Source organism: Thunnus albacares, chromosome 7 (assembly GCF_914725855.1).
Source record: "Thunnus albacares chromosome 7, fThuAlb1.1, whole genome shotgun sequence".
Taxonomy (NCBI): domain Eukaryota; kingdom Metazoa; phylum Chordata; class Actinopteri; order Scombriformes; family Scombridae; genus Thunnus; species Thunnus albacares.
In genome coordinates, this window is record NC_058112.1 from 6,168,574 (window position 1) to 6,443,731 (window position 275,158).

At 39.4% G+C, this 275,158-nt stretch overlaps 6 protein-coding genes and 1 long non-coding RNA gene across 17 annotated transcripts; 3 read left to right on the forward strand and 4 right to left on the reverse strand.

The window, feature by feature from the left end:
• Window positions 1-26,698: 26,698 nt before the first annotated feature.
• olfml1 (olfactomedin-like 1) lies at window positions 26,699-32,878 on the forward strand. The gene is made up of 8 exons (XM_044356745.1): window positions 26,699-27,218; window positions 29,171-29,274; window positions 29,420-29,610; window positions 29,863-29,966; window positions 30,928-31,119; window positions 31,813-31,993; window positions 32,084-32,243; window positions 32,453-32,878. Exons 1-8 carry the CDS (start codon window positions 27,090-27,092, stop codon window positions 32,607-32,609), a joined length of 1,218 nt encoding a protein of 405 aa, XP_044212680.1. The 5' UTR covers window positions 26,699-27,089; the 3' UTR covers window positions 32,610-32,878.
• A 521-nt stretch (window positions 32,879-33,399) lies between these two features.
• Window positions 33,400-94,738, forward strand: si:ch211-266k8.4 (rab GTPase-activating protein 1). Its single transcript, XM_044356743.1, has 15 exons — window positions 33,400-33,667; window positions 34,349-34,436; window positions 34,558-34,665; window positions 35,112-35,304; window positions 35,594-35,719; window positions 37,122-37,245; window positions 38,253-38,322; window positions 39,805-39,919; window positions 40,239-40,356; window positions 48,080-48,192; window positions 69,451-69,558; window positions 71,394-71,587; window positions 73,868-73,989; window positions 79,989-80,282; window positions 94,320-94,738. Exons 1-15 carry the CDS (start codon window positions 33,513-33,515, stop codon window positions 94,384-94,386), a joined length of 1,995 nt encoding a protein of 664 aa, XP_044212678.1. The 5' UTR covers window positions 33,400-33,512; the 3' UTR covers window positions 94,387-94,738.
• Window positions 94,739-118,577: 23,839 nt separating this feature from the next.
• Window positions 118,578-123,711, reverse strand: rassf10a (Ras association domain family member 10a). The gene has a single exon (XM_044357548.1). It carries the CDS (start codon window positions 122,872-122,874, stop codon window positions 121,429-121,431), a length of 1,446 nt encoding a protein of 481 aa, XP_044213483.1. The 5' UTR covers window positions 122,875-123,711; the 3' UTR covers window positions 118,578-121,428.
• A 2,812-nt stretch (window positions 123,712-126,523) lies between these two features.
• Window positions 126,524-172,385, reverse strand: tead1a (TEA domain family member 1a). The gene is made up of 12 exons (XM_044357066.1): window positions 172,144-172,385; window positions 155,775-156,253; window positions 148,336-148,400; window positions 146,273-146,335; window positions 142,500-142,631; window positions 142,210-142,259; window positions 140,888-140,949; window positions 138,725-138,852; window positions 136,843-137,016; window positions 133,200-133,340; window positions 132,111-132,263; window positions 126,524-131,880 (listed from the first exon to the last, which is right to left on the reverse strand). Exons 2-12 carry the CDS (start codon window positions 155,977-155,979, stop codon window positions 131,767-131,769), a joined length of 1,287 nt encoding a protein of 428 aa, XP_044213001.1. The 5' UTR covers window positions 155,980-156,253; window positions 172,144-172,385; the 3' UTR covers window positions 126,524-131,766.
• LOC122986015 lies at window positions 171,460-176,268 on the forward strand. The gene is made up of 3 exons (XR_006404222.1): window positions 171,460-171,469; window positions 175,023-175,027; window positions 176,143-176,268. It is a non-coding gene; the product is annotated as an uncharacterized LOC122986015 (long non-coding RNA).
• Window positions 176,269-184,102: 7,834 nt separating this feature from the next.
• On the reverse strand, window positions 184,103-203,369 carry parvaa (parvin, alpha a). The gene is made up of 13 exons (XM_044357022.1): window positions 203,025-203,369; window positions 198,188-198,277; window positions 197,776-197,846; window positions 197,038-197,140; window positions 196,470-196,610; window positions 193,641-193,756; window positions 193,432-193,490; window positions 191,119-191,138; window positions 190,965-191,026; window positions 189,575-189,643; window positions 189,159-189,260; window positions 186,846-186,918; window positions 184,103-185,135 (listed from the first exon to the last, which is right to left on the reverse strand). Exons 1-13 carry the CDS (start codon window positions 203,158-203,160, stop codon window positions 185,059-185,061), a joined length of 1,119 nt encoding a protein of 372 aa, XP_044212957.1. The 5' UTR covers window positions 203,161-203,369; the 3' UTR covers window positions 184,103-185,058.
• Window positions 203,370-203,782: 413 nt separating this feature from the next.
• Window positions 203,783-271,440, reverse strand: mical2b (microtubule associated monooxygenase, calponin and LIM domain containing 2b). 11 transcript variants are annotated; one of them, XM_044356089.1, is made up of 39 exons: window positions 271,232-271,440; window positions 252,316-252,715; window positions 248,944-249,151; window positions 246,579-246,695; window positions 245,759-245,860; window positions 244,941-245,096; window positions 244,649-244,749; window positions 241,810-242,067; window positions 241,578-241,693; window positions 239,943-240,069; window positions 239,558-239,648; window positions 236,882-237,029; window positions 234,437-234,636; window positions 230,356-230,441; window positions 229,837-229,905; window positions 229,454-229,582; window positions 228,266-228,451; window positions 227,730-227,984; window positions 227,447-227,581; window positions 225,298-225,795; window positions 224,203-224,304; window positions 223,958-224,050; window positions 223,456-223,497; window positions 221,275-221,461; window positions 220,915-220,988; window positions 220,026-220,107; window positions 215,225-215,272; window positions 214,609-214,770; window positions 213,634-213,684; window positions 212,335-212,456; window positions 211,962-212,168; window positions 211,573-211,748; window positions 211,009-211,391; window positions 210,264-210,337; window positions 210,065-210,154; window positions 208,233-208,326; window positions 207,331-207,439; window positions 207,134-207,207; window positions 203,783-205,516 (listed from the first exon to the last, which is right to left on the reverse strand). In XM_044356089.1, the coding sequence occupies exons 2-39, from the start codon at window positions 252,577-252,579 to the stop codon at window positions 205,251-205,253; spliced, it is 5,682 nt and encodes a 1,893-aa protein (XP_044212024.1). In that variant the 5' UTR covers window positions 252,580-252,715; window positions 271,232-271,440; the 3' UTR covers window positions 203,783-205,250. The 11 variants fall into 11 exon arrangements, with proteins under 11 accessions (XP_044212024.1, XP_044212021.1, XP_044212023.1 ...); XM_044356086.1 differs by having other exon boundaries at window positions 271,206-271,440; XM_044356088.1 differs by lacking the exon at window positions 271,232-271,440 and adding an exon at window positions 254,672-254,743.
• Window positions 271,441-275,158: the final 3,718 nt, after the last annotated feature.

Consider the following 275,158-nt stretch of genomic DNA (forward strand, 5'->3'; position numbering starts at 1 on the left):
TGTAAGGATATAGTGGAGTAATGGCAACCTGAGCAGTGAATGAAGTCACACTCCTGTGTGTGTCATTATCCAAGCTTCTTTGCTCTTTGTTTTTGTAGCTGCACCGGCCGCACGAGTATGTTAGTGCATGTCAGTCCCTCCATATCCTCCACATTCATTTCCAAGATGGTAGCTGCATCACAAACTTTCTCAAATCACAGCTAAACAGCACACCAAAATATGTTTCTGAAAGCATTTGAGGTGAGAAATAGGTAATGCAGTAACAGAATTGTGACCCATATTTGATCAGCACTGCCTAGTTTGACGGTTTCATCTGAGTTTTGTAAGTTGTTTGCTTTCTTTTTTTTTCCAACTTTATTGAGTTAACGACACACATTTGTTTTGGTCTGAGATGTTGGTGCTGTAGTGCGACATCTAGTGGCTGAATGTTACATATTGCAACTTTAACCATTCCACTTTCTACATGGCTTTCTTGCAGATCAGATTTTATTTGACCTCTAGTATATTTCTAAGCAAAAGTTATGCTTCAATATTGTCACGTTCTCCTCGGGTGAAAACAGTGTTAAAACATTGTGAAAGTAAACTTATTTTCTATTATCTTGTTGAGTTACATATTGTAGTTTTTTTTTTACAACTGCCTGCAAGCATCTCTCTACGCTTACTTCACTTTTTCAACACCATCAATGCAGCTCTCAACCGTGACACGCTGCCTGAACAAAAACAGTGATTTTACACGGTGAAAATGCAGCCTAATAATAAAGGCTATGAGTAAGCTAGATGCTGTCATGCATTGAGTGGAGTGTTTAGTCAACTACTGACCCAGAAAACATTAAGACAGCTATCAGTACTACTCTTTGTAGAGTATAGAATGCAGGGAGGAAACACAAGTGCAGGGTGAAAATGTCATAGAGAAGGCTCACAAGCTACTGTATACTGTATATCTTTTTTCAAATGATTTCAAATACTAACAACAAATTAGTAGCAAAAACAAAATTTACAAAACAGTGACACTGAAAAAGTAAGGTCACATGTTGCACATGACATAAGATTTTTTTTTCCACTGTGATGGAAACCAACAGTTTGATGTGTTTTCTGGAACACATACCATTGATGCTGCTTCACTAACCTGGCAACTCCTCCAGAATGATGAATCGATCTTATGTGTTAAATTGCCTTATTATTGAAAGGCATAATGATCAGCCTACTTGATCATTAGTTATGTATTTATTTCTTATATCTCCTCATCAAAGCTTTAAAAATACCTTATTATAAAACAATATTGGTGGCAGAGTGGAACAGTAGTAAGGTGGGAAGCATTGTTGCCTCACAGAGAAGAGGTTGTGGGTTCATTGACTTTTCCATCATCGGTGTGGGTTTCCTCTCAGTGCTGCAGTTACTTTTCACAGTCCGGGAACATGCAGGTTAGGTGACCGAATGTCACCTGAGATAACTCTTTTCCCTAAATGTATTTTCTTGGAAACGTAATGGCTGCCACATGGACATGGTGGGGAGGAAGACTGAGAGGATGGTGAGCATACAATGGGTAAGATGGTGACACCAGACATTGCTGTTCTTCTCCAGAGTACAGCATGTGTTAAGATTTAGGCAACAAAACACTTTGGTTCAAATCATTGTTGAATTTTTCAATATATATTTTTAAAATTAATTTGGGGGAATATTATACCTTTTTATGAGACAGTGAAGTACAGAGATGACAGTAAAAGAGATGAGAGAGAGATGGGGGAAAAACAGCAACAAAGGTCTGCTGCCAGAATCGAACTACAGAAGCTGCAGTTTTAAATATTTAACCAGGACCATGATCTTTCCATAATGTTCTGTTTCATAGTGTTCTGTGGGCCTAAACATGAGTATTAAAAAGTTTAAGAGTGTCTTAGCTGCTACAAACAGATATTGTATTTCAAGAGCAGATATTGCTTGAGAACAAATGAAACAGCTTTAATGTTTTGCAGATGCTCTCTGTAACATTTGGCAGATTTGTACCTTCAAAACAGTTCTTCATTATGTTGACAAAAAACATCATTTAGGTGGCATTACATTTCTAGCTAAATGTATGTACTGTTGCAAATTAGTAGTGCTGTGTTAGTTGTGTTAGCTGATGTGAGCTGGAATATGCTTTAGTATATAATGGATGTATAAAATTATATATCATGCAACAATTGGATCTACACCCCCACTCTGCAGGACTGACGCACTAGTGAAGAATCCTCACCACCTGAGCCACTATTAAACCAGGATTATTCCAGTTTCTGCACTCAGGCAGACAGCTGTAGTCCAACACGGAGAGACTATGAATCCTTTCACTGCCCTGCACTTTAGCACATGAGCAAGTACAAAATTGTATTGTTTAGTTTACCTTACAACTGTGAAATATGTACTTTTTTTATACAGAAAGATTTCACAGCCCAAATAAAACAGCACATATGTTTATAATTTATTTTATGTTTTTTGTACATCTTGTGCATATTGTATTAGCATGTGACTTATAAAAGTTTTGAATCTTGAATAGCCCTTAAAAACCTTTCATTTTTCTTACTTCTTTAAGAAAAATATGCCTTGACTTAAAGTGACCTTTATTCCAAGTACATATTGAATATAAACAAGTATGCAATGGAAAGAAAACCTCAGAATCATCCAGTCAAAACCCCTCAGGGTCTTTATTGGAACATCTCTAAGATTCTCTGTGTAGACAGCTATGGTTTGATTCAAATAAGTGATGTGATTTATTATACATGACTTACCTCATCGGAGAGTTCAGAGCATTTTCTAGCTCACGCTGCTGATATAATAGCGAGAGTATGGAGGTCAAACACTGCTGTACACAGAGTGCTTCTTCATGATATAGCCGACACTGCCGGCTAAATTCACTGATGTAATTCTCATCTCAGGCTCATGCAGGTCAGACCAGGGTCAGAGGTGAGCTCTGTTTCACTCCAAGTGACCATGACAACCAAACAGAGTAAATGGATTTTTTTTACAGGGGAAAAAATCTCATAATGTTTCAAATAGTTGAGGTGTCAAGTGGAAACCAACAATCCCCACACCAATGTGTCAGCAGCACCGCACATCAAGTCTGACCTGCCCTTGATCCAGATGTCTGGTAATAATAGCATCAATGAAATATGACTTCAGCATTTACTGCCTCTCTTTACCAGATGCTCAAAGGATTCATCAGGAGGAGATGTGATTCATCTGCTGTTCTGAATGAGGCTAACCAACTGAGGGGACTGTGCTGTATAATGAAACTGAATTAACTCATCAATTTGCCACCTGAAAGAAAACAAAGGTCAATTGGCAGATGATATACTATTATCCAGTGTACAAATAATATTGATGTTGACATGTCATCACAAAGAGGAGACGAGAGTGCAGCCGCAACTCAAACTGCTCCCATGTGACACCACTCAACCTTTGTTTTTTCTTTTTTTTCAAGCAAACAAGGGTCATGTGGAGCTTTTTCAATACTGAATACGTCAGCATGAACACATATTACTCTACTGCCAGCACACTCACACGCTGACCCCCTACTAGTGTGATATGACCAGGCATAATGTACAATAAAGCAGCTCCTCCACTGAAGCAATCACTCAAGATCTTATCTGCTTATGAGCCAAATGATGTAATCCTGTCGGCTTTAGTGGTCAGCAGTTCCAAAATATCAATACATCATCAAAAAGAAAGTGCTGTGCATGATAATGCGGAGCTACTGGTTCTGTTCAGCAGTTTGATTTGTAACAGTGTGTGTGGGAGTGTGTGTAGGTGCCTCTGCCCTTGTGCTCGTTTGCATCTTTACATGTGTGTGTTTACCTTTTCATTTCCAACTGATTGACAGTCTCTGCGTTCGAGTGTGCATGTGGACACATCGGCGCACCTGTGTGTCACCCTGAGGTGCGTCTGTGTGTCTTTCTGATGTGGGTGTGTTTGATTTATCGTTATTTTGGTGGATTCGGCCAGGCTCCGAGCCAGCCCAGCTGCCTCGGAGGAACAGAGGGCATCTGTTCAGCCTCCACACCGGTCGCTCTATGCCTAAACACTTCTGAGAGAGCAGCATCCACATATGACCTCCTAACTGAGGTTAAAGGGATAATCGCTATATATAGGGAGGATCAATTTTCACTATCCTGTGGCTCTAACTGGCAATTGCAATATATCTGCTGGGGTTTGGTAGGATTTTTCATTTATTACAGCACCACTGACTGTCATAATTACTTTATGTATGCTTGAGGTATCTGACCTTCAGAGCTTAAACACCAGGCTGTGCTTTCAAGAAAGTCACCAATCACTTGAATTTTAGCAGTTACTCAAGTTGTGGTGATCAGTAACTGAAGCCAGTGGAATTAATGGATTATATAACGTCTCTTTAATATAGACTATAAACATAAACATAAAGGTACATTGTCCACCTTGTTCCAATACCGACCCTTGTGGTATTTTCAAGTATGTAGCTGTGGTGCCTATTTGTGTGACGTATTGCCAAACATTGTTAACAGAGCCTTAGTGCCCATTAAGACTGCAGGTGTGGGGAGAATTTTTAGAGCACACCTGGTTAATGAAGTATCCCATTGCTCATCTAAATGGATGGTATAAACAATGGAACTTAGTTTGATTTGCTAATAGTATTAAGACATCTGCTGCCAAGACATTTACCTTCTTAATGGGGATGGATAGAATTTCATTATGTGTGCTCAAAGCATAAAAAAATGACATTTGACCAACTCAAACCTTCCACAGTTTGCCCCAGTTCCTCAGGATAGTCCACAGACCTAACTGTGGAAAGGGTTAAGTATTATAAATTTCAGTAAAAAGCAAGGTTTCAGCAAGGTTTATGGATTTTTATGGTGTTCAAAATGCTGAAAACTACTTTGATTTTTTTCTTTTACCCCATTGTGATGGCAGAAAATGTTGCAGTTTTGTTGTTGTTGTTGTTGTTTTTTACTTTTTGGGGGGATTAGGGTAAACCTACCCTTTCAAATATTTTTAATGCAGAAATTCTTTCAAATTGTCCACAGCACACACATTGAAAGAAGTCAAATTAGTATTTGAGACCATAATGTCTGGGAAAAAAATTGAGTTTGTAGTTTCGCCTGAAATTGTATTCTGACAGAAAAGAAGAAAAAAACCCTTCTTGAATACAATTTTTATTAGGATCATAGGATTTCTTTGGCACTAGCATCTAGTGACCATCAGTATTACTGAACCTTGAGGCATATCCACACTGGCTTTTGTATTTGACATTTAGTAGCACCATGGAGCAACATTTTTATGAATGTGTCGCTGTTTTGAAACATCAGGAAATGCAGTGATGTTCCACCAAAGACGGGGAAGAAGAAGACTGCTGGCTAGTAAACATGGATATGAACAATGCTGGTTTCAATATGTTAAGTATGTTTAAAAAAAAACATTTCTGGCCACCTGATGAATTTAAGTCCCATATTCACTCTTCATTTAGTTCAGTTTATGTTTCCATCAACTCCTGATGGAAATATCTGGCACTTAAGCTGTTAAATGCTTGCATCCAAATTAGGCGGGGAACTGCAGTCAGGTGATAATTGGGTTCATCACAACGAACGACCCCAGCACACAGATTAATACTACTATTAATATTAAAATTAATAAGTCTGAAGCGTATTACTAGATGATCTGAAACTGACTAGATAAAGGACACTCAAACACACTCAACCTATGGCACTTGACTGAAGAACATGGACAGTCATCAGTGACCACTTAACGACATGTAAAGATCACTGGTCATGGAAATGTTACCATTGTGTAAACTAAACTGGTCCCAGAGCAGCAGTTCATCACCCAGATACTTAATGAACTCACAAAACCTCAACACAGACAAAGAAGATAAACCGTGTCAGCTATCCTCCAGCTCTTTATGTGTGTGTGTGTGTGTGTGTTTGCTTCATATCACCTCCCATAAAGAAAATCAATGAAAGACATCTTGGGGCACAACATTCCATCCAATCTGCATACTAATTGAATTGAGCAGCACAGCTCTGTCGTCTCAAACACCCTGTAGTCAGATCCTTTATGTAAAACCTCCCGGATCAATTTAATGACAAGGATGTTTTGAAAAAGTGCTGGTGCTACCTCAGCTCACTGCGGTTGGAAGACTGAAAAAACAAACAAACATAAAAATATAGATCTTTCTGTGTTTTCTTGTGATTTTTTCAGCATTTGATTATATATTTGCTGATTTGGTTTTTTTCTTGATTTTATTTTTTCTCATTTTCTTGAGCAAGGAAAATCATGACCACAGGTAAAAAAGAGAGAGAAGAAAACAGGAAGAGAAGAGAGGAGAAAGGAATGAAGAGGAGAACAGTGAAGTAGTATTTAGAGGAGGGCAGCAGCCCAGGCGCTCAGTGAACAAACAAGTGAGTCTTTGAAGGCCTTGGCTTTGACAGCAGGATGTGAGATGGGAGAGAGAATGATGTGAGGCAAAATTCAGAGTTAATTTGGTTTTTAGTAAAATAGAGATAGAGTAGTCTGAGAGGACCCTTGGACCTTTTCTAACCATCCATCAGTCTGGAGCTTTTATCAGAGTCAGACCAAGCATCAACAAACTCCTCTTTAGAATCACTCATGCTTCCAGGCATCTAAAATAAAAAAAGGTTTAAACAGACATCCAAAATAAAAAAGTATAGTTCTGTCCGAGGGCCACGGTCATGTAAACACATTAGTTCTATCAATACAGCATGAGCAGAGCTCTTGTGGGAGGGGTGCGAGGCCCTGTCATGTTGTATAAATAAATGAAATGGACTCACAATAGACTAAATGGAATGAATTATGTGACTTCACTTTTCTGTGTAATTCATCTTGGATACAACATCCATTTCAATGGATAGAATGGCAAGCCCACACAGTCACTGATTTATGCAAATAATTCTCGATTTGTTTAAACTTTGCAAAGCTGCTCTTACTCCTCTGATGCCGCAATCAGAAGAATTCTTGGCGCTATCTCACAGTTGGGAAATGTTTGCTCAATGCTGCATTGTGAGACCTTCGAGAGGTGCGAGGCTCTGTGCAGCCGCACCACTCGCACAACCCTTGTGACGGCTATTAATATGGGGGATTTTCATACTTGTTTTCATACTTGATAAACAAAACAAAAATTAATATAACTGAACTTCATCACTTTTCTATGGGGTGGTACAGGTGCTGGAGAGTAGGAATGTTTTTGTAGCGTAAACAAAGTAGTGCAGAAGTGAGAATTAATGTTTATAATAATAATAATAATCATTAACAAGCCCATAAATGGTAACATATATGCTACTGCTATTAATGTATGTATGCGAGACTCACAAGAGACATATTAAAAAACAAAATGGTCAGAATTGATGATGTGTATGGGTCCACTTCCAAAATCACTGGATCCTACAGTTCCCATGATACAACCCAATATCATATTTTCTCCAATAAACCCTCCAATTTGGGTAAATATTCATGTCTTTCAAACTTAACAAAGAGACAATAAATTAAACAATTAAATATGTAGTTTGACCATGTGCACTCCAGAAGTACACATAGGAGCGTTTTTTAATCTGGAGCTCCTATCGGCAGTAATCAACAGGACAACATCATTTCTCTGTGCTTTCCAAATCATCACACATCATTTAAAAAATAATGATGTTTTATGATGTGACAACGCTGTGGCTAAGGTCTGGTTAGGTTAAGGCACAAAAAACACTTGGTTTGATTTAGGGAATGATCACAATTTGGGTTCAAATGATGACTTTGTTAAGGTTAGAGGAACATGTTGTGTGGGTTAAAGTTACTACTTCCTTAAAATTAGGCCACCTTCATCGTCATGGCTACAATAACTGTGGGGTTAAGGTTAAGGGATGATCGTAATTAGTTCTTTAAAAAAAACTCTCCTGACCCATGGTTGGAAATATAACATTCGCGGTTGGAAATGAACCGCAGTCTCCTGTGTCAAAGTCTACTGTTGGGTTAAATACCTCCACCTAACCCATCACTTCTGAATGAGGACATTTGGCAACTTTTAAATACATCATCTGAACTGCTCTGGGTCATAATTACTACAGCTGCTGCATGGCATGTGTCTCTGAAACATGATTATATGTCGTTTTTGGGTGACTGACATTACGACCTATTGTGTTTTTCTTGGGGGGCACTCTGACATGGACATGCAGCCAAAATAAAAACAAATGAAAAACAGATGTTTCAGGTTTGAAAAAACAGTAGTCTACATACATTTTATTCTCATGTTGCTTTAAATATTTCAGGATGGAGGAATAAAAGCCTCCGCGTAAGCTACAGCAGTCTGTTGGGGAGGTATTAATACTGTAAGTCTGATGTGAAACAAGAGACTTCAGAATATTTTACAATACCTCACAATCGCATCTGTGTTACTAAAAGTTTGAAACGTTTCATCAGAGTGACAGGGGTGAGCTTGTGTCCAACAGGCAGGTTGTGTTTTTGTCTATTAAACATAACCTGACAGGGCAGCTACTCACAATGAAGTGTGGAGACACAGAACTGCTTGTTGGTTTCTCATCATCTCTACGTGGGAGTGCCTGCTCATCCACTGTAACAACTTAAGGGCCTAAATAAGTTCCAGCATCAGCTGTGTTGCTGTGCACCTTGACATAAGCATAGAAACAGGCATACAAAAATAGAGCAGAATAAAGCTTTTAATGATCTTCTCACTACTCTTTCTTTCTGGTCCTCTTTTTCTAACAGAAACAAAAATGCCTTCAACTGTTTAAAAATGTAGTTTGATCTATACAGCTTTGGAACTGTGGTAATTTTAGAACAAAGCACTGTAAAACTGTAAGAGCCAATATGTAGGATTTAAAAAGAAACAATTGGCCTTTAAGTAAGTGGATTGTATGTGTTTGTAGTGTCGTTCACAGAAGAGACAAAAATTGCAATAATTACTGCATCTTATCAAAGTAGTTTTAGTCGCCCAACTTTAAAAGAAGTACTGCTGGTGTGTCTTTGTCTAACTGATGGGGAAGCCAAATTACAAAATGCTCATATATGTTGCTTTGGAAAGCACTGACATATGACTTATTTTGTAATTTAGATATGAGGACTCTTGATGTAGGTATTCATCCTCCAGCAGATAAAAGATGCATTATTTGTGCACAGCCAACTGTCAAGTGGAAGGAAATGTTGGTACTGTTGATGGGAGACTTGTGATGCAGCTGCACAGGTTGATTACACATAAACAATCTGTAGTGTGGCTCCGTCTATTTCTTGAAATGTCCACTTCAGCTATAGAGTCCAGGCATATAGTTGATTGATTGACTGTAAAAAAGAAAACTGGTCCATAGCACTACTAGAGGTCAGAAACTCCATAGAGTACCTTTAATGTAGGGATGCACAATAATATCAACACGTCATCGATCGGTATTGGCGGATAAAGGCTTTAAAATGAAATATCGGCATTGGCCCGAAATGAATATTTTTGCTGATATGACAGACCAATTTATCGCCTTCTCCTTGTGCTGCTTGGCTGTGTTCAGCTTCACAGATAGGAAACACCTCAGCTGACAGAATGTACCCAACTGTTTGAAAAAAATTCTTGCCTTAGGTTTATAACGATGGTTGGCAACCAGCGTATTAGGTACATTACCAGCATCCTCTGCTTTGGAGTGTGGACCAGAGATGAAATCTGAGCCATTAATCCTGTCTGTCTCAAACTCAAAGAAAACTCTACTACTTCACCCACTTGGCAGGTTCATTAAAGTTTCAATGCTGAGCTCCTGAACTCCAGTCTTCCTAAGTTCTTCCTTCATATATTGTCTTTCTTGATCATACTTATTACAATCTATGGTTGCATGTGTAATAATTTCCTCAACCAAGTGGAAAAAAATGCGCATATATCGGTATCAATATCAGCAATATTGTGCATCCCTACTTTAATGCAGCTTTGAATACTTGCAAAATCTCATTTGAGCTTAAAGTTGAAGAACTAATCAACGAATAGTGAGAATCTTGCTATAACTACAATATAGCTAACCAGATTACAACTCTATTATAATTGTAATCCGGTTGGAGGGCCTTAGTGTCAGAGCTGGTTTTCCTCCCAGTGATTTGGGTGTGGCCAGAAGTACAACATGCATGAAAGTTTTTAACCACAGAACAGTACAGCAGTAGTTTTCTCTCCAGTGTTAATCCGTCTTTCTATATGTAAGGAGGAAATATATTGCAGACAGAAAGTATAGAGGTCTCGTTGTACTCTACTGAAATGAAATGGTTCTGGATAGATGTATTAATGTCACTTTGGGTCTTTGCTGGAGTCCGGAAAGATAAGCTTATGATCAAAATGTCTTTTCTGACTTCATCTGACCTCTATAAGTGACTTAGTTGTAAGACAAAGAACTTCAAAGACAAAGAACAGACATCTCCATATCCCTCAAGATGATTGTTGCTCATCTGGGACCATATTAGTTTGGCCCTTCCTTCCTCAGAAGTTGAACAAATTGAAGGACCATACGAGTGCCTTTGCATGCTCCATAACTACTTTCATGAATGATTAACCATTGACCTTTTTAAATGCATGCTATAGACATTTAGATTGTTTAATTTTTTTTTTATTCATTTATTAATTTTTTGCTTTTTTTGTTTTTTTCAGCCATTGTTTACATTTAAGTCTGTATTCTATGAAATAATAAGTTAGCAAACTCTTACGATGGTCACAGTGAACATCACGGTGAACATCACATCTGCATCAAGTTTTGTCAGTTTTACATTACATGTATTTGATATCAAGACCTAATTAATAAAAAAATAGTTCTGATGTTCATGGTAATAGATTACACAACTCAGTCAAATTTCATGAGTCTCCAAAATGATTTTCATATTATATGGAATACAAATAATATAGAAATATATTCAAATAACACAGCAGCATTTTTGCTAAATGGTTAGCTGTTGGCTACTTTGAAGCAGTATCATTTTGTTTTCTTCTTTTTTGCCACTTGAAAGCTAAAAAAAGCTTTAAACACAACATTGACATTTAATCACCTTATGAAGTTGATGTGGTGACATGCTAGTTTCTGGTGACCCGTCCAATGTGGGTCATAAATCCCACCACCCTATTCTCCCCTCCAACTCCTGCTGGACAGGTGCTGGACAGCTGGCATAAAATGGGCTTTTAGAGCTTTATATCTGAATACAACTGCTTGCTGCAACACAAAATGAGGTTGATGAAAGCACTGAGAAAGAACCAAAACAGTAAAGTTGCAGGCCCGAAAACCAAAACAAAGAGCTGAAAGATGCTAAAACTCTTTATAAAGCTGAGGAGGTCTGCAGAGTTGGGTGATAATTCTCTGTCGGTTTTTCATTAAGCACTACCCCCTTCAACCCTTTCACTTTACAATCATTCAAGCCATACAAAAATATGTGCAGCTTTAAATATTAGCTAATTTAAAATGTAACGTTTATGTGAGTTGTAGTGAATTGGCTAAATCAAACATGATGTAAAAACCTTGGATAATTGTTACAGAAAGAGATTTCTTATTTACTTTTTTACTACTAAAAATCTCCAAATAAAGTCATTCTTGTGTTGTAGCTGTTGGGTTCTTATGCTGGCAAGCACTGGACTTGTGGCTTCAGAGCCTAGAGGAAAACATTCTTTTGTTGCGAATACAGTTTAGTCAGTTACCTTTTATGGTGATCTTTCAGACTTATCCTCCAAAAGGCAGATAGCAATCCTGTCCATTTGAGATGACCTTCAGTCTGATCAAAAGCCACCAATGCCCCATTTTATCCCCACAGCCCCTGGTCTATTTGGACAATAGCCACAGCATATCCATTCAATAGCTATTGAACCATCGCCTTGCCTCTACCTTGTGTGTGTTTGTGCGTGTGTGAAAAAAAAGTCCACTTGTCACTCTCAGAAACATTTTTACCAATCTTTATACTCTTGTGTAATCATTTCACTTTTCAATCACTTAAAACTGAATCCAATAACACAATATTACATGGTACACTCATGAGAAAAAGCTGGTACACTTTTTACACTTTTAGCATTTCTGGGAAAAGCTTCAGCTCATCCGGACATTATCTCGACAGTCTGACACACCCCACGAATTGAAAGGTTCTTTTTTATGGCCTGTAGTGAATTTATAATGTAATCTTGGGAGAATTTGAATTAGATTTTCCTATTAGCCATTCTCTGACTGAACCAAGACATCTGCTTTGAGTCTCTCCTAATACAATAGAATTATCTCTGAGTATCTTCAGTTGATGTCTTCCTGTCCTATCTTTCTCTCAAGCACTGTTCTCTTTTGTGATCTTCCACTCTTCTCTTCCTCCTCCTGCATGTATTTCTCATCATATCTTACTTACTGTACTCAACGTGATATGTATGTGATTAGTGGATGCTAATGAGAATAATATTTACAGGAGCAAATTTTATGAACATAAGGAAACAGCTTGTTTCCTCTTCCTCTTAACATGTATATTTAATTGTTAAGTTATGGCTTCAGTATACTTCCTGCCACTAATGATATTCCTCTCATGTAAAAACTGTGAGACTGCAAGTAAAGGGCTTTTAACTCATTTAAATGTTTAAACATCCTACAGAGTGCACATGTACACAAGAGTTTTAGGGCCTTTTTTTTTTTTTTTTTACAACACGTACACATTCAGTAGGATAGACTTTCTTCTGTTATCTGAAAAGCACTTTCTGAATTCAAAATGAATAGTCAGTGAAGTTAATTATTCAGTAGCATGTTGGATGCCTTGCTCATGAGCACTTTGAACCAGTCACTTCCCTGACTTTACTGCTTCCCCATCCCTTTATTCTGCAAAAATTATTCATAATATAAATAAATAGAATATATTGACAATGAGAACCATGATCAAGACACCATCAGTGGAGGAAGAAGTACTCAGATTTTTACTTAAGTAAAAGTATCAAGACCACTATGTAAAAATACTTAATTACAAGTAAACAAGTCCTGCATTTAAAATTCTACTTAACTAAAAGTATAGAAGAATTACCAGCTAAATGTAATTAAAATACTAAAGTAAAAGTATTTGTTTTGCAGAAACTTGATCTGTGACTGATAAATTAAAAGATAAATCTGAGGGGTTGTGAGATGATGGATTGGGTTGGAAAGAAAAAAAACAGTTCTGCTACATACATTTTTGATTCATTTTTCAGAACTTTTCTTTAAATTTGCTTTTTGTGAAATATTGGACAGTTTTACCTCTTTGGGCCTCAAACAGTTATTCATTTGAAACTATCTGAGGGAAATTCTGACTTATCTTTAACAAAGCAGTGTAATTTATTAACTCATCATGGTGTTTTATGTAAAATCGTCATCTGAAAAGTATCTAGTAACTAAAGCTGTAAAATAAATGTAGTGGAGTAGAAAGTATAATATTTCCCTCTGAAATGTAGAGGAGTAGAAGTACCAAGTAGCATAAGATGAAAATAATCAAGTAAAGTACAAGTACCTTAAAACTGTACTTAAGCACTGTACTTGAGTAATTGTACTTAGTTACTTTCCACCACTGTACATCATTAGTTGTCTCCATTTAAAGACACACAGAATGGCTCATTACCATATGAAATAAATTTACTTCTTTACAGTAATCCTGTTTACACGCTTTTTGACTATCCACGCAGAGTTGAGGGAAACATTGCTTTCTGTATGTAAGGATTTCACTTGGCAGCTGTGTATGTCTGTTTTGCAAAACCTTTAGTGCTTCCCAACATGTGAAGTGTGAGTTGGAGGAGTGAGGTGTGTATTTATGCAAATAAAATCAGATGATTCCATTACGCTTCTGCTATCTGCAGAGCATTGCATTAACATAACCAAGAATATTATGGTCTTTATTGTACATGGTTTCTGCATTATGCGCATTAGCAGCAAACGTGGCCTCACAGACAGGCACAGACTTGTATATGATGTTTTTTAAATTAGGAATATTCTGATCAACCATATATTCATTTCCTGTTGAACTCAATCATACATATGAGACTGAAGGTGATATTTAATACATCTTTGACATGTCAATGCCTTTTTCCTGTGTGCATTCAAAATGCAAAGCTAATTTTCACCCCACTTTATTTGTGCTAATTATGGAGTGTTTTTGCAGTGTGTGGCACAGAAGTTATCTGTACAATTGCTAACAACATGCACCGTTTGGAGGTTGCCCTTGTTTTGCGTGTGCCGCCCTTGGACTGATTTAAAAAAGGTACCAGTTTCTATATTTGACTCGGCCCTCTCCTTTTTCTTCTTATCTCGATACATTTATGGAGTCATATAAAGGACTACTAATGGCTGTCTTTTCATGTCTGTTTACATCTTTCCATAAACTTTGTATGCAATTGCTCCACATCTGTCCTTCATCACGTGCTTCGCTATCCTTTACCATCTAGCATTTATGAACAAACTATGTTCTGCAGTGAAGGAAACTGTCACACAAGTGCAAATGTATGGCTACTGTATGTGTTTAATTGGTCTTAAATGACAATGAAGTTCTGCGGCATGGAGGGATTAGCTATACCAGGTGCTAGCTACACAGATAATACTTGTCAGTAGGGTAAATATATTGTTGGTTTTGGCTTTGTTTGAAATGTGTTAATAGTAATAAAAAGAAAGAACAACCTCATCCTTAACAACACCAAATGAACCTATTCGTATTTTATGAGGCAGAGAGAGTTTATGCTTGTCAGAACAGCGACAACTGGTGTATGGAACTGAAAACAATATCCATCCACAATGACTGTAGTTGAGTTGAAATTTTGGCCTATGTTTTGAAAAAAAATGGCAGATAAGTCCTTCTCCTGTGTTGTCACGTCCTGACATGGTGTTGAACACAGAGCTCGACTTGTGTCATATGAAAGCTTCTTTAGCATCACTGCTAACAAAGTTAGTTCTCTGTTTGCAGCACTATGGACAATGCACTTCCAGTTGCCATGCAACTGTTAGCCAACCCTAACCCCCAAGTAAAAATCTTGCAAACAAATTGTAAGGAGAGAAAGAGAGAGAGAGATGACATCGAACAATGTTCTCTGGTCAGATTTTACTTGAAATATTTCCATATTTTAGTATGTCAATGTTGAGCTTATACTTTAAATTCATGTGTTATTCTGATTAATGCTGCTTTAAGTAAAATAATGATCAGTTTCAGGGCACATGGGTGCAGACCTGCACAGTAAGCTGAACATCACACACCTTTGACAAATTTCTTGTAAACTTGTAATGGCAAACATGTTAGCAAACAGTTTCCTACTTAAATATCCAGCAGACACTGAGAAACAGTAGTATTCTTTTGGAGTCATATGTAAGTCATGTAAGTCAAATATTCACTCTCATTCCAGCTCTGCTTTGGTCTCCACCAACTCCTGAGGGAAATATTTTACTCTTTAGCTGCTATGATGTTCACTAGCTAGTTGATAACTTTGTCTGCTGTTTGGTGATGGGTGGGTAGATAAGGGTGAATTGAAAGGAATGTTGAGAGTTGATTAGAATACATGGGGAAATAAATAGGCCACTCAGCTTTTCCATTTGAGAGCAGATTAGAGAATAAATGGCAGCTCACCCATTAAGGAGTGACGCTGAGGAAATCTTATGGTTCCTAATGTTCCAGTGAATGTTCCTACAAGAAGCTGTTGTCACTTTTTTTGTGTACATTCTTTTTACAGGCTGTGTGCCAACACATAATAATCCATTCTTGTGTTTTACCAATTAGCTTCAGACAAGCTTTCCTGAAACAACACAACACATTTTGAAATATTTTGTTGTTTTTTGATTCAGTTCTGAAAGATAAAAGAACATCTGTTACAAGATATTCTCCCACTAAAACTCTCAACAGGGATCAATTGGTACACCTGGATGCACAGCACACTTCAGTGATCTGCAGTCCCTTCTGATTGAGTGTTTGTTTGTCCTTGAATGAATAAGAGCATTTGCTCATTAGCAGGGTGTGGTTTCCTGCATATGCACTGCCTACATATCCACAGTGGAAATGAGCTCCTAACAGTAGCACTTTACTGGGAGTGCTGTGATGGACAAGATAGCCAGTGCTCATGAAGCTGCAATATGCATTCAAGAAATCAGTGTACGGGTATGGCTCTGTTTGCTTCCATGTTGCTATTTATACAGTGGCCAGCTAATTAAGCTAACAGTCAGCAGGGAGCCTAGCTGTATAATTTCTCTGCACCAAAAGGGACTGCAACTCGTATCTTTGTAAAATTGTTGTATAAGTCGATTATTTGCTCTTAAATATAATTTACAAGCCCTCAAATCAAGTGCAATAAATTACAAGGGCAGGTTCACTGTATGTAGTGCATGACTGCTAAATAACATAATGCAATTATGAATACATACATAATTGCATTATCTTGTAAAATCATAGTCCTTAAAGTGCACTTTATGTATACTTAGACATTCTTGCCCCGACACTTGAACTGATATACATACTATACCATAAGCCCTCTGTGTCGGTGTCTCACAAAGCTTCAAGAATAATTCTGATTTATGACAAGTTGGGCATTCTTTTATGATAACTCATCAGAGTGACACAGTGATGCTGCTACAAAAAGTCAGATGCTGCAACAACCAAAAAGTCAGACTGATGACCAAAGCAGTTGTAAACCAGCTAGCACTTTTGCCAGTTTATCAAACTCACTGTATTTGCAGGCAAAACCAACAGTGAGCACAAAATCCATTGAACAGGATAATCAACTTCATCTTTACCAGTTTTATGAACCGAGTATGTTGACACATTCAAGGAATTTTACCCAGGTTTTCTATAGCTCTCAATACTTAAATACTTAAATATTGAGAAATTTCTACACATGTTAAACAAGCAAACTTAAACTTACAGCTATTACAGACAAGAGCTGGAACACAAACAGTCTATACTGTACTGTATACAGGTTGATATATATGATAAATGGAATCCACAAAATATTAGAAACACCTGTCAGAAAAAGGGTTAGGGTTAGAGTTAGCTGATCCTTGTTTGGACATTACATAACTGATTTACTCCTTCATGAGGGTTATAGCATGTTTAAAGGAACTATTCTTATGTTCTGTAGTTTAAGCGTACAGTGTTCCATGGCGTCCTTACCATCCTGTGTTGGGTCTTTTGTTATGACTATGCAGATGTTCCAACACAGGTACTGGGAGGTTTTCACAACCTACACACTGCTGTTAAGTATGGCAGGGAGTTCTGAATGTCTTTAGCTCCAGGTAATTGTGACTGCACCAGAGGACCCAGGTGTTCAACCAGCTGTATGTGTTATCAACTATGGAAGGGGAAGTCAAAGTTTATAATTAAAATTAAATTAAAATAAGACCCTAGTTGTAATAAATTGGAATTATCCTTTAAACAATGTACTGCTTTGCATTGTCAGGAGGCATTATCCACAGATATTTCAGGCTTGCAGAACATAATCAGCGTAATGAACTTAAGTCGGTGTTCTGTAAGGTGAGAAGAAAAAGCTTTCTGTTCCCAATTAGATGTCAAAGCCTGGAAGCAACCTTTATTTCTCTGCAAAAGGTGTTTTGTCTCTCACAATGTGTTTTGCAGCTTTCTGAAGTGCTAAAAAGGTCAGCCAATAAAGCTCCCAAATGTGTGTTGCTGTCCATGCCCATGGCTGCCTTTGTGTGTGTGTGTGTGTGGTAAAGTGTGTTGTGATGTGACCTTACCAGTACATTCCTTCACCTGTACACTTATACACCTCGCTCTTGTCTCTATAGCAACTAATGTCCTTCATCACTGCACGGACAGTGGAATTCTTTGTTCTTCAAAGCCCTCAGAACACACGTACTACTCATCATACAAAACTTACAATCTAGTCCCCTAAGAGCCCTGCAATCATTTACCAGTTACTCTGTGTTCCAACATTTATTTTTCTTTTGTTTGTCAACTGATTGAAAAACGATTTGTTCAAAAAAGCAGTATTTCTAAGCTTCCACTTGGTGATCAGAGATCACTTCCTCCAGCACTACTTGTTCTCAGCACACAGCAATGTGCTGAAGGTTTCTAATATTAATAGCTGTATGACATAATCCTGTTCACTCCTAATGCATGTCTGATGTTTCCCGTGCTTTTAGAGCCTGATCTCTGTAGAGCTCACAACTGGAGGTGTTGCTTCAAACCATCTCACATTTGGGGAAATGGAGGGCGCACATGGAGGAGACAAGGGAGGGGGAAACATCGCTTAGAAACGGATACAGTAAAAAGAAAACAGCACGATGGGAATTCCCTGTTTCCAAAAATAATTAAATGCATACACTGTGTGCACTTTTTAAAGTACAGCTCTCCATGTACACAGCCCACTTGCCCCTCTAGACAGCTAAAACGTTAAAAGCAGAGTGTCAAGAAGTTCACTCATGGTGCGAAACAATAGAATAGACATGGCATATGATTTAAGCAGCACCAAAAATGTTGTGACCATTTGTGACAGATACACTAGCGCTGGTGTCCCACAACTTTGAGGTTTTAGCACTTACATGTCAAGAGTTTACAATAATGGTGCTGTAAACAGGGCAAATCTAACCAGTGGCAGTCAAGGGGGAAAATGTCCGCTTGATAAGGGAATCGGCAAGGTTCACATGAGGTGGGCTACACACACTGTATGCAAATAACAGGTCAGTACAATAGTGGTGTGATTAATGACTTTCGAATGTTCGCTATAGGTCATTTCTTTCAGCACCACAGACAGCTCTGAAGGCAGGAAGTCCCAGAGCTGTAAACTAGGTGTTTCTTTTCCCTGAATTCAGCCTTGCAGGCAGACAAACACTTCTTCCGGTGCAAGCATTCATAAAACCCAAAACATGAACTACGTCACATGTGCCAAAACATCTTTTTGTATAAGTAATGTATATTAAAGTAAGGTGACTTATGATTAAAAATCTTTTGGTCTGTTTCATTATTGTGTCTGTCCTTTTTTCTGGCATAATAGATGATTGCATGGAAATGTTCAGCTACAATGATGAATGATCCCATTGGTGACTTCTCAAATAAGGTTCATGCCTTCTCCCTCCCCTGCCTGGAATAAGCAACTGTATTTCCTGTCTGAGAAAGTCCTTGTTTATTTCTTATTCAGTTGTTATGCCTTGGACATTAATTATCCTAAAGAAGCTTAATCATATTAGTCCTTTTATCATGTGGAACCATAGTGCTTGAAGGTAATAGTGTATCTCGTACTGTAGAAATGCATGTTTTTTCTTTATAGCTACATTAATTGTATTTACTTTTTTTGGCGAATTGGGGGCAGCGCAACAAAGTAAAAACATTATGTTGACATGTTACTTTCTAACAAAGGTAGAGGTAGTTGAACATGTTGCCTAAGCATCAAACATTTAGCAGACACACAGGAACATTAGCATTCATTTGGAGGTGTGTTTCTGTCCATCTGACAAATTTAAGTCTAATATTCAACTCCTTTTAGCTCTGTTTTGGTTTCAACCAACTCTTATTGGAAATATCTGACTCTTTATTTCTGTCTGACTGTGGGCTGGGTTTATTAGAGATTTTTCTCTGCTGCTGCTGTACATGAGGCAGGGAGTGAACCAAAACAGTGAAGCTGTAGGCTGTAAAACCAAAACAATGAGCTGAAAGATGCTACAATGTTCTTTAGAGCATTTTAGCGTCTATGAGCTCATTGTTTTGGTTGGGGAACTGCAGAGTTTGGTGTTACTCGCACATTACACTCAGTCATTTGATGCATTGTTGATATAAAAATATTGATTTGTGCAGCTTTAAATACTAAAAGTGATCATTTGAACCCCTTGTTTGAAAAATATTCAGTTTTGATTGTACAATTGTAGCTTTCATTCACATTCCTAACTGTATAATACAGTCTCTCCACTGAGAGTCTGTCAGACAGAAGCAGTCCGAGTGAAACCTTACACAAGTGGGGAAAAAAACAAATAAAAAACAGTAATTTTCCAGAAGATTCAGTGGAAAATGATTTTCCCATTTGCACACAGCAAATATAAATAAAACAGGATGTGAGGGACAACAAGATTTCACAGGTTGGAGACACATCTGTGTTAATCTTTAAAAAAAAAAAAAGAGTATACAGGAACAAGAGAGAAAGAATAGGTTATATATCTTGCATATCTTAAACCTAATGTTGACTGGATATTCTTGCATGCAAGTGTTTAGAAATGTTCTCTCTTTGAAGGATTAACCTAGTTGTGATCTTCTTATGTTTGTTCTAATTTTGTCTTCACAAGGTTTCACATTTTCATGTATATGTATGCAAAACATAGCTCCTGACTAACAAATGCAAATGTAGATGAGAGTAATTTGCTTTGAAATATAAGGAACGGAAAGGCTGAGGTTCCTGACAATGGAAATGCCTCAGTGAAGTAACAATAAATTGTGCTTGAATAAAAGCTAATTAATTTCTATACCTGGGGTTGACTTGGCATTCACCTTGGCCTCCTGCACCAGGGAGCATCCTAGTAATGAAAATTTTAAAGAGTCGGACTGCGGGAAGTCAGGCGACCCACAGAGAGATAAAGAGAGCAAGAGAGGGAGGGAACCGAGAAGGAAGGTCAGAGAGCGATTGTGAAACCATGTTAGACACATGGGGAACTATGACAGCAGATATTGCACATGTAGCTTTATGTAATGGGAAAGATGAAGTGACGTATAAAGCTTTAGATGAGGAGACATGAGTAGGGAGATAATGAAGGAGAAGGAGAAAAGGTCTGCCTTGTTCTGGTTTCTCCTTTTCATTGTCTCTCTTTTCACCTGTCTATCCACCCTTGATATGGAAATGTCATCTCTACATGTCTTCCCTCCATTCTCTCCTGCCTTACCTATCTCTCTTTTTATGCATCTATCTACATCACTGTCTAATGTCTACTTGATACTGTCAGGCCTTACTAGAGCTGAATACAAATACCAGCTGTCAGTTTGACGGCCTAGCTCTATGAGCGTTAATTCAGTTAGATTAATGTGCTGTATTGGCATCATAAAATCTGATCTGGATTGTTAAAAACTGACAGCAACATCACAAGCATTCTACAAACCAGAGTTGGTAGAAATCCACAGCAAGATTGTCTGTTCACTCAATATGGATGAATAATAATAACTAACAAATATAACAGTATAATTGTTACAGCCCTCTCTCTATCTCTATTTCTCCTATTTACTTCTCTCTAGTTCTCTCCAGTTGTCTGCAGGGGTTAAAGTGGGATTTGGCAGGTGGAAGATCCGGTGTAGCGCTGAGCGGTAAAAATTACCCACCTCAAAATATCTCCCAAATTGATTTGTATTCTGAGCTCTAGTGGACTTGTTTTCTTTGTTGACAGGTTATGTGATCAGCTGACCTTCTTTTAAGCACCCATTTCTTGACATATTTTCTGGATCCCACTGGTTCAAAGGAGGCCCAACCCCCAACCAAGAAATGAACATCAGTGCTGAGACCTTACTGATTTGTAGTTGTGTCCGTAGTGGCGTTATTATATTGTTCATTTCAGAGAATCCTCTTTCACAGTCAGCACTGCTAACAAACGAGACAAAAAACAGACAATTAAAATAAACATTACTTAACTAAAAACAACTTACAAGTGCATATTTACTTGACAAGCAGCATCAAGCCCATTGATCCAGATCCCCTGATGATGTCACAGAGTCATAGACATATCCATTCGCTGTAAACACAGAGAACCTTTTAATTCAGAAAGGTTCTCCTATGCACAGCACAGTAAGATTACTGGCACTCATCAGTACAGATCAGCTGTGGCAAAAGCATGATGCTGAACTGAAACTATGTACTGACCCTGTGTGCTATCTTCATCCTGGAGCCATCAGACCTGGAAGATTAGAGGCCTGAGTGAAGGCCACTGCTGACGGTTAGAAGTGATGATGAGAAGGCTGTGCAGGTATCTGCTGTTTCTGTAGCTCCAGCTGCTGCTACTTCATCCTGCTGTCTGTGACTCTGCTTTTATCAAGCAAAAATATAAGCACAGATGTAAAATACATCAATTCATTCACAAACATCAATCAGTCCTGCTGCTCCACATGCTGCATCATAGTTCTTCAGCGCTGATTTCAGGCAGAGAGAGGCAGAACTAAAGAAATCTGATTTATTGAACCTGCAGCCTGTTATCAGAATACAGGAGACAGAAGATGAGGGGCAGGGTGTAAGCATGAGAGAAATAAAATGTCAAATAACGCTTTTCTGTGGAAAAGGTCAATAACTTAGTGAAATCTCAGTGTGCACGTGTATTCCAAAAAAGGAAAAACAAACTAACTCTTCTGTCTTGTGTCAGTATCAGTCTGGAAAGATTCCAGGTCAGTTTCTGACAGCTCAGACAACAAGGTCTAGAGTTCCAACACAGGTCATTTATATAACTCACACTTCAAATATTACTGAGTTACATTATCATTTATTTACTGAGTTACATCATGCACAGCCGTGTCTACTGTTCATCAGACAAAGCCTGGCGTGGCTTGTTTATCTGATGTCTGACTACAGCAGAGACAATAACGCTACAGTGGTTTACTGTCAGTTACAGAGACAGGAGACAAAGCAGTACGGTCATCTGTTGTTGTTCATTGTTTTTATTACCAATTAATATTACCAATGTTATCGTGTGGAGAGATTATCAATAACATTACATTGTAGGGATGTCACGATTCTGATTCTAAATTGAAAATTAATTTAAAAGAGTGTTCGATTTTGACCTTCAAAATCAAAAGCAGGATCTGTGATTCTCCCTGTATTTTTTTTCTTTCCCTACTTGCTCATGTCCGGCGCTGCGCATGACGCCTCTTTCCTACATTAGTAAGGTAGACAACGGGCTATAATTTTCACCTAAACAAGCCGTCCTCTGAGCTGGACCAATAACGTTGGTCTCTATGTACAGCCGGCTGTGAGACGAGTGCGCAGGGACCGTCTAAAAAGTGCAACACTTACACTTAGTTTCCTCACCTGCAAAGAGCCACCAGGATTAATCCTGGTGGCCACAGGTGAGGAAACTCAAGCTGTTGTTGTAAACTAACCTTCCGCTGTCTAGTGGCTCTTCTTTTTGTTTTTGTGTTTAACATTTTGTTCCCAATTGATTGGTGAAATAAGTTATTGTTATTACATTTTAAATAAATTCTTTAAATTTGACCATATGGACTTAGTGTGATACATTTCCTAAAAATATGACACTTATATCACACTTGATACCATGTAGCCTATTTTTTTTAAAAGAATATGAACATGTAAATGACAATAGTCAGGGCATAAAATCAATATTCTCTTGATCTTTACAAATCAAAAATCAATAGTCCAACGATGGCATAGTCGTCAGTGTTGGAAAAAAAAGTTTAAATCAAATCAAAGTCTGACCTTAAAATCGAAAGTCGAATCAATAAAATAACATTTAGCTCAGGCACCACAGTCTATGGGAGACCAGGGCATTTTTAACTGAGCTAAACCTGTTTTCATTCCCATATATAAACTTTCTTGGTTTCCTGACAGTCCCCATTCAGATTTTGATCACTCAGGGCTGCTGCAGTCTGATGTAATTGGCTCCGCACAGTAACTCTCAAACTGGCCATTGCAGCCAGTAGAACATGTCAGGTGTATTAACAACTATGTCTTATAAAAAAACATTTATGTTTAAGAGCTATATCCGGCACCCTACAGGAAATAATTCAGTGCATATGTTGCCATCTATGTGTATGATGATGGACAGATTTTTTCACTTTCTGTCCTCCACATGTAAAGCCTCTACAGAGTCAGCTGTCTCCAGGCGGAACCTGTCTGCACTGGTTGGCATTAAAACCTCATCATCTGCCAAACACAAAGACTGGCAGGAAAGGTCAAGAGACAGAGGGTGGTGGGAAGCTGGCATCACTCACTCAATCACTCAACACACACACACACATGCATACACACACATCCGTGTATATTAACTGTTATGCACTTACACTCACACAGAGACAGTTACATGCATACACGCACACAGAGACAAACATCTTTTTAGTTTTATTTAATGTAAACACACTGACTCAAACAAATGTGCAAACATAGTCATAAATACAGAATCATGGACACACACAAAGCTCTTGGGATTACTGCTGTCATTCCTGAATGTGAACCCAGTGAGATGTCTCACTGAGACTCTATGGATATTTTATAGGTCTCCTCCACAAATTGTAATGAATCTTTCATGAGGTTACATCTCATTGTGTGTGTGTGTGTGTGTGTGTGTGTGCGTGTGTGTGTCTGTGTGTGGTTGGAGCATGTGTGCACACAAGTGTGTGTAGTACGCAGCTAGAACATTGAAGGTGGTGGTTATCTGATAACCTGAAACAAGTTAAAATCCTTATCTTACCTTACCTCAGGTACATTCCTCATGGAAAACAAATGCTTACCGTATTATTGTTCAGTACTCAGTTGAACAGGTATTTAGATTGCAGAAGATGCTTTACAGTAAATAGCAACGTAACGCACAATTTTATATTTTATGCTGGGTATAGACTACCACAGGTAAGATTAATTAGGTATAGATCTCTTGACCTGATGGTCAAATAGTTACAGCTTCACTGAAATGAAATGCAATGTAGCTCCTCTTTTGTATTTCCATGATTAGCCGTCAAACTAGGCAGGAGAAGGCAACACTGAATAAAGACCTTCAGTCTTTTAATCTACATAGAGCATCAGTTTACTCAAGTACTGTGCTTCTGCACAATATTATTATTCCATTTTATGTTATGTTACAATTCTACTAAATATTGTACTTTTTGCTACATTTATTTGATAGCTACAGTATTTACAGATTAAAATTTTACATAAGAAATGTAAATCAGTTTATGTTTTATGGTGCATTGTTACCAAGTAGTATCTGAAGCAATTAAAATAAGCTCCACCACAACCAACTACAACATTAAAGCGCCACTTAATACACTTAATGCATTTAATGCACCATGATAATGCTCAGATATCAATGATCCAATAAAGTAATAATATAACACTGACAGCTGCCATGCTGCATAATTGGTACTTTAAGTACATTCTGCTGCAAGACCAGGCTTTTAGACTGCTGATTTTTTATTTTAATTTAATTTTTTAAGCAAAGTCTACCAGTTGGGACCTAACAAAAGACACTCCAAAATAAAATACTTAACAGGATGAGTGACAATCATAAACATATTTCCTCTACATAAAATGATGTTTATTTTTTTCTGACTTTTCTAATCATTCCTTTTCTTCAGCCAGATAGTGGATAGTTTTACTTTTTCAGGCTGCGAGATATTGTTCAAATAAAACCATTTGAGAAGAGAAAATCACTTTGGTTGAACTGCACAGGACTCAAACAGATTGGTTTGGAGTCACACATAAACAATGTTTTGTTGTAAGTGGATGCAAGCCAAAAAGGTTAGGAGCCCCAGCAGAGAGTACATTTCTGATCATGAACTTGGTTTCTCAAAGTTCCTTCTTGTTTTCCTCCTGCATTACTACCACTGCACCCCAAAGTGGATTTAGCAGTAGGCTATAATTACAGACCACATTTAAAGTGGTGGGGGCAGTGGTTGGCTGTGGGGGGTGACATAGTAAAGCCTGATAATATAAGATTGTATTATGTTGTAGTGTGTAGTAGTGCTCCTGTTATGATGTGGCGCCATCTTCTGACAGAAACCTGCTATAACTGCAGAGGCCTAAAGAAAGATAAAATACTGCAGATCTCAACAGAGGACGTTAAGAAGATGGGATATACAGTATGTTGTTTTGTTAGCATGTTTTTGTCTTATCCTCTATTGTCCTTGTCTTGTTCACATTTGGTTGCCACTCTGCAGCTCTGTGTTTAATATGCACTACCACAGTGCTTAAAGCTGACAGCCAGATGTTGTCTGTCATAACAAAAAAAGCCCAGGAAACAGGCCCAGGCGGCTCTAAAAAGCACCAGATGGAGATAAAATGGCAGGACTGAGAGCTATCCATAATGGCAGTGACAACCTTTGGACCTAAATCAGTCAGAATATGATTTGGATCACCAAGAACGATCATAAGGCCAGGAAACCACACTGCCAAAAAATGTTCAAACTTGGATTTACTGAGTCAGAGATCTGTTTATACTTTTTATTAAACTATTTCTAACTGTCAGTATTCATCCTTCAATCAGTTTCAGAATAGCCATTACTTTGGGAGGTTATAATGATAATGACATTAGATAATAACATGTCTTTAACATCCTAGTCTAGAATTAGGAGCAAAGAAATTACAAGGCAACTATATAATATTTGTTTTGTGGGTTTATTATGTAATATCAAAATTAAACCTGTAGTCCTGCTGGTGGAAACACCCTTTCTGTCTTTCAAGATAACAACATACTTGTGTAGACTGTGTGAGTGTGCTTTTGTAGGTCAATTAAACAGTTTTCCTGGTTTTAATATCATCAACTGTGTAGCTTTGACATAGTAACTGATCCTGATCCTGTTACTGTACGCAACCTAGTTAACAACTTTTATTGAACAGCTTCTGCTCTGCCTGAGAACTGAGGACGTGTCAGTGAACCATCTGGGGAGTATTACAATAACACAACGCAGGACTGACCAATAGGCTATGGACTTGTCTTGGTTGTGTGTAACTCTTTCTGTCTTTAATCCCCCTCACTCTTGGTTTCTCTCTCATACCTTAAATGCACAAACTCCAAAATCCAGAGAGGGGAAGGGTGGGAGGGAAGGAGGTAGAGAGACAGACTAGGAGAAAGGGGGGCTGGGAGAGAGTGTGGGTGAAGTTCATTTGGATCCAAAACCCACTGGAGCAACAACTGATTAGAGAAACAAGGCAGAACGTTCTGGAGTTACAACTCTGAACAGGACTGAAACACTTTCTAAACGCAGTAGGAGGAAGTAGCATGTTCAGCTTTTAATGGACCATCAAGGACTCCTTTCAACACAGCAAGACTGTTGTAAACTGTGACTGAAGCCACATGAATTGATCTTTTTTTTTTTTTTCTTTTGGCTTATTTTCAGAGTGGAAGGCTGTCTTAGTGGGTTGCACACTGCAGGACTGTTTCAGAAATACAGGAAAAGGTCTCATCATCACTGAAAGAGAAGTCGTCGCTGCAGAAGTTTTCAGTGCTGAGTTACTGAAAGAAGTGCTAGTCATGTCAGGCAGAGTGGTTCCTGCCTTTCTCTTAACTTTGTGTCTGACTGTGACTTCAGTCCAGAGCCAGGGTTCCCCACAGGATGCCTTTATAATTCAGTACATGGAGAGGAGACTATCTCAGATGGAGGTAAGTGGCCGCTGCACTTGCAGGATGGAAAGGACATGACCGCGTCATTCCAGTCTCAAAGGAAATATTATGTTAGTACTATGACCTCTAACACTCCTAACCACTCTAACAGCTCTTACTGTTGCTTTTCATGTTAGTTACTGATGCATGAACCTTTATATTCTGTTTTTCCACAACTACACTGCTCTGTAATACTGTCAACTTTTCTTGCTTTGATGTTAGAAACAGCAGCACCAAAAGAGTCATGACTCAGAAAATGAAGTTTACACCATGTTAGATCATCTGGCTGCAACATTGCTGGCATCCACTGCTTTTACAATGTCCTCTTGTTTCACCAAAACTAGGTTGAATCTGTAGAAAATAGCTGTGAATATGTACTGTATGTCTGAACTGTAGAGTTACAAAGTATGTATGTCTCAGTGTAGTACTATAATGCACTTAATTTTAGAGAGCTTTTAGGTACTAGCCTGATCATTAACCTCAGCAGTGGTTCATGTTTTAGAGTGAGATTGCTGAACAATGACAATTAACCGATGATACTAAATGTTAAAACGTAGTTTAATTGTAGCACAAGAGGAGAGGTGTCATGAAGTCAGTGAACTGACACAGTAATGTTAGTTACATTATTATTTAGCTAGAGTTTGCTAACATTAGCTACCATTAGCTACCATAAACTACAGGCCATATGAAACTAATTAAGGCTGTGACAGCAAAATCACTGGGTGTATTGAATTAAGCAATGATGTGTCTCATTTCCTCAGAGTTCCAAGGCTTTTCACTTTTCAGAGGAAAATGGTATAATTTTATCATTCAAAAGTTAAGAGTCAAATTGTGCCAGAGAATTCCATGTTTCTACTTGAAGGATAAGTACACAATTTTTAAAGTCTGTCTTAAAACAACAGTCAGGTGTTCATATGAACAGTGAAAGAGGTTTGGCTCGCTGTAATCATTCCTCCTGTTCATTCTGGTTATTACTGATGCACAGGTTGGCACCTTGCATGGCAGCCCCTGCCATCAGTGTATGAATGTGTGTGTGTGAATGGGTGAATGAGGCTTGTAGTGAAAAAGCGCTTTGAGTGGTTGGAAGACTAGAAAGGCGCTATATAAGTGCAGTCCATTTACCATTTTGCCATTTACTATTTAAAAGATCCCCTTCAAGTGCTTTCAATGTAAGTGATGGAGGCCACAGTGTGTACATACAGTCATTTAGTGCAAAAATGCATTTAAAAGTGTATCTGAAGCTTCAGCAGTCTGAGTTAGTCATATCAAGTGGGTATCTGCCACATTTACAGTCTTTTTAGCATCAAATTATTATGTCTAGGATATCTATATGATTTGACTCATTCGGACGGTTGAAGCTTCATATTAGCCTCAGATAACCTTATAAATATATTTTTGCACAGAAGGAGGACTGTGTCCACTTTTGTCCCCCATCATTTACAATGTAAGTGCATTATGAAGGGATCTTCTAATGGTCAGTATGAACAGGAGGAATGATTACAGCAAAAAAAAAAAAAAAAAAACATTTCAATGTCATTTGGGCCCCTGACTGTTGTTTTAAATATTGTGAACCTGTCCTTTAAGCAAGTCCACTTGACTTTTGGAGCTGCCATTCACAATAATGCTAACACATAGTTTAACAGTAGCACAAGAAGAGAGGAAAACAAATTTAAGTCAGTGAATTGACTCATTATATCTGTTATACTGTAATATTTAACTAAAGTTGGCTAACATTAGCCAACAATAGCTAAGATAAGCTACAGTAGTGGTCATACCACAGACCAAGGAAGGCTGTAGCAGCAAAGCCCTTGTGTAAGGAAATGAACAAGTGTGTGTTTTATTGTTTATGAATTTGTCTTCACATTTGTAAAAGACAGAACGTCTTTCAAAAGTAATTTTTTTTCACTTTCATTCTGTATTCATAAAACTTTTCTCTGTTTCAATGACATCAGGAGCGTCTGAACCAATGTGAGCAAAACACAATGAGCTTCACCCAGAAGACCTATGACCTCTCCTCTGAAATGAGGGGTTATCTGTCCACTATCAGTGTCCTGAGGTAGGCCTGTCTGAAGTCTACCTTTGACCAGTTGTCCCAAATACTCAACAATAGCAAGAATGAATGAATGAACCAGTATGTGACTGAATAAAGAAACAATACTTAAAGATATGGTACATGAAATGAGAAGTGTTTTATTCCATAGATCGGAGGTGAAGAACCAGATGGACAGTGTGTCTGTGCGTGTAGAACGGGTGGAGAGGGAGTTGGAGTATCTAGAAAACAAGATCCCCACCCAGTCTGACATCGAGATGGAAGAGGCACTGCTTGAACAACAGATAAAGGCTGCGGAACTAGACCAGCTAAAGAAGAAAGCCAAGATCAAAATGGAGAATGGTAGGAAATATGCCTGCACAGTGTACAGTGTGAGTGTATGTGGGCAGCACTGATAATGGTTGCAGCGTTATCTGTCTGGTGGTCAAGGCTTTGGCAGAAGAGGAGGAGAAAAGTAAAAGAATATATATTAAAAGTGCAGAGACAAAAAATGAAAGCCAGATAAACAGAAAAGGAGACAAAAAATGCATTAACATTGTACAACAGTTGAATAAAAACCTATTCATTCATACTCTTCTCCTCAAACACCTCCAGACTGCAGCACAGCTCTGAGTCAAATCAAGTCTCTCAAGATTGTGAAGAGGGCAGGAGACACCTATGGTTCCTGGTTCAAGGACCCCTCTGGAGGATCAGCTAAGGTCTGCTTCTTTTTTTTTAGACTACATAATTACAATAATAGTGGACTGTTTGCAATAGAGAGACAGCTGTTTTCCTTTCTGAGCAGCCGGTGCTTATTTTAGTCTTAGCATGGGGTTGCTGAGGGAGGATCACTAAACATTCACAAAATTAATAGTATTTCATGAGGCTAATTCATCCAAGATCAGCACATCCATTCTTTATTTGTAAAGATGCACTGATCAATATTTTTATAATACAATGTGACATTGGGTAATGTGAGTTAGTTTAGTAGATAAAGAGCCAGATCCTTCAGGAATTCTGGAGACCAAAACAGAACTAAAAGGAGAGTGAATATTGGGCTTACATTTGTTAGGTAGACAGAAATGCAACTCCAAATGAACAGCAACAGTTTGGTAACATGTTTGTCATATCAACTTCATACAATGATAATGTGCTAATGTTATGTTTACAGCTTGTTCTGCTGCCCTTAAGAGGCAGAAAAATCAATACTGCCAGCTATGTTGGGATATCAATGATTGGCAGCAGTGTGCTTTTGCCATGTTCAATGTATCATTTTACTGAAACAGATGCAAAACCACCCAGAAAACTCAAGTTAAAAATCATACATTTTTAGGCCCATTTTCACAGATTAGAGAGGTATTTTTCCTGTTCCTGTTCCTGTGGATATCTCTAAAATCATACAAAACTTTGATGGTTGAATTGTAAGAAGATTTGATGGTTGTTTTTACTATTTAAAAAAGCAAGGGTTAAATGTCAGATTTTTGTGTAAATTACTCAGAATCAAAGAACAAGAAAGAAGAAAGAAAGAAATCTAATATAAAAGCAGCAGATATGATAATTGCATAAACACCACAGATTAACAATATCATTACATAAAAACCAAGAATGGAATGTAAAAATTGAGTTCCACAATATAATTTTCACTCACTTCTCAGCTTGTCAAACTTTTAAATCTTTCAGGTCTACCTGCTCAGTGGAATTCGTAACAACACTCTCCTGGAGTACGTTTCTCTGCGAAGCTTCTCAGAGAGGACCACCACACCACCAGCTAAGGTGGTGCAGCTACCTTTCCCCTGGCAGGGGACAGGTCACGTGGTCTACAAAGGATTCCTCTTCTACCACAAGGCAGATACACCCAACCAGATACTTAAGGTGTGTGACTGAAGTAAAATAATGAAAGGCTAATACTGTATATGTGTGTTTCCCATTAAGGCTTTTCTGTGTTGACTTGCACTGTGTTTGTAAGGTGTAAAAGGGGGCTGTATGGATAGCACATAGTTTATTCAGTGGTCATGCTGAAAGTTCACATTGCTTGGCAACAGTCACTGAGTTACGTTACTGACCACTGATTGCATTTCTGAGATTTGGCACTCTGACTTCATAACAGTGACTTGCAGTGCAGCTTTTGGCTAGAAGCTGATCCTTTCAAAGGAGCTTAGTCAATAGGGAGTTGATTTCTGTCCTATTTCCTTTGCTTTGCTGTTTTAGCTGACGTCAACGAGTTAACAATGCCAAAAGACACAATTGTGTTCCAGTAAACTGACCTGTCTTTCCTCGATATATACTTTGAGTATTTTGGAGCAGATATTATTGCTAAAATAACATAGGTTAAAATAACATATGCTATTGACAATACACCCATATCCACATAGCCTAAACATAGTATTATATTGTATTTTTATCAGGATTATTTTTTTCCTAGTCTGGTTGCTATATATAGATGATTATTCACACATTTCCTATGCCTAGAAGACATATAACACAACTGAACAAAGAAATCAAAACAATAATGATGAGCATTTCTGAATTTCTCTATTTTTTTTTTTTTGTTTCAATCTAATAAAGGTAGACCTGTTGAATGGGTCAGTGGTGGACAGCACACTTATCCCAGGAGCAGGTCGTATCCCAGTCTACAGCCTGAACCCCAACACCTACCTGGACCTGGCTGTGGATGAACTTGGCCTCTGGGTCATTCATGCTGACCCTGAATACGGAGGCAACCTGGTCATTGCCAAAATGGATAAAGGTAGAGAGCATTATCCCCACATACACGTGCACAAACATAACCTAGCCTCATAAATAATTACCATACAGTATTTATTTGTCTCTATCACAGGAACCTTGGCTGTAGAGTATACCTGGGATACGCAGTGTAAAAGCCGAGATGCTGAAGGAGCTTTCCTAATATGTGGGACCCTCTATGTGGTCTACAACACACGTTACGGAGGACGCTCCACCATACAGTGTCTCTATGACATCCATGACACCATCCACAGGTTGGATTATACACTGACACACAAGATAGCCTACAGACACAGACACACACACACACGTGCACTCTTAGGATTAACCTGCTGGTAAACAAGATTTTAAATTATGATTTTAGTGCTGAACAGACACTTCCTGCAGATTCACAAATACACTTTGCAACCACATGATCCCTTTCCCAACAATTGTTCTCTTTTGTTGTGCTATCCATCTACAGTGATGAGAGTCCTGTGCTGTTCTTCCCAAAGCGCTACACAAGCCACAGCAGCATCTACTACCACCCCCGAGACAAACAGCTGTATGCCTGGGACGATGGCTACCAGACAATATACAAAGTGGAGACAAGCAAGAACAACAAAGTTACTGCTGAATGATGATGATATCTAAAGAGTTTTTTAAAACATGTGCTATCACTTCAAAAATAATCCCATATTATGCAATAGTTACACATAGTTTGTAAAAGCATACATTTAGTGAAGTTACGGTTGAGTATCTTATACTGCACTGTCATTCATGGTTCTTTGCTAGCGCTGCCTTTATCGCATTATCACTATAGACATAAAGATCATATCAAACCAACTTGACTTATGTAGGTCTTGTATATATATGTTGTATCACCACAATAAAGAGCATTAAAGTGTCATTTTAATTGTCATGAAATTGCCCACAACTGATTTTTGATATTTGAAACAGGCTAGATGATCCAAATTTAATTGATTTTTTTCTGAAAAGCTGGCAGATAAAATACTTGTAACATAGTCCTGTGACAGCCCATGCTCTTTTTGCTTACTAAAACACTTCCTGGATAACTTACACAAGTCGAGCAGCACCTTAAATCACGCATTTATTCAAAATCATGCATGTTAGACATGTTTCATATATGGACACCTTTTCTGCAAATTAAACTCAGTTTCCCATAGTTCCATTTGAGTTCAGCCTAACATTATAATCTTTATGAAGTAATTTCAGTGTGTCCCTTTTACTATTTATCAATGTATGTCACCTAATATTCTTGCTCCTTAAAGAGTAAACATTAGAGCTATGTTGTGACTGATATCACTAGCTGGTGTGATAATCTCCTTCGATGCTATTGGCTGACATGTTTTCCTGTCACCACTCTTTGTTTAACCGTGACTCATCCCGCCCGTTTTCAATTGGTGGTGACGTCAGAAAGAGGCGGGCCTAGAGTGACCGTTGAGTTTGACAGCAGCAGCTAACCGGCTGGGTTGACTGCTGTGATTTTTTGAAACGGACTAAACAGTGTTCAAACAAAGTGTATGTTCATAACTATGAGGGGGAGAAACAATAGCAACGCCAGCAGAAGAAGCTCAACAATTAGAAGACGCAGTGAAAACTTGCGTTTTGATGAATTCGGCTTTGCTCTTACTAAAAGAAAGGACCAAAAACTTCATCACCGATGTCACGATTACAGGTGCGGGACAGGGCAACGTTACTGTGGCTCCTGACAACATACTTTAGCTTAGTTAGTTAGCTTAGCTGTTGTCTTATTGTCTGTCCATTTAAAGGACTTGAGTACAGTTGAACAAACTAACGCTTCAATTCACGTTTTAGTCGGGTAATATTACACTGATAACACTGTTGTTTCATTCTATAACTTTGGTTGTTAATTAATGAGGTTAACAGATACAGAATACGCCTGTTAGAAAGTGGGAAACTTTAACTTGGTAAGTTGGACGCTAACTTTTAAGTTAAGCTGTAACCCAACTTGAGAGCTGAACATTTTTTTCAGACTTTTCTTGTTAAATTAGAGCTCAAAGCAACACAAATGAATTGTATGTGGATAAGTAACGTTAGCTTTTGCATGTCTAACTTTAGGTTTTATGTAACGTTACTGTCACCTGAAGCTGTTGGGCAAAGTCCCCCCCAAACCACTGGAATGATTTCCATGGTAGTAAAAAATATATACATGGATGCTTGATAGTATTGACTGACATCACTTGCATAAATATATCAACTCAGACTCACTGTGGTTATTGAGGATCATCCCTCTTCGTATCACGAGTTGTTTTTACAGAAAATGCAAGTTAAATCGGCCAGATTCCTATAAGTGATGAATCAGTCCAGGCTCACCATGATGTGTTGTCTCTGTCAGCTACCCCCAGCTGAGCTCAGTCAGAGTGAAAGAGTTGTGTGAGCTACTCAGCTACTGGAATGGATCCAGCTTTATCTGCAAGAGCCAGGTGAGACTTGTGTTAACTACAACAAAAAAGGTGATGTTAACGGGTTATGCTAATGTGTTTTTTTATGCAGTAATTGAGACATAATCAGCTTGTTTTATTCAAACTTTTGTCACGTTTTCAGATTGAGCGGTTTATCAGGATGGGTGTTCCTCCGAGCCTGCGAGGTAGAGTGTGGAAGTGTCTTCTCACCATTGACAGCCTGAGAGAAACCAGTGACTTCAACTACCAGGTAAAATACATTAAGAAGTGTCAAAACTAAATATTTTTAAACTGTATGACCAGATGTTTTAGTATTTCTTTATTTTACTTTTGTTATGATTTTACTTCAGATTTTACTGAGGCAGTGATTTTCAGAATTAAATGAATGCATTCACAGTGCTTAAATGCAGAGCTGTAGAATGTATTTAAAAGTGGTCAATTTTGATAATTTAGGCCTTCCTTATTTAACAAAATATTGTATTCTGTCACTGATTTATCATCTGTTTGGGATTTTTTATCCATCCTTTCCCCCACCACTACCCACAACCATGTTTTTATAGTAATTTAACTAATCCAGGGTGGGTAATCCAACATGTTTATGAGTGACAATCCCTCTTTATTATTTATTCATAGTAGAAGTGTGTAAAAGTATTTATTGATTTCCAACAAGGGAATTTGTTGTGCTCTCTCCAACAGAAGTGCTTGTCAGAGGTGCGGGGACCTCTGGTGGACTTGGGTGTCAGTGAGTACGGCATCCTGTCGGCAATCGCCACACTGAGCGAGACTCAGAACGATCTGGGTTTGAACCATCAGCAGCCCTCCAGCTGCCCCAAACCCCGCTACTCTGTAGACGACATCACACTCTTTCGACAGATCGCCCTCGACCTGCGTGAGTTCAAACAGGCCTAGTGTGTCATGTTGAATTACTTTTTAAAAGTGAGGCTATTTTGGCTACTTGTCAGGACTGAATTTCAAATGGACTCTGCTCAAAATGTTGTAAACATGGTTAAATGTTGACTTTTAGGATTACACATATTACATTCTTGAAGTGCATAATGTCTAAGATTAAGGTTGAAGTAACGTAATGAACACAATGGAGGTTTAGACGTTGATACAACAGGTACATGCTAACTTTAGTTAGAAAAAATAGAAAGTACCTCATATGTCCTGTCCTATAGAGCGTTCCTTCCCTACCCACCGGTCTCTGATGGGAGAGAGCCCAGAAGCCATTGAGGGTCAAGCTAATCTCTTCAGGGTCCTCATTGCCTACGCCAAATACAACCCGCAGGTTGGATACAGCCAAGGTAATTTACTGAACCGTTGTACTGTTTTATTGGTTTTAACAAAATTCTGCCTTAAACATTATCCAATCACTACTTCTTTACATGGAGTCAGACAACCAAAAACATGCAAAGTACATCATGGACAGACTTCTGACAGGGAAGAAAAGACAAATGTGTGATGCACATTAAGCAAACATGTCAGTCAAATCCAGAAAAATGAAGAAGCTGATGTTGACAGTATAGCAGCAGAGCTTTGTGTCATTTGTGTTTAAAAACTCCCTCAAATTTAACCTGCAGTTTTCATTTGCACAACGAAAACTAACGAGAAGCATGTGTGAAAGGAAACGTGCAGTTCATGTTTTTGATCATGTTGATCATGTTATGTCATTGTACATCTCTTCTTTTGGTACTAGTTTCTGCAGAACTGTTACTGGTTGATGAAAATGCAGTCAATTTTAGCGTCAGGGGGCTTCATGACAGATAGAGTTTGGGACCCACTTAGTTCTGTGCTGCAGATAACTGCACTACATAATATGACCACTTGATGGAAGCAGGGGACCACAGATATAATAAGTTACTTCTTCATGCAGAAAGCTCTGCTCTGTGCACAGTTAATGAAATATATTTGTTGTTACATTATTAATTACAAGTTTTCATTTACAACTTGTGAGCCCTATGTATTTTAATATATATTTTAATGTTTTGTCATCTAGGAAATCTGATATTTGCCATTTATTATTATTCAGTTTTTTGTAGGAACCCTGGATAATCAGCAGCTTTTATATCCCATTCTGTCTCTTAAATATTAGGTTAAGATCAGACATATTCTGAGAATACAGAAAATGTATGAAAATCATCTTAAACCTGATGAACCCTAAATAAGTTTGATACTTGGCAATGCTTTCCAAAGGATTGCAAACATTTGTATTTTGCATTTTTTACATTACTTTGTTTCTGGAAAAAAGTGTTGTTAATTTTTGCATCATGGCAGAACCAGTAGGTGTTAAAATCCAGTCAAATAAAACTTTTGTCTTTTATCAAATTCATGCTTTACAGTTTTCAACGATATCTCCCTGCATTACAGTATGTCTTGTCCTGTATGTTGTTCCCAGAGGAAATTTCTCAAATTAAGGAAGTAAGATACCCTCATGCTATTTCTTTTGGCTTTTAACAGTAGTACTGATGATGAGGTACAGTATGCATGGTTAGCTATACAAAGCATATTGAGGTTACACTCTGACATCCTGCTCAGCGGTGTACCCTGCTGCTCCTTCTATTCAGCTATTTTCATAGTGTTGTATGAGTCTCAGTCTTAGGGTGTTTGTCTTAGATATTTTTGATGTTGTGTATCAAACACCATCACCTCATTCTGTTCTGTGTTTCCTTTAAAAAGAACGTGTGTGTGCATTTGTGTGTCTCACAGGGATGTCCTACATAGCTGCGGTGCTGCTGATGCAGTTGGGAGAGGAGGAGGCGTTTTGGGCTCTGACGGCTTTGTTGGATAAACCCAAATATCTGGCCGAACTGTTTGAGCTCACCCTCACCAAGTAAGAATTCACCTCATGTATCAAACAAAGAAAAACATGTAACAACTATAAACTGATTGTACAGTAGTTTTAAGAAATTCTACAAATTACTGGATATCGTGTACAACAAATGACAACATTCAGTGATATGTGCAAAATTAAGGAAAATCAAGGAAGTTTTGTTTTTTTGTGGTACAATTTATCATAAAATCATTATCAAATCTGATCACTGTACAAAAACAGGACAGATGCAGAGAAATCAGCTGCTTTTCTTGAATTGTGCAGTGCAACAATAGATTACTTTTAGTCATGAGACAGAAAGAGGATGTTGGAAAGGGCAAAGGCAACTGAAAAATCACTGCAGAAGTATTTATCCTAATTAGGGCTGCAGCTAACGATTATTTTCATTATGGAACAATCTACTGACTATTTTCTCCATCAATCGTTTGGTCTACAGAATGTTAACAAATAGCAAAAAAACACCCATCAGAAATTCCCAGAGCCCCTGATGACATCTTAACATATCTCGTTAAGTCCAACCAGCTGTTTAAAACTGGAAGATATCCAGTTTACTATCATAGAAACATAAGAAAACCATAAAATACTCACTTTTGAAAATCTGGAACCAGTGAATTTTTGCCATTTTTACTTTGAAAATTATCGAAATGATGAATCCATTATCAAAATAGTTTCAGATTGATTTTCTGTCAATCAATAGATAGTTGTTTAGTCCACTGTTTCAGCTCTAATCCTAATTAGTCAAGAATAACAGAATTACAACATGTAGCTGCGTAGCTTTTGCATCATAAGTGTGTGTTTCATCAGAAAGGTCTTAAATTTAATCCCTTGTAGTAATACAGATGGTTTTCATTGTCATATGACCATGGTTTATATTCCTGTTTATAATTCCACAAAAACTAACTTTCTTCAACTGCATCTGTCCCTGAAACAAATAAAAACATTATTTCTGGTGTTTTTATGAACTGGTGCACTAAACCAAACATTTCTGTTTTTTCTTGTCCGTTCAGGATCCAGCATCAGGTGAAGGTATTTGACCAGTTCCTGAAACACAGGAAGCCAAAGCTCTATCGGCACTTGGTGAGTACTTTGAGTGCCTGATGATGCTCTTTAATTCTCGGCAATAAGACACACAAAGAAACAGGAATCAATTTATACACGGTACTGATCATAAGTGGGAAACTGAAAACCATGAAGAAAGTTGTGTGCTTCAGTTTGTACTGGAATTACTAGCATTGCCTCAGAGGGGAAAATGCTCCTGAAAACTACAATGACAAGAAAGGTCTTGAAAATGTGTGCGTGTATTTGTGTTTGAGGCCAGATATGGCCAAGTGATGAGTACTTCATCTGAGAGCGAGAGGCCACTGTAGTGTATCCATCATCGTCTGGGCCTCTTCTGTCATTCACTCTGTGAGGCTCTAGGCTTGTCATGGTGGGCAGTATTACTGCTTTCACAGGGGGGCACAAACCTACAGCTGTGTCATTTTCTCCCTCCGTCTCTACTGTTATTTTAAGTATTTTCTGAAAACTCAAGTGCATTTAATGAGCCTCACCTCAGACATGCAACACCACAGCTGCAAACAAGGAGGGAAATGTAAAGGTGTCTCATGAAACGGGACATCTCATTAAAGGAGTCGCTTCAACTGAATATTCTGGCCCCGAGAAATCCAACTGTGCCAGTGCTTTGTCCTCAGTGTTAAGCTAGCTTCTCTGTTTAGGAAAGATATCTACTATATCTAAGCAATCTACTACATTTGATGAGGGTCAAAGCACCACTGAGTACAGCCTCACAGAGCAGCTTAGCATGGCTGCGAACTCTTCGTCTTGTTTAAGTCTAATTTTCAAAATTATGATTTTGAAAACGGTGAACCTGAGCATTTGTCGCAGTTGTCGCAATGTTGCAGTTGCACTTTTGTTCCCCTTTGTTCAAAATCTTCAGTCTAAGTGTGCATGTACACGTTAATTAATGCAATGCTTCCATTTGTGCTGCTCAAGTGTCTTTGAAGGGCTTGTTATACTTCACATTGACTCAGCAGGTCTCGAAGGAAAGCTGCCCTTTTGGAGGCACACACACACGCGCACACACACACACACACACACACACACACACACACACACACACACACACACACACACCTATTAGAGATCGGAGTTCAGCATTTCCTTTGTAACAGAGCTGTTCAGCAGAGTTAAGGCAAGCGAGCTGTAAAAAAACATTTTTGTACTTGTGCTGTACCCACCAGACCTGAACAAACAGAGGCTGAGTGCATCGTGGGTGCCAGGCTTAAACATGAGGGACCCATGATATCTTAATCTTATTTTTGCAAGACATACGTCCACTCTTACAAGCTGTCAACATTATACACCAGGATTAGTAGAAATATTACTAACACATTGTTCATCAGATCCTGGGAAGCTGATGGTTGATTATTAGTATGTATCAGCAGCAGCCGAGCATGAAGCCCTGTCACATCTCTGAGGGAACCCGTTGAGAAACCCATTCAACTACATTGTTGGGTTTTGTCAAGTCAACCCTCTTTGTATCTTCAACCCCCCCTGCAGGAGTCAGTGGGAGTATTATCAGTCCATTTTGTGATGCCATGGTTTCTCACTCTCTTCACTTCCCTGCCCTGCTGGGACTCTGTCCTGGCTGTTTGGGATCTCATCATACTACACGGTATGTACACACACACAAACACGCATACATGATGCTACACACTGACACCAAACTTGAAACATGTGTCACATTACTATTGTATTCACTCAGTGGGAGAGGGCGATGTGTTTTATAGCTTTAATAAATTATTTTTAGTGTCTTAGATGGTGGTTATATTTTCTCTGTGTTTTTATTCATATGGACATTAGTTTAACAATCAGGGCCCAGTGTAATAGTCTGATACATGACAGAGGTAGTTTCATGTCTCTCGTCTCCTTCTATGTATGTAATAAAGCATTGATGTTACATGTATCATAGATATGTTCATGTCTTTCCTCAGGCCTGTCATCTGTGTTCCGTACTGCTCTGACTATCATTGAGCTTCTGGAGCCTCGACTGATGGACCTGAATGACGAGGGAGCAGTGTTACCCCTGCTGCTGCGAGTACCTGTTGACGTGTAAGTAAAATAAGGTTGCACATGGGACAGCATTATTAATCTATATTGACTGGTGTGTATGTGTGCACAGAAGTACAGATAGATACAGATACAGATCCTGTCCTGTAACAGTCATTTTACTGGTTTCCAGCAAGTTATTTCTAAATACTGAAAACGTCCATACATAAGCTTCAGGACACTGTGGCAATGTTTTCTCTGCCCCAGTGCTGCACTCATCCTTGACAGTTTGTAAAGGAAAACTTGTCTATAAACTTTATGATTTCCGTCCTGGCATGTTTATGTAACTGTCAATAATCCTCATTTTGTTTAACTCAAAATAAGCTTAGATATGCTGTCTGAGACAGGCATCCATGAATATTGTGCCAGACCACCCGCATGAATGTATTGAAAGCATTCGGTCCTACTGAAGAATGTGCAGCGCTGTTCTCAGAGCTTGAGAGCTCACTTTTTAGACTTGGCCCTCAATAAAAACCCCAGGCAGCTCATGAATATCAATCAGCTCATCAGGACTGGACATGTTTTGACACCAAGCATTCCAAGAAAAGTAAAGTGTCATTGTTTTGTGTGGTTGTTTTTGTACATGTTTGGATTAAACATCCTTTATGCTAAATTAGTTTCTTCAATGGCAGCCCATGCTGCTTTCAGCCGGACCCCTCTGTCTGTCTCTCACCATGTTGAATATAAACGTCACACGCTGGCGGACATGTTTTGTTGACATGGCGCTGTTGTTATGGCAACTCAGCGGGGTCACTGGGTTTGTGTATACAGCCAGTGTGTGTGACGGACTGGTGTGCGCTGATTATTAAAATCTAGTTTATCATATTTGTTTTAATAGATTAGCTCCCTTCAACTACTTACATTTCACACTCCTGTGCTTCTCATCGTAGAAAAGGTCCCACTGTTTGGACTCGAGTTTGTTTACCTTGGACAGAGATCTGTGCAGTAGACTCTGGATAAATGGAGGCCACACAGCCAAGTAGTTTCCATAAACGTAGTTGTGTCTCAGGCAGTGATAAAGCACTTTATCATGAGGTGTGCTAGGTACGTGGCAAATGACTTGTTGATTATGAAGGACAAATCTTTAGGATTATTGTTGGCAATAGCTAAACAACTGTTTAACTGACCATTTGATTTCTTTGCAACATGTTATAACTGTCTTTAAATATAACTCAACAGCACAAACGTGTTATCACAGTAAGTCCTGTTTTCTGTGCTAGAAGAAAAGAAAAAGCACATTTTGGCCCATGTGTGAACCTCAGATACTGTTTGTATATGCATGCATCAAGGGCAGCGCTGACAGTCCCATTTTGTTCTAGCTCTGGTGTTCATTGGGCAGCCTGCCATCATGTCACATTGAGAAGTCCTTGTTGCCTGCTTGGCATCATTATGAAAGCCTGGTCAGAAGTCAACACTAAGTGGTCCGACTGTCTCCCAGGGCAGGATCCTCTTACACTGGGAAGATACTGTTGAAGAAAGAGGGACGGGAGCGAGTGGGGTACAAGAGAGAAAGAAAGATGAATAGGGGGGTTAGAGAGAGAGAGAGAAGCGCCTGGAGAGACGGTACACTAAGTGAGGAAGGGGGGTTGAAAGAGAGCAAGAAGAGATCTTCAGCCTCTCTTCATTCTCTTTAAGGTTCCCTGCTCTTTTTCTCTGTGTGAATGGTATAAAATGGAGTTGTCATGCACCCATATAGGCCATTCTGATTAATGATTGGTTGAGAAGGCTCATCCATCTCATGTGACTGTCTGTCTACACTGGGCTGTCAATCAGCTGTCACCTCAGTCATAGGTTGTAACAATAACTCCCAAAACAGCCTACGTCACCAGTCAAAGAGCTACACGCTCTTTCTCTCTGTCTATCTGTTGTTCTGATGTTTGGCTGCTGTCTCTTTCACCTGCTGCTCATCGAAACTTTTGGTTTCTGTACAGCTGAACAGATTTTCAGCATCTTCTTATGACTACTTCTCATCCACCTGTCTCCTTCTCCTTCTTTTATTTAGTATTAATACCCCCACTGTCTCCCACAAGCTGTTTTTAGTGATGCTAGCACTGTGTCCAGATTTAAAGATTTCAGCAACTTTAGAGATGGATTGCCATGAAACTGAGACATTCATGTTCCCCTCAGGATGAATTGTAATAACTGTGGTAATCCCCTGACTTTCCATCTAGCACCATCATTACAGATGTGCTCATAAGTTTACATACCCTGGTAGAATTTATGAAATATTGTCCATTTTTTTGAAAATATGACTGAAAACTTTTGTTTTATTTAGGGACAGTGGTCAGGTGAAGCCATTTATTTTCACATAATTGTGTTTGCCCTTTTTAGATCATAATGATAACTGAAATCACCTAAATGGCCCTGATCAAAAGTTTACATAGCCTTGAATGTTTGACTTGGTAATATACACACAAGTTGACATACACAGGTTTAAATGGCTATGAAGGGTTAGTTTCTACACCTGTGACTTGTTAGATTGTAATTAATGTCTGTGTATAAATAGTCAATGAGTTTCTTAGCTTTTAAAAGACCCTGCACATTTCATCCAGCACAACTGTTAATCCAGTACTTTGGTTTATGACCAAATAACTGCAAAACTAATTGCGATCTCATCAGCTTCAGCTAATTAACAAATATTAGCATTTTAACATGTTAAAGATCCTCTCCAGACATGTTTTGCCAGTTATATAAAGATTCTTAGGTTTGTCTTTTCCACACAAAAAAGAATCACCTGATTAAAGTGACATATACTTCTTCTCAATTATAAATCCAGAATCTGTGAATATAGAAATATTTTTCATTTCAAAAGTTTAACTGCTGAATGCAAGATGTCTCCTGCTAGTTGCTGGTGATGTCTTAAATTCAGATTTAAGGTAAGCACAGAGAAACCTTCCACTTGATAACAGCCTTCTAGTGTAAAGCTCTGCACATACATCATATCTGGCTGCCTCCTACTTCTCTTGTCTCTCATTTCATCTCTGCCCCAAACCTCTTTGTGCACCCCTGAAGCCTAGTTTAATTTAACATTAGCTGCTAAATTATCATCCTCCCTTTTTCTACCCATAAACTCCCTTTATTTTATATCAGAAACGCAAGGAAAGAAGCAAAGTATTAATCTCTTAAAATAAAACAAATCCTCTGCACTAGCTGTTACTGAATGACAACAGTTTTTGCCACCAGTTGCTGTTTGTGCTGCAATTTAGCTTGAACACAATATTTGTGTTGTTTTTGTCATCGAATGCGGTGCATTTGATTTGTTTTGGCGGCTCATCCATTATCTAAGCAAGTCCCTAAAATAAAACCTACCCTCCCAACCTCCGCTACCCCTCTGACTCATTTACCTCTTTCTTTCAGTGCCTACTTTTCATTGTCTCTCATTCAGTGTCTGTATCTCCTGTGCCCAGTCCCGTCTCTCTCTCTGTCTCCTGCTCTTTACCCCCTCCTACTCACTTCCCACACACATATATATTCCTTAATGCCCTCCACCAGTCCTATCTCTGCCTGTCTCTCTCTTTTGTTTACCCGCTCCTTCGCAATAGTCAATTCCCATAAACCTCCCTGGGCTGTCCCTCCTCCCCTGTGTTCTCATTTTCTTATCTGTGCCCCCCACCCCCCCCCCTCCCCCCTCCTCTATGCCTCCTTTCATTCATTCATTTATCCTCATTGACATATTGACACCCTCGTTCAGCCACAGGGGTTGACACATCATTTGTTTACTTCACACTGACAAGACTAGCTTCTATGAAGTCTCTGCTTCGTTTTTTCCTTCTCTTTCAACCATTTTAAATTTCCCAAATGCATTCAGACTGAGGATCTCTCAGCGGGTTGCTTGAGTTGATCATCCATTTGACATGATATGCATTTTAGAATTTTTTTTTTTTTTTTTTTTTTTAACTTCCCATTCAGCTGTCTGAAATACAAGTCCATGTCTTTATTCACCGAGCCTTCCCCTGTGCAACTTGATACAGACAATTGGTTTGGGATAGTCAGAGTGGGTGCCTTATCTGTTTTAACATCTTGTTATGTAAACCTATATCTAAGCTGTACAAAGCACATATTAAAGCTTTGACAGATCAAGTCTAGAGATTTGCGGTGTGTTTTCCTGAGAAACACTTATGTGCATGACATATCACCTCATATCTTTCTGTACCCTCAGAGTTTTGAGGAGAAGGCTGGATATAGAACTGTTGAGATTCATGTTTGAAATCATTATTATGGTAAAAAAACATGGAAAACACTGTTAAAATAGTGAAGATACTCATACATATGAGTCTCATATTTGAACTCCACAGTCAACATCCATAGACCACTAACTGTGCGGTACCTTGTATCATGTGCTATTGTTGATGATGATGGCCTTTCCATTTAAGATATTTGGTTGGTTTCCCACCAGTATGACAACTATCCCCATTTATATCAACAATAGCAGGTTTGTTTTGCCACTAGGTGGTGACAAGTGTGCTGTCATGTAAAAAAGTGACATCAAGGATCACCCAAATGGGAGTAAATCAGAAAACAGGGAGGCTTTTTATTAAAGTAAAAATATACTTATAAAACAGTAGAAAGGAGAATTAAAGTCCAGAATAAAGCCAGCATTGCTGCACTCTATCCCCTTATTGTTTCTATTTGTGCTGCATTGCATCTCACTTATCACCCAATTAGATCAGCCTACAAAACTGTGATAGGACTCAGGAGGACTTACGAGTGAATCTATCTTCCTCCAAGTCTCCTATTAGGGAGCTACATGTGTCTTTCAGTGTGACCAACTACAACAACTTGTACGAAGAGGAGATTCAGGGCTTGAGGGCTCACATAAAGGGCGGGTGTATTTGCTGTCAGACTAGATCATTCAGATTAACGCTCTTTCAACAAATTGCTAACTTGAGTTGATCAAGCTAATGTGAGCTATATGCAGTATATAAGTAACATATTGATGTTTTTATCTTGCATCTACAAATTTAGGGCGTTTTCAAACCTGTGCTGTTTAGTCTGGTTGAATTGGACTTTACAGTACAGCAATCATACTCGGGTGTGGACCAAAACAACTGTACTGAGAGACCCTTTGAGGATGTGGTCTCAGTCCAGTCCCAAACAAACACTGGAGTGGTTCATTTACAGTAGGAACGTGATACGACCTTGATCTGTAAGCTAAACTTCTCCCATAGGCTGGTGTGCTTTACATACTGGAATGCGGATGAGCGAAATCATCAGTTGCTAGCTGGAGAGTGAATAGAGGTCTGACCAGGAGAAGCGCCATAAATATATACTTGGCATCATCTGACTACATGGTATGTCACAGCTCTTGGCTTGATTGAGCAAGACGCAGAGAGTCCCAAACTGATGCTTCACGGTTTATTTCTCATTACCAATCATCATCTCATGCACCGTGAAGACTATGGAAAATATACAAAATACAAAAATTAAAATATTTGTCTACAGTCATTTATCAATAATATAGCACACAGGATGATAAATTGAATTAAACAACTATTAAAAGTAGTCACTAAATTAGGACTGACAGTAGCTTATCTTACTAATACTACTGTCTAATGAACACTTACACTGAGTGTAAACACTATTCAAACTAAATTCAAACCCTCATACAAAGCTGACTAAACTGCATTTAAATTTAATTCATACCACAAGCAGTGAATAAACAGACAAATCCTTAACATTATAGTACATAAAAACATTCCCCCATTCAATCAAACTCCAATTAACTTTTCCCTCAAATAAACAAACACATTTAAATTCACACAAAGAACGAAACCAATGGCGCTCTGATAATAATCTAATAAGACGACGCTGCATGCTAATAATGTAAACAAACGAAACAAAGAAACGTTTCAAACAGTTTGAATGAATAACTCAAACCCGCAGTACCTGCACTGAAGGTAATTGAGACTACTTCACATACCTCATTCCACTCACCAAGGGTGTTAACCAAGATTTCAGATAGTTTTCTCTCGTCTCGACCCTGGATACATCCCCTTGTCATCCCTGGATAGCATTAGCATCGCTCCAACTCTTCATGCATGTTTCTCTGCTGAGCACGCCAAGCTAATGACCGCTACACAGCAGGTGACTAGATCTAATATACACGGACTCACCTAGTCAACTTAGCATGGACAGTTAACCAACTCAGCAAGGGGATTGTCTGCCACCTTGAGGGAAATGCAGGTAACTACACAGAGATGAGATGTCCAATTCAAAACATAAAACTATCAAATAACAACTACAAATAAGGAATATATAAACAACAAATGTAAATCAACTAGAAATAGGGGGCATCTTCAGACTTATACCGTTATGAATTAGCGGTCAGTTACATGGAATATATCTACCCAATATGTACACATGTACAGTAGATATATATGGACTAGCGTAACAGAGTACGTTGCATATTCTTGGCAGATTGGACCTTCTTCAGGAACTTCTTCCTGTGTTTATGTTCTTGCTCTTACCCCAGACACATTTGACCAATGAGCAGAGAGACCATTCTCACATGGCTCGTAGTGACACATTTTGATTTGCTTGGATTTTTCTCTGTGTGAAAAGAAACTGAACCAAGAGGAAAATGCACCAAGTTTTACACTCATTCAGATCAGAGCAAGTGAACTCTAGGTTTGAAAACACCCTTAAAGAGGTGGAACCCTTTAATCACCCATTACGTTTCATATCCAGATTGAAAATGTATGTGCTGTAAATACAGTATTGTGCAAAAAATGAAAGAGAAGCAAAATGATGTCTAGAGTTGTCCAACTGTTGCCTTGCCACGACTAACCAATGGTTTACAGTGCACATCACCATCTGTGAAATGCATGCTGGGATCTTGCCTGAACCCATTACCCAAAATTGTACACATCATTCATCTTCCCTCATGATCGCTCTATTTTCATTCTCACACAAGCACTCATTCTATTGCCGACTGCAGCCATTTATCATTATGTACTGGGTCGGATAGCTCAACCATGAGATCTGTCCCAATCACATATCACTCTTATCTCAGCCTCTCTCACTCTCTCTAAGCCTCTCACGCTCTCTCTCTCTCTCTCTCTCTCTCTCTCTCTCTCTCTCTCTCTCTCTCTCTCTCTCTCTCTCTCTCGTGTCTATCTGCTCCACTCCCCAGTCAGTTCGTCTGATCCTCCATCATTGTCAGTATACAGTAAATGAAAAGTTTAACATCTTGTGAAATACACTTAATGGTTTTCTGTGTTAAAGAGGCCATATTATACCCCTTTTCCACAAGTTAACACAGTTCCCTGGGGTTTTAATAACTGCCCTGTTCAGAACGACTAGTTTGAGTCTAAATAAACTTAGATATTTCTGTGATTTAATTGTAATAAATGGATCAAAAGGATGCCAATATAACTACATCATCAAGAACCAGCAGCAGCAATGCAGAACTCTTCAGCTGTGCTCCACGGCTGGCTCTGTCCTGCAGATCTCACCCGGGCTCAGCAGCTGTCTGTCGGCAAGCAGTGGCTCTGTCCCCCGATCCAGCCCCACGATACAGGCAATTTTTTTTTCCCTTAGCTTAGCTGAGCTTATCCTAGCTTCGCCCCATGTGATGTAAGAAGGGGCATCAAATATATATATACGTACAAGCAGTGAAAAAGTGAGTTTTTCCTAATATGACCCCTTTTAAGTGTGCCCTTCTTTAATTACATCACCTGTTCTCTTACCCTCTCCCTCCGTCTCCCCATCTGACTCCCATCCACAGGGCCCAGTATACTGTGTTGGTGCCTGCCCTGTGGAACACTGAGGTCCAAGACTGGGAGCTTAAATGTATGAACAGTCTGGTGCTTGACGAGACCCACCATGGACCCAAAGCAGGTAAACAATGCACGCACACACACACAAAGAAGTTGAAGCTAATAATGCAGAGGGACACTGGGGACCACTCACCACACAGCCGCTCTGGTAGCTCATTCAAGACTACAACACTTAACCTGCAGTGGCACTCAAGTCTATCCTGTTACACACGCACACACATGCTTTTGTTCTCTGGTCTTAATGTATGTGTATGGCAGTTGGACCTTGGGGAGGACATCTCCAGATTGTACCTGAGAATACTTTTACGAAAGGAGGAAACAGTTGAACTCCTTCCCTTATTTTGTCCTGCTAACAACTCACTAGAAGTTAAACTGTTACAGGTCTTTTATTCTTTACTTTGAATCTTTCCATGTAAGCTTTTCATTTTAAGCTTAGTTTTTTGTCTTTAACAAAATAAGAGAGAGAGAAAACTTGAGCTTGTCAGTTGAAATTAAAGCCAACATTTCACTGTACACTGCAGAAGAAGAAGAAGTGGGACATCTCACTACCTAAACTTAGTACTACATGTTGAGTTTAACAATAGATGGGCCTTAAAGAATCTGCCTTTGCTCGGCATGAGGCGTCTATTGACAGTGTCCAAAAGACTGATGACAAAGTTCATGTAACAGGCTGCGTATGTGTGTGTGTGTGCATGTGTGCCTACTATAACTCAACAGATCAAAGGATCTTTTGAAGGTTGTTCAGGTATCAGCTCGACGAGATCTGTAAACCCCTCACCACACCAGAGTCTCATCTTCACAAAAGACAGACAGATTGGAATGTGGTCCCGATGCGTATGTACGCGTGTGTGTGTTCATGGCTGCGCATACGCTTGTGTCTGTGCACGCATCCTGACAGACTCCGGCTATGAGGATGAGTCACAGGTCGGTGGCTGCAGGGCTATGTTTGTCAATGCGGCTGGGAAGGCGGAGGGAAGAGGGGCTAGAGAAAAAAAAAGACTGTGTGTGTGTGATAGAATGAGTTTTGTAAGTGAGGGAGTATTTGCAAAAAGGGAAGAAGAATCTGAGAGAGCATGAGAGGTTTCCTTTCAGGGCAATTGGAAGCCACAAAAGCAGGTTTTACAGTAGGGATAATCCATCACGCTATTTATGTGTGTGTGTGTGTGTGTGTGCCCACCTGTGTTTCTGTGTGTGAGTCAGGATGAGTCATCCTTATTTGCTGGCCTGTCAGCCTGTCTAGCCCTCAAGGCAGCAGGTAGAAACGAGCTGATTAATTTGCTGCCGCTTCGACACATTCAACATTCCTGTTTCTCTCACACACGTTCACTCACTCTCTCAGTCAGTTGGTTGCAATCTGCAACCTCACCACTGGATACCACTAAATCTTACACACTGGTCCCCTAAACTAACTCTTTCACTGGTCCTTTAAATGTGCAGCAGGTGTGAGTGATAGCAAGGATATTTTGGGTGAAATTCAAAAATGATCATATTCCAATTATGAATAAATATCCAACAGATCCAGGTATTTCATTACACTGAAACATAAATACTTCAGATATACAGTATATCATCCTGCTCATTGAGTTTCAACAAACCGAAAATGTCCAGTGTCACTTTCACATATAAAAGAGACATGAAGAAAGCAGATCCAGTGATTTCAACACACGCAGTCATTCAGAAAGAGTAAAGCTTATCTGATCCCTGATCAGTTTTGACTATTGAATGATCTGTGTGGGTAAGGGAGCGACACGAGGGAGGACAGACGTCTCACTCAGCTGCTCTGTGTTGCGACTCTGCTGCTGCTGTGGACACTCATGGTGCAGACCCTTTCAGTTTATAATTGTAGAGTCCTTCGTCCCACTGAGAGTTTCTATTTTTAAAAAGCTAAATGACAGCGGAGTGGTGGGCAAGTAATGTAATCGGTGTGTGCCCGAACACCCGAATGATATTGTTGTTGAGTGTTTCAGCTGTGACAGTAGGGTCTCTGGGGCCTGTCCAACTGCATGCTGACTCAGCGTTAAAGGACAAAGTTGAAGTGACTTCAGGTTATGCTGAGTCAGGCTGAGAAGCAGTGAGAACAGGTAGTTATGTCCCGTCCTTCTCCAGGCTACTTTCCTATTGCATTCCTCTCCCTCTCTCTCCTCTCTGCACATTTCCATACCTTTCACTTCCATCTGTCTCCTTTTCTCCTTTCCCCCACTACTTAATACCTTCATTTCCCCTCCCCAACCTTCCCCACAACTACATTATTCTCCTTTTTATTCAGCTCTCTTTTGCCTCCTCTCCTCTCCTCCTCCCCTCCCCTCCCCATTCCCCTCTCCTCTCCCCTCCCCTTCCTTTCCCTCCCCTTCCCTCCCCTTCCCTCCCCACTCCTCTCTCCTCTCCTCTTCTCTCCCCTCTCCTCTCCTCTCCTCTCCTCTCCTCTCCTCTCCTCTCCTCTCCTCTCCTCTCCTCTCCTCTCCTCTCCTCTCCTCGCTGTTCTTTCCATTCTCTCTCCTGCCCCCTTTTGCATCTCTTTTTCTGTGACTTTTCTGGTATATTAGCAGATGCAAGAGTCCTGTTCTCCTCAGCAGGCTCCCATGATACCTTCACTGTTTTCTTCCTGTCCGCCTGCTGCTCAAGCCCTAGTGCAGTGACTCAGCATTCATTTTTTTGCAATGCCCCTAAACAACCTCCTGCAGTCAGTGCTGCTTGCATACTTAGATACACTTTTAATATTATGATGTATAATGTAGATTATATCATGTGTGCTTTTTATGACAGTCAAGGGGAAAAAAAGAAAATTTTAAGTCAGTCAAATCCAGTAAAAAAATTTTTAGCAGAAATAGTTTTTAGTTTATTGCTTGTCATATTGTGTAGGTGTGTGTCCTTACTCATCCAATCTGTGAACTCTGTGCTCATCTCTGTCTCTGTATTTTATCCCCTTGTTCATCCCATTTTCGACTTCAATGTCCATCTGTTATTTGGCTCCAACAGACTCACTGCAGTAGGTTACGTAGATTTGTGTGTGTGTGAAGGGGGGGGGGGGGTGGTCAGGACTGCATCAGAATCTGTTCAATACTTTGTGAAAGGACCTGGAGTGACCACACACACAAACAAACAGATTACAAGAGAGGCGATGAAGGGTGTTTGAAGGGCCAGAATGTGGAGTTTATGACCTTCAGTAACACATTGTTAAGACAAGATGTTGGCACCCTAAGGGTCGGTCCTAGGGGTCACGAACACACACAAACACACAGGTCACAGGTGAATGAGACAAAAACACAGTACCCAAAATAAGAGGCTCCTTTAAGTTCAGCTTAGATTATACAGCTTTTGGTTTTTGCCAGGCTTGTCAGAGATTCCTTAGAGCCTCTTAATAGATTTCCTCAACATCAAAGTAAAGTGTATTTTGAAAGACAGAACACAGTGGACAGTGAAGTTAATGGCTTTCACATGAAATTCTATGCAGGCAGAATCTTCACACTGTAGAGATGTTTAGACCTAACAATAGCTATGAGCTTTACAATGGTGCTCTGTTATTCTGAGATGTGATTCTAATATTAGATTCATTTAATAGTTTAGCCAACCTTGAATTGTTGCTGTAAATCTGAAGTATTAATCAGACAGTAGGTGCATTTCATTCCACCTGTTTTTATGTTCATTTTAAAACAAATTCAAAAAACTGAATGGAAACACCAGAACATCCAAAAAAGTCAAAATATCATATTCAGGTTATTATGCTTGACTGAGATGGAAAAGTTGGGGTATTGATTAAAAGAAACAGACTTGGTGAATAAATGATGACGTACATGAAGCATAAGACTTAAATTTCACTCAAGCTTCCACTGAAAGATGAAAACATCAGATGTGTGTGGAGCAATTAGGAGACTGTAAATTGTTCCTCAAATTACTGCTGTACATGAAACAAACAGAAATACCAGACTTCTATCACATTTTCCACATTTTTCCATAATTTGAGGTTTGACTGGAGCTCCTTTCATTATGTCATGTCATTGCACTGTCTTCTTCTGCAGTGGTTCATCTTGGTTAGCCCAATTCCCAATATTGACCTAACAGTAGTGGATGGAAATGAATGAGCATTTTCTTTTGCCAATTTTCTTTCAAACATGTTGTTCATGTCATGTAAGATGGGCCTATGTTTGAGTAACACCTTGTTTTTTTAATAAAAGTGTTTGTAGCCACAGACTTTGCAATGGTGAAATATTTTTGTGATTACAAAATAAAAGTTACCAATGGTAGTACTTTTTTTTTTTTTGGTATTCCATGACAGAAATGGAGGTTAGAGGTGGTAAATAAATATCTGGGTCATTTTTATTATGGTCTTGTGGTCTGAGGCCAGTGTTGGGGCTGGATTGCATCTATTAGTCCCACAAGAATGTCACCTTTCTAACCTGGATAAGGCTTCTTAGCCGTGGGCACTTAGCCTACCTATGACCCCGTAGTTGGGCCTGCTTTCGAGTAAGCTTTGCTCTTTGTAAGGGTTTGTTGTAATCCGCCCTCCCTCTCCATCCTCATTTGTTTCTGCTGCTTGAAGTGGAATGCCACCTGCTTGATCAGCCCTAGGCTAACCCACTCCCCTCATTAGACACCTCTCTTGTGAGCAGGACCTTTACCATCTAATTTGGCCATATACTTAAGCACAAGGAGGCCTTTAAACAGATTCCATCTTTATCACATTTACAGGTCTCTATCTCACTCTGTATAAGCTGGAATGATGTGGTCAGGCAGCCAGCAGAAAGAGAGGGTCAGGGTGCTTGTTTGTGTAGGTCTATGACGGTAAATACGCTTTTTCACTGACCTCTGTCTTTAGCTCTTATGGGACTGAGAGGTCATATTGCTTGTTTGTGCACTATCCACCAACAATGACCTAGATAGATCTTTTGTTCAACTCCAAGTTGACTAGCAGCTTGCAGGAAGTGGGCCAATGTCCTGGAGGCTTGTCTGCCTGCTCATGTTGACTGAGTAGTAGTAATAGTTGACATTAGTTGTGTCTCCAACTGACCTTTTCAATCAAATATTTCTAATGTTGTAAAATGTGAGGCAAAGTAATTGTGTTTTTATGAGCTTTTTACCTGTCAGTTATTCAATAAATTGAATTTATTGCCTAATATCTTTTCAGGCCTTACTCATAAAACTTTTGTAACATGATGGTTGGCTTTATGTTGCCATTATAATAGCGTTACTGTGTAGATTACGAGTTGTCAGGAACAGGTGAATTTCTTCAGTAAAAAAGAACAATGATTTGCATATCCTCACGTCCCCTCATTAAATTAGAACAACGCAGCTGGTTAGGGATTCTGTGCTTGTTTGCACATGGTCCTTAATTGGATAAAATTATGAGAAGAATTAATTATTCGTGATTTGTGTATGAATGTGTTAGATGATAGGATTAGAAGCCGCAGGTAGGAGAGGAGATTAGAGGGTAAGAAGAAGAGAAAAACTGAAATGAAATGAAAGGAAAGCAGTGTTGTCTCAGATCCTGCTGAGCCCCTGAACACTTCCTCCAGGGTTGGACCCTGAAGGTTTTCCTGCCCGCTCGCTTGCCGGTGAGTGTGTGTGTATGTTCACACATTCCAGCTCTTGCCTTGTAAGTTTTCCAGCACTACCCTCTCTTCCTCTTGCCCTATTCTGCTGTTACACCCCGTGAAGCCCCTGTGGCTATCCTGGAGTGTGTGCATGTGGCTATATAATAGTAGTAAAAGGAGAAATCGTGTGTGTGTGTGTGTGAGAGTGTGTGTGAGTGTGTGAGCTGTAGAGAGAGCCAAACATACGTTGTTTTGTATTTGTGCATGTGAATAAAGCAGCTTTGTTTGTATTATGTGTGCGTTGTGAACTAGAACTCAGCTCTCAAGCAGGGGAGGTGCGATCTCAATAATTAACAGATTTTCTTAATTATGTTTACTTCCATTAAAATCTGGGGCATAATTTGTTAAAGAGGTTATGATGATTTGCATACCCTTAAATTTGGGTCGTCCTTTACTTGCCAAATGATACAAGAAGCGTTTTCTTTCCTGCACTTTTAACTAGATTACAGAAGAAATAAAAAGGCAAGCATGGATATGAAAGAGGATAGTTATTTGACTTATTATTATTCCTCTAATATTTAAAAAAAGAAGAAAGTGAGGAGTAGATAGGCACAATGCTTGAGGATACTTGTATTGCCTTTATTTAAAGTCAAAGAAATTAATTGAGGGCTGGCCCTCATTTACAATGACAAAGTATATTTTAAAATGACTTAAAAAATAGAAAAGAAAAGATAAAAGAAAACAATGAATTAAAACAAATATAAGCACAGTTAATAAAAGATACAAATGCAAAAACAGATCAATTAAAACAAGTATATAAGTACAGATAATAAAAGATGCAAGATATAAAAACAAATCATTTAAAAACCGGTAGTAACAGAAGTTGAGTGGTATGTGATCATAGATTAGATTAGATTATTAGATTTTACCACTTTCCCTAATTTTGCAGGGTTTGAATAAGAGCTATAGCCCAAGTTTATATAATAATCAGATTTAGCCTTTCTCACAAGGGATGTGCATTTATTTCTAATCATCTAAATGAGACCCAATGGGATGCCTCTGTGCTGCGTCTAGCCAGGGACCCAGCTTTGTTTCTTGCCATGAATAATACATGCAATAAGACAATGATTTCCTTCCTAATTCCTAAATGGAAAACACCACTTGCAATGCACTTTTGTCACTCCTGTTAAGTTAAATCAGTTAGAGTAGATCTTAAAGCGTTATTAGGCAGATTAGGCCAGATTATGGTAGGTAGGTAGAAGCAACAGTCAACCAATCAGCGGTAAAATGTCCCAGAACTATCATTTCCAAGGTGGTATACTGAGAGATTTACTCTGCCAGATAATCAATAGACCTAGCATAAGCTGAAGGAGGTCTTTAAATCCCAGTTACAACAATGGAATTATTAGACCCACTATTTATCTTTAGGGCAATGTATTTAAACATTTGAGAACAGTAATAGCATGTAGAATAGAAGCAGAAAAAGAAGATTTGACACAGGCGGCCACCATGCCACCCCTTCCAACTGTGTCTATTTTAAAAAGATTATAATCATCTAAGGCTACCTCAGAATCACTAATGCTATTTTTAAACCATGTTTCTGAAAGAGCCAGAATATCTGGATCTACTTGAGATTAATAATTTCAAGTGATCAGGTTTCTGATGCTGGAGTAGACTTCTGATATTCCAATGAATCAGTCCTAAGCCTTTTCTGGTCTTAAACTTATACGGAGTAGACTCGGTTAGGCATGTCTGAGAAGAAGCAGAATTACAGGGAATAACAACAGAAGTGGAGCTCACAGAGGCAGCAGGCACAGGTTCAAGTATATAAGGTAATAGGAGACAAGACAACAATTTGATAGACTGTTTTCAGATGTTGTCAAGCCAGTGATGCTGTATTTGGATCAATGCCATCCTTTTTGTTCATGTCCTTCCTGGGATAGAACGACTCAAAATTGCTTATGAATCCATATCCAGTGGCAATACAGAAGTTCTGTAATCAGTAATGCAGGCTAAAGAGGCGACTAAAGTGTTTCAAACCCTTTCCTAAGGATAGGATGGGGCCAGATAGAGTACAGTTTTTCCCAAGGGTCTCTATAGTTGTTGTCAGAGACTCAAAGTCAGACTTAATTTTGATCAATTGCCTAGACATTACATCATTAGCTCCAACATGCGCAATTACAGTGTGGACAGAGGGGTAAAGATCAAGGATAGCAGGAACTTGTTCAATGATTATCACATCACATCAGATACTTTAAATCCAGAGAAACAGTAGGTGATGCCACAAGGAATTTTAACAAACTTGATGACAGAATCACTGATCACAAGAATCTCAGGTTGACCATTAAGCCTCTAAACCACCCATCATAGATGGTGAGCCTGCTGGGATGATTTACAAGAACTGTCACTGCATCAGCAGTGGTAGCACCCTCACCGCCTACAGGAGTGGGTAATAGGGCTGATGTAGGCCGAAAGGACAGAGGCGCAGGAGAGCGCTGCTGAGGTGTTGTGCAGGGCTTAGGGGCAGAGTGATCTACCGGTAGACGCTAGGTCTTAGGCAGAGGGTTAGAGCGAGAGCTTGTCTCGTTGGATGAAGGAGTGGAGATAGAACGTCTCCTTGTTGATGATGTGAATAGGTCACTTGCGCTACTAGCTGCAAGCGGAGGAAATGAGCTATCTGCAAGCTCAGCCAAAGGAGGGAAATAGTCTCTCAGGGGGAGTTCATTCTCAGGGTCAAAAAGGGGATAGAGAGCCTTCTTTCCCTTTACCACTGAAGACCAGGTTGTAAGGCTGCGAAAAGATCCAGGACCATCATCCGGTCTCACTAGTTCTTCAGTTGAGTCCGTTTGGATGTCAGCTTATTTGAAGCACAGCTGAGCCTGACATTGCAGGAATTCATCAATCAAAGTTTCTATTGATTGCAACTCAACACTTTTGATATGGATGAGCTCAGTGGCCAACACCATTATGCTGACCGTCGTGTTTGTCTTCGGTGTTGCATAAACAAGAACTTGTGGGCTGGCCGTGATGCTGCTGCTGGGCCACAGGCTGGCTTACGACACAGGCCCAAAGACTGTGCCTGCTGTGACGGATCAGCCTCTGGAAAGCATGTTAAGAAGCCGTGGTGTCCTCCTGGTTGGTGCTGACAGACAGCTGAAATTCTCCCACGCTGCTCACAGGTTTCACAGTTTAATTTGGGCAGGCAACGCTCAGCAGCCAGCCTCCCACAGTCAGGAGGTATCCTCGTCTCCCAGACAGCCGGACCCAGTAATCAAAACCGGCAAGAATACTGAATAAAACAGTCTTACATTAAAAACCGGGGTTTCTGTGTGACTAAAATCCTTTATCCAGTTAAAAGATACAGTTAAAAATGACTTAAATTTAAAGAGTGTGTTATAGAAATGTGGCTAAAAAGTCAATTTCTGACAGAGCTTCTGGTGGGTACACACAGATGCCAACGTTTAGTTCGACATTTAAAGTGAAATAAAATTGAAAGCATGAGAGGGAAAGGAAGGAAGACTAGTCAGAGCGTGATGATGATTATTATTATTGACCTATAGAAACTCAGTTTAGATCATACTCCATTCTACTGTATCTTCTACGAGCTCTGGTAGGCAAAAGCACGCACTCAGGCTGCTGTAAATGCAAACATTTATCTCCAGAATCACACATGCATCACCGACAGAGAAATTGGAGGGCTGGTCTGACAGGTGTTCACAAAGGCATTTCATTCAGCTGTGTTTAGCCATCACCATAAAATGACACAATAAAATATTAAACTTGTGGAGTTTAAATTAGAGGCCCCAGACTCTGTTTAGATTGCTCATCATTCTAGTTTTGGCAGCTGTAATTACAGCTTTGAAAGTAGAGATCTGGCTATTTTGGGTCTTTCCACTCTCAATCTCTCCTCTCTCCTCTCCAACCCTCTATTCATCCCTTCTCCCCCCTCCCCTTGTCGTTTTTTTTCAACACTCCACTACTTATTCTCCCACTCTTGCTGTCTTAAGGGTATTACCACTACAAATACACCAACATACACCCTGTCCTGTCCTATGTCGTGTGTTACTTATTGCTCGGTGCCGTACCCAAGCCTCTGGAGTCCTTGTTGGACCTTTGCACTCTGGGAATGAACTTTGACCTTGCAGCAGGCCTTAAGGCGCATTAAGAGGCAGGCCGTGAATGACAGGGTGTGGTAGGGGTCAAAACTCACAGGTCACTGGAGATCAGCGGCAAACAGGCCCACTCCCTGCCATTATGCCCTTCTCCTCTGTGTCATCTCTCTTTCTTTCACATCCCTCTTTTCATCTCCATCCTATTTCTCCTTGACTCTCCTCTATTGCACCAGGCAGCTCTTTTCACCTGCTACCCCTTTGTCTCGGTGATGTGTTTTTTTGTTTTCTTTGCTTGCATTTCACTCACCTCACTTTTTATGCCTGTATGTAAAAATGCACCAAAGTTTAAATTCCCAAGATTTCAGTGCTAGTTGATTTGGCAGCAGTGTTATTTAATACTACAGCTCCTTGAGCAATTGGTGTATCATCTTTAGCCAAAGCCAAAGAGACTCTCGTTGGTAATTAATTGGCCTCTTTCCATCATGCCATGAGCAACTACAATCTGATTTCATGCTGCACACAGCGGTAGTTTTCTACACGACAGCAGGGAACAGTTATCTTGCTGAGGAGTTGATGGTGTGTAGCCTGTCACCTGCAGCTCTTCATCTACATCTCACTCTGGCTGCCGCTTCGCATTTAATTATTTCCTGCAATGTTTAAAACTGGTCCGCCGTCAAAGATAAAAATTACCATTTTGCGAACACATTTTCAAATATCGTGGTCAACGCTGACCTCTGTGACAAATACATTGTGTTTTCTTTGACTGCTTCACAATAAAAGCCACCACATGTATGGCCAGTTGAACATTTTTAAAGTGTAGTGGCCGTATGTTGAGTTTGCTTTATCAGTAACTTAATACAGCTCTGATGCAGCTGTAGGAGAGTGAACAGTAAACTGGGAGGCTGTTCACCAAGATAAAATAACAAACTGTAATGCTGTAGTTCTTATTCAGTGCAGGAATTGCAGACACCGCCACTACCAATGGAAACTACTATTGTAATGACAGAATGTAAACACGTTGAATGGCTATGAAAAAATGCAGACTATAGTTAACATCAAAAACATCAAAAGGTAATCGTTTACATTTCTTGAAAATTTGAACTGATAGATGTGCAGCAAACATGAATAAATGTAGTATTGTGATTAACAGATGTCTGATGAATCTGCTTCCAGTTTCTTTCCACCTTTGTTCTAAAATTAATTTTCACTCACAATAACTTTTTTCTCCATATTTTATTTACACCATACATTTAAGCATTTAAGTGTGCTCATGGTCAAACAGTTGAAGAGGCCAGTTATGATCTGTTGCTTTCCTAATATATGCCCTTTGTCTGCCTGTTCTCCCTCTCCCCCTTCCTCATCTATAGCCGTGCCTCCGTCTTTTCTTTGTTGTTATTTTTTTTCCTTCTCCCTTCGTCTTCCCACACTCCCTCCCTGTTCCTTCTATTCTCCTACCCATGCTCTGTCGTGGCCTCCACACTCTTTAAGCCATTGATTTACCAACACACTGAAGGGACTTTTCTCTTCATTTTGCTTTGTGCATGTCAGTGACTGAATCTGTGCATGTGCAGTCCTTGTGTTTTTCACTGGTTGTCATCATCAGACACATATTGACTGTTGTGTGTATTCCCAAATAACAATTAATACCACAAATCCTCAGGGTGCTTTTCCTATCTATCAGTTTCATACACACATTCAAACAGGAAAACACACAAAACCAAACAGAAGGGATAATTGCGCCACTGTCTGCTATCTGATTAATGAGGACATACCCTCTGTGAGATGAAGTATTGATCCCTTTGGGTACTAAAGTATTATAAGTGCGTATTATATGTGCGTGGGCTTTTGACCATAATTCTGTGTATGTGTATTTGTTCTGAAGGACTGCCTGAGGACATGGCTACTGTATATTTAAGAGGTTTAAACATGATAGTTTTGAATCCTTTACTATAATAATGAGTGATGATTGACTGCGTTTGTGGTCTAAATGTTTGTGAGGCTGGATTAGGTATTGTAAACACCTGTTGGATTCAAGTGATTTAGGGATAAACTTGACTGGAACTGAACAGGTTGAGGCCATGCTTGGACTTAATGGGCCTCATGCAAGAAGATTTTCGGATTCTTATCCTAAATCTCTTACTTTTTTCTGTGAGGTTTGCTCTTACAAGTATTCCCCAAACTCTCTTAACTGCACAAAATTGTCATAAATCAAACAGATGAAACAAATGTTAATAAATGGCCTAAAATGCCATATAAAGCGATCTGTTCTGCTCCATTTGTTTAATTCAAAAAATGTTACCAAAGAGCAAAAAGAAGCACTCCACAGAGCTTCAAGTCCTGCTTTCAGAAATCAGCAGACAGAAAAATAATATATTCAGTTGTTCCAGTAGTTGTATTAGAGGACCTGGAAAAAAAATTAGAAAATATTAATATAGTTGCCAACAATATGAATGGTTGGACAAGTTGGATGACAAAAAAGTCTTGGTAAAGCAAAATGTTCCATGACGATGGGAGGTGGTCAAGGTGACACTAATGGACAAAATAATATTCTACATTCACTTTACATTGTCAGGTGTTATAAAAATGTTTCCCTGTACAGTGAACTTTATATAGACAGCAGCTATCAAAGTGATGGAAGTTGCCATGCCAAAATATACATATAAAATTATATTGATAATAAATTGGCAAAGCATCATGATGATGATATGGTGATCAGTAGGGATGCACGATATTATCGGTACGTCATCGGTATCGGCCGATAAAAGCTCTAAAATGAAATATTGAACCCTTTCTGCCAATTATGAGAGGCCGATTTGTTGCCTTCTCCTCCACCGCCTGACTGCGCTTCCCTCCTCAGACTTTTTCACCCAGACAGTCCCGGTTAAAGTGGAAAGAAGCAGTGTGTCTGACGGGCAGTTGAGTGAAGTGGAGCCTGCGGTGGAAGCACCGGGACCGTCAGGGTGAAACTGCTACGTTTTGCTGCACAGATAGGAAACACCTCGGCTGACAGGATGTACCATTCTGTCAAAAAAAAAATCTTTATTTTGATTTATAACAACAGTTGACAACCAGCGTATTAGGTGCATTACCGCCACCTTCTCCTCCGGAGTGTGGACCAGAGATTAAATCCTACACATTAATCCTGTCTGTCTAATAAACTCAAAGAAAACTCTACTGCTCCACCCACTCGGCTGGTTCATTAAAGTTTTAACGCTGAGCTCCTGAACTCAAGTCCTCCTTCAAGTTCTTCCTTCATATATTTTCTTTCTTGATCATACTTCAGTGTTTCCCCTATAACAGTACCCCTGAAAAACACACCTAAGTTGCAGCTACTCCAAGTCAGAAACACAGCTGAAATACACTTTGGTTCATCGGGCATATTAGTTGCTTGCTTTGACATAACCCCTGAAGTTAGAAAGTAGAGCATGGATTAAATTAGGAGTGGTATTTTCCCAGTGGTAACGTTATGAGTCTTATAAGTTACTATGGCAAACTTACACAATTGGAATTGGAAGTATGGCAGGGTGGCGCTATTCCTGCTCGTGCTAATCATGCTCGACTCAGTCCGCATAGCCTTGAAACCCTGCCCAGCACTGCTGCACAGAGTGCTGTTTGCTTGTTTATTCAAACTTTATTAATACAGAACGTATTGTATCGTGTGTCCAAATTGCACCAAATTCGACACTGCATGTCCTTGGGTCCCCAGCAATACAGCCACCAAGTGTGAAGTAGATCAGTTGAATGGTTTTCAATACATGTGGAGGACATACACACATACAGAGAAACAAACAGAGAGTCCATGCTTTATAGTTAGATGTATGAACTATTGTTCCCTATGAAGTAAAAGTCCGAACCTCAGTTGCCAGATAAACATAGAAAGTTGTTCTTTTTCATAGTAAGTTGTTTTGTTTTTTTTCCCTCACTCGGATCAAATGCTACATGCTGGTTCATTCACCATTGTAATGCCCCATATTTAACCTTTGTGAGTTTGGAGGAATCGGGGCGGCTTCTGAGGGCTTTGAACTATAAACATCTTTGATGTTAGCGATGAGCTAGAATGATAAAATAACTACATGTCGACACCTCCAGCCTACATCTGTTAGTACCTGGAAAATCCTTGTTAAGCCCAGCTGAAGAAACAATATGGAATTGTATTAGTTGCCTGCTGATTTCATACATAGAACAATTAGAAGTTAAGAAAAAATTTTAAAAAGAGGAATAAATCAACTAAAGCATGGAATAATGTAGCACATAATGCAGAGTAGTCCCATTAGTATTTGCACTGTGATGTGTTTTTATTGTTTTGGCTCTACTGCAAACTGGATTTTACATAAAACAGTGACTATGAGGTTTAAGAACTGACTGATCTCCAAGAGAGAGATCTCCAAGTCCAATAAATCTATTTATAAAAAAGAGGTAGAGTGACATTCATTGATCTTTTGTCTATATCACTTTTAGTTGACATTTATACAGAATTACTGATTTATAATACAAAGTTTGTAATACACTGCTGTTTTGGTGTGCACATATTTGTGCTTCCATTACAGTGAGAGTGCCTGTGTGCTAAAGTGTGTTGTTTAACGTTATTATCTAGCTGAGGGCAGTCCCGCTAATCTTTGTTTTCCTTTTGTCGAGTTATCGGCTTATCTCTAACTACACCAGACATCTGGGTATTATTGCACCATTTTTCTCTTTTCCTCTTTTCTCACTTACCTTTTTTTTCCCCCTGTCCCTCTAACCTCTTACTCTCTCATCTTCTACTTCTCGGTCTTTCATATAATTCTTTATTTTTTCCTTTGTCTCCCCTTTGCTCTTTATCTTTCTGCATACTGTTCCAGTAGTAAAAGGTTAAGCTTTCCTTTGTGTTGAGTGACCAAACAGTGTGCAGAGGAAGGATATGTGAGGACTGGATGTTCATCAGAGTCATGTCCAGTAGGTTAAAATAACAAATAACTTGACTAGTTCTCAATATTGTCCATTGTTGTGAGATATGGACCTGCCAAGACCAGAGATTTATGGCCTTTAGTTTGATAGCTGTAAACTGACGCACTTGGCTGATAATCCTTCAGCACCATGCAAAACGCAGCCCACGCATTTGTCTGGGACAGTTGAGTGCTGACGCACAGGCAAAAAAACTAGTGGGATGCGCAGCAAAAAAGCTGAAACTGGCTCAGCCTTTCCCACAACACAATGTGATGTTTGGTTGTTGTGATGTTATTCATCAAAATACGTGTAAGCACACACTGAATTGAATTGAATCAGTTTTATTATCATTGTTCAAGACAGCGAAATTACAGTACAGCTCCCGACACATAGCATTGACAAAAAGTAAGCGCTGATAAAAACAAACGATCATAGTGGTTAAAAAAAACAACAATAATAATTAAAAAACAGCATTGCACAGTACAATAGATTACTCTGTAACATGAACAAAAGTATCTCTTCTGTTTACATGATAAATGGTTGGTTGATTGATGGCTGTAAAGCAACATTAAAATGACTTATAACTTTCCAGAACAGTGAAATCCTGTCTCTTTGTGGTAAACTGCTGTGCTGTGTTTGGGCGTCTGATAAGCCTGTTACTGTACCTTCTGGATTGTATAACAGCGTTTCACCAGTACCTGAAACAACACATCCCCACCAACAAAGCCCCTTCTAGATTCTTAGCACAGTGCTGTTTTCACTTTGAACAACCAGTTGGACCTTTGTTTTCACTCAGGTTGTAACAGAATCTCCCGATAGTGCTGCACATTACCATGCAGGTCTTTCCATCGACTGTTGTTAACATTTTTGTTGCCTCCAAATATTGTTTTGTGGTGTTTGAAGACAGAAAAAAGGAGGAAAGAAACTCTCTCTATCTCACTTTTCATACAAGAAGTTGAAAACAAGACAAGATGATTTGTTTACAGTATTCATTTAAGGTGACTGTTATTCACCGTTTACCTGGAAATCTGAAAGAAAACTATTACAAAACAAGTCTAAGAGTCTACAGCCATGCTCACAGCGTGCTCACAGTGACAATGTAATATTTACCTGGTTCAACATCTTAGTTAAGCCTGTTATTATGCTAACATTTGCTAATTAGCACTGAACATTAAGTATAGATGTGGCTGATGGGAATATTATTAGTTTTGAAGGTATTAGTAGTCATAAATCACATTATTGGGCAAATTGAAACGTTGACCTGATGATGCACTAGATGAAAAGACAAGGGATCATGAAACTCATTAGTTTGTCCTACAGGTACCTTAAAGTGCAACTGAAACCACATAATGTCAACATGTTTTCATAGTGTACTGCTAATAGTTTGTAATTATTAAAAGGAAAGAAATGGTCTACGGGGAAATATCAGAAATGGTCCTTTTCATCTCAGGTGGATGGAGATGCGTGTCAGTGTGTGATTGACAGCAGGCTGAGCTCTGGTGATAAGAGCCATTGCATGCTGCTTGTTCTGTAAACTCTAGGTTCAAATTTAAACATTTCACTCTACAACTTAGCCGACTGTGTGCAGCTCCTTGTTAATGATTGGCTTGTTTGGTTGTTAATAAGATAGATAATTTATTAAGACTCGAAGAATAAAAACAAAAGTAGAAAACAGCACATGCTGTACAGTGGTGGCATACAGTCACTATAAAAGTTTTAACTAAGAACTATCACATTCTGCATTTCCTGCTTTCTTCTTCTACAGCAGCCTTCCTGTGTGCTTGCTGTGGTTTAGTAGACCACAGCCTACACAAGTATGTACACATTAATGATGTATTCACATTACAGTGGAAAAACAATGGACTTTAAATATCTGTATTCTAATTTCAAGGTAATCCATCCAATAGTTGTCAAGATATTTCACTTAGAACCACAAAGGCCAACCTCATGGTGGTTCCACAGGAAAAATCAGGGAAAGAAAGTCAATAGTAATAATTCAACCTCTGGGTACAATGAATGTTGGTACGAAATTTCATGGCAATCAATGTAATAGCCCTGAGTCCTGTACGATTTGAATCAAGTTGAATTGTGAGCTGACTCTCATTCACTCAAACTAGCATAATTGGTTCCTCATTTTGCCCGGCAGAGGTGTCCTCTGTGTTTGAGATTGCAAGATCAGGGAAGATTTCTCATAAGATGCTGATTGGTCCAAACCACTGGAGGTTCGGACACAAGTGCATAACTAGAAGCCTGACAAGTTGGATTTGCTTGTGATCTTGTGATGTTGTGATCTCTCGTGAATCCAGCTGCCTTGCAAGGTAATGTTACCTTAGCTGAGCACGATGAACCCTTCTCATCGGAAAATGCTTAATAGAGACATCAGTCCAAACTGTGGTTTGCCCTCAGGTCATTTTGTGATGCTAGGTTTTCCTGTCTTGAGAGCTGCTGGCTAACATGTTTCTCCTTGTGTCTTACATTCATTTCAGATTACATTTTGAATTTTGGAAAAGTAGGAGTCAGTTTATCTCCATCTCTTTTTTCTCCTTCTGTATTCCTCCCTTCAAGATATTTTCTGTGTCCATTAGTGTTTCCGTGTACTTTATTCCCCCCTCCGTCAATGATCAGCACTTCAAAGCTGCCATTGAGCAGTGTCAGTGAGCTCCCAGGCGAAAGGATCTGCTGAGCCCAGCCTTATATTAGAGCTTATTCAATCCCAGCTACAGGTGTGCTGCCCCGCCAACTCCCAGAGGACGGCAGACGCTTCAAATCACAAAAACCCAACCTTCAAAAGGCTGCGTGTCATCAGCATTAATTCCTGGACACTGAGGAATCAGCAGAGTTCTCTGTCATCTGAAACTGACTTTGAGAGAGAGAGAGAGAGAGACAGAAAGGGAGAGAGTGGGCAGTAAAACACACTGTCATTCATACCTTCTCATTATATCCCTGAGTCATAGAGAACCCCGGAGCTGAGCTCACTGACACTGACATTCTCATCTGTTTACGTATGTTAGTTGTGATTTTGACCCTATGATTTACTTTAAATGCTTTAAGGTACCACATCATGGTATTTGTGTTATCTCATTTTTTCATTATATTGTGTGTTTTTTGTGTATATACATGGGTATGTATGCTGGTATCTACAATTGCAGCTTAGAGTGTCTGACACAAACTCGACCCTGACCCTCTCTACAATTAGCTAAACTGTACTGTGTGTGGTATGTGCATGTACTGTATGAGCACATGTTAGACCATGTGACCTGCATGCAGTAATGTAAAGTATCATAATGTAAAATTTAATGTAATGATGCTCCATGATCGCTTATCCATTAGTCTCTTGTAAATCTGAATGCACCTTGAAGGTAAACTTGTCAGAGATTTAGAGGAAAATGATCTTCCTGCATCAATACGTCATCACCTGACTCTGCAGCTTGGCTCGGCTCTAAAGAGCTTTATAGTGAGTTTTAGCTCATTGTTTAGCTGTCCAACTGCAACTTTACTGTTTTAGTTCACTCTCACCTTTCTCACAGGGTTGTTTTCAGGCGCAGCAGGCAGCTGTTTAAACTACCTGCTCTGCACCGAACAGCAAACAATTAGCGAGTAGCTGGTGAACATAGTTGAGTATTCAGCGTGATAGAATAACCTTTACTATAACAAGCTATTGTTTGTTTAGAAACGTGAGTTGAAAGGTAGAAAGGCCAGACCGGTTGTGTTACAATGGCAGCAATTAAGGCTGAACAGGATCCAAGATAAATTCATTTGGAGTAATTCCTTTGATCCTGAGCCTATTTCTGTTGAATTATAATGAATTTTAACAACTTGTTTTGTTAAAGCTATATTAGACTTTTCAAAGTAAAGAACACGACTTTGCCATGTTATTTAAAAACAATTTTTGGGTCATCACTATCTGCAATGCAGATGGAAATATGGCACTTGAATCTCTGAATGTGGGTCCAAATCCACAGGCTCCAGGGTGTACCAGTCTCCTGCTTAATGAGTTCTGGGATAGGCTTAAAGCCCCCTGTGACCCTGCAAAGGGATACAAAATTCATAGATGGATAGAATATTTATAGATTTAACAAAAAATTGCCAAGTTTTATCTGATACTGGACTTGTTTGGTGTGCTGTGCAGTGTTTCCCAGAGAACATGTAGACTATGTGAGAATGAGACGTCTGTGTGGCAGCTCCAGGAGGGGAAGTTGAACCTCCACAGGGCTGCATTCCACCAATAAATCACACGCTCACACAGTCATTCGGACCTTCTCATTATAACCCTGAGTCATACAGAAACCGTGCAGGTGAGCTCACCAGTGTTAATGCATCTGTAGTGTGTATGTGTGTGTCCATCAGTTGAACTACAGAGTACTGAAAGTAATATTATATGATAATCATATAGCCTTTTTATTCAGTCATTCAGGATAGGAGCAGGGTTGCTCAAAGAGGCTTGAACATGGACATGTGCAGAGTCAACATATGTCAGACATACAATACTTGACTAATTTCCTGACCTAATTTAATTTTTAAGAGTGGATGAGCTAATGCCATATGTTCTCATCTAGTTTGTCCTTGGGTGGCTAACAGGAGACATGCTACGACACGTCAGTGTTTTGAAGTTGGCATTTGGCTGTGGAAGGTAACCTCTCCTTAACAAATGTCTGACAGTGATTGAGATAGATCCGAGGGAGAGAAGGAAGGAGAGAGAGACATGAGGCAGAGGGACAGAGCCATGGGCTATAAGAGGTGGGGAGGGTGTGTGTGGGAAATGGAGTTGTTTTAACATCAAAGATAACTCTGCTCAGGACCTCGCATTAGGCCGGGAGACACTCCACTTAATCATTGGCTCTTCCTGTCTGGCAGAAGCCTTATCCTTTTAAACTTGTGTTAAAACACTGATAAACACTGTTACAAATTAGAAGTCAACATCACCTCTACCCTCCCACATGACACAAACACACACTAACTTCTATCTCAGCCTTACTTTGGCCAAGTGAAAGGATGAATGATAATTACTAACACTGAACTAAAACGAATCATTTATTTTTTAAAAAGCTCTGACTTGATCTGACTTGACAAACACAGATAGCAAAGGCTTAATAGTTTTACTGGCTCAAGACATTACTTTCTGACTTACAATAACCTTTGTATGTGTAAACGTATATGTACTAAATGTAGAGGTTTTACACATCGTTCAAAGATAAAAAATTAGAATCAATCACAGCTCAGCCCTGCCAGCACCATTAATGTCTTTAATTATCTCACTAATTAGCTAATTAGCCGGACCCAGTAACCTCCTGGAGGTTTGTCATCATCATGAGGTTGCCAGGCAACCTGCCAAGACCCCAGAAAGTCAGTGTGCCCAGCCATGAAATAGTCTGGCACCGAACCCCTCTGTGAAACTATAGTGTGTCGTTTACACTCGGGGCTGTACTAATAAACAAACAAGATATAACGTGTTAATTAGTGAGCTTTAGACATGCTGGTAAGCAGATTTTGATAGTTTTCAACCGTTACAGGCTAGCTGTTTCCCCTGGTTTGTGTCTTTGTGTTAAGCTAAGCTAACTAGCTGCTGGTGGTAGCTTTATATTTACCATATGGACATGAGAGTGGCATAAGTCTCTTTTCATCTAACTTTCAGCAAGAAAGTGAATAAGATTCCCAAAATGCCAAACTTCCATTAAGTAAGCCAAAGAGATGTTTAGAGACCAAGGTGGCCCCTTCTGCACACAGTTACAAAGTGTTTTGATCAACTGATCAAAGCTAAAGGGTTTTGAAAAGACCTTTTAACTTGTTTCTTGCAATAATGTTGAAAGTACAGTACCAGTCAAAAGTTCTGACACACCTTCCTATTCCCTTGAATGAGAAAGTATGTCCAAACTTTTGTCTGGTACTGTATATTTTTCTACATTCTGTATGTATAAACCTGTATCACTGTCTATGTTACTGCAGTCACTGGCACCTTGTCAGTGGTAACATGTACTGTATGTTTGACATACCTATCTGCACATATGTTTGTTTAAAAATGTACCTGTGCTACTGTTTGCATGATTGGAGATAAAGAAACTAAGTCTTCAGTTCTTTGTAGCTTCAGTTCTTTGTAGCTGTGGAATTTTTGACCTCTAGTAATAGTTTTTTAAATAGTGGTTCCCTGTTTTTTTGTTTGTTTGTTTTGTTTTGTTTTTTGCAGATGTACATGTTGGCACGATACACAGTACTGCCAATGGTCTCTAATTATTTCACGGATCAACAGGTAGCGGTAACGTGCCAAGATACACAGCAATGTGCCAGCAAAGGCTATGTAGAAGAAGATGGCTGGCTTGTAAACAAGGATGTAAACAATGCAGGTTTCAAAATGTTCAAAAAATCTGCTTTGCAAAGTTTTATGAGGGAGGAAATTTATTCAACATGTTTGTTAGACCTCAAGAATAGACACAGTATATTTTGGTGACTAACACTGAACAGAAACATAACTTTAGTTTGCTCACATGAAAATCAACAGGGTGCCCTCAAGAGAATTGCTGAACAAATTATTCTGTTCACGTGTTAACTTAGCTAGCACAGGTATGAAGTCACCAAGCTACTTCTTGGTAGATGTGGTGGGCTGTGGATGTACAGTGTACCTGTCTGCAGCTGTCATTAAAACTGAGTCGCACAGACACAAAAGAACACAAACAGATCCCAGCTCTAATTGAGATGTTGGTCCTACGCACCCAATAGTGTAAACCACAGTACTGTGTGTTAAATCAGGGTGTTCTCTTTCAGAACAGTGTGAAAAGCAGACAGTCGGAGTGCCCAGCCAAGTCAGCCAAGAAAGGAAGGAAAAAGACAATGTATCAGCACCATCAGAAGGAGAAAAGACAACTGAGAAAGGTGAGTGTCTGTTGTGTGCCTGTATGTGTGTGTATACAATTTCAACATCTATCTTTTTACTCTATGCAACAGGTCCAGACAATTCACATCTATATATCTTAGCCTGACTGGTGAATAGTCCCAACTAGTACAAGAAGAAAGACGCCAGTGGCACTAAATCACTATCAATTCAGCAGGTTCAACAGAGGTGAGAGTCCTAGGCAAAGGTTAACATTAATAAAAGCTGAACTCTCTTACAAGAACAGGCCTGCCTAATAATGCCATTAAATCGCAATTCTGTTACAAGAACAATCCTTGCTAACATTTTAACTGAGCTGCTTGTCATCCGATAATTTAAAGACTTAAGACCTTGAAAAATACATTTATCAGAGGCAAGTGCAGCCCCATTATACAACAAGTGCCATTACAGTCAATCAGCCCTCACTTAACATACTGTATACTTTGTGCAAAGGTGCCTTAAGTCAAAGAATTTTTTGTCAGACCACAACTATTGCTCTCTTGCCAAATAAAGCTGACTCTGTTGCGTTGAGAAATTGATTCCAGTAGCACTGTTTCCAATCAGAACATTCTTAAACCATGTAAGTCAGTTAAGTGAAAATCCCTCTTTGATCCGTTGTAATTTTGTACATGTTTTTTCAGGCTGTGTTCTAAAAGGGAAGATTTCTAAACTCACAGCTCTCTTCTGTTACCTGCAGTGTCATTAGCAAACTAAGTTCCATGCACTGACAGTTTTTGAAACACAGCACACACAAGGCATAATTATTCCAAAGAACTGGTTGTAAACACTACCTTATCTTGTCCTGTTGGGAAATATGGGTCTGGGATTACATTCAGGTAAAAACAAAAACAAACAAATGAATCAAAAAAGTATTTTAAAAAAAAGCCAAATACTACTGTGTAATGTAGGGCAACTAACGATTACTTTCATCATCGACCAACTTTACAATTACTTTGTAATTATTTCTTTTATATTTGATCTATAAAACCTCAGAGGTGGCAAAAAAATGTGCATCACAATTTCCTAGAGCCCAATGTGATGTCTTCTCTGTCTGACCACCAGTCCAAACCCCCAAAATATACAATTTACTATAATGGAAGACAAGGAAAAGCAGCAAATTATCACATTTGGGAACCTGGAACCACCAAATTTGGTACTTTTCCGATTAATTCAGGAATTCTTGCTCTTCTAGTATAATGTAATATAATAAAGTTACTCTTATGACTCTTTCATATGCAAATCAGCTTTTTTCTTTTCAGTACACAACGCATCATAAACAACAAACTGTGTGAATCTCTCCTTGTGTTATTAAACATAAGATACAGCTTCACTATCTGTGTCTGTGTAGTATGCATGCATGTGCTTGCACACAAACATGGACAGTACTCTGTATAAGTGGGTCTTTGTGTTCACAGCTTGCCTAAGCAGGCAGATTCTGCCCCCTGAGTAAATATGGTGAGCCACTGATAACATTCATTTGTGTGAGGACACATTCGCACACCAAAACACACATACATGCACAAAGGCAATCCAGTAGGGGTATGCCTGTAAAGGAATGATAACTTATTTTGTTACTCCAATATGCACCACATACAGTATCATCTCAGGGTTGTTCCCAGGATTTGTAATGGAGTGGTGCTCAGGTTCTGCATGTCTGCAGAATGGGAGCATGATTAGAACAAGGTGGAGTATTTGCATTTTCAGACCACCTTCAATGACGTTTTCTACATTATAGGGCCTTGAAACACAAAAAGAAAACCATGAATGATTTCCAGTTGAGAATTATCACAGAATTAAATCTAAGGAGGATTTATTTATTATATTGTTCTTTCAACAGACTTACCAGTCACCGGGGCTAAAAGTGTACTGACACGGGTGTTGCATCTGGCCCAGCGGTACCTTTTGGACCCAATGGGTCGACAGAGGGTTGAAGTGAGGAGTTCACAAACACAAGCAAGGCCCAGACAGCGTAGTCCTGCACCTGGACGAGTTTTCAGGAGTCGGACGTCAGCTTCACTACCACAAGTTCAGGTAAAGCTTGATTTGGTAGTACAGTGACTAACAATAGTAACTATGACTAAGCAATAGTAACTATTGCTTGTGCTGTCTAACTAAGGAATGGAACACACTAAGTACCAGTGCAATGCTTTAGTCAGTACCTGAAGTCAAAAAGGATATAGACTTGTTTTTAATTTTTGGACCTACAGAATGAAATCATGGCAGTCCATTTGACAGGAAGTATTTAGCATATATATTGCTCTTCAATAGACATTTGCTTAATCTCTGCTCTTATTGATTTTCCTTACTCCCTTCAGGCAAACTTTGTTCCTCTATCACTATCCAACCTGGCTGGCAGAAGAGGCATTTCAGTTTCAGTTTTTGAAAATGCATTTTCAATTAGGATATGATGCCGTGCAGAAAAAATATGACTGTAATATCGTTGAGCTGATGCAATTTTATAAATAACTTAAACATCCAGACTATATTATCCTTCGTTTTGGAGGTGCTGGACTGGTCTCTTCTCTCCAGTCTCATTTGTCATTGGCACAGCTGTTTGGTTACTGGCTGAGAGGATAATGATTAGTCATCACATCCTCTTAATAAAATTTCACCCAACCTAGCACTTATGCACATAGCACCACTGTCCATATAAGAACAAAAATAGCAGGTACGCTTTGAAACTCTTCTCAGCGCTGGTTGTTGTGATTGTGCTGTTGAAACTAAGCTCTTAATGTTAACTCGTAGCTAAACAATGACAGTGTATATATAATGCAGTTACAGGTGGGTGTTCCCACAGTCTCTGTGTGCTGCGGTTTTTCACCTCAACAACAATTCTCAGGAACATTCATCCCTATTGCCTGCCATTTGGAGACTGTCTCAAATGTTCTTGTCTAAACAGTATTGGGCATTCTTTAACATTCAACAGATCAGGATCCACAGAGAGCCAGCATTCTGAAAGCCTCTAACAAAGAACCGAGTGTCTGACGAGCCGAGTCTCAACAACTCCATTTAGATACCAAATCCTTCTGCTCAAACCAGACTGGGCAGCAAGGCTCAGTAAGTTGGCATCTGATGTAAAACACTTTTGAGACAACAGGGCTTATCTCTGTCCTTACTGTGTCGAGTTTTCATAATATTTTGGAAGAAGATTTTCCTGAATATTGAAGTGCTGTGTGTTGTGAAAGCCTGCAGGATAGCAGAGGGCTGGCTTTAACAGAGGGAAGGCCTTCGTAGTTTTAATATCATAGCCTATCATTGGGAATCACCTGCCTGGAGCGAAAAAGATAGAAAAAATGAAAAAAATTGATTTACTTAGCTAATTCTGTTGGACCACTCTCAGGGGAGTTGATAAGTATTCTCTCACTCTGTCACTCAGGATTCCTGTAAGTTCAGGAAATATAGCTTCGGTTTTTTTGCAGTTTAGAAATACAGCAGACTATATTTATATATTTGGAAACCATCAAAATATTGATAGAAGATAATAGAAATAGTATCTGTCTCATATGTTGGTTCCTGTGATCACCTTGGCAATGTTGCTCTTTACAAAGGTCTCTCCTGTGTCCCAGAATACTTCTCTTTATGTCGTAGAGAAAATAGTTCCCCCCACCTTTTCTTGGGGTAATAATACATATTGTAGCATTTTGTCTAAATGATTACAGTGTTTGACAGCCCTCGAGGTTTGGTTTGGGAAAAGATGGTCCACATTTTAGTCCAAATATTTCCTGCTCTCTTGTCCTCATCGTCTTTGTCACACTGCTTTAACTCATTCCTCCATCCGTCATCCTATTCAGATTTGTCTCTTAATTATCTTGAACAAAAAGCCATAACTCTCTTCCTCTTTAGCTTCCTAATTTTTGTTGCGACATGTCTGAATATTTGTTTTTTTAAACTTTATTTTCTTCTATATCATATGTTAAAACCAGATAGATTTTTCTGAAACACCTTTTAGAGGCCAGGACTGGAATGTCCACATATAATATAAAATAGATATGTCCTTTGTAAGGAACGTAAGTGGGATTGGAAGAAAACCTCTTAACGTGTAGCCAGGGCCACAACCTTCCACGCATGCATGCATGCACACACACACACACACACACACACACACACACACACACACACACACACACACACACTGGGCCAGTCCAACAGCTGATTAAAACATGACGGGGATGGGGAATGTGGCTCAGTAGCCAAGACGAGACACACCGCTTCACTATGATGGAGCAGCCAATCATCTGGTTTATGGTCAGACAGGTGTCTATTTTCACTCTTATTCAATTTCCTTCACTTCCTCCGTGTCTCCTCTTTTAGATCAGATCCAGGAGGCGCAGCCAGCAGAGAGGCGGAGCACACCAGCCGGTAGTACAGGGGAGCGGTGGTGATGTCACCATGGATCCCGCCACTGTGACATCTGGTTGTTCCAAAAGTGACAGGTGAGGATAAAGTTTAAAAATCACCTCACAAACAAACCATGACATGCCTGCACTCATGCACGTCAGCCCTTTTCCCGAAGTGTTTGTTTTTGACATTTGACTGTGTGTTAGCACACTGCCTGCACACACATGTCCTCTGTATGTTCGTGCGGAGGGTGAAAGAAATAACATGAACAACTTTACGATATATGTTGGAAACTGCATATAGTGATCACAGTTACAGTGATCAATCGCTTATATGGATCAAAAAGTTTGGGGGAAAAAAAGTAGTGAAGTAGTCTACTTACAGTGTTCATTTTGGGTCTTTTCAAACATAACATATGGAAAAAAAATTAAAACTATGGTTAAAAAAAAAAAAAAAATTCTTTTACTTCCATGATACAAGTATGATCTGTTCTTAGCAGCTGCGGCACCATTATTGCCTTGCAGTAACCCGTCTGCTTCCAGCTGGTTACCTGAGGCTGGTGCTGCACATTGAAATCATGACAGGAAAAAGAAAGTCATTTTCTCTCAATGAAAATCATACTCTCCTCGAACTGCCAAAAACGAGCAAACGAGATGCAGCAGTGAAACAACAAGCGTAGGAAACAGCTGTCCGTTTCATTACTTTATCGTTTCATTACTTTATAATCACGTATTTAATATCTAAATGTCAATTAGATGGTAATCTGCATGAAAAAAAAATTCAGTTATAATAATCATCTGCTTATAGTGATCAATTTGACCCGGACAAACGTGATCACTATAAGCAGTTTCAACTTATTGCAAACAAATACAGAAGCCCTAACAGCTTTATGGTAACATCTTACATATCTCAGTATACATTCTTTTTCACCACATTTGATACTTCCTTTCTTTCTATAACATCGCCCAAATTTCTCAGCCACTTGTTTCATCATCACCTTTTCCTTTGTGCTTGCTCAAGTGAAACACGCTAAACCGTTTGATGGGATCTTTGATCCCCACAATCAGTTAATCCCTTAATATTTCCCCTGCAGCGATAGTCTTTGGGTTTATCCTTTGTGTGTGCGTGATTCAATAACAAATTGGAAAGTGAGACGATCATTTTGTCATGAAGGGTTTTTGTCAATCAGCAGGATACTGATCATCCGTCTCTGTGTCAGAGTGAGGCATATTTATAGCTAGATACATGATATACATAAAACAACACTTGTCCAACATTTGTCCAAAAGTTCCTGTATGTGCTTGTTTATTTTCAGGTAAGTGTGTATAGCAGCATTAGAAGAGATAAGCTGTTTCACTGTTGCCCTCTGCCTCACATACTGTTTGTCCACCCTGTTGTTCACTCGCATTTACAAGCAAGTAGTTACAAACTGCATGAGCTGTGTTTTGCATCTGTTGCAGAGCTCTTTTACCAATTGAAAGTTCTGCTTTGCCAAAATGTCCTCAGGTATTGTTTCTGTGTAATAAAACCAGCTGGTTTTCCAGCAGCACTTAGAATTTCACAATAGTCTTCTAATCCTCTCATCATAATGTTGTTTTTTCCTCTGACAGGCACACTGCTCATAACAAAAGGCTGTCACCGTCCTGTTAGTGGTTTGTGTGTGTGCGCTTTCCTCCATGTGTATGCGCGCATGTTTCAAACATACTTGTCATTCCTCACAGCTTTAATCTTCATGTCAAGTGGTTTAGGTTATTTTAACCAGTACTGTGGGTCACCAAAGGTCATCAGGGGTCACCAAAAGGATTATTGTAATTGGGTGGCAAATTACTGGTAAAGGACAGAAGTGGACAATGCTTTCTGTCAGGTGCTGAAAACACACGTCGTCCTAAGAAGAGTAAAGCCAAACAAGAGCAGCATCAAGATGAGCAGAGTGAGAGTCAATCACCATACAGAGGGAGACAGAGCAAGGTTAACTTGATTGATCCTCAGTATATATACATTACATACATTTTGAATGATATAGCTTTATGCTTACTTCAGTCTTAGTTATAGGTGATTTCAGGTCAGCAGGTCAGTGCAGTGAACTTGAAGCTGTTTCACACCATCACAATGTGAAATTGATCTTTTCCTGAAACAAAGACAGTGAGGAAGAATCCCTGCAGATCACTTTCACTGCAGGATATAGCATCAATTAAGCCTGATTCAGATTTTTTTGCACTAGTATTCAATGCTGTTGTGCGATTATGGAAAATGTCAAGTCATTTTTTACATGATGTTGTTTTTTAAGGTTTTTCTATAGTCCTGTCCTTATTGTGAACAGGGTTACAGTCACTGAGGTGATGAGCACTACTGTACACTTTTCTACTCAAGGCAAACAAACAGGCACAGTGAGGATTAGTGTTTGTTTCACATAGAGTATGATATATTCCAACATACAGCAGCTAACAGCAGGTATAGAGTGTAGTTCCCATGGTTGTACAAGTCATTTGGCATTTGGCTTTACTCATCTTGGGAATATCCTGTCTGGGCATTTAAAGATTTAAACCTTAGTCTTGTCTCACATTACTAATTTACACATAGCTTTTCTGGTGGACAGACAGGATTATGCTGACCTAGAAGGTAGAACTCATATTCATTTAAGTCAACTAAATAAGACTTAAATAAATAATTTAAATATTTTTGTCATTGTCATATCAATTGTGGCTATTAAGTGCTAAGTACTTGCTTTTCATATCATTGCACTGCCTAGCATTTATAATTTGGAGCAGGACTTGAGAGCTAACATGGCTACCTCTGCAGACATCAAAGAGAAAAATCATCTGCTGCGGAGTCAGATCATATCAGACTTGACTAAGTGGGTCCTACTTTAGAGAGGTCAAAGTTCATGAGTTGGTGGCCTTACTTAGCCTTAAGGGTCACACTACTTGAATACCACGGTTACTTGACATTATACCATGACCATGCGACATCTCTCTGGCTGTACAGTATTGTCTAAGCACCCTGACTATCTCCATTTTTTCATCTCTGAGGAATTCTGTCAGAATTACTGTCAGACATGTTGAATTTGTTAAGAAACCGGTAGACAAAACAAGGAGCAAGCTAGCGGAGGGGAGCATTCAGTCAATAGTAGGAATGTCCCACGTTCTTTTGTTGCATTTGTCTCTTTCAGAATTCCCCGAGCTTGCCTACCTGCCTGAGCAGGTTTTTATTCACTGTACACACTTGAGTTGATACTCAAGTCAGAACCCAAATCTGTTGTGACTTTATGGCATGCCTTTGTCCCAGCATCAGCATCATTTCAGCATGAAGAACTACATTCTCTTTCATGTTTTAGAACCAGATATTAGGTTACAAACTCAGCCATTATATTACACTGTACCTGTATATTACATTACTTACATGTTCGTCATGTGATGCTTCCACTCCTAACCTTTGAGTCCCCTTTTCCCACCTTTCCATACATCTCTTGACCCCAGTCCCACAACCCTGACCCCAGGCCAGCTGTCCTTTACTGCATATAAAGTGTAGTAACATAGCCTTCTGCAGTACGTAGCCATTTGAAATTGCATTGACATAAAAATAGATTTACACACAAGAAAAGTGTACATTTGCATCAAAATTTACTTGTATGCTTTTGCATTTACCAAATAGCCTTCTAGCTTTCACAGAGTTTTCCTGCTGTGTTTTACAGGGCAGACCCCACTTCATCGGAAATAAAAGAACGGCTCTGCCAACATCAGAAGAAATTATTGCATTTTCATGAAAGATAATATTAGGCTTATGAAACTTCAGATAAATTGAGCAGTGGCACTACAGTGTATCACACAGCAACAGCCACATATTTAACGGGTGAGGCGGCAGCTGTCATCTAGTAACTACATCGATAACAAGAGGAGATGCATCAGAATGTGTCTGATTCAACTCAACATCACAAGTTCACTTCAAAATAATAAATCAGAGCAGCAAGTAACGATTTCAGGGGGAAAAAAAGACAGAAAATGTACAAGTTGGAAAAAGCAGAGAGATAAACAACCTAATCAGTCACACTCATGTGCTGACGTGAGGGCAGAACTCACCACTGCAGGTCAGACACCAGGCGGAAGTTAATGTCCTGGGGCAAACCTTATGTCAGTATTTTCTTACTATCTCTTGTTGGACATTTTCATTGAAATCCTAAATGATTCCTCTTTGTTGTTGAATATGTAAAAAGCTTCTTAGCCTGCTTGCCAGATTTTTAATTTTTGGGAGTTTACAGTAGTTTGAACTTTTGTTACATTTTGTAACGCACAGGCAAATGTTTTGTGACTTAACTGAATCTGAAGTATTGTAGTTTAGCATAGTAGGTATTTTTAATTCAGACTTGTCATGAATAGTGTGTGTGTATACAGTATACAGGCGGGTGACAAATTAAAAGAAAAACCAACATAAAGTGTCTTAGTAAGGTGTTTGGCCACCATGTGCTGCTAGAACAGCTTCGATGCACCTTGGCATTGATTCTACAGTCTCTGAACTTTTCCGGAGGGATGAACACCATTCTTCCAAAAGATATTCACTTATTTGGTGTTTTGATGATGGTGGTGGAGAGCGCTGTCTAACACGTCAGTCCAAAATCTGCCATAGATGTAGAGTTGAGTTGAGATCTGGTGACTGTGAAGGTCATAACATATGATTCACATCATTTTCATGCTCAAACCATTCAGTGACCCCTCACGCTTTGTGAATTGGGGCATTGTCATCCTGGAAGAGACTACTCCCATCAGGATAGAAATGTTCCATCATTGGATGAATGTATTGAATTGCAGTGACCCTTCCCTTGGAAACAACAGATCTGAATGCACCGGACCACTGAACACTCTGGCCGGTGAGTGACATGGTGGGTGACGTACTTAGTACTCGGTTTTTGCTAAACAGTACACTAAAGTATGTTTCTGAAAACCTTTTGAGGCGAGAAATAGGCGATGCAGTAAAGAATCTTGATTCATATTTGATCAGCACTGCCTAGTTTGACAGTTTGATCTGAGTTTCATGAGCCGACCATGTTGCGCTGGACGGACCTCATTTGCATTAAATTGAGTTGTGATTATGCAAATTCAGATGCGGCAGTTGGTCCGTCAACTGATAATCTGAAATCAGTAATGTTTCAATTGGTTCTCCACAGGCCACCTTCTCTCATGGACATAACAGGATTAAAGAAGTGCACAAACCAGTATAGATGATGCTCAGCTAAGTAAGACAGTTGGCCAGCGGTTTCAGAGAAACTTTTAGCTGGTGTTTACAGATTTAATGGACTGTTAAAGTGGATGAAGGGTTGATATACTATATCTTCAGAGCCTCTGAGTGAGTGTGTCTTAATGGGGAGAATTAACTATAACCTGCTCTGTTAGGGCAAGAATGACCACAACAGCCTTATTGTTTTACACAATGTTGTCAAAATTAACAATTCCAAGCAACTTGCTGTGCTGTATCCATCATGCACCACGCGGCCGGATCTCCTGTTCTCCATAGAAAATGAATGGGATGCTTCGACTTGACATCTGTCAACGGATTCGGAGTGTCTGCACCATTAGGGGACAAGTGGACCCAAACCATGCCAGCAAAATGCCCCCCACAGCATAACAGAGCCACCAGATCCCCTCACTGTAGGGGCCAAGCATTCATACCTGCACCGGTTTTTCCTTTCATTCGTCACCTGTCTGTATGTTCTGTCATTTACAATTAACAGTATATATCTGGAAGTCTGTAAACTTGACAGGGGTACAACCTTGTTCATGCAATACAGTACATTGCATCTTCATATAGTGCAAAATACATGCAATGTCATTGATTGTTCTTCATTTGCTGCTTCACAATTTGCTATTCTATCTTAATTGCTGAAATATGTACATATATGAATATATTTATAATTAATTTATTAATATATTGTTGGGGTAGTCACAAAACCCTTTACACTGTAATGTATCGATTGATAATATGAATATGTAAGTTGATTTATTGCTGTGTTCAAACTTTTGTTAATTGCTAATTTAAGGAATTACTTTATAACCATTTGGAAAGTCATTTGGACCTTCTATAACTTTGTGTTTTTTGTTTCCAGATCAGAACAAACCTTCAAGAGGGCAGGCACAGGACCTGTTGGGAAGGTGGCCAGTCGTCGTAGCAACCACAGCCTCATCCCACCTATCAGAGTCAAGTCCCTCCGCCTTCTACGAAACTGCAAGAAACCGCTGAACCAGACGCCCCCTCCCTCCTCTATCCTCCCCTCATCCCTCCGTTCTTCCACCCTTCCTCCATCCTCCTCCATCCCATCCTCCAGTCTTCCAACATCCAGTGCTCCTCAAGGCGGGGAGCAACACACGCAGCAAGACACGGCCAGGACCGCTCTCATCATGTAAGAACCACAAATTAACTTCATCCAACACTGTCAAATAGTTACACTTACAGCATTTTAACAGGGAGTGATATCACATGCAGCCACTCTATCGCAGACAGGCATTCATCAAACCTGTGACCTGTACCCATCCCACCTCATGACCTTGCTCATATCTCACTGATACTGGAGGAACACCTGCTGATTTTTTCCCTCTGTAAATTGATATCACAGTTTTGCAAGAAAAGGAGGGTTCTCGGAAGTGGTGGCAGCAGTGGGTGTTCAATACTGCACTGACACAGCCCAGGGGCATAAAATTAACAAATTAATTCAAACACTAATTTGATATTTTCATTTAAATCTCCACCCGCTGGCATTGAATTAATTCATCCTACATTATATTTTCAAACACATTAGGTGATTTTTGACTCGATACATCACTGAACCTGAAATAATTGTGCTGCATCCTAATGTGTACACTTAATGTTCTGATCGAGTGAAGACTGCAGAGTTATTAAAAACTTAAAATGTTGTATGCAACAGTATTAATCAATCAAAACCATCAGGGACTCTTATGCATTCAGTATAAAAGCACGTCAAACAGATGTATGTCAGCCCATATCTAAGTGACTGTAATTTGACCCCATCTGTGTTTGCTTTTACCTTTACACTGTCTGATGGCTTAACCTAACTGTGTTATTGTCATCTTGATGAATGGAGGGATTTGAGTTGAACAATCTCAACAATGAAAGTTGACTTGGGGAAGGAAGTTTATGATTGCTAGGAGAAAACATTCTTTAAATAGCTTATTTATTCTGGCAGTGCAGAAAAACAAGTTAAACCGAATCACATTTCCATCTGTTTTTCAATTTATAAAATCTATTGTCATTTCTAAAAGAGAGGTGTTTTATAGTTTGACAACTTCAACTAAAATCTACATTGCCACAGCAGGTACTGCAGTGAGTTGAAAGAAACCTTACTGCTATTTAGCGAGATCAAACATGCCTCATAAGCTCTTTTATTGAGAGATGACGGATGTAGAAGAAAGCTGTGGTCAAGCTCAAAGAACATGGTAAACAAAGTAAACCACATCACATAGCATAGCAGGTTTCCGTACTGTCAAACGAGCAATTTGTGAGTGAGTGAATCTGGTTTGAGGCTCTAGTTGTAGGAAACGTGCTTATTTTACCAACAGTAACAGCCCACATCAAATATCTTCCCACTGATCAATCCAAGAGCTGCAGGAACTTTTTCCTTTTTCTGCTTTTATGAAACAATGAAGCACCAAGTAAGTTGATTAGGACCTGTGTGTCAAAGGAATAAGGATATATTAGGATGTACTAGCGTGTAACGGCCAATTCACATAGAAGGCATTTTTAGAAGCATTTTTGACGTCCATCATTCAGTGTCTCACAGAACCGACATACACTTCCATTTTATTAAATGTATCAATGTGTCATCATAGGCTTTGGTCTTCGTTCGCGACTCGGTCCAGTCCAGCTCTGTCTTTTCCCAGTAATGTTTCAGTTGGTTCTCCACAGGCCACCTTCTCTCACGGACATAACAGGATTAAAGAAGTGCACAAACCAGTATAGATGATGCTCAGCTAAGTAAGACAGTTGGCCAGCGGTTTCAGAGAGACTTTTAGCTGGTGTTTACAGATTTAATGGACTGTTAAAGTGGATGAAGGGTTGATATACTATATTTTCAGAGCTTCTGAGTGAGTGTGTCTTAATGGGGAGAATTAACTATAACCTGCTCTGTTAGGGCAAGAATGACCACAACAGCCTTATTGTTTTACACAATGTTGTCAAAATTAACAATTCCAAGCAAATTGTAATTAAAATTAAAATTTTAAATAACAATGCTTTCTAAGAGTTTTGGCAGTGCAACATGGCGGGCTCCTTAGAAGAAGACTGCTCCCTATGTAGATATAAACAATTCTTATTTTCAAGTCATTATACACTAATTAAAACATACTTATGAATATTATATTCTATTTCTGCCAAGTCCGTTCCACTAGATGTCTCTAAATCTTACACACTGGTCCTTTTAAAAGCATTACATTTGATTTCAAAATGTAAACATGTAATGTAATGTAAACACCAGTGGGAATGGATCACACTGATGTGTTTATGGTCTTTCTAATGGTTTTATGAGATGAGTTTGTGTGAGTGACTGAAAGACAGAAAGAGATAACCCATCCTGCTGTTTTTTCCATCGCATTTCACAGCAGGGCAGGGTGGAGACACGCCAGCCCTGAAATAGACCTGTAGTTTCCTGTTTAGTAGGTTACACACCTTCAGTACAACATGTTCCTCCCAAGAATCTCATGGGAGTGAGGTACATCTCCACTATTGTATAGAACTGCTTTGTGTCCTGCATGCATGTGTATATGTATACGTCACTGTTGCTTATAGGGGATAATTTATATTAATTAGTAGTTTGTGACTGAATAAGTGGTTTGCAGTTGTTCATTGTGTGTGTGTGTGGGAAACAAGGAAATACAACTGACATGCACAGGAAGATGAGCTAAGCTGTCCCATCTTCACTACCTCACTGTATCTGTCTGCCGGAGGCCCCGGCACACCCAGCCTAAAATTACTTTTCCACTTTCTGTTCCTTCATGCAGAAGGTCAGATCAGGGGACTGATTTTTTTTTTTTTTTTTTTTTTCCAAATTCATTCAAAGCGCAGAGAGCAAAAGAAGAGGTGATAGAGAGAGATATTGGAAAATAATGGAAGTATTTTTGCCACAGATCCAGTTTTGTATTTGCAACTGTCAAGGACAGTTCCTCATTTTTAAAGGAAAACAAAAAGAGCACGCAGATTCAAGATAGATGCTATTAATCTTTTCAACCATTCTATTTTGATTACACAACACTGTAGATGTGAATGCCAAAGTAAATATTTTAATGAGCCTTTATTTATATATAAATATTTTCTGAGCCTTTACAAAATATTATAGGTGTTATATTTGTGGGAATTTTGTCTTTCTGTCAGTCCTCTATCTCTGCCATAGACAGAGAGAGGTGCATGTTGACTGCTTAGCAGGCAGGAAAACATGTTTTCCAGGTGAGAATCACCGTGCTAATTGTGACTGACAAGCTGCCAAGTAACTAGCTCAACCAGTATTCTGCTAGACATCATCTATATAAAGACACACACACTCTTGAACACACATTTTCATTTTCATTATATAAAAAATATCCTATAAATGCATGCAGCGGTCCATGCTGCATATATTCTATGTTGCATTTTTGCATTGCAAGTATTTGTACTTGAACTTCTTTTCTTGTGCGGACACTGACATACAGAAACACAAACACACACCATCTCTCTGTGCCATACGTCTATTCACAAAAAACGTGAGTGTAAGGTTCCTTAATTAAATCTAACCATGACCTGAGTCACTGACTTCAGAGTATGTCAAAGGATTTCTTTTCAATCTCTTTTGTGTGCCATGACGGTAAGACAGCTTTATTCATTTATTTAATAGCTTCTAACTGAGATTTCTGCTTTTGGAAATGCTGGCTCAAAATCCAGACTTTGTTATTGTTTTGGTACAAACCTTGTGTGTGTGTGTGTGTGTGTGTAAGACAAGCTCCATTACAGTGTTGTTCTGCAGGCTTGGAGAACAAAATACAAGAAGTTTGTCCAGTGTGTTACCATTTGGGATGTGTGTGTGAGAGGGAGGGAGAAATAGACGAAAAAGGGATTCAAGTCTGTGCATACTGTATGAGCCTGTGCGTGTGTGTGTGCGTGCGTGTGTGTGTGTGCGTGTCGGCTGAAGCTTGTCATCTGATCCGCTGGTGTTGTTGGCTGTATGTTCAGCAGTGTGGGAGCCACTCTCCTGTCCTGTACTCACCTCTAATCTCCTGTCCCCGGGGAAGTGTGTGTGTGTACATATGTGTGCACATCCATCATATGATATGATATGTTATAATGTGTTTTTGTAACCTGGTCATTGATGTGTGTGTTGATGTGCCTTTCAGTTGTGCATGCTTCATGTGATGGAACACTGTGCAAAATAATCATAGGCATGTCAATATGCATAGAAATTTGGAAAGCAATCAGGCAAACAGAAGCACACGCATTGATGTACTAGATACACACACACTCACCTTACCTCAGCCATTGTTGTGGGAATTGTTCAAATGCAGGTGTAGTGGTGTTATGTAACAGGGTAGTGAGGATACAGGACGGATGAGTGATCAAACACACACACACACACACACACACACGCACAGTTGATCCCATTTAAAGAAACAAAGGGACAGTGGATGCTTTACTGCAGTGTTTGGTACCTTGACCAGCCAAGTGACGCCTTCATTCTCCTGACTACCACAAACAAATCAGTCAGTGAGATACATTGGCTGCCATCACTGTGTTAATGTAGTTGAACATTAAAGTAATAAAAACAATAATCATCAGTATTTTGTCTTGCAATTACCTTTAATCTATGTCCATTTCTCACTGCATATGAGTGATGAAAACAGTATGTCTCACATATGCGATACAAACAATGATAGATGGAGAAAAAAAACACTTAATTTTGTAATATCCAATATATTCCCTAAACTTCAAAGCTTTGAAAATAACTCACTTTATATCTAAAATGAACTGTGTCCCAGTGCACATATTACTATGAAGAGTTACAAAGTTTCCTTTAAAGTTTACACAAAAGTCACAGAAAGCCAAATTACCCAACAGTCAAGTGCACAGTAACAGAGCAGCTGCCAGACTAGACAAACTCATCCACTTCTGCCACTAAACTCCAGTTTGAGCTTTCTGTCTGTGTTCTCTCAGAATTCGAAATCAATTTTATTTGAACAGATGTTAATGATATTTGGTGTTTGTCTATAATGCTGCAAAAATAACGTAGAACAATTTCTCATTTCTCACCACATCAGGCTGTTTTGTTTGTTTTTTTTTTTAAAGAAAATCTAACGACTAAAATTCATGTTTCCAAGGTTTACATTTCACCTTTTTAGGGTTTGATTGAAGTGCATCAAAATTCTAGACTTTAAATTTAAAAGAATGTTGAGAGAAGATTAGGTTTGTAAGACTTTGTAGCCTGTTGGAGATTTGTATCATGTTTTTTTCTGTGGACATTGACACAGTAGAATCTGAGATTAGATTTAAGATTATATTAGATTAGAGCTGACTGATGAAGGCCTTTTGGATATACTCATCAGATGATGTGGGATGTTGATGTGCTCTGAGTGGAAAGGTTGACTTTGTCCACAGAGAATAACTACTGCTTTAACTTTTTAATTAACTACTTTTTCTTTATTGGCCGTAGTATGTGTTTGTGTTTTCAGGAAGAGAATGTGTACTTCTTTCTATTTCAATAGCAATTTAATTATATTCATGTACTGTGATTATTTGTACATCCTGTTCTTCAATACCTGTTACATAATATGACGGTTGCAACTGCTCTACCTTCTCAAAAAAAAGTCTGGTCTGAACTTGCTTGTTGTCTCTGTGACAATAAACCAGTAAGCACTAATTATGTCATGCTCAGCTGTTGTGAAATGTGACTGGTTTCATTTATAACAGCCTATATCATCACTGACCTGTTTTTCCATTTTCTTTTTCTTTTTTTTACACTTTTTCAGTGTTCATTTAAAAATCTTTCCAGACTTCTCATTTGGCATTGAGGTTTAGTATTACAAGATCATTTATGAGTTATCCAGCAATCCTTCCACCTGTTTTTGTTTGCATTTTCAAATTGCACATAAAAAACTTGTGGAACTGCAGAAAACTGGAAAGAGTTTTTTATGCTTGGCTGAGGTGGAACAGTTTGTAGACTGATAAAAGCAAACGCCGGATGTACGTGTACGCAGCGGAAGGCATCTCTTGTTATTTTCAGTAACATGGCGGGCAAGGGTCATCAGCGGAGTCTTGTGATTGGTTAGCTCGCTACATGTGAAAACATCTTTCATCAGACAGACCTAACTCTTTACGTGCTTGTCCCTGCAGTGTTACTGCTTTCATTCACAACACAGCTGTACCAGCATTTTCCCTGAAATGTTACAAGGTCTTGAGGTGGGAAATTGGCGGTACAGATTTCCCTGAATATTGATCCCTGCTCCCATTCCCAGTGAAAAACTACTGTAGATCTGGATGTGTGTGGCCGCCACTTGGTGTTTAACACTGTTCCCTTGACACACTACACCACTCTTATCTTAATCATTCATGACATCACTCCAGATTTCCCAGCGATGCCCGGCTGTTGTTTGGTGTGTGTGTGTGTGTTTAAGCCGACGGGCACTGCAGCAGGATTTACCCATGTGAATGATAACATTCTTCAGGTCACACGTGAGTGAAAAAAAACAAGGTTCACACCGATATCCCACATGGTCGTGTTTTTTTGATTGTTTGAGTCAGCCTCAAGCCTCACAGAAACACACACTTTACTTTGAAGGAAGTGTCCGCCCTAAGCTTTAAAAGTTTGAAAGAGCGGAGGTGAGTTAATAGTTTAAACCCTGGCTGAACTTAATTTCCCCTTTGATTTCCACGTACACATCAGCTACTGTTTGAAGTCTAAATATCATGAAATTTCTGTTTCCAGTGTTTCATTTTATGTTTTGATTTATCTGTCCAAAACCTAGGTAACCTCTTTATACTGTAGCTCTACAAATAAGTCATCATTACTGTATATAGTCATTATATGCCCTATTGCAATGTTGTAAGCCCTTTATTACAGTTTAAACCTGAGAATCTCTACTTTAATTTAAGTCTGACCACTTTGGGTAAACCTTTATCATGCTTATCACATAATTGTAGTAAAACCTTTACATGTAGAAACACAGTTTCATGGGTTAAGTTTTACATTGAGAGGGGTCAGCCTCAAGGCAGAGGTACAGCAAAAGTGACTGGCAGCTCTGGCCAACGCCTTGCTGTTTATCTAGGAGGGAGAACAAAAGCTAACAGGTATAAATGTAAAAGTGAATGGACCATGAATGGACCACACCTTGATGTTTTTCTAAGAGCTGAATGGAAAGGCCTCCCTCCCCATGCCTGCAGTGAAGGGAAGTGATAAATAGAGTAGATTGAAAATAAATTATGCTGTGAGGGTACACTCATTGTTTTTCGTGCAGTGTAACAAAGGGAACTGTCATTCCTCATAGAAAAATAGAAGAGGTATAGGTGTTGGGATTTCAGCAAGAAACATGTCTTAAGTTGTTGCTTATCTACAATCTTAATGAAAGGTTGTTTGATTTGACTGCTAGTCATTGCAGTGAATGGAAAAGGTCAAAGTTAATGACTGTCAGAGAAAAGGCCTGCAAGGGTAAAAATATAAAAGTGAGCAAAGCGAGGATAAAAGGACAATGCAGGTTCTAAGTCCTCTGATGCACAAGGAATGGGGATGTTTTGTGCATAGAGATTAATTCTTGACCTTGGGAACAGGTACAGTATCTGTAATGACGATATTTAAAAAAGGTTCACTTACAGACTTGCTCAGGTGTCATTACACAACCTACAGTAGGTGCGAAACTTCCATTTGTTAAAGATGGTCAGGGATATGGTCCAATGCTCTGCAAAAAGCTACTAAGTGAATCTTGAGTTTAGACTATTTTTAGCCAGACTAGCAGTGTGGCTCAGGGGATGGAAATGTTAGTCCGTTGGTTGGTCCACCACTTTGGTGTAGACTGAAGTATCTCAACGATTGGATGGATTGCCATGAAATTCTGTACAATCATGGTCCCCAGAGATTGAATCTCAGTGACTTTGGTGATCCCCTTACCTTTCCTCTAGTGCCACCACAAAGTCAAACTTTTCCTTTATCTTGTGTTAGCTGTACTTCATGTTTAGTGCTAATTAGCAAATGTCACTATGAGCATGTTGGCATGGTGACAATAGCATTTATCTCAAAGCACCGATGTGCCTCACAGAGCTGCTAGCATTGCTGTAGACATGTAGTCTCGTTTCTGAAATGATGTTTTGTGTTTGTGGCAGTACTAACATCAAGGTTGGTTGGATGGAATAGAATAAGACAAAAGAGCAGCAGCTGCGGACTCAAAACATTATCACTTAAAAATCCACTGAATAGATATGAGATTTGTATGTGACAAGGACAAATTTAACAATACAAGAATTCCCCTCAGACTGCTAGAGCTCATGCAGGAGAGGAAGTGGGAAAAGACTATTTCTGGTGGCTCTGAGTGTTGCAGCAGTGGGAATTGCAAAAGTAAACTTTCTAGTGATGTCTGTATCTTACTGCCAATATTGTCAGTAAGGTTCCCTCTATAGGCCAGGAAATAAAAGTGAAATAAAACTACCATCATAGATACATCTTGTCAAGGGAACAGCGGAAGCAGTTACAGATACACAATCACTGTTGGTCTACCCTGTTCTACATTTCACTTGCTGTAAATGGACTGTCATGTCAGAGGTCTTTAGTAACTTGCCAGTACTTCCTATAACCCGTATGTTAGATTCTATCTGGTATCTCCTGTGTCTTACTGTGAACACCTGCTGAGGACAGGATGAGGGACAGGGGCTGTAAAAGTTGGTGGTGAATGACTGAGTCTTTTGTCTCGAGTTGTGAAAGGCAGAGCTCGTCACTGAGTTGTCAAATGAACATATCCAGGTTAAATAAGATGACCACAAGGCAGGTAGGAAGAATTTGACAAAACATCAAAAACACACATCCTCAGTGAGTTCTCTTTATTTATTGTACCATCAAAGAAGAGTTAGATATACTGTATGTTAACCTCCCCCGTACAGCTCTCCCTCTCTTCCCCAACCCAATAGTTTACCTTTCCAGCCCCCCCACCCCCACCCCCCACAGAGGATGTTTTGAGTTCAGCCCTCACCTTGATTTGTTTTCTCTTCAGTCATTTGTTGTGACACTTGTCTGACAGCAGTAGAGGTAAAGTTAGCTTCTAATTTCATCTTCAGAATTGATGTAGTCATCTGCGTATAGAGTGTTACATGATCTAAAAAATAAGATCTCTGAAAGATGATTTCATAGGTAAAAAACATTCTTATGTTTTGTGCTTTTGAATTCAAGCATCTAGATAATATTGCTAACCAGAGTCTTTAGACCATACATACACTAGACCTCTAGGGGAAAAAAATGTCTTGACTCCTATAAATCACCTATAAATCAATAAGTTGTTCTGATTAGTCGATTAATCAAATAGCTGACTGACAGAAAATTAACACTTTTGATAATTTATTCATCGCTCAAGCCATTTATTAAGCAAAAAATGTCCAATGTATGGTTCCAGTCATGACAAATGTGAGGCGTCAGTCCATCTTTGGTCTAGACTGAAATATCTAAATACTTTATGGATTGGCTCCAAATTTTATACAAACATTCATGATTCCCTGTGGACAAACTCTAATAACTTTGGTGATCCTCTTGCACCGCCATGAGTTTGACATTTGTTGTGTTGGGTTAACCATTGAAAACCTTTGGATTGATTGTGATGACGTTTAATACAGACATCCATGTTCTCCTCAGGATCAATTGTAATAACTTTGATGATCCTTTACCTTTTTATCTAGCATCAAAAAAAAACTAATTTGTCTAAAACTTTGGTTTATGACCAAATACCTGCAAAACATTCACATCAGCCTCAACTGTACTTGGTGTTCAGTGCTAATCAGCAAACGTTAGTATGCCAACACACTTAACTTCAATAGTGAACAGGGTAAAACATTATTATTACACTATGTAAGCATGCCAACTTTAGTATCACTGTGCCAAAGTGCAGCCTCACAGAGCTCTTAGCATAACTGTAGACTTCAGACTGAACAATTAATCAATTAATCAAATTAAAAGGTCAGCTCATTAATCAATGATGAAAATAATGGTTAGTTGCAGCCCTACCAGTGTGGCCTGGCCAGGCTTACAGTGGATAGTGCCATACTGCAGCTACACATTGATCCTCTGAGGTGTCAGGTTTCACTGATGCATCTCTGTGCTAAGAAGTAAGTTAAAGCAGAAAGAGCTGAGCAACTCAGCCCAGTTGGTGTGACTTGCTGAGTCACTGCAAAGGAAATGGTTTTACTGGTGCAGCACATCATGGCTGCCTGTGTGTCTCTCCAGTTTCCTTCTTCTCCTTACAGTGTAATTGAATTTGAATAATGAATGATGTGTGTCTGCTGGAGCAGAGAGGTAATAATCACTTTGTCCAAGCTTGTTTGTGTATGTGTGTAAGTTCTGCCTACACCCATTTATGTGTGTATACATATACTGTGCAAATATACATGTATTTGTATATAATGTACATGCTAAACATCATTTTTGTTGTTTTTACTTTTATATTTTTACTGTGTGTGTGTGCACACTCTCACACAGTCTCTAAGAAACTGAAGCAACCTGAGCTCAGTTCACCTGACTGATGTTACCTGGCCAAAACTTCCCCATTACTGTACCAGACACACAATAGACTTTAGTGTGCATGTGTGTGACAAAACTGTGTTCACCTGACTATGCCACTCAGCCACCTTTAGTTTAAATTGTTCCTACCCCACTGTAGTGTGGTCCCAACTTGACACCCAGTCTAAATGTTTTAACAGTTCCATTGTGGCTCCTTATGAATGGAAACTATACTAACTGCAATTGTGTATGACAGGGTAGTAAACTCTAATGATCTCTACATCAGTGACAAATTTGGGGCTTGTTGGGGTCGTACAACAAGTCTGTCAGGCCTCAACATGTCAAAAGAGCTCATTGTGTTCATTTTGCTTCCAGAGCTGAAATAGACATGAATGATATCGTCTTTGGTGTGTTTTTCCCCCCAAAGGTCTGAAGTTTGGGGATGTTTTTGACAGATGCATAGCAGATAAGAACTGTGGCTCTGACCTCAGTAGGCCTGAAGTCGAACCGTATCTTTGGTTCATGTTCGTTATCAAGCTCTGTCACAGCCAAAAAACTAATCTGTGGACGATATCTTCAAGCTATAATTAGTATGAATGCTGTCCTGTAAACAAGAGGATCAGACTTCCACAAGAGTTCTTCTTGTTAACTGTTCCATGCTGTATTTGCAGACATGCAGTTGAAATAAAGCAGCGCAACAACTTCCGCTGAAGCTGAACTGTTATGTTCATTTACCTTTAGTGTATAATGGATGGGGGAATAGACAACAAAGGAAGTGCGTATAATTTGAATAAAGCCATAAGTTGCTAATTTCTCTTTCACAAGCTAAGCTAAGGAGAACCATCTCTAGCTTCATTCTATTCCCTGACACCTCTCGTCCCAAAAAAAACAATCCTGTTTGACAAAAAATGTAAAATGAAAACTTTTTCTAAAACAATCCCTGCAAGCGCTTCTCTTCTTTAACCCATGTTCAGCTGAGTGAATTGAACCACTACATACAACACCATCAGATTACAACCAGTATTGTTTTTCAGTTAAGTGCCCTTTTCATGTATTTGTAGGGGGTAACGTGAGTGTGACAGCAGGAATGAAAGGACTGAATAGAGATAGATGGTAGATGGTTGTGGGGAGGGAGGGATGTTGCTTTTACACATGTAGGTTTCCACTGGAGGAAACTGTTCCTGCATCATGCACCAGTATGTGCGCACATGTTCACAGGTCATTACCCATGCAGGTCCAGATCCAGTGATTGTGCACGAATACTTCTATGTGGTGGTGACAAAGGTGTCTTTTATTTGCTCTTGTTTAGTAGCGTTTGTGTGTGGGTGGCAGGGGGTGTATTATTCTCCAACTGCTTGTTTTTTGTTGGAGCCATATGCTGACATTTTTTGTGTTGTTCTGCTCCCTTGGAGGTTACCCATAATGTTCATTGCCCCGTAGCTTTCTCATGGACTTTGGTTTGGGATAAATGTGATTATTGGAGTTCATTTAAAGGCTCTGGACTGAAAAGCGTGAGGCCCACCTCACTGGCTTCTCCATGGGCTTGTGCTGCTTAGTGGCACACAGCATACATTGGCCATATGCTTGTATAGTGTGGGGCCGGTGTCAAGGAGCACCATTACCATAGTGTCAATTCTTCCATTGAATTACCTCTATAGACGTATTTTGTAGAAAGGCCAGACTGAGGGCTGGCTGCTGTGAATGGCTGTTTACCATCAGGTTGGGTCTGTCTCCAGCCACATGCAGCTAAAGCCACCGTAGCTAACCTGCTCAGGGTAATCTCTGCTCACAAACAGACAGACTGACTCAATCAAACACACTCAGGAAGAACCATACCCCCATAGACACACTCCTATCTCTCTTTCAGGCACATGTGCTCCCTCGCATCACATTATAGTCTAAGTCAGACATTTTAATCCAAAGAACAGAGGTGGTGTTTATGTCATGTGGAGTAAAGGCAGTGCCGGGCTATAAGTGGTTGACAGAGCAGAGTAAAACAGTTCTGACAGTAAAGATGGAGTCATACATGTGTGATGTTATGGAGAGTTTTTGCTCCATGGTGACAGGACTCCCTTGGTCATAATCAGGGATCTGTGAGCACACACACCCACACACTTGTTTAATGAATTTTTAGATAAAAATCTGGCATTTGTCCCACATCAGCCAAAGAAGGAATTGTGGCTGTTGTCTGCCTAAGAGGCATCAGAGTGTTTTTTATGTGAAAAATTTCAAATTCTAGACAGAAACAAGGAGGGAAGAACAGGAGGTTTCATTCGTTTTGACCCAGTATGAATCCACATTGCAGTTTTCCTACATATAGAATTGGTTGGATAGCTTTAGGGTGTGTTCACAAATGTTTGTGGTTTACTGGGACAGGAGATCGTTTTTACTACGTCGGTTGGTTTTGACAGATTAGCAAAATGTCATTTGAGCTCGTGAGAATGTGAATCTTTGGCAAGTTTCGGAGGAAGTGTGGTGTGGTTAGGATGAGAATATTATCTAAAACAAATAGAGGAAACCATTACAAATACCAAAATGAACCAAAGGAAAATTTACTGCTTTTTTGTTATGTGGTTTTAACTGAAAACCAGGGAAAGGAAATTACAAAAAGGGAAATTACTTCTCTTAACATGCCTTAATTCACCAAATACAAAAATCCAACAAAGTCAAAGCAGCTCTGATAATCTGCTACAGCTGTATGGAGCTTCTAATGCACACATCTATGCACATGTATAGTTTTTACAATGTGGTTAACTGAATCAGTCACTCAACAGTGTGGTTAAGCTTTGTAAAAGAGAATCAGGATAAATATCCTGCTAAAATAATTGAATGCAGTGCAGAAACACTAATATGATGAAGCGCTCCAGCAGCATTGTATAAACATTTTTGATGTGTTTTGCAATTAGCTGATGCAAGTGTGTCCAACTCAATTAAAAATTAGTGTAAAACTATGAACATTCATCTTGTGCTTTACGATATGGGGAATATTTATTCTTTTAGTGATGCTAGTGTTGTGGCTCTAGGGATGGAGGTCCAGGCTGAAATATCTCAACAAATATTGACTGACTCGGCACAAAACTTTTTACAAACAATCAAAATCCACAGAGGACAAAACATAATGACTTTGGTCAAAAAGTCACTTTCAAAAGTTTGGACACACCTACTCATTCAAGGTTTTTTCTTCATTTTTACCATTTTCTACATTGTAGAATGATACTGGAAATAACAATGTAATAAAAAAAGTGTTAAACAAGCCGAAATACATTTCATATTCTAGATTCCTCAAAGTAGCCACTGCTTGCCTTGATGACACTTTGCACACTACTGGCAATATCTTAACCAGCTTCATGAGGTCGTCACCCAGAATGTCAATCAACATGCTGATGTTCAGCATTGAGCTCAAAGCATCACTGCGCCAAACTGCAGCCTTACAGATCCACTAGCATGCCTGCAGACTGGACTTTGTCTTGTTCTTTATTTTACCTTTTAACCACAAGGAGTCATTCATGACAAATAGCTGTTTGTGGTTGCCAGATTCTCTTGAAAATAAAGGCTGTTTTTCCTTATTTTGGTTTATTTTCATATTCAGATAATATGAACTGTGACCAGGGTTCGATACAAATCAGAACCAGAACTGATCAGATCTGTATGACACCAGCACTAGTCTGTGCTCTCTGGAAGCTTTTCATTGATCTGTCTTCTTCTGTCTTTCTCTTTCAGTGAGTTGTCATCCAGACATCAGACCAGCGTCCCATTCAGGAACGCCAGAGAGTCGAAGCTCATCTAATACTGAGGAGGGGAGGAGGACACGATGAAACAAGTGAAGGGCTAAAATGCACTAAATGTTTGCATTATGTACAAAACCACACTAGTTACTTCATCAGGTGATCTTAACCATGTTTCGTAGAAGCCAGGCGAGTAACCAGATTTAAGTATGAAACCTGGTGAACAGAGAATGTCTTAATACTGATTATGTTTTGAGTATTATTAGTGTGTGTGTGCGTGTGCGTTCATGCACATGTGCACCTGCATGTAGCACAAACCTATTTTGATACAACTGTTTTTCTGGTGCTGTTTTTTTTTTTCCAGTTGACCTATAAATGCTTAACGATGGCTCTGTTTTTATTGTCTTACATAGTTGGCACTAATAAAATATTGATATTCTTTTCAATGTGACTTGTGATTTATTCAGGAGCGTGTCTGTCCTAAGCTGCTGTGCTTAAATTAGGAGTGTTATGACATTCCTGTCCGTGTGTGAGTGTGTTTGTGCATTAATGAGTTCGTTTTTCATCAGGCTTCCAAAACCACACGCATCATATCATGTAATTATCTCAAGTCAGTGTTGAAACTTCTAACATCAAATCAATCACAGTAAGAAAGTGTTGACGTGACATTTCTCACAGTCGATGTTTTTTTGTTTTTCTGATTAAGTTTTAATTGAGTGAAAATGTTTTGTGCTATTGAAATACAAATTGTGTTTCTGTCTCAGACCAGTTTTACATTTCTGACAGAGCTGTAGTTTGATGAATTTTATTTCATAGACATACTGTATATCTCATTGTTCAAACAAAGTTTCATTCAGAGTAAGGTTGTAACAATTGCATATTCCTTTCAGACTGTCCTCAACATAACAGAAGCATTGGTTAATTGTTCACTAAATTCACCTAAATTGATCTATGTTTACCTTTTCCTCATAAGTGTCCTCTCAGCATTGTGTGAATTGTGACTATACTCCATCTGCAGCAAAGGTGGAAATGACAAGATCTAATCAACTAATTTAGTTGCCTAAATATTACTAGACCTTACCCATTGTGTGGTGGTTCAAAAATCCTTTTTGTAACAAGAGTCTTGTTATATTAGAAGGCATAAACGACTTAATTTGTTGCTTAGCTATGAGCAGGGGCACTTCCGAGGGGAGTCCACAATCTGATTAGTCAGCCTTGGTGCCCACCAACAGACAGGTTCTCCCTCACCATTGTTACTGCAGGAGGAGCATGCTGTCCAATGATAAAAGTGTCAGAAAGGATTAAAGTGTGTTCTAATGTAAACGACCAATGTTTGCCAACTAGCTTACATTACGCTGCGCTGGAACTGACGGACATAAAGACTATCTACAACCAAAAGGGGTGGGGCTTAATGAAGGGTCAATTAAAGTGGAAGCAACATTGCATTTTCCAGTAACAAGCTAAACACTTTGGGTAACACCACTCTTCTGATGCTTGGCATGTGATTCTGAGAGTTATTATTTAACAAGCCTTTATAAATCTGTATATCTCTGCGTATGTAGCTTAATGAATATAGTTTTATATAGCATTTAATATGTAATCCTGTATCCCCGTTTATCCGTCACCGAGATGATATGTTAGTATTGAAGCTGAAGTGTGCATAAGACATATTATCACTGGGGGCGAAACTGTTACATCCTTATTCAGAATCTTCCCTCTTTTTCTTTATTGCCTTAGAAGTGTCTCCCTGTTCATTAACACTCAGTCACAGTGTCATGACAGGAGAGTTTGATTTACTGTCTCTATTCATCTGTCACGCCAAGAGACAAAATGCAGGTAACCAGATTTGCTTAGTGGATGGATGCAGGGTATGGGTTGAAACATGCACACCCTGATACTTGGCTCAATGATACCAGAGGTTGCTATACGAATTGAGCAGGTGAACTCGAAAGAGGGAGCAAATGATGGGAACAGAACTCATTAGCAGCAGATTTACTCACTGTCTCTTTCTCCCTATGCCTACAACTTTTTTTCTTTCTGCAATTAATAATTTTGTTCATCCCATGTCTCTCTCTTTTTTTTTTTTTTTTTTAGAGTGAAGTACTCCGGTAGTGACCTATTAAGAGCGGTGGAATGTACAGCGCGGACCCTCTGACCTTGTAATGGTTTGACCCGGTAGTTCAGGATCAAAGACAAACTGCACAACCTGACCAGAAACGTGGGGGTGGACAGAAGGGTCACATACCTCTGTTCACTTGGCTTGCACAGTTTCTGTGCTTCAGATTATGAAATCAGCAACCAGAGAAACATTAAGCTTTAACCTGCTGCTTAGAGATTTAAATTGGCTACAGTGTGTGGCAAAGTGTATGTTTTGTAACAGGAATTACAGGAAACTAAATCTATTTTAAGGTGAGGTTTACTGTGAAACAAAACAGAAAGAACCCGTTCCAGTCAAATATTAACATTCAGATGATTTGCTCACATTTTCCTGAAGTCCCTAAAATATTATTATCCTGCTTTAAAGGATTTGTATTTATTTTCTGGAGGTCTTAACACTACAAAAGCAAGGTGTAATGATAAAATAGTATATTTTCAGTGCTCTACATAATATTTCTTTTCCAGGAGGATTTGTCCTACTCTGACAAATGTTTTGCCTTTGTGATGTTTTCACATGAAGAATCCAGAAAATTGCTGTTTGGCACTTTCTGGGAGCTGAAGGATTTATGGCATGTAGCGTATCATTACCTCTGCCATGGAGGTTACATTTTACTTTCCTGTTTCTGTCTGTCCCGAGGTCTTAACAAAGTACAGAATTCAGCGGTTAGGGCACAGAGGAAGGACTGGTTGGTTTTTGGTATGGAGATATCCTGAACTGTCACTCATAGAAGCAAAATTATTTTGTCATTGACATGTAATTATTCATACTGGGTACCCCCATTTCTGTTTATTTTGCAAAACAGAGACAATCTTGGCATATACGTCCATAGTTAATATATGACAAAGCACCAATCTAGTCAAAGTGATCTATATGTTAAATTTAAATAGCAGTAACCCAGTGGTCATGAATCCTTGTTGAGAACACTATTGTTGACAGGATTTAGGTGTTCTCCAAATATCATAACAGCCTATCACTGTATTTTTATGAAGCTTCAGATTCAATATAAACATTTCTGAACATTTTATATCATTAAAACAAATTTTAGAGGAGTGGTGTTGGGATGCAGTTTCTTAGTTGATGGAAGCAAAAGAATGACACAGATTTCAAACTTACAAGCAACTGAATGACTAATTGTGAAATTAAATCACTACTAAACTCTTAATGTTGGAATTTAAATAATTTAAAAAAATTGAAATATTTTATTAACCATTTATCTGAATTCATAAATTTCCTAAGTAGGTGATGTTAAGTTGTGCAATTTATAGAAAATTCAAGTATCTTTTTTTTTTTTTTTTTTTTACTGTAAATGAGTTGTTAGAATTCAATTGGTGTTTTTCAGATTTAAAAATTCAAGTCAAGTCAAAACATCAGGTTACTGAAATAAGATTTGTGACATTAAGATGACAAAATTCGAAATGAAAAGTTCAAGTTTGAACATGCAGGCCACCAAAGATGCATTCAATCCTGAATGAAACTGATCAGACCTCATCTGTCAGTCACATGATCCAAAGCAGACAAGTTCAGATTGGACAACCGGAGATTCTTGTGAAAAGGTTTTGAAATTCCAAATCTTGAAATGACATGAAATTTTAAAAAGGGAAACATAAGATTCAGATAAAAAGAATTCAAACAGTGGAATTGAAATTTTAACACCAAGTATTCAGTAGTGGTTACATTTATTATTTATTTATTATATTATTTGCTTAAGAAAGTTTGGATTTTCCCATGAGACATGGGGAAAATTTAAATAAGGGTAATTCAGAAAGAGAGTGAAATCTGTAGCTGGATAACAACCGGAGGTTAATGATTTCCTAACATCCTCCCTGTTGAGCTAATCTACAATCACATTCTTTCATTCCAGGGGAAAGTGGAGGAGAGTCTCTGAGCCTGATATCCCTGCACCACAGGTCGGTGGATGAGCAGCATGGAGCACTAACCCTGGGAGTGTCTCAGTTTCCGGTCTGGCTTCATATCTAATGATGACAGTATAAATAATCACTTCAAAGGTTTATACAAATTGGCTCAAGTGCTGGCATGACAAGACACAGAAATAAAGTTACACAAGTTACTCAACAAGCATGAAAAGATAAACATACAATTATGAGTAAAAGCTGAAGTGAAGAAATTCATCTGAAGTGGTTTAAATGACGACTCTGACTAATGTGTAAGTAATTCTCTAGTTACTCAAGTCACTTTGTTCTGTGTGGATGCAGAGTTAATCTCTTTTTGTGAAAAGCAAGCTTCTTAAAATGCAGCGGCTGCACTGCGTTCTGGTCTATTGAGGCTATTGAAAAGCAGATCAGCAAAAATAATAAGTGATGTCATTAGTATTAAGGAAATAGTCTCATCACACACACATTTGACTGAGCTGATGAGAACCAAGAGCAGAAAATGGAAACCGGAAAGTAGGGTCTTTCTTTCTGTCACACATACCGTACGTTAACATTTCCAGCTGACGAGAGCAGAGGAGGAAAGTGAAAACGTGTTACACACTCACACACTGTAGTGAAGTAATAGGAAGTGGCACACAGGAAAGCGAAAGGCAGCATCTGTTTCCCTCTATTCATGTGTTGGTGAAGATGATGATGATGACGCTGGAGTCACAGTGAACACGTCGCTCGCCCTATCACTGTCTCTTTCATTCACACATACACACACACACAGCAGTCCACTCCAGCTGTGCAGCCACTGCTATATTTGACATTGTCTGTTAAATCACTCATGGTGCCATGTGTCATTTCCCCACAGACAACAACCATGTAATAATACTGGACATCTGTTAGGTTCACTGGAAAACAAGCGCATAACTGAAAACACTGTATTTCAACCAGACGTGCATCAGTTGGTTTTGTTTGGACCACGTCAGGGCAGAAAAGTTTGATTTGTCAACCTTTTACTGGTTTAGTTTGACAGAGTCTGAACTACATATGATGCAGAGCTTGTAAACACTTGTAAGGCTTGTGGACTGGCAGGCAGCCTGTTTATTTAAGTGAGCTGTCATGTGAAAAGAGTACTGGGAGACTTCTTTCCTGTCACTCTTAATTAAATACTGTCTATCAAGTCCAATGAACTCACATGACAACACTTCCTCTGGACAGATGCTGAAGTTCTCTGCAGTCATTTCTTGCAGGTGCATAACTAAGTAGCAATGAGCTGCTAATTCTGTGTTATAAGCACTGTTAGCATGCATGCAAAGACTTGGGCTGCATTTCCAGACTCCAACCTTCCCTCTCTCAACACAGCACTCAAGTTCTTATTCATGCTGTGGTAACATCTCACATTGATCTCTGCAACGCCGTCCTTTCTGGTGTTCCCAATAAAAGTTTCCATCAGTTCCAAATCACTCAAAACTCTGCTATAAGAATCATCATCCGCACCAAGTCCCCTGACCGTATCACACCCTTCCTCATCCAGCCCCACTGGCTCCCTGCTCATCAGTGGACTCATTACAAGACTCTACTGCTTACCTTGAAAGCCCACCATAATCTGACCCCCACCCCACCTCCCCATACGTTACAGACCTGCTCCATTCTTAACAATCCTCCTCAACTGCTCTGTTGTCTGTCCCTGCTTTTAGACTCAGCACTGTTGGTGCCAGAACCTTCGGAACCTGCAGCTGCTTTGCACCAAGACTCTGGAACTCACTACCGCTACACATCCGCCAGCTGGACTCTAGTGTACACAGGGATGGGTATCGTTAGGATTTTATCAATACTACTACTCTTATCCATACTCCTTATTGGTTTGGTTCTTTATTGATACTCTTATCAGTTCTTTTTCATAACTAAAGAATTGCTTTTTTTTAATATTAATTTAAAAATAATAAATTCAGAACAGGATTAGAATTAATATTTTTTAACAACTAGCTAAATATTGTTTCTAGAGCAGCAACAGTAACATTTACCTCAGAAAGTTTATATCCCACAGATTGACATTGCAGTCCCTCGAGCCACAACACCAGTACAGTCCACCTGCAGTCCAATCTTAAGTGAAATCTTGTTCTGCCTCATTTCATGATACTCATGAATATCTGAACTCACTTGATTATTTTATTTATTTATTTATTTATTTATTTATTCTTGACTTTAAGAGTATTTTCTACAGTCTGAGCAAGCTTGTGTCCCAGGCGGAGCTTGCAAGTAAGTACGTACGTAAAATTTATTTATATAGCGCTTTTCACAGACAATCGTCACAAGGTGCTTCAGATGAGCATGATGCCACATAGAAATACAGAGAAATCAACAGTCTATAATAAAACTATAATAATAAAAAATACACAGTAAAAACACAAAAGGTGCACAGAAAAATACACAATAAAACATGGAGATATAAAGTGTAAACTACTTACAGGAAATACTCAAATTCCTGTCTTAAAAGGTGTGTTTTAAGCTGCTTTTTAAATGAATATGCAGAGTCAGCAGACCTTAAGGGTGCAGGCAGAGCATTCCACAGCTTAGGTGCCACGGCCTCAAAAGCTCGATCACCACGAGTCTTAAAGCGGGTGCGTGTGCCACTAATGTGGTTGTAAACCTCCAACAACAGCCTGTTCTTTGTGTGTCTGTATAATAAATGTTGTCATTATGTAAGTAATGTAACTAGCTGTCAAGTGGCTTTAAAAAATTGCTAGCTATATAACCCCACCCAACCCTGACCCCTCTGTTTCCCACCGTTCCCAGTTCAATAGTAAAAGGTGTTGTTGTTTTTTTTCCAGATGAACGATTATGAAAATATGACACACGCACAATTGTGTGTGTGTGTGTGTGTGTGTGTGTGTATTTTAGAAAGCGTATCATTACCTGTCTCTAATTCTCGTGCAAGATGATTGATAAATTGTTGGCACTCAGTTCTGATACCACCCACCTGTGGTAACTCGTTTTAGCGTTCACACACAAACACTCACACACTAACACACACACACACAATGCTGTAGCCTGTTAGCTCTCTTTATTCTGGGAATATTTAAAAGTCCATTGAGTAAAAGACGTTACACTATCTCCTCAGTGGTAGACACTGTTTTCCAAAGAATGCCACACACACACACAGATCCGGTAACTGTCATATCCTTTACTGTGTGTAAAACCCTGACACTGGCAGGTCTGTTTGTGTTTGACAGCAGTGAGGAACGTGAGGTCAAGGCAGCTCCAGGCAGTGTGTGTTGACTCCTGGTTGATGTTTAATCCAGAGTTTACATTGCTGCACTGGGTGGAGTGCAGTCCCCAAACCTGTCGTCACAACTCTGACCGCTGCAGAAACAGCCTCACCGAACTGATTCACATCTCTGTGCATAGACGATGGAGTTAGCTTGATTTTAGTGTTCACAAACCTGAATTATTCAGTTCTTCAAAGCTGGCTTGAAATTCATCCGGAGCTGTTCCCAGACCTGCAAAAGTGCAGGTTTATGAACACACCTTTTAGGCTTGTTAAACCTATGGGGTTCCATGGGGGTCAGATTTAAAGGATCACCTTATATTAAGTTGGGTACAAGAAGCCCTGAGATGAATAGTGTCATATATCTATACTAAACTTAATCCCCATGAAGATATTCCAACACCAGGGGCCAGATGCAGAAACAATGCATACACACAAAAAACATGTACGCAAACACAGAATGTGAACACCTCACGCATTCTTCAGACCAGGCATACACACGTTTTTCTGAAGTGGTCTGAAGGTGATGTGATGAGGTGGAGAAGGTGAGACGGTGTGATTTTGAAATTGTGTGATTTTTTTTTCGTTTACACAGAGATTTGTAAAATGCAAATCAAAGATGCATTTACAAACATAATATTGATCAATCATTTTTGTGTGATTCACAACTAACTGGAGCACAGATTCCCATTGAACCAGCTTTACTTTCCAAACAGCCTTACACTTTGTCATGTTTCCAAGAAAATATTTGTGTTTTTTTAATTTACCTGTTGAATTCTTAGTTTTTTAATAAAAAGGGATGATTAAAAAAAGAACCAAACCTGATTTAATTTGTCATACTATAAGCAAAAAGACATAAACTCATTTAAATTTTCTGACAGTTAAAAGACCAAAAGAACCAGAAAACATTTTATTATGATGGTGATTTGTCATTTGAACACCAAGAATTATTTAAAGTCCTTATCACAGGTGCAGACTTTCTGTACTTAACAATAAATGATTGATAAGATGGAGTTAGCTTGTCAACTACAGTAAAATTATATTATTTAGATACTAAACACACTTGGTATTAAACTACCCATGGGAACTCTGTCTTAATGCCTTTATTTTAAATAATGGTGTTATTCAAGACAACTTGAGTTAAAGATGAATAAATCAATCCTTTAAATATGTTTGAAGAACCAAATTAGCTGGATAAGAATTAACAGGATCTTTTTAGCGTGATAACAACATTTTAGCCTGAATCAGTGAAGCCATAAACGTCAGCGTATGAAACAGAAACTATCTACATAATACCTGTAGAGGTAAGTAAGGAAATAAATATACTGTTTATGATTTGGGTGAAGATGCATAGGTGATTTATGCAAGTGGAAACTTTATGTAATAAAACGTACAGGATTTGATTTCCTGCATCAGTAAATCTGTTCCTTTCTGTTTGGCTGATAATCACACACATGCACTGTTCCACTCCACTTGACCCGGCCCTGCCCATCTGGAAAACTAATGACTAAAATAGATGAGTTCATGTCCTTCCTGTGATCCACTAGTAACGGCAGGATCACGCCAAATGAACTGTTCTCATGTTTGATGCCAGTTTTCCAATATGTTTCTTTCTTTTTCATCTCTTGTTTTTCCAACAGATGATGCACCAACGCTTCATCCGATTGACTGTCCTCTGCCTCAACACACACACACCCACCCAGACTGTCTTCAATCAGTGAGTCCTCAATTGACACAGTTTGTGAACCGCACTTCCATTTGTCTCTGTTTTTGTGTGGTACCCAGATTGAAGAATAGGAATTTTACAAGCTAGTGATTTATGCTGGAAGGAAAAAGTCATTTTCACAGCTGAAGGATAAGGCTGGCGATATTCCGTCTTACCATCAACAAATCCCATGAAAAGACCAAAACCAACAATGAATTGATCTTACAAACAAGTGCTGTGTGTTTATCCAAAGCCTGGTATATCTTATGCCTCTGTGCCGTAGAGCTCCATTGTTGTTAAAAAACTTTTAAATCACATCAGTGAGCCACACTGTTGCCCTGGGTGACATGTTCTTTCATTACCATGAACACACACCCACATATGTTTTCCTGCTGCCGGAAATACTCACTTGAGCACCAAATGTGTATTAATCCTCCGCTGAAAATAATCCCCAACAAATGCTCTATTTCCTGCTCTTTGAGTAACATTTGCTATAAGCTACAGTGCCCAGCTGTTTTAGGAAACAACTCAGCTCTTTTTAAAATTGAAACTATATATTAAAGTTCAACTGAAGTTCTCTGCAATTTCATGTCAGGAGATATCAACCACAGTATAATGATAATAAAGCTATTGTGCATATTTGACTGGAAAACATATCGTGTAGCCTTGAATGCAAGTTGATACAGAACACTTTTCCACATAGTGTTAGCTACATCCACATCCAAAGACAACTCAGTGTGCTGTTGTGTTTGTATTCAACTCGCAAAGTTGAAGCTAGTTAGCTTAGCATGCTAACGTTAGCACTGCTTCCCACTGCTTACTTTTCATACATGTTATACTGTATTATCATAGCTCAAACTGCCTGCGCGGCTGTTGGCATTAAAGTTATGTAATGAGTTATTTTTAGTGCCAACCCACACAGACATCGCCCAAATCAAACAGTCCGTTCCAAAATCTCCATGCTCACTGAAGAACACAAATATCATTGCAGAAAAATAAATACAAATATACATTTATTGTTTTTGGTAATTACAATTTAAAAAGTCCAAGCTTGTATACTGTATATATATTGATTTCTTTGCAAAAGAGGGTATGGGAAGTTCAAAAATTATAAAACGGACTAACAAATTGTTAGTTTAGGTCTTTTTATAGGATTTGTGGACAGCAAGAGTAATATATAGTAATGCCTCATCCTTTAATACTGTTAGTTCAAGAAATTATTAAAATAAATAAAAGAAGAGATCATCATCAAAGCAGGGAAGTTCTTTATCACTTTTAAAGTAAAATCAATATAATTTTGTGTAGATTTTATAATCATCCTATTAATGTCATTTTACCACAGGGCGCATATTAATGAGCCAAAGTATAGAGATGTCTCCAGTGGTGTACAGCAACTAAATACATTTACTCAAGTATTGTTCATAAGCACAATGTTTAGATAGTCGTACTTTACTTGAGTATTTAAATTTTCTTCTACTTTATAGTTCTACGCCACTACAATTCAGAAGGAAATATTGCACTTTCTACTCCACTACATTTATCTGACATTATTATTTTACATGAAATAAGACAAGTTTCTAAATTACACTGCATTTTTCAATATTAAATCAGTGGTTCATAAACCTCACATAAAGTGTGTAGTTGTGTCTCCTCATCATGTTTCAGATATCTGTTGTTCACTCCTCTAAACTTTGTTATACATTAATAAATGTCAATACATAAAACCCAAAGAATATTTCACAAAAACGCAAAGATGAGAGCAAAGTTCTGGAAAATTAATCCAACTGAATTGTATGTATGTATCAGAACTTTGTTTTTTATTCTTTCCTACACAAATTATCATCTTACAGGCCCTCATATTCATATTGTGACTCTTATAAAGTCCTGATGATCAAATAATAACAATAAAATGCTGCTTATGCAGTTATTTATCAGTATTAATAATGTACTTTATTAAATGTATTTAATATACTCATAGCCCGATTTTCTGCAAGACAAGTATTTTTACTTTTAATACTTAATGTACATTTACCTGGTAGTACTTTTACTTAAAAAGCATTTTAAATGCAGTAATAGTAGTGTCATGGAGTATTTTTACATTGTGGTATTTCTACTCTAACATAAGTAAAGGATCTGAGTACTTCTTCCACCACTGGATGTCTCATATCAATGAAGTGTTTATGGCACTTTTATGAATGCAGGTATGACTGTACTCACTAAACAAAGGTCACAAAATTGGCTGAGTGATGAAGTTACACCATTGGTCGGCCAAAGGCAGCTGAAGCTAAGTATCCCAGAATGCATTTCACACCAACCGGCAGTGATGGCGGAGATGAAACTGTTGTAATTTTCGCTGTAGTTCTGTTAATATGTCACTTTATTAAGTTTTAATATTTTTTCAGGGAAAATAAGAAACCATTTAGATTCCCAATATGTGGTCAATTTATCCAAATAACGCCTGTTTGTAAATCTGCTCAGACATTTTCAAACATGTGACGAGCTGCTGACCGGGTGAGACCAGCTGGTCATCTCAGCTGGTAGTAGCCCGACTCCGGAGATGATCAGCCAGTCAATGTCTGTCGTCATCCCGGGAGAACATGATCAGATGAACTTATCTGTACAGCTTTTAGGTGATTACTGTTGGCTCTAATGTCTCCACAGCATTTTGATATATGATATGATTTGGAAGATAAATGTTGGTCTCACAGATGAAATTAAACAACTGTAGCTGCCACATTAGTTTGTCTGAATGTAAAGCTTTATGTTTTACTGGACAGAACAACAGCACTGCCTCTGGGACTCTATATGTACAGATATAACCACATTTTAATAAAATGTATTAAAATGAACAGATCACTTATTACTAAATTTTGTTTTATTTCATTAAGCCACATAACAGTTTGTATTTGTATTATAGCTACATTACAGACTGAATAACATAATTTACTGCATCTCTCTGTCAATGAGGTTATTTTTTGTGAGAAAAAAAGTGTTAGTGGAGCTTTGAGTTGTGATTATTTTGTCACAGTACAGTCAGGTAATTGTGTTGAAGCCGAGTTTCTGCTGTCAGCAGGCAGAATGATTGTACTGTGTCCTCCCATCCTCAGAAGTTTGTACTCCCAAGTCCGACTTGCCAAGTCCAAACTAGCAAGTACACTAGTCCGAACTTGGTGTGCTTGGTATGGAGAAAGGCCCTATGTCAAATTGGCTTTAGTCAAAGCCCACTTCCTGGGGGCTTGGTCGCCACATGTCACCACTTCCTGTATCTGTTGTTTCAAATTAAAAGCCCTCTAGCGTTATACAAGGTGCAGCCCATGGATGTATTATATGAGCTGGATACCAGACTAAAAATGGCACCCATTCAGTCATATAGGAATTGCTCGGCTGGCGCACGCGGCAAAAAAAGTTTCTGGCTTTCGGGTTTGCTTCCGTGTTGTGCGGCCCACTGAATATGCGCAGTAGTGTTTCCCTCGTTGGCCCCGCCTCCGAGTTCCCGCTCGGCGTCACGGATTTTTAAATCACTTTTCTCGGCTCGAGGAAAGTTTTTTGTCTCTGATGTCACCGCTGCCACTCTCTGTCTGTCTGGTTGGGCTGCTTTTGTAAAATATTGATCATCTCTCCACCCTCTCTGCTGGCGTTTACCTTAATTGACTGGCAGACAAGTGCAGAAACTATGATTGAAGTGACCGAATAAACAGAGAGGAGAACAGAACCAGCTCATCAAGTTCATAAACGTCAAGGCCTGACTCCCTCCCCCTTCCTCTATAAATTACAGTGTCTCATTCCTCTCCTTTATTGTCTGCTCTCACACTCCTCTCTCTCTTGTTTTGTTTTCACTCCATCCATCTCTGCTTTCTGGGTAATGAGAGACTAAATCTGACAGGGCATTTTGAGGGCAACACACTGGAACAATCCAATACAAAGACAATTGTGAATTATACAGTATGATATGGATGGATGTATATATTTAAAGCTGCACTAGGCAAATTGTTTATGTAAAAGTTACACAGATTTTACCAGCCTGAATTACAGTGTGGCACTGCAGTAAAAGTGTCTTATCCCCACTGTTTACAAGTGGGTTTTATTGTCCAATCAAGAAGTGTCGAATCAAAACTTGAGGAATAGTTCAACATTCTGGAAAATACTCTTATTTGCTTTCTTTCTGAGAGTAACTGCTGTTCACCTGAGAAATGGTCGGAAATCCCCCCAAAACCATGCATTGTTTTTATGTTTCTTTTTGTTTACGGGTTGAACAAAAAAGATTCATTTGTTAATTGGTATGTTTTAGAGGTGTTGCCAGGTGTATTTTTATCTTAACAGACTGCTACAACCTGACCAAAGCCGAAGGCATCAGTGGGCTGGTTTTTGGTAGCGTTGCTGGCTTGTGTATTTGTCCTGTAATCAGAAGAGTAGGACACAACTGTTCTTGAAAAATTTAGAAAAATGTGTAAAAATCCATTTTTGTTAATAAACCTGTTATTTTTTCTTTCATCTCTACTGAGTTTTGACAAATTGTGATTCAAAGAATTGAGAAATGTTCAAATGTTCATTGCCAACTGTTTTGATTGGGAAAAGTTGTTAGAGTTGCCCCTAGTGTTTGTTTGCCACTAGCATTTGAGAAATATAGTTGAAATTTGGCAACATTAACAAAATGCAACAAGTTCACACCTGTTCTCTTGGTCCTGTTAAAAAGAATTATGTGAAATATAGGAAACCATAAAACAAGAGATCAGTCACAAAGCATGGTTTTGTATGGGGCTACTATGGCTAGCTCTTTACAGGCTAACAGCTCTGCCATTTAGTCTGACAACCACTGTTGCTGCTGCAAAAAGTATAATCCCATCTTGTGCTACAAAGCTTCCAATCATCAGGAACATAAATGTGAAAGGTTTCACTTGTTTATATAAAATACTGTTAATTTGTACATTAAAGGACATCCTTAGCTCAGCAGCATTGAGTGTAGACAACAAGAACATGCTTAGCTAATGAAATGTATGGGTGTCTTTCAAATAACGTTGACGTGATTGTTTTGTTTTGTTTTGTTGGATTTTGGATTAATGTGTCCTGTTCAGTTCCAGTGTTTGTTTGGAACCCACCTCCCGACAGGAAGTTGTATCACACAATGAGCTAGATGCACAGAACCTCACAACACATTGATATTTGGAGGGTTGGCTCCTCTGCGACCTACAGTTATCCAGAACAGCCCTTTGCAGAAGATATTTAGGCGTATCTTCACAGAAAGATTATTTCTGCATGATGTGCTAAGCACACAACATTTTGACTACCAATCTATTTTATATCCTATGTTATCCTCTTTCTCCTTTCGTGTCACTTTTTAAAGCATACTACTGTACCAGAGGCAGTGATGGTAACTGAGCAGCAGCCCCGCAGCTGCAAAGGATTCATTATCTTTCTCAGAGATGAGTCAGCAGGAAGGTGGCTTGCTTTTTATGAGGTTTGAACCCACACCTTCATCTTTTAGTTCCCCCACCACTCTGATCAAATTACTGGTGCCGTTCAAAAGTATTTAATGCTCCCCTGTTTTATTTTCTTTTTGTCTGCTTGTCACTTCAGGCAAACAAATGCCCCTAATGCACTTTGACTTGCTTATAACTGTTGTCACCACAGTGTGATTTCTTAAGTAAAATGTATGATTATATTCCATCCTCACTGGCTTCATCAGTTCCTGTCTTAATGCAGGTTGACATGGCAGACAGCAGCTCTGGCACTACAAGCTGTTCCTGCTTCATTATTTATGATCTGAGTCTCTTACTCAGTTGTCAGTGTTGGTAGATTTTATAGGGGATGTGGATTTAGACACATTGTGCCTTGGGGTAAAAACCTACGTAAATAAATAATATCACTGACAGGCTCTATAAATCATGAGCTAAGTGACTTGTTACACAGGGGTCAGTGCTCTACGTAAGCTATGATAAAAGGTTAATGTTGGAGGGCGGATCTAATACGCTTTGGTCACTGCACAATGCTACCAAAGCATGTGACAGGTGTCCTGCAGAAACCTTTTGTTTGGAAGCCGATTTTTTTTATCCACTTAAGCAGCGTGGCTCTACGAATGGCAAAGTTGATTGAATAGTCAGTTCATCACTTTGGTTCAGAGTAAAATATCTGGACATCTGTTGGATGGAAGGCCATGAAATTTGTCACAGATATTCAAGCTCCACAGAGGATGAATCCTTATAACATTGGTGATCCCCTGACTTTTCAGTTAGCACCACCAGTTTTGCCTCAAACTAAAATGTCTTGACAACTATCGGATGGATTTCCAATAAATCTGGTTCACACATTCATGTTCCTCACAGGATGAACTGTATTAACTTTAGTGATCCCTTAACATTTCATCCAGCACAATCATCTGGTTTGTCCAATACTTTGGTTTATGACCAAATACTATAGATTTATCAAGAAAGCTGCATACGTGCAGCCAGTTTTGCTGCCAATTTGCCTCTGTGGCCAGTCATGGTACTGCAACAAAAAATCTTGCCGCCCAAATAGCCTTTTCTCTATAGACCACCATTACAAAGAGATGCCTGCAAAACTTTTGACAGGACACCTCAAACAAACAAGGTTAGTCATTACTCAAAATGTTTAAATAATTTAATATTCATGTATCACCTCAATATTACTACAAATGCTAACTTTGGGCTGCAGCTTATTTATCTACCTCACACTTTGGTTTCCTGTACAATGAGCATTACAGCCTCACAAAGCTAGCATCACTAGTGCAGCTGTAGGCTCCTTAGTCTTTATATTAAAACTTGTTTTCTTTTCTTTTCTCTTAGGAGCAGTGGAACAAGCTGAAAATACAACATTGATGTTATTTTCTTACAAAGTTGTTACAGTGAATGTGTTTGGAATTATTACCTATTTATACATCCAGGAGACACAGAGAAACATTAGCATTCATTCATCTGTAGCCGCTCTTCAGCTTATAAATATTCCACTATGTTCATCAGCAAGTCGCTAACTTTGTCTGTGCGCTGCAGCCTTATAATACAGACATCTGAAATGCTTTGTTTGTTTTAAATGAATCCTGCCATAATTTATATAAAAATGGAAACTTCTATATTCATTTAATGTGCGTTAAAATCAGGACATAATTAAATTCCTCTGTGAAGACTCCAGTTTGAGTTTTCATTTTCCAGTTATTCAATTCATTTATTATTATATCACAGTAGTGTCAGTACTTTTCTTATAGTTGAGATTTTATTTTAATTTTGGCAGTAATGGTGCTTTTTCAAATGAAAACTGAATATTTTTCATTCATTTATAACTTGATTTTTTAATTTAATTGAATGGTTTCAGTTTAATTTAGTCAGTCAAGAGTTTCCACAGAAAATAGTAGAATCTGCAAAGCATATTCATATCAAGTAATCTATTCAGAACACATGGATGATTTTATTGTCTGTGTTTTTATCACTTTATAGGTACCTGACCTATAAAGTGATCCTGGAAAGTATCGTGGGTGTACTTCTTTAAGATGAGAGAGGCCGTTTAAGGACACAGCAGAAAGATGAGATGTGGGTTTCACTCCTATCACAGTAGCTGATCGCTGCCAAGCAAAAGCTGCTGAAACACATAACACATCATGTCAATCACACAACAGACAATAAACAGAGCATCCTCTTTCTGATATTTTCATTTAAAATAACATGTCAAAGTCCTTCATTTAATGTCTGCTGATGAGGTGTTTTAAATACCCAACAACAGAAATTAAGCTGCATCTGTCACCAACTGTGTGACCGACTGGTGTCCCTATGTGTTAGCCAGACACACACACACACACACACTGCTTAAAAGGGCAAATGAAAGCTCAGCTATATCGAATTACATCAATTTTCCTATTAGCTTCTTGTTTTACCTGTTTGCTTTAAACTAAACATGTTTGCTTTAAACCTCAAATTTTTTGATGATGATGAACTGTCTGAAGTCTGAGTTCACAACATTAGACAACATCAGACGTCCCTCCACCCACGTATCTCCTCAGATCTGTTGTGACATGAACAGAGAGTTCACTATGTAACACAGAAGAGTAGAGACGGAGCACTAAGAGGCCAAGCCACCAGAATGTCACCTGTCTATTTCGAGTTTTTAATCCAGTCGATGATGAAATGCTTGTATTGTTTTTAAAATAATGCCAATGACGCCAGCTGTGTGTGTGATTTGAAGGACACACAAACCTTGGTGCGACCGTCTCACTCCGGATCACGTACACACACACACATACACACACACACTTACCTAGTCCTGTCTGTCTGTCGGCCAGCTCTCCCCAGGGATTAACTCAACACACAACTGCACGTGCACACACATATTCACACACTATCCTCTTTTGTCCAAGCTGGACAGCTTGAAGCACTCAGGGAAACTCATTTATTGGTTTTGCTGTGTGGTTGTAAGCTTTTGTTTGCTGTGTTGTTCTTTGCTTCTTTGCAGTTCTTTCATTATTTGATTCTGTGTAACAATGTTCCATCAGTCTATATGCTTCCATGCACCTGTAATCACCCAGACTAACATATACAAATACTGGTGTTTCTACATACACACACACACACACACAAAACACTGACGTGTGCATATGAGCAGTCAGACTTATTTTGTTGTTGTAATATACAGCAAAAAAGTGCATTTGTATTAGTGCTAAGATGATAAGTAGAACAATTTTGATACTTGATTAAATGTTGACCTCATTTATCAATCAAAAATGGAAAACCTTCACTGATTCCAGCTTCTCCAGTGTGAGGATTTGCTGCTTTTCTCTATTGTATATAATTGTAAACTGAATATCTTTGAATTTTGGACAGTTGGTCACACAAAAGAGCAGAAGATGTCACACATCACTACTTTTGAAATTTTATGGACAATTAATCAATTAATCAAATATATAATTGACAAATTAATCAACAATGAACATAATCATTAGTTGCAACTTTGATTTGCATTATTTGCACTAACAATGACAGTACACTCACTAACTGTGCTCCATAAGTTTTGCCAGCTTTACAGACCTTTAGCTTGAGTTTATCATCTTCACATCATTCAGAGTAATGTATTTGCATAACATGTCATGTATTATGCATTACACATGTTTTGTAATGGGAATATTTAAAACAATGGTTCAACATTTTAGGAAACATGTTTTCTTGCTTGAGAGTCAGATGTCTCATGTCTGTCCATTAAATATGAAGCTACAGCCAGCAGCCGGTTAGCTTAGCTTAGCATAAAGACTAGAAACAGGGGGAAACAGCTAGCCAGGCACTGTCCAAGTAGTGTAGTGTGCTTTAGAGGTGCTGGTAGGAGCTAGGCTAGCTGTTTCCTCCTGTTTCCAGTCTTGCATGCGAAGTGAAGCTAAGCTAACTGTCTAATGTGTAGCCTCATATTTTTGGGAAACCCATCAGCATGATATCAATCTTCTTATCAAACTCTGAGAAAGAAGGAGAGCTGGTTTACTTACCAAAATATCAAACTATTCCTTTAAATCATCCACATGTCCCTGCTAGATCTTGTGCTTCCTGCATGCAAACATCTTGGAGAAAAAATCAAAATCAAAGCATTGTCTAAACCTCCTGTAAGACCCATACAGGCCACATCTTATTAAACATTTGTTGTTGTTTTTTTAATTGAAGAGGTCACTTCCTTTGTATCATTCATTTTAGTTGACGTGCTCTGATGTGTTTCTGATGATGTCACTACAGACATGACCACATGTTGCCTGCAAGGATTTGATGTAATCCAAAACCCTTCAACTTAAGATATACAGCTGGCAGTTATTCAATGTGAAACACTGAAATGTATAGAAAATACATGTATGTGAGTGATGGGAGATGTGTTCAATAAGCAGTACTGTAGATGTATTTTTTCACCAGAAATAATTATAACCCTTTAACACCTTTTGAAGTGTTCCACTAAATTAAAACAGAGGGACTATTTTTGACTGTTAGATCCTTAAAATGAATTTGGACATTAAGTTTTCCAAGGATTCATTACATTTTTTGACTTACTGATTTGAAAGTAGGGAGACACCATATTTCAATGTTTGACGACATTCACAAGCTTCAAATTAAAACCCTTTCTTGTAACTCAAAACATAAAAATGCACACATTATTGTGAAGTGCACTCAGCCGTAAGCGCTTGCACATTAATGCACTCACACATACACAAAATATGCGTATACAGGACATAAGCTGCTAAGTTATATTACCACTCAACCGATGTGTACACAGACACACACACTCACACACACATACACTATGTTTCCCACGCAGCGTGTGTTTCCAGGTCTGATTATATAAACTGCAGTGTTTTTGGTAGAAAGATGTGAGCAGCTGCTGCTAACTGGCCTCATACTGCTCCACAGTGTTTCTGCCAAACACAGCACCAGGGGGTCTATCTCACACACACGCGCGCTTACAAAAAATACTCTAACAAGGTTGCATAACCTGAACATATTGCTCTCTCATCCTGTCTCTTTATCTCTGTTTGTCTCTATTTATCTCTCACACACATACACAGACACACACACACAAAGCATCCCCTGCAGCCTAATGTCAAGTTACATAAATTCCAGTGTTTTGAGTAGAAAAGAAATGGTCTCACACTGCCTATGCCAAGCATGGCACCATGAGGTCAAACACACATGCACACACACATAAATCTATGTAGTTAGTAGCCATCACAGAATACTTCCATTTCTTCACAACGGCAGCTGTGGTCAACTTGGATACATGTCAATAACAGTGGATTCTGATGGTGATCAGTTTACACAGTGGGGGAAAAATTTATGTGCATGCAAATGGAAACAGAAGCTGTGTGTTTAGCCATATTTCGGTGGAAATAAGAGCTGTTGGAACACACTGAGCGTACCTCTTTTTACAGCAGAGAAGATGCAGGAATCATGGTTTGAGAAGCTTCTGTGGACATTTTAATACTTTGTCTCTCTATTCTCTGTGGAAACTGACAACTATTTGACTTCATTGTTACTGGCATGAATCTAAGCTGACTAAAGACTCTGTTCACTGTGACGGATGAAACTACAAACCTTTTACATCTGCCTTTCAACGTGTTTGAAAGTCTATTTTCAAGTCTATTTTATTTTTACTTTCTATGCCTTTTAAAGTGCTTTGAGTTTGACCTTTGCAGCAGCAATCTAAGTGCAGTGTGGCACCATATGAAAAACAGTATGAGATCCAAGACTTGACAAGAAAAACAATGTACTGCATGAATTAAAGGAACAGTTCAACATCTTGAGAGTGAGATAAGAGGATCAATACCACTCTCAAGTTTGTGAATGAAAGGATAGGTTCACATTTTTTCAGGTCTGTCTCAAAGCAATACTGACATGTCTATTTATACATTGAAACTGTTTTTGGTATAAATGTCCCTTCCTTCCAAACTGAATGTGATGCAATTTCAGTGCAGGTCATGGGGAACATAATATACTAGTTACTATCCCTCATACTGACAAGGGAGACACAGTCATTTTGTTCCAAAAAGGGTTGTAACTTTGGAAGATGCACACTTCATTGGACTATTTCTGACTGCTTAAGCCTCATATTAGCTTCAGCTGAATTTAAGAATTAATTTTGCACAGATTACATTGAAATTGCATTTAGAAGGAATTTTCTAATAGCTGATATGGAGACAGACTTCAAAAATTGTGAACTTATCCTTTGAATTAGCTTAGCATAGAGACGTAACCCAGGGGGAAGCAGTTAGTACTATACAAAGAGAAAAATAAGCCCACCAACTTTCCAAATGTTGAACTATTCCTTTAAAGCATACATCTGTGTACAAACATTAACTCGTATTAACATTACTTGAGTTTGTCTTCATTCTCTTTGCACTGATCATGACTTTAGAGTACCTGTCACCTGAGGAGGCTGATAAGAGCAAAAGAGCAGTGAGGAAAGCAGACAGAGCGAGAAAGCGAAGAGGAGAAGGATGAGACGATTGATATCAAATGAACTTTACTGTAACTGGATCGCAATCTGCCACTGAAGACACAGGAGAAAGTGAGTATCAACTGCCAGCGTGCATCACTCAAACATCTACATGTTTACGTCAGTCCAAAACGGATGAACTCAAGTGCTACTGATGAATTTAACAACTAGTGAATGAGATCCTAGATCCTTTAACAAGCAGTCAGTGTAGGAATGAAACAGGTGGTTTCAGATGACAGCAGGTATATTGAGTGACACTTTTACATGCGCTAGAGATCAGCAGGCTGACTGAGCTGTCAGACGTTCCCTCGGGTACAACATGCTACTGACGATGTGAAAGTTTGCGATAGCTTTTGCTGGATGTAGACTCTCAGGGATTCACTGTGTTGCTGCTGCAGCCACGTGAAACACATCATCAACACAACAACTTCTAGTCGTTCATACACATTTTACTTGAAGTGGCTCAAATGTGGTCTTCCCTCATTCTTATTGTATCTTCCAGGGGCCACATGCATAAAATTCTGTGTAGATTCATGACTAAAACTGTGTGTACACACAAAGCCAGAAATATGCAGACGCATTCTTTTCATCAGATTTATAAAGCTGTGCGTACTCATGCTTCTGTTTTATAAATCTCAGACATTGAGTAACTGGGCGCACGTGCACAAGCCTCATTTCCACTCCCACAATTATCCATAAATGGATGAAGACACACCCTGAACCAGCCGGTTTCATATCAATTTGCCACCTGCTCCACCAGTCTGGACACCTGTCAATGGAACAAACAGGAAAGAAGAAGTGTAGTTTGACAGATTGTTTTGCACCGGCAGGTTCTCCAACAGCAGAACAGCTGTCATTATACACAACCATTACACACGGCTGTGCAGCTCTTTATACCGTTCATGTCATTAATTCATTACATGGAGTGTAAACCATCATCAGCAGTGATCTAAAAAATTTAATCAATGATTAGTTGTAGTTCTCAAATCAAACAGACTTTACAAGCTGTGTCACAACTAAAATAAAAAAGAATATTATCAGGAAATTACAATGTTGACTCCTCTGTAAATTGAAAGGATGATAAAATGAATCACACAAAAATGATTGTTACGTGTGTAAATGTGCCTTTGATTGGCATTTTACAAATTTCTGTGTAAACACAAAAAAAATCACACAATCAGCTGGTTATCAACCTAAACAAACAATGTTTTACTAAAAGATTCCATCTCTCACTTTATGTTTCATCTCCAGCTCATCACATCACCCTCAGATCACTTTAGAAAAACATGTGTACGTCTGGTCTGAAGAATGCGTGAAGTGCGCATACTCTAACTGCACATTCTGCTTTTATAAATACCAGTTTATGTGCAGGGATGGCATATGCATGTTTTTGTGTGTATGCATCATTTCTGCATCTGGCCCCAGGAGTGTACTCATCCTCCTGTTTTCTCCTTACACACTCACACTTTGCAGGAATTCCCCCACTGATGCTCATAATGCTCAGGGCCTGTTGGGTAAACATTTACTGTATTTGAGTTTTACTCTCTGCACTTATAAGAGCTTTTCCCCACTGGCAGGCTTACTCTGTAAACACAGGCTATGTAATAATGCTATATATGCCAGACATGGTTCAGAACAACAGGGTGAGGCATTATCATCTGAGAGATGCACTGCTGAACAAGGAAAACATGCACAAAATCACAACCTTTGCTAGTAGAAATATCTGGAGCTGTCAGACTGAAGAGCCAATAGCTTAAGTACATTTGACTTGTCAGTGATGCTGTCAGTTAGAGAAGTGATTTATCACCTGAGAGGATTGTGCGTCCCTTCACGTCATGAAAGAGGAGTGTGCATCTAAACTGAGCAGTTAACAAAAGTGTGTAGGGCCTACTATAAAATACACAGACAGCTAGAGAGGATCTGAGTTATGTGCTATCAGCACTGCTGCCATTTCAAATGAATAATATGCTGTAATGGAACTAATTATGAAAAAAAAAAACAGTTAATGTTTCACACTGATCATGAGGTTGGAGAACCTATGTCATATGGCTAGATACACTTACCTGTAGTGATAGTTTTGGTTTTCAGATCTGAGCAGGGCCCAAGATTTTCAAAATACTGAGGTAACATGTCCAAGTCTCCAAAATGCCACCACACCATCCACTCCCTTATTATTTGAAATTTTCATCGATTTCAATACATTTTTCTTAAAGTATAATTTCCAGAGCATCTGGTAGCTGAATGGTTACTGCACATGCCACACATATCCCCAACATCCCTGGTTTGAGTCTGGCAGGTGATCCTCATTGCATGTCATACCCATCTCTCTCTCCTCTTGCTTGATTCTTTGGTTAATCTATTTATTCTTTGATCAGATATTAAATCAATAATATTTTTTAATTCAAACTACATATTTACATATTTGCTAAATGAAACAACAATACTATAAATACAGTATAAGCTATCATATAGCCAATATCAATATCCAGTCTCAGTTCTTTATTCATTTACTTTTTGCTGGTCTAAATACACTGCAGTCAGTCTGTAGATAACCATACGTTTATGGAGGTGGAGGATGGGGCATCACTTTTAATCTGGATTATCCACAGACCTCCCTGTCTCTTCAGTAGAAAGTAGTTAACCGAAAACTGTCCACAGCATTGTCATTGTCGTTTATCATTGCTGTTAGCATCATTAATTAGATTCCATTTACCTCCATTAATTTGGGTGGATGCAGAAAACTCAGAGACAGATATCTCACCTGGACAAATAAACCCAAACTACCTGCATAGTTAGACACTAGCAGGGCTAAGTGAGAAAATATGTTCTTTGTAACTCGGGTGAACTGACGCCACCCTAGGGACGTGTGACGGTATGTGTTACTAGATGGTAACTTGAGCTGTGGAGCTTTGCTCTGTACATCCTGTCCATCTCTGTTTCATCCTGTCATAATTAATGCAGAAGTTCATGCAAGAGCAATCAGGAAGCAGCAATTAAACACAACTATGCATGACAAATATGACAGAGGAGGCAATATGCACACATGCAAAAACACACTCATGTTCACACACACACAGTTTTCACTGTAAAGCACTGCAACCCACAGGTATGCAAACTATCTTTCCATCCAGAAGCCGTACATGAAACCTCAAACCTGTGTGAGGAGAAGATGTTTAGCCGTGGGGGGATGCCGACTCTTAACCGAGGTGTGAAAACAATGAGCTGCTCACACATAACAATGTTCTCAGTCAATCACACTGAATAAAGTCACACTACAAGCCAAATAGGTTTTGCTGTTTATTTCAACACTAACAGTCGTGTAATAATGTGCAGACTGGCGTTACGATGCAGCCACAGTGCATCTGAGTGTACATTAAGCCTCAGAGTTGCTGATCTAGAGCCATCTATCCAGAGAATGCTTGCTAAATGTCGTGGACCGAGACGTCCAAACTGTCCCTGATCAAGTGACATAAATTAGCTACACACAGGTAATTTTGGTATTTGGTTACAGTTAACAGCTAACTCCACAGAAACAGTATCATCAGTCTCTTCTAGGTGTTACAGAGTTATTACTTCTCACCATTTTAGTTGGACAAAGTCAAACATGTATGATTTGACATCACAACAGCCTGACAAAAATACAGCATGAGTGATTTAGTTAAAGGATGATCTGGAAATAATGTATTCTACTAGCTCCTGTTTTATGTTCTGTTGTCTATGCAGTTGCTGGGCAAGTGTGCAGAGAGCACAGCTAATAGTGCTTTGCAGCAACTATTTCTAGGATGTGAAAAGTGAACAGAGGCTTAAAATACTTCCCCTTAATGTCACAGTGTACAGCAGGGACTGTGGGATTACTGAATGGGGCCGTTTCTCTCAAAAGCATCTTCGAATCTAATGTTACAGGTGTTTGTACTCACAGATGGACTCAAGAGTAAAGAACTGGCAACATTTTAAAGACCTAGATAGAAGGACATACCTCTAAATAAGTGAAACAAATTTCTTCAACACTGGAAATGAGACTCACTGTATTATCAAGTCAGTTACGTATGGAAAGCCAAGGACGCCAAAAACACGACTTCTAATGTAAATTTCAGGTTTGATCTTTCCATAGGATGTTAGTATACATGTGTTGATTAGACAATAAACATACAGTATATCCTGAACTATTGACTTCTACTCAGTAGATATCTAATGTGTGGTCTCTTGTTTGTTTACTCATTATTACTTGTGCCATCCGAGATATGAGGAAATAATTCCTTAGCTTGAGCTATGATATAAACATGAGGCTTTTCTTGTCTGTCCACATTGATTTAGGCTGAATAAGATGCTTCTCAGAGAAACAAGCCAACAGCCACAACAATTATCAAATCCCAGATTTAAGAGTCACTCCAACAATTCTTCAAATGAAGTTCAGTTTATTCTTCATGAGAAATACTAATCAGCTTGTGAAAACAGTTGTATTATGACTTCTGGAGGGAGCACACCAAAAATAACCCTGATGATGTCATCAGGGTAATGTTTATCTAAAGCTCTGGCTTTGATATTTTCAAGAGAAAGCTAGTGTTACAAACTGAAGGTGCGAGGTTTGAAAGAGGTGGGCATTTAAGAGGCAGGGGAGTCAAATTCTATCCAGTTGCATTATGGGAAATGTAGGCTGTAGTGTTTTTGGAGTTTGATCCATACTAGGGACCGAAAGCCGAGTTTCAACTATTCTATTTTTAATTCTCTTTTTTGTCTCTTGATTCCCCCAACTTTATGAATGTGCAATACTAAATCAGTGGAGTACCCCTTTAAATAAGAGCCAAAAATTCTGTTGTTTTGGCTCTGACCTGATTTTTCTACAGCTGTTTCATCATGAAGATACTACCATGAATCAACTCTTTCCCTGTTTTAAACAATTTAGGGTTGATGTTTTTTTGCTGTTCTATAAAAAAATCTATCTTTGATTCTTTTTTTTTCATCAAATACTGGATAGTTTTAAGTACTCAAATCAAACAATCAGAGCAGAGGAAAATCACTCTTTGCTTCCTTGTAATGCTCACAGCTCATAGAAATATGTAACCTTTGATGAGTTTGATGGGTTGTGAGTTAACTTTGTATTATTTTAAAGGGTCACAAGCCAAAAATGTTGGGAACCATTGCTTTAAACAGCCATGAAACTGTCACAAAAGAGCTGCGATGACAAAGAGAACCAGGAACCATGTTTCATGTTCAAATCCAACCTGTGTTGACCAAGTACAGGACAAAGTACAGTAGCTGATCTTCCATCCAGCTCTAAAACTGGATTAAATAAATATGAATTTTTTTGTGCTTAAGAGACAGACATTACATTTATACTGAGGACAATATCAACTCTGCTTAGCAGGCAGGACAGGGATCAGTGTTTCTATTCCAGTTCACAAAGTCTCCAGTTTTCTGTTTTTAAACAATTGATTAAATTCAGAACTCTGAGCAGTGCTGAATTCCAGTTTTATTTTGTACAAAAATCCAATCTTACTTTGAAGTGGCTTAAGTAAATTGATCAAACTTTTATTATGTATTTGTTTGAGCTTTATTAGCATGTTTATAGCTGACCTGTCTATCTGTGTAGCGATGGATAGCAGACTTGATGTTGACCTTTTAAAGGAAACCTGTCTGTTTACGGCCATTAGGCCTACTTTCAGAGTGCCTTTGAAACAACACTCAGCCTTGCCTTGCAATCACTTCAGCAAAAAATCTGACTGTCTCCTGACAAAAGCAAGCTGTTATTAACTCTTTGTAAACCTGCGGACAAGTATACCTTAAAGTTAGTTTCTCATTGAAGACTACAGATAATAAGTGGCTTATTTTAATACTCTTCTAGGCTTTTTCTCCTACTAAATGGTACTTTGTTGACTCACCTCGTGGAGGTCAAAAGTCTGGGTCAGCTATGGAGCAGCATGGCCTATCAAACCTCTAAGCATGCCGTCCCTTCTAGCTTATTGTGCAACGACTACATACAGGAATTATTGCTATAGAATTACAGTTTCCGTACTGAGGTGCATTTGGGTAGGGAGGAACATCTCCCAGTATTGCCAACACTGATTTCTCTGCCCCTGAGTTTGTGGCTTTGAATTGCATAAAAGTCCAACATGCTTCCATCCACAGTGAGTCAGTCTATACTAGCGACTCACACACAGGCGGGTTGTCAGAGTCTTGGCTGTGCATGGAGCTCAGACCCGTGTCTGAGTCCTCATCATTTGTGCTGCAGGCCTTTGACAGACCTCTGGCCTTCTCCACCCAGACGCTGCTCTTCTCTGCTGACGCTGACGCAGGCTCAGTCTCAGCACTCACTGCACCCAGCTCTCCCTTCCCATCATCAGTCAGTTTGTTGTTCTCCTGCTCTATCTCCATGGTTTCCACTTTGGCCAGTAGATCCAGCAGTTCACTCTCCTTGGTCTCCCAGAGTGCCAGACTCAGGTCCAAGTCCCCCCTGATGGCGTCCAGGTCTGTCTTCAGCCGCAGGCCGATGTACAGACTGGTATCCAGCTGCGTTTTGATCCTCTCCTCCTCCAGCACGAGCTCGTTGTCGGACAGACTCTCAACATCTGGCTCCACTTCTGGAGCGGCAGACGCGGCCAGACACACCTCCTCCGTTACGCTGTCTGCGTCCTTCGCCGCTTCCGCTCCTCTCTCTTCGCGCCGCCGCTTCATCCACCGCCGGTTGAGCTCCTCCTGGATCTCCCCGGTGATGCTCTCCACGAGCGCCTCGCGCTCCGTCAGCTCCTCCTGCAGCCGTACCACCTCCTCGCACCGGCGCGCGTACTCCTCGAACTGCGCGAGCGCCTCCGCCGTGCACCGCGCGTCCTGACGCTCCGCTTTGCGCTTACAGTCCGAAGGAGCGGAAGCGTCCGAGGAGTCCACCATGTATGTGTCCTGCACATAGTTCACCCCGTGTCTCTTGATGCGGTCGAAGTGCACTTTGGCCTCGTACCGCTCGATCTCCCGGTCCAGCTCCTTGATCCTCTGGATCTGCTGGCGGATCGTGTGGTCCTGGGAAATGACCAGGTGAACCAGCGTCTCCATCTTCTCCACAGAACTCTTATCTTTAGAAACAGCCTGCTCTTTCTTTTTGTTCATCTTATCCAACTTCCTGAATGCCTTCCTGACTATGCGCCTCTGTTTCTCCTGGGACAGGTTGGCGGCAGCGGCCGCGGCGGTCCAGCAGGTCTTGGCGGTGCCCTTGAGCACCCCGCCCGGACCTCCGCTGTCCCGGCTCTGGACCACTCGGGCCTCGGCGCTACGTGGACCGTTGTTGGGCAGCGAAGCCTCGTTCTTCACTAGGACGAAGCGGACGTTCTCCTGCTCGTCTCCCCAGGCGCTCCAGAGCCGGAGGATTTTGGTCTTGTTGGGTAAAATCCTCTCGAAGCCCCTCCATTTCTCCACCACGCAGTAGGACTGAGGGGAGCCGGACAGCATCGCGGCAGAGGCGCCCTGCCGCAGGTTCTGGTCCTCCAGCAGGACTTTGACCACGTCGGCGCAGGTGGTGCGCTTCGTCAGCCCGGAGACTAGTTTCTCCTCCCGACAGACCCACACCGAGATCTTTCCTTCCTCCGGCTCCATCTCCGGCTCAACTCTGAAAAAGTTGCTTCAGCGACTCCTCTCAGTGTTTGTCTGAGGCGACTCAGCAGGTAAAAGAGACGAAATTAATCTTTAGATGTCTGACTCCATTTGTAGTGAAATATGTAAAGATTTGAAATCAGTTGAAGAAAAACAAACAAATCCAAAACATAACGTTAACGTCTGCACTCCCGTCGCTGCTTATCAGCTCCCACTTTAACTGCGTTCAGAAGTCCCAACATGTAACCTTGTCGACCGCTGAAGGACTGACACAGTTGTCTTTAAACAAATTACATCCATTCATATTTTTCCAGTGTTCGCTTTCCGGGCTGACTGCCGTCTTCTCTGGACGGGACCTCATCCCTCTCTCCCCGGCAGATTGATCTCAGCACGGCTCCGGAGAGGAGAGGAGGAGGAGAGGAGGAGGAGGAGGAGAGGAGAGGTGCGTCCTTGTGTCAGGACAGACTGCTCTGCTGCGTGCGGGACAAAACAGGAGGGTGCTGTAACGGCTGGGACACGCCTCCCCTCCTCTCTCTCTCTCTCTCTCTCTCTCTCTCTCTCTCTCTCTCTCTCTCTCTCTCTCTCTCTTTCTCTCTGTAACACACACACTTTTTTCACTTCTCACGCACGGAAAACTGCACCAACAAACATACATTAGCCTTTGGTGAGTTTGAGGTGGATGTGAGGACCAGGTCAAGTCACACTAATTGCTTCATTTTACAAAGAGATTGATTATTTGCAAACTTCAAGATCCCAAATCTGCCAGATTCCGCTTTTAACCTTTGTCATTTGCACACTTATCCCATTTTTTTCTGTCAAGGTTGAGTGTTAGGGTGTCAAGATGAAAGTATGTCATTTAAATACATGTTTTGAGGTACTTGTAGGCTACTTGTGTTTGCTTGTATGCTTCTTCATACGTCACTACTTGTCATGGCTATTAGTTAAATTAATCTGGGTATTAAGATTTTTCATCCAGATATTAGGATGAATTTATAAAATATGATGCATTTTTATAGATATAATCTAACCAACAGTATATGAAGAAATAAGGAGCCAGTTTTAACGACAGTGTCACCAGATAAACCTGAAGGGTCGTAAGATGATTAATTACAAAGTTCTGATACACAAATTTAAATTAATTTTTCAGACTGTTCTCTGATCTTTGATGTGTTTTGTGAAATATTGGAGTTTTACCTCTTTAGGCCCTGAACAGTTATTTAAATGGAACCATGTGAGAACCGATATGACAAGGAGACACAACTTGTAAAAGGTCACAACCTAAAACGTTTGCAAACCACTGCTTTAATATTTAAACTTTTAATGTGTTTTTTCATGTAAAATTGTAATCTGAAAAGTAACTAGTAACTAAAGCTGTGTACAATATTTCCCTCTATAGTGTAGTGGAGTAGAAGTACCAATCAGCATAAAATGGAAATATTCAAGTGAAATACAAGACCCTCAAAATTGTACTTAAGTACAGTACTTGAGTAAATGTACTTAGTCTCATTCCACTACTGCAGTTAAGTCAGCTGACCTTTGTCTTGTTTGGGGGTTGCGGGGCAGTAAGTTGCCACATGGAAAGTGTCAAACTAACAACTCATGGAAAGCCTTTTCAGCACTTAGAGCATGTTTAATTGTCTATAAACCTTCATAAAGCCACCACACATTAGTTATATTTTTAGAGAGTGAATCACATTCATGGCTACAGCTCTGCATTCTGTACTTGTATTTACAGTATAAGTGTTTTTTCCTGATGTCCCACACAAACCAGAACTAATGAGTCCAACTTACGAGCCAAGAAGAACCACAGACTAAAGCTAAAACACAGATGAACCTCTTACTCAGCAGTGTTACACTGCGGCATACATTGTTATACAGTTTCATCTTCATAATCCCCACACAGCGAAATCCTTTCAGGATGATAAAGCTCAGCTGGATTGACCATAAAGCAGAAAGAAATCCATCTATTACACCCTGCAGAGTTCTCATAGAGAGTCTGAACCCATCATCTGCTCTTTGAACTATTTCAGCCTAGAATATGGTTGGTGAAACTCATAAAAGGATTTATCTGCATTAAGAGTGTTTTGGTGTGTGTGAGTGTTACATTAATGGCAACTGTTCATCCTCCACTAGCCACCATTAGTCTGTTTGTGTACTGTAACCTCAGCTCAGACTGATGCATCAGGCCACGTTTGTTGGTAAAATAACTACTTAGAAACCATCTGGAAATGCTAACATGGACACTATACTTGATGCATCAATGTGCACATACACACACACACACACACACACACACTAGATTTGAATAAAGAGGACTGTCAGTACAACAGGTACGTCTGGGATGTGAGATAACGCAGAATGTTTTTCTTATCTTTGATTTAATTTCCTGTAAGGTCATCACGTCTGTCTGACCTGGAGATTCATTACTGGTTGTCAAAGGGTTTGGTGTTTTCGGTGTTGTGCCAGTGAGATGTGACCACAAACCAAGCCTCTGCCCCTCCACCAACCCAAACATATGCTGTCAGCATCAGCCAAGACTTGGTCTCCCAAAAAACACATGGTAGTCACTGGTTGATAGTAAATGTAAGTGTCAGCTGAGCCTAATTATAAGTAATGTCTTTGTGACCAATGGCCAAAACACTAATAAGTAAGGAAATCAGAAGTCTTCAGCACAGCAGCATAATTGATTCAGGTGCTTGTCAAGCGCAGGCAATGTAGGGAGAATTTTAAAAATGAGGAAGGAGCTCATCACACATCAAAAAAATCAGCTCCAGAATTTTCAAACTTATCATATATTTTGGGTGTGTGGTGTTTCAAAACACCAGTCAGTGTAAAGTATCAAATTTACTGAGATGGTAACAATTCCAGTATCTCAATAATAGATTAATATGAATGACTGCAGCTATTTATACAAATGTATGCATGAAAGTGGTGTTTTAAGTTTTCATGCCATGAATAAAAATATAGAGCTGTGAGCTTTGAGTTGAATTCTTTGATTGCGGCTCCCTCTGGTGTACATAAAGGAAACTACATCACATTGACCTGCTGAAGCTCTTTATGAGGCTTGTTTGCACAGAACCCTGCCTAAGGTCCTCGTGCTGGCTGTGTTTGAGTGCTTTCAATTACAGTTAGAGCAGTAAAATGGCTAGGCTAATTGATCAGATATTACTTTATCACCAATACTGTATGTAAGCCGATAAAGAACAACAAATTGTACAGAAATGCCAAAGATATATACTTAATGACAGCAAAATCTTCTGATCAATACATGTCTTTGTTGCAATAAAATTAACAAATTCATGGGATTCTTGGCAAAAGTGTTTGTTTATGATGTATTTTGGGGAACAAATGACTATTGGTGGAGATACAATTATCAGAGTTTTTAAACACTAAAATATTAATATCAGAATTGGCTTCAAAATTCCAGTATCTGTCAGGCTGTTCTGTCAACTGCGTCTCATTGTCTTCATCAATAAATGGAGCTGTCAGATGACCTGGAGATGGCTCTGTAATAAGCTAGTGATGTGATAAAGGGATGTACAATATATGTGATTTAGTCTAATAAGTTTTTTTTCATAGTGGATTCAGAGTTCAGACTCTGGACTATTTTTCAATATGGACTAAAGAGTAAAGACACAACCCAAGAGCACAATTTGGAACTGACCATTTATTTAAACTGAATAGCATATGCGTACAAAGTCTCTACAAAGCTAGAAAATATCTAACATATGTTTTAGCCATGAGGGGAAAAAAGTTACAAAGCAAAGATCAGACCCTGTGCAGTACCAATAGACACACATTACTAGCTTTTGGATTTTTCCTAAATGTACTCTCTTCTTCGCAAAATAGGATAAACATTAGAATATCAAAGATATACACAACATCTGTAATAAACGTTATTGTCACCTTTATACAAAGCACCTTATCAAAAAAAACCTCGGTGCACACACAGACATTGTGCACGTGCACCAGGGCAAAAATATTCAAGGCCATTTTGGAATTGATTACAGACAGGATTTCTGTGCCACATGTGGTTCGGAAAAGAAGATAAATATCCAACTTGCACATACGAGACGACATTAACAACACAGACAATGGTGATTCGGAAACTCAGCAACCTTCTGAACAACTTTTAGGCATTATGTATACACGGCTTTATGAGTGACTTTGCAAACGAACTTCTTTATTTGTGTGAGAAAATTCTCTAGTTGATTATAACGAATGGATATTCGACAGTAACACCCTGCAGCGATGTCTTTATAATGTTTGACACACATTTAGGGCCTTTTCAGAAATCAGTAAATCACACAGGGCTTCTGCAGTCTGCCAACCGAGATGATAAGAGGTGTCCATATTTGAGGTCAATGACGTACATTTTGATTGATAATCAACTTAAATATTTTTAAAAACAGAACAAAAGCCAAGAGTTTCTCAAAAACTTAATTTCCAATATTCTTTTATCTATACAGTTTTACAGTGTAGCTCACAAACTACAGATGTTTCTACTCCTTCTCATTGGAACTCTTTTTTGGCAGAAGCAGATAAGATGATCTTGCTTGTAATAAATCACTTTTCCTCCGTATTTTGTGTCACATGATGACTGTCTTTGGTAAGCAGGTGGTAGATAATGTCTAGACAGAGTGCTGTTATTGCAAAATCTGCCCCTCCGAAGCTGTGTGTCAGGTTATCACTTACATGTTACATGTTGGTACTCTGGTGTGAAGGCCGTGTAGTCTTTCTGTGAACAACAACACTACTGTGATGTCAGACAAATCTCTGGGAAAGTGGAGGCAGGGGGATTTTGGACAGGGTTTTCCTGCTCTGGAGTTTGAGTCAGACTGACCTGAAATGATTGAGTGTTGTTTGACAGGTGGGTGTAACCCCCATGACTCAACCCTCTCAGGGGTCTGAAAGCAGATACAGTCAAAATACAGTGGTTTTGGAACAACTATTTAACAACTATCAGCCCAAAGGTAGAAAGACAGTCCTCACCAGTTGGATATGAGTCAGATCTGAGTCGGTACTTGATAGACTGAATATTTAACAACAAGAGCAGTAATGACTGAAGAAGACTCTTTTTAGGGCTGATAAAATGGTAAAAGTCGCTACAAGTTAGATTGTTGTTTTTCCTGCAAATTACTGGATCTTCTGGACACCACATAGCATCCCAGCTGGTCACACCGGATTATTAACCCTGTCAGTCTTCACACTTTGTCAATCAACGTCCAGTATTCTATAGTAATATATTTAAAAACATGAGGGCTTCATTCATTAACATGCATGCAATTTATTTTGATCTCTGTGAGTTTACGTTGTGAGAGTGATCTGTTCAAGAAGCAGATATATTAACTTTGTCTAACTTAAATTATCCAGATAACTCAGTAAACCTACTTGTTGGAACAGATCCCAAGTTTTTTCCTTGGACCTGGTGTTGATGGTGTTTGTTTTTTTTTGTCAATGTAGGATGCTAATTGTAAGATACTGTAAAATTTGAACAGCAGCTGGAATCATTTTTAACACAGTTTAAAAAGAATAGTTAAACATTTTGGGAAATACGCTTGTTTGCTTTCTTGCTGAGAGTTAGACGAGTTAGAACTCTTAATACAGCTAGCAGTAGGTTAGCTTAGCTTAGCATAAAAACTGTCAGCAAAAAGCTAGCCTGGCTCTGTCCAAAAGTTAAAAAGGTCTGCCTGCAAACACTTCTAAAGCTTGCTAATTAACAGGTCATATCTAGTTTGTTTAATCCGTACAAAAACTGAAGAGTAAAAGGGACATGTTGTGGTTTTATAGAAGGTGATTGGCCGGACTATTTCTTGAGTGGACACAGTGACAGGCAACCTCATGGTGACAACAACACTCCCAGAAGTGACAGAGCCAGGCTAGCTGTTCCCCCTGCTTTCAGTCTTTGAAGATACTTTAGTTAGAAATGGTCTTACAGTAGCAACAAGCCCAAGCAGTTGCATTGTTGTGAATGAGGCACCAGACAACATTCAGTGTGCAAGCTGTTTCAACATGAATCCGTCATACATACATGTAATACACAAATGCAGCTACATGTAAATGCTGCATTACTGCAGATACCAAGTGGATAAAAATGTGTTTCATTTACATTGTGCGCAACATAACAACAATTAATCCGGATGGTCCAGTGCTGACTTTCTTCATTTACAACAAGGAATAGCCTTTAAATATGGAGCCCTCAGACACTGACTACTGGGGCATGTGACACCTAATTAGGAGTTCTTCATCTTCTCTAAAATGCCTTTATATTTACTTTTCATAAACACAGTATCATCAATTCAAATGATCAGGACTTCAGTGAAACAGAACAGAAATGTCCAGTTCTGTTTCCAACCAAAGGCACTTCATGCTGCTGAGCATGACACGGACGAACAACCGATCGACACCTGCTACAGTACACTTCATCAACAGTTTTTGGTTTCTGTTTCATAAATGACTTTTTTATTCAGACATACAGTATACTGTATTATCTAACTAGAAAAAAGATAAAGGGAACTGTGTTTTCAACCATTTAAATGTCATCTAGAGTCAGAACGAGCACTCAACGACCTTTCCTGACTTCGAGCATGCTCAAACTGAATAACAGGTGCCAGGGCTTCTCATACAGTAACGATCAGGGCCATCTTCATTTTAAATACAGTATTAATGTAATGGAGTTTCAGGTTCGAACACATCAGTGAATACAGACATATTAAAGCTCAAGTTAGCTGGTATAAGAATACTGAACTAAGCTATGCTTAATTTGGAGGAGTATCGTAGGTTTATTTTAACAGTTTCTTTCCCTTGTACACCATGAATGACTTTGTTGTATAGTTTGTAAAATTCACAGTGCTTTCCAATGGACCGATCATACAAAGCAAATTAAAGTTACAATCCTTAAAGGCCCATGAAATTAAAAATACATTTTCCCAGTTTTAATCCCATGTCCCTGTGTTAATTGTTCATTTCTCTCTTGTTATATGCCAAATATACGTAAAAAAAAAAAAAAAAAAGAAAAAAAATCAAGAGTATTTTTACACCAAAATCCCATCAAAGTCTTTTCTCTTCCTGTAAAACAGTTTCAAATGTTTGATGACTCATCCTGCACTCAGCGGCGTTTACAAGAGTTCATCCAATCAAATGTGACTTTAGGCGAGTGGCTAGCCACACCGGTCATATATAAACCACACTTCACTATTTGTGGGTCGTAGTAGCTAACAGAGCAATATGGAGAGAGACAGGAAAAGACTGAGGACTAATCCATTCATCTCTCCCTCGTCCTCCTCCTGATCTAACAACAGGTGAGGGAGGTGTGTGTGGAGCCAAAAGTCCTCTGTAGCTCCGTTTCTCTCTGCAGTTCCATATTGCGCTAAACTCTAAGCCCGCCCACTTTTTAGGAGTCCAATCAAATGCGAAGGATTTGATTTAAATCCCTCTTGTAACACCGCTCAAATATTCTGTTTCACTGGGAAATACGTCACAGTACAGAAGCTAAAGACACTCTAACTTCTGTTTCACTGGAGCTTGATTTACATGAAATCAAACGCTGTTTTTGATACTATTCATGGTCTGCATTTTTTCTGCAATTGCCATTTAATGTTTTTACATTCAGTAATTACCTCTCTAAATGCCATACTTTCATTGTTACTGGTGGAGTCCACCATTCACGCATTGGATTCAAATGCACGAGATTCACAGGAAACAATGTAGCGTGCAATCCAGTGCTACAGTTTGTAATTGTATTTACTAAAAAGTGATTGCTTGCGGCCCCTAGAATTCTAGGACTTGTAGATTAAACTGTACTTGCTGTTAACACCTGTAACCACCAGTGTTGCCAAATTAACGAGGGGCTGAAATCTTAAGGATTATAACTTTAACACGGTCTTGACTTATTTATTTTTATCTAAATGAAGAGTCACTTGTTGCACAAAAAGGTACCTGAATTGTTTAATTTATAGTTCCTTATTAACATACATTTCAGATAGTGTTCCTGGAATTAAAATATAGTCTATATGCTACTATCAATAATCATTTTCCCAAAGTTTATAAGCTATTCTTTTTTTCTTTTTTTTTTAAAGAAAACATACAAAAAGGTAAAAATTTGATTTCTTTTCTTTGGGACAAACCTTTTTTTATGTGCAAGAATGCAGCTCACACAATTTGCGGTCGCTATCTGTACAAAACCACCTCTATACGGAACTATGTTATAATGCAGTAGTGTTATTTCCTTCTCTGGTTATTGATGATACACAGGGTCTGACCTTCAGTGTCTGTCAGTATCTTGGCAGATAACAAACACACTTTTTGTCACAGGGGGTGAATATTGTTTGATTTAGGGTCTTTTTTTTCTCCTGGGTTGAGTTTCCCAAAAGCAAATGACACAAATACCACTTTCATTTCCATCATCAGAACTGAAAAATACAGAATTACCAGGAGAAAGAGGGGAAGAAACCAATTAGCAGGAGACATGACATCTTCTGGTGATATCAGAGTCAGGATGCTCTTGGGAAAACCACCCAGGTTGATTCTGATGAGTAGTGTTTGTACGGCTGCACTGCCACTGCGCTGGTTACAGCTAATGAGCATCTGATCTTCAGGTTGGAGTTCATGTTTTGTGTTGAAATGCTCCTGTTGGGGAGGATTGTGCGGCATACTGTGTCATATCTGGTGTTAATTAAAAATTACCCCACTATTGTGATGTTTTCGTGAGCAGCAGTGAAAATGCAGCCATTTTTCTCTCTTCACTAAGTCGAGCTGTTTGGCTGAAAGACACTTTTGTAGAATTCAGTTTTTAGACATTTCACCTCCAATGTCACCATTAATCACCAAGCAAAGGCCATGTGTGTGTGTATGTGTGTGTGTGTGTGTGTGTGTGTCTGTGTGTGTGTATATGTGTTATTCCTTGATGAGTCGATAGATGTGGTGCTGTGCTCCGTGCTCGTTGTTGGACACCTCAAACACACAAGCCATGCACAGCAAGGTCTCCTGAGTGTCTCTGTTGCTCACCACCTACACACACACACACACACACACACACACACACGCACACACACACACACACACACACACACACACACACACACACACACAAGTAGAGAAGGAAAAGTCAAGAGTGAAATACGTATCTCCGAACAAATAATGCAAGTGCCTATCTGCAGATTTACATACCAAAATATAAGAAATTTGTTCATTTATTCACACATAAACACACACACTGACTGACTGACTGCAGTCCTTACCAGCAGAATAGTGAAGTTCTCCAGCACACTGTTCATCATGTATTTCTCCGGCAGGTGTTTGAGCTTGTGGATGAAGTTGATCATGTATTCACACATCGGAGAACGACTGATTCTGTAGACGAAACGCCCGTTTTCAAACCTCGCGTATTCCGTCTGGCAGAGACAGAGAGGAGAACATTATATTTACCAAATGAAATAACTGAGCATCAAAGGGAAACTCCACCAATTTTACACATAAAGATCAGTTTATTAGTCGTGAGCTCAGCCTGTGAAAACAGTCTTCTCCTGTGTCTCTAAGGGAGTTTTGTCAAGTCTGAGAAAATAACCCTGGTGATGTCATCGGGGTTTATACCTATACCATTTTTATGACAGAGAGCCTTTGGTACAAAACAGGAGAAAGGAGTTAGAAAGAGAGACAAGGGAGGGACTGTCTCATGAAGAAAAATCAATCAAGTTGCATTATGGGAGGTATAGGCTCCAGTGTTTTTGGGGCTTCACCCAATTAGAGACTTTAAGTCAGAATATCTCCACCTCTGCTGCTTCTTTTTTTTATATCTCTTGCAAGTCTCCCAACTTTACAGAAGTGCAATAGTAAATCACTGGAGTGCTCTTTTAAAACTGTACTTTATAACTGTTTAGTGCAGTGTTTCAAGAACCTCTGTCCTTGCAGGTCTGAAGGCCGAATCACCAGATGACATTAAGTGTTGTGGGAAATCAAATAAATTGGAAATAATATCTGACAGCCGTTTCATTTCTATTTTATTACCTTTACCATCATTGCAGTTCATTTTACCAACTATAGTTGTATAAGTGTATCATGTTGCTGCTCCTCTTTAAGTGTATGTTTTAGTCTCTGTTTTCTTTGTTTAACCACAGTGGCTAACAGAATTTAACTTTAAAAATTTTCTAAATGACAAAAATTTTCTAAATGACACTGGCTGTAAAGAAGAACTGTTAAAACTGTCATGAACGGGCTGGAGGTTTAATCCTCTTATGTCACTGAGAAAAAGAAGCAAACCAGACATTTAATTCCATGAAAATGACTCCTGTCAACCAAACTGCATCATAAGCATTAGAGAACATCCTCACCTCCACCTTCTCGACAACCTGCTTGCCGAAGGAGCAGACCTTGGTGGAGCAGGTGATGGTCATGTTCTCTGAGCTCTCGTACTGGCTGGTGACACCGTAAAAGGCCGCAGGGTCGTCCTGCATGTTATGATTCAGGTCCGCCTGCCAACCAGAGAGCAACAACAGTATTATTTACATCATCAACACTATAAATGTCACTGATAACTGGAGATTTAACAATAAAATACATTAACACTCTCTGAAACACAAGAACCAATATGAGAGGGAGCGCTGTCTGCTTTCTGCCACTAGAATTAGCCAACAGTGCCCTCTGCTGGTAGTTTAGTCACTGAGACATTACAGGTGTACAAACTCCACATAACATCAGGTGGAATGGATCCCCTTATGACATTACTAAAAATATATCCAAAGGTCATGTTCAAGGTTTGACTGTGGATGTCTAAAGTGCAGAATGGTGTGATGGTCAAAACAAACAGGCAAACATAAAATGTATGTTTGATATACTGAAACCTCATATCTGAAACCTGAAAAACCAGTGATCACAGGTGTGTAATCCTGCTGTCATATTCCACCTACTGTACATCATTGCTGTAGTACAGAGTAGTGGGGGCACAGATTCTTAAAAGAGATGTTGATTTTGAACTTTTTAACGGAAAATATCCCATTCCCCTAAACTGTATTCGAGAGGAGGCAGAAATCTCAGAGATACATGTACAGACAGGTGACAAATTAAAGGAAAAACTGGTCTGAATGCTTGAGCCCGACAGTGAGGGGATCTGGTGGCTCTGTTATGCTTTGGGGGCCTGTACCGCTTTTTCCTTTAATTTGTCACCCGTCTGTATCTCATACCTGGGTAAATGAATTTATCTGAATCAGAACTGCAAATGGCAATTATTTTTATTATTGATACATTTGTTCTTTTAATAAATTGGTTAATTGTTTGGTATATAAGTCTTAGACAATTGTAATAAAAAAAATTAAAAAATAAATAAAAAAGGCCTCCTGATTTCCTAAAATCCATGTTCACATATTCAAGTTGCTTGTTGTATATGACCAGTAGTCAAAACCCCAAAGATGTTCAGTTTATTATCAGAGAAGACTAAAAAAAACAGCACATAATCACATCTGAGAAGCCATGACCAGTCAATTTCTGGCATTTTTGCTTGAAAACAACCTAAACAACTGATTGATTATCAAAACATTTGCTGATAAAGCTTCTGTAGATCAAGTTATTGATTACTGCACTAATAATTTCAGCTCAAATGGCTGGATACAACTAGATGTAGAGAGAAAATGTTTTGTTGTATTTTGGGTAAATTGACCCTTTAAAATAGCAGAAAATTGAGGCAAACTTTTCATAACACATTTTTTTCATGCTTAATGTAATTAAAAAAAAAAAAAACTACTATAGAGATACATCAGGAGAAAAAAACAATATACTTATGTCATTGAAGCTGGAAAATATTTCATCAGAACAGTGAGAACAGTGAGAACAGTGGATTACAGGCTGAACAAAGTGGAAGTGTAGAGGTTTGTATTACTTGTGATGAGTTCTCCAATAAGGACTGTGTGTCTCAAGGTCAAAAACAAACACACACACACACACTCGTGTTTCCATCACTTCAAAGGACATTACAGTGACTTATATTCATTTCCTGGAGACTTATCCTAATCTTTACTACAACCACGATATGTATATATAGATATACAGATATATCCTTTATTTAACCAGGTAAAAGTCACATTGAGACTTAAAATCTCTTTTTTCAAGAATGACCTGGCCAAGAGAACAGCATAAACATTGTAAACATTGTGTACATTTATTCATGCACACAAACACTCACACTCACACACATCCAAACATCAAACTGTGCTCCATTAAAGGAGCAGATTATCTATTGTGGTAGATCAGAGAGCTTTTTAATTTGATTCAGAGGGGCTCTCGACATAACACACACACACACACACACACCTTGTCTTTGTTTGTTGTCATGCTACGAGCACACATCATCACTTCTACATTAACTTTGTACTGAACCCACTTCACAGACCTGCAGGCTTTAGTCCCCTTTTGCATACTGTCTGACAACCTCACAGCTACATTCAAATTCAACCTGTTCAGCACTTTGATCATTAACCACTCGCTTAATTCAAATCAAATCGAATTCAAGGAATGGATGAAACTTTGTGTTTTTTCACTACATAAACTACTAACTACTTTACTAGCTTTCAGAGCTGCCAAATCTCACGCTTTGACCATGAGACTTGTGATTTTTCAACGAAGGAACAGCAGTTGCTGCGCTTCAGCGATGCTAGCCAAACTTGCTTTAGATAGCAATATGTTGCCAAACTCCTCTATTATTCCTCATCCTCACATTCTTTTCTCTTGAAATAGTGAGGCATTTTTTTGAAAAAAAGTGTATAAAATGTAATAATAAATTCAATAATATAATAAAATGTATTTTTATTTATATTTATCACATACTGTATTAGGATTAATTATCTCTACTCTGCAATACAGAAGCAGTGCTAAGTCTTTATTTCCATGTCGTACACATGGACATGCAGCTTTAGCCTCAGTCTTTTACTATTATATCTTGTGTAGCCATAATGTCCATAAAAGCCCCTTAACATCGGTAAGCACAACACTGTTTCAGTTTTAAAACAAATAAGCTGCAAACATTCAAAAGTTAGCAAATGTATTTTTAACCAACTCACAGGGTTTTACTATTAGCTTACGCTAGTTAGCTACAGCTGATAAAATCTGCTAGCGACAGTCATCATTTCAGCTGACAAACCCGGGTCACCTGCTAGAAATGAGAAGCTGCTTGTGTTTACTCCTGTATGAAATCAGAGACCCGTTGTTTCAGAAAATTACCACAAGTGTCCAAAGTTAAGTCTGCCACCGTTATCATTGTAACAAAATAATGTTAGCCAGGACTAACGTCCCCGACCAATTTTGATTGATCCTGGGACTCTTGATGAAAATGAGACTAGTTTGAGTTAACCACTTGAAAAATATGTCATCCTCTGTGATTACTGTCCTGCTAGATCACACAGTGTTTGCATTACTCTGAAAAGAAATTACTAAATGTGTGACACTCTTCATGTTTGCCAGGATTTTTGTAAGTTCTTTAGTGTACTGCTGCACTTAGAAAGAACAGTAAAGAGACTGAGACACACACACACCCACACACACACACACACACACACACACACACACAAACGTGGAGACAGAGCAACCTGTGAGTCAGGAGGTGAGCAGGTGTTCAAACAAAGCGCCTGTGCTTTCATCAACCCACCACCTCCATATCCCAGGTGAAAAGACAGAACACACACACACACACACACACACCTGTAAGTACAGACAAAGACATGGCACTGGGTGGAAAAATACAGGGAAAGGTAAGTAGCAGGGTACGTTCTAACCCTGCTCATTGATGACCATGAGAATTTCAAAAAACATATTAAAGAAAATTAAGTTGGTGAAAGTATGAGAGAAAGTGTTTTGGACATTTTCAGACATCATCTGAGGCTTTCATTATTTTGGATGACGTCTGTGTTTTTTTAATTTAACTCCTTCTTGATACCAGCTTCACAAACTCATGTTAACAGGATGTAGCAAAGTGTTTGATCTGCTCACCCAGAACTTGATCAGGTAGAAAGCGTTATGCGGGCCCTTGCCAAACAGCTCCTTGAGGCCCCCCTTCTTCTCAGGGAACTTGTCATAGATCTGCCTGATGTCCACACACTCCAGCAGGGGGTCGCTGTAGCTCGGGCTGCTCTGGCTGATGTGCACAAACAGGTGCTTGTTGTACTGGGGGGGGAAGGAAGAAGGTGAATCACACAGGGACCGAGGTGGGAAGAGACAGCAAAGGCGATTTCACACCTGTAGTTCAGTTTGTTTGGTCCAAACCAAGAGAAAAATGATACATTGTCACTTTTTAGTTCTGGTCCACTTCCTGTTCACACTGGCTTCTTACAAACCAACCAAGAGGAATATACATGTAGTTATACAGACTGACATGTAACTTGGTGTTTCTTTTGACGTAAGGAGCTCAGAGCACCTTCTTCAAGGATCATTTTCTGTATTCTATTTAGAGTCTGGATCTTTTTCAGAGATGAGGTCGTAACATATTTAAAAATTCATTTTTTTAAAGCCTGGGACTACATTAGTTTTGGCCATCTTGATTGGTTACAATGATATTTTACTCCCAAATGTTATTGCTGTGTTGTACGGACATGGAGAGACATTGTTAGTGCCGAGTCTAACGAGGCAAGAAACATCAGCGGACAGATTGTACAGATGTCAGTGTGTCACCAGATCTCAGCATTTAAAGCTGCCCTGTTTATTTTTCGACCACTGGTGGCACTATGGAGCAATATATCTTGTGCTCGACAAGCACACACACAAGCACACGTGTACAATCAGCGCTGTTCCGAAACATGAGTCAACCTCATTGCCTTAGAAAGTCTTGGTAGCGTAGCTCATTTAAGGAATAGGGTAGTGCGTGTGTGCGTAGCAAGTGAGCAAGCAGCAGAAAAGTGACTGTGAATGCCAGCGAAGCAGAGGAAAAGGTTAGCAGTAAATTGTCAGTCTGGTAGTAAATGTACAGTACAGACTATATATAATGTGTCAGTTAATAAATGCTGCAGCTTATCAAGACCAAGAAAAGTCACGTCTGTTGTTTCCCCTACTGCTGAAAAAAGTGAAGGGGGTTAGCTCCAAAGTTAGCAACAATGGGTTAGCCTAGCCTGACGATGCTAAACAAAGAAACAAAGTAACAGAACAGAGAAATGCATGGCCGCTTAGTCTCCCAATTTTTGATGGATGGATTGATGGTTTTAAAAAATTAGGAACCAGCAACAACATGCAACTGCTACATTTTACCTTGATTATATTTTTTTAATTGTTACCTTTGTTTTTGAAATGAGGTTTGTGAATTCATTATGTTTAATACTATGTTGACCCCCAATACAGGCCTGGACTTTATGAAGAAATAATCACAATTTACTGTAACTCACAATAACAATTTTCCAGAGATGGCATAGGTGCAATTGCAGCTGACTTTGTCTTTGTCTACCAATCAAACAAAATGGTTAATCTGTATTGCAATGACATGTTTCTACCATCAGGGGCATTTCCAGCCCCTCCTCATTTACAGTAATATAAATTATGCAGGAAACTGTGGCACCTTTTGACAACCAACTCTGTTTCAAAGTCAACATGGACGTGTTTCGAGGTTTTTAACTGTCTAAACAGAAATCAACAAGATGAATGCCAGCTGTCTGTGAGCCCAAGGTAGAAAAATGACAGTGAAGCCGAAGTGTGGCAGGATGACAGATAGACTGAGCAGACAGAGAGATAGAGCTTTACAAAGGTTATTCATACTGGGAGACACAAAGGGGTTTAACGCTGTTCTTTGCTTTGGGGTTATCTATCATCTCTGTTTATGGGACAATAGGGAGTGCTTATTGTGGACTTGGGCTCTATGTGTGTGTGTGTATGTGTGTGTGGTACTCACTGCCTCCTGGTCTCTCTGTGTCTCCAGAAAAGATGAGAACTCCACCAGTCGTAGTTTAGTGGTGCCGATAGAGCGACCATGCCATGCCGGCTCTCTGTGTGTTTGGGCTGCAGTGGGAGGCTCATAGCCTAGACAACACACACACACAGTTTCCTTAACTTTACTTGTCATCATCACTGTCATCATGTATAATCATGCTATGTAACAGGGTTGACAGTAATGCCAGCATTATTCCTATACAAATGTGTTAAATTATATATGCCATTACTGGAGTCTCATGGTCAAAGCTTAACTGAGGTGAGGGTGCAGCACTGAAAAGCAGTCGACAAAAGCAGACGTAAAGAGGTAACAATGATGAGGACACAGTGACATCCCTTTGAAGTGGACTCAAAACTCATACACTCCCATTTACAAAAGCCTCTCTCCTCTCCTGTCATTAAGTTTCGGGTGTTGTAACTGACAGCTGCCATCATCCACTTGATGTAAAACCATCTTTTAGCACCCTGCAGGGACCGCGCTGAATTATTGAAAATACATTGTGAAGTGTCAACAATGCATGTGAGTCAAGTGACAAGTTGCTTTGTCTAATTCCCGAAAAGTTGCATTCATTGACCCATAGTTAGTCATTCGGGAGCCCTGGGGCTAAAACAGGCCGTTGACCCCCCAGAAAGCCTTAAAGTTCAGCTGAAATTTGAATTCTTGTCACTTTTTGTGTAACGAAATATAAACTATACTGATGCTGCTGATATTGTGCATTCGTTCCATTTTTCACAAGTGAGAAAACTGTTTTTGGATATTTTTGTGGGCACTTCTCTCAGCAGCTGATATCCTGAGAGGCGGTGTAGCCTGTGTAGCCTTTGAACGTTATTATGACACTTTTTTTCACATGGCGCTGGTTACAAACTGTTTGCGATTTAACCATCTGTCCTTTTACAGGTGACCGGGAGGACCCATTGTATGGTTTGAATACAAGCAATTAAGCTAGCTTGCTGATGTAAGCCTTGATTCCCACTGAATGTTACTTTTCGTTCACGTTGTTTCATCACCCGTTGAGTCATCTGCAGCTCCTGCACACTCATTGCAGTGTTCGTCCTACATTATATAAAGGAGTCTCTCTTTTTCATGGGTCAAGATGTGGTGGGGAGACTCTCAACGGACCGCTATGGGCTACAAGGCAAGGGTCATGTGAATGATGGAGACAGCTGGGGGCATCAGTAGGCTAGTATTCAGAAGGCTTGCTAGCTTGTACAAAAGCAAATGACATAACTATCCTTTGAAAATTTTGGGAAAAATACAGTAAAGCTTGTTCATCAACCTGCTGCATTTCTTTATTCCTTCATCTTTGTTTGGTTTTGACAGATTGTGATTTGAACACAAATTCAAAATACATTTTTAAAATGAAAAAAAAAGACAATCCTGAGACAAATACACTAAAGCCAATCTTCCTCCAAACCACATTTAACGATCCTTTCAAAATAAGTTAATTTTCAGTTCCTGTATACTTGTTTTAATACAGATGTGTGGGTCTGACATGCAGCAAAATACTTCCACCAGTATCGTTCACAATGTCTAGAGCAATATAAGATAATGAAGAGGACACAGCTCAGTGCCACTGTAATTATTAAACAACAATAATGTAATTTTTAATAATCAGTTCCTACTGAAATGTGATTATTGTGCTTTTTTTTCAAATAAAAACTTATAAAACAACATGGTCAAAATCCATTATGGCCTACAAGATAGTAATAAAAGCTGGCACAGCAAGATGCACACCGTGAAATTTTAGCAGATTAGCGCACTAGTTAGTTTGGCGCTTCTGTTGGTCATGTGACCTTCACCTTGGAGCACTCTGCTGAGACTGTAGAAGGTGCGATCACTGGAAAAAATTTCTTGCAATTTCAAGTTCAGTTCAACTTTAATGTTTTAGATACTTTAGGAAGTAAGAGAAAGTTACTTATCACAAGTGATGTAAGAAAAGTCAGATTGACCTCTTATTTTCTCTTTTTCATCTCTTCACAAGACAACCTTAGGGCACACTGGAGTCCCGGGTGCCCAGACAGAGTCAAAAAACACCCTGTTGAGAGGCAGTGGCCTGAATGGCAGGAGAGAGGACCACCTGTTCGCTTTAGAGAAAGGAGATAATTGTACTGTGGTCGCTCTCACCTGAGATTGTGGTGGTCCCTGCTGTCTGCACAGAGTAGGCTTGCTGAGAGAACGGCTTGATACTGTGAGAAACAAAATCAGACAGAAGGACAGGCAGACAGGAGAGCATTAAAATGGCAGAAAGGAGAAAGGACACAGTAGGGCCAGTCACACAATGTACTTACATTGTAAAGAAAGGAATTCTGTTCTGTCTTGTATGAACAGTGGCAGGAGCTCAGAGGTCAAGAGCATCTCAAAGCTATACCAGCATCATTTATTACCATTGTCACCATCACATGGTCATATAACAGCAGCTGATCACTATCAGTGAAAGCGTAGTGATCTTAACCACTAGCTAGAAACTAATGTAACTAAGGTACGGCAACAGCAGGATGACGGGTTTTTAGAATAAAGTCCACTAAAATTTAAATTCTGTGTGTGGTATTCATATGGACAATATTAATCAGTATTTGCAAAGATACAGTAAAGTCCCAGGCATCAATCATGTGAGTCATCAAGTAGTCACAAATAGTTTCTTAAATATCAGCTGGCATCATCGTGCATGTGCAGACGCAGCCTGATTGTGCACATTTTGAGGTTTATGGAAGAGTGACTGAAGGAGAATTCTTGTGACATTTCCATCTGCTACAAACAAGAAAATGCTTTCTCATCTCTAAAGAAGCCATGATGGATAAACACATAATACAGCCACCTGCTCCAGTTTTATTTTCATATTTCAGTAAGAGGTAAAATATACTTAAGTGCCTGTCGTACCTTGTTCACGCCGAGCACTGCTGATGATTTCATCAACATATCTGATGTTACAGTGAGTAACATCAGACTACACTATGTTTTATCTTTCCAGGTGATCACTTTGTCAGATTAGGTGATCATAGAGTCATACTTTTTTTTTGCCAATATGATGATAGACTACATGATAGTATTCGACCAGGTCAGCATCACAGAATATAGAAATAATAAAAATACCAAAATAGCTGGTCCTTTTGCATTAATTATGTCCGGCGGTACTTCTATACTACTATTGTGTACTATTGTGTAGTCTGATCTTGGCATAAGATGATGTGGCTTTAATATAACAGTTATCAAAAGTGAATGTGTGACATGTTTCCTTTACATTCATACAGTACATACCATATAAGATATATAAAAAAAACATGACTAACTTGCTCAGTGGCTACCAGAGGAGTCAGAGTCACTGAAACTACACGTCATATATTAACCAATAAAAGCCATTTGTGTCCTAAATCAAAGCAATAACACATTTCAAGGCTGAAAATCATTGATAAAGTTAGATAAGAGTGTATAAGAGGAGTGTGACTCACTCTTCTGCGGTGGAGCTGGACTGTCCTCCAGGAATCATCCCCTGCCACAGCTGAAAATAAAAACACACATTCATACACTGGACTGAGGGTGCACACACCATGAATGCCATACAATGTGTGTGTGTGTGTGTGTTCTTGTGTGCACCCCAGGACTTCAAACTGAGCATATGTGGCCACCAGACTGCACAAAAATTTGCTTTATTATTATTCATGTCCTTGTGTTTCCTGTATTTATTTGAAGAGAATAAATACAGTGTGTGTGTGTGTGTGCGTGTGTGTGTGTGTGTTACCTGTGCGTTGCCGGGGAAGCTGGCCCGTACTATTCCAGGCAGTAGCTTGCTGTGTATGGCTGTGGCTGAGACAATCTGAGCAGAGGACATGGATGAGATGCTCTGCAGAGCTTTCTCCTTGGCATTCTGGTCCTGCACAGCAACAAACACACATATTAGCATCATCAACATGAACAGACTTTACATACTGCTCACACACAAGAGAGCCAAACTGAACGCAAGCATCGGAGCAGCACAGTGAGTCATCAAAAGCCAGGAAAATAAAAGAAGAATAATTGGAATGATTGTGAGTAATGAAATGTAAAATCCTGGAGAAAATCAAAGTCCTGAAGGGAAAAATGATAATAATTGTCATTGTCCTCTGTCATTATCTGACTGCTTGTGATCAGACTGGCGCCTCCTGCTTCTTTCTTATTACACAAATTAACATACTGCAATTTGAGTAAACTGTCCAATATGGAGCAGCTCATTTGCCAACAGTACAACACTGTGGAAAGTAGCAGTGGCACTTTCAAATTAAAGGCTTTGTTTGTATATTTTAATTGAACTTTGAAGGGAAAACTTGCTTCACAGACAATAAAGCACTGATTAGAAATGCTTAAGGGAGAAAATACTGTAGATGAATGATAAAACAGACAAATACACCACCTGGTGAACAAAACAATTAATGATCTTAACAGCCAGACTTAGTGTATAGCTGCACCTTTGGGATACTGAGAGTTTCCTGCTGGCAGTTGCTGACCTGGCTCACATAAGACTTTACTTTACGTGTCCAAATTTAACATTTATAAGAAAATACAGAGACAATTAAAAACTGGTGTATAACACAGTATAATGTAGCAGATATTTTAAAGTGTTTATTCATGTACAATATTTCTTAACAATCATAACTTCTCCTATGAAGAAATATCTTATATTATTACAACTGTATTTTAGTATATTCTCATTCATTATCTGTTTTTACAATAGCCTCCACCTACCACACACATTACTAAACACTTTCTGTTAACAACTACATTATAGTGTGTTATAAAATTAACTGTTTATATACTGCTAATAAATCTAAATTAGAGGACTTACAGTAAAGTGTTACCAGATTTAAGTGTTGACCTTGGTTTGTCATTCTAATCATAACAAAGTTTTAAAATCCAACACTAATCAGTGTCAGACTGTGTGTGTTCATGTCTAAATCCCCTGTTTTGCCTAAAACTGTCTCCCAGTGGTGTTGCAGAGGATCTGGGATATATACCTTTTCCTGTGCATGTTTTGTTTGGGTGTGGTGATCTGGCTTGAGGCCCAGGGGAATCCTAGTGACAACAGTGGTGAGCGGTGAGTGTGCAGCAGAGCTTAATGACAACACAGTGAACACCACTGATAGGGGCGGCTGCCTCAGGGCAAAAAGTTACACATAGTAGGATTACAGTAAGGTTGAACTTGTTGAGTCCTTTGTCATATATGAACTTGAAGTAGCATCAAACCCAGAGCAGAGAACAGCTGAATGAAATGGAATTAGAGGAACTGCAATAGCTGGAGAATCATTAATTGGCAGCTTCACTCAAGTTAATTGGCACTGAGAGAAATCGCTTCTCCTCGGGGAGGTAATAACATTATAGGAGGTACTGAGATAGGAATCATGCTGGATTTTCATATCAAATACCAGTAACCATATGGGTTTGATAACATCCCTGACCTGAACTCATTTCTTTGAAAGAAAGCAATGTATTCATGGTTTTAATGGGAACTCCAACAGCAGGGAAAGCTCTTACATGACCTTCAACTGACTAGAAAGGCTGTCCAGCGTTTGTGATGTGCTGTTAGCAAATCCATAATATATAGTGCTAAGATAATCCATTAATTAATCCATTGTTTTTTTAAATCAATTAATAGTGTAAGTCATTTACTAAAAGCTATGGTTGTTATTCTATATTCTCCCATGAAAAGACCAAAACCAACAATGTTAGTACATCTCTCAATACTTTCAGACTACCTCTAGTTTCATTTTTATTCAAGGCTAATTTGTTTACTGCTGTAAATAGACGTTACAGTAGTAATTGTTAGGGAAATAGTGTGTTTGTTGGGGACTATTTTCAGCTGCGGATTAATACACATTTCATGCTCTAGTGAGTATTTCTGGCAGCAGGATGGTGTATGTCGAATTGTTTGAAAATAAACTGTGTTCATGGTGATGAAGGAACATGTCAGGCAACAATGTGTCTCACTGTTTTTAACAGTGGAGCTCTACAGAACAGAGGAATAAGAAATATCAGGCTTTGGCTGCATAGATAGTAATTGTTAGTAAGATCAGTTAATTGTTGGTTTTGGTCTGCTTATGGGACTTGTTTATAATGAGAAAAATATAGATTATCACCAGACTTTACGCAAAAATGACAAATATTTGCTGGTTCCAGCTTCTTAAATGTGAGAATTTGCTGCTTTGTTCTGTTTTATATCATTGGAAGACAATGTTGTTGTCTTGTTGACTGTTGGCTGGACAAACAAGCAATTTGAAAATGTAACCTTGGGTTGTTTGATATTAAAATTTATTAAAAAAAAGAATCCACAGAATGAGTGCTAATAAAAACAATAATTAGCTGCAGTTGTAATAATATCTTTATAATAAAGTTGTGGTTTAATATTGTCTTCAGAGAATTATGATGCTCTAATGTAAATATGCTCCAAACTGATGGTCGGATTATTTTAGGTCTTGATTCATTTCATTTCCTGTAGTCTACAAAATTTGTCATATTGCACAATGACAGTGAATACAATTTAAATCCACACAGTACAGTGAATATTGGCATGATGGTGGTATTTTCCATTTTTATAACAGAATATGTTTTTTTTAATATAATTATATAATAAAGAAACAGACAAAAGAAAACCCAAGAAACAGTATAAGCACATACACAGCACTGTATCGCCAATAACAATATACTATAATAATAAAATAATAAGAAAATAGTATATTGGTACATGTATATTATGACAGTGAATCAAATAATGCCTGCTGCCTCAACTGTAATCAACCATCTGTCATTTATTTTATGACAGCAAACATCCATTCAGTCCTCGCCTCGTTTCTATTCGGAGTTCCGACTGCTCTTCTCAGAAAACAAGCGCTCCTTTGTTGCTTTACATGTAGTTAATTACAACCAACTGAGAGGAAGAAAAAGAAAGAGGGAGAGAGGGAGGAGGAGACACGGAGGGTAAGAGATTAATAGACTGGGAGGAGGGTGGAGAGAGCATAAGAAGAGGGAAGAAGAGAGGAAAGACGGGGAACAAATGAATCAATGTATGGATATAAGAGAATGACAGGAAGAGGGGGAGGTGGAGGAGGCGGGGGGAACCTAAACAAGCCTAATTAGACACCTAGGATACTAGAGTCACTGTGACAGGCATCCATCCAGTCGTTGTGAAAAGTTAACAAGCAAGGGACAAACACTGAATTCAGATTGCCCTTGTGCGTGGCATGATGTAGAGGTCAACATGATTCTTCACAGCTCAGTCTAATGTCTTTATTCATTCATTTGAATTCTGTAATTTCAATGTTCTCGATATTTGTATTGCTAATTGTTGCAGTATTTCTGCACTGCATTTCCCAGAGATCACCGCTTTTGGCACTATTTTCCTGTCTCTTTTGCCAAGGTGGCCATTGGAGATAATCCTCACTTATCAGCTGTGTTTGTTCCAAAGAAGCTGGAAATGTAAAACACACCGCTCCCCCCCACCTCCCCACCCCCTCACATCCTATTGTACCACTGGGTAAGTCTTACCTTTAGTTTGGACTGAAACTCCCTGGATTTTCTTCTGGCTAAGACCTGGATATGACTGGATACCTGGAAGAGAGGAGATGGGAGGAGAGGAGAGGAGAAGAGAGGAGAGGAGAGGAGAGGAGAGGAGAGGAGAGGAGAAGAGAGGAGAGGAGAGGAGAGGAGAGGAGAGGAGAGGAGAGGAGAGGAGAGGAGAGGAGAGGAGAAGAGAGGAGAGGAGAGGAGAGGGCAAAAGGAAGGGGGGTGCATGGTAGAGAGAGGAGGAAGGACCAAACAGTGAGTTGCCATGGTTATGAAAGGACTGTTGCCACACTGGAAGAGCACACACACACACACACACACACACACACACACACACACACACAGACACACACACACACAAACACACACTACTCCCCTGACAACAGTGAATAGACCCATCTATGCACATCTTTTGAGAGCGAAAAGACACCTGGGAACACAGGCCAAGAACTGAGATACTAATACTACACTACATACAGATGGTGCCACTTTCTGTATTGTTCAAAAAAACCTAAACAAATGTTTTTCAGTGGGTCAACTGTACTATGTGAATGAAAAATAACAGTAAACATGCTGTTATTGAACAGCACACAAGCCCTTTTATACTGTACACTGTAAATGCATCTGCTATATCCATTATATACAGTCTGACCTCCAAACCAGCCTACTTGTGCGGGTATGAACTTCAGTAGCTTAAACCAAAGAAAGAACATCATTTTCAAATCACCTTGACAGTCAGTGACATCAGTGGCAGTCAGTAAAGTATTTTCTGCATAGACAGCAATGTAACAATATGTCATTTTCTGAACTTATATGGTTGACATAACATTGCAAAAATAGCTTAGCTGCTAACAGTAGCCAGTTACTAAAGCTAATACCTTCATTGTTTTACTTGACCCTTGCTATTAGCACAAAGAAGTAGCCATTTTTGGTTGTTATCGTAACAGTAAGCGCAACAGTGTTTCCTTTATTTATGTGAGTGGACAACCTGATTAAAAAAAGATTTCTTATGTCGTCCTTTGATATGTTTTGGGTGGAAATGCAAGTAGAACATGCAGAATGACAACAATGAGAACAGAGAGCTAAAGTAAAACTGGAACATCCATATTCTGTTCCAGAAATCTGTAGTTTTTTGTATGTACAAATAAATTCTTGCTTTGTTAAATTCATGAAGAGTTCAAATTCCAACCTCACTTCCTATATAAACTACTTATCTATCTGAAAATATGGAGGAAACTATAAGAAACCCACTACGAGAAAGTGCATCAACTCAGAAACTAGGGACTCTCTTTTCAGAGGTTAGCTTGTGAATGCAACGCTTTTTTAAAGCTAATTCTCAACTCTCAGTTTTCAGAGCTTTGCTAAACACAAATATTATCTCTGTAGCTCTTGACTCGTTTGTGTATATTTTCAGGTAAAGTGTTGGTTGCAACCACAGAAAACCAAGACAAAATATTAGCATGCTAATCATGCTGCGGTGTCATAGTGAGCATCTGATTGCAGTGTTTGTGATAAATGCTGCTGTATGTTCTCAGCTGTACTTTCTGTATTTTCTCAGCTGACACTGGATTGTATTGTTTTTCTTCTATAAAAACAGGAAATATCAAGATTGTTGCAAAAACCACAGCTATGATGTGATTTTCCCTTTAAAGATACACTGGGCAGTGGAGCGCAGTGGCGGCCTCTAATGGAAAGAAGACGTAACTGTTTGAACTTTTGAAAATTACCAAATTTCAAGGTAAAATAACATCGGTTAACCAAATTTCTCACGATAACTACATAAGAGCCCCTTCAATGAGTTTACTTTTCTGCAATGGAGAAAATCGACCAGTTCATATCTTAACAAGTGCAGCTTTAAAAATTTCATGTGATTATCTTTTTTTTTTGCCCAAACTTCACTGTTAACGATTACAGTTCAGCTTTTCAACCATTCTTTTCACCACTGCAGTTGGCACCATGTTCCTCATTACATCTGTATAATATGATATGCTGTGATGCATACTGTAGACAGAATGATTGGATTTAATGCACATTTCCATTATTACCTGTTTCCTCGTCCGCGTCTTGCCTGTTCGGAGTTTTATGTATCTGGCTATCAGCTCATTCCGACCTGGTGGACAAAGATACAGAATACACACTGATGAAACATTATGCATGCTGTTTTCTGTGCACACATACACACACATAACATAACGGTATTTGATCTATCTTTCTTTCTCACAGGCAATCACAAGCAGAAATCATATGACCCTGACAAACAACTTAGTGCCTGATTTAGTGCTGTTGACCCAGCGACCCTGTGACGTGCAGTTTCACATAGTAGCGCTGTAATCACCGATACCCCTGTTGAGCCCTCCACACACACACACACACACACACACACACACACACACACACACACACACAAAATCACACACGCCATGGCCCTGAATACACATGACCCAACAATACAGGCATTCATGCAGACCGGCCGTCCCCTGATTAAAGGAACCAGCAGGCCAGCTGTACCCATGCTTACGTGTGTGCACATACGCGCACACACATAGACACACACACACACGCTTACAATGCTGAATAATTCAACCCATTGAATGGGGAGCACAGCAGACTCAGCATGACCTGGCTAGTATAGATTAGTGAGGGTGAGGGAGACCGAGAGAGAAAAGAAGCATAAAACCACTGCGTTACATCCAGAAAACTGTGACAGAGAAGTGTTGATGTGTGTGTGTGTGTTTATATGACAGATTAGAATAGATTCCCAGTGTTGCACTGCAATTGCTTCTAAAGTCTGACCAGGTTAAGACTTTAGTCCTAAGTCCTCATAATTTAAAGACGGCAGTTAGCTTTAAACATTTAGTGAAGTTATGTAATTTGATTGTTATTTTGTTTGTTAACAAACAAATCTGGGGCTCTGTGGCTTCGTTTGGTTCAGTTTGGTTTGTCTCCTGGCCTGCTTTCTGTTCCGACCAAGTGGAAAACCAAAGTCAGGCCAGCTGGCCAACTGATGGTCAAGATCAGCACAAAGCCAAACCTCTACACACTACCCAAATGGCTCACAACAATAGCCCTAACTAACTAGCAGATGGTGTGTGTGCATATGTGTATGTGTGTGTGTGTGTGTGTGTGTGTTCTGACCAATCCCACTCTCACTGAGATAGGGAGCTTAGACTGATAAAATCTACAGCTCCCCATGCAGGTGTTTTCCTTCTAGCAGTCAAAAGCTGCGACTGACGACAGCACACACGCAAACACACACACGCATGCATGTATATACATGCATGAGTGCCAACACACACACACACACACACACATACATACACACACACACACACACACATACACACACAAACGCTCAGAGTGAGTCCTGGCTGCGGAGGCTGACATCTGACTCCAGAGGGGCCAGCTGGTCTTTCTAGGAGGCTTAACGGTGAATTATCATCCTTCACTAACCCTGCGGCACACATCCCTCGCCCTCCCTCTTCCTCAAATACTCTCCAGCACACACACACACACACACACACACACACACACACACGCACAAACGCACACACACCCTTCCCTCCCTCCTTCACTCTGTCCATCCATCCTCTGTTCTGGCTGTTCCCTTTTTCCCCTCCTCTGTCCCTCTTGTAGTGAATGGGCTTCCCTTCTGCTCCCTCCCTCTTCCTCTCTCTGTCTCCCTCTCTACTTGCCCAGTGAAAGACTTCAAGGCCAAAGTCAGATGGTCATTAACCATGACGAACAGAAGCACCCCTGACCCCCCTCTCCTCTCTATCTCCAGGCTGAAACGACTCTGCATGCAAGCAGATATTAAGGGAGACGACACACTCAAAAAACAGATTTCACATGTTAAGTTTTGTGATTTTAGACTATTCAGTGAAGACTTGGAGTGAGGATTTACTAATGGAGAGAAAAAAAGAGCCAGAAACTTGTAAGATTATGATACAATCAAGAAGTGACTCCATTTACAGTAGATGAGAAACTAACATTTGATCACAAATTCTGATTGAAACGCCATTAACCCATCAAGCATTTGAGCAAGGCAGCAGGCACGTCAACACCACGCTGCTAATAAGATCTGCCACTTGATTTGGCGTTGAGAGAACACAGAAAAACCTGTCAGACTGAGTAAGCAAACAAAATTTGCAGCTTTATGTACTTTCATGTGCACAGAAATATTTTCTTTTCTTTTTCCTGTCCTCTAAAAAAGCATTGCTACAGTTTACAGTCGCTCGCCACCCTCACTTAGCAGGGTGATTAAGAGCTTCAGCTGCTTAATAGAATAGCTGGAAAACCCTTTCAGAGTAGGGTCAAAGCCTCGCTGATTGCGCTCGCTAATAAGGCTGCAGCGGAGTGGTGTGTATTGTTGTGTACCCTGGGAAGACCTCAGAGACCACAGGGGCCGAACTCTGGCCCAGAGCCTGGCTTCACTAATGCTGAGTAGGAGTTTGTGCTTGTTACAACATCCACAGGACGATTCAGTGTTTTTAGGTGGCAAGCCCCGAGATCTCCGTTCATCGGTTTGCTCTCCATCTGTTGCAGCAGTGCACCTCCTGAAGATCATCTGTCAGATCACAGCGTTGACCACTGTGACGTTCTTTTTTTTTTTATTAAGGTTTCTCTAGGTGGTGCTCTTCTCAGCCTCGATCACGGAATCACCACTGGTCTTGCTGGTAAGCTGCCAGTTTCTTTCAAGAGTAACTAAACCCTGGATATCTTTTGCTGCCAGATGATGTCACCTGCAGAGTGACATCATCACCACCTGTTGCACTCTCTGGGGGTGAGTGTGGCATCATGTATAATTGATATAATAAAAGTTATATAATATATAATAAAAAATTATAATAATAAAGTATATCTGTTGGTCATTTCATTACGTTGTGGAATAATGTTAACTTCAGGCGCAATCAATCTGTATTTATTATTTCCACCTTGATGAAGACCCTGACTATGCAAGACTAAACAAAAGCTTTTAAAATATGTTTTCTTTTCCATCTTCTCTTCTGATCTTCAGGAGCATCTGCCCAGAAATTAACTGTGCGTGATACTGTTGGAGGCCTCTGCATTCTTTTATGGCTTGGTATGATTTGCAAATTTTAAATATCAGTATACAATACCAGAGTTTCCAGAACAATACCAAAACAATCTGTTTCTGATAGTTTTGCTGATATTAGTTTTTTCTGATATTAATGTGTTTTAACCCTTTTTTATTTAAAGGATCAGTGTGTAAGACTTAGTGGCATCCTCCCCTCCCCCTCCCCTTCCAAGTGTGTAGGGGCACCTACGGTCGCGAAAAACGCAAAAGGCCCTCTCTAGAGCATATGTATCGGTTTGTCTGTTCTGGGCTACTGTAGAAATGGCGGTGCAACATGCAACAATGGATCAAATGTCTGTGTGATGTGAAATGTCTCACTTGTAGAGACAATTATCACCCAACTCTGCAGTTCCCTTTAAAAGCCCCATGAAATTAAAAATAAATTTTCCCAGTTTTAATCCTGTGTCCTTGTGTTAATTGTTCATTCATCTCGTTATATGCCAAATATTTGTCCAAAAACAAACTGTTTTCCTCTTCTTGTAAAACAGTTTCAAATTGATGACTCATCCTGTACTCAGGGGCTTTTACAAAAGTTCATCCAATCAAATGTGACTTTTTGCCAGTAGCTAGCCACACCGGTCATATAAAACCACACCTCACCATTTGTAGGTCATAGTAGCTAACAGAGCAATATGGAGAGAGACAGGAAAAGGCTGAGGTCATCCTCCTCCTGGTTTAACAAAAGGTAGGGGAAGTGTGTGTGGAGCCAACAGCTCTGTTTCTCTCTAGCAGTCCAATCAAATGCAGAGGATTTGATTTCAATCCCTCTCGTAACTGTACACTGCTCAAATATTCTGTTTCACTGGGAAATACGTCACAGTACAGAAGCTAAAGACACTCTAACCTCTGTTTCATGGGGCCTTTAAGTGTCTTTCAGCTCATTGTTTTGGTTTTTGGGACCGTAACTTTATTGTTTTGGTTTAGTTACTATGCTCTCACCAACCTCATTTCCAGACGCAACAGGCAGCTGTTTTCAGCATTTAGCAGGTGGAGACAAAAACGGAGCTAAAAGGAAAATATTAAACTCTAAATGAATGATAATGTTGCTGCTGTAAGTGTTGTTAGACAACTGTTTCCAAACACGTATCAACTTTATGAGGTGATAATATGTCGATGTTGTGTTTACAGCTTGCTGTGCTGCCCCCAAGTGGCCACAAAAATCATAGGAATCCAAGTTTAATAAAGTATGCTAAACTGCTCAATGCATTTTCCTAAATAAAATATAATCTTAAGCTTAGATTAGGAAATTTCTGATCAAAGAATCAGAAAACAAGCCTAAAAAAATAGAAGAAAGAATTCACGTTGTAAAGTAGCCAAAAAAACCCACATTTTTTTAGAGACAAATTTTCATTGAAAGGAAATATAGGTAAGATTTGTGCACTATGGTGAGAAATTATTTCAATAATTCTATACTGGATGTACTGTATGTATGTGCTGTGGCCTACACAGACTACCTCCATTACTATTCACAGTATGTTGTAGCCTTCTGTCATACATCTGTTTTGAACATGTCCCTGTACAACGGCTTAAGAGACAGCGAAGGTTCAATACCAATTAAATGACTTTCATATCCCTCCAGTAGATCCATATGATGTGTCTTTAGGGGACAAAGCCACTGGCTATTACATTGTACCACTGCTGTACCTTTTCCAAGGATAATAGCGCTATTATTCACCTTTTCATTCTCTCTCTCCCTTTTATACACATCCATTTATAATTTTTTTTACGCTTTTCAACCACTAAGTTCATCCCGCTACTTTTCCACATTTTCCTTCTTCTTTTCTTTTTCAGCCCATTTCCCTGCAGCCAGTGGGGGACCCACATAGGTCCTTAATCATCAGATATTACCTCTTTCTTTTCTGTAGAGAAACTCACCTTATTTTACCTTTAATGTAATGCTCTAGGAAAACACAAAGCCACCATTAATGACTGAATGAATGAGGTTTGCTTTGAATAACACAGACTAAAATGCCAAGTTTTTAAGTAATCCCAAAATTGTGTGCAGATGGTATGTTGCTAGAAAAAACATGACTTACGCATTGTGCTTTTTTCTTTCAAATGAATGAATATGGTTCTTAAAAGTCAAAGGAACAAGCATGCACGAATAAAAATGTGAGCCTGTCCTATTCTGTTCACATCATGAGCCAAAAATAAGAGCAAACTAGATGCTGTTTCATAATTCTGGTTTGCACAGATGTTCTAGTAACGATTAAAACCCCCTGGTCTCTATGCCAAACGCTGCTCATCCCTTCTCGATATTTCGCCTTTCCTGCTCTGCCTCTGAAAACAGACACTGTCTAACTCAATTAGGTCAGTGTGATAGACGTGTCAACAACCTGAACACAAAGTCAACAGGGTAAACAAACAGCACTGAACATGCCACCGAGGCAGAGAACAGAATGAGAACATAGAGACTGATTGATCGGCAACTGATCAATACAAAGGAGGAGTGACTTTTGTACGTCAGCATTTTAGGCCTGTTGTGGTGTGTTCCAACATGAGAACAAGTACACTACATGGCTAAATGTATATGGAAACCCTTGCCTTATACTGTTGTGTACTTGTGGTCTGGGGGCCTCTTCATGCTACAGCATACAATATCTTAGTCATCAGTTTGCTTCCAACTTTATGGCAAGATATTTTGGAAAGCCCTTTCCTTCTCATTTTCATTTTTTAAGCTGCATAAGCTTTTTTTCTTTTTTTCTCCTAAATGGGTGGCAGCACAACAAGCTGTAAACTTAACATAAACGTATTATCTATCACCTTATAAAGTTGATGTTGCAAACATGTTAGCAAACAGATGCCTACATATACATTCAGCAGACACTGTGAAACATTAGGATTAGCATTTATTTGGACTCACCTGGTAAATGCAAGCCCAATATTCAATCTCCTTTTAGCTTTGGTTTGGTTTCCACCAACTCCTGAGGAAAATATCTGGCTTTTAAATGCTAAGTGCTCTACTGTGTTCACCAGCTAGTCACTAACTTTGTCTGTCTGACATTTGGTGCTGGGCAGGTGGCGTGTGGTGGGTTTATCAGAGCATTTTCACTACAAACAGCTGCCTGCTGCTGCTACTGCTACCGGAAACAAGGTTGATGTTAAAATGCTCCATAGAGCTGAGGGGAAATGCAAAGTCAGGTGATAATTCTCTGTGGGTTTGTCACCACAAGCAACCCCTTTCACATTCACACTCACTTTTTTCCATTGTTAATATAAAAATGTTGATCAGTGCCGCTTTACAGAGATGGTTTTCCGAGTTTGGTGTGGACGAATTGCACAGAGCCCTGACCTCCGCCCAATCAAACACCTTTGGGATGAATTTGAACACAGACTGTACGCAAGGCTGCTCAGCATCCACGCCCAACCTCACTGCTGCTCTTGATACTGAATGATAGTTGTTCAGCAAACACATATGATTCAAATGTTTGGGAAACACATGATTCCACATACTTATATAGTACGTGTATAAATCCATCAAGGTCAAGGCAAGACTTCATCAAGTGTGTACAGGGAAAGAAAAGTATCTGGGATCCTTATTTATTACTCAGAAGCCCAAAACTCAAGCAGTATCATAAAGAAATCACTAGAGAGCACTCTGCATACGGAGAGAGATAGAAAAAGAAAAAAAAACAGAGTGAAAGAGAGAGGGAGGGAGGTGCAGCTGGTGGCAGCCAGAGGACCATCTGTTCATCACTCTATTAGTTCACACACACAAATATATACTCTCTCTCTCAGTGTCACACTCATTCTCAGACACATCCACATGATGCGCCTATAGCACGCCTCTATTTCCTCTCTTTTACAGTTGATCTTTCTTCCCTGTGTCTCTGCCACTTGATGCCCTGTGAGGCAGCCCTCACACACACACACACACACACAGTAATTCTCACAGTCTGACACACCGCAGTTTCAACAGCTCTGCCAATCACTGGATGTGTTTATAACACTTTGCAGTGATGTCACAGTCTACCACAACACGCTGTGTGAATTAGTGACAAACAATTAAGATTATCTGCACTCTTCAAGTATGGTGCGTCACTATAGATATGAACAAACAAGCGACCTCTGCTGTGCAATGTAACTTAGCCTCATTCAAATTCTTTTTCTTTGGTGTCAAATATTAGTGAGGAGGGAAATATTGTGGTTGTTTAAACGATTTATCAATCTATCAAAAATTAATTGTCAGGAATTTTGATAACTGATGACAAAGAATTACTGGTTAGCTTTTCAAAAGTGACAATTTGGTGTTTCCTGTATTTTATATAATTATAAATTGAATATCTTTGCTACTGTTGGTTGAATAAAACAAAAAATTTGAAGGCGTCGTTATGTGCAGTCCTACATGACAAAGTGAAAGTTCCCTCTTTTCCTTTGACCATCACTCACCATACATCTTTCCTTCATCTGACAGTATAATCTTCCTCCTTCCACAGGGCGGGTAGATGGCCAGTGCTTCCTGGAAGCTCTGCTCGATGTCGGGGCTCCAGACCCCCTCAGGGTCCCCATCCATGGTCTTGTCCCCTCCTGAGTCACTCAGTCTGTCCATGTCCTCCCCTGGACTCTCACTGCCACTCCAGCTACTGCGGTCCATACTGGCAGCTAATGTTAACTAGCCGGCGTGTGCTCAGGGCTAATGCTTGTATTGCCAAGTATGTGACGTGATCAAAGCTAAAGATAAACTTTGGCTAATGTTGATACTAATGTCAGTAAATAGCTGCAGCCAGCTGCAGAAAACTAGAAACTGAATGCTACTGCTAACTGTTGCTTTAGCCTCAAATGCTAACTGCCAAAAATAACACTGAAGTGGCTGGTAGACTGTAGACAAGTCAGCAAGGTCCAAACTCCAGGTCCAATCAGCAGGATCCCTATAAAAACCAGACAAAAATAGAAAATTATATCAGTATTGCATTAATTAAAGTTGTGCACAACAACTTTACATGGGTCGCTCCAATATTAGCTCCATACTAGTTGCCATGCTCTTAGCTACTGAAGTTTGAACACTTAAGCATTAAACTCTGGCCTTATGTGAAACCACAAGTAAAAGCTTTTAGATGTAACAAAATTTCTCTTTCATTGTAAAAACATGGTACAGTTTTGTTTCAAAGTATCTCGTGACTGATTAAATGTATCGCTGCGACACAATACAGAAGGACGCGACACAGGTCAAAGTTTCAGAGCTTCACAAGACAAACTGTCTGGTGAGATTGTGGCGAAAGGCTAAATGAATGAATGAATATCTGATGTCAGTTAGTAAGCTTTCTCATTGTTCACTCTTGAATTTTGATTTTCCATTTGCAGTACAGATGTGATCACCACAACACAGAATTTCATTTCAGAAAACAGGGCAAATATAATAGAAACTGCTCATTCTTCTCTCTGTGCAGCCAATTTTGTGATTCACGTTAATATTAAGTATGTATTTTACCAAGAAAATATTTTCTAGTGCAGCTTTAACTTCTGATGAAGATGTTGTAGGTCTGTCTCCCAGCTCCTAGAGGCAAATTATTGCTTCTTTTCATGGAGGGAATTGCCTATTATGTTAAAAATGTTGTAGTAGCCCAACATCAAATCCACATGCACATAAGTGGAGCAAGTGAATGAGAGACAGACAGAGACCACTACTACACACAGCTAGTCACAGATTTAAGGAAAAAAACTGAAGGGGCTCGCCAGCTGCCTACAATTCTTCTAAAATCCCCCACGGTAAACAGCAGGGTTGGCGCAGTGCACACCACACTCACACACAAACATATGTACACACACACACACACACACACTCACACACACACAAACACAATTACAGTGCCAGCTCCTTGGGCGAACACATGTCATTTTGTCTGGTCTTCTACTGTTCACACTTCCCATGCTCTGTCCCTTGCCACAGCCTGCACAAGCCTGCAGTGTGAAGTGCGAAGTGTATGTCAGCGTGTGTGTGTGTGTGTGTGTGTGTGTGTGTGCCTGGCTAATTTTAACACAATTGCACTTGAGAGTGTGCACGCGCACACATGCAACTGAAGCATGTAAAGCAGCAGGCAACATTTTGGACACATTTTAACCTCATCCACACACTTGAGCTCAGCTCAACACTTTTTTAACACCTGGGGACAAACACTGCGAGGCCGCATGAAAACATCCGTTGGCTTAGACTCACAGGCATGTGTAATGAATGGGATCTGCTGGTTTTTACTAGAGTTTGTCCTCTGGTTCTTCCCTCCGTGCTTATTCTATTCCTGTTTCCTCTCCAACTTCCCACCCTTGCTTTCTTCCCCTCTTCCCTCCTGCCCTCCCCCGGCAGTATTCCATTCAAACAAGAATTCATTCATTCAGCAGGCTGTATGGTTGGTGCCATGCCACTGGTCCGACGGCCCATTATTCCGAAACCCCAATAGTTCGAAAAACTTTCCATTGGACCGAAAGCCCATTAGTCCGATGGTCCGTTACCCCGAAAACAAAAGCCCACTGCTCCGAAGGCCCGTTGCTCCGAAAATATACACTCTCCCTGCAGTTTTTTGCCCTTAATATCTTTGTGTATTCTGACATGCAAATGCAAAAATACCAATTACAAAATGCTTGCTTTTCAGTGCATTTAGTGCATACTAACCCAATTCCTAACCCAAGAGACGACAGAGGTAGCCTAATCAAAACGCCTAACCATAAATAATGGCAGTGCGTCCGCCCCCCCACCCCCTCCGATTCAGCACCATGGACCGGCAGTTACTGGCAATGCCGGAGTGTGTATTTTCGGAGCAATGGGCCTTCAGAGCAATGGGCGTCAGGATAACGGGCCATCGGACTAATAGGCAGTCCCCATATGGTTGAGCACTAAGAGCAGAACTTATTTCTTCTACATTGAGTGTGAGTAAGTGTGTACATATGCAGCTGTGTGCTCAAGTGACACAACCATAGACATTTTTCAAACTACTCCTGCAGCTTAACCCAATTCTCTGCTGTCTTTCTATGAGCTCATTATGTACCAAACAATCAACATTTCATCAAAATGTGGCAAAGTATGCTACATTCATTTGAGCTTTGGAGGTTAAAGTAGAGCGACAGCATGACACGTTGACAGATACGACACAATGAAACTTTTAAAGCCTGCTGAGGTGAGTTTTTGATTGTGTCAATTTATCCCAGAGTTTTAAGGCTGCACTAATCAATATTTTATGTAAACAATGGCTAAAATGTCTATGTGTAATATAGAAACTCAGTCCTTATTAACCTTGTTTCTAGCTAGGGCAAGCTATCCACCCAGAACCCATTATCAGACGAGATTAGCATTTAGCAACTTAAGAGTTGGTAGAGACCAAAACAGAGCTAAAGGGACACTGAATATTGAACATTCATCAGGTAAACAGAAACATAACTGCCTGTGTCTGCTGGATGTGCAATTTTTGCTAACATGTGGGCCACCGTTTTATAGGGTGAAGTCGGTGTTATGAATCCCTTCAGAAAAAACGCAAAACAAACAGGAAATAAGGATTGCAGGTCAGGAGCTTTAAGATTAGGATAGGCCTATGTAGAGAATTTCTTCTTCACATGATCTAGAACGTTCTGCATTTTACTTCAGATCCATTCACAAAACATTTGACCTCTATGAAGAACTATGCTGAAGCAATGACAATGAACCACTTACGTTCAGATTCAATGGGCTTTAAATTCCAACAGCTATTCTGTCTCTATTGTATCTACAGCACTCAGCAGCAATATATTTTTTTTATCACAATGCAACAGCCTTCAAACACCAAACTCTGTCTGAGTAAAAGCTAGTATTATCACTGCTCTACATGTGGGTGCCATGAAATTTCAACACTGTACTGAAGGTCATAGAGTACAGTAAATAATTGTATGTCATTTATAACAGAAAGTGGAATTGAACTTTAAATATCGCTGCAATGTTTAAATCGCACAGTACATAAGCAGATGAGTTTCAACATCATATAATAGGAAAACTGACCCTGGGTTCTGAACTGCTATACAGTGCAGTATGTAGTAATATCCACAACAGTCTCTTCACGTTCTAATAGATATCATAGTTGTATGTATGATTTTTATTATGATTTAGTTATTAGGAAGTAATTGAAGTGGGTGGCTGGAGCTTCATTCTCCACAAGCCGAACCAGAGAGCACATTCAAATACACTGGAGCCGGTTGCATCAGCTCTTCGTAACTTCAAATTTCATTAGTTCAAAAGGTCAAAGCCTAGTTATAACGCATGCATTAACTAAAATGAGATTATGCATCATGACATTAAAACAGGCTGCCCACACAAACTAGCCTACTTCAACAGAAAATAGATGTTACTCAATATCTACACCTACAAACTGCCCTAGCAACTTAAGGAACTAACTGAACCAAATGACAAAAGTAACATTAGCTTGCTAATATAAAATTTGTTTTGACTAGTGATCATATGAAAAATGGTTGACATATCTGACCTGACACTTGATGAAAATGCTGTTGAATTTTAAATTTATTACATTTCAGAAAACACGACACAACTTGCCTCAAATTATGAAATGCTATGCTAATAACGTTAGCTAACATAATTTGATTTTTCCCACTCATTTTAAACTGCATGAATACAACTTCTGAAACACATATTTCTACGTGTATGCAGATATAAGCAAAATAAAGTAATGCGTACATTTTTTAAGAATTGCCAATTAAGTTTAATAAGTTATTTTGGGAAGCTAATGCTAATGTTTTAAGGATTTAAGGAAACCTGATTCAGTAAATCACTTGTTTGAAATTAGTAACTATATCAAGGACTTTCCATACAAACTTAGCAATGGATTTATGAAGAGCTGGTAGAACTCTATCCTGATTATTAATTAGAATGATGTCACTGCCATGAATGTGCCATGGGACTGTAATGAATCTGTAGCTGCTTATAATGATGAAAATCAGGAATGAGTGGGTGGAAGAGAAGTGAAGAAAAGAGAAGAAAAGAAGAGAAGAGATGAGATTTCGGGGTTAATAGATAAACTATAGTGAAGCTCATGAGATGTGAGCATGAGAGGGGCCCAGTAGCAGATGGACGCTGGAGAGAGACATTAGTCACACAACAATCAACTCTGACTACTGGGCTACTCCTCTGCACCCCGGGTACCCCTCCTCCTCTCTGTGTGTGTCTCTCTGTCACCAGGCAGGCCCGGGCCACTCCAGCCAGGACAGCAGGCTTCATGGTGTCAGTGCCAGCCCTCAGGAGAACACACACGGGGCATACAGCCACAATCCTGCAGCTGCCTTGGACCCTCATGCTCTCCCTCTGTGTTGCTTTTCTTCCTCTTTCACTTCTTTCTTACAGCACTACTGGCTTCCACCACATGCCAGCTACATGTATATGTTTGTGTGCATGTAATTTGCATGGCTCAAAGCCTCCATAGTCTTAAAAGCAGACCAGTGAGGTTTTAATTAAATGAAAATGATGTTCGAGTGTCTGCATTACCAGAGGGACCTGTGTGTGTGTTTGTGTGTGTGTGTGTGTGTGTGTGCATGTGTGTGTGTGTGTGTCAGCAGGGGGTCCTGTTGGTATACAAGTTGACTGTGTTATCTCAAGCTAGTCAGTTCCCTTCACTCGTTCTTCTATTGGACCACTCGACGGCATCTGTTTTAACTGCTTCCAACATGCACACACACACACATGCGCGCGCACACACACAAACACACAGGTTTTATACAAGAGGATTTTCTCATAATCCTCAAAGCAAACATTGTTCCACTTTACAATGTTTTGCCATGTTTTAATGGTCCCTTAAGGCTGAAATGGAATTATTCTGCATCTGAGGTGATATTTCTTGTTTCTCGTTAATTCTTATGGATCAAGGACCATCCGGCACACCGCTCATTTTTTACTTGTGTGCAAATGTGACTAAAGCTTTCAATATCTGAACAGATTCAGGGGTGCTTCATTTATCTTGCCGCTTTAACAGCCTCCACAACGGACACATCATTTGCAAGGTAAGATCACTCAGGTATGCCTCATGTTATTCAAACAGTCAGAATGTTTTTAAGTATATGATTTCAACAAGGGCTGGTGTGCTGTCTGTCCCTGAACTCACCGGTCACTATGGGAACAAATCTGACATACATAAAATAGATTTCTCCTTTCTCTTTTTCTACATTAATTTGTATAGTATTTTACGTGGTGTGTCTATGCAACAAATGTGCATTAAGATCTATTTTATGTGTATTTCTCTGTTGTAGGGCTGGACAATACTCTGAAATAATTACATTCATTTGTTTTATGATATGAAAATATCTACATTTTTTATTACAACATGCAGAAAAAGTTTATTTTTAGTCAAAAAGTAACATAGATAACAAAAAAACAAAACATGTCTATAGAATCTGTGACAGAACCAGTTGGGTTGGGTTCATTTGGGAGTAAAGAAAACAAGCCCCAAAATATTTCAAGTCTTAAATTTACCCTGTGGAGTAAACAAACTAATTTACTGTATGTTTACATTCAGAGTTTACTCACCAAAATGCACAGTTCTTATCTGATTTTTTGAGTATTTTAAATCCTAAATTTCTAACATCCATGTCTGCTTGCAGTTTTCTTCTTCTCTGCCATTGTTGATGCATTGCTATGTTTCTTTGTGCATTATCACTGCTAACTGCTGATCAGCAGAACAGCATGAAACCAACGGCAGGAATGTGTACTACGTCACCTGGGTGTTTGTGTGAGGGCAGGTGTGTCCTTGCACAACCAAAACAGGGACCCACTTGTCAAAATAGTAGGGATGCAAATAAAGATATTTTTTTATTATTGATTTTTGACTCATTATTGATTAATCTAGCAATTATTTTCTTGATTAATTGATTATTCGTGTGGTTCGTAAATGCCGGTATATTTTGAAAAATGTCCATCCCAAGTTCTCAGCGCCTCTTAAAATTTTTTTTGTTTTTCCAACCATAGTTGAAAACCCAAATATAATCAGTTTATGATCATAGAGGAATATAAAAGCCATATTTACATTTGGGAAGCTGAAACCAGTGATTTTTTTTCTCAAAAAAATTATGAAACAACTATTTGCTGCCTATTAATTTTCTGTTGACTGACTAATCAATTAATCAACTAATCATTGCACCTCTAAAAAATAGTGGTCAGTAAGAGTGGTCAAGAACACCACAGGTTACCTTTAAAAATTGCTACCAAGACACACATCTGGAGAAGTAAAATGAACAACTAACACAATGTGGAGAACATCCAGTATGTATTTTAAACGTTGAGAGTTTTCTCCAGACTATATTAAATCCAGTGCAGGTTTCTTAGAGCCACTATCTAACAACCATTAGAAGAACTGCAATTTCACAAACAGATTCATGGTCCAGAACCATCCAGTTGAGGCGGACTGCAGTTGACACTAAACATCTCAAATAAATTGGTGATCAGTTTTTGCTTTCTCACTCCCATTTGATTGTCTAGCGCTAACCATTGCTAAACACATTCAAATAAAAAACACTCTGTCATGGTGCAGGTCCATGCCCTCTAGGAGGGTAACGACCACAGATCACTGGACGCACTGGCCATTGACTAGTTCATTGACCCTTTGGTTGAGTGGTTAGCGCAGTCGCCTGTGGTCTGGGAGACCAGGGTTTGAGACCCAGTGTGGAAACCCTCCTTCACTACACACTCACATTAGCACTCAACCATACAGCTACAGAGAAGGTGCCTGTGGTGGTTATTTGGTATGTCACCATGTGTACTGGCTTCAGAAGTTTATGAAAATTGTTTGGCATCAGCAAATCAACTGTGTCCAACTGTGTTTGGAGATTGGTTGTGCTTTATGCACACTACAACAAGGGCATCCTTCAGTGTGGTCGGGGAGCATGAACTACACACAAGGTCATATGAGGACAAATGTCCTTGACTACCTCTGAATGTGGCATGAGCAGTGCATCCTCAATGAATTATGGGTGCATTCACACCTACATATAGTGGCTTCTACTTGTGATACAATCTGGTGTGTGAACAGGGTCAGATCTAAACAGAGGTCAACATCCAGAAAAAGAAGAGCTGCTTTCTCACAAGGCCACACAACCACCAACCATGTGACAGTCTCCACCAATTGGACTCCAAACCAGCGTTTTGTTTCAGCTGAATTTTGACTGAACTGTGGCTGAGGGCAGCTCTCATCTCTCTAACGCCTCAAACAACCATGAAGCACAATGTGGGAGGGTGGATTTTTATCTAAAAATGTTTCAAGGAAGAGCCACATCAGCACAAATATCCAAAATAACATTCTTTATGAGAGATGAACCTGAAAAGGTGTTCATTTTTGCTCTCTAGTTGCTAGTTTTACGGATTATCTACATGATCAATCAGATTGCCCAAATACTTTCCGTGCAGACCCAACTGATCTCTTTTGCCTCCATTTCAAATGTAGACTTTAATCAGTTCTGTACTCCATTACTCGTGATTTTTGTCTTGGTGGTGACGCACATCTCTGCATTCTCTCTTTCTAGTTCAGATGGTCACGATTTCAATTAATCCATTACTGATTAGTTCATCTTGCACAATACCAGGGAAAAAATAATCACCTTTATGAAAGTCTCGAGTTTGGTTTGATTAGTTCTGACCCAATTTTATGTTAAAAATAAAAAACAAAGACAGATATTCATTCGGCCAAATGAAAAAGCAGCATCAGTGAAAAGAAACCAGCAAAGCTTCTTTTATTTCTTTCTTTCTGCACTAATATACACTTGAGAACGACAGAGAAAGTGAGAGACTTGCTTTATGAGTGGTGAAGAGGCTGTGATTCACAGCGTGCACTCCTCATTATTTCACCATCTCTTCTCACAGAAGCATTACCATTTATGCACACACACAGTAATTGGTCACAGATTGCACACTGGTACAGTGAAGTGTTTATTTCCTCCTGGAAATGTGATGGTAAAAGGTTTAGCTAGCAGCTCTTCTCTCTGTTCTCCGCCCCTCTCTGTTATTCTTCTTCTTCGACCAGTTTTTGCTGAGTCAGGCCGAGCCATTATCCGGCCTCTTCCTGGGGGGGTGGGGGTGGGGGGACTGTCACACACCCATACACACACACACACGGGAGACAATATCCTCCACCAGTAGAAAGAGAGGTCTGGGGAGGTTACAGCAATACCAACACCATTTAATAAGTGTGAACTCTGGAGCATTGTTCCGGGACATAAACACATGTATGTTTATGTGTGTGTGTGTGTGTGTGTGTGTGTGTGTGTGTGTGTGTGTGTGTGTGTGAGTCCTATTCCACACCTAGTAAAGGAACATTGTATGGCTGCATGAATGAAGAGTATATCTATCAATCTCGCTGCCACAATTACATCCTCCTCCATCTAACAGAGGCTCTGCTCTCATCTTCACTCCTCAAAACACACAGACATACACATACAAAATGAATTAACCCCTGAACTGTGTTTTCCATCTGTGGCCCATTAAAACTTGGGCATTGCTTTATTTAGACAGATGCAGGTTAGGAGGCAGAGACTGACGCGGCTGTGCATCTCAAAAACAGCTGGTGTGTAGAAGGTTATTTAAGGATATAACTGGCTTTATACGCACAGTCTGGTCATTTCCTATTCCTATGACTCCAAAACTGAGTCTCTGACTAAGCTTCAACCCGGACCAGGATAGAGCAGAGCTACATGGGCTTCAGTGGTAATTAAACATTTACTTATACTACTGAGCAAGCAGACAAAAGAGAGAGAAAACTGGTAACATGGTGACTTCGCTGGGGCAAAAAACATGGGCAGTCAGACAATCCTACAGGTCATGTACGGGCCAACAGTTTATCCAGATTATCTCAACCACTTTTCTTGGAGGTAAAACCACAAGTGAGCACACCACACATCATATATTAAACAAACTCAAAAAAATCTGAATGTATACCAAAAAATGCTTCATTTTTCAGTGTGGTCCCGCACTACAATGCACAAAGGAAATAGAGGCTCACAGCTGCCAAACATTACAATAAATGGCTTCCAACGAGGCATGTACTGTATCATATCAGTCCCTGTCAGTATAACAGTTAAAGTGTGTGTATTTCGTGTATACTAACAAAAAAACTACACTACACAGATCAGTATGTAATACACAATTAGTATGTAATGTAGAATTAGGGAGCTAATTTGGCTAGAGCTTAGCCAAATTAGGTTTGGCTAATAAGCTTTTTTACAGTCTGTCTAATTATCTGCTCGTTTTTTGCCTTGTCTGACTTCTTTTAGTCACCATGTTCCTGATTCCTTACAATTAACCTGGTGAGTACAATGTTATTACCGAAAGGAATAATGGTCAAAACTACAAAAATAACACCCATTATAAAAATCAGAAGTATTCTTTAACAGACAGTCGTAAAGAGTGGAAAAAAAGGCTTTGGTGATGAATGTTCTGCTCCAATCACAACAGCAGACCAAAATGGGTAAAGCAACTCAAGCCTTGTACCAAAAAGGAAAATACAAAGCATGTCATAAGAGAGCAGAGCATACTAGCTGCGTCTTACAGGTTTTTTAGCAACAAGTGATTGCTCTCCTCAGCTTGTAAATGTGATTCTGTTTTGCTGCCGACTCTCAAGTTTTGGACGTTGAAGCTTCTCAGCAGCACACGAACAACCCACACATCTCATGGGCAACACTGAAAATCAGCTCTCACACTGATGAAACAACCTCAAAGCAAAAGATTTGTCTGAACCGCCAAGCTAATCTTAAAGAACCTAACTTTGCTGAACAGCAGCCACTGTGGCCACAAGTGGCAATTACAGGATAATGGTAAATGCCAAAATGTAGTTTAACAGTAGCACAAGCAGAGAAGAGTCATAAAGTCAGCCAACTGACTCAACCATGTTACACTGGTTACACTACAATATCTAGCTAAAGTTTGCTAACGTTAGCCACCATAAGCTGCTGGTCACACCAGACCAAGTAATGCTATAACACATAAACCACTGAGCGTACTGAACTGAGCAAGACTGTCTTTTATTGCTGATATTCAGTTTAAATTTTAAGAGAAGAGAATGTATTCTTTCATCTTTCAAATATTAGTCTTGCTTTAAAGTCAGAAATGAACTGATTGACTCTAAATATTCCACATGAATCACCTTTTCGTCATATTTTCTGCTGTCATTCATAGCTACTAACAGCATCTAAAGAACAAAAAGGCCAATCAATGTCAGCTAAATTACCATAAAATCTTACAAGATCTAGGAAAAGCAGAAGCTGTTGAATTTTTCATTCAGCGAGAACTTGTTTGGTTTAGCTGTTTTTGAATAATGCATCATGTTCAACACTGAGTGCAGAAATGTTATCAGAGAACTACAGAACAGACAACAGTGAGTAATCACTGTCAGGCCGGCTGAAGACAAAAACTGAGGTCGTGAGCACAACAGCAGGGAAACATTTTTCCACTGCGGGAGTATCAGAGAGCAGAGTGAGCTGTTGTTCAGCTCTGCAGAGGGTTTATCATGTCAATTCCTCCTACCGGGAAAGTAAGCAAGAAGTAGTTGAAATCTAGACTTCCTGCTCACTCCTTGCTGAGGTCCGGAAACATGAGGTTGATTCAGACTTCCCATGGAGGGTTTGTTGCTCTGATTGGTGGTACATACGTAAAGTTTTTACTTTTTACTCCAAAAAAAATGGGGGGATTTTTTGCAGATTTTTTTTGAATATTTCAAAATGTGTTTAAAACAGCATTAATGCAAAAAACTTGATATATATCAGATTTTAAAATATATCAAAGCAAAACAACCACTTTCTTTTATGTTTGTTCTGGGTTTTTTTTCTTTCCAAATGCGAAGATCTCATTTATCGTTTCTTCCCACATTTCTCTTTACTTTATTTTTCTTGAAGATTTCCTACATAGTGCTTCTCTCACAAGGACTTTCTTTCACTGTAAACTACGGTCAGCATCTTCTTGAAGCAAAAAGCAAAAAAATTTCAGGTGCACAGGAATAGAAAAGTTTCCCTCCCCTTTTTTTTGACATAAACCAAGTGATTTGATCTAAGATCATACCTGCTACCTGTTAACCAAAACTAACAGGAACATCCTTCATGCTCCTTCAGTCCTCTGACACAGACACAGAATAATAGCAACATCTACACTGTGCTAACACATCAGTGTCTTGAAAAAGGTTCTCCTGTCCACACGACTGCAGTTTTGTTATCTTTACACACTGAAGAGTGTCAGAAAGCTGCATGTTCAGTGGTGTATTTTGGGTGGGAGATGTGGGTTCCTTACTTCACTTGCAACTTTGCGGCAATTGTATTCTGCAATTTAAAAAATATACATTTTTAGGCTCATTCAACCATTTCTAGACCCAGTATTTCTTCACCAGAATTGTATTCCTGGTAGCTCAGAGAGAACACTTAGACCTCCGTTTTGGGAAATGGCGGCAATGCTTTATTTTACAAGTCTGTAATTTCCTAATAATTTCCTGAGAATCATTTTCTTGAAAGAACTATGTAATTTGGTAATTACAAGGAAAATAGAGGCAAAGTTGGGACATTGTTATTTTATTTTAGTTAGTTTTATTTTAGTTGGTTGTCTTGAGTTTAGAAATTGTTGATTATCAAATGATTTTTCTCTCAAAGGATCTGCTTCATTTGAATAAAACTTGGAGAAAATAGAATTGAACAGCTAACTATAAAAATAATCCAAATATGAGAACGCTTTAGACACTTCATATTTTGTTTGGTGTTTGGGGGCCTAAAATCCTGGCTACAGCCCTCATCATGATATGATATCTTGTGGTACTTTATTGATTAATTATTATCCTGACACGTTCTCTTATAATACTGTCACAAAGGTGTTTTTGCAGACATTTTCTCTCAGAACTGTTCCACTTTCTGGCAGTTCATTTAGACTAATCTCAGCTAATTATAAAACTATGTACAACTGAAAAGTCTATAATCTATAGAATAAATACAAGTGTGATTCCTGCTAAATGATTTTTATTTTCCTCTTCACTCACACTGACATTGTAATATATCATAGATACTATCTTACAATATATTACAGCATCACCTGTATGGTAATACCGTTGTTATTATTTGCTAATTATGGGGACAGCATCATATTGTAAATCATTTGATTTCCAACCCATACCCAAACAAAGAGACAGCGGTGCGTTTTGGGACTTATTTGCATCAGTGAGGACGTTAGAGACAAACAGACTGAAAGACAGACGAAGACAGGAGAGCAGAGACGGGGGAGCCCAGGCAGTCAGACAAGCCAGCACAGGCTCCACTGGCCTCCTGCAGCCAGAAACCAGCTCCCCTCTGCTCCCCTGCACACCCGCCCCACCCAGGAGGATGCCTATTGTTCCCCCATCCCCTAAACAAAGCCTGCCCACCCCCTACTCTCTACCCCACGCCCCCCCCCCCCCCCCAACCCCCATTGCCCCCTGCTACCCCTCAACCCACCCACTCACCCCCCACACACTCAGCATTGTTGCTCTAATAAACCGGCTCCGCTCCCTAAATGTCATTACATACAGGCTTGGGCTCTCCTTCTTTTACACACTCACTTTTTATCCCGCTCTGCTGCACACACAGACCGAATTTATCTCACTACATGCTGAACTCCTGCCGCCGCTTTGTGGAGACCACAACATGAAGAATATTATCACATTCGTGGGCAAATATTAAATAAAATGTTGTGATCCGGGACGTTTAAAAAGCAGGAAATTGAAGCGGGACTGCAGGGACGCTGTGGGGATTGTTTTGAAATTAGAATTAAACAGAAGTTTTGTTTAAAAAAAAAAAAAAAAGAGAGAAATTTCTCCATTTGGCACCTCAATAAGCCATTAACACCAACGACAACACAGACTTCTTCACAGCCAGGAGCATCCCTTCATTTCCAGGATTCACTGTATCACCTGTTGATTCATTCAAATGTTGAGTTGGGGATTTGTACCAAGCACAACTCAAAAGTAATTACGCTATTTTAAAAAAAACACTTTGAATTTTTTTTAAAAAAGTACAAACTCTGACTACATCTGGACGTCACAAGACATGATTTCATGCCAGGAAGATTACTCCTCCTATTCCCACTTCCCATAAAATATGTGTGCCGGATTTTATCCCCCTGTCTAGAAATGATACGACAGATGAGACAACAAGGAGGGAGGCAGCGAGCAGCCCGCCGCTCGCAACTCCACCATATTGTCACAGCATTGGTGAAGTACATGAAAACACACACAAGCATGTGCACGTACACAGCGGTTGTGACTAAAGCACACAGAGGCCATATGGTGCGTCCTCATCCACCGACGCCTGTTGCTGCTGCAACAATAGGCCTGCCTGGCCTGGACAGCAAGAGGCAAACACACACAAATGTGCACACACACACACACACACACACCAAATGGTCGTTAGTCAGTCAGTCTGCGTTGCTTAGGCCCTGAACAAACGCCTGGATTTGCATTCTGTACCTCCCTTCGTCCTCTTCTCTCTCTCTCTCTCTCACACATATACACACACACACACACACACGCACACACACACACACACACACACTTCCCGGGTCTCTACAGGTGCACGGAGCACTCAAAACAGATGTCAACGGACTGAAGAGGGAGAGGCACGGGGGGGTGGAAGGAAAGTGGAGGGACGACGGGAGGCTGTTTGCCCAGGGTGACTGACAAAGCTTTGTACACTCGCAGGCCTAGACACAGCAAAGACAATGACACACACACACACACACACACACACACACACACGGTGTTACACTTTCAGAACTGCCAGATTTCTCATTTCGAGACACTCTTAAGGAAGAATAGAAAGTGCCATTTGCTCCCCAATCAAAATTAACACTTTTTCAAGCGATTTAAAAATAGATTTCATTTCTTGAACTCCACATTTTCAGAAAGAATAAAAACATCTCAGATAATATTGTTTGTGTAGAGCATCACTACTTCACCTCATTTATGAATATTCTAAACTGTTGCCAGCTGCCAATGACTACAGAACAAAACTTACTCTACAAAATGAATTCACGTGCATAGAAACCTTTTGATCTGTTTAAAATAATTTGACATTTTTTCTGTTTTGCTTTTGTGATATTTTAAATACAGATAAATATTATCTCTATCTCACACTGACTGTTTTGTGACAGAGGTAGAGCTGGAATCAATTTATTGATCGACAGAAAATTAACTATATTTGGTAACTGATTCATCTTTTTCAGTCATTTTTCAAGAAAAAATGCCCAAAACTCTCTGGTTCCAGCTTCTAAAACATAAAGAATTTGTGCTTTTCTGTTTGAGTTTTTGACTGTAGGTCAAACAAAACATCTGAACACATCGGCGTGGGTTCCGAGAAATTATAATGAACATATCTCACTATTGTCTGACACTTCTCATGTAAAAAAAAAAACCCAACTATTTATTGATTATTTGAGAAAATAATCTTCAGACTCACTAAAACGACTAACAAATGTGAATATTACCTGAGCCATAAACTACCTGTGACTGTCAGTATTTTCCTGGATGTGCAAAATCTCCTCAGTAGCAAAACAAAACCCTTATTTCCATCTGACAGTTTCATTCAGCCAAAATCAACTTGGAAAAAAAAAGAGCCCAAACTATTATTCTGAACTCAAATCCTTTTATCTAACATACCCCTCCCCTCATCTGACAGATGGGTTGCTGTTACAGAATTAATGCATCTACTATGTTTCATCCTACAGGCTGTAATTTTCTCCAATAATTACATTGTGGTTTGGCCTGCATTGCCACAGATCTCTTACTATAAAGGACAAGAGCAGTCCTTTAATCAATATTTAAAAGGAAATACACAACACACTTATAAGCCCATATGGGGAATATTACAGGCTGCTGATACCAGAAAAGTGATTTAAAAAGCTAGAAGGTCTTTCTCACTACCACAACAACCACAAGTCTCTTCAAAATATACGATGTGATATATATGATGAAAACAAACTGTAATAATAGTAGAAGGAAAACAATAAATTGATTTAAATGATATTTTCATAAAAGTGATAAATTACCCTCATTCCTCACAGCTTTAGTCTACAACCTGTAAATGATCTTTAAGTATTGATTTACATATTGAAAGACGTGTCAGACTTCATAAACTGAGTTTTATCCCCTTAATATTTCAGTGGTGATGGAGTAGAGAGATAAACGCGTTCACAAATCCACCAGCAGCCTGTCTGATCGTGTTCTCATTGAGCATATAATGTGCTCTGACCACTGGGTAAACACTGACTGTGTGCATGTTATCAGCCTATGGCCTGTTCCTGTGACTGGGGCCTGCCTGCCTGCCTGTGAAGGGAAAGAGAAAACCCCGCCGATGCAACAAGTCCCCCATTCACTCCCAGCTTTGTTAAGCTGCCTCCCAGCGCTGCAGCGAAAAAATATATGTTTTCATCCTTTTCGCGTTACATACAGGTCGATTCATGAACCCAACTCTGCCGGGAACATATCTTATAGTGTGTATTTTATTACAAGAGAAAAAGAAGTGATAGAAAGCAAGGTTTGTTTCTTTCTGTCGGGAGAAAGGGGGATAAAACTGTAGTGAAAGCGACATCCCTCGCTTTGAATCTCACACGGCAAAGCATTAATAAGCTTGTTGGACTTGTTTAACATCTAGAAGGGCTTTGTGTGTGTCGATTTCGCTAGCGATGTCGCCGAAATTGTTTTAATATAAGCTTCAGTGACCACTTCGGGGTTTTAGAAAGAAACGAAACGTCCGGGGGCTTTCAGACGCGCAGGCTACAAGCTGAGGGAGAGACTCCTCCTTGGGAACTTACCTCGATTCATACGCCTCTTTATGGATTAATTCCCACACTTTTCCACGGTTCGGAGTCGCTACAGCATCGGGAAGCCCTCCGCCAACTGCAGGGTCTCCTCTCGGTTTTGGTTTGTTGAAGGATCGGGCGCGCTGAGTGCGTAAAATGCGCAGCGTCTCTCCAAGGATGCGAAATATGCGCGGAATGGGAGCAGGAATGAAATGAACGCAGTGGACTGAGTTGAACGGGGCGGGGTGAGAGGGACTGGCGTCACCCTGGATGGATGAAATAGAGTGAGAGAGAGATGGGAGGATGGGTGGAAAAAAAAAAGAAAGAGAAAGAGAGCGAGGGGGAAGGGGCCGGACTGTATGGGCTGCGTCCAACAACAAAAGAAAAGAGTGGAGCGCCCAAACTCTATTCAGTGGAGGAAGAGAATGGCTCGAGATAAAACACGGTCTGCTGTGCACGAGCAAGCAGCTGACAACGAATCAGAAAACACACTGACAGCAGCTATGAGCCAGTTACATTTGAAACTTTTATAGCCACGTGAAATACAATTTAAGACAAAGTTAGTCCTCAAAAATATCTCAAAAGTGTCAAAAGAAAAGTAAAACATGACATTTTAAATCACCTAAAGGCCACTGTTACACATGCTAACACATTTCACCTTAAGACATTTATCAGTTTGCATGTGGATAATTGTCAAATAAAACCTTTTCATAGAAAGTTATCAAAACCTCCTAATTTAAACTGTATCATCCTTATTATGTCCTCGGAGCCTCCATACACAGACATACACTTAATATTTAGTGGGAGGGATTTCCTTTAATTCATTCAACTGTTGCTGCTGCTCACTTTCTACATGTTGCTGTGTTTGACCTGTTACACTAGCAAGCAGCATTTTAAGCTTTAATGTTATGTTCCTGTAGCATAACCGACATTTATAAAAAGTTAAGCTGACGCGACATCATCAAAAGCTAAAACAATTTATTTTCAGTTGGCTACCTTCCATGTTTATATCGTATATGATGGAGTGTAGTATTAATGTGTGCTGTCATCTAGATGTTTGTTAAAACTGCAGTGATGTTATCTGACATTTTAGCTCATCATCTTAAGCTAAACCCAGATTTGTTGTAAATTTAAATGAATAAGCAGTGAAATCAAACTTACATTGCTGACCCCCCCTCACCCCCCACCCCCACCACACACACACACACACACACACACACACACACACACACACACCCGGACCGCCCTGAAGGACCCTACTTTTGGGAGCCACTGCCCTGACCAGAAAATCTTTGTCTCTCCCTCAGATCTTTGAATGCAGCAGGCAGCCGCCTCAGCCTCATAAAGGAGTTGTTGTTTACTACTAAGCTCTGCCTATCTCAGGTTTCATCCCCCCAGGCACCGCTGGACTGTCATCTCTCCATAGGGAGGGGCCGTGACATAAAACAAACACAGATATGCCAGGGTCACAGCCTGGAACACCTACTGCAACCCGACACCACAGCCTGGCCAGCCTGCAAGACTACAGCATTCCACATGGCAGCATGTCTGTGTTTGTGTGTGTGTGTAATGCAAATTCTCACAGATGCATACAAACACACCCGTATACAGCTGAGTCACATGTGGACTGTACAGAGGATGTTTCTGTAACATCTTTGTGGAGGCATGTGTGGCTCATTTCCAGACTCTGAGCCGTGCAAACACAGAACAGGCTAGTAAAACATTCAGCTCAGTGACCCCAAGGTCAACAGTCTGACCTCAAATCTGACCTCACCTGGTTTCCTGATGTTTTATTAACGCTGTCTGTGGCCGGATCCTAAATCAGCTTCATCGAAGGCCAGAAGCTTGATTCTAAGGGCAAAAATGCAATTAGACATTTATTATTTAGAAATATATCACCATGGTGACATAAATCTTAGCGAGCTGAAGATTTATGTCACCATGCTGTTTTGGTGTATGTGATAAACAGTGGTGGAATGTAAGTTTTAAGTATGATGCTCAATGTTTTTATATTAACAGTATATCACTTAAAGGTGTCACTTGCTGTGTCAAACCCACAGTGAGTTGTCACCTGACTGTTCTTCCCCTCAGCTCTACTGAGCTTTTTAGGGTCTTTCAGCTCATTGTTGTGGGTTTTCAGCCTGCAGCTTTCCTGTCTCGGTTCTCTCTCATGGCTCTCATAGTGGTTTTTTCAGCTGCAGATCACAGTTTAAAGCTAAAAACCTGCTGTCTACTACCCGGCCAGCGTAAAACAGCAGACAGACAAAATGGGCCACTTTGCTCTGTTTTGGCTATTTGGTCCCCATCAAAACCTTTAGCTGCTATATGCTCCACTATGTTCAGCAGCTAGCTGCTGTCTGTTGTTTGCTGCTGGGCAGGTAGTTTAAGAGACTACTCTCAACACCATGAAGTGTGTGAGATTGAATCAAAACAGGAAAGTTGCCACCGTTAAATGAAAACAATGAGCGGAAAGCTTCTACGGAAAATATGAAAATTATAATGAAGCAGCTTTGACGTTTTTATTTTCTATTAAAATATTACAAACTGTCAGCTTAGTGGAATATTTCAACCTGTTTTTACTGCAAATCCATCCAGATGTTAAAATCCACTTTTTCATAATTCTACTGCTGCAGCATGTCTTATTCTTTCTTGTTTCAAGATACAGACACTCATTTTTCATGTTTAAACAAGTTGATTTAAATCAAAAACAGGTTGAAATATTCTTGCCTTAACACAAAATAAAATGGAGGTTTTAGCAGATTAAACTGTCCAACACTTTAAATTTAGCCATACCTCAACCAAATACAACAAAAATGCTGAAGTGATAATAATATTATAATACTATCATATATGTATAGACACAATGAACACTATGAAAAGGGGCGATTCAGGATGAGTATTTTCACCTTGTTCTTTAGTTCATTTTGCAGATAATACCTTTGTACTTTAACTGAAGTAAGATTTTGAATGCAGGACATTAATTGTACTGGAGTATTTTTACACTTCTGTGTTTCTCTTCTTAGTTAGGTAAAGGATCTGAGTAGTTCTCCCACCACTGGTCATAAATAGATCAGAATCGCCGCTCAGATCTAGTTTGAGTAGTAGAGCATGGATTATGAACATGAAGTCTAAATAGACTTGACTGTCACACCCTTGAGACTCTCTGAAGTGCTAAAAATAATTTTGTGGAGAGACAAATTTGTCCAACAAGCTCTACTCCGGGCAGCGCTGCTTTAACTGGAACCTTCTAATCTGTGCATCCATCTCAATCTGCATATAATTTCACATTTTGGTCTCTTCCGTGCCTGAAATGACAGGGGGAAAAAGATGAATTTCAGTATGTCAGTGTTGACGGAGGCAAAATGTCAGCAAGAGCCCTCTTGTGGTCTGTGGAGAGCGATCTAAACAATGAGGGTGTGGACTCTCCACATGGGTTTGACCAGATCATACAGGCTGGGTGTAGGATGACATTTACAGTATGCTGGTAATGAACAAACAGTACTCAATACTCATAATATACATAAAACCTGTCAAAGAACCTCTGAGCACCAAACTGTCAACCTGCTCACTCACTGGGAGCAAATTTTGAATGCTTAAATGTATAAAAACTCTTTCAGACGTGCACGTTGTTACGTCACTATGGTGGCATTTTAACATGTTGGTCTCTTGTTTAAATAAGCTCTTGAGTCACTTTTCCATAAAGTCACGACATCAACCTGACTGGGTCTAACACAGCTTTAGTCTAAATTGAACGTTGTCATATTACCTTTAAGGTTACAGCAGCACAGGGTTGAAAACATTTCATTTTTAAATCACTATGAGTGAACCAATTTTAAAGATGCCCTCGACATTTTTTTCACACCATATAAAAATACTCTGCTTTGAATTAGAATTTTGTTCTAATGTTTTTTTCCACAAAAATAACCAACGAAAAATCCTTAAAATTTCCTTTACTCTGTCCAAAGTAGTTGTAATGTCACAAACCACTCGTAGGTACATGTCATATTTAAGGCACAGAGAAACTTTCCCTCTTCAGCAGATAAATATGAAAACAGCCTTCTATTGTCAAACTCCGCACATCATCTGCACAGTGAGGCTCAAACATCAAAATGAAGCATCAAAAAGCAAAACATATTTTAAAGTAGGGGGGGGGCTTTAAGTGGTAGAGGACATTCTTTCAGATCAATCCATACAAATATGTTTATCTCTTTTTTCCGCTCATGGTGCAGGGAACGTTCATCAGATCCCCAAATTTTCAACTTTTATTCATTTGAACAGCTTACTAAGATCCAGCAAAATGCTTCAAAATGTTAGTAAAGCATTTAAAGCAGCAGAATTTTATATTCTATCTAATAAATGATGACACTGATGAGTGGGGGTGGGGCGTTCTTCACACCACTATGGTAATTGGTCAAGCCACAGAGATATTCAATTCAATTCAATTGCAAACTTAGTTTCAATCTCCGTCACTGATGCAGCCTGTGATAACTGGGAACATGTTTATCCCTTTTCTCATTATTTGCCAGGTATCACACAAGCAAATCTCTCAACTCAGTTATTTGAACAGTATCATTAAGGAACATTTAGTTAAGGGACACCTACTGTATGTCTGAATGACAAAAGTCCATATTGTAACAGAAAAAACAGCAAGGTCACAGGTTTCATTTTTAGCAGAGAAATACCAACGTCAAATGTTTCTGAGGGTGCAGTTAGAGAGACTCCTAAAACCTGGTTGACACATCCGCTGTACAGAGCTGGAGGACCTTGCCCAGGTACTGGCATGGTACTGGACTCCTAGAGCAGAAAAAACGTGTATTCCACTACAGGAAAGTGGACAAGCTTTATGCTCTCCTGCATATGATTGAGGGGGCAGGGGAGTTTGTTAATCCTCTTTGCATGTATGTTGCAGATCTGGAACCGGCCCATGAATGTATGCGTTCCCTGAAGTATCCTTTAGGATATATTGCTGGATGAGAGGGTGCCAAGCCGCAGCTGTGTTCACCATACACTCAGATCAAAAGCCACTTTTGCATTCTTTGCATTGAAAGGGTTCTTAGACAAGGATGTCCCTTGTCTCCTCTGCTGTTTGTGGTTTTCTTGTGTATCAAAGAGAAGAAGAGAGTTAACATTTTAACAAGTAGAAAACTGATTAAAAATGAAAACAACCTGAACTTTGGCCTTGATGCTTTGGTAACACTGCAGCGCACCACACTGAATGGATCTGAAATTCAAAAGAATGAGTAATTTAAGTAAGACTTGAGCACAAAAATTAATCAAACTTTCACCTGATGGAATTTATCACCCACGATGAGACTGTAACATAAAAAACCTGAGGCACAGTATACAGTAGTACTGTAGCGATGTATTCTCGCACTTTGACAGAAACCTTGAGCTTTATAACTGTTGCTCACCTCCATCCTTCCACATATTCTAATATAACCATATTCTCGAGTTTCTTTGTTTATCTATTCATTCATTTATTTATTTACTTACTTATGTATTTTCACTTAGTTACTTCATCAGTTGCAGCCTTGAAAATGTCTGAATATCCAAGATGGCAAAGCACTCTGAAACTATTGGACAGCTTCAACAAATAATTATTTTCATATATTAACACAGTTTATTCCATATTTTCACAGTCCTGTATCCTGCGGTGATCTATAATGTGAGCCATTGTGGCCCTTGATGTTATTGATTTTCAGTTTTTAGTGTGATAAATGTAATATTTTATATAATTATATTTTAAATATTGTGTGACAAAGTCAGGTGGTAAGGAAAGGAGTCTTGAGGTAATGTGTTGCAATGTAAACATGTTTCACCAAGGTGATACGTCACTCTATCTCAACAAGAAAAATCAGCCTAATCAAGCCAGTAGTAGTGATATAATGAGGACCTTTGAAATGAGGAGCTGGTCCTGCTGATTGCCTCCTTGAGCCCCCTTCAGTTTGCATACTAGGTACACATAGATAATGCAGTCCTTTAAACCTGCTGCTCAGGGCTTATCCTCAACTGCAGCAGACAAGAAACATTGTGAAAATTGTGGTTTTGAACTTATTCTGGGTTTTTAAAGATGCACTATGCAGGATTTGTCAGTTGGTGTTTGTAAACAAACAGTATTCAAAGTTGGCCCCTCCTCCCCAGCTCTACAAGAAAGAGAGAGGTGTGGGGAGGGGGACCTATGACAACTCCCCTCAGGAGAGAAAGTTTAGTTTCGCTCCTGAATTTCTGTTTGTACTTTCAGATATCTGCTTCATTTTACTGTTCCTGATCACTTTCAGCCATATTGGAGTCACGTTAAGTTACTCCTGATGAAAACATTTCCTGCTGCTGCTGCTTCATATTAAAAGCTTTCCACTGACAAACTAATGGAAGGCTTTTATTGTGAAGAAATGCTAACACAACACACATTTTCATTTCGTTCATATAAAATTTTAAAGCCACACTAATTAATATTTTTATATTAACAGTTGGTCAAACACCAACATGTAATGTGAAAGATGTCATTCGTAGTGACAAACCCACAGAGAATTATCAACCAACCCTGCAGTTTTCTCTCAGCCATACAGAATGTTTTAGAATCTTTTAGCGCATTGTTTTGGTTTTACGGCCTGCAACTTTTGGTTGTTTTGTTTAGGGCCAGTCTCACCACTCATCAGCCTTGTATTTGGAAGCAGCAGGCAGCTGTTCATCAGGTTCCAATAAAACCACTATACGCTACCCGCCCACCACCAAAACAGCAGAGAGACAAAGTTTGCAACTAGCTGATGAACACAGTGGAGCATAACGATGTGCCATTTATTTCCTTCAGTAGTTGGTGGAGACCAAAACAGATCTAAAAGGAGAGTGAATATTGGATTTACATACGTCAAGTTGACAGAAATACAACTCAAAAAGAAATGTGTAAATAAGCAACCGCTTGCCAACAAGTTCACTATAACCACTGTATAAGGTGATAATATGTCCATGTTGAGTTTACAGATTGTTCTGTTGCCCCCAAGCAAGCATAAAATCAATTAATACTGATTTAATGATTGTTTTAATTTGCTGTCAATAAGGATTTTTTTCAAACAAATCAGTTGACACGAGTTAGTGTATGTATATGCAACATGGAGTTTGAGCGTGTAAATTTATTGTTAACCTTGGAAACCATAGTTTGACAAAGTAGGACCAATTACTAATCCATCTGCCAATCAAAAGCTCTGGAAAAGTTAGTATCTAGTACATTGGTCAAACACTGGTCTCGATTCTAACACACCTTGCTGTGAGAACATTTTATTCACATCAGCCTATTTATTCTGCTTTTTCTGCAGGGGTTCCTTTTAATCACAGTTACTTTCTGAGGGCCATGGTGACTCAGCCTTGTGGGAGCCTGCCTGGCACACTGCTCCACTTTTATACTTGAACACAATACCCTCACAATGAAACCCCAAAAGTGTATACTGCAGTAAAAAAAGTGGCAGATGGAGTGTGCCAGTTGAACACAGGGCTTCAGGTACACTGAGCCTCCTCTACTTTTGTGTTTTTAAACGCTCCCTTTTGTAGACAGGGAGCAGACCAGCCTCCCTTTGAATTTTTGACATTTATTTGACGCGTGGATAGAGAACCATGCAGACATGAAAGATAGCAGTTGCAGTACTGAGGTTTAGGGGCTCAATTTCCATGATCGGCATTGATCAAGCTGCTCAGAGAGGGAGAGAGAACGAATGAACTAGTCAAAGGAGGTCACAAGCGCCTTCACTCTTCTGATGCCTCTGGGGACTGCTGATCTAATCAGTTTTACCTTTAGTGTCATTATGTGCATGATAGGTGATCAGAGACTGTGATGGAAACAGTGACCAGACCGCACTGTCCTGCCCCAAAGGGCTACAACAGCAAGACATATGTTCCAGGGATGAACTATAGAGCTATAGGCACATCTATCTTGCACTTTCATTTTTCAAGATGAACTGTCGAGAGGTTTGGATACTGTTTGACTAAGTGTGGGAATAGATTAGACACATATTCAAGGCAAATTTCAAATTGGTGTGAAAGTTAGATGAGAGGACTGATACCACTCTTATGTCTGTGCTTTTTCTCTGATCTGAAGTTGACTAAAATGAGCGGCATTTTATACATATCCCTGATGAAGTGGGTCTCAGTGTATGCAGCAACCAGGGATCAAGTGTGAGTGTGTTTACTTGCACAATCGTATCCCAGTTATTATCGGGTGTTTGGTATCCCATTTATATGTTTGCGTGTATAAAGATCACATCATACCATGGTTTCTGGAACCTGCATGAGCCCTTAATGTGGTTTTAGAAAACCTAAATATGCTAGCTTGGGTACTCTGATGGAGCCCTGGGCACTGTGGCATGCAAACACCCTATCTAGTTTTGTTTTTTTTAGCTCTGCAGATGGCAATGTTGGTCTCTCCTTCAGTCAAACACTTAAACTGAAATATCTATTAAATGGATTGCCATGAAATTTTGTTCAACGTTCATGGTCCCCAGAGGATGAATCCTATTGACTTTGGGGATCCCCTGACCGTGCCACCGTTTGGATAAGATTTTTGGTTTTGAGTGAAATGTCTCGATAACTATTGGATGGAAATACAGACATCTACTGTGTGTTGCTTGCAGGATGAACTATAAAAACTTCAGCAATACCCTACTTCCCATCAGGTCTAAATTTTAATTAGCCTAATACTTTGGTTTATAGCCAAATACCTGCTAAACTAATGACATTCCCATCAGCCTCAGCTATACTTTGTGTTTAGAGCAAATTAGCAAATGTCAGGAGGCTAACACGCTAAACTAAGATGGTGGTAAACAAAGTAAATATTACCTGCTAAACATCAGCATGTTAACATTGTTATTGTGAGCATGTTAGCATGCTACCTTAGCATTTAGCTCAAAGCACCACTTTGCCTAAGTAGCTAATGCTTTAGATTCACAATTTTGATCACTGCAATGTTTGCAGGTGCATCATCAACTCAAATTATGTAGCTGTCATTAAAACAAAAAATATAATGATAAATGAAAGTGACAGTCTGACACTGATCACTCATAGGATGAAGTGTACTCCTGCTTTCCTCAACAGGTGATCAGATGGATGAGCCACATCTAGCAGTGTTAAATGAGTCCAGGCAGCTAGTAACCGAACTGGGTTCATCCTCAACTGCTGAGGTACTAATGCGCATGTACTCACTGTGTGTAAAACTGCACATTCATAGGTACAATGTGACCTCTATGTCTCATGACTCTCTTTTGACACATAGATATTTACTGTCTGACCCACTTTAGATTTTCATTCCTATATATTTTTCATGTACAGCAACAAGCTTTTGTAGATACTGGCACTTACCATGATGCAAGAGCTCTCACTGTAAGAGCACTTCACACTAGGGAGAGCACATATACACATGAACACATAATGGACTATACTATATGATATTACCTCCTCCCTGTCTGTTCGTCCTGTCTCTACTCAGAGGGACAAAGTGATATTGACAGGCAGTTGCTGCTGAGACATTCAAACAGATGACTGGAGGCAAGTTTCTAAGACATGGAGGAAAAGGAAGAAATGTCAGCACACAAACTCATAACATCGATATACTTATGACCGATAAAGCCATCCTGCTGTACTTTACTTAACATTACTTAAGTGAAGTGCCAGCAAAACATTATTGGGCTATATGGCGGGGCCTTTTATCTAATGCCACGTAATATAATAATGTGATACTTTATTGATCCTTGCAAGTCTTTTCTCTTGCCTGCGTTGGTTCATAAGGAGGTCAGAGGTGAGTACCAACTGCAATGCACTTCAGGACCTGCTAGAGTTTTGGTGTCATGCTCAAAGACATGTATTCTTGAAGCTGAGTCTTTATCCAGACTCACAAGAGGTATACCATAAATAGTTAAAGGATTACATGACTGTGTTAGAGATGACAATTTTAGCTAATAGGTCATCTGTGATGTAAGGTGTTGGGAAGACAACAGAACAAGTTTTCGAAAGTTAACTTTTTATATCGAGCTCATTGTAAACTAATATCTCCTTATTACAAAATTCATTATAACGTTTTCCAGAAGGCTTATCTTTATAACAAGAAAGGTTTCTTGTTAAAATGAGAAAGTTTACTCATCTTAATAATACAAATATTTTTTAATGAGAAAAATTATCTATTTTTAACATCATTATAACCAGATAGATATAACCAGAACATTTTTTCCTCATATTAGCAGCAATATACTGCCATAACTTTCTGAGTTGCCTATGACATAAAACTACTGAATGTACCACTACATTTCTTATGTTCTGCACAAGGTAAAGGTATTAATCTAGACGTACACACACTGCTGTCTGCGAATGATGACAGAATAAGTAAGGGGTAATGTAAACAGTCATTATTGTAAAATATAGCTTTAAAGCTGCAATAATTGATTTTTTGGCAACTTGGGGCTGTGGAACTAGATGCTAGAAATGTAACATTTACATTTGATATGGCTAACGTGTTAGCAAACAGTTATTAATTTACACATTCAGCAGATACAGAGAACATAAGCATTCATTTGGATCATGTTTCTGGTGACCTAACACATGTAAGTCTAATATTCACTCTTCTTTTAGCTGTTTTTCTCTCAACCAGCTCAGAAGTTTTAATAAAGAAGACAACAATGTCATCCAAAACTACAATACTGAACTCATTATCAAATACTGTCTTCTGCATTGAACCAACTTTCTTCTTCGGCATCATGTCAAGTGTGTACATGCATTGTTTCCTGTGAATCTACTGTGTGCGGGTACATAAGGGTAAACTGTAGTTACAGTTGATGTCTGGTAACAGGTGAAACGTTTCAAACCATTCCCGTCTGTGAAGCGACTGTCATCCCTCGCTCCATTACTGTGGTGTCTTCAATCAGAGGAATGCAGCTGTGTCCCCATGTGACCCTCGCATAGAGCGCCAATGTAACAATAATGCAATAACAATAATGTAACAAGGTAATAACTAGAGCAGCTGAATTGTTCCCTGGGCGAGGGAGCAGAGAGGAAATGATCATAACATGGTTTCAGATCCCTCAGGATCTGTTGCAACTGACATGAGAGCATCTGAGAGGGCAATCATCACCGGATACTGTTACTCGAACCGAATGTTACGCTGCGTTCCTGGCATTTAGTTGACACACACATACTGTATATGCACCTACAGTTCCTTCTCTCTTCACATACCAAAATGGGAATGTTTTGAAGAGCTCCTTGAAGGTGAACAATATTGCTTCATTGAACATCACTGCTCAGGCTTTACACTTGAACTCTTTGTCACTCGTTCGCAAACTCTCCATTGAAGATTAAATTATAGCCTTTACAATGTTCTCACCTTGAAATATGTTCCAATCCAAAAGGTATTACTCACTTATTACAATTTAGAGACTCACACTCTATATTTAAGGGACTACACACACACACACACACACACACACACACAAAGGAAGGATTCTCTGAGTTCATACATAAGTTCTTTCATACAAACACAAATTGAAAAGCAACAGGCAGAATCAAAAACATCTGAATCCGAGTGTCTTTGCAATGTGTGTGGGTATCATCAGAGAATACTGCAATACCACAGTATAATTAATAGTACATCAATGCACAAACACACACACACACATACAATATATACACACACACACCTATCCCCCCATTTCTTTTTAAAAGCTACTGTGGAATGCATGAGGGAAAAAAATGAACCTTTTCATCCATTCAGTAACTGTCCTATCCATTTCTGCCTACATTGGGGTCAGCTCCAATTCAGAGAGCATTTACACAGCTTTTCCAACAGTCTGTCTCAATTTAGAGACACACAACAGAAAATTGTTGTGGAGGTTCACTTGTCTTTCTGGACGGGAAAAATTGGAACCAATCTGACCCCAATTTTTGTTTTGTTGCAAAAACATTCCTCTTTGCTTCCTTTGAGGGGCAAAAAAAAGCAGCCGCATTCTGGGACTGAACAATTTATTGGATATAATGCATTAAAACATAAATAGATACATGATAGAGAATGTGTTGGCAGCCCAAACAATTGATCATTACTGCATTTGTTGTTTGAGGAAATCAGATTGCCTTGGAAGTAGAACACTACATACAATTTGTAACGTAATATTCAGTCAAATTTCATTTGTCTTACAGAACGGAGTGAAATCTATTGTGTGTTAAAAAATATAATGTATTATAGTGATTATAAGGGTAATGGCGATGTACCTCAATTCAAAATAAGAAACATTATGAAATAATAAGACAGGGAGACAAAATATTAAGTCGCTGCTGCTGAGTAAAGCCTTTATGTGTTTTACAGTGTGAATACAACAAAGCTTTGGTCAAATATGTCAAATGTTCTTCCACAAAGGAAATCTGGAGCGTTAAGACAACTGGGGAGCACATACATCCCAACATCAGGTATTGGGAGCTTAGGGTGTTCACATGTTTAAATAAAGGCACGACATAAAGACATGAAATTGCTGGAAAAGTAAGAAAGAACAAGTGTATCAAAATGTACAATAAATACAGTTTAACATTTTCTTTTCTGAATTAAAAGATACAAATGCTGTTAATCTAAAATCTCCCCTCCATGATAGCTATTCAGGGTAACAAAAGATGTTATAGAATGACCTCTCTGATTTCAGATTAACATTAGCTATCTCATTTGATTAATATAAGTCTGTAGGACTGTATGGCAATGCCCGAATAAAAGCCAAACATTTAGGCTGGTGTAAATTTGTTGCACATGTCTTTGCAGGGATTAAAAAATAAAGATTTGTGTGTGGTACAACAAAATGTGATGCATGCATTCTGTTAAAAAACAGATTTCTACAATGATTAGAATGAAAAAATACATTTTTAAGCTTTAGCGTGTGGTCCATGGTAAAAAGTGTTCCCTCTTGCTACACGTGGCGCTCAGTCTACGTTCCTGTACCTGGTGAAGAGGTTGTACAGGACACGCAGGGTTGATTTAAGGTCACAGTTCACTATATCTGAAAAAACAGAAGAAGAGAAGAGTACAATCAGATACAATATAGGTCTTGTCTGTATAATGAAGTCCAATAAACAAGAGCAGCTGCAACAAACTGTGACACATTGCTGCCTCTTCTACAGCTTAATGGCCTGTATCCACCGGCCCAGTATTTCCTTAAACAAACAAGATTCAGCAGATACCTGAGAGGTACTTGTGCTGTTGTGTTGTGCTATGATGCTGAAATATGATTAGTGGAAATCCATGTGACACACAACTCCACAAATATTTTTAGAACCTTTTAGTTTATTCCCTTTTTTTTAATTAAATGCCATTAATAAAAAGTGGGCCACAATGGACCTACAATGTCAGTCATGTTGCTCTGCTAAAAAACTATTTTCTGCTATTTTCTATTTCTAGGTCATTTTATTCTGATGCCTCTGTGGAGCTGTGGCTTTAAAACATTTTGCTGAGTATGACCTGTTGATCAAGAACATCCTTGATTAAAACACACATGAACAATGACCTCAGTTAAACAGAAATTTTGTAAAAATTGATTCAATTTTCTTTGACTAATTTTACAAACATCCTGTATATTAGATGTTTGGAAGCACATGGTTTCCATTGTTCTAACTTTCCCTCTATTTTTTAAAACTGCATCAATTGATTTTTTTTGACACAGTATCCCCTTATAAAGTTGTTGTTTCAAACATGTTTGTTTCAAAAATGTTAGCATTAGGAGTTGTTTATCTGTCCACCTGGAAAATACCCAATTTTTAATATCTTTGCAGCTCTTGTCTGCACCAACTCCTGAAGGAAATATCTGACTCTATAGCTGCTAAATGCTCCACTATGCTCACCAGCTAAGTGCTAACTTTGTGTACAGTGGGTTTATGAGAGAGACCCTTTACACCTTGCATTAAAATGCGTTTTGAGTGATCAAACTGCAATCGGATACCACATGAAAGTAGAGGTGTAAATGTTCCCGAGAGGCACTGAGGATGGATTGTAATCCAATCAGCCAAACCACCTCCGGAGGTGGTCACGGACACGTTGTGACCACATTGAACACAAGTGTAAATGCAATTGTGTTGTCAATCCACAAACAACTACGTAGGTGGAAATATGTAATCACAAGCGACTGTTCTAAACTAGTGAGGTAGCAGCCGTTAGCCAATTAGCAAGCTAAGGTACTAGCAAGAAAACAACAAAAACGCCTTGTATATTCAAGATACTCGTGGATGGAGTCAAGACTGCTTCTTCTCCTGTTTTGACAACCTGGATACAGTCTGGATACAGATTCATATTACTGCAAGGTGAATACTGTTGCCTATTGTGGACTGAAGCAAAACAGTAAAGTAGCAGGTTGTAAAACCAAAACAATGTACTGAAAAACTCTAAAAGGCTCCGTAGAACTGAAGGAAAGTGCAGAGTCTGTTGATAATTCTCTGTGGGTTTGTCACTACAGATGTCACCTCCCACATCAGATGTAGTCATTTGACTCATTGTTCATATAAAAACATGGCTTATTGCAGCTTTAAAATGTTTTTTTCCCCCCAACCAAAAGTCTGAAAAAGTTGCAATCCAGCAAATTCTAAAAACACTATTTTCAAATGTAAAATTCAATGTGACAAAATTATATTTGCCTCTGTTCAGGCACATTTTCACTTGTTTATTGTGTTAATATTCACAATGTCTGACGAGGCAAAAACGTGGTAAATGTGCGTCCTACCTTCTGGCCGGGGCTTTGGTCTCTCCAGACCTCCATCCTGCATCAGCTCAAAGGAGAAGGACACGTTATGCACCTGCGGAGACAGTGACCAGTCTGTTAGGATACACGACAACTCAAAGGGAGACAGATTCACTACTGTGCAAATACCTCTAACACACAATCAACATAAACTTTACACACACACACAGGTGCAGGTGGGAAAGTACAAATCATACACCTCACATACAACTCCTCGCTGATAAGAGAATGTGGAAACTGTGCGCTCCGGGTCGATTCAAATCGTGCTACCGCAGTCCTGTGTCTGCAAACACAACACGGCTCTGTTCTGTAAGACCATAAGCCTTCAGCAGCTGCACAAACACTCTGCTCCCTCATTTATCAATAGATACATGTCACCAGTGCCACTCAAAAACCTCCTAACTCCAGGGACGTGATACTGTCATTGACAGTCAGATTTGTCATGTCATAACATTGTACAAGTTTTGATTCTATGATTTCATGTAAGCAAAGAGCACTTATGTTATAATTCCTTATCCAGTTGGAAGAAGGAGAAACACACATGCTGGAGATATGAGGTTTATTAAGTTTCTCCGGAAAACTGACAATTATGGTGGATGCAATAAATGACAGTGACCGTTTTAAGGTGGAATTATTTAGATTTTCAGTCGCAGTGCATTTAGATGAGGGCCTCGAGCAGAGACGCTGTTCTGTTGAAGAAACCGGCACAAAGACGTCTACGCAGTTCTGACTCATGAGTGATTAAAAAAAAAAAAAAACCTGCATGAGAGGAGGAAAACTAATCAAAGAGAAGAGAGAAATAATTGAAAGATGTTTTCTATTCTCTGCTCATTGTATCTGTGTGTGTGTGTGTGTGTGTGTGTTTGCCCTGCTGTGAAGTACTAAAAGCTTTGCCCAACAAGAGCTTATTGTGTGGAAAAGCGCAACCGCAGCCATTTAATACAGTAAAAAAGAGAAGAAGAGAATGAGCCTTAAGTAGAGATCTACTGAGCAGAAGCAGGAGAGCTTTCTTGATGCCTTGTGCTGTTTTTCACAGGCCACCCCTGGTGAATCATCGATAGGCCTCTAGGCCCTCACACACACTCACTCACACACGCACACACACACATGCACACACACACACACGCACGCAGTAATAGAGCTGAGCCCCTAAGCCACTCCAGTGTTTCCCTGTGCAATAGGAGATTACAGATGCTGTGGGGCTGGTGCCTGTTCTTCCGGGCCAGGAGTATCTGTGTGTGTTTTTGTGTGTGTAGTTGTGTACATTGTAGCACTGATGCCCATTCTGCTTCGCAGCTTGGCAGGGGCCGCTGGCCAAGACCCAAACAAAAGGCTACTGTGGTGTCTCTGCAGATTGCCTGTTCAGAATACCGTAGTACTACAGAGGCCAATGAGAGGAGAGATGGCTCCGCACTCAATGGGCTCTGGGGAAAACGGATGGCATTTATCAAGCTATAGAGGGTAGAGTCACGGCCCCCTGTGCATGAGGCTCCTGAGAAATGGAGTATTGATTTAAGAGTGTTTCTTCAACTATAAAGGCGGGACCAAAGATGGGTTACGGCCCCGTTTCTCAGGGATCTCTAAAAGAAAAGAGTGGATATGTTAACGTGGTTGGGGTCACAACTACAGTGTCCATAACACAGCAGGAAACTCTTGCATTTGTGTTTCTTCTTGTATTTATTTAACAAACGTCAGTAGCTTTTTATATTCACTTGGAATAACAGTAAGAAAAAGTATTCAGAATCATTTGTTGTGGCTTCTTCATTGGATTTGAAGTGAAACACTGACTATTAGAATAAATTGTCTACATTCAGCTTTAATTTGAAGGGTGTTTACATCCACAACACAAGAACAGTGTCAACAACTGTAGCCCTTTGTATGTATACCTACCAAGGATAAAAAAAAGTGCTTCCATTCCTACAGTGTTCAACCCATGTGGATGTTAACACGACCAAACATCCTTAAAGCTCAAGTCAGCACTTTCATTTATAGTCACTGTTCATTTCTGATCTACTGAGCTGAACTGGAAATATAGTTTTTATCAAAATATAGCAAAATACAGTTTCCGCATGTCACTATTGTAGTTAGCTGTTTATGTTTGTCAAGAGAAGACAAGGTAAACAGCTAACTGCGTTACAATAAATGGTAGACATAAAATTAGCCATATTTGGGCTAAAACAACAAAATGAGTGTACAGATTAAGTGCAGCATAGTGGATTATGTTGAAGTAGCCGTTTAAGAAGTTTGTATAGACATTTTCCACTGATGAATTTAGAAAAATCATCACACTTTTACCTTTTGGTCGAAATTTTCTGGTGTGAGGAAGAAGTTGTAGAGTGGCACAAAGTATCCCTCCAGCAGCCCCATCAGCAGCACCAGATACACACCGTCTGCAAACTGAGACAGCAGCACACTCAAACTGTGTGCTTTCACTGCATACAGGTAATATAATAAAAATGGCAGACAGGCTTGGGAACAATGTTAAATTTGATTATTTTTGAGACAACCAGACTAAAATCTCAATTACAGATTTAAATATATATTTTAAATGATTTAAAATGGATGTTTTTATGTGAAAATGTTTTTTGTTTGACTCCATCAACAAAAGGCTTAACTATAAAAGCAATAGCAGGTTATGTATGTAAGAATCAGTATATAGTATAAATTGCATAGATTTTTTTTTTCTTGTGTGTACGTGTGTGTGTGTGTACCTGTGTTTCCAATTCAGACACCTCTAGGTTGAGCTTGTTCAGGTGTTTGTTCACAAACGTGATCAATGTCTGAGAAACCGCAAAGAAGAGTATCTGTCACAAAAACTGGTGACATCTCAAACAAGACAAGCAAACACATAAACACAAAGACACAAATCTAAAGCCACCTTATTGCCTCCATGCAGCCATACTAGAGGTCCTCAACACTGGACAAAAACAGCTAAAAAAAATACATGTGCCTTTAATGGTGCATTCCACCAATTTTTACACATGAACGTCAGTCTTCTTGACACTATTTGTAAACAGTTGTATAATGTGTTCTGTGGTTCTGGAGGTATGATGGAGTATTAGGACCACTGTCAGACAAAAAAAATAATCTGAGATTTCAAGAATTAAGCTGTAATATTTCAAGAACAAAGTCATAATTATTCAATTAAAAAATAGTAATGTTTTGAGAAAAAACAAACAATAGAATAGGTTGCTTTGAGAGTAAAATGTCATCTGTTATACTTAGATGAGGGTGATTAGATTCTGGCGTTTCCTGACAGTCCACAGGTTACTGTAGCCTACAGTTATTTGAACTTGTAAAAGACTTGTGTTTGGACTGCAGTGACAGATTCCTCTGACTGGTAGCTCTGTGTCGCTGTGTCTCCTCTGGTGTGAGATCATTTGGAATCAGAGCCTGCACACTTCTGATGGAGGTTTGAGAGCGGCTGTCACAGCTGTCAATCATGACATCACACCTCCTTTTTATATAGTCAATTAAAAACAAACTTATCAGAAAAATGAGCACTTGGACGAACATCAGCGTGATGAGAACTACCTAAGATGACAGAAATCATCTTTAGGAAAATTTATTTGATTTTTAGTTTGTCTCTCATGTTCCATCCGTTAACATGGAAGAGGCGGGACTTATGACTTATACTACAGCCAGCCACCAGGGGGCTGATCGAGATGTTTTGGCTTCACTTTTGGGGAGCTGTTATTACGTCCATATTTGTATGCAGTCAGTGGGTGAAACCGAGCATTGTGATCGGATCTCAATATTTAAATTAGCTAGGTGGGGCCGACTTGTCAACAATCTAACATGTCAAGGAAACTACTACCATGAAAGGACGTTACTCATTTCTAAATCACTTTTTGTGAGGAAGGACTTCTACTACTTGCAGCTTTAGAGGGGCTTGCTTTAGCTGGCAGGAAGAGGCGGAGCTAGGTGATCTTTCAGATTACTGTGTCAAGTAAGAAAAGGAGGTTTAAAAAAAAGGCTATTCTGAGTATTAGTTTAGTCTCTGTATCCATTTTTATGTATTTAGATATTACTCTGTTGGGTCCCCAAGATGGTGACAGACACGGCAGATAAATGTGTGATGCCACTGCAAAGCCTCAATACCTTTTTGACGACATTCAGTTTATCTGGAGCATGGTCGAACAGGGTGTCGAAAGCATCGCGTTCTGTGGAGAATCCATAAAATAAATAATGAATCAAACAAAGGACGATAATATGGTCATATGTGAAAATACACTCTTCTTTCATAAGTACATACCATGTCTGCCAGAGAAAGCTCTGTGAAAAAGAGAAAAGACATTGGAACAAGAGAGAAAATGTCAAATGCACAAATCAGAGGCCGCTTCTGCTTATTGACAATTTCACACCTGAATATTCATAGAAAAACATGAGATAATGAAAGACAAGTGCTTCCAATTCAATCACAGAGGAATGTGGAGGATGGAGGGATTACCAACAATAGACGTAGTTATGGTATCATAATTTGCTGAACAATAAACACAGGTGTACCTCGGGTATACAAATAACCTGGGTATCATCACTGGGATGTTCACAATGACCACATACTATAGCACAATGCAGTAATCTCAACAGCACAACATTACTGTTGGGTATTAATACAATGAATGAAGACTGCTGTGTACATGCAGCTTTTCTATGGGAATGGAGGGCCTCTCTTGTCTATTATTACAATGTTAGTACTTTGGAGGATATTGTTGTTGGAAAGGGTCAGGTGGTTTTGGAGGGAGGGAGACGCTGCAGTGTGAGTGTCCCCAAGGAAGAGATATCACAGTGGGCAGGCCAGCAAGAAATGGCAGGCACTGACACACACACACACACACACACACACACACACACACACACACACACACACACACACACACACACACACACACACACACACACACACACACACACATATTCATGGTGTAATCTGTGATGGCAAAGGCAGGCAGGTCTGGGCAATGGTCCTGGTGGTGTGGTAATAACCATATTTCCACTGTGACCATGTGAGTGTTTGTGAGAGCCTCGTGTGTGTGTGTGTGTGTGTGTGTGTGTGTGTGTGTGTGTGTGTGTATTATTAACAGTGTATCTATCTACCATGACAAAATGTGTGTGCTCGTGTGAGCTGGCCTGCTGTTATCTCCCTTGCTGCTGCTGTCAGGCTGTAGGACAGCCTCACAGCGAGCGAGATGTGTGTGTGTGTGTGTCTGTGTGTTTGTGTGTGTGATTTAAATAGTCTAATTCTTCAGCTAAAGGTGCCATCACATCTCTTGTTCAGATACAATGGTTGTCTGTTAACAATTGCACAATATTTCTTGTAGAAGTAAAAAAAAAAGTCTATTTAAAGCTCCGTGGGCTGAACAGTTGTGTTTGCAGAGGGAAGATATACAAGGTTTTTGGTTTCAAGTCCCACCACAGTTGGGAGTTCTATCGACAGGCTGTGTGTAGGGCCGGGTATCAAACAACAACTGTAACGAGATGCTTTGAAGAGGTGGTCTCAGTCCGGTCAGAATCTAATTCTGGAGTGGTTCATCTGACCTGACAACTAGCTGTACTCTGCAAGTTTGAGTGAAATGGCTCCCATAGCCAGGTGTGCTTTGCATGCTGGGAAATCAACCGTTGCTAGCAACCAGCCTGAGAGTGAATTGAGGTATGTTGCATTTGGCCAGAGAACCTTCTTCAGGAACTTTCCTTCTTTTTCCCATCTGAGACACAACTAACCAATGAGGGGAGAGAATGTTCTCATGTGGTTTGTAGTGATGTTTTTTGGTTCACTTGAATTTCTTCTGTGTGAAATAAAACCAAACCGATGGGAAAACGCAGCAAGTTTACCAAAACCAGTTGCTGAGATTCATAATTTTGTTTTAGATGTCATTTTATTTTGGCAACGTTCCTGTATGGCTGTATATATTCAGATATTTAACATTTGAGAAATTTGACTTCTTTTGTTCAACCACAATAAGTACCAAAATGTACCAGAATTCAGGTATTGTTGGCACAAGAATCGAATAGCATAATATAATAGCTAATATGCCTAGAATGACAATGCTAACATACTGATGTTTTTTAGGGTTCATCCTCTGGGGAACATGAATGAATTTGGTGGCAATCTATCTTATAATTGTTGACATATTTTAGCCTGGACCAAACCAACAGACTGACATTGTCATCCCTAGAGTCTAGCCGCTGTGTTATTTGTCGTAATTTTGTGAAGGCTGTCCTAGATCTTGTGAATGCAGCCAAAAAACACAGCTTTCATAAATAAGTGTTTCAACTTCACATGATTTTTTTATGTTTGCAATTCGTAAACAAATCATACATCGATACCAGTGTATCATTAGGCAAGCAAGGTGAATCTACACAATCTTAAACGGGAGAGTGTGATGGTTGTGTTGTCATAGAGGAAAAATATTCAAAAGATCTTTAAAATAGCATTTGATCTTTCTTTGTCAATGTAGGTACAATGTTTTGCAGAGACGTGTTCTATTTTGCACCAGCATTAATGTCTATCAACACTGCGTTTAAATGCAACACATGCCTTGTGAGGTGTAAAAATGGGCCAACTTACTCTGTGTTGCCAGTTATTTCCTCTTGAACTTGTCTGGATTGAAGGATGCCCTCTCTTTTCTGAAAGCCATAAAGGGAGGATGATATGTAAATGCAAATTAATTCAAGCAGTGAAGAGTTATAAAACCGACATTCTCAATAAAGACACAAGACATCTCACATACTGTAAGTGCTTACTGGAGGGCTTTCGAAAACCAATGCTACACTCACCTGGACGACCACTACTTGAATAGAAACGTGGTCTGGCAATCTGATTGGTGCTCTGAAGTGTTGCGACAGCGCCACCAGCAGGTGCAGGATGGCAACTATACTCTTCGCATGAACGGCTAATGCGGGGAAAGAGAGACAGTGTCAAATCATCATTATTAAACTTTCCTCATATATCTGCTGTTTACTGGTATATCCAATGTTGTATGTAGAGTACCTGCTTTCACTGCTACTGTTGTGCCCACAGCACTCATCTAGTTTAAAATGTCTCAAATCCTTTTAATGGGATTCTTTAAAATCATCATTGCAATTAACTCTAGACATTGGGCTGCAAAATAAAAGCCACATATTTTCAATTATTTGAAAGGAATTTAGAATTAAAAGTTTTATGTGGCAAGGTCACATACCTTCAACAGTAAATACAACACAAGATGCCAAAAGTTACCTTGAAGTGACATATGTATATATATATATAAAAAACACATGAATACAAGCTTTTGTAAGGAACAAAAGACAGACATCCACCAATTCTGGTGGATGTCTGCAGCATAAAGTCAAACACAAAGAGCCTGTTCAGTCAGACATACTGAGCAACATGTCTTTAGTCATCCGAACCATGAGACTGAACAAATAGGATTTACCTTTGGATACACAAAACAATCAGGATCAATTAAGTGTCTAAAGCAAGCCTTTGATTGTACCCCATGGCAATGGCAAATGACAGAGAGCAAGCTAAAAGCCTTCATAAAACCTATTAGATCCTCACTGCATAAGAGGATCCTAATAAGTTACATCAGGAGCAAGTGTTTTTCTGAGGCTTGTGAATGGGGGATGAAAGTAGGAACAAATAAAAGAGAATTGATTAAAAGAAAGCTCCTCAAATAAAAGGACAGCAAAATTAATTACATTCCATGTTATTCACTGAGCTCTTTAGCATTTTTGAAGACATCTCACACGAATAGCTTTCAAGGACAAACTTCTACCAAAGGTGTATTTAAGAATTTCATATAATTTCGTCTGAAATAAATTTAATTTGCTGTGGCCTCTCTGTAGTGCACCATTCTCACAAAAATCTATTGTGTAATTTGTCTCAAACCTTTTCAGTCTGTTTATCTGTCTCTCTCTCTCTCTCTCATATATATGTTACAGGTAATGATGTAAGCAAAAAGCAGTGCGCTGGGAGCCTGATAGTAATTATCATTACTCCCAGATAAAGATGAGTGCCATCAAAGAAGAGGTGGAGAGCTCTGTTGACATGCATGACTACATTGGTTGTTGTTGTTCTCAATCTGAAAGCTTGCGGCTCAATAAGAAGCATATAAATCCAACGGCAACACGAGTCCATCCAGACATAAATCCTTTAAGTGGAGGTCTTAGCTTTTATGTAGCTAGTATCCTACATGCAAAAAAGGAACAATGAAAGTCATGCTCAGAGCTTGATTTATTTAATACATATAACACAATGAGATATTAAAAGATAGATCTACAAAAAGCCTACTATTGTGTGTTATTTGGGAAACTTTCTGTCTGAAATGTATTATTATCCCATAAGTTTAACGCAGCCTAAGGTTCTCATGACAGCAGCTACATATCTTACTCACAGCAAACATTTCAACATGTTATAGCAGGAAAAGCACAGGTGTAAATAACATGACCTGAGCCGACACATCTAAATCAAATGCGGACGCTGTTATTAGTTACATCTAAGGCAATCAGTGTGCTGTCAAACTGTCAGCACGTCATTCTTCTGTATTCTATTTTCAAGAGCATGCAGGAAGCTTCAAAAAAATTGTATATAACAGATAATATTTTCAAACTGTTTTTTTTTTTATAGAATTTTTATGTGGCTGCATTTTTTAATTACAATTATATTAAACAAATGTCAGCGTATCAGTCTGAGACTTGATCAACGATATATTGTATATTTTGATAAGGATATCTTAAATGAGTCTTTCAAAGAACTGTGACAAAGACATGTACTGAGCCGGACACATTGCAGTTGAAAAACTAACTTGTCAGTGCTCTCTGGTGGACAAACTACAGCATGTAATTGTGACAGTGTTTCTTAACTACCTCGGCATTTATACACTGCAATTTCCTGTTACGTATCTGCTGATATACGCCAACAGCAATATATCTGCAAGAAGCTAATATCAGATGATATAATCTGCTCTAATGCTGCTTTGAGCTGCAAGGAATCAGTTGCTAATCCTAATTTACATTAAAGGCTTGTTTGAATGCTAAGTGTGTATTCCATTGGATGTTCATCTCCACTTCTACTTGTAGGAATCTCTTTCGATTGTTTACTTCTTAAAGCATATTGGATGGAATTAAAATAAAAAAAGTCCATACATGTAAATCCTTGTTTACCTACTGATACAGTGTACTCAACACATCATTCTATTTTTAGTTTAGGGCGAGCAATTCAGATCTCTAATCGCTGCTGATCTTGGCGGGGTGATGTAGGGATGACAGATCTTTATCGTGCTGTTGTGACTCGATGCTTACTCTCTTAACTTTTGCTACGCAAGCTGTGTCACAGATAACTATCTCAGCAATCTGTTTTTTCAAGAGGTGCAGTAACAGAACGAGACCAAAAGTCTTTGTAGCAGCAAAGAGTGTTAAGATCAAGTTAACTGACACTGGATTGTATGTAGGTTATAAAAACATACAGCTAGAAATCTGAATTTAAAAATACATTAGGGAGAATATAGTATGTGAAACTATACAAACAACTATGGATTATAGTATTAAAGTTGTGTTTAAAGTGACTAAAGAGGATTAGTTATGTGAACAAAATATATGTTGTATTATCACCATTAGGTCACCTACAGTCAACATTCCAGCGAATGCTCCTGGTGGAGAGTTTGAGCGAGTCGTTGATGCGTTCTAAAACAGTCTGCAACTTCTGTTTCTGGGCGATCTCCGACTGGGTCACCTCCGCCACGTTGAGTTTCTCACCCTCCAGCTTTTCTGAAGAACAACACAAAGGCAAAGATAGTGACACACACACACACACACACACACAAATGAATATCAATAAGATGAATAATTTACTTTAAAAAAACAACTATCTTAATGGGTGAGAGGGGGACACAATATTAGAAACACATCTCGGTATAAGACCATGCAATTCAAACAAGTAAAACTACAGCCTCCATAAAGTTGAATCAACACCTCTGAAACAGTTCCAGCAAAAACTGACCATTATAACCTCCATGAAGGTAGGATTTATTGCACGGCTGTTGTGTTAGCCTGCATTCGTTTTAGTTAGGTGGAAGTCAGTGTACATTTTTAAAAATCTGAAGTGAAAATTTGTAAAACATAGATTTACTGTCCAGGACAGCTTTTGATTATGATAATTTGCCCTTTTTGTCAAATCCAAGGTTCAACTCCTCACCAAATAGTTTCTGCAGGACCTGTCCATCATACAGATCTTCAGCCAGATCCTTCACAATGATCCGCTCCCCCACCAGGACGTCATTTATCCAGTCGATCAACACCTACATAGGCAGAATTGGAGACAAATTACTCTCACTGACAATTTCCTATATTACTTCAAAATTATCTTTGCATTTAATGAACTTCTCATCAAGTGACACATTTAATGCCCAGAGTAAATACTGAAAGCTAATATATTTTAGCAATTATAGCTCTAGGTTTACTCGTACAGGTCTGTACTGTCTGCCTGGTAGTTTCAAGCCATTTCGCAGATTTTATTGGAACTGGAGTCTGAGCTTCAGCCGGGTCACTCAAGGACTTTGTGACTTTTTGGAAGGCATACTAGTGTTGATTAGGCGATATGCTGAGGATCACTTTCCTGCTGGCACATAAATCATTGCCCCAATCTAAGCTTTCTGACAGTCGGAGACAAGTTCTCCCTTGAGAATTTGCCTGTTTGACTCTAGTGATTGCTCATCTATCCTTACATGTGTGCTCGCTTCGCAGAATCATGCTGCCAGGTTTTACAGGACGGATAGTGCTACATGTGTGATAAGCTGGTTACTCACAAAACCTAAAAAAGAAAACTGATCTATACCTTTACACACACATACTATATGTGTGTGTGTGTGTGTGTGTGTGTGTATAATAATCTGAATATGGAAAACAAAACAAAACAAAAAAAATCAAACCTAACCTTCATGAGCTCCTGAAGTTTGCGGTCATTCTTGGAGTTTGGGTCCACCATGGTGCGCACTTCATTCTCCTCTAACGGATGAACAGAAACGGGATAAAAGTTCAAGCTTTATATGAACACAGCAGACTGTACACACACATAGAAACATTTCTCATCAACTTACTATTGTAAAAGATGTAACGCTACACATGTACATCATGAACCATTTGTTACAGCTCATGACTTGGTGGTGCCCTTTATTTAGTCTCATAGTGTAAAACGGTATAATTATCATCACTAAATGAAACATAAAATCAAATCTGTGAATTCCTGCCAAAATAAATAAATAAATAAATTCTCAATGACAAACTAAAACAAAACTTTCTTTTATAACTACACCAGTTCATGTGTAAGAGGGTCTGTGAGTGTTTACCTAGCATGGTGTCCTCAGGGTCCAGCTCATAGTGAGAAGGGCTGAGAGGAAGGTTGATGGCATTTATCCCCTCTTCCTGAAGCTCAGACACTGGAGTAAAGAGGTACAGACATTATATTACATTCATTTAAATCACAGTTGATGTCAAGCACATTCACACACGGCTACAACTCCTTGGATTGTGAATTTTGATGCAAACTTTTAAAAAAGGATGAGACTGGCATTATTCAAGATTTTTATTGTCAACAAAGGACCAGGATGGGGTATGTGGGATCGACTCAGAATAAACTACGGTACCTGTGTTCATTGTAATTATGGCTTACAATCATCATCAATTAATGTGTTGATCTTTTCAATCAATCGATTAATCATTTAGTCTATGAAAAGGTCAAACAATTGTGAAAATGCCCAACACAGTTTTGCAGAGCACAAAGTGACATTTTCAAAGTGCTTATTTTGTCAACAGTCTCATATCCAAAGATGTTCAATGTACGGTGAGAAAACAGAGAAAAGAAGCAACGTCATGTCTGAGAGGCTAAAACCAGAGAGTGTTCAAGATTTATTTAATCATTGAATGACTTCCACAAATTATTTAAAGAAGAGGTGAAAACTCAAGTAAAGTGACAAAAGTTAATGTTTATTCACCAACCACAAGCTAAACACGCAGCCAGAGCAAGTCTCTGCGTCTTCCTGTGAAGCTCACACAGCAGCAGATCAGCTGAGACAAAGACAGAACGTCTCCCTGAACTATAATCACTGGCAGTTTCCAGCAGTAGTTTGGACGGCTCCCTAAATGTTCCCTCGATTCCACAAACAACCATTAGCAGACCCTCCGTTGAGACCCTCTTGACGTCAGACAAACACAGGGCAGTGTGGCTTCCTGCTTCTCAGCGGGCTTTATAGAAGCCCAGCATGCCATTCTTCTCAGTGTGTTAGATACCTGAGGAGGCTCGATCGCTGCCGATCTGTGTGTGTGTGTGTGTGTCTGTGTGTGTGTGTGTGCTGAGAGCATAGAGTGAACATCCTGTGCATTTCTCTGCCTTCACTGGAACAACATCCTCTTAATCAACACCATCCACAAGTGCTTGCATGTATGTCCATGCTAGCACGCACACATATCACATCACACACGGGTGTATGAGAATATTCCTGTAGAGTGACACATGCCTCACTCTTTTCATCCTATAAATTACCACCCACTCCCCCAACATTACCACCTCCAGTCTACCAGATACAATATCTAATTCTACTCAAGTACATAACAAGTCGCTTCCCCTTTTTTCTGATAGTTTTTGAAATGTGTGACACATAAAATTCAACAAAATCATTGCACGCATTAGGCTTTCTTCTTGTTTGTGTGCAGCAGAGCATGACTCTGGGGACTATTTTCACAAAGTACAGCTGGGACAGTCACTACACAAGTGCCATTATTCTCCACTTGTTTTACTATGGAAATCAATGAAAACACTTGCAGGCAGTGGTCCCAAAGTACAGGAGAATGAAATACTTATTACACACTGTGCTCTGGTGTCAATTGGCAAGATTGTTGGGTTGTTTTGTTTTTTTTAATCCATCCCTATAAGGATCCCAGAGACTGAGTTTTCAGAGTGGAATACATAGATATCTAGGTTTATTTGGGAGTCAGATTTAAAACACTTCAGCCAAGTAGAGATAAAGGACGACTGGCACAGATATAGAAGTAAATGAGGAATCAAGCTGTGTTAGGCAACAAAGAAAATAAACTTCTTCAAGAGAGGGAGAAAGTCTGAAAATTAGGTTTTTAAATTGTAAAACAATACGAGTCAGAATGAGGCATTTAATTTCTGGACTGGCTTATTTGGGACCCAAAAGCAGGAATTTCTTTTCAAAATGTCTTGTTTTGTCCAAAACAGTCCACAACCCAAAGATATTCAGTTTACTGTCATAGAAGACTAAAGACACCAGAAAATATTCACATTTGAGAAGCTGGAATCAGAGAATTTGGTCATTTAAAAAAAAAAAAAAACTCAAAACTATTAATCAATTATAAAAATAGTTGGTGATTCATTTAATAGTTGGCAACTAATCGATATATCAATTCATCGATTAATCATTGCAGGTCTACTGTGAGTGCTCCACAATGATCAGTGTACTGGTTGGAGAATGTAAAGAGACAATTCCAAGTATCATCTTAAAACTGTATCAGGGCTTCCAGATTCATAGAGACTATACTTCTCTATAAATCAAAGTAAAACAGGAACCAGAGCTAAATGTGGAAATATCAGAGGAGGATATGTGCAGTGTAATAGAACACACATTTACTAATTGTACTAACTCAAACAGCAGGGTTGGACGTTGTGTGGGCACATCATCCCCACATCTTCTGGTTATGGGTAATCATTATCATATTTGACATATGAGGTGCATAAAAAGGGGAAATAAAACCCTTTTATAGCTGCTGCCTATAGCTGGCAATTTACAGACTCATTTGGGGGTATAGCTGTTATACAATAACACCATACCAATTAACACTATCTGATATTACCGTAACTGTCACTTGTGCTATTCAAGGATGAGCAAGTATGTAGAAACCTGGGTTGGGTGTTAGAGGAAGTACGGTGGGTGGCTTCATACATTACATGACCACGGTATTAACTCAGCCAACTCACAACTATTTGTTCATATTGGGATGTCAAGACTGCTATGATATTGTTTGGCATCAGTTCCACTGTTAAAAAACAAAATGTTCACCTACATTAACACTCTGTATATGTTCAGTGCAGATTTGATTTAATGTCATTACTGAGTAGGAGCCACAAACGTCCTCAGTGTCCTGCATGGTGGAGCTCACTGCGCATCACTCCTCCCCCTCAGTGTCGTAAATCATGCATCTATCCACTTGGTTAAATAAGGGTAATAATAAAAACCCACGTCAACAGATGCATCCTTGAGGAAACATGCTTTCTGTTTGATGTCTACATGTGAGGAAAGAGTGCATGCCGGTGTCGTCTCCTACCTGGAGGGCAGAGCGCTCCACAGCCCATGTCTGTCTGTCTCCGTCCCCTAGTCTCAAGCATCCTCTCCTGGCTAGCAGGATATCAGCTGTCTCCCCTGCAGCTCATCCTCCTCAGGCTGAGCTATACTGCAACACCCGACCCCAAGATAAAGTCTATATTTGCTCTATTTTCGCAGAGGATATAGAATTAAGTATGTATTTCCTGTTTGCACCATGTCCTCCCTGCACACAGTTGGTGTCCATCTGTGTGCAGCGGACACTGCACAGCCCTATGTCGAACCTCCTGACCTTCTCCTCTCTCGGTTCTCCTCATACCATCTCTTCCCCATCCTGGATCTTTCCCGTTCTCATCCCAAACCCCCGTTATGTCTTTTTTTTTTCCTTTTCTCATCTGGCAGTTACTCCCGTTCAAGCCGGTGGACCCTCTCTCCCCTGCACACACAGCGGCTGCCATAAACGTCACAGGGACTTAAATTTAATCAATGATCAACACAAGAGCAACCAGCCCACATTTTCCATCAAATCATGGAACACACTGCAGACATCCTACACATCGCACTCAGCGTGTATATGTGAGTGCGTATCGAGCCGGGATGAATGTAATGTGATTGCATGCAGACGATATAAAATGGGGCTCAGCTGTGGAACAGTAACCCTGAATGACACAAAGTAATCATCCAATTGAAAGAGACCTTTCTCATTCCATGATAAAACCTGGCCTTTAGCAATGAATGTCAGGCTCACTGAAGACAACTGGATTTCCAAAGCGACCCTCGCGTGGCTGTAAACTGAACTAGACATTTTAAAAGAGGCTTTTGGAGTGTTCTTATTTAAATCACATTCTTGGTAGTTAAAATGCAACATAGCGAGGTTTATGAACTATTACAGAGGGAGGTGGGGTGAAATGAAGTGATAGTGAATCCTCATGAGCTTCAGAGCTGCTGAACCTGACCTCTGACCTTTGACCCCCTTGACCCTTTGTGCTGTGGATAGCAACCTTCCCAATGAGAAACAAATAAGTTTAAGTGTTTAACTCGTACTATCCCAAATGAATTAATTCAACTCGTGAAAAGCCAGTTATGTTAAAGTAGGAATAATATAACACAGCCTTTACTGATGTTGGATGGAAGTGAACTAAGAGATATAAAGTGTAGCAATGAGCATAGTCGCCAAACTTTTCAAAGAAAGAATAAAACTGTACCTAGAGGCAAGTTTTTCTGGAGAACATAAGCTGGAGAAGGGCTTGGCTCTTACGTTATAGGTACTGTTTTTTTATTTAATGGAACTGCCTTCAAATACTTTCATTTTAAGTTCTTCATATGTATGTTACTGAAATCTGATTTGTAATGCTGCTACTGTTTACCTAACTTTGTGTATTATCCTTTTGTTAAATAAAAGAAACAACCAAGTATTTTGCTGCTACTGCTGTTAAAAATCTCACAGTGTTAGTGAGAGCAGGGGTTGCCTCAGTCTGTGACGGGCCTGTGTTTACTTGTGCCTCATTCCTCACGTATTACTCTAGTAGCGGGTTCAATACCTTACATGGAGACAGTCATCCCGCGGCCAGGAAAACACACACAAGCAAACACGCGCTGTGGACTGTATCATGTGGTTCAAACTGGTGTTCAAAGCTGAATTAAAAATGTAAACTATTGTTAAATGTGTTGGCTATTTAAAATTAATGTGCGTAGTAGTGTTGTCAGGGATTATTCCTGCACAGCTGTCGGCTACGATGTGAAATATTGTTGTAACGTGATAAATTCATCTTCTGAAAACTGTAGAGTAGCACGAGCCAGCAGCGGTTCTGCTAGTTTCTAGCTCGTTGTTTTGCTAGCTGTTTACCTTCTTTCGCCTTTTTCCTTCTTGCCAAAGTTCCTCCAAGTTTTCCCAGGAAAGAGTCATCTTTCTTTCTGGAAGACGGAGATTTGGGCGTCGGAGACTTCGGAGAGGACGGGGACTTCTGAGGTGAGGAAGCCATCGTCGTAACGGAAAGTTAAATCCGGGACAGTGAACTCAAAGTTGTTTGAATTGACGTGGAAATGAAAGTTGGTTCGTAAAAGAAAAAAAAAAATCACCGTCCACTCCCTAAAGCGGAAACGGAATTCCAGACATTTTCTCCCGAAGTTGGCTGGAGTAAGTGGCCCCTCCTCCTCTGGAGGAGGACCGGGAGAGTAGGCAGCGGGCTGGCCACGGGGGGGAACTCCCCGGTGCTCGGACTCGGGAGGCACAGCTGCTAACTGAGGGGTACCAGGAGGAGAGGGACGGGGCCCTAACAGTAGAAATAAGGAGGTAGTGATAGCACAACATTATGAATAAATTAAGCACTTCAGGTTTTCACTGTGGGACATTTTTGTTATTGTTCGTCGAGGTCTGAGGCCACATGTTGGCGCATAATGCAAAATAAAATATACGTCCAAAAATGTATTTAAAAAACAACAAAAAAAAACAAAAAACTCAACTTGTTAATAAATTGTCCATTCTCATACAATTTATATTTAACTTGTGTGTGCAACATAAAGACTAATAGTGTGCCCATGTTACAATATAGTGTAATCCAAACCTCTCTGAGTAACAAATGATGAAGCCATTATAACACGAAACATTTTAAATCCATTTTTATTAAAGACTCTTTTCAATTAAAAAGACGAAAGCAGCATAAAACCAAAACATGTAGAAACATAACACACATCAATTTGCAGTTTTTAATCATGATAACATAACTTATTCTGAATGCAGTGTTTGTTAATTTACAACACAAACAAACAACATTTAAAGTCCAGGAACCAAATAATAAGTATGGTTGCTTTTCCTGGGATAAAAACTCATGTAAACAAATTATTCATCTTCTCATGAGGGCTTCAGAGGTAACCCTACTATTTTGGTTCACAGCCCATACACATTGGGTTAAAACCAGCTGTAAAACAAAACAATCACAGTTTTACTGACAGTAGTTATTCACAAGCTAACTCCACACTCAATTGCACAGGACAGCCAGCCACCCTCTAGGAGTTAAAATTTCCAGGGGTGTTGCATCTCAGGCTACGCCCCCAATCGATTACGTCACAGCAGCTGGTTTGTGTTGACAGCTAATGGAAGACAGGGGCTGTGACATCACTGATTGGGGTGTGGCCAGATGTGCAACATGCATAAAAAATTCAACCTGTGCAGCGGCTGTTTTCTGCCCCGTGACACAGTGTTGAATTACGTTGTTTTAGTGAAAGCAGGTAACTTGTATCACAGAAGAGTAAAAATGATAAACTTTAAGCCACCTGGCATTAGTCCACCTTACCACTGCTGACTGCAGTTCTCCTGTGTACATTAGTGTCTGTGTGTAAATACAACAGAATTTTATTTGACAGTGTTCCAGCGCAGAGTGAAAAAACAACAACTGATAATATTAACAAGGGAGCTTTCACTCACACACATAAGTGACTAACAATGAATTACATCAAGCACATCTCTGGATTTATGACACAAATTTAAAACAATTCATGCTGTGCAAAACGTTGAAACTTCAGGAAAAGTGTGGAGTCGTTCCATGTGATATCCAGTGAGGGTGTACAGTGTTACAGTAATAATTCCACTCTAAAGGAAAGCCACCACATAAAGCAGCTGTTGATTAGGCAGTCAGTTTGCTTTAAGAGGTTTGCATACATTTAAAAGGCAGTTAGTCACATTATTAGAAGTGCTTTAGCATATTGCATCCAGTTCCAGGTCAGTGTCAGCCTGGGCAATGCAGATTAAACTTCTTAGCACAGAGGTCAAATAACCTTAATGGCAGAGATGTTATTAGCCCTCGTGGCTATAAGGAAGTCATCAGTTCAGTTTTGAGGCTGGGCTCCATTTCCATTCTTCCTCTCTGAGCTCAGAATACCAGCACAATTTGAGACCAAACAAAGCCTCATACTGTTCTTTAGGGTAAATATACACCTATATTTTCATAAAATTTCCATTCTCACTGCATTTTCTAGTTTTGTAGCTTTATGAGACTAAACCAGATACAAACTAATGTGGTTGTTTCTTTAAATTAGTCTTGCATAGAACCTTGCAGTACTTTTCTACCATTGCCTATCCATCCTGCTCCTCACCACCGAGGTGCTCAACATTCAAATCTTGCTCCAGCTTCTCCTGCCCCCAGCTGTCATCCGCCTGGGCCCAGTGGAACTCGTAGCCCTTGGACAGCACGAGGCTCTCCAGGTCCCTGTCCTCAGCCCTCTCCTTCAGCCTCTGCTCCTCAAGTATAGACACCAACATGTCTCGTTTCTCCACCGTCCTCATGATCTCAGACAGGATCCCCTGCTCCTCCTGCAGCTCAGAGGCGCTCTTCTTTGTATCTGGAGTGAAGTGAAAGAGGGGACAGGGATTAAGAAATGAGTACTTTTAAGCCTGACTAGCAGATTGAACAGTGAGGTCCAAAAGTCTGAGACCACTAGTCGAGATACTTCTATTTTGCATTTGTTTCAGATGTAATACTCATTTTTTCATTACAAATGATAATATTAGCGTAACAATTTGAGTGAAAAGTTGAATCTTTTGTGTACATGAAATGTACATGAATTTCAGAATATCTTAGTATTTGGTATGTTCCCATTTTGCTTTAATGACAGCATGCACTGGAGCTGGCATGGACCCATGATGGCCCATGTTATCCCAGCATGACTTGACCACGTTCCAAAGAGCTTCCTGTGATGTCACAGAATGCTTTGCCTTCTCAGTCTTCAAGTGCCCCCATAAATGTTCAATGGGGTTGAGCTCAGGTAAGTGTGGAGGAAAGTCCATGACAGTCAGGACTCCTTGGTCTTCTTTGGTCTTCAAGTAGTTCTTACAAAGCTTTGAGGTGTGTTAGGGGTCATTATCCTGCTGCAGTATGAATGATGCAAACCAGAAAGTGTAGCATGTCTCTGAAGAATGGAGTGGTACTTCTCCTTGAGAAGGGTGGAGGCAATTCAGTGCAGGTGTCCATCTCCAGAGTCGGCCCAAGAACAAAACACCCCCAGACTTGAATATTCCCACCACCATGTTTCATTGTGGGTTCGTTCTCTCTCCTGTTTGTCTCCTTACATACACCATTCTGTTGCTGCCATAAATCTCAAACTTGGATTCATCAGTAGATAGGACTTTTTTCCAGTCATCCACTGTGAAATGCTGGTATTCCTTAGCCCACCCCAAGTGTTTGGCCTTGTTTCCCCTCCAGAGAAGTGGTTTAGAAACTGCTACTCGTCCTCTGAGACCACAACAAGACAGCCTTCTTTTGTCTTGTCTTGTGTTCTTTATTTAGCAAATTCTGTATCTGTGATGAAGTTGCTTTTCTATCTCTCAGGGGACTAAGCTTGATGTATTGATCTTCTGATGTTGTGGTCACTTCTGTTCTGCCTGATCGTGCTTTGGATACAACTGATCCAGTTTCTGCAAAGCCTTTTAGAGTTCCATGCACTAACCCTTATAAACCTTTAGTCTAGCCATGATTTGACACTGAGAAAGGCCCTCTTTGCTTAGAATAACAATTTGACTTGTGACACTTTCACTAAGTTCCATGTTTCTCACTATCACAATGCTACTTGCTAATCAGTGATCTGCTGAAAACTTGAGGCACAGCCATATTTATAACAGGTGAACACTGGTTGCAGGTTGAGTTACTTGAATAAGCCTCCGATGAGTAGATCAAATCCACCTGAATGTCATCTGAACGATTCAATGGAAGGGATACAACTCAAGGAAATCTGACCTTTTATACAAAGGAGTTAAGTTAGTCAATGGCACAAATTTCCTTAAATTTGATTGCTGACCTAGAAATAGTGCAGAATCTTGTATATTTCTTCTTCATTTGACATGTCAAAACTTCTTGTGTTTTTCTGAATCCTCAACCTTTCTAATTATGTCCAAGTTTACATGAAAATATTAGCGATTTTTAATGTGGACTTTTGTACCCCAGTTTATGTGTCCAACCTTACCTTCTACTGCCATTCTGCGTCGGAGATCTTGCTGCAGACGGCTCTGAGTGTCCTCCAGTTCAAGCTCCTGAGCACTGAGAGATGAGAAAATTGGATGACCTCTACTGGTGAGTGATAGGAATTGAAACGCCAGTAATAAAATGTTTGTTTTCTTGTACAAGTCTTTCATCTCTGTGTGATCAGATGCAGTCACTTACAAAATCATGAGTTCGGACTCATAGCGCGCTAATCTGTTCTTCTCCAGAACGAGTTTAAACCAGGTCTGATAAAGCTGGGCCTCGTCACTGTCATCTGTCTGAGACTCTTCTGGGAGTGAGGGAATGAGGAGGTCAAGGGGAAGGATGAAGGAAGCATTGAAGGGTTGAGACAGAAGAGAGTTGGTAAGGATTGGAAGGAGGAAGAGAGGGAGGTAGATATGAATGTAAGAGTGATGAAAAGAGGCAGGATGGAAACATATTTTAGAAAAGAGGAAGCACAAGAGAATTTCACATTAATTATGTAAAGCCATAAAAAAAGAAACTTCACACTGGAATCAAACCTCAACCACACACACACACACACACACACACACACACACACACACACACACACACACACACACACACACACACACACACACACACACACACACACACATATAGAGGACATCTGCTTAGCCTTGACCTGCCAAGACCTCACTATTCACTAGAACACAAACAAAGCCCTGCACTGTAAAAAGATAAGGCAACAATGAAGTCTCACTGTCTATTGTGAGTACAGCCATCAACTGTATGTAGAGGCTTTTAACCAGACCGGGATTACAAGGCAGTGCTTTTCTCTAAATGATCTGCTTTTCTCTAAATGGCCTTTAGAGAAAAAAAACATGAGTGAGGCTTTCACAGTGGAATTCCATTGAACTGTATTGTAAACCGAGATTGAACCAAGGTGTTGACGGTCAGAATTCTGTCACTAAAAGTAGCTGGTAAATGTATAGCTTTGTCTTGTTCAGGGCCAAATACCTTTGTAAGGTACAGGCCTGTGTGTGTGTGTGTGTGTGTGTGTGTGTGTGTGTGTGTGTGTGTGTGTGTGTGTGTGTGTGTGTGTGTGTATTGTCCGGTACCTGTTTCTCCTCTTATGATCTTTTCTATGGCCACTCCTCTCTCCTCCAGATCTCTCTGTTTCTCTCCAACCTCCTCCAGTTGTCTCTGGATCGTCTGGGTGATGCAAAAATGCAACGTAATTACACATGATCAATAGCGATCATTATCATGTAACTGTTAAATCTTAACATCTGCAAATGTCTGCAAAACCACAGAGCGAGAGACCTACATGAGATTTTTTGGGTACCATGGGTTGATTCACCCACACTACTCATCCCAAGAGGTTTTGATGTACAGTGGAGGTAAAAGAAATTTCATTTGTGGTGCTCAAAAAGAATTCAGCTGCAGCGTCTCTTCCCTTTTATGTTTGGTAATCCAGAGAAAACACCATCAACCATTTTCATAGGGACTATTTCTTTGGTAGAAGGCAGTTCCAATGAATGAATTATTCAGAGTAACCAGACCATCATCTCTGGAAAGAGATGTTCCTGTTGTCATTTTTCCATCTCCATTACACAGCTGGAAACTCAGAGACAGGTATCTCAAAACCTGGGAAAAATATTACCAAAACTATCCACGTGGCTAGGTACTAATAGATTTATGTGAGAAAATATGAAATTTATAGATTTTGAAACTTCTGCACGCTAAAGCTGGATGAGGTATCATCTCACATTAGAGGACCCCAGACAGAGACAACTGTTCACATTTTTTAAAGGTTTGAAGGACTTTATCATGCAGATATCTTGTTCTTAGTATTTGGGTGTGTGTGGAGGTAAGGAAAATGTTTGGCCATTGTATGTGAATATAGCCTTCTTTGAATAACATGCTAAGTATTTAGGAGATAATCTGTATTTTAGTCAGTTTTTTCTGCCTTTACCTAATTGCAACTCCAGAATTTAAAGGAATAATACGACTTTATGGGAAATATGCTCATTTGCCTTCTTGTCAAGACTTAAATGAGAAAATTGATCACTTTCATGTCTATATGCTATATATGAAGCTACCGCCAGCAGCCAGCAAGTTAGCTCAGCTTAGCAGTAAGACTGGATGCAGGGCTAACATTTACGTAAATAAATGAATTCTACCAGCACCTCTAAAGTTCTTTTTTCTTTCTTTTGTTTGTACCAAAACTAAAATGTAAAAAGGACAACTGGTGCTTTTATGGGATGTTGAATGCTGGAACTATTTCTTGTCCGGGTGCAGTACATTTCTTGAATTTGGGCTGGTTGCCTGGCAACCTCACATGACTTCAGCAGTAGTCACTGGCAGATATTGATTTTTGCACTGATTAAACAAACAAGATATAACATGTTCATTAGTGAGTTTAAGAGGTGTTGGAAGGCAAATATTTTTTAACCTTTGAACACAACCAGGCAAGCTGTTTCCCCCTTCTTCCAGTCTTTATGCTAAGCTAGGCTAACTGCCACCTGGCTTGAGCGTCATACTTCTTATCTAGGTTTAAATCTTCTCATCTAACTCTTGGCGAGAAAGCGAAAACACATATTTGCCAGAATGTCAAACTATTATGTTAATGTGGGGAGATAAGATTAAATCCAGAGATGATTTTCCCTTTTACAGCCCCAAAGGGTGATTTAGATGAGTGAGACTATATACACACAGATATTAAGACATAATTTGTTAAATCTGAAGAAACTGAGCCAGCCATAATAATAACATATTTGGTGCAGTTGCACTGACCTTATACTTGAGTTGTATCAAAGTTAGCTGACGTCTTAATCCTTCTCAGATTTGAGGAACAGTAAGCCACTGAACATTTCTTTTTTCACATTTTTTGTCAGGCCATATTAAGAGACATAATGTCACAAACACGTCTAATAAGAATCAATCGTACCTGAGCTCTGTGAAGCCTCTTCAGCTGTTCTCTTTTAGCCTGTTGGGCCACCGTCTTCTCTTGCTTCCTCCTCTGTCTCTCTGAATACAGCTGGGACCAGAGGTATAGAACATTTCAGAAACTGTGCACACATGCAAATAGAGTTAACATGTCCCTGCATTATGCAGACTTGCAGTACAAACAAATGATGTCTAGAAACCTTGTGATTAGATGCTGTGTTTTCATTTTCATCATCAGTGGAGGAAGGCTCTTCCAGGTTCTGTTGACTGGAGGCTAAACAAAAAAATCAACAACAAAAACATAAAAAAGTGAGAATAGTTAAGAAAATGTAGTCACTATACCACCATTTTTATGGAAAATAACTAAAATATTTAAATATTTTATGGTCTTTATTTATTGTCCACGACAGACAAACCAAACACTGGCTCTACAGAGGGCTTTTCGCATTTTTCGCAGCCACCATAACTTCTCCTACAGGCTTGGAGGGAAGGGGGTCATTGTTTTGGTCTTAAAACTTTACTGTTTCGGTTCAATCAAACTGCTCTCATCAGTGCAGTTTACAGCAGGCAGCTGTAAAAATTCTATATGTAACCTTCATGGCTCTAATCAGAAGAAGTTAGCTACCAGCTGGTGAACACGGTGAAGCATTTAGAAGCTAAAGAATCAGATATCTCCATCAGGAGTTGGTGAAAACTAAAACAGAACTAACAGGAGAGGGAATGTTGGACTTTGATTCAACTGAAACACACCTTCTAATTGATGACAATGTGGCCGCCTTTCTGCCAGATGCATAAATTGCTTGCTTACACATTGACCATATCAACTATATAGGTTGATAATATGTCAGTGTTGTTTTTACATTTTGTTTCCCCCATGTAGCAAAAATGTATTATTGTACCTTTAAAAGATCTCAAGCCAAACAAGCTGGGAACCGCTGCACTAACCTTTGTTTCTGAGGTTGGTGAGGATTGTCTTGACTTCCTTTTGAACCTCCTGGTCATTCCCCTCGCTCTCCAACGCCTCCCTCTTCCTCAGCCTCAGGGAAGAGAACAGGTCAACCCTCCTGCGGGACAGCGAGGCCATGTCGTCAGAGAAGACCCCTTCACAGTCTCTCTGGCTCTTGAAGGACACCTGCTGCAATAGAGAGGGTAGGTCCCGCCCAGCCCCCCATGGATCTGCCCCTACAGACGCCCACCGAGCTTCACGCTTTCCGGCCGCCTTCTCTTCTCTGGGCAGCTCTGCAGCCATGGCACTTGAGAGGGAGTTGAAGTTGAATGCTCCTTCTGACATGGGCCTCTGTTTGCGGGTGCCGTCACGTTTGGTTCTCCTGGTAAAGCAGAAAGCCAAATCAGGATATGAAACAACAAAATCCAGAAAATGAATAGCAAAAGAAACACTTTAGACTGATACAATGGATGGACTTTTACTGAAACATCTTGCCCACAGCAGCACTGATGTGGTGTTTAAATAAACTATGGATAAATATACATAGTTAATATAATACAAACATTGTGACTGCTGTGTTGGAGCTGCTGGAGGGATTGGACACACTAAATGTCCTCCTGAAGGCGTTGGCTATAACCTGGAAGGCTGAGGGGGACGAGGCTGAGCTTTGGCTCTGCGCTGGTTCTCCGTCCTGGCCCGAGTCTGTCTGAGGCTTATCTGCTTCTGTCTCTGCTTGTACCTGATAAAACATCAGAGGACAGGAAAAATGTGGTCAACATATAATGTGGAAATAATTCCTCTTATCTCATTCACATCACTGTCTTTGGACCGTTGCATTATGCTGTAGAAGAAAGGGGTGAGAGATAAAGAGAAAAATCTTTCATGTCCAGACTTTTTCTTCTCCAGCACAACAACTGAATTTGGTGCATTAACAAATAAGTAAAATCTCAACCTGGTCCTTATGTTGATGTGTGGTTTCGGTGTCTGTGTTACTCAGAGTTTCTTCTGGTGTGACCAGCATGTCCCAGTTCAGAAGCTTCTCTTTCTGAGAAGGAGATAACATCAAGCGTTTCTTTGGGGTGGACGAGTGCTCTTTCTTCTCACTTCCCTCTGAAGGATTCTGGTTATCTGCAGATGTCTTGCAACTGTCTTCGGAGTTCTGAGTGAACAGGAATCTTATCAGTGGCCGGAAAAATCCATTTATTCATACAAAATCCTTAAAAATATCTATGCAATTTGAGCACTGCATGACCAAACCCTGCTAGTTACAAGGCTCTTAATGGTAAGACTGTTCTGAAATTTACAATGAATTCCACTGAACATACAGTTTGTTTTTCTGCTGAAGTGATCTCCTCAAAGTCAGAGTCAGCTTCGGGGACAGTCTCTGGTCCCTCTCTGTCTAGCGGCCAGCTTCTCTGGAAGTGCTTGATGAAGAGCAGAGGGAACGCTGCAAACACAGACACAACAGCAAGGATGTTATTCCCATATACATCAGCTTTGCAGACCCAAAGATGACTTTCACTATTAGCACTATTGGAACAGAAGTTCAGCTGTTATTTTCATTTCAGTTATTTAAGTGAACTCAAGAAAAAGTCTAAAACAAGTGCTGCAGTTTATTTGGCTCAGTATAAAATGCAATGAAAACAAAGACAAAGAGGCATTCAAAAGAACTTTAGACTTGCATACAGACAAAAGCTGTTGCAGTGTATCTACTGAAATACACCCACTGTAAAGCAGTAACCTTACGTCACAGGGGTGATACGAAATAACTGAGACAGCTGAAAGCCTTCTACATGACTAACCAATGGTATGTGACAAACCCACACTGTGTGCACAAAAACCATGTTACTAGACAAAACAATCATCCTGATACACCTGTAAAAATAGGGCTAAGTTGATAGAACTACCGCCAGAAATGTTTGGTCTGTGAATCACAGGAACTTAAGAACTCTGCGAACACAGTGAACATTTGCAAGACCTCCCACAGAGTTCCCCCGAGAGTTTCCACGTGTTTAAAAGAGAACAATACTGACCTCTGGTGTTGCCTATTCTGCATTACAACAATTTATAATCTACACTTTGTCATTATACCTTCTCTTGTCTTTATGTTAGGACATCTTTATATATACACTCACTGGCCACTTCATTAGTTACACTTATGCAATCTAATGCAATCTAATACAACAGCTCTGCCACGCATTCTATACTCAGGTGTACCTGATGAAGTAGCTGGTGAGTGTATGTAAATATATACACATATGTACACACACACACACACACACACACACACATAATATATATATATATATATATATATATATATATATATATATATATTATATACATACACATATATAGTCTCTAATCTGTAACAAATAATTCTGATATGATTCTACAGAACATGACTTTAGACATGCACAGTATTCCTAAGATGATACTGCACAAACTAAGTAAGCCAACCAAATTACAATGATCTGTTGTCCGTAGAAACAGACCAGGCAGGCACAGGGCTTCAGTTCTCTGTCAAACCTGAATACAGATACAGTTACAAGGGAGGAAAATCTAATTGAAGATGGAGAAGAAGCATTGCAGAGACAGACTAAATAAAAACCTGAGGTACTCACTCGCTCTAATCTTCCGTTTCCAGCGACTATTCTGTTTGGCGTTACGGTGATCTGCAAAAAAGTGGAAATGCACACAAAATAAGAGACAGGCAGACTGAATACTATAAAGTTTTTGAATATTGGCTCAATGGTTGATTAAGATCACAGATACCAGACCATTGACAGTGTGTGCACTGACTCTGGTCCTCCATACTTTTATATACAGTATATTGAGTGAAAATAAGAACCTAGTAAGTAATGATCAAGTCCAGAAATGTTGTTTTAAGGATTATACAACCCTACAGGATAACTTAAGTGTAAGTGTGTAACTAGATAAGTTTTATAACTAAAACATCTGTTCATTAGATTAATGCTGGTGGTCCATTATCACTCAGCATAAAGCACTATACCAGAGAAATGATTTCTGGATGGAAAATAGGTTGATTCTGATGTCTATCGTCTAATAATTGCTAAGATTTTCAGATTCTACCATGATATGCTCTGCTACAATTCAGTATCACAGTTCATGCCAATGCATCAGCTTTAAAAACTATGACCGATGAGTTTGCATTGTTTCTCCATGTGCAGAAATGTGTGTGGACAGAGTGTACAGTTCAGGGAAACTGCTGCCGAGATAGAACAACAAACACTCAGCTAAGTGTGGGAGAAAAGCTACAGTATGTCAGCCGCACCCTGATCTACCCAGACAAAACCGGGGGAGGGACTCCAACACAAACACTCACGCTTACGAAGAGGGGTCACCATTTAAAGTTCAGCCAGTTTAAGATTCTCCCTCAGGGAATATCATGTTTTCAAGCAATAACAGGGACTGAAAACCCATTTGTGCAGCACAGCAGCTTTTGTAACAGCGTTGAGAGATACAGAGTAACTTTCCTTAGGGTCAATCAACGATAAACAATGTTTACATATAGTGTGCTGTATATCTTGGCAGTATAAGGGAGCTTGGACATTAAGCCACACAGGAGCCATACTGACCTTTAGTCATGTCCTGGTTTTGGCCCTTAGCCCCTGTGGCATCTTGTGCCGTGGGTTTTACTATGCAGGAAGCTTCCAGAGCTTCCACAGCCATTTCTGTGTCTTCAGGAATGCTTATCTGACCGTCATCAAGCTGCTCTGAATGCAAGCTGGATGCCCCACCTGGAAATAAAAACAATATGTGGGCATTAAGTATTAACTAGCATCAAAGAAATACTAACATATCCAAAGTACAGTGGAAATTAACTGACTTGTAGCCTGTGGCATGCATACTGTCTCATTGGAAATCTACTTTAAAACAACCAATCACTCTACTGCTTGTATGCAGCGCTATATTAGCAAAAACAATTAGTGAAGTGTGACTAAGAATGGCTGTCAGGTACAAAAGAAATACATTCCTGTTATGCAGCACATGAATCCTGATGTACTTTTCATACAATAACAACTGTTAAGTGAACACAGTGAATATAGTGTCTGCTTCTGAAAATGACACATGCTGGTGTCTAAAAATGCAATCCACTCAAGTTTTCTAACATCACAGAATGATATTAAACTCAATTCACATACAAGCATGAATACAGTAATATACATCACATGTTCATAATTAAGTACTCACAGAATAATGAAGTCAACATTGTACAGAATCTTTCCAAAGATGATTCCACTTGGTCACAGCAAAGAAATGAGAACATCTGGCCATTAGATGACCCCAGCCTTTTATTAATGAGACTCTTTCACTTGTACCTAATGATGTTTCCACTTTGCTTTGGTTTAATGTTTGTCAGAAGAGACTAGGAAAAGCCACAGGGTGAATGGCTTGTGACGTGAAGTGACAGCAAAGGTTTGAAAACTGCACATCCAAAAAACTTTACCAGATAACATGTGGATACCAAACCCAGAAGAAAGGATAGAGAAGACCCACTTGCAGAGCCCATCAGGAAGCTGACAGGAGATGTGATTCACTTCAGTTCTGTTCAGGTTGACTGCAGTCAGATTCAATTCAATTTAGCTATACGATATTTATTTATTTTTTGCAGCAGAAGCCTTTAAAGCCATGTGATTAAGGGCAAACTGTATAACCCCACTGCTGTGTGCCTCCCTTTGAATCCACTGCACACTTAAAGGTTGTTCAGCTTCTCATCAAATGTTACAAAGCATGTGTTATTTGTTGAGTTAACAAAAGCTGTGATTGTGGACATGATTTGTGTGGGTGATGTTAGGTTAACGTAGCACAAAGGTGGGAAAAGGATTTGCTTTGACAGGAACTTTTTTGATGAAGTTGTTAATGTCGTGGTTAAAGGATATGGAAATATTTTAAAAATGTAGCCATTGCAACTGTTCAATTATGTCTGAGCCATGGTTTCTTGGAATTATTCAAATTCAACTAATTGGTAACAAACGACGAAGCAAATAATTTATGTAATCAAAAGGGATTTATTTTTGTATATATATATATTTACAGCTTATAAATATCATAAATTAAGCAATTTTACAGTAATTATCAGTATGGAAAACAAATAACAAGGCTAGCAGGCTGCTTCGAGACCTATCATAAACACAACTACAAAACAGAAACAGTATAGCCAACAAAATGTATCTGGCAGTGTGCAAAAAGCTGCTATGGGGCTGCTGATCTCTTGAGCAAAGTCTAGGAGGTACATGAGAGAGATCTGGAGAGGGGCTCTGAGGGGGGGAGGCCTCCTTCTGTAACAGAGGGAACCACAGACAGACCACAGACATGTGGACACATAACGTTACTGTCAAACTGGGCTGAGAAGAATGAGGGCTGCTGATGATGAACATCAGAGAGAAAATAAATCAGTCACTCAGGGGCATTCAGATGGATGATTTGTGTTAGGGAGGTTAGGGAGGAACACAGCACAGCATGAGCGTTAGTGGGGTTACCTCAAACGTTATGACTGACGTCAAACTAACAGAATGATTATGTGATGAACAAACTGACTAAAAGGTGCTATGCGTGCATCATCGAACTGTTAACACAAACACAAAGAAGGTCAGAAGCTTCTGACAATCTCCACACTAAACTTCATGATGTGTGCCACCAGTTCAACTCAGAAATCTGCTGTTTACCATCTATTTTGTGGTGCTGATCTTTGATGGCAAAGGAAGCTTTCAGACTTCATCTGAATAACCTTAAATGATAAGTGAGTGATTTTCTATATTCTTCTTATTGTAAACAAATCCCATGAAAAGACCAAAACCAACAATGGACTGATCCTACCAACAAGTGTTGTCTGCATCTAAGTGCATCTCAAGCCTGACATATCTTATTCCTCTGTGGCATAAAGATCCATTGTTGCCCAAAAACTATTAAAAACACATCAGTGAGTCACACTGTTCCACTGGGTGTCATGTTCCTACATTACCATAAACACACACACACACACTGTAGTTTATTTTGAATCAATCTTAAATACAACATCCTGCTGCTGAAAATGCACACTAGCACACTAAATGTGTAATAATCCACTGCTGAAAATAGTCCTCAAAAAATGCCTGATTTCTTCCTGTTTACGTAACGTTAGCTAAAAAGTACCGTGCCCACCTGTTTTAGGAAATTACTGAGACTTTAAAAAAAAAAAAAAAAAATCAAACAATATTGTGTGTCATTTTTAAAAGTTTACATCTTTGGAGCCACCAGGCTTGGGTCTGCTTGTCCACAGACGAGGTAGTAGCAGGGAGGAGAGACGGACTAACACATTGTTGGTTTTGGTCTTTTCATGATACTTGTTTTTTTTTTATGAAATGTTGTTGACAATGACAAATATGTAAATATGTAATGATATCACATAATAATATCCATATTTAAAGTGAATAATATTTAAATGCTGGAACTAAAAATATTAATGACTTAACATAACTTAACTTAACATGGAGGCATGATGGCATTTGTGTTTATAATAATTTAACCTAGTTATCATAATTAATTTGGAATTCTATTACATGTATAAAGATGCGACATATAACACCTTCACCGACTACAACATGCCATACTTGGAACCCATAGTGCTTTGTGATTGGTAAATCTGGGTTAGGTGGATGGGGACGGAACTACAAAGGCAGCCAATGCAAAAGCCAAATGACAAAATCTTATGAAAGAAGCCGGCCAATCGTCACCTTCCCCGCTGACAGGAATCAGCCAATCAGAGGGTGCAGCATTGGAAACTTGAAACAGACTGAACAAAATGAAGTGAAAAAAACAAATGGATTGAAGGAAAAAAAAAATGTGGGAAATGTGAGATGTGGGGAGAAAAAGGAAAATGGAAGATGCAAAGAAAACATAATGAGTGCTGAGAATTACAAGAAATAGTACGGTAGGTATTAATAAGACATAATTACTGATATGACAGAACTGTCCAAATAACAGGTCAGTGCTTCAGTGCATTTTGAGAATTATCCCCAATTCTGCACAATTTTACCAAACTATCAGAATTGATTTTACCTTAGGCAGCATTTACAACATCGAATATGCAACAAAAAATCATCAAAAATTACGAACAAAAAACTGCAATACTTTGAAATAAAAACAACAAAGTGAAATATTTTCACTGAGTCAAGAATATTCAGTCCTTTGTGGACGGAATATGTCCACCGTTGAGGAAAATGAAAAAAAAAATCAGCTTGGAATGATTATAGATAAGGCTCATCATTTTTGGTTTTTACAGATTTTCTACAGAAATGTTCACGATTCTTATTAAAGGATTGGACCTTTTTGAAGTGAATTTTAACCAGATTTGACATCCAAATGCATCTAAAAGTAGTTGAGTTCTGTGTTGCAAGAGAACATGGACTTTTTAAAGTAAATAAGGGTCCTCTTGTAATGTGCACAGCTTAGAAATTATTTTTTAGCACTAGAGTCCCCAGGTTAAAAAAAAGGCTTTCAGAGGTTAAACTATGGTGTTTGTGATGCAATTTTTTTTTTTTTTTAATAATCAAATTCATCAAATCCACACCTGTTTTCCATTATTCAAAACAGTTTTCCAGATTTGATTGTGAAAAATAAAAACCATAAATAATGAACCCTAAACTTAGGAAGCAAAATCATTCTATCACAATACATAACAAAAGTGAAATACTAGCATCTACTACAAAAAAAACAATTACATTTCTTGAAATTATATATTTTTTAAAAAATACTGTTTTGGCATTTCCATTGCATATCTCTGTGGTGCAGAGTTAAGGTGCAGCATGCAATATGCAGAGTCAGTGTAACATCAAAAAAAAAAAACATGTGAAATTTATGACACATTTAGTTCACTGAAAAGAAACCAACACAGTCCAGATGGATTTCAAGGTTAGAGTCAGAGAGCATGTTCCAGGTTACTAGACTGCAATTAGACACCACATGGTCTGTCCTTGGCATATTATCAAAACAGACTCTTTCAGGTACCTTTAAGCCTGTCTGGAGTGCAGAATGGAAAAAGTCTGACATTTATTGACCATCCATTTAGATGCTCTGGGATAAACAAGATCACTGGATCATAGATTCTAATGTGTCCGGAACAGATTTCACCTTGTGCTGTCTAAATGTTGACATTGAACAGTTACAACTGTGTGATATAAGGTAATTATTTACATCTGTACCGATATGCCTGCAGTCTCAGCAGCCTGGAACAAGCCCATGTGAGTCACAGATGCATTCAACAGGGTACAACACCAGGAGACCCTGAAGATCAACAACAAGTACCAGAGGATCTGAGTGCTGGGCACCTCAGTATACACCATTATTACTTTAATACACTATATAGTCTGAGTACCTATATGATATGACAATATGCTTTAAATGGCCTTCTGTTGTGCTGTACACTGTTACTGAGAGCAGATTTGACACAGTGCAGCCACACCAGACACTGAATACGAGCAGTGGAAGCTAATCAACTGAAGCATTTTTAAAATAATAATAATAATATACTGTTTAAGTTGCTTACTAAAACACTTTTGTCTTCAAAAACACAAAATTAAAATGGCCATGGGCACTTGGAATGTAGGAAGTATAGATAATATTTGGTGTCAAAAGTATTACTTTTTATCAACCCTGGATTCATCCATTCTGGGCAGTACAAGAGTAGAAATTCTAATCAGGTCATTGGCCCAGTCAAGCCCATTCGTTACTCCCCCCTCCTATGTGAACTGGTGGCCAATGAGCTGCTGCTGGGCCAGCTGGGGCTCCTGGTACATCTGTCCCAGCATCTCGTGCATCATGCAGAGCAGGGGACAGCCCAGGCTCAGCAGCTCAAACAGGAACACATAGTCATGTGAGTAGCTCCTGACGTGGGACCCCGCAGCTGTGACAGTCTCACACACACTTCCCAACAGCCATCGAGGCAACACACACACAGCCTGGCTAGCACGCCTCGGCCAGCTCAGGCTTTGCCTAAGCAAGGAAACCAGGGTACCTGCGGGTTGTATCTGGACGCTGTCTGTCGCAGAGTAGTTCCCACTGTCCAACGATGACGGCGTGGCGCGGCTTTGGTCATCCTGAATGAATCAAGATACACAGAAGGAAACTGATGACGTACAACATAACCCTCTATTACATATTCACACATACACATTCTTCCACATTTAATATATCAAATAATATATACATGCTTAAGACATATTACTTGGTACACAGGTTCCCTATAATTTTTCCCTCCACATAATCCAAGTAGCTACCAATAGTGCCATCATGTGACTAGTAATAAAGCATTTTGAGTTTTTGGCCAATAACTCATGGAAAAAAAAAAGATCTTTTATTGGTGGATTTCTTGGATCGAGACGGAGCTGCCAGTGTAAGCTACTCACATTTCCACCTAGAATTTCTGCCATTCAATCTTCACCAAATTAAAACATACTATATTTGAAGTAGCCCAAAAACAATTATAAACTCATATAATTTTTCTATAATGGATTACTAAAGTTTTGGAGGTGTGGCCTTTTGACATGAAATGCTGAAACTCTGCCAAAACAATGCAACATTGAATTACAGACAAGTTCAGATGGATGGACATTAAACAATCTGTAAATTGTCATCATATCTTACCTATAAGTGGCGCTACAGTAAAATAATTAAATGCATATGATCCTATGGTCATTAAAACAATATATACTTGGAACTGAGGTCCAGCTCATGTAGCAGGTAAATGACAACAAGCGAGTGGAGGAGCAACAGCACTTCTGTTTGACATAAAATAGGCGGTTTGGCAGGTGAACCACGCTGCAAATACACTTAAAGTTTCTTTTGTATTTTACATTTTCTCATTAGTTTTGTTGCTCGTTTGTAACATCTGTAGTGTTCCTTACCGTTCTCCTCCTGAACCTGCCCATGTGAGTGCTGGATTGGCGCTGGGCATAATGCATCTTGCAGTAGAATTTTGCTGTGGAGGAAGAATACAAAATTGTAAACATGCTTGGTTTAAAGTCCAATACACACAAAACTATGAAATTGGAAAATTGAAATGATCCAGCTAATCCTCTGACAACCTAAAAACTGAAGTGAGTTATCATTCATATATTTTTGTGTAGAACCTGAGCTTCAACAAGGCTAAAAAGGTCAAGTCAGGTCTCTAAAGTTTCACAGGACAAAGTGATTAAACTATACCTGCAGAGTAATGTGTTTTATATGGGGTAAAGGGACCCATAGTTACAGTGAATCAAACGTACCCCCCTGTGAGTCGAAGGCGTGCCCGCCCAGACGCAGGGTGCAGTTACAGACATCACAGCGGAAACACTCGCGGTGGAAGAAGTAGCCCTCAGTGCTCAGTCTCTCCATCACATAGACCCGCTTGGAGCAGAAGTGGCAGATATCACTGCCACCAAGCCCGGGAGGGAAAGCCTTACGCACCACACTCTGAGAGGGACAAGAACGGAACATGTTAGATAGATTTTTGATGACGTTTTTTTTTTTCCCCCCCTTGAATCGATGTTCATTTCCAAGAGATGCCTGAGAAAAACAGTCACATGTTCCAGCAGTCAGAAAGCAGCATAAAAAGAGGTAAACTGTTAAAAGCAGTGTTTGACATAACTGCTATAAATTCATGTTTTAAGGTATTTGCAGTTTGTTGTATGTATAGATGCATTGTGCAAAAAAGCGCTGTTGACAAACTGAATCATGGCATTAAAAACTTAACATTATAGTAATACAGTATATAAATATTTTTGCGGCTCATTTTACTCAAAGTAAAGGTCAATAATATTGATGTCCCAGCCCTCATGATAATCCACAAACCTCACTGTGGAAAACCTCACATTAGACAATCTGACCATGGAAAACTATTTTTTGTTAACAATAAAATGAGCCAACGTAGTAGATCTGAATATTATGGTTTATATTGAGCACAGACTTTACAGCAGTGAATGATCCATATCAGTATACACAGGGATTGCCTGAGGCTCAAAACTACATCATCATAAAGCCTATGAGTATAAAATATCACATCAACTCTAAGTTAGGCCAAATGAGAACATACAAAGTCCAGTAAGAATTTAGTATCTGAAATCTCATATGAGTCTCAGGTAATGTTATTATAGTGACAAAATGCCCTCAGTTGGTGTTCTTGTGGTCTCTTACACAGAATTTTAAAGGGGCACTGCACCGATTTCACACATGAAGATCAGTCCTACTCAGCTTGTGAACCTGTGAAACCAATTTTATAATGTCACTGAGTTCCTCTTTAACAGCCTTGTAAAAGGGGAACTCTGATCAGGAAGAAGGTCAAGTTAAGTCAAGTCTGTTTACAGGTGTTGGAGAGTGCTGCTACATTTGTGAAAAAAGTTGTACAAAGCCTTTTGTGGCTCCAGAGGGAGCTGCATGAAGTCTGATAAACTGCTAAAGTGATGTTGGGACTGAAAGTTTGAAACTGAAAAAAATCTAGAGTTGTGGGCTTATAAAAGTGTGAGGTTACCAAACCTCTGTAGCACGCTCCTCATCTCTGCTTGAGGCTACATTAGCTGTTACTAGCATAACACATCCGAATCTCTGACCGAACTGTTGGCCGTTGAGTTGCATTGTGGGGGATGTAGACGCCAGGTTTTGATGAGGAGGAGGAATGCGGGGAATAAAAAAAGACAATATTGGTTGGTTCTTCTGCATCAATTTTGATACCTTTTTAAACTGTCCACTGTGAGTCTGACTATGTTATAGGACTCTTTTAAGTCTGGGAAAATAACCCTTATTATGTCAAAGATAGAAGCCATCACAGCTGTCGGGGATTGGGTTTAAAAATTACAAGTTCATAACAGAAAGTCGACATTACAAACTGGAGGTGTGGAGTATGAAAGATGTAGGTGTTTATGGGAAATGAAGAATCCAGGGTTTTTAGAGGAACTAAGAGTCAGGACATCTCAACCTCTGCTGCTTTAATGATCGTTGGCCATAAATCGCTGGAGCACCTCTTTAAAAAAGGACTAACACTGCTGCAGTTTACTTTCATTTCCTTGTTCAATGAATTCATATTTATAAGTCAACCACTGTCTAGTCTTGCTTCACTAGACCCAACTCAAGTTTGTTTAAGTAATTCTCGTAATTAGCCAAGTAAGTACATTTGTGACTCGAGTTACACTGTGTATATACTGTATTGTTCAACCATCACAAGCTACCATATGGCATGTTGTGTGAGCATCAAGCCGGTCATCATCTAGTCTCGTTTAACTACACTATGACTAACAAGCTCTATCACACTAGTCGGCAGTTTTAAACCAAGCAGTGGTTAAACATGATGTAACTGAGTTAGTAATAATAGCATGCGTCTATAAGCTGTCACTATGCAACCACTACCAAGGCTCTGCAGCAGTGTGAAATGGTAACACACCACAGAGAAATGAGACAAAGCAGAACCAATTTACCCCTTCAGCCTTAGGAGCCCTTCCTGGCCAGGGAACTAGAGCCTGAAAAGGCAGATAACCTGTTGTCAAACCTGGGAGCAGAGCTGAAAACAGGAACATTTTCTTTAATTTACTGTGAAATCAGTGAGTGCTGATCTTTAAATCCAACACACCCAACAGTTCAAAACTGTAGGTTAGATAATATGGATCAAATAATGATTTTATCTTAAATATGAAATCAACAAAGTGTATTTTAATCTCATCCTTTGTCATAAAATGAATCTATAATATTAAATGAGCCTAGGTTCTTTTTTCTCAGAGATTTGTTATAAGCTTAATGGATGCTGGAAGATGGAGGCTCTTTTCCTCCTTTTTTTTACTTCGACTAAACTGTATTGTCAGGAAATAGAAGAAAACTATGTAATCATGTGTCATTTCTTTCCCTTCATAAAAAGGAAAAAACAGAAAAAAGACCATGACGTCTGGGTTAGATTTTTCTCTGCAACATCCACATGCATCTTACCGGTGTGGCATTGGGCCTGTGGTCTGTCTCATACAGGATGGCCAGTTTCTGTGCTTTAGCATCTATGGTTGATGATACCTTCCCAACTGTACGCTAACGTTAATGCCAGGGAAACGCAGAGGGTCAGAGGACAAAAACAGAAGGAGGAAATCACAGAGAAGGGTTACAAAGAGGAAAGATGAGAAGCAGAAAATGAAGGATTGAATGAATGGACATGGAATTAGAACCAGGCTATTAACTAATACCTCTTTAATGTAACTTGGAACGCCGATTGGACAACTCTCAGAGCGAACAATTGACTTGTGAGCGATTCTTCTGGGGTTCTCAAGAGCACAGCTCCCATTGCACTAAGACGGACACCAGTATGAACATCACTTGTGCAAGAATACACAGTTCATTCAAGTCATATTAGAATCCAAATGTTCTTCCTGTTCCCCTATTAACTTAATGTTTGCAATCTAACCCTTTAGAGGATGGCTTCACAGTTTTTCAAATCTGCCTTAAAACAACAGTCAGGTGCCCAAATGAACATTGAACACACTGGCTATTATAAAAGGTCTCCAAATGTACTTACAATATAAGTGATGGCAAAATCCACAGTCGCCCTTCTGTGTAAAAATGTATTCCAAAGTTTATCTGAAGATAATATGAGGCTTCAGCAGTCTGAGTTAGACAAATAAAGTGGATCTCTTCCACAGTTACAGTCTTTTTAGTAAAAAAAAAAAAATCCCTCTTTGTGTTTCCTCAGACAGTATTTCTTGTTGAGCTGCAGTAGAAGTATAGTAACAAAAGAGGGACTTTGGCACTAAAAAGACTGTAATGATGAAAAATATCTACTTGATTTGAGTTATTTGGACAACTGAAGCTTCAGATTAGCTTCAGATAAACTTTTAAATACATTTTTGCTTTGCATTTTTGGACTGTGAATTTTGTCCCCCATCACTTACATTGTAAGTGCATCATGAAGGGATCTTCTGATGGTCAGTATGAACAGGGAGAATGATTACAGCAAGAAAAACATGTTTCAGTGTTCATTTGAGCACCTGACTGTTGTTTTAGGACAGACTTTAAAAATTGTGAACCTGTCCTTAAACACTTTCCTATGAAAAATATAGAAAGGAGGGCTATTTAATTTCTCTTATAAGTTACAATTACATATGCTTTATAAACTCAAGCTTAAGAATTTATAAGCTCATGCAGACTGGGTATATTTGTATGCATGACTCAATAATAAAAAATAATCATAATCATCTTAAACTGAGGGAGAGACACTCATATTTACACTAGATGTATCTGCAGGTTATTAATCTCCAGGCATCATGTCATATGGCGTCTGTTACCTTTGCATGACCATTTTCATCACATTTGTCGTTGTCAAACGTCTCATGAGCAGTTTTGCGGAACTTTTCCTTTCCGTTTTCAAGATTGTCTTGAGAACTGTAACCTGTTCTTGCACACTTTCCCTCCTGCAGCGCAGAAACTGGAAGAGGAGAAGAGCTGCGGTGTCCATTTTCACAGTTAATTTCAGAAAGTCGAGACGTGATCTCCTGGCTGTCATCAGAGCAAGATGAGGACAGATGAATAGAAGTTTTGTTGCACGTGGAGGAATCAACATGGAGAGCGATTTCCTCTGGTTTGTCAGAGTCAGTGTAAGACGAAGGAGTAGAGGAGTGTTTCTTGTTCTTGTGTGCGGCAGTGTAAAGGGGGACAGAGGAGAAACCAGCCTGGGCGGTGGGGTCAGGGACAGGGTGGACCATCGAGTAGATGGTTGAGCTCTCAGATACAGAGGAAGGAGGAGTAGGAGACAAGGAAGGAGGGGAAGAAGTAGATAGTTCCACCTACAGAAGAAGAGTCAGTAGGAAGTTAAAGACTGAGCAGAAAAAAGAGAGAAAACTAGAGAGAAAATAATTCCTCTCAACTAAAATAATCTCATCAACTAAAAGACACTGAATTTCAGGGCCTGTATTTATCAAGCATCTAAGAGTGACTCCTAGGACTAAAAACACTCCTACCTCAGAGTAGAATAAAGGATTATTTCATGAAGCTTCCTGCACTTGCTTTCAGTGAGGAGCAGGACTACTTCTAGGAGAAAGTGGGAAGTTGCGGTTTTAAGACACTTTCAGATTAGAAATTATGATGATGTATTGTTGTTGTCTGACACTCTGATTTGAAATATTAGAAAATGTTAAATTTGAAATGCAGAAATAAATCCCCCCTTTATGTCGTGCAAAAATGCCCAATATAATACTTATAACATTGTAGCATCTAGCATACATGTATTGTACAGTATTGTACATACAAAAATGATGTAAACCTTCTGTGGGGTTGTGGCGCACCACTCTACAGAGAACGTGGAACCTTGTTTACTTATGTGCCCTCACATTTGCAGGAAAAATGCATTATTTCTACACTGTTAGTCTTGGGAAAGTGACTGCACCCATCCAAAAATAAACTGACCATAACGCCACAAATTGTCGTTTTTACAATTTGGTTTCTGTATGGATTAAACAAACAAGATATAATGTGTTAATTAGTGAGCTTTATAGGTGCTGATAGGTGAATTTTGTTTCCTTCATACAGAGCTAGTCAAGCTGTTTCCCCCTGTTTCCTGTCTTTATGCTAAGCTAACCGGCCACTGGCTGTAGCCTTATATTTAACGGAAACATGAATGTGGTATCAATCCTCTCATCAAACTCTTGGCAAGAAAGCAAACAAGCATATTTCTCAAAAAGTCAAACTTTGCCTTTAAAGTGGCGAGGACTCTTTTTGTGAAGAGCATGAGCATTTTTTTGTCTTTCACAAAAGGTCAATGACAAATATATTTTTTTGCCAAACCTGTCTGTGGCTGAACGTCATCCCCTGTCAACCAAGCACTTCTGGAGCTCTCCTACTGGCTGAGATAGGAGTACATTCAGAGAGGTAATAAACTGTTTTTACTCCTAGACCTAAAAAGTAGGACCAAATATGTATCACTGAGAATTTTTGGCCAGTTAGGTCTGATTTCCTACTGTGAGCTGCTTGATAAATAAGTGCCTAGTTCTCTTTTCTTTCAATATCTAACTTTTTTACATAATAAACTAACAAAGAAAGGAAAGTGTGTTGGATAATACAAACATCCAGATTACAAAATCTACAGAAAGACAATTAATACACCACCTACAGCATGCACATTGTTTAATATTGGATGATCCAAGTAGAGTTGTTAAACACACTTGAAACCATGTCAGACAGCAAACCATGACAAGCAGCAAAGTGCACTACAAAATGATTAATAAACCTCTCAGCTAATGCAAGTATAGGAAGAAAACCAAGCTAGAGAGATGAAAACTTAAAATAAATACTAACAATTCTTCTTGTAAACGTGCACCTGCCCTCATTTCAAGTCTAAGATGCACACTTGTTATGCAGTTATCATGAGCATGCTATAGTCTCTCTCTGCTGTGATGTTAGTCAACATGAAAAAGCACAGTGGTTGGTGTGATACACAACCTGTGTTTCAGAAAGAGGAGAAGGAGGAGCAGGAGGAGGTTTGTTGGACCCAGGAAACAAGGAGGAGAGGAGGACAGCTCGATCCTTTATACTCCTTCTGGAGAATTCTCTAGTAGTCAGTCTCTGGGCTTTACTCTGCGGGGACAGCAGGAGGTGCTGATTTTATTTATGTTTTTCTTCATTTTTAGTTTTTTTTTTTTTTTTTTTTTTTTTTTTTTTTTTAAATGCAGTGTCATGCTTTTCCCTGCCATCTATAACTTCTGTCAGACTGCATGCTGTTCACCTGCTGCATCTCCTCCTCTGACCTCTTGGAGGGATGATCGACACCCAACAGAGCAGAAGCAGAGAAATGACTTGTTCTTAGGTCAGGAGAGGTGCGTTCTGGGTAGTGCTGTTCAGTAACATAGGGGCTTGGTGAGCGTAATGGGCTCTTAGAGCGTGAGGGCGAAGGAGAGCGACTGGGTTTGGGGGAATAGAGGAAACTGGTTTGCTCAGCCACAGAAGTGGGATTCTCCAGTAAGCGAAGGTAGATGGAAGGCTGGAAACAAGGAAAAGAAATGAGGAGCAAGAGGAAATGACAGAATATGGATTTATGGTAGTTATACAAATGTTACATATTTATGTGGCACTGATTTGTAACGCTTAAATAAAACTCATAGCTCCTTTAAAAAATGTGGAAGAAGAGAGCAACTGAGGACATATGTGATTCATCTTCAAGGTTTCAGGCGTCATAAATAAACGAGCCAAAAATTCCTGTTAGTCAATAGTTTCCATCCACTCATATTCACCACAGAAAGAGCTGAGACGAAGGGAGCGTACCTGCCACTTGGGGCGAGGGGGAGGCCGAGGAGGAGGAGGGGGGGCATCCTTGGGCTTTGCAAAACGAGGGTTTTCATACTCCTCCTCCTCCTCCTCTTCCTCCTCTTCCTCATCTGAGAGAGGAGGGGGGGTGGAGGCAGGAGACAGAGGAGGAGAAAAGGACGGATTGGACGAGTCCTCATCAGACTGATGCAAGGAGGACAGGACAGGAAAGGAAAGCAAAAGAAAAGAAAGGAAAGGAAAGGAAAGGAAAAGGCCTTAAGAGATTCAAATACAGAACACATCAAAACTATTTTCATTGGTACAGTACACCATAGATTATATTTTCAGGAAGTGGAAGTTAAAGAAAAGGCATCAGAAAAATACAGGTATTCAACAAAGATGGTAAAAGAACAGCTTCACTCACCTCAACATACCAAGATCACACTAAAATAACTCAGATCAAACTTCATTCATCCCAAAGGAATTGTTGGTGCCAAAGATGTTCAGTATAATTGTCAAATAATAATTGTGCAGTATATACTATACCTTTATAGTCCAAAGTTAAAATCCAAAGGAGACATAGCAGAGGGTTATTTTTCTGTTTTTGATGATTCTCAAATGTAAGTAAAACCAACAAACACCTGCAAGCAGTGTGCTTTTCACCGAGGGTTTAAAATTACATCTACTCTATATTGAGGCTAAAGCCAGTTAGTTAGTCACGAGTGTGGATTGTTCTGCTCAACACATGTCTGGATTGACCTTTTAAAAAGAGGCAGTGACTAGATTCTCCTGATCTAAACAAAGAGAGAGCTGCAATGATTAGTCAATTATTGATTAGTCATTTTTTAAGTAAAAAGGCCAAATATTTGCTGGTTGCTTTTCAAATGTAAGAAATTGAAGCTTTTTCACCGTACTACATGATAGTAATTCATTTGACTTAAAAAGATTATAACAGGTGTTTTTAACTATTTTCTGACATTTTATAGACAAAGTGATGAATAGATTAACCAATAATATAATCTGCTATTTAACCAATAATGAAAATAATCATTAGTTGCAGCCCTCAAACAAAGATATAACACCAAAACAGTCAGCAGGCGAAAATTACAGCCAAAATTGTGTTCTTGTGTAAAAGATAAATCCGTGTGATGCACTCATGTGGGTCTGAACGTTTATCTGACGGTATTCAAACTGTCTGCCTCTCACCTTGCTGCGTGTCTTTGTTGTTGATGAGTTCTCCTCAAATTTGGCCAGCAGCTGAGTTGCCATGGAGCGGACCTTGTTCTCCCGCAGCTCTCCATCCTCACCTGCAGGGGGGGCACTGTGACAGGATAACTGATGCCAGAACCAAACACAGAGGGAATATAAGAGAGAGAAGGAAAGAGTAGTTTAAAGCCATAAACTGTATCACACAGGTCAAGGTTATATTTACATGTTACATGTTTGTTTTGGAACAGTTTCTGGACTGATATCAATAGATATTGAGGTCCTCTTTCATAGAACAATGCAGGTACCAATTATATTTGTGCCACTTTTTTTGTTACTGATTAGATATGTTAATAATAGAGAAGATGTACTGATGCACCCACCTCTGTGAGGTAGTGGTTGCCCTTTCGTCGTCTCTTGTTAACAGAGTCGTCTTCCAGTTTCTTGTCATCCTGTGACAGCGGACACCACAATAAAGATTCATTCACAGCAACCATTGAACCTTACAAAGCTCTATCTTACAAGTCATCTTCCTTGTTTAAACATACAAAGAGCCAGTTTAATCTGATTAGCATTAAAGTTGATACTGTAAGCCAATCATGCAATATACTGTTCATGTAAGCAGACATCAATAATGCTTCTAATCAGCGTGCAGATTGATGGCTAGGGTTTATTACAAACAGTGCCTTGATCTCTAGGTTAGCTGTAGCTTATCTAATCAAGACTTCAGTGACTGTAAATAGTGCACTGGTGATGAATGGAAAGACCTTGGCTAGCTGATGAGGAGGGAGGGAAGAGACTGACACTTTAATCCTCAATGAAAGCATCAAATGAATGTCAGAGAAAGAGACAAAGAGAACCATCAGAAAAAGAAATAAAAATGAGAGAGTATTTCACAATACCCTGGGTATCCTCTTCCTGGGCTGAGGCTGGGTGTGGCTGGTTTTAGCTGAATATTCTTCACTATTCTCGTCTGGTTCTCTTGAACCTGGAATAAAAAGTCACATTAAATTTACATTAAACTTTTTTATTTATTTTCAGTACAATGTACTTCAAACAACTTAATTACACATGAGGATACTGAACAGTCTAATAGATGTAGGGTCAGACTATACAAACAATTGAGGATGTGTGCAAAGCAGGATAGAAAACACATTTTCAGTGTTAAAAATGTAAAATTACATTTCATTTATGGACTTGCTGGAAACCAGTAAGATGAATTTGTTGTGGAAAATGAGGAACAATTGAGAATGTGTGCAAAGCACGATGGAAAACACATTTTCAGTGTTAAAAATGTAAAATTACATTTCATTTAAGAACTTGCTGGAAACCAGTAGGATGAATTTGTTGTGGAAAATGTCCTTGCATATCCCAAACATTTTTAAATGCAAGCCTCACGTTGATAGACGCCTGGCTAACTAACATGACACGTGGAATTCCAGTGAGAAATGGCAGCTATTAGCAATAAAATTGCTAACCGAGACGACACAAAGTTACCTCTTGAGAAAGGAACTGTAACTGGGTCCAAGACCAACAACGGGCAGCACAAGTTAAAAGAACTTGAGTCCCAAACAACTACTGTTAGCATGAAAAAAATAACGTTAGCATGACACAGTATGAAATTCCTGCTGTTTTACAAGACATGCCAGATGCTAGATATAGGCCAACTTATGCTGTACAAAAACTCAAAAGCCTCAAGTGTGTACAGGAAAAACTTATGTTCATGAAAAACTATGTCAGCACTATTGTTTTTATCAGCTGCATGGGATCATCAACAGAGACTTTGCATACACGTAACAATGTGATGCATTTTCCATCCAAAGCCATCAGTGTGCCTCCTTCAGCTGTCTCCTGATTATAGAGCCTGATAGACATCTGCACTGTTCATTAAAAGAGTTCTCCACAGATTTAGCATTGTGCTCCTAAAACACTGTCAGACTTCTGATGGACAGTTTTTAAAAAAAAAAGGTTTTTAAAAAATTGATGCAGCAGAACCAGAGAAAAACCCAGCAACTCGACTTGATTCTCTTGACTGTGCAGATTAGGGTGTATTATGCTAGTAGCGGCTAATGTAGCCTGGAGCTGCTAGCCTCCAGCAGAGAGGGAGAACAGGCTGCAAAGGTCTGTAACCTCACTTCTTTCTAACTCCACACCCCCAGAGGTTTTGTTCCCCCCTCCCTTATTCAAACTTTTAGTCTTCAGCCCCAACCTGAGACAATTTGTCAAACTTTACACAGCTCCCCCTGGTGCCACAAAAGGCTTTATAGGACTTTTTTCACATATGCAGTAGTAAGACCTGTAAACAGAATTTGATGTGTAAAATCAGTGGAGTTCCCCTTTAACACAGTAACAGTGTGAGTGTAAAAAGGATGCTCAGCAGTTTCTGTGCAAAACTATCCACCACCTTATAAAAATCTAGGGCTCTGAACAGATTGATAGATGCTACTAGCTAATTATGCACTCTGAACTGACAGGGAGGTTTCCTTTGGTGATGGGGGGCAAAAACCAAAGTCCTCCTTCTGTGCACAAAATGTATTTAAAAGTTTATCTGAAGCGAATATGAAGCTTCAGTAGATATCGTTCATCGTTACAGTTTTTTTAGTGCCACAGTCCCTCTTTTTGTTACTATCCTTCCACCGCAGCTCAACAGGGAAACACTGTCTGAGGAAACACAAAGAGGGAATTTGAGGCTAAAAGACTGTAAATATGTCAGATATCCACTTGATATGATTAACTCAGACTGCTGAAGCCTCATATAAGCTTCACATCAACTTTTAAATGCATTTTTGCACAAAATGACTGTGTGCACACACTGTGGATTTTTGCCTAATCACTTACATTGAAAGCACATTTGAAGGGGATCTTTTGACAGCAAGTATGAACAGCGAGGAAAAGCTCTTTCACTGTTAATATGGACACCTGACTTTGCTTTACAATGGACTTGAAAAATTGTGAACCTGTCCTTTGAGGCACAAAAACAACTTCTCGTGTTGATCTCCTCATAAGTCCTCAGTCACTCTGGTTTGTACTGTACCGCCCATGTGAGTGCACATCTCACCATGAGGCCACTCGCAAACCAGTCTACAGTATATGTTAAGAAATCAAAAAATTGAAAATGTGATTGTCCCATCATATAAATAAACCTTATGCCTTCAGGATCATTTTAAAGATGCAATAATGGCATTAAAAAATCAACACTATAAACTTGAAAATAATTGTCAATTGTTTGCACACAAACCGCAAATTCAACACATTCAAATTTAGCTAAGCTGGAGTCTGTATGAGAAAAATGGACTTAGTTAGTTATGCAATCAGCACAATATAGGAGGATTCATCCTTGGACTCTAAATCATTAAAAAACTGAAGAAAAGCCACTGATACAACTTTGCAAAACAACTCACATTACCCAAGGCCTTTACAGTACAATAGCACTCTGTGTAGACATGTTTGCTGACTGAGGTTTAGCAATAAGAAAAAAGCTAAATATAACTGAACCATGCACTCAAGCTTCTATACGCTCAGCAAGTAAATTCCCACCAAATGGACTGTGAAAATGCCTCACTGAAAGTAAATTATTTTCCCAGCGTTTCAGAGGTGTGGATTTCTCCATGGTGACAGCAGCGCAGGTGACGCAGAGGTCTATGGCACATTAACACGAAAGCACTTTAAGGGAAACGTGGCTGAAGCTGGAGCTTACAGCGGTGGTGTGACCGGAGCTGAGGGCCTCCAGAGTTACGTCGAGTGACTGGATACGGCTTCTACAGACATAGCACACATACCATTCATGTCTCTGGCAGGAACTAACCTGACCACTGAGCGAGGGTTGTGTAACCTGCAACTGTAGCTCACACAGTGGATAAATAGTCCCAGAACCCAAAGTCATTTCATCTGGGTCTATAGTTCACACATACTTTCTGCATCTCTTTTCCTGTTTTTCCACAGCTAAAAATAACATCTGGCCATTTTAGTCATTATTTTTTTATTTGTAACTATTCCATGACTTAAAGACGAGAGATGAGTTACGGTGGTGTGGATCAATTTGGTGTTCTGATGATACCTTCAGTACCAAAATGCCCATGATTGCAATGTGACCTTAGCTGAAAATACCAAAAAGACTGATTGTGTAAGAGACCTACAATAACGTCTCTAAACTATCCTATACCTGGCTTCAATCTCTAGATCTCTAGAACACCACACATTTGCTATAGCTTGTTGTGATTTACACAGAGGTTTTGTAACATATTATTTTTCTCTTTCTTCTGAGAAAGAAGGGAATGGTAGCCCTGTTTTCACAGCTTTGTTTGGTTAGGTATAGTATTACACATTTCTTGGTGGCTAGGGTGAAGTTCTGTGTCCAACAGTGCACTGCACAGCTGGCCAAGGCACTTCCCCGTCAGTTTGTTCTGTCTGGCTGGATCCCGTTTTCATATTCTGGAGTGACTTTTGGGTTGGCAAGTAAGAGAGGTGTTGACTCAACTCTATGGTAGTTTGGAAAATTATAGTTTATACTGCTGTTGTGTTGATTTTCTTTTCCTTTTCAATCCTATTCATTTACATTTGGGAGCTTAATGATGACTGACCTGACATTTAAGAGTTTATGAGAGCAAAAAGTTGATTCATAAGTCTCTGGCAGACTGGTGCTCCAGTGATTAGCATTTACTATGTTGGCTGTCAGTAGGATATTAGCATTACTAACACTGACCTTTAAGCAATAAAACATTGTGGCTTTTACTACTTTATTAACTCAATACAGCTGATGTAGCCACATCTATTTTTGGAACTATTTCATGTAAGGAACCACGTGATCATTCACTTGTCAATGATTACTAGTTCTCCCTATCAGCATTCACCTTCACTTAAACCAGAGAACATCAATCCCCTATGCAAAACCAATGAAGGTCCATTATAATCTATTTGGCAGAAACAAGTGTTTAACTTCCAGCATCTAACATATGTGGTTGGAGAGTATTGAAGGATTCTGACCATCGTTATTTAATGGTGAGTTCCTGAAGGCCTCGTAGAATTTGGAGAGGTAGAGGACCATCAGCAGCTTGTCTGGTTCTGCCTTCGCAGCCATCTCCTTTCCCGTGGTCACTGGCTGGATTCCCAGCTGTCGCTCAGCCACGTCAAACGCCAACTGGTTGTTCCCCGCCACATCCTCCTCATTGAGGGAGTCATAGTCACTGAGATGGACAGAAAGTGAGAGTGAGAGGAGGAGAGGTTAGTGTATTCAGGATTCTGTATTGTTTCTTATAACAGCTTCCATTTTCCCAGCAGTGATACGTTGTGAGATAAGATGAAAAGAAGAAAAGAAGATGGAGAAGGATTACTGTCAAATTTATACAGTATGACCTGGTTGTTTCCTTCTGTCTTTCATCCCGTAAATGAGCAAGAAGATAAAAGATTAAAGTACATCTGCTAAAACGTAGATTTATGCATGAAATATTCTATTAAAGAAGGCCATGCATAATTAAAGCATTAATTCTGGCTAAAGCATTGAAAACTGAATAACTGACATAAACTGGATGTATAAGTTGGCCTCAGGATGGTGCTAGACAAAACACCATGTTGTTACCTAAATCAAAAGGGAATGTTAACATGATGACATTTAGTATGTTAGCTTGTTAGCATGTTAATATTATGAGCATAATGATATGCAAATATTTAGAGAGTAATTTTAACACCTTAGTACACATACATTTAGCATGTAATATGCAAATATGTTTCATTTTCTTCCTCTTTAGTTTTAATGGCAGGCTACAAACCAACATGAGAGGTGGATGCCTAATATTTTGCATGTGAGTGTAAAATGCTAATGTTTAGAAAGCATGCCCAAAAAGCCACTTGACGATGTCAAGAGCTAATTTGCATAAATGTGAAACTGTAAACTGTGTATTATGAGAAAAAAAACCAAAACACTAGTGACACTAAAGACTTCTTCACTTGAGAGATAAAACCTGGGATCATGGAAAAACACCAACCATGCAAACATCCCATCATCTCTATATGAGAACAGATTACATCACATTATATCACAGCTACTTGCTATAAATAGGATGAAGCTGACGTGTTTGAGGAGGGCTCGTTTTGTAGTCACAAAGATATGATGTCATTCCAACCAATCTGTCTGACACTTATTTGTTTTCTCAGTTGTGTGTGAGCAGACTCTTTCAGCAAAGTGCGACAGGTCAAACAAATGTTAAGTATTCTGGATAAAGCAGGTCAATATGGAAACACTGTGTGAAAGCTTGTTTTTGAGTGAGATTAATCAGCAATTTAATTCACCACAATGGTAAAACACATGTAAATTAAAAGTGGGGCATTAAATGAGAAAAATGTATTACAGTGTTGCTCTTTCATTTGTCAAAAAACATGTGACACAGGGCTAGAGCCAAAGTGATACATGATTTCTGAGAACAGAAACAGGTCTTATGTAAGTAATGATTTTACAAATTAGAATTAAAAAAAAAACAAACGTCATCCTGCACATTCATACTATTAAACCACCCAGTTAAAAGAAAGACGGTCTGGACAGGAGTCCATTCCAGAAAGCAGGTTCAACACACTCTGAGTTTAACCCTTAACCCTGAACTCTGAGTCTCATTAACCCTGAGATGGGAAACTGAGAGTTTTCGGATCAGTACAGCTGATCAGAGTCAGTTCAATCAACTCTGAGTTTGTTCACTCTGAGTTAAACGCGTGCGTGATGAATGTTCCATCAGTGTGACCAATCACATCATGAGTGACAGAGATAATTATTTATTTATCCCGTGTGTCTAAAGTTTCATACAGATTATTTAAATGTAAACTGAGATTACACATTATGTGCAATAAAGATTTCAGTGCAGGAGCTGCTCTAACAAACTGACAGCTGTCATGTGTGCACAGAGTCACAGAGTTAAAATAGAAGGACATGAAGAGGTTTTACTCTGAGTTGAGGATGAATTCATGCTGTGTAATATTTGATGTGAGAACAAAAACTGTTCAAACAAATGACTGTCCTGAGTAACTAAACTAATATCCAACCAGGATTTAGATTCTGACAGATAGTACACCTCCACTAATGAATGCACTTTGATACGGACTGAATGAATGAGGAAATGAAACAGTGTGTCTGGCTCTGTAAAAGGGAGGAGACAGATAGAAACTCAGGGTTTGTTGAAGAAAACAGCAAGCAGATTAGCGTCACAGAGTCAGTTACCATGGTAACTGACCCAGAGTTTAAGTTAGCTCTCTTTCTGGAACTGAAAACCCAGAGTTTCCCTCATTTCAGGGTTAACAAACTCAAAGTTATCACTAAATTCACTTTCTTGAATACACCCCAGGTGACTCTTCAGAGGCCAACAGAATAGGCCCAGGCTTGAATAACCGTGTTTCCTGAGTGCACTGTGTGCGTGTGTGTGTGTGTGTTTGATAGTGTGTTCTTACATGAGCTCAGGTCTCTGGCGGTGTATGAGAGCGCAGAGGGCCAGGCCATTCCTCCAGGAAGATGTGAGGTTGGTGATACTGACTCCTCGGTATCCCTGAGTCTGCCTCTGACACCAGGTCAGCAGCCGGCTCGGTCGCACCTCGGACTCTGCGGGAGAGAAATAGCACATCAGTCATATTGTCAACAAGCTGATATCAAGATGAACAGACCGCTTTCACAGCAAAAAGATGACTGTTTTTCCCCCAAGTGATTTTATTCTTGTCAGGGCTTGAAAGTTTTCCAAACAGCACTACCATCATGACACAAACACCAGTGACTTGTGGGTTCACTTGAGCCTTCTGACTTGAAAGACTTGAAACACCTCCCAAGCCTAAAGCAGAGTAACCTTGGCAGCTATTCAGAGACAGTCAGGCCTGGGCACAAACTGACCTACTTAAAAAATCTGCAGTTCTTGATTTGATGTGCTTTAAAATGCATAACTGTGACTTCATGGCAGGATTTCAACAACATGTGAGAGTTTCTCCGTGGAGTGAAAGAAATGGGGGAGAAGGAGGGGGATGGGTTACTGTAGGCTTCCAATGATAGCTTTTGCAATAAAAGATTCTATTGGATGAAATATAGGGTGTTAATTTAAGTTAATGCTCATTTTGGATGCTGCAGTTTGTTTTGTTAGTCTGCCTTTACTGATATAAATGGGGTGGACAAAATATTAGAAACACCTCTCAGTGTCATGCAATACAATTAAACAGCACGGCAAACTACGGCCTCCAAAATGACAATGAAGTTGAATCAACACGTCTCTAAAACTTGGGACATGAATCTTTAGTGTCAAGATTTCAGCCTTAAAGGACCAGTGCGTAAGATTAGTGGCATCTAGAGGTGAACTGAATAGCCCTGCCCTCAGCATGCTGTATGGTGGCTGCAAAAAACACGAAAGGCCCTCTCTGGAACCAGTGTTTGGTTTGTCCATTCTGGGCTACTGTAGAAACATGGCTGTGAATCATGGTGGTCTCTGTAGAAGAGGACCCACTCCCTAAGTAGATATAAAGGGCTCATTCTAAGGTAATGATAACGCAATGATTCTTATTTTCAGGTGATTATACACTAAAACATACTTATGAATATTATATTCTATTTCTGCCAAGTCCGTTCCGCTAGGTGCTACTAAATTCTACACACTGCATCTTTAAAGCTGCACTGTTCAATATTTTTACAATAACAATGGTTCAAATGACAATGTGTCAATTGAAAGTGGTGACCCATAGAGAGTTATCAGCAACTCCGTGGTTCAGCCCCTTTTAGCTCATTATTTTGGTTTTAAGGCCCACTACTTTACCATTTTGGATCACTCTCATTGCTCTTGCTTCCAGATGCAGTATACAGTTATTTTCAGCTAACAATGTCTGATAAACCTTGCCTGCACCAAACAGGCAGACAAAGTTAGCGACTTGCTGGTCAACACAGTGGAGCATTTAGCAGCTTAAGAGAAGGATATTTTTCTCAGGACTTGATGGAGACCAAAACAGAGCTAAAGGGAAAATGCATATTGGACTTTAATTCATAGAGTGGCTGGAAACATGTCTTCAAATGAATGCTCGTTTCTCAGTGTCAGTTGGATGTTTAAATAAGTCATTGTTAGAACTTTATAACGTGATAATATGTCAGTCAATGTTGTGTTTACAGCTTGCTCCACTGCCCCCAAGTGGCCAAAAGAAAAAAATAATGCTGCTATGGTGCATCCACCTATCCCTGCTGGTGCAGAGTAGAGCAGGTCAGCACATGTCTGTGAGAGGCATCATGTTTGACCCTCATGTGGTGTAATGTAATCCAGCTGTATTGTCTGTGATGAGGCGTGTCAGCCTGTACCTGCGATAAGGCTAAAGTTTCCCCTCAGGAGGGGTTGGGGGTGCGTTCACTATGATGTCAACCTTTTTTCCCCAGTGGATTATATTCAGTAGTTTACTCTGACTACAAAGCCTTTGTTAAAGTTGGTTTGGAGTCTGTGTTGAGCCATTGTATAAACAGTAACTGAGCATTTAATTTAACACATAAAGGAAAGAAAGCTTTCGTGCAGTGTTTATGGGGCTGTGAATGTGTCTAATGGTGACTCACAGTATGATCAGATTACCATTTCAACATGACAGGGAGCTTTAAAACTAGAACACAGTCTCATCTGATAAGTTGGCAGCAATCGCCACTGTCACTAAAGATACTGGATGTGTCTAAAGCCTGTTTATAGCAGTATGAACACTCAACACAAAGACACACCATACTATCCCAGTAATCTCCATCAGTTGACTTGCAGTTCCAAAAACTCCTTATTTATCTTATATTGGTCCTTTAGGCAGCCCATCAGTTCAGCCTCTGTCTGAAACAGGCTGTTTTAGCTCCTGTCTCTTCAAGGCCTGACTCCTGATGAGCCCACTCTGTTCTCTGATTGGCCAGCTTCTGGAAGCTGCCCCTCGGCAGACTTCCAGTGGCTCCAGAGGCAACATAAACAAATAGTAGTAGTAGAATTTCACTTCTTTTTTTCATTCTTTACTCAAAATAGAAACTTCTCAAAAGCTGGAATACAATCGAAAGTATGTGACAACACGAACAACACAGGGAACAGCCTTAGCAACAACCATAGCAACAAAGGTCATTTGTTGTGGAAAAGAAAGTCTGCATCTCACCTCTTCTGGACAGGTTGACTGATCTACCTGTGGGACCTCCTCTTTCCCGGCGATGCGAGTCCTGTTGGCCGTCGATGAACAGGTGACGCACCTGAGAGACGGAAAGGAAGAAAAGATGAGGAAGAGAGAAAGACAAAAAAACCATTAGGAAAGATATGCTCCTGATTATACGATGATTTTAAATTAAATTAGATTCAACTTGATAGACTGAGTCATTGCAGAAGCAAACAGTAGGATTTAGATGCTAAATTTGAGAAAAGATATTTTAATCCAATACTACTGTCAGTTAGTGCAGATAAACTATGCTAAAAACATGTCTTGATTGCTCTCCTTCTTTTAATGTCAGCTTTCATTCATATGCATATTTTCCAAGAGTTGGACTTACCTGGTGGGGGCGTACACAGCTGGAGTTGAGGTTGGGGTAGCGGGTTGCAGGGTCAATGGCGTACTGTTCAAAGTTTTTACTGATGTTCTCTGTGGTGGTTTGAGGCAGCAGCCGGTAGATACTCTCCCTGAGGAGGGACAGAACAGATAACTTGAAGATTGAAGATACTGAAGCTTCAAAGATTCAAGACCTACATTGGAACCACTTGATCTGTGTAAGACAGGATGCAATGAGATTAAGTGTCGTTGAATCTACAGCTGAGGCCAAGTCAGGTTTATTTGAACTCAAAACTAAAGTTACATTTGCAAATATGTTTACATCATGTTTAATGTGCTACAGCTGAGCTAACTAGCTTCTAGTCTTCAAACTGAGGTTAGTGCAGGACAAGACATGTTTATGTTTGTAAGTTAGATAAGAAAAAAATGTAAAAAATACTCCTAGAAGAAGGAGACAAAGCCTATCTTGCTGTCCAATATATATATTAACATGTCACAACCTGAGGGACAGTGAATGAGACACACACACACACACAGATACACACACATTCACACACACACACAAATATACATGCATAGGATATACTGTATATATACACAATTAATATATATCAATCTTAATATTGGGTTAATGTTCATATTGTTATTTTGTACTGTCCAAATATTTGGATGAATTGTATTTTGATGCTTTGGCAACATTGTTCTTGAAACACTCATGCCAATAAAGCACATTGAATTCAACTGAAAAAAGACTTTAGCAGGAAAGCAGATGTGGCTTGTTTAGAGTCTGTGGCTCTTGTGTTGTGTAGCAGGATGCTGTCAGGCTCAGTGTGACTGGCTGCTTTGCCTATGAAAGAATGCTGACATTATTGCTTTATGCAAATATGGTTTCAAATTCATCAATCTGATTAAACTAATGGTTTTCTGATGGATTAATGCAAAGGTAGTGAGCACTATCCAGAAACCTTTTGGTTTTTGATTTTCTAAAGGGAGAACATGGGACCTTACAGAACAGATACAATGTATGAAGGAGTGGGGAAAAAATGCAGTTTAATTTCAGTTCAATCTGCCCATTACCTGGACAAAGTTTGGCCTAATGGTGAAGCTAGAGGAAAGGACAAAGGATCACTATACATAATTTAAAAAGAATCCTGTGGGGATCATGAAAAGAAATATTGCAGCCTTTAGTTATAAATATCTTGTGTACAAACTTGACAGTTTGACATGACTTATGTTAGAGGAGAGCTCCTGGAACGTTCCATATAGAGAGGGTTCGTTCTGAATGTCTTCATGGTAATCTGCCCATTAGATTTTGATATTTACTGTGCACAAGTCAAAATTGAGATCTGATGGTGGGACAAGAGTGAAACTTCGTAGGGTCACCAAAAACATTAGGAGTTATTCTCTCTATACAGATATATGTATGTAAATTTCATAGGAATCTGTCCGGTAGTTGCAAAGTTCTCTTGCTATTGTTGTGTTGTACAAACAAACTCACTAACTGTCCTCAACAGTCTGGATAGATGCTTGTTTTCATCTGTATGAAATCTAGTGAGAAAAGAAAATTACAGAGCACAGACAAGTCTGTCTTGCTTGAAGTTACAGGTAGTTACAGGAAGTGGAAAATAAGCACACATACCTCTCAGCCAGTACCTCCAGGGGGCTCCTGCCCTGTGTCCAGCCCCTCACCATCCAAGCTGTGTCGAAGGCTGCCAGAAACCCCCGAGCACAACCTGTACCCATGGGCCAGAAGGGCTGCAAGCAGAGAGCACAATGCCAGCGTTAAAACATAGACACTGAGACTCAGTCAGGGCAGAGACCAGGGTATCAAACAACCCTGACAACAAAGGGTTGCCAGTGATACCTCGTACCTCAAGCAGACTATCTCCCACCAGTGCGACCAGTAGCTGATGTCCGTGTTTCTCCCTGATCAAGGCAGCATTCTCTGAAGCGTACATGCAGGTGAAGTCAAACATTGCCACGTCCGGCTGTCCGTAGTGGTTGATGGCGTAGTCCAGTGATGGCAGCTGGTAGTTTGTGCCGAAGTCAGCTGCTTCACGGGCGTAGGAGAGTAACGCTTCGTGGTTGACATTATCAATGCTCAGCAGACGCTCTGTTTCCATGTAGTCCTATATTGATGGGAGGAGGAAGGTTTAGGGTAGAGATCATGAGGAGCAATATTTAATATCAAATTATTCAAAGATGCAATAATCATTTTTATATTACTTTTACATGAACACTGGCTCAGAAGATTATTTGTAATATTAAAAGGGCACTTATAGTTATGAACCCACAGAGAATTATTACTGCACTCTGCTGTTGTCCCCAGCTTTACAAAGCCTGGCAGCCTCCTCTCGTATCAACCCCGTTTCTAGCCGCAGTATGCAGCTTTTCTCAGCTAAAAAGCTGATAAATCCACTGTTTTCTGTCAGCAGCAAACAGCAGACTAGCAACTAACTGCTGAACACAGTCTAGCATTTAGCAGTTTAATTAGAAATTAATTAATTGAGATAGTTCCTTGGGATAGTGGAGACCAGAACAGCAATAAAAGGAGAGTCGGTAGAGCACTTCATATTTGTTACAGGGCCAGAATACAACTTCAAATAAATGCTAATGTTGCTCCGTGTTTGCTGGATGTGTATCGTCATGTCAACGTTATAAGGTGAGACTACGCCCACTTCTGCCTCTAAGTGGTCAAAAAAATAATATATTTATGCAACTTTAATTTGACTTGATAAATTGTTTCATCTTCACTTTTTTAAAATTAGTTTTATAATTTGTAGTACGCATCAATGCACAGTAACTGTACAGTTTAAATGCTCCTCAGGTACAAAATGTGGAGTGACTTATGGGCCACAAAAATCAGCTTTACAAAGATTAAAGAAACAGTTTCTTTATCTTTGTTATTCAGCTGTATTATGGTAATATGTCATATTTACTGCTTTGACATTTCAGGCAGAACACTTGACTGGTTGGACATTTCCTCTTTATGCTCAGTAAAAAGGTACCACTTCCAATAAAGCAGAAGCATTAAAAATAAAGAATAATTACTTTTACAATTGAAGTTTATCTACCTCCTCCTCTAGTCTGATCACTTACATAAAGACAGAAAATAAGCAAGAACTTCTTCGTTATAACTATTCTATTGTTGTCTGGTACAAAAGCCTGAAACAACAAATTCAGTTTTGACTTTGGGCGTTTTAGTTTCTAGATTAGCTTCCTAATTTAGCTAAGAATTTAGGTCAAATATAATCCATTAGGGAATTTGGCATTCAGCCAAACAACACTATTTAATGGTCAAGCTTGTAATTTTTTCCAGAACCACCAGGGCAATAAGAAGGCAGTTTGCTTTTATCTTCTTTTCTGTCTGAAATGCAGACTAGTAGCCAATAATTTGTTATAGGTCACAGTGTGAAGTCAACAGTAGTGAGTGATGAGTCTAAACATGTTGCCCCCCCCATGAGTGATACCATCTCCCTCTGAGTCACTGGGGAAATAACTCTCATGTTGTTTTGACTTGTTACCAGAGTGAGATAAATCCTTATCCTATGATTTTTTTATCCAAATAACATTTCCTGAAAACCCACATGGCAGGTCAGACAAAGAAACAAGATCAAGAGCGATTCACAGACATGCATATTTCTCGATATATGAAAGGACATGTTCAGACTGAGGAGAAATAATGAATAAAAATAATAGTTTGTTGAATCAGTGAGCTATTATGAGTGATGAGGCCTCTGAAGCTTAGGCCACATGTGCGCACACGCTGTCACATAGCTGACGCAGTGAGACACCGCTCTGCACAATGTAAGATGAGACTGAGAGCTCTGAGGGAACAGTAAGGCCTGATTTCAACACCTGTGTGAGTTTGTGATAGAGAGAGAAAGACACAGCCTGGATGTGTATGCCACGTCTTCTTCTTATGTGTGTGTGTGCGTGCACGCGCGTGTGTAGAGATAATTGTTCTGGCAGACGTTGAGCAAGCGGGTTATAAGCAGTCTCCCTAATAAGATCCTGCCTATGTCCTGATGCCATAATAATAACCTCATTTATACCGTCTAATCTCTGTAGAGGACATGGAACCTCACTGAGAGGAAAGCTCTGACTCATCTGTGCGTGTGGGTGTTGGTGAGTGTTTGCAGGGGACATAGAAGAAAGGTGAGAGAGAGAACAAGCATCTAATTAGAGCCTTATTTCATTATCATCCCCTATGGAGGCTCATCACTCACTGCCAAAGCTAGCTGCTCACCGGTCTGGCAGGCGCACATACACATTCCTGCCTACCCAAAAAACAATTTGTTCTCTGCTCTGGGAGATGGCTTTAAATTTTGCGACCCGTGTGTGTGTGTGTGTGTGTGGTGGTGATAAATGTGTGTTCCAGTGCTAATTTTGGCAATCACAAATAAGAGGAAAAATATTAGCTCACAACCCTAAAACATAATGAAAGATGGACAAATGGACAAATAAACTAACTTCAGTTTTAAAGGGATAGTTTGTATTTTTTGTAGTGGGGTTGTATGAGGTGCTTATCCATATATATTAGTAGTGTCTTTAATGTTTGTTGTCAAAAACTAACAATAATCAAATGACCAAAATGTGACTAAAACTAATATAAAAAAAAAAAAAAAAATCTGTAAAAGATCCAAACTAAATCAAAACTTGGTGCCAAAATGAACACTGCTGTGTTTATGTGTGCATGACTGAACTCACATTTATGATGACCCCTTTGTCCAGCAGACTCTGCTTCTTCGCCGTCATGACAAAGTAGTGGGTGTTGTCTTTGTAGTAAACTATGTTCTCCAAGTCAATTCCTGAAAACATGAGAAGATTTACTGAACTGAGGACACTTTAAGTGCACTGGGAGAGAGCAACGAAGAGTGGGAGAAGCAAACAGACAGCACTGCACGGTGTACAACTCAAACAAAGATTTTTTTTTTTTTTTTTAAGGAAAGGAGGTTACACACTGAGGTCTGCTGGTGCCATGTTATTTCCCCTCACTCACCTGTTTCCTCCCTGAGTTCCAGGAAGAACTTCTGGTTAAAGATGAAGGCCACACCACTGATCTCCTCCACTTTGGCCTCTGCTGTAGTGTTCCTGTTGACAAAGTTAGCGGTGATGGCGATGGCCAGCTTCCCGCGAAACTCCTTGCGGGCGAAACCTGCCGGGAGGAGATAAGAAACCTTAGCAGTGACCCACGCAGAGGGAAACAGTATTTCACTGTCGTTTTCATTTTTAAGCAATACAAGCATGTTTAGACAGTCAGATGCAGATTCTGATCAACAGCTATGCAACCACTGAACCTTCTAGCTACAGTATGTTTTCACATGAGGGAGTTTCTCAGGAACAGTGACACAAACACTTCTGCAGACTGTTTACCATGGCTGTAATCAGTTACTTTACGTGTCAGCAAACATGTGCACAAAACATGTAGTATACACACACAGATGAGCATGACACACACAAACATTATGCCTGGACAGAGAGCAAACAAATCTCTCAAACATTTCATAAACCAGCACACACACACACACTCCCACACATACACACCACTGACCCCACCATTAAACATGCAGTTTAAACTACGTCAACAGGAAATGCTTAACCCAGTGACTGAAAGCAGCTTTGCAACACCTCACCTCAGTTCTAGTAAAAATAACAAATACAGTTTTGACTGCAGGGTAAATGTCCTTCAAATGTGGGTCAGTGTCTTAGGAACTCACTTTGGGCTGATGTTTGAACACTAACTGAGACACTTAATCATCATCACAGTTTAGCCTGCAGCATAAATCCCATTCATTACTGTGTTCCCTTCTCTCTCACCATCTAACGTGTTTTTGCGTCCATCGGCTCCAATCACCACGTCGAAGTCAAAGTCCGAGACAGGATGGCTGGATGGCCGGACCTCTGCTCGCCACCCAGGACCTGAGGAAGCACACACACAGCAAAACAAGCAAGATCCACTTCAGTTTGATTCATTTCATATCATAATATGCATGTTAGCTTAACAGAGTGTAAATTAACATTTAAAGGAAAAACAGATGACGGGGAGTTGAGGGTGATCCGGAGCAAAGGTCATTCCATTTGGAGAACAATGTGGATACAAGCTGGGGCCACTGATACACATATCATGATGAAGTGCTGATATGATTATTCAGACCTTTTTCAGACCACACAAGGTTTATGTGGTTATTTATCAACTGCTACATAGCAGCTACATTACAGGGTTCAGTGAGGTTGTGTCGTGTTCCTTGGAGCGTTAAAGTGAATAAGTCACCATACGACATATTTAGGACACTTAGCACATTTTGGACCCATTAGGAAAGCAAACTTTAAGTAGAACTAAAATGTAGCTATAGGCAGACTCTATCAATAGACTATTTTCCACACAGTTTGAGTTTGTTTAAATGCTGCCACTGCAAACACCTCCTCTCTAGGAAAAAGTCTGATCGCTTTAACATGTGTTGTGTGCTTTCCATATATAGCTGAGATATGCAGGAGGGTCTGCTGGTTAGGAGAGAATTTCTGTCCTCATGTGTGTCACTGCCACTCTGATCCTTTAACATGCAGATAACATTACCCCCCCCCCCCACACACACACACACACTCTCTCACACACACACACACACACACACACACTCACTGTCGCCAGTCTGCTCCTCTGGAGGCTCCAGGAGTTTGACGAACTCTACGTTGACATGAATCTCCACGCCCAGAATCAGACACACTTTCAGCAGCATCAGCTGGAGCTGACGGATACCTGGAACAGATACACACAAATGCACGTATGTCACACCCAACAGCACACAAAGCTGGGCTACGGCAACTGTACAGGTAAAAGAGCAAATGTGCATTCTAGACCACGGTTGGCTCGAGGTGGTTTGCTAAGCATTAGAGCGCATTCAGATAGCAAGCAAGTGGCTACTGCTGCATCCATATATGTTCTGCAACTCTGCTGCTGTGGCTTCCAGCAACATACAATTTTAATAACAACCATATGATACAGGTTGCTGCTATCCACCAACTCTTACACTTAACTCTTAAGAGTTAGCTAAATAGAGCCAATTCTAGCTTAAAATAAAGAAAAATTTAGCTAACTATAATATCAAACACTGTTTATTGACACAGACCACATAATAAAACTTCAAAGCTAATGTTGCTCCAGAACCAGTTTCTGTGGTTTCTGGCAGCAAACCGCAAAAGGTTTGAACATCATCAGCTCAGATGGCAGCAGCAAACAGCCGTGCACGCTCACAAGAGCAGCAACTGCCCTCTCTCCTAGCTGGCAGCATCTGCTTGCTGCCTCAAAGTACCCCTAAAGCTCTTTTTTTTTCAAAGTCACAGTAAAACTTTAGTCATGTGACGTACAGTATTTCAGTGTATTTCACACACTTAAGTGAAACAGAGTTTACTCCAGGGCAAATCTACAGATGTGATCTTTCAGCTGTGATTTTGCCAGCTAAAATAAAAAAAAACACAAACCTCTTACCAAGATGTTGCTCTGCAAGCTTTCCACGAGCTAACAGGCAAGTGTGGTCTCATATGACGGGTTGGGTTAGCTAGTCATTCCAAATCACAATTGATTGGATACATTTACATAACTGCCTCCGAGTTCAAGATGAATCATCAGAAATATTTTTACAGGTTTTGTGACTTTGCAATTTGGACATTTTAGAACTGTAACCAACTTATTATGCAATAAAAAGTTTGAAAATATGGTTCTTCCATTATTGTTTTTTTGCGAAGAACATACTTCAACACAAGTCATTAATAATATTTGTATATATCTCTATAAGTATTTAAACGGTATTTACATTCTTCCAGAGCAGTGGGTATGCAACGTTTTCTCTCCAAATACTGATTGCAGTAACTCATCTTAGGGTGTCTGCTAGTGCTGAGTACCAATCCAATACTTGAGCTGTCTCCCAAATTTAAAGTCTGTATACCCCACATTGGAATTATTTTTATGTAAAGTAAAATAAGGTCAGAGACAAAAGAGTGAGTCGTTGGCCTGCTGTGACTGAATGAATGAAGCTCATAGCTGAAACTGTGAATTTTACACTGACAAAGAAACTGTGTTTAATATGGATCCATCACATGATGGATGATTCCCGATCGCCACAGATACCAATCCCTACCAAGCGGACTATAAAATATCACAGATCGACCAGGATGTAGCAGCTTACTCAAGTTATAATACAGAATAAAAGACAAACTCAGTTTCACAGTTTTAATATAGTTTACACATACTGTAGCTCAGCTCTCAGGTGCTTTCTGGGCCATGGATAAGGCAGAAGACATGGGTGCACTTATAGCTGATAACAAGTTAGGATTATAAGACGTGAACAGTCAGCAGAGCTCATCTTTGAAAGCACATATATAAATACATGACACCATTACTAAAATTGGAGAAGAAGAAGCACCCACTGAGGAGACACTGACTGAAGAAACAAACTGCATAGAACTAAGCTGCTGGAAAAACTCTCACAGGTTACGCAGCATCACATAGCCAGCGAATACCTCCCCCGTCATGCCACACTGTTAAATATAGAGAGGAGAAATGAAAGCCACTTCTGTGAGGACGGCTCTGGTTTTGCGGCCACACAATGTCACATTTATCTGTATGGTTGTGATTTGACACACATGGTAGGCCTTATTTGCATGTCTGGCTCCTGGGCACTTTGCATGCTATCTCTTTTAAAGCAGGAATGAGCATGACATTACATTACAGTAGGTTTTCTCGATTTTTCTGGTTTTAGGTCCCAAAATTTTAGTTCAATATAGTTTAGTTGAGAGAGTTGTTGCTTTGAAATGATTTGATGTTAAACCAAAAAACGACTTGAGCACTGAAAGTAAGAAGAAGAAGTTGATGTGGGAGAAAGAGGAAGAGTGAAGAGTTCAGCTTCAGTCAACTTCCCCAGTCTGGTCTCTAACTAGAAAACATTTCATTTTCTGAGTATTTGATTTATCAATAACATTTTGCCGTAACAACACAGATTGACACTCACTGATGTGGTCGATGGCACCGGCACAGAATTTCCCGTAGAACTTCTTGGCCCCGAGGCCCCTGAGGTCGTGGATGGTGTAGGGCCATAGGTGGAGCACATTGTTCCTGGAGAAGGTGTCTCTCTTCTCGATCACCACCACCTTACAGCCCAGCAGGGCCAGCTCGATGGCCGTCCGCAGACCACAAGGACCCCCGCCGATGATCAGACACTGAGTGGGGTTAAGGAGGTAGAAGATGACGATGAGGAGGAGAAGGAGGGTGGTAGAGATGTTTAAAGAAGGTTTTAGTAGTAGTAATACCAGCATTTTGTTTGTTTTAATGTCACAGAGCAGGTGTTGTGTTCTTGGAGTCACAAAGTCATCTAAGTCATATCCATAAGTATCATAATAACATAAAAGGAGGCCTGATGAAGAAGAACCTTGTATTAATAAATTAAATGTGAGATGTACCACAGTACATTGCTATAGCCATCCATTAGAGGTAGGCACACGAAGATCAATAGTTTTAAGAGTTTAAAAAAAGAAAACATGATTACTAATCAGCCACTCTACTGAGCATTTTATCATTTTTTAGCTTGTTGTTTTTGTTTTATGGCCCGCACTTCAATATGCTAGTTCACTATCACTGCTCTGACTGACCTAGTTTTCAGCAGCACCAGGCAGCTGTTTTCAGGGGAAAAAAAAGCTCTGGTAAACCCTCTGTCACTACTACCTGCCCAGCACCAAATAACAGACAGACTAAGTTAGCGACTAGCTGGTGAACATAAGGTAGCATTCAGGCGCTAAAGAGCCACATTTCTTTCTCCAGAGGGCAAAAGACCAAAACAGATTAACTGTAAAAGGAGGGTGAATAATGGATTTATATTCGCCTGTAGGCCAGACACACACTACACATCTCCTGAATGTGTAAATAAGCAACTGTTTGCTAACACACTTGTTGATAATATGTCAATATTGTGTTTTCAGATTGTCCCGCTGACCTAAAGTGGGAAGGAAAATCTATTATTGCTGCTGATTTTTTTTTTTAGAGTACACAAGAAAGGTAAAAAGCTTGTGGTAATAACAGCAGCAGACACTGTGTCCCAGTTCCATACGACATACTAAATCTACCCAGGGTTTTAGTATGTGGTGTATTCACAGTGGAAAAAGACAAAATCAAGTAAACCAGAGATGTCAGTATCCACATGAGGGACACTACTGTCCCCAAATGTAACACGCAAAGGAAATGAAGGAGCCATTCAGCTATAATAAGTTAAACAAATTTGTCAACAGCTCCAGTGAAAAAGCTCACTAGAGGGCTAAACCAAACTTATGCCAACTCATCTGCCCTAATTTTCCACAAAACAGAGCGCCCACCCATCAACTTTCTCCAAACAGCAGTTTCTCCCAAAAAAATGTGTGGGATAATAATTTAGCTGTTATTTTTGGCCAGCCCATCTCTGTTATCTCCCCTCAGAGAGTCTCTGGCCTCTTTCCCCTCCGGATGTCTTATCTTTTCCTTCACATATGAAGTCATTCCAACACTATGCTGAACGTACTTCTTAGAATACTTTGACTTACATAGTCAGACAATACAACAGTCACTTAAAATACCAAATATAAGATACTTATCACGTGAAATAAACTGTATATCTGAACTCCCATTCTGTCTTTAGGCTTCAGCTTTAAACCACATACTAACTGACTAAAATGCAGAACCCACTTTCACAACAGCTTGTATTACTTGATCCATAAATTATACTAAACAGAATTTACTCTAGTTATGTGCTCCAAATCCAATTCAGCCTCTGAAAATTAGTATTATTACTTTGGTCTAATTAATTATTTGCATATAATTACAGCAATAATCTACTTACATAATATATTTTCCTCACAAATCCTCATTGGCAAAGTTGCTAATTGCTTATTAAACAAATAGGACCATAAATCCTCTGTGAGGCAGTCTTAAATGAGGGTAAACAAATTAGCTGCATATATATTAATTGTATATAAAACAGAGACTTATCCAAAGCATGAGCTGGGCTGTGGTGAACTTCAAATTTTATATATATATGTCTTTACATCCCCATTCTGTTGTATTGTAGTAGTTCTATCAACTTAAAGTTTTTTTAGGTCTAAAATGCCCTATTAAAGAGGTTCATAACAGAAGAGAGGAGAGAGAAAGGATGACGTTAAAAGTTAGACTAAACACTGTTGTGAATAGATCGCAGCTACCTTAATAACCTTCACTACTACGAACACTAGAACCTTTTTTTTTTTAATGATCAGTTTCTTGTTGATTGATACCAAACACAGTGAATGATGCTTCACAGACTGAACCACCTGTCATTGCATTTCAAACTCAAAGGCTGTTTTTCCATGGTTTAGCCGGCTTAAATCACATTGTGCTGTAGTAAGCCGTGAAAACATGTGGGCACTAACCTGCACTGCTGTCAGATATTAGACTTATTTCACTGTTTACATTTCCTACATCTGTCTTAACTTACTGCTAATCCTGCTAGTACACACTAAAAGCTTTTTCCAGCAGCAAAGTTTTCATTTTGAAGCAGCTAAAGGAAATGCAATGTGTTTGTCTCAGAACTTCGTTAGCCACGCTATTCTCCATATAGTCTAAACAACAAAATATGGACATATTTGGCTAAATCAATTAATCACAATGGAATCACCATGACTGGTGGGTTTACTCGCAGGGGTTTAGTAAATCCGTGCAAAGTTTTAGCATCAAGGTTAACTTGGATGATGCTGACCATTAGCAAACTGTCTCCAAAATGGAGGAAGCTATTAAGGCCTATTAGCCGTGTTGCACCACCCACTTTCATTTAACCCTCCCAGAGTATTAACTGTTCCAGTAAAAGAGGAATGGTTTGCAGACAGTTATGAGACAGGAAGTGATGTTAGAAATACCTATTTTGAATAAACTGTAGCGTCAGCAACAGTTACAGAGTGAAATAGTGTACAATCCTGAGAAAAAAATGGCAGAGAGGTGTAAACAATACAGTAAAGAGTAAATAGAAAGAAGGTCGGACAGCTATTCTGACCAGCACAATCCTGGCTGGCTAGCATGTTAACCATTAGCTCACCAGCTACAGTCCTTATGAGAAGTTACTACATCACCAAGTTTCTACAACCAAATATTTTGTTAGACGTGTGGATGAATTTTGTTTCCCCCCTTTCCAAGCGTGACCAGGGCTTAACACTTCACTTAAATGTAAATAACGCCTTTTACCATGCCATGACGTCCTGTGGAAAACCATAATGTTGATTGTGGCTGCTCATGGCTCAGCTGCTGAGATACTGAACCAGACCAGGTTTTGTATTGTTTATTAGTAGCCTCATACTCTATTATATGTCCTTCACAGTTGTGTCTCTCTTACCCTGGTGCCCTGGCAGGCTTTATTCTGGTTGTACACCTTGTGCTGAGCCCTTTTATCCAGTTTGGTCCACAGAGCTTTGACCTTCCAGGAGGTGATTGCAGCCTTCAGTGAGTTGTAGAAGTTGCTGTAGTCCAGAGGATCCAGCTCCAGCTGCCTGCAGAGGATGCTGAAGGCCTGCAGAGTCCCCTTACAGGTGGACGTCTGGACAAAGTTTTCAAAGAGCTGGCTAGCCTGTGCCGTACGCTCATCCTCTGTCTCACCCATCTGCTCTGATGGCAAACAGTGTCCAATCTCCTCTTAACACTCTCTCTTCTTCCTTTCCTGTTTACTTCTCCTGTTCACTCACAATGTCAGTGCTGGATGCCTATGATGTGGTGTGTGCCGCCATGTTTAGCTGGCTCTGAAAGAAACAAATAATAAAGATGACATTTAGATACAAAGAGACACAACAGACAGGAAACAAAATCTATCAAAACTCTGGTGATCAGTCCTATAGTAAGCTGTTGGGATGTAAAACGTGTGATGAAATTAGACCCTCATACACATTATCCTACTCATAACACTGCTGTTCACCTGATCTATTTTACTGAGGATAAAGTAATTCACAGGGGATGCAAACAAGAACACTTGTTAACTATAAGTCCAATGTAATAGCTCTGAGGATTTCTTGATTTCTTTGACTTATGTGATAATAACCTGTAAGTCTTCAGGTTTTGGACAGTTGATCAGACAAAGCAAGCAATTTATTGACATTACTTTGGGATTTTGGAAATTATGATGGAGATTTTTCAGTAATTTTTGACTTTTTACAGAAGAAAAATCTAATGAAAAGAAAATAGTCATTAGTTGCAGCCCTAAAGTTTATTATCATATGATTTAGAAGCAGTGCATGCAGGTACAAACAATTCTGGGGAAGTATGGGACAAAAAACAGCAGCTAGTTTGAACGAAATGGCAAAATGTCCAACAATAGACAAATTAATTGTTTCAGGGTAGCTATATATTTTCCTATCACCCAGCCCTATCGTCGATTCAAGTTTTTATGCCATAAATAAATAATAAGTCTGCTATGTTTCTAACCTCAATTTGCCAAACAAGTAAGCAAGCACAAAAACATCTTTTTCACATTTTGCTAAAAGTAATGTGATTCAAAAATAAACTAAATAGTGCAGAGAGCAGACTGCTATTTGGTTCAACGCTCTGTCTCTCCAATTAATTTATTCTGTCTTGTTTTACACTTCAGACAAAGACATTCAGTTTATGTTAAATTCAAATAATACAGCCTCTGACATCTCGTCCAAAATGCTCTTTGGTTACTACAGAAACTCCATTTGAAACAATTTTAGACTGTAATAAAATCATTTTGAACCCAATCCAATGTTCACTTAGTAGCAGGCTCTTGAATTACCCTATAGGGTTTGCAACAATGATGATGTGCATTATCCTCTGCACAGCTTGAAGACAAACACTATGTGGTGGAAATCATATAAAGGAGAGGTCACATTCCAAATGTAAGGAATGTCTGCAGCTCGCACTGGAAATAAACTGCAGAGGTCAACGTGTTGCTTCATATAGCCACAGTGCCACGTCCTGCATTCTGTATGAGGTACCCAGGGACACACACACTGCTTTGACCACACTACTCCCCTGTATAGGCCCACACCTTCAGCCAACAACAACAAGCCTGCAGAGTTCAAACAGTCATTAATTAGGCTGCACATATTTTTTTCTACAACAAAGATATTTTCCTCCTCCAGCTCCACTGAATGCCTGATAGGATTATGACCGAGTGTGCTCTTGGAGAAGTTCAGCTGAGCAGTCATGGGAGAAACACTGTGGCTGGAGGAATACAGACAAAACATACACAGTCACAGTCAATCACGCAAGCAGCAACTTGGTAAGGCACCAGATGAAGAAGAAACCACCCTGAAATACTGCAGATTTACACAGCAGAATACATCCTTTGTCGCTCTGCAGTACAAACTGTTCCAGGCTCACAGCCTACAGCTATCAGGAGACCATCACTTCCCCGTTCCATCACCGAGTCCTGGGGTATGACAAACTTCCTGATTCCTGGTGCCTTTGGTGTTTGTATCTTACTTGAAAGGTCAAGCAACTCTTGTGAAATGTGTCTTGCAATTACTTTTCAAGGTCCCGAGCACTGTATCCAAATCCACTGGCCTTTCTGGTGTTAAAGCCAAGCAGAATCACAGTAGTTGTGAATATTGACAGCTGAATTCCAAAGCTGGAAACATTCAAAGCAAGACACTCATCTGCACTGTAAAAAGAAGGTGAGCAGCTCTGTTGGTTGAAATGGTTTCTTTATAGAGTTTAACAGTTAAAAACCAGAAAATTACCTGCTCATGGTCAACGGAGAAGAACGAGAATTTCCTTCTTGATGACATTGGAAAGAAAGTACTGGCTCTCTGTGTTGCTAATTTTAGGAGAGGGGTATTTAAATGCTCACAAATGTGGACTTAGTCTTTCAAGATCACAAGAACGGCTTCTCAGTGACGGATGGATTGACTGAATAGCTGGCTAGTGGATTCATTGGCTTGGTGACCATGGTATTGCTGTCAAATCTGTGAAAATATTACTAGACTAGAGAACACTATATTTTTTACAAAGACTTTAGTACTGTGCTCACTTTCAGTGATGCATACTCTTAAACTCTTATTCTTCAACTGAAATTTCAAATGTTTAATGTTTATTAATTAATAGACTTCAACTGCTTTCAGAATTTACTTGTCAAATGACATTACAACTGCCTTTACCCTCTAAACATCTACAGTATGTACACTTCCTTCCATTGTTTCCAGTTCAAGTATTATATCAACTGGTTTCATCTCTTACTCTTTAAGTTCATTTGCTTTCAGTGCTTATTTTTCAAACTACATTTTAGCTGCTTTTAGCCTCCACACATCTACTTACAATTCAACTAATTTTTACTCTTAAACTGACAGTTAATTCAACAAATACTCCAACTAACATTTCAACTCTGTCACTCCTTACATGCCAACTGACATTTCAACTATTCAGAGAGCACACACTTCAGCTGTCTCTGGCGCTTCAACTTCGACTGAAATTTCACTTGCTTTCATCATTAACAGTTCATCTGACATTTCAGCTGTGTTCATCTCATGACAGTTAATTTGCTTTCAGTGCTTTCTCATCAAATTACATTTCAAATGCTTTTCACCTCTTCACATCTTTCATCACTCTGGCAGTTACATTGCTTTTAGTACAACTGCTTTCATGGCTTTAGACGTCAACTGACATTTCAGATGCTTTCATCTCTTATTAGTCAACTACTTTCAGTGTTTATATATGAACTGACAACTCAAGTGCCTGAGGGCTTGAATTTAAAACTAAAATTGCTTGTACTAGCAATGACACTTCAACTGATTTCAGCAGCTTTTGGCTCTTGCAGTTCATACTTCAAACCCTTTCAGCGCTTCAGCTGAAACTTCAACTGCTTTAAGTGCTTCAATTTAAACTGTGACTCTCCTAAAACATTTATGAAAACACCTCACAATTTAAGACATTCTAACTTGTTTACAGTATTTGTGCCTGCAATTTTCAGAGTAAACGAGCACACTTACATTTTCCTATCTGAAGATAATGCTTTACCTCATTTAAACCCTAACTCTACCCAACGACAGACCCTCAAGTTATTTGAAGTTGATGCCAAGCAAAGTTAAGTATCAGATCCCGATCGCTGGAGGCCTCGCAGCATTATTCTCACTATTACTGCCACGCAATCTGCTGTCCTGGGAGAAGGATACTGTTTCTCACTCACACACACACACACACAAAGATAAGGGTCAACACGTACACCAATCGAAAACACAAGCATCACACACACACACACACACACACACACACACACACACACACACACACACACACAGTGCAACTGTGTTGCCTGAAACAAAATCACCTGTGGATGTGCGCTGTGTGCAAGTGTGCGTCATAGCAAGGGAAAGTGCATTCTGCACAAGGACGACACCTGGCCGGCCCTTTACTTTGTGCCACTCATATATTCCCCCCGCCTTTCTTCCATACACACAAACACACTCCCTGAGAAACACACACATTCCCTTTAAGACTTTTAGTGGCCCAGAGGGGGTCTCAGATCTCTGCTACCTTACATTTTGGCAGCAGATAGTAGCCTCTCAATTACTATTAACCCCCCCCCCCTCACACACACACACACACACAAACAACCCTGAGACCTTTCATGTGACCTTGCCCACACTTAAAAAAATGTCAATTGTTTTCTGGACACCTGATTAAAAACTGGACTTCATCTGCCTGCAGTAAATCTTTAGTAAATAGATATGTTTGGACATTGGAGTGTAATGGCTTACTGATGACTGCCTCAGCAAAATAAGCCTTGAATATCTGTCCAAGAATATTCATCCTTTTGGATCTCGTCCATGTCTCTGATGTACTGAAAACTAGGAGACAAATTGAGCTAGAAACAAGGAAATTCAGGGAATTTGTTTGGGAATAACATCCTGATATCAGCACAGAGACCAAGTGCCCTACTTATGTCTGGCTCTGATGACAAGGCATGATATACTGCAACTCCCACTGACCCACGAGGTCAAGTGAAAAATACAGAAAAGTGTGCGCCGATATACACAGAGCTAGCATGTTATGGGAAAGATCACAACCTTTGGAATCTGTACTGTATATAACCACATCTGGCAGAGTGCATGGCAGGAGTCTGAGTACAGGAAGTGGTTAATTTGGTATCTTTCCACATTTGTATGTTTGTGTGTGAGTGTGTGTTTGTGTGTGTGTGTATGTGGGTGTAGGTCTGAGTATCTTCAGATCAGTCTACATTTCCAGGCATGTTTTCAGCTGAGTGGGACTTGCACAACAAAGGGAGATGGTTCTATTCCAATTTGCTTTACAGTGAATGTTTTTTCTGTTATAAATATTATAAATATATTTTTTAAAATGTGACAAACAGTCCCACATAAGGAAAATGTGAAAATTCCTACCATTCTGCTTGGTAAGGATCACCTTTTGCCGGTGTCAGTATAGTCTGGTCATTAGAGCCTCCATGACTGTAATGACTGTATGAGTAATGACACAACATCCCATTTTCCAACTTACAGCTTCCTACTTGTGACACCACAGGACCTTGGGGTGCATTTAACTATACATAGAGGTGTGTTCTGTCACTCATGCAAACCTATTAACACTGCACATTCATATAATGTATATCTATTCCTGAACACTGAGTGGATGTCTTGTTAATAAAGTCAGCAGTTTCAGTGGGTTCATCTGTCCATTTTGGTAATGTAACATGAAATACAAGAACCGTTCATACAGTAACACGATGCTAACAACATTCAAGGATATTTATACATGCAGTTTGTTAAGAATATCGTCCTATAAAAGTGTTAACGTAAGGTGTCAGTGGAGTCTATTGCCAACAGTGCAACTTAATTCATTTCACTTGACTGTGCAGATTTGGGTGTTATGCTAATAGCGGCTACCCGCTGCTAGCCTCAAGCAGGGATGAGGAGTAGGCTAAAGAGGCTTGGTAACCTCACTTCTTTCTAACTCCACACCCCCAGATTTTTGTCATTTTTTGTATTCTTAAACCCAACTGATGCTGACTCAAGTGACATCAGTTGAAATAACTATGACCCAGAGCAGTGGTGCAGTCCAGATCACATGTACATATCACAACAAATTTCCTCATTCGGAGGAGGAGGGCTGGATGGAGGCTTTAACCCAACAGTGGACTTTGACACAGGAGACCGCCGTTTTGTTTCCAACCACAAGTTGGGAAAGTTTTTTTTAAAAGTTAAGCTGCCTAACTTTGATGAAGCAGTAAATTTAACCTACACAGGCCTGGAATTAAGTTGTTTTTAGGGGCAAAGCCACTTTGGCCTTTGATATACACATTTATTGGGGAAGTGCAGCCAAAATGTAGGGCACCAAGGCCAAAACCAATTGTGCAAAGACAAAAAGTGAAAATAACACTGTATGAAGACAGTATACAATCAACAATAGGAGTCAGTGTATTGAAAACCAGTACTGAGTCTATGAAAACTGTAAACTGAATGTTTGACTTTTCCACAAAATGCTGTCTGATTGATTTTTTAAAAAATCTGAACAATTCATTATATTAATTGTTATTATTATACTTCAATGATAACATAAAGTCTATACATGGGATAAAGGTGTTCAAAATGAATCTGAACAAGTTTCAAAACCCATAAAACTATTAGCATTTGAGTCTGAGATCATAGGAACAGTCTTAAAACACTTTTTTTTTTTTTACAAGTTAAAAACACACTAATGAGAAACTTCTCAGGGAGAAACTAGGATGACAGCTGCCAGTCATGTAACAGCCATTAGACTCTCCTGATCTATCTTAACTGAGAAGTGGCTGTCTGTTTACATAGAAGTGTGTGTGTGTGTGTGTGTGTGTGTGTGTGTGTGTGTGTGTGTCTCACAACAAGTTACAGACTATGTACGTTCCTTGTTATCTAACACTATGCAGCAATATCCTGGTTAGGGATGTCAATGGTTAACCACTGAGAATATTTTTGACCAGTTACACACGTCAGTCTGGTTAATTTGCATACACACTCTGCTAACAGCTAGACAATTACGTGTTCACAACATCAGACGTGTAAAACTGACTTCTACATAGAGTGTTGCATTATGGGTTGTTTAATAAAGTCTGTTAAACAACCCAAAAAGTCTGTTTATAGTGAGTGTGTTAGAGTCACTCAGCACTAAAAGTGTTTTCATTAGTCCAGTTTAACCTGAAGAAGTTTCTGAAGGCTCACGTAATGTGTTTTTCCTGCGATGAAGGGAATAAATTCATGAAGAGTAAATTCATTTGGGGAAGTTAAAGCTAATGTTCATAACTTTACACAATGGAGTCAGATTACAAGTATCGCCTGAGGTACAAGGAACTGGAGCATACAGGTGACAAACAGAGCAGGAGAAATGTGTCACTGGTCTAGCAGACAAAGAGATGCTTTTTTCATGAAAACAACAATATTACCTCATGTTATGACACATGCAGCCTGTATGTATTTTCTTTGTGAAAAACTGGAAGGTTTCTGCAGGAAAAGGTGGGATTTGTAACACTTTTCATTTCCAGAGGGCATTGCCAACAAGACGGTAGAGGTTATGACATTCACCTTTGAGGTAGAGGCAGGGACATACAGAAATATATATAATAATATAAATATACTGACATACACAAATCACCTCCAGAATAATTTTGTGCATCCTTTTCCTCAACCTGCTCTATGTAAAAAGTGCCCTGAGATAACTTTTGTTATGATTTGGCGCTAGATAAATAATAATTCTTTTTTAAAATGGACCTCAAAACGAAAGCAGATGAGTAATCGCAGAGTCCTGTTGGGTTAGGTGAGTTTAATGAAGTTGGATGTGTACTGAACCGAAAACAATAAACAGAGATCACTGGCAGCTGACGGGTTTTCTGTTGTAAAGTTCTGTTTGTGGATTTTGACATCTCTCAGTGACAGATGAAGTGTTCAAAGACTTTTTAGCCACGGACATAAAAAGCCATGAAACAAAAAGCTTCATATTTATGTGAAGATATTGATTTCTGACAAGTTGAAAGAAATGTCAACGTTTCTGATATAAACAAAGCGAAGTCCAGTACTCTGAGTGCACTGAAAGATTATAATTAAGGCTTTCTTACTGTTGTTTGATAAGAGAATCACTTGCAACATAACAGGACTTCAGCTGTGTGAAGCCAATGGCCTGTGCACGAGTGTGTGTGTGTGTGTGTGTGTGTGTGTGTGTGTGAATGTCTGAGAGAAGGATCAAAGCTGAGTTAATAAGTTCCTGCCCAGACAGACTACATGCCAAGAGAGAGAAAGAGGAAAAACACAGAGCGAGAGAGAGAGAGACATACAAGAGAAGGAAGAAACTCTGTAGACAGGGAAGGAGTCAGACAGACAGGACGCTGTTGCAGACACTTTAGTTATGAAATTTATGGAATTTAAATCTAACCACAGAGAGTGCAGACGTGGCCAGAAGAAGGACTGCTCCTGAATGCGATGCTGATTAGCTCCAGCAGCACTGATTTCCTCTAAAAACAGGAAACATGAACAGCTGGAATGTCAGAGAGCTGAAGTGTGGACCTGCTGCCTTCTTCTCAGAAACACCACAAACAATCCTGCTGCACCAGAGACCAAAAGACTGATCACACTGTAGTGTAGACCATGAACTATGTACCATGAACTACTGAGAAAGTTTAATAAGGTAAAACATCTAATCTGTTTCCATTATAACTCCTCTGATCGTGACTTCTTTACAGTATCATGAAAATACTGAATGTGTGTATCCAGAAGTGCCAGTTTGGTTTCAAAAGTAGTGAACCACAATGAAGTCAGAGGTTTATCAAACAAAGAAGTGAATTCTGTTTCATATCAATCTATATCTATCTATTCAATGTATTTTATATCAATCAGAGGCTTTGTAATACAAGAACCCTGCAGTATAATGTTCAGTTTTTGTTGATATAGATTTAGAAAGGTGTTTCATTGATATAAATAAGATGGACGAACTATTAGAAACACCTCTTACTGTAGTTTAATGCCATATAATTCAGCAGCACTACAAACAAAGCCTGATAAATCACCTTAACGTGGAATCAGCACCTCTCTAAAATGGTTCAAAAACATTATTTTCCTAAAATAATGTTGTGTAGCACCACTTATAGTTAAAAATAGTGACAATAAATCCAGATTAAAAACACAGGCATTTAACCACTACCAGGTATTTATTTTCATGTGGTTTATGCTTAAACATTCTAAGTTGCTAGGCAACAACTACCTCAAGTCATAATTCAATGATAAAAAGAGCAGAGGTGACCTGAGTGATGAAGGCACAATGCAAACAAAATAAAACCTTCACCAAGTGCTTGAAGTGCAGAAGAATTGTCTGTGGAAAAGTGCTGAATGTCTGTTCAGAGTGTGTTTAAGTATAATCACATGTGTTCAAATGAAGATGATTTAGCCGACTCACAAACGTTCATTGTGTGTAAAACCTATTTTTAGTTCATTGATTATTCATTCATTTTTGTTTTGCCATGTTTACTGTTTATTGTGATATGCCTGTTGCCTTACTCTGTTTTCATGAACCGAACACCAAAAGAGAAATAAATGTTTACAATATCATGTTAGAAATAAAAAAAACTTTAATGGTTACCTCCAGTTTCTCGGTGATGTTCTCTCATTCACACAACTATGGTGGTTGTTTATTATTATTACGGCTTGTTATTGTCTATTGGGGGTATTCAGGCTAGTTTGGTCATTTAAATAATATGGGTCATCTCATTATGTGATGAATGTTGATTTACATAATATCACCACCAAATATGCAAATATTTTCTTCTAATACCCATTTTCATTGTCATTTTAGATTGATTTATACTGACGACCATGCAAAGCAATTTGTGCTCTCAAAGATACTTAGACTGTAAAACAAGAGGACCAAAACACAAACAAACTCATTTTTGTGAAGAAAATGCCTTAATACATTGACAGAGTACATTTTTAGTATTAGAAATGCGGTAGACAGGTGCACAGGTATATTTTACCCATTGGTTTTAAGTATATAGCAACACCTGGCAGGTCTAGTGTTAAATTATAAATTATACCATCTAAATTATAACCTTCATGAGGGTAGGATTTATTGCAGGACAGCTGCATTAGTTTAAGCTAGGTGCACCTACTGTAATAAAACGACAGCTAAGAGTGTACACCAGAGAACGTTTGAAACCAAGACAGACCGCTCCTGAGTGAACGACCCTGAATTTAAGACTCTCCAAACACACTTCTTTAAGGATAATTTCACCAGAAAAGCTATTTTCCCACTTCCTCCCTTGAATCACTCTCAGCATCCTGTATTTTCAGGCAATCCTCTAGCTTGAGGATCATCCAAACATGGACCCATGATGTCCGCTATTGGTTCCTGACCCAGAAATGACACAGCTGATACCATTAAATAATTAAACGTTAACAATTACAGGAAGTTTCTGTGCCCCCTTTTGCTGAAACAGCATGACGAGATCAATTTACTCATTTCCCCATTCTGTTTTTTTTTCTTTTTTCCCCTGAATAAAACAAAAATGAACAAAGATTAAAAAACATACAGACAAAACCATTAACTGCTAACACTGCTAACGGCCTTTCCGGAGGGGAAGCTTATGAGTGAATATCTATGAGCCAGATCAGACTGGTCCACGGCTGAGAGCGACACACCCACACTTAACCTTCAGATAATGGGCTGCAATAGGGAGCAAACTTCTCATCAACTGCATATTTGTTATTCCCTAGGTGGGAGAACACAGAGCAGTTGGAGTGGGTAATTCATATAAAAGTACAGAATAGAGGCCAGGATGCACGTGTGCAGTTTGATATACTGATATTGAATAACGGTCTGTTTCTGTGCGTCACTAAAACAGTATGATGTATGCAGAGTATCTTCATTCCTTAAATTTACATATTTCCTGTGACAAGAGCGTGTTGAAAAATGTGTGGTTCCTATAAAGTAAAATAAAAACGTATGATTAAATGTATGTATATCATGGTTTTAATAGCGATAACTCCAACATGAATATGTATTATCACACCTGCAGCCTAATCAGGACAACTGAGTTTTATGACTTTGGATATGAGATCTTTCAGTTTGCAGTCTTACTGTATGCTTCCACTGTGTGTTGTGGGTTAGTATACAGGTACTTTACTTAAAAGTTATCATGTTAACCTGATAGACTGAAAGGCCATTTGTTTTGTTTTGCAAGCATCCAATCATTAGCAAGTGACATATCCATCCCACTGATGTGATTTTCAGTTGAAACGGAAGTTGTGGGGGCTGATGTTAAGAGCAGTTAACTTTTGTCACAACAATCAAAGGAAAATGTTGCTATTTCTGCGAGTCGACTTACGACAACTTGAACAGCTGCAGTGATCTCATCTAAGCTTGGCACCATTTTTCTGTTGAATATTCCTGATACTCCAGAAATTCTAAGGAAACTAGTGCAGACTGGAATCAGGTAGCGTAACTCATGGTTACTAGGAAAAAATGCTTATCTGGTAAAACTGCAAGTGTTTTGCACAACTGGAAGAATCATAACCATGCATGCTCTGACATCGACAATTTAAACAACACTGAACACGAAGGCAGCATAAAATGAAGCCATAACAGAACAGATGAGTTTTAGGACAATTCTTCTCTGGAAGTAAAGTACAGTCATATGCTATTTCCAGTTTCACGTACATGCTTGAAGTCCAGTTAGCAACAGGCTTAAGACTTGTTCTTGTGTCAGTGGCACTGACAAAAAACTATGAGGAAACCAGGATGAGGAAAGAGTTCAGCACACTGAGGCACAGTGAGCTCATATCTGCTTCCTTCAGATTTTTAAAAAGGGAGATATATGGCAGCTGTTCTCAAAATGTGCTCAAAGTTCCCCTAAACAATCAACCAAAACCAGTCAGAAAAGGTGAGAAACAGACCACAATGTCACTGAATTGTGCTTCATTTTATACCTACAACAACTATAGTTTAAATAGTTGTTTATAAGGCTGAGGCTCAGGAGTTTTTACAGGTGGAGAGTCACTTCATCAACACTCTCAAACAGTTTGTTGATTGGTTCAATATCTTACCTGGTCAAGCTGAATTTATTCTCAACCAGATCTTAAATTTTGTAGTTAAGAACTGAGCTTTCCATGTGTAGTTCTGCTTTTTGCAATTTTGTAAAGTATCCTAAAAAAAAAAAAAAGGTAAAGCCCCACCAACTAATGGGAACTAGTCCTTTGGTTTCTTTTCGAGAATCAAAAGACAGTTCATAAAAATGAGGAAGAGGGAAGAAAGATTTGCATCTCTTGTCTGATTCATCAGATGTAAATTTCAGCGTGTAGTCGAACCTTCCTGACAGCAAAAATTCAAATGCAAGAAAATCTCTCTGGATTCACACCAAAGAGAAAAAGAAAAGTCATGGCAAGTCTAAAAATCTGGTACTCACAACACCTGCTCTCAAATCCACTCCAGTACAACAATGCTTATGTCACGCAAAACAAAATTCCGCTAAGCAAAAACACAAAAAACAATACTTAAAGGAGTAGTCTGACATTTTGGGAAATACGCCTGTTTGCTTTTTGGGTTAGTTGAGAAGATGGATAACAGACATGAGCATGGTATCCATCTTCTCAACTCTTGGCTAACAACTGAATAATCATTCAAATATTTAATAATTCCTTTAAACAGGGGAAAAATGTCATTCGTACAATAAAACACATTGTACAAATTGTAAAATAGAAAAGCACTATATAAGTGCAGTCCATTTACCATCCTGTTTATTTACCATGGCCAGAGGCAGTGGCAAAACTTAAAGACAGACCAGTTCTTGTGTGAACAAGAAACACAAATACACTCCCATGACAGTCACCAAAAAGACTTGCAGGGAAGTGAAACACAGTTCTTAAGTGTTGACTAAATGAAGACAGCATTATCCCTCAGGAATTCTACAATTTAATCAAACATCAAACAGTCAGAGTTCAACCCCAAAATTGATTATACTGGCTGTTGGGTCAAAATGTCTCAAAAAAGTTAACTTTTTATGAGGTGTTTTCTCAGCCCACAACTATGCGAAACAAATACTCGTACCAATTATACCACACTTACTTTTACAATCAAGTTACAGATACAAACAATACGTAGTAGAAAACACTAATAAATAAATCAATGAATAAATCTTTGCAAGAAAAATGTTAACAATAACAATAAATAATTAAAGTACTACATACAGTATAACACCACTGAGCATCATGATGAATTAATTTAGTTCATAGTTTTTTGATATTATTGCAAGCACTAACCAAATATTTTCTACCTCACTCTCTCCTTGAAAACTTCTTTCTCTTTTGTTGAGATTTTAAAAAATAATGCCGATGTAAGGGTGACAATGCCCATTTGGGCTTGAAACATGCTAAATGTAAAGACACTGTTGTTTGTACGTACCATGAGGTGAAGAATGATACCGTCTTCAAGAATGCTAAATGGCGTTTAAACAACGGTGACAGATATATAGGGAACAAGATAACAATGTCTGTGTTCAACAGCCAGTCAAATCTCTGAGTTGGGGTTAAAGAATCCTTTTAAGGATTTCCTCTATCACACAGTCTGTTTCTCTGACTATTTTTTACTAATAAGCACATAGTGTTGATTCTCACCTTTGGTACAAAGGTTATACCAAGGAAGCATGAGGGAGTGTCCACATATCTGGTTAACACCAATAAAACTGATATGACTGTTAAAGGAAAGGTTTAGCAACAAGACTTAAATGGACATTGTTGACATCAGCAGCATCACGACTTCTTTTGTAATGACATCAATTGTTTGTAACTGGAAAAAATATTGCTAACACTAGCTTAAAACTGAATAGTAAGTTGCACATACAACCTGACCTCCAACCAAATCAGCACCTATTGGATTTTCCAGTAAGATTTGAGCAACTTTAATATGTGGTCCAATAAGATATCAGATCTGTGGCCTTTATCCTCTCCTGCACCTACAGGGTACAAACAATTGCTACCAATACAGCTACAGCTATACATTTGGCCTTCATTGATCATTTTTCCTAGATTCTTGGCAGATGACAAAATTTCAGACATCCACAGCAATGAATCCTTGGTATGAAAGCCTTTACTGCTATTTAACAAAGTTCCATGATGTGTACTCTTGTAAATATCACTTCTTTTGCCATTGGTCCTGTGATTTTTGTGTGTTTATTTTCGTAAATGTGTAAAATGTATATCTGTAAACTGGGTCACACAGATGTCAGATATTGTCATTTCAAATTTTCCATGTGAAAAAAAAAATTGAATTGTTTATCAAAGCCCATAATGAGAAATTAGGAGTACCATATCCATGTTTTTGTAGCCCACCCTAAATATCCAAGTGCTTGTATGGTTCTTGGATTGGAAAGTATCATTTTTGTAACAAAAAAAGACCAATTTCTGTCAGATGTATCTGAAAACCAATATAAAATCTATCCCCAGTACACAGTAAGTCCCGGTCTATAACTTTTAGGTTCTACATGTTGGCTTATCATAAACTCATCAAAGATATGGTATGTCTTAAAGAATCAGCCTCACTCAACCTCTTCCAAAATACAGATTGGTTTGAATGCCATATGTTTGCTTGTTCTGAGATAAGTGCATGTGAGCCCTGAAATCAAACTCCTAATCCTCACAGTATTAACACTACACACTGTAGCGGTTCGGGGCTGGATTTAGCCTACAACTTGCTAGCAGTTGTTGTGACACAATACCACATACCGTATGTCCACATTGCACCGCAAATGGATGATACAGTTGCTGCAAGTTTAGGGGTGTGTTGAATTTAGCGGTCAACGCTTTCAGACTTACTGGCATGAGCATCTGCAGATCAACAGGAATCAATAGAAGCAGTTATGAGAAGCAGTCAACTTTGTGCGGAATAGTTCTTTTGGGAGCTGACAAAGCTACAGCTCTACATTACATCCCAACTTTGTAACATTTATAATATAAAGATTTGTTGACACTGTGGTGAACTACGGAAGAAAAACAAAGTATCAATAGAGGCACAAGATGTACAGTCATGTACGTCTTGTAAAAGTCCAGTCCCCACAGGAGGTTGTGCTAAAGCCTTGCAATGCAATAGACTGTCTAGACTTCATGTTGGTTTAGATTAAATTTAATACCCCACCTTATGGGGTGGGATTTGGACCCATGTGTCCTCGAGAGGTATAGGATTTTGCAGGCTAATAAGCATTACACTCTTGGACTGCCTGGGTTCAGTATGTAAGCTCGGCCATGCTAGCCACAAAGCTCCCAATGGTTGCTAGACTGCCACTTAAAAAAGCAGATCCTCACCCACAGAATTTTAAGAGAAAAGATGAGCATTTCAACATGAAGTTAAATTTACTACAATCTACAACAATTAAAGCAAAAGGCCCCTATTTTAATGTACTGACACCTCTACTATAATTAAAGGACTATGCTCAAGGGGCATTTAAGTGAGAAAAATAAGAGAAACCTGCCATGTGAGGGCAGTCAAATATTCAATAATTCAATAAGCTCCATAGTTAGGCCTAATTTTCAAAGCCACAATGTTGATGTAAAACTATCTCTTAGAACCAAGCATCAACTACCATGACTTGAAGCTGAAGCCAATGCGGAAGTACAAGGAAGCGCAATGCCACTGGGTGCTACTAATTTTTTTTTGAGTCATTATGGTCTCAATCACTAAATTTGTGCCCTCTAATCCCTCTAATAAGTGCGCTGGTGGTCATTTGGGAAATTATTGTTCCATTAATAAGATTTGAAGACTCGCACTGAGTCGGACTATTGCCACCATTGGTAAGTTTAACGTTACTTGATTATGATACCTGCCCTGTTAGCACAAATTAGCTACAGTAACTAACGTTAGCCAAAGTGTGCACAGCCTGGTGTTCCCAGTAAGCTAGTGTTAGCTTGGGTCTGAGGTAGTGGGTCATGTTTCCAGAGCGTGAAAGGCAACACTCCACACTCCTTATTTGGAAGCTCCTGGCTCCAAATGGAAAAGATGGCGCCAAACATAAGCTGTAACTCTGGGCTTCAGACTGCCTCCAATGCAAACCACATGGGTGACATCACACCTCGCTAGGCCCATCTTTACACCTACAGTCAACACTTGGAACACAAAATCAAGGAGTGTCTTTTTAAGCAGCATTAATCAACTTTGGCCACTAGATGGCAGAAACACATCAAAACAAGCTGATAGAGACACATGCACATCACCAACTTATCTAGTTGTTATGGCTAAAATGTCAGCAAACATGATTATTTACACATCCAGCAGATACAAAGCAACATTAGCATTCATTTAGAGTCGTTTTTCTGATCATGTGACAAATGTAAGTCCAATATTCACTCCCCTTTTAACTCTGGTTCAGTGTCCTGAGAAGAATATTTGGCTCTTAAAATGCTAGACGTTTGACTTTCTTCATCAGCTAATTAGCTATCTTTGTCTGTGTGCTGTTTGGTGCTGGTCAGCTTGAGTACATCATGTTTATCACAGCTTTTTATCTTGAAACGACAGCCTGCAGGGGTCGATGAGAGCCGTGAGACCAAACAATATTAGACTAAAAGGCTCCATAGAGCTGCTGAGTTAGCTAATGATTATGTGTTATTTCATCACTACAAGCAATGCTCACATTACACTTAGTCATTTGATTAAATGCTAATATCAAAAATATTAGGTAATTAATAATTACTTTTTTCTCAGATTTTTTTCTCAACCCAACCTTTGGAAAATCCTTCCACATAGTGGAGCTCAACTTGGCCTTTCTCATCTGACAGCAGCCCATCTGGTCAGCCAGTGACAGTGACACTCTGCTCCCTGGTGTATTTTTGTCTTGCTGTCTCTCTCCCTGGGCTGATATATACAGTGACACCCCTTATAAGTCAACCACTCATTCCGGGAAGTGACAGCTTGTGCAACGGCTTGGTTTTTTGCCCCACAGGCAACATGGGACAGATAAGAAGGAATGTGAAATGTTCTGAGATTAACATCTTAAGGGTTGGCTGCAACAGTAGGAAGTGAAAATCAAAGCACGAAAGGGAAAAAACACAACAGAAATTCCATATACTATTGTTACAGTATTCAGTTCAGCTATGATTTACTAACACAAAGTCTCTAATAAGGCCACAAACATGAAAATCAAGATGATGTGACACAAACTGTGGCGCCACTCAAACACTGACCGGGGGATGAAGTTGATGAACACACAGATGGCAGTTACTGTAATTTGTCTGGGATGTGGGTGACAGCATTTTTCATTCATGCATTCATGCAGTGAAACAAATGTTACTTGAATGTGACAAAGAGCCAAACAGGACCTCTACAGTCATTAACTTGCTGCCCAGTTCTTTGTACTGTGGGAGGTTCGCCTTCAAGTTTAAGTTTAAGTTCTGAAAACTACACATTGAATTCAGAGATTCCTTCAGTGTTTTAGCTTATAGATTTTCGCCACCCATTACCGGTTTCCTGATGTTTTGAGGTCATAAGTTAACACAGCAGGGCTCAGTAGGACAGTCTGAACTATGCATGTGGTTTAAGTTGTAGATCAGTCAGCACTAATTATGTAGAAACAGCAGCCTTGTTTCTGCAATTACTTGAGTTTAAAACCATCATTTAGCAAGGATTTGTCCAAGTCCAGGACCTCTGACCCATTAGCCATTTATGCTGACCAAGCTGCTTCTGACCAACACTCACATTCAGCAACTGTAAGCTACTTGCAACAATTGCTCTTCCTGATGCTTATTTGCAGCAAATCCATAATCCATGTAAATGAATGGAGCCACAAAAACACATTCTCTGAGTGTATGAACACTGGATTCCCACCTCTTTCTCTCCTGCAGACCAGCGGCAGCAAACAGCCTGGTATTCTGCCTCTGCACTGCTTGGCAGGGTTACATAAGAAACGGGGAAGCACTCATTAAGTTTGGATGCTGATCCAGTTCTAATGAAGACTAATCCATTATATTACTCAGGTGCAAATTGAGTGAAAGTTTATCCTACTACTGAAACATTAGTCCACAGCAACTGGGGGTTCTAAGATGGGACGGGCCTTCTCGCCTGACTGGATTTCAGGTCTTGGAGGACATGAAGCCACCTGCTACACAAAGGATTGAAGTGGAAGATGAGAGCAGGCACACAATATCACTATAAGTTCATTATGTTTTGATCAAAACTTCAAGTTTAGATGCACCACATTTAAACCTCCCAGGGAAAGGGAACGTGATACAATATTGTACTGCTAAAGTCCATGAGCAAATGGGAAACTGTAAGGCTTCTCTACAGCTTTATCTACTTACACTGATGCCCGTCACTTCACAGGTTGTTTAATGGGGGAAATTTACCCAAGCAAGTGTGTCCATTATGAGATGAAGTTATTAGCAACCCCTCTCCTTTTATGAACTACCATGCCATTGAAGTAAAATCAAATTTACCTGATTTTTCTTTTTTTATCTGTGAACTGGAGTATGAATGTTATCTGACAATCACGTCTTTATGGCTTATAGTACCCCTTGTAACAGTTCATCCTTATAATGTAAGGCTGCAACTATCGATTATATTCATTTTCAATTAATCTGTCCATTATTAATGATTTATCGATTGGTTGTTTGGTCCAGAAAATGGTGAAGAATGTTGATCCCCGTTTCCCAAAGCCCAAGATGACGTCCTAAAATGTCCAGTTTTGTCCACAACCTCAATATATTCAGTTTACTGTCATAGAAAACTAAAGAAACCAGAAAATATTCACATTTGATAAACGGGAATCAGATAATTTGGACTTTTTTTCTTAAAAAAGTGACTCAAAACCATTAATAAAAAATCAAAATAATTGACGATAAATTAAATAGTTGGCAACTAATTGATGCACTAATTGCAGTTCTATTATAATGATGATAGTAAGTTGCAGTGCATTAGCGCCAATCTGAAAAGTATTTTCTTTTTATATTAATACTTACTTGCTTTATTCTCATCATAGTCCGGAGGTGCTTTTGAAAAACTAATTCCCAGTAAAGCCTTTGTTTGGGCCCAAGTCACCTGTTACACCTCTACAATGTCTAAAGTTACAGCCGAGAATAAATCATTCAACAGCAGCACACTCATATAACAGTCAACTTCAAACAAGCACGACACAGAGACAAAAAAAAGTCATTTCCCTGTGAGTATCGTGAGCTGGATGTCAGATATGAAGTATTTGTAAAGAGCATTCCTGATAAGCGCTCAGTCGTGCACTCACGCTCGGAGAGAAGTGCGGCTGGCGGCTGCTGAACTTACCGGCGGAGAGTCCCTGAAATACACACCAAGGATGATGCCAACGGTCCCGCCGGAGTCCTCCTGCTTTTATTCTCTGTATGTCGGCAGTGGAAGTCACAAAGTATCCTCACAGCTCGGTTACTGTCTCACTAACACACTAATGTTGTCGTTGACAGAGCTGTTCCTCACATGATAACTGCCGTGTTTGTTCCCGACCCCCCTGTTGTAGACCTGCGTCAAGTCCAACTGCAGCACACTTCCGCCCAGTATCTCTAACAGGATAAAAGTGTCTCCTTACTAATAAAGTGAGAGAAGTTCAGCGTAAATTCATTCACAGCTTTTACCCAGTGAAATCTTCCCTTAAGAGATATAAACGGGACATTGAGTCTGACTGCTCGTTTTGTAACGATTCCGATGAAAATGTTTGACATTTGTTTTGGAAATGTTGGTCAGACATTGTAGACTTCATCCAAACGTTTCACTGCAGATTTTTCTTTTTTTTTCTTTTTCTTTAGCAGGACTGCAAAAACAACATGTACTTTTTTTCATTTTCATTTTCTACTATGAAAAAATCCACAATGGCATAACTAAGCTAGTTACAGCTTCCAGGAGGGTTGCATATATTTATTTTTCTTACTTTCTGAAATGTTAAAACATGAAACAGAGATTTTCTGCCTACATCTCCCATGAGTCATGTGTGTTATCAAAATATCATGAGAGCTTTGGACAATGACTGCTGACATTTTGGTTTCATCTTTTCAAAAATGTCATTGAAAGAGGTCCTCTTTGTATAAACACAAAGGTTTTAGTTGGTTAAAAAAGCGGCTACACCTCACTTAGCCTATTGGCTAAATTAGGCTAATTGTTTCTAATAACTAATTAGCCTTCTTTCTTCATCTGACTTAAATGTACACATTACAGCCCCTTTTCAAACAGAGCTATACAGTATAATGAAGTTTCCAGCTCTACTTTCATTTACTGTAGTTGTGGTTGATGTTGTTCTGATTATGATGGTTTATACTTTTGGTTCAATATCACACACCTACCAAACTATCACTAGGGAAACAGAAACAAAATGATTAAATAATTCAAGTCAACGATCACTTTGAAACTCAAATCTGGCGCATTGACCCTGTGAAGAAATGTTTTACTTCATATAGCCTAATTAATGCAAGAGTTAAGTATAAAAATTCTTTACTTGGCTAATTTGTTTCAATTCTATGATTTTGAGTATTTCTAAACAACAATAGCTACATAATATAATAAAATAACAATACTTAACATTTGTTAATAATAATAAAGTAACCTGTTTGATGGATTTAGTCATAGCTGCACACGTCTGTACATGTAAGGCCCATGTAAGACCTACTTTTATTCTGAAAGTAACTCTGCCCATGTCCGGTGCAGCTGTGTTTGTTTTCACTTTGTCTCTGCTGGTACACAATTTGAAAAAGCAGCGCTTCTCAGAGCCTGTAAATGCATCCAGTATCCAATAGAACCCTGAGCGTCTAGAGTTAGTGGAAAATGTTGACTTTCAAATGGAGACACAGAATGTGTCAATATCATATTTCAGTTAGGACTTATAGTAACCAACAATGATTGTTAATTGTAGCAAGTTAGATTAGAGTAGTTTTTTAACCCCCCTGTTATGATTTTTAAATAAAAGCCTTCTCTATAATAATCTTATGTGTTCTTTTCAAAATACATTCACCTACATGTTGATTTATTCAGTTTTCTACTAGTTTGTTGGCGAGGAAAATATAATTATGTGTCAGCCTTTTGACACAACTCATGACCAGATGTAGGCAGCATCATCTGCATACAACACAGGGAAGACACATAGAGTTTCAGGAGAGTATGGGTGTGAACATCACTATTACCTTCTTGTGATTCCTTGCAAATCTACCACTACCCCACAAACACACTCCCTACCACACCAGCTGCAGGGTGGTGGAGCCTTTTATTGCTCTGTGACAGCTGTCTGCTGAAGTCAGAGGGTTTCCAAGATAAAAACTGCAGACTTGTTATCTCACTCATACAGAGAGATAGGAGAGAAGGAGACAATACAAGATCCACTGCATACCTGGCACTGTAATATGTGAGCAATGCACGAGCGGTTACTAATTTCTTTTGGCCCTTTTACAAGGAATGTGGGATGCTTCATGGCCCCGTGACTGTTGCACTATAAATATAAGACAGGGTGAATTATTGTGTCAGCAAATACTTCAACACTTGGCAAATTAGTGGCAAACATCCAAGTAGCACAGACACGTGTGCATGTATGTGTGTGTGCATAGAAGCCCACACACATGCACTTCCCCTCATATTTTTACTCTGCCTGAGATGTTCTGTCCTGTTCTGCCCTCAGGTGGTGAAGGACTGAAGGACATCCTGAAGAACTGCAAGAGTCAACATACTGTATTTGTCAAGGGACAGTGAAGCTTGGATCGTTAAAAATGATTGGCAGGTATTGTGTGGGAACAAACTCAATTCAGCAAAAAAAAAAAAAAAAAATCAATTATGTATTTATTTATTATATGTAATTCTCTGGATGCCATTAAAGTGATGCAATAACACCACTTTTCTTTTGACATGGAGTTGGGGGTTCTTATTTTAGACTGGATTACCAACTGAGTGAAATGGGCACAGATTTCAAAAGGCCCCAAAAGCCCCAAGACCACTGTGTGTCAACTGAGTTTGATTAGCTGTACATCTGTCTGGGAATATGCTCTACTCAAGTACAATCCCCACTGACATGATGAGTGGTGGGTCCTGCTGCTTTATGAATGAACCTTTTTCACAGCAGACATTTTGACTTATCACAGTGGGAATAGCACAGATGTTCCTAATAACATTAACAAGGGCTCTGTTCTATTTAAGTGTCCCAGTAAGCCATGACAGTGTGACAGTGAGCCAGTATGAACAATACCAGGAAGCAGCTAAATGGAATTCAACCATCATCAATTATACAGTATTGTTTGCACCTGCGCTTTTTGTCTAAAAATCTAGTTTAAGTTCATTGTTTCACCCGAGACTGTGCTCAAATGGTGTATATTACTAAATTAATTTGTATTTCATCAAATGAACACAGAGAAAACCTGCAACTATATGCAATAATATTCCTGCAAATGAATAGAATATGGGGGGTCCAGGAGCTGCTTTTCCCCAGAACCACCAAGAAAGTGGAAAAAATTAATCAACTGCCCCAAGACCCCCCAAAAAATATCTGTTGATGTTCATGTGTGTCATTTGGTTTTCTATATTTGTTAGGGAATTTGCATCACTAGACTTACTTAATTATTTCAGTTTACATTGTGCTCACAGGTGAATGATTTTAAGTTTTTAATTTGTTTTTGTTTTTTAAGGAAAATTTGCTTCCAAATTTATGTGGTATTTATTGATACATAGTTCTCTCTTTTCTGTCTCCACAGTTTACAGATTTTTCTTACTATACTTACTTACTTACTACTAGTACTACTACTACTACTACTACTACTACTACTACTACTACTACTACTACCACCACCACCACTACTTACTGTAGCTAATTCTGTTTTCCCAGATTTAGTTTGTTTTGTTTTGTTCTGTTTGTTCTATTAGGTATTTTTCACTGATTTATTGTAATAAGTCTGAAATGCGAAATATTCTGGATTTACACTCTAGACACCAAGAGCCTTTTGTGACTCCTGAGACTCTCAATTAGTCAGTCATACCCTCGGTAGACTAGTCATCTGAGTTCTATTTTTCACTCTCGGTTTCTTTTTCTATTTCTATTTTCTATTTTCTTTTTATTTTCTATTTATTCTAAATGCTGTTTGTCTCTGGTTAACCATATTGCACCTGTTATAGGACAAATCGAGGCGCCTCTTTAGTAGCCTACAAGGCTGATAGTGGTCAGGGATACCCTATTGAGGGTCTTCCTCTTTACGTATATTTTTGTATATATGTTTGTACATATGGTATATTTTTGTACA

What these genes read in the sequence shown, in the direction of transcription:
- olfml1 (XM_044356745.1), top strand. Translation starts at nt 27,090, where the DNA reads ATGTCAGGCAGAGTGGTTCCTGCCTTTCTCTTAACTTTGTGTCTGACT. An exon ending in TCCACTATCAGTGTCCTGAG is followed by an intron (nt 29,275 to 29,419) that starts GTAGGCCTGTCT and finishes TTTATTCCATAG; the next exon opens with ATCGGAGGTGAAGAACCAGA. An exon ending in CCTCTGGAGGATCAGCTAAG is followed by an intron (nt 29,967 to 30,927) that starts GTCTGCTTCTTT and finishes TAAATCTTTCAG; the next exon opens with GTCTACCTGCTCAGTGGAAT.
- si:ch211-266k8.4 (XM_044356743.1), top strand. Translation starts at nt 33,513, where the DNA reads ATGTTCATAACTATGAGGGGGAGAAACAATAGCAACGCCAGCAGAAGA. An exon ending in CTGCGAGTACCTGTTGACGT is followed by an intron (nt 40,357 to 48,079) that starts GTAAGTAAAATA and finishes TCCCATCCACAG; the next exon opens with GGCCCAGTATACTGTGTTGG. An exon ending in GGTTGTTCCAAAAGTGACAG is followed by an intron (nt 73,990 to 79,988) that starts GTGAGGATAAAG and finishes TTTTGTTTCCAG; the next exon opens with ATCAGAACAAACCTTCAAGA.
- rassf10a (XM_044357548.1), bottom strand. Translation starts at nt 122,874, where the DNA reads ATGGAGCCGGAGGAAGGAAAGATCTCGGTGTGGGTCTGTCGGGAGGAG.
- tead1a (XM_044357066.1), bottom strand. Translation starts at nt 155,979, where the DNA reads ATGGACCGCAGTAGCTGGAGTGGCAGTGAGAGTCCAGGGGAGGACATG. An exon ending in CACAGAGAGACCAGGAGGCA is followed by an intron (nt 137,017 to 138,724) that starts GTGAGTACCACA and finishes TTCCCCCCCCAG; the next exon opens with TACAACAAGCACCTGTTTGT. An exon ending in TCTACCTGATCAAGTTCTGG is followed by an intron (nt 133,341 to 136,842) that starts GTGAGCAGATCA and finishes TCTGGTTGGCAG; the next exon opens with GCGGACCTGAATCATAACAT.
- parvaa (XM_044357022.1), bottom strand. Translation starts at nt 203,160, where the DNA reads ATGGCTTCCTCACCTCAGAAGTCCCCGTCCTCTCCGAAGTCTCCGACG. An exon ending in AACTTCAGGAGCTCATGAAG is followed by an intron (nt 197,141 to 197,775) that starts GTTAGGTTTGAT and finishes CTGCCTATGTAG; the next exon opens with GTGTTGATCGACTGGATAAA. An exon ending in ACCAAAGCCCCGGCCAGAAG is followed by an intron (nt 185,136 to 186,845) that starts GTAGGACGCACA and finishes CTGTTTTTTCAG; the next exon opens with ATATAGTGAACTGTGACCTT.
- mical2b (XM_044356089.1), bottom strand. Translation starts at nt 252,579, where the DNA reads ATGGGTGAGACAGAGGATGAGCGTACGGCACAGGCTAGCCAGCTCTTT. An exon ending in TTCCAAGTTACATTAAAGAG is followed by an intron (nt 224,051 to 224,202) that starts GTATTAGTTAAT and finishes CATTAACGTTAG; the next exon opens with CGTACAGTTGGGAAGGTATC. An exon ending in CACCAACCTCAGAAACAAAG is followed by an intron (nt 210,338 to 211,008) that starts GTTAGTGCAGCG and finishes TTTTTTGTTTAG; the next exon opens with CCTCCAGTCAACAGAACCTG.